The 267,758-nt window shown below is 36.7% G+C and overlaps 1 protein-coding gene across 1 annotated transcript; it reads right to left on the bottom strand.

Moving 5' to 3' along the window:
• Window positions 1-33,608: 33,608 nt before the first annotated feature.
• Window positions 33,609-259,042, bottom strand: PTPN4 (protein tyrosine phosphatase non-receptor type 4). Its single transcript, XM_043998589.1, is given in 29 exon segments — window positions 33,609-34,394; window positions 35,496-35,635; window positions 37,390-37,538; window positions 39,568-39,675; window positions 39,677-39,693; window positions 41,525-41,675; window positions 43,786-43,847; window positions 43,942-44,032; window positions 46,811-46,977; window positions 54,332-54,488; window positions 60,085-60,141; window positions 60,223-60,307; window positions 63,062-63,159; window positions 63,161-63,221; window positions 78,024-78,182; window positions 79,510-79,635; window positions 93,926-93,994; window positions 100,284-100,456; window positions 107,958-108,021; window positions 113,159-113,247; window positions 129,040-129,127; window positions 131,772-131,892; window positions 132,306-132,358; window positions 134,609-134,653; window positions 155,248-155,326; window positions 155,425-155,467; window positions 175,337-175,444; window positions 208,410-208,564; window positions 258,947-259,042. Coding segments are annotated over 29 exon segments (2,811 nt in total). The 5' UTR covers window positions 258,960-259,042; the 3' UTR covers window positions 33,609-34,311.
• Window positions 259,043-267,758: the final 8,716 nt, after the last annotated feature.

Genomic DNA, 267,758 nt, shown 5'->3' with positions numbered 1-267,758 from the left:
GATGGCGCAGTGGATAAAGCACTGGCCCTGGATTCAGGAGGACCTGAGTTCAAATCCGGCCTCAGACACTTGACACTTGCTAGCTGTGTGACCCTGGGCAAGTCACTTAACCCCCACTGCCCCACAAAAACATCTAGATAGATAGATAGAATCCACAAACCAGGATGAGAGCCCTAGCTCTTACATTGAAAACCTCAGAACCTCAGTTTCCTCCTTTAGAACAAAGGATGGAAACTGAACCTGCAATTTCATTAGGATAGAAAACTCCCAAATGAGGAAATTCATTTCAACGAAGATAGAAGGAACGAAGGAAGGAAGAAAAACCAGTATTTATTAAGTACTTACTATGTGGCAGGCACTGTGCACTTAACAAATATCTGATTTAATCCTCACAGCAATTCTGGGAAGCAGATAGAATTATTATTCCCATTTTACATATGTGGAAACAAGATAAAGTGACTTGCCCCCACAACCAGTAAGTGTCTGAGACCAGATTTGAACTCAGGTGTTCCTGACTCCAGGCCCAGAACTTTACTGTACATCTGCAGATATTAATCAAAGTTTTACATTCCAGTTTAATGCCTCAACTCTGTTACTGGTAATACAAATAGAGTATTTATAAACATTTGCGAACTATATCAACAGAAGAAGCATCCATACTAATGAAATCGCAGACCCATCAAAGTAGCAATATTTGAGAAAATATCCTCTGTAAATGATCATCTAACCTCTGCTTGAGTAGATGCAATGTGAAAATCTCACTATCTATTGGGGTTGCCTGAATTTTTTGTAGATCTAATTGTTTAAAATATATATATTCCTGGTGCAGTTAGATGGCACAGTGAATAAAACACCAGCCCTGGATTCAAGAGGACCTAAGTTCAAATCTGCCCTCAGATTCTTGACACTTACTAGCTGTGTGACCCTGAGCAAGTCATTTAACTTTCATTGCCCTGTCCCCCACACCCCCCAAGTATATATATATATATATATATATTCCTTTTATTAAGTCAAATTGTTTTTCTTGTTCAGTCATTTTTCAGTCATGTCCAAATCTTTATGACCCTGTTTAGGATTTTCTTTTCAGAGATACTGGAATGGTTTGCTATTTCTATCTCCAGTTCGTTTTACAGATGAGGAAACTGAGGCAAAGAGGTGACTTGCCCTGGGTCACACAGTTAATAAGAGTCTAAGGATAGATTTGAACTTCAAGATGAGTCTTCCTGACTCCAGGCCTGGCATTCTATCCACTGAGTCACCTAACAAGTCAAAATATGCATCAATGTAATTTATGCCCTTTGTTTCTAGTTCTCATTCTAAAAAACAACTCTCCAGATATGTTAAGGTTATGATAAAAACCTTCCAAGTCTCTGGTTACCCAGACTAAACATCGTTTAGGCAACATAAGGTAAATGGGAAGAACATTCATCTTGGTATCAACAGAACTGGATAAGAGCCCCAGCTCTTACACTTCTAACCTCTGAGCCTCAGTTTACTCATTTGCAAATAGAAGACTGAACCAGTAATTTCTCTAGTATAGCCAGCTCCCAGATGAGGAAACACCCTTTACCGATACAAGTTGGTACCTTCTCTGCAATTTCTAACCTAGAGAGCTGAATTATTTGTAAAACACCATAAAATGAGACCTGGGAAAGACCTTCCCTTTAAAAGGCCAGGGTCTCCCACTGTATCTGGAGCCATCTCCAGTCGTCCTGATATATATCTTGCCACTGGACCCAGATAGCTCTGGAGGAGAGAGTAAGGCTGGTGACCTTGCACAGCCCTCCCTCACTTAAATCCAATTCACTGCAAGTCATGACATGACCTCCTGATGTCATGGTCCTCTTCAAGACCAAAGGACAAACAACAATTTGTAAAACAGGACAATAATACTTGTACTACTTACCACACAGGTTTATTATGAGATAAGTGCTTTGTCAGCCTTAAAGCATTAAATAAATGAGTCATTATTGTCATACATCCATATAAAATAGTTTAAAGTTCCAGGGTTTTCTTTTATTTTTTAATTAAAATGTGATGCCCACAACTGAATACTGTCTCCCCCATGTGGCATGGCCTGACCAGGGCAGAGTACAGTGAGACTATCACTTCCTGTATTTTAGATATAGTTCTATAAATGCATTCTAAGGTCACATTCAGTGTTGACTCAATGTGTTTTCAGTCCACCAAAGTCCCCAGGTCTCTTTCATTGGAACTTTTTAGTTACTATCCCTATTCCAGGTGCTTCTGTAGTTGATCCTCATTACATTTCACCTTGTTAGAATCAGCCCATATTTAACAGTCTAAGATCTTTTTGTAGTCAAATTCTAAGACTTAGGAATTAGCTCTCCTGCCCAGCTTTTTGTCATCTGGAAATTTCACAGGCATATCATTCATATCTAAGTCACTCATTAAAAACTTCAGACAAGAGGGCTGAGCACTGAGCTCTACAGTTTGCCATTAGAAATCTACTTCTAGCTTAAGAGTCATTAGACTTCTTTGTATTACAGATTGCTTTGGAAATCTGGTGAATCCCAATATTACTGTGGTTTGTTGCCCACACTCATAATTAGAAGAAATGCTAAACTTCAGTTAAAGGTTACTGGGGAAAAATTGTTTTCAGTTGTTGGGTTGGGTTTTTTTCCCCATACAAGTTCATGTACTCTTTGAAATCTAGGCATTGGAGGCCTTACAGATACATAAATCCTAGGTCAAGAACCTCTGCTCTAGGATGACACCATTCTGTTAACACTCTTGAATGCAGTGATCAGCACTTCCCTTTTCAATTGTACACAAAACATAAGTTTAAAAATCTGATTAGAATTTTGCTAGGGATCAACATCAAGTTCACCAATCAGCAGTTTCTGCCTAGCATCTACTTTTTGGGCCAATGGGGATATTTGCTCTTCCCCTGTCATCCGGTACTAAGCCTGTTCTCCAAGATTCCATAGTCACCATAAGAATTCAGTAATCATATCCATTATTTTTTTGAAAATTTGACATTTTAGTATTTTCACTACCCAAAAAAAACAACTTGTTCTTGTGAAGAGACTTGAACTTCAGAGCAACTAGGTGCTTTCCTAGTGGATGTTACTTTGCCAGATTAGGAAATTATTTTGAACAAGTTTATAGACTTGACACTGAAATGCTAAAAACACATGAAAATTTAGACTTGAATGGTTCAGAGTATAGCCAGTACTGCCTGGAAGACCAAATCTAAGGGGGGTTAGTGAAATGGATCCACTCTGGGAATAGCAAGTACAGTGGTGGCCTTTGGTAGGAATTAAAAAGAAAGGAGGTATGAGGTCAGCTAGGTGGCACAATGGATAGAGCACCGGCCCTGGATTCAGGAGGACCTGAGTTCAAATCTGTCCTCAGACACTTGACACTAGCTGTGTAACCCTGGGCAAGTCACTTAACCCTCACGGCCTCACCAAAAAAAGAAAAGAAAAGAAAAGAGGCAGGGGCAGCTAGGTGTCGCAGTGGATAAAGCACTGGCCCTGGATTCAGGAGGACCCGAGTTCAAAGCCGGCCTCAGACACTTAACACTTACTGGCTGAGTGACCCTGGGCAAGTCACTTAACCCCTAATTGCCTCTCAAAAGAAAAGAGGCAAACTCAAAGACAATCTTCAGCTATGCTATAGAGGTCTAAGAGGGTGCATCCACTCATTGTTCAGTGAAGTGTCTTCTGTATTGATCTGGGCCCTTTTCTGCCACAATTCATCAAATATTTGTTTAGAGACTATTAGAAGAAAGGCAATCTTCTATGCACTAGGAATAAAAAAATCACTGTGTCTGCCCTCAAGGACTTAACATTTTTTCTGGTAGTGATAGCAGAATGAATAAGAATGAAAAGAAAACTTTCTTAAGTTTTTATTATGTGCTAAGTACTGAAGGTACAAACAGAAAAAGAAATGAAATAGTCCCTGCTCTAAGGAGCTCACATTCATTGGGGAAGATAACACACATGAGTCCACCCTGTGGTGGATGGAAAGCCTTAAGGTCTACCATCAGTTTGTTGTCATTGTTGTTGTTTGTCCTTCTTCTTGAAGAGGAGGACCATGACATTGGGGTGATGCCATGACTTGCACTGAATTGGATTTAAGGGAGGGAGGGCTGTGCAAAGTCACCAACTTCACTCTCTCCTCTGGAGCCATCTGGGTCCAAGTAGCAAGATATACATCAGGATGACTGGAAATGTCCTCGGATGTTTAAGGCAATTGGGGTTAAGTGACTTTCCCAGGATCACATAGCTAGTAAGTGGCTATGGGGAGACTTGAACTCAGGTCCTCCCAACTTCAGGGCCAGTGCTTTATCTACCGTGCCACCTAGCTGCCTCACCATCAGTTTAGATGATCACACCTAGGAGTGTGGAGAGCATTGCAACATGGCAGATGGTAAAGACTGTGGTTCTCCATTTTATTGAAGAGTTTATGGTTGTTCATTTATATGGTGTTAGCAACAACGTCACTCTTCACGACTCTTCCTACCATTGGATTTAGGTGGCCTGGGTTGGGGGAAAAGAACAAAGATACCTCACAGGATCTGAGCCAAGGTGGGGAAGGGGTCATGGAAGAAGGACCAAAGGGAGGCAAGAGAAGGGCCCCTTCTGCTGCTGGTTCTTTCCTCACAACTACCCAGAAGTAGGCTGGGTGAGACTGCCAGGAGAATGGAATAGGATGGGAGGGATAGTACTAAAGGTTAGCCATTATGTAGTACTTGTCAAGTTCCTTCCTGACTGACCTCCAATTTCATCTGAAACAGGAGAAGTAAGTGAAAACAGGCAACCTCCTTGGCTAAGGGAAATTCTTTGGGCCATCCAGATGACTTTCCTATAAAATCATAGACTCACAGAGTTTTATGAAGTTAGAGATTATGTCGTTTGCCTTCCCCGCCCCTCTTTGGCCCATAGAAGACAGGTCCAAAATGTTTGACCCAAAGTCCAAAGGCTAGTTATTGGTAAAGGTGTAACTACAATTGGTGCCTCCTAATTCTCAAGGGTCTTGCCATAGGGGATGTTAGAGGAAGAGATTCATCAGCTTTCACCTTCCATCTCTTTATCCATTGGTCCCTTACTGCTACCTATAAACATGCCTATATCTATCTCATCCTTTCAAATAAAAAATTTCCCTTGATTCTGCCATTTGTTCAAACTAGCATCCAACATCTCTTCTGCTTTTCACAGCCTACCACCTCAAGACAGGGCTGCCTACACTCCTGGCCTCCAGTTTCCTCACCTTCCACTCAGGCCCTTATAATTTGGCTTCTGACCCCATCATTCAACTAACACTATTCCTAATGTAGGACAATAGAAACAACCCCTGGATTCAGAGTCATAAGAGTAGGGTTTGATTCTTGGCTCTGATATTTACTTGACCTGTATAATCTTGGGCAATATCCATTTCCCTGGGCATCTTGCCATCTGCCCTGTGACCCTCTGTCAAAGTTGGACCAGTTTAAACCATGCTTAATTTGAGAGAGAATCACATCTCTCAAGAGCACACTAGAAAAGAGAGGAAAAATTGTCCATAGAAAATGAGAAGACATTGTATTAGACACTGATGAGTTTGTCTTTTTTACATTTCAAACTCCCAGAACCTATTCCAGCTAAAGTCAGTATCTATTGTTTCCTCTGATAGGAGGGCATGGACTGTGTCATTTTTGTGTTTTTGAACCCAGTAACCAGCCCAGAGTCTAGCACACGGGAGGCACTTAAACTTTATTGGTTGGATATTAAGTTTAGACTTGTACACTAGGAGTTGACAAGGATAAGGCCCTGGAGAGGGTAAAAGTAGAAAAAGAGATTAAGTGGGTCTAGGTTTATGATTTATTCAGCTAGTTGCTTGCTTGGTATGATTTGAGGAACACAGAAGGGGCTTCTTACCCTTAATGCTCTGTTACCAAGTCTGTCATGGTGCCTGAAATTCTGCATAAGCAAATCATCTATTGAAAAGCACATAGATAACAGAAACAGTAAAGTATTTACAGGCTAATTTTTAAAAGAAATCAGTTTATCAAGTGTTCTCCAACTTACTGAGTAATCAAACTTTGAAAATGTGGGAAGGGACTACCAGGTGGGGTGGGATGAAGTCAAGGAAAAAATATTCCTATCCATTTTCTCCTGGGGCTACAGCCACCTGACTATGAAGTTTCTCTCTAATTTATCATAAGGGTCACTCACTCTCTTTCCCTTTTTTGTTTTTTGCTTCGCTCCTACTGTTTTCTCAACTCTCTCTTCTTCCTCACTCCAGTGCCTTACTCATTGAATGAACTAACTCTGTAATCACAGTGTTGGGTGTACATGTGTTGTTGATGTAGTTTAAATGTATTCACAAGAGTCTGTCTAGTTGTGGCTTGAAGGGAGACGTTTAGGGTTAGTCTAGTTTCCTCTGCCCACTTTTCTCCAAGGAAGATTTTAATTCCTATCAGGAGAATAGGAGCACAAGACCACAGAGCTGGTCACTCTGCTCTCCTTAGAGAGAAGGTACTAGGTTATCATTATATCTATCCATTCCTCCATATTTTTAGTCTAGGGAAATGATTTTAGGTGCAAGCTGTGTTCCTCATCATTATCTCCCCATGGGGAAGGAGTGACCCAAGCTACAGAGCCAAAGGTTAACTCCCTTCCCACCTTCATTGCTTCTAGACTGTGATATGGCTCCATTCATTGACTTCCCAGACAAAGCTTCCTTTCTCTGCCTTTTGAGGGCAGGGTCTCACTTTGTTTTTATGTCCCCCCATACATAGCATGGTACCTGGCAGACAATAGATGCTTAATAAATGTTTGTTTCTTTTCTTCCAAGATGTTTTAGAGCTTTGCCAGTTGGGAGGTAGACCCAGGCTGACATTCCAGAAGAGAGAAAAGCATTGCTTAATGGTATTTACATTATTCTGCAATGCGCCAGTGACTCCAGGACCCAGCAACCTTGTTAATTCTTGAGCAGTTACTAGGTCGGATGCTATCCCAGCTGGCAGGCCTAAAGCTCCACAATAATAATGAGTATGTCACCACCTTGTAGTTGTACAGCTCCTTCAGTTGTCAAAGCACTTTCCCCAGGCATTACTTCCTTTGATCCTCTCAGCTGCCTTCCCAGTTAGTTATTTGGAAAATGTCTTGCCTGACGTTGATTTGGTTATTTTTCCCAGAGCAAGAGATGGAAAAGGGGCCAGGGGTTGGGGGGGGGGCGGAGAATGGGAATGAGAGGAAGAGGAAACATGGGAAGAGATGATCACAAAGCTGGGGGAATGGCTATGGCAACAGGGTTTATGGATGCAAAGCCTGTGATGACAAATTTTGGCTCTGGAAAAGAGAACAGGGGATATACCAGCTTCTTTTCCCTGGGATTATGGGTATGGGGTGCTCTCCATGCTGTGGAACACAACCATCAGTTGTCAAATGGTTTTGCTTAAGTCTTTCTTTGTTCTAAAGGAAGACCCATTGGGTCAGGGTGGGAGTAGGATGGAGAATATCCAAAAAGGATTGTGATACTTAAAAAATAAGCTTCAATACAACTTTGATTTAATTAAAAAAAAAAAAAAGAAAGAAACCCGGGATCATCCTTTCATCCTCATAAGGCTTCAAAAGATGAATTTAATGAGGGGGGTTATGTTGAGAAAATGAGATCTAAAATGTTAAACATATCTGTCAGGAAATCCTTTTAAGAAGAAAATGATTGACTATTTTACCATATTCCTTTGGCTATCTTTGCTTTCTGTTTGACTTCAGTGGCAAAAACCACTTGAGTGATTCATATGGAGGGTCCTGGGACACTTGGGAGAAGTCTGGCTTCTCTCAGGAGGCTATTTGATTAAGAGTAAGTAGCAGCATGCAGGGGGAAACACTGTATTTGGCATCAGTGGGGTCCAAGTTTGGATAAATATTGGAACTGTGGCTTCTTTGCTTCTTTTTGTTTGTTTGTTTTGTGAGGCAGTTAGGGTTAAGTGACTTGCCCAGGGTCACACAACTAGTAAGTGTTAAGTGTCTGAGGCCAGATTTGAATTCAGGTCCTCCTGACTCCAGGGCTGGTGCTCTATCCACTGTGCCACCTAGCAGCCCCTTTTGCTTCTTTTTTAAAAATATTTTTTTCTAATACATTTAGACATTTTATTTTTGGCTAGATTCAGATTTAAAGGTGAAATTTCTTTTTTTTTCCCCCCAGGCAATGAGAGTTAAGTGACTTGCCCAAGGTCACACGGCTAGTAAGTGTCAAGTGTCTGAGGCTGGATTTGAACTCAGGTCCTCCTGGATCCAGGACCGGTACTTTATCCACTGTGCCACCTAGCTGCCCCCCCAAAGGTGAAATTTCTTAGTAAAGATAAGCTTCAGTCTCTTGGAAGTCTTTTCCTGACATTTTTCTTTAGCCTCTTTCATCCCTGTGACCAAAACCATACCATATTCTGCTACTCCTTCCTTGTTCTTCTGGGAGAATGACTTCTTTGGAGCAATGACTCTATGCTTGGGCTGCAGAACATGGTGCGTCACCAGACAATGAATTTTAGGAGTTTTGTTCCTGGGTTTCTTACCTTCCTCACTTATAGACATTGTCATGATAGACTGTGGACTTCTTTGTACTAGTTGGAAAGCCACAGCAGCATCTTTCTGTTCAGGTATATCTTTCTTTTATGTCTCCAGTGTCACCAAATTGAGATCACCCAGATCAGCATCCACACAAGGTAACCCTTGACAGATTTATTTTTTTCTTTTTCTGGTCTGCCTAGGGTGATAGCAACAATGGCCTTTAATGAGAAGTAAAGAGACATATTCATGAGCTAAATACCCTGCAATACCCTTTGAGTCAGAAATAACACTACTAGGTCTGTATTCTAGAGATATAACCCCCCAAATATGTACAAAAGTAATTATAGGGGGCAGCTAGGTGGCACAGTGGATAAAGCACTGGCCCTGGATTCAGGAGGACCTGAGTTCAAATCCAGCCTCAGATACTTGACACTTACTAGCTGTGTGACCCTGGGCAAGTCACTTAACCCTCATTGCCCCGCAAAAAAAAAAAAAAAATTGAAAAAAAAAAGTAATTATAGCAGCTCCTTTGCCACTTGATGGCAAAGGATTAGAAACTGAGGGGATGTCCATCAATTGGGGGATGGCTGGACAAGTTGTTGTATATGATTGTGATGGAATACTATTGTGCTATAAGAAGTGATGAGCTGGATGCTCTCAGAAAAATCTGGAAAGACTTACATGAACTGATTCAAAGTGAAGTGAGCAGAACCAGAACATTGTACACAGTAATAGTAATGTACGATGATCTAATGTGAATAACTTAGCTATTCTCAGTAACACAATGGTCCAAGACAATTCTGAGGGACTTATGATGAAAGGTTTCCAGAGAAAGAACTGGTGGAGCCTGAAAGGAGATCTCAGATACTTTTTCTTTACTTTATTTGGGCGGGGGGAGCGCTTTTTGCCTGTGATTTCTTTCACAGCATGAATTATATAGAAATGTGTTTTGTATGATTGCACATGTATAACCCATGTCAGGTTGTTTGCTTTCTCAATGAGAGGAAGAGGGGAGGGAGGGAGAGAGTTTGGAACTCAAAATTTGAAAAGAGGAATGTTGAAATTGTTTTTACATGTATTTTGGGGGAAATAAGATATTAAATTTAAAAAACCCACCCTGTAAACCTTTTCTGTCCTTCCTACCACTAATATAGACCACATAACCTTTCCATTCTTCACCCAGGGCATCAGCAGAGACTTCAGTGGCCATCTGTTTATCATAAAAAGTCTGGAACTGTCACTCATCATCTATTTAGATAAGTTTCTGGCAGCCAGTGTCTGGGAAAAAGATAGATGTTTGGACTTCATCTTTGCACAGGCCCAGGTTACCCCTAAAAAGAGCCCTGCTGATTATTTCTTATGGGAACTTAGGGAAATAACTTAGCATGATTATTTTTTGGTTTCTTCTTTTAAAAAAGTGTTAGATGAGGGGGCAGCTAGGTGGCGCAGTGGATAAAGCACTGGCCCTGGATTCAGGAGTTCCTGAGTTCAAATCTGGCCTCAGACACTTGGCACTTACTAGCTGTGTGACCCTGGGCAAGTCACTTAACCCCCATTGCCCTGCAAAAAACAAACAAAAAACAAGCAAACAAACAAACAAAAAAGTGTTAGATGAGGGGCAGCTAGGTGGCGCAATGGATAGAGCACCGGCCCTGGATTCAGGAGGACCTGAGTTCAAATCTGGCCTCAGACACTTGACACTTACTAGCTGTGTGACCCTGGGCAAGTCACTTAACCCCAATTGCCTCACCAAAAAAAAAGTGTTAGATGGTAACTAGGGTGTTTGCTTGACCTAGGTGCATTAAAAAAGATATTTTGATAATTGTATTTCAATATAATTGGTTTCTTCTATAATTCTCTGTACTTTATTCTATGCATTTAAAAACATTATTCTGGAAAGGAATCCATTGGTTTCACCAGACTGACAAAGTAAAAAAAAAAAAAAAAGCTAAGGATTCTTAGACTGGATGATTTCTAGGGTCTGTTCCAGCTTCACATCTTTTAAATCCCATGATCTTTATGGTCTTATTTGGTTGGTGTGACAACACCCTACTAAAATCAACTCTTACTTTCACCCAAACCCGAAACACCATAGGGTAGTAGAAGGAGAGCGCTTCCATCTACCCACCTACTTACCCAGGAACTACTGTGTCTGAAATAGTCACATTTGAGATTTATCCCAACCTTTCAGTACAGTTTTACCAAATATTCCTTTAAGCATTGGAGGAAATACATGAAACCAATTCACACTAAAATGTTAGTCAAGTATCAGGTACACCTCCCTCCCCTAAAAAAGAGGTAAGCCTGGGAAAAGAAAAACAGGTGGGAAGATCCTAAGAGTCCTGGGTTCTTGTCTTTTTTCTCAAGTTTAATCATATAATCTCTGGATTTCAGGGAGAGGGTTGTCTGGAAATTCTAGAATTTCAGAACTGGAAGGAAGTTTGAGGTCGCTTAGTCCAACCCCCATCTGAAGCATAATACCTTCCTAAATCAAGGTTCTTATCTCCAGTAACAGGTTTATTGCTTGTCTCTGTTTAAAAGACCTCCAGTGATAGGACTTTCACATCTTAATTTGGAAGACTCAACTCCAGAATGTTCCTAGGATTAATATTACTGTTAAGAAAAGTATTTGGGAGAGGGGGAATTTCTTTTCTTGGGTCAGCTCTTCATCTGGTTCTTAAAACTGTTAAGTAATTTTGGGTAATTTCATCAGTATCACCTCTTTGATTTTTATATAGGAGATAATAATAATTTGTGACATTTATCTAGTGCTTTAAGGTTAAAAATTTCATTACACACATCATCTATTTGATCCTCATAACCCTGAGGTAGGTGCTATTATTGTCCCCATTTTCCAAATGAGGAAACAGGCTAAGAGGTTAAGTGACTGAGGAAGAATTCAGTCAGGTTTTTCTGATTCCAAATCCAGTGCTGTATGCACTACAACACTCAGCTGCCTATAATTAGCAAAGTTAATTGAATTAACAGAGTAAACAACACTTAACCGACTTGTCTATGTAGGGGGAGGCCTGAAAAAGGGATTAATCTGGTAACAGATGCCCCATCTTGAGAGAAAAATACCTCTATCTGGGGATCCAAAATACATAAAATGACTATGGAAGAATTAGCAAGATTGAATACTGAAAGAGAGAGGTCACCTCGATTTATGCAAAATGACTGATCTCTGTCCCAGTCCATGCTACCCAGATGGAGAGAATCAAGAATCCCCATTCCACATAGATCCTTAGGGCCATTCCTCCCCTGTCCAGCAGTTGTAGGCATACCCTACTCCCTACTGGCCACTCTTACTGTACCAGAGAAAGGAAGTCACCAACTAGTCATTCTAGTAAGATAGAAGACCTCTAGTCTCATCATCTTCCTTGCCATCAAATCCTAAGGCTTTTGTCCTATTGTTATGCCCATCAGATTCCCAGGTATTGCTATCTGACTTGCCAATTCATCCTAAGAACCTGCAGGGCTTGCTGCTTGTATTGCCTTTGGACTTCTGGGTCTTGCCATCTGCCCTACAACTGATCTCATATGTGTTACCTCCCCCAATTAGAGCATGAATTCCTTGACAACTGCTTTGCTAATTGCATCCATTGCTCTTAGCACAGAGTAAACACTTAATAAATGCTTTTCTATTTTCTATTCATTCATTCAATTGTAATAATAAACATTTATTAAACACCTAATATGTGCCATGAACCTTGGTAGGTGCTGAGGATAGAAATACAATAAATGAAGGGCAACTAAGTGGTGCTATGGTTAAAGCACCAGCCCTGGATCTGACCTCAGACATTTGACACTTAAGTAGTTATGTGACCCTGGGCAAGTCAGTTAACCCTTATTGCCCCCCCCAAAAAAAGAAAAAAAGAAAAAAAAAGAAATATAATAAATGAAACAAATCCTATTTGTAAGGAGGTTATATTCTGAGGGAGAGAGTAGGACATTTATAAATAAATATATATGTATATATGTATATTGTGTGTGTATGTAATACAAGGAGAATAAATACAAAGTCTTTAGGTAGGAGGAAGAAAGGAAATAAACATTTATTAAGCATCTACTATGTGCCAGGCACCGTCCTAAGTGCTTTACAAATATTATTTCATTTCATCCTCACAAAGACCCAAGGTGGTAGGTGGTATTATTTTCCCTATTTTATGGTTTAGGAAACTGAAACAGACAGGGGTTAAGTGACTTCCCCAGGGTCACACAGCTAGTAAGTGTCCGAGGTCACATTTAAACTTGTCCTGACTCCAGGTCCAGGGTTTTATCTGCTGGGTCACCTAGCTTCCTCTACTGCTGGCAATGTGAGGGGAAGGGTACCAATATTTGAAGGGATTAAGGAAAGGTTTCACCTAGGTGCTGCTTTAGCTGCATTTTGAAGGAAGAGGAATGCTGTGAGGTTAGATTATGAAAGTCTTTAAAAGCTAAGCAAGGAAGTTTATATTTTATCCTAGAGGAAATGGGAAACCACTGAAATTTATTGAGTAGGTCAGATCTATGGTCAGATCTGCATATAAGGAAAATAACTTTGACAACATTTATTGCTTCTTTCTATACTGGATGGTGAAATCAGATGAAGGGGAGAGAGAATTTTGAAGAGGGATACTCAGAAAGGGTTGGGTGGGAACATAAACTGTCATTTTCCCCCTTAACAACACTGAAAACTAATGCCTAACAGCCATGCAGGAGGTAGCAAGTACTAGAAAGACCACTAACTGACTAGCTAGATGACTTTGAGCAAGTCATTATCATTCTTTGGGCCTCCGTTTCCTTATTTGCAAAATTAGAAGGTTTGGACTAGATTAGTGATTTCAAACTCAAATAGAATTGGGGGTCATTATACACAGAGATCCCAGCAGCCCCATATCAACTTAAGTTTTCTTTCTTTCTCTCTCTCTCTCTCCCTTCCTGTCTTTCTTTTTTACTTTGTGGGGCAATGAGGATTAAGTGACTTGCCCAGGGTCACACAGCTAGTAAGTGTCAAAGTCTGAGGCAGAATTTGAACTCGGGTCCTCTTGAATCCAGGGCCGGTGCTTTATCCACTGTGCCATCTAGCTGCCCCTTCAACTTAAGTTTTAAAATTTAATGTTACAGGGCAGCTAGATGGCGCAGTGGTTAAAGCACCGGCCCTGGATTCAGAAGGACCTGAGTTCAAATCCAACCTCAGACACTTGACACTTACTTAGCTGTGTGACCCTGGGCAAGTCACTTAACCCCCATTGCCTAAAAAAAAATTAATGTTACTTATCTTTTATTGTATATTTATTAATTTTGCTAAATATTTCCCAGTTACATTGTAATCTGTTTCAGGTAGCACTTGGAGACACTATCCCTGGCTTTGCTATCTAACTCAGGGCTACAAATGAAACCTTCTCAGGATATATATCTATATCTATCTATCTATCTATCTATCTATCTATCTATCTATCTATCTATCTATCTATCTATCTATCTATCTAATCTATCTATCTATCTATCTATCTATCTATCTATCTATCTATCTATCTATTGATATAGATATCGATATCTATATCGATATCTATATATCTAGTAGGGCATTTTAGACATTAAGTACTCCCAAAATGTGTCCTGGTTTTGCTTCCAAGATTCAAATTCTTACATCTGCAAGCAAGAATGACTTCAGAGCAGAAGGGCCTTGTGCTGACGAAGCAGACAGCCCTATCAGAATTCAGTAACTTCATTCATTATGGTAATATGATCTCTAACCAATTAATTGATTAACCAATTAATCAATTGATTGGTCAATCAACCAATCATTATTTATAGAGCATCATGCACAAAGTGCTGTTTTAGGGGTCATAGGAAACACAAAGCAATGACACTTTTTTTGTTGTTAAACAAACCGTTCAGATCTCATACTTTTGATGGGTTGATCTTTTCACAGCAGAAACCTGAGGAAGCTTTGAATTTGTTCTAAAAAGATACTGTTAATTTTCAAAGTGTTTTGTAAACTCCCGTTGGGATGATCTGCAAACCACAACATACCATTCCGAAGATCATTCATCATGGCAAACTTTCATCGTTTGAAGTAGGATTTGATTTTTTTTTGGAAAAAATTTAAAAAACAACAATAATCTGGGATCAAGTTCTATGAACAAGTTGTTGAGTTACCAAACTGGGGAATACCATGGGTTTTTTTTAAAATTAAATATATTTTAATTAATGAAAATCTGCCTTCTCTACCTCCTATCCCACCCATTGAAAATGGAAGAAAACTAAAACCTGAGGTTTTTATTTTTAATCTAAAATAAAAAATTAGTAAAAGCAAATATCATGTGGCTTATCAATTGATCTTCAGGTTGTTTCCAAAGAAACATTCCCAGAACATTGTAAGCAATGGTAACACTAGAGAAAAAAGTGCCTAGCCTTCGAGGCGACTATTTGTAAGGTGACTATACTCATTTGGATGGCTTTGTTCAAGTATCTTTGTTTATCACTCTGCATTACAGAGCTAATATATTTTGGTTTTCTCCCTTGAAGGATTGTGAAGAAAGAAGTACTTCTCAACTTCATATTAAAAAAAGAAACCCAACATTTAAACCAGGAAGGTCGCAGTAATGAAAGGAATTGAAGATCAAAGGTTATCTATTAAACTAGAGTGCTCTGAGGATGGCTGGAACACTTTTTGGTTCATATTTGGGCTGGAATACTTGAGCTCCTCCTTGAGGTAAAAGGAGATTCAATGTTGTCCTAGTCTTAGTATCTAGGGAATAGTATTGAAAATTTGATAATCGGGGCAGCTAGATGGTGCAGTGGATAAAGCACCGGCCCTGGATTCAGGAGTACCTGAGTTCAAATCCGGCCTCAGACACTTAACACTTACTAGCTGTGTGACCTTGGGCAAGTCACTTAACCCCAATTGCCTCACTAAAAAAAAAAAAAAAGAAAATTTGATAATCACTGCTTGAAGGTCAAGGAAGTCTGCCCAAAGTGATATAGGTGGTAGGTCCTAGAGTGAGGAATTAAACCCATGTCATCTGATACCAAATCCTCAGCTCTAGACTACCCCCTTTCAGATACAGGTAAGAAGGTGAGAAAGGTAGCCAACTCCAGAGTCAGCAGGTCACCTCTGCTGAAGAACTCTTATTTACAAAGATAGAATTTGAGTAGGACAGTGTTGTCACATGGATATATCATAGTTTTAGCTGCTATTCTGCATAAAATTAAGACTTTATAGTATGGGGGAATCCAGATGGAAAGTGTCATCCCACACAGATAGATTTAATCAACTTCATTGCTGTTCACAAGTGGGAAAGGGGAGAATAGCTATTAGCAGGGACAGACTCAGTGTATGTGCCTGACAAGCATAGTACATAGCAGAGTAGCCATATGCAAGCTGAAGGCCTAGAGCCCCATGATATATCATCTGAGACAAAGAGCTAGTATGCTGCTAATTGGTGACTGCCCTGTTATCTATAGGGCCAATAAAGTGAGTATTTTCTAAACTATCTAATAAGGAGAAAAGTAGGAAATGAGAGGAACAGGGAAGTAGTGCTGAGAGATAGGGAAATAGAGGTGAGAGGAAGGTTAATTCTGATAGTCCCACTCAAATTAGAGGCTGAAGTGGGGGGCTGGGACCATACCGATCAAGTCAGTTTTCAGGGGATAACAAGCTTATATTTTAAAATATTATTGGGTATTCCTTAACATATGCTTATATGTTATTAAAGACTCAATATTTTGGTTCATAGGCAGGTAGAATTTAAGGGCTGGGATGCTCTAGATTAAGAACAAGAACAAGAAGCCTAGGTTCTACTTCTGACTTTGCTACTTACTAATTCATGGTGTGATCTTGGGGATGTTATTAAATGTCTCTGACCCCCCAATGGCCTGATCAGTTAAATGAGGGGAGAGAGTGAGGTGGACTTGGACTTTGGAAGGGTCCTTCTAGATCTAGCGTTGTGTTGCTTGAAGCTTAAAATGTCCTATTCCTAGCCTCTCATTTTATATGAGAATATGGGGCCAGTTTTCATGGGATAACCCTCAGAAATCTCAGTTTAAGCCACTTTGTGATTTAGTGTTCACTCCAAAAGCACAGCTCATAAGTCTCTACTGATATATTTATTTATTTATTCATTCATTCATTCTTTTTTTTTTTTTTTTTTGCGGGGCAATGAGGGTTAAGTGACTTGCCAGGGTCACATAGCTAGTGTCAAGTGTCTGAGGTCAGATTTGAATTCAGGTCCTCCTGAATCCAGGGCTGGTACTTTATCCACTTGCCACCTAGCTGCCCCCGACATAGTTTTTTTTTTTTTTTTTTTTTTTTTTTAGTGAGGCAGTTGGGATTAAGTGACTTGCCCAGGGTCACACAGCTAGTAAGTGTTAAGTGTCTGAGGCCAGATCTGAACCCAGGTACTCCTGACTCCAGGGCCGGTGCTCTATCCACTGCGCCACCTAGCTGCCCCCGACATAGTTATTTTTACCAAGCCAACCAAGCACACATTTCTTAAAAGTAAAAAACATTTAAACAAATAGCAAAGCAAATTAAGCAATGAAAAAAGATTCTTCCATCCATACAGGGTATACTTTCCTATAAATTACCAACATAACTAAAGGTACAGTGCACATATGTTGACAATACATGTGACCAGGAATATACTTGGAAGGGGTGTGGGCAGAGAATGTGTGAAGGGACACGTGGAGTACTAGATTTGGAGTTATAGAATTTGAACCCTGGTTCTGCTACTATCTGTGTGGTCTTGGGCAAGCTACTTAAATTCTTTGGATCTCAGTTTCCTCAATGCAAAGTGAAAGTGTTGGACTAGATCCTAGCTTCTTAAAATATGTTGAGACAGGGGCAGCTAGGTGGCACAGTGGATAGAGCACTGGCCCTGGAGTCAGGAGTACCTGGGTTCAAATCCGGCCTCAGACTTACTAGCTGTGTGACCCTGGGCAAGTCACTTAACCCCAATTGCTTCACTAAAAAAAAAATAAATAAATAAAATAAAAAAGAAAGAAAATGTGTTGAGACCCCGTATGGGGGTTGTGTAACTGAATGTGGAGTGTCACAAAAATCTGGCAATAGTAAAAGGTTACACTGCTGTCCCCTGCTTCAGAGGGTCCCAGGTGGTTTGGTTTGAGGGAGGGCAGGTTTTTCTCCTGCCTGGCCTATTCTCTGGTCTGAAGATAACCTCAAGCCTACTTACTAAACAACCAACCAGCAAAACTTTCTGTGGTGTGGTTCTTAGCTTTGATGAGCCTGCCTGCTCAGGATTTCTTCCTGGTTCCCCACTGGGGAGGGACAGCTGAATTCCTCCCAGGTTCCCATAGACACCCCTGCACTTCCCCACCTCCCCGCCCCGGCCAGCTGTTTTCAGCCCTCTTACCTGACCACAAACTCAGTTCCAGAAGACGCTGGTGCTGCAGCTGATTTGGAGGTTTGGGAGTTAAGTTCCTCCAGTGTGGTGTGCCTGGGGTCTCTGTCAGCGAGATCTCAGGGTTGGACTTTACCGGTAGCTCAGCATGGCCTCCTTTAATCTGTCTGTGGCTGGAAAATAATCTCAGCCTGTATTTTTGTGGGTTTTTCTGCTCCAGGGCTTCTTTTATCGCTGTTTTGGGGGTAATTGTATCAAGAGCTCTGTGTGTTTAATGTCTTTCTTCTGCCATCTTGGCTCTGCCCCTGTTTAGTTTTTAAAACCCTACATAATCTAACTTTTCAGCCTCCTTGAACATTGCTCTCCCACAATATTCCATTTCCCTTCTCCATGCCTTTATATAGCCTACCACCAGTGCCTGGAACATGCTCCGTCCTTACCTCAGCCTAACAGTCACGGCATGATGCAGCTAAGGCACCATCTTCTTTCTGCCTGAAGATCCATTCCCCCACTCCCACCCCAAACTGCTAGATTGTCTTGTATTTAACTACTTTGTATGTCATTGTACTTATTTTTTTTATATTTGAGATATATATGTACATATATGATAAACTTATGTATTTTATCAAAACATATTTTAATGTTTTTGTTGTCTCTATTAGAATGTAAGCTCACTGTGAGCAGAATCATTTCATTCTTTGAAGAGAAAGTAGGAAAGATAGAAGGAAGATTTAGAGAGAGGGAGGAAATAATGGAAAGAGAAATGAGAGTGATGCAGGAAAGTCATGAGAAAAAAGTCAACAGCTTGAAAAGTCAAATGGAAGAGGAGATAAAAAAGCTGAAGAAAATAGTTGCCTAAGAATTAGGATTGAACAAATGGAAGCTAGTGACCTTATGAGAAATCAAGACAGAGTAAAGCAAATCCAATTGAATGAATAAAATAGAGGGCAATGTGAAATATCTCCTTGGAAAGACAGCTGATCTGGAAAATAAATCCAGGAGAGATAATTTGAAAATCATTGGACTACCTGAAAACCAGGACCAAAATAAGAGCCTAGACATCATCTTCCAAGAAATTCTAAAGGAAAATTGCCCAGATATTCTAGAAGCAGAAGGTAAAATAGAAATCAAAAGAATCCACTGATCACCTCCTGAAAGAGATCCCCAAAGGAAAACCTACAGGAATATTATAGCCAAATTCCAGAGCTCCCAGGTCAAGGAGAAAACACTGCAAGCAGCTAGAAAAAAATTCAAATAATGTAGGGTTCCAATAAGGATAAAACAAGATCCAGCAACATCTACAATAAAGAACTGGAGGGCATGGAATATGATATTCCAGAGGGCAAAGGAACTGGGACTACAGCCATGAATCATGTACCCAGCAAAACTGATTGTAATCTTTCAGAGGAAAAAAATGGGAATTCAATGAAAAAGAGGACTTTCAGGCATTTGTGATGAAAAGACCTGAACTGAATAGAAAATTTGACTTTCAAATACAAGGCCCTGGAGAAGCATAAAAAGCTAAACAGGAAAAAGAAACCATGAGGGACATTAAAAGGTTAATCTGTTTACATTTTTACATGAGAAGATAATACTTCCATCTCATAAGAACTTTCTCAGTAAGACAGAGGACACAGGTCTGAATTGAATATGAAGGGATGGAATCTGTAAAGCATTCATTTTTTGTTTATCCTTGTTCTTTGTGGTGCAAACAGGGTGGGGTGTCATGTCTGGGACCAGATTTGGGCTCGGGGCCTCCTGGGTCCAGGGCTGGTGCTTTTTCCACTGTGCCACCTAGCTAATCCATGATGACATCTTTAAAATAGGGTTGAGTGGTAGGAGGAATAGACTGGGGGAGGGGGAAGGGGAGAGGTAGCTCACATGAAGGAAACAAGAAAAAAGTTTATGGAGGGGAAGGGAAGAGGGGGAAGGAATAAGGCATTGAGTGAACCTTACTATCATCAGAATTGGTTCAAAGAGGGAATAATATACATACTCAAGTGGGTATGGCAATTTATTTTTGCCCTGTGGAAAAGTGGGTGGGGAAGGAGATAAGGGGGGGGAGAAGAGGAGAAGAAGGGGAGGGAAGTTTAGGGGAGGGAGCTGTAAAAAGCAAAACACTTTCGAGGAAGGTGAAGATGTTCTGCATAACACCACATGTATGACATATATTGAATTGCTTGATTTCATAGGGAGAGGTGAGGAGGGAAGGAGGAAGAAAAATGTAAGAAAACAGAATTAGCTCAAAGACCTTAACCTCATCAGAGTGGGCTCAAAGAGGGAATAATATACACACCCAATTGGGAGGAGTAATCTATTTAACCTTACAGGAAATTAGGAGGGGAAGAGGATAAGGAGGGAAGGGTGAATGAAGGGAGGGTAGAGTGGGAGAGGGGGCAGTCAGTAGCAAAACACTTTTGAGGAGGATAGGGCAAAATAAGATAGAAAACAGAGTAAATATCATTGGAAGGGAATAGGATGGAGGGAAATAGTTATGATCATTGACTACAATGTCAAAACGTATGGTACCTACTCTGCTGGGCTATCATGAAGAAAATTCTTTATCAAACTTAAGGTACTATATAAAAGTTATGATGAACAGAATGCTATAAGAAAAACCTGGAAAGATCCATATGAACTGAGGCAGAGAGAAATGTACTGTATACAAAATAACAGCAATTGTGTAAAGATGATCTGCTGGGAAGCATGTGGTTATTTACAATAAGACAATGATCCAATATAACTCTGAAGGACTTATGAAAATTGCAATCCATCTATAGAGGAAGAACTGATGGTATCTGAAAATAGACTGAAACATTTTTTTTGATAACTCCTTAATCTGAAGTTTTGTTTTTATCTGTTTTCTCTCACAACCTAGCTAATGTAGAGATGTATAACTTATGTTGAATTGCTTGAGTTCTTGGGGTGGGGGGTGGGAAGGGAGGGAGGAAGAGAAGTTGGAACACAAAGTTTTAAAAGATTGATGTCAAAATTTGCTTTTACATGTAATTTGGAAAATAAAATTCTAAACAAAAAAAAGTAATAAAAGGTTATGTATACCTATTTTATATACATATATGCCTGGAGTCCCATAAACATTTCTTGGGTGAAAAGGGATCCTGAGTGGAAAAAGTTTAAGAAGTCCTGGCCTAGATGACCTCTGACATTCCTTCAAGCTCTAAATCTATGAATTACATGGTGTAAGCATACATAGAAGGGAAAAAAATAGACTTTTAAAAGTGACTACACTCATTAAAAAAATGAACAAAAAATGTCTGTCCTTCTGACTTCCCTCCTCTCCAGTTAAAAAACCAGAAAACTCTTGTAACAAATATTAATCAAGCAAAACAAACAATCTCATTGGCTGCGTCAAAAAATGTCTTATTTTGCACCCAATCCATCTGCAGTCTGACTATATTCAGATGGATGGATTTGTTGTGGTCTGTTTACATACGCAGTCTCATTATTCTACATTAGAAGAGAGCTAATATAGTTTGGTTTTTTCCTTGAAGAGTTGCCAGGACAAGAAACAGTTCACAATTAAAAACTGCCTTGCAAAGCTACTGCTATCTTCTAATGATATCATCATTCTCCGACCTGCTAAGCAGCACAGTCTGAGTCTGTGTTAAAGATCTAGTGGTGGTGTCCAATGAGCTGCAGCTCTCTACCACCATCTGCTGGTCCTCAGATATTCAGCCTTAAGAGGACTGAGGAGAGCTTGATGCTCTTTGCTACCATCTGCTGGGACTAACAGTGCTGTTATGCTGTCCCTATTAAGGAAGGATTAAGCTCTTTTAGTTCACATAGGCCCTAGGTATTGATTGCACAGCCTGGCAGCTGGAAGACTGAGGTTTAGTTCCTCTCCTGACTGGTGTTCTAAGTCCCAGGTCCTGGCCAATTATCTGAATCTTCATACAATGAAGAAATGATGAGAGTTTGGTGCCATTAACTTCTAGTCTTTGGGTAATGCAGGAAGAGAATGAAGGATTCTTCAGAGATTAATGAATAGATTATGATGGTGGTTTAAACATGCTTGGTATAACCTGCTTTCACCCTATTTGCAGAGAAAATTTTCTACTCTTAATATACCCTGCTCCCAGTTTCATTTGGTTAACACTTACAGAAATTACTTGAACTGGATCAGTACCAGTGGTTTGTTGTTGACCAAAATGAGACCACTTCAGGGTCATGATACAGCATGTCTACCTGTGGCTTATCAGACCAAATGAACTCAGAAGGTTCTACCACAATCAGGCATAGATAGTGCATGTGGGGGCAGCTAGGTGGCGCAGTGGATAGAGCAGCAGCCCTGGAGTCAGGAGTACCTGAGTTCAAATCCAGCTTCAGACACTTAACACTTACTAGCTGTGTGACCCTGGGCAAGTCACTTAACCCCAATTGCCTCACTAAAAAACAAAAAAACAAAAAACAAAAAAATCCCCAAACCTAATTCAGATAGTGCATGTGAACATTTGGAGTGGAGCTGTCTCTAAATTTGCACATCTCACGTTTCTTTTGAGTTCCTGAATTTTGAATCTAGTCATGTATAAAAAAAGCTCCTAGATCATAAGAATGCAATTAAAAGAGAAAAAATAATACCTCAATAACCAACCTTTGCCAACAAAATCATGGAACAAAAATTAAAGGCAGTGACACTGAAAACAAAAAGTCAAGAGTAAATCAACTCTGGTGCATGCTTATTTTGGTCATTTTAAAAATGAACAGTTTTCACTATGTTGGTAATTTTATATAACTTGACAATCACAAATCCCGCTTTAGTGCAATTATACATTGTCTAAGGTCCTTTCCAGCTTTAAATCTGTTCTATGATCCCCTTATATATCTAAGTTTTTCACACAACTTTTTATGAACACCAGAGCTATTTATAGGTAGGATATAAATTTGAATCATGATTGGAAGACATAATAATCCACAAATATTTCTCCTATTCAAACTATTGCAGATATCTGAACTGTCAACATTAGAAATGTTTCTTTGGTTTGTGACATTGTTTACCACTAAGAATAAAAATGTCCCCAGAAATAATAATGGACTGAACTTTTCATACAAAGATGATTTTAATTCTCTACCCCAACCAAGCCAGCATGAATGAGTAGATAAAAGGATTTTTGTTGTTGTTTTTGTTTTTGCAGGGCAAAGGGGGTTAAGTGACTTGCCCAGGGTCACACAGCTAGTAAGTGTCAAGTGTCTGAGGCTGGATTTGAACTCAGGTACTCCTGAATTCAGGGCTGGTGCTTTATCCACTGCACCACCTAGCTGCCCTGGAGTAGATTAAATTTTCAAGTGTTTTTATACCATGACAAGCATTTACAAATCAGGGCATATTATTTTATTTAATTTATTTAATTAAATATTTAATAATATTTAATTTATTATTTTGTTGTCTAGACTTAAGGGGTAAGAAAATGTTAGTAACATAGATTAAATTAAAAGTGTGTAGCGGGTACAATTCCATTTCCCAATCCTTACCCAGAAGTTGTTAAACATTTATCAGCACACTGCTGGCTATGCTTCTCAGGCCAAACCTTAACCAAGTTCCAGTTTGATTTTTTTTGGGGGGGGGGCAGGGCAATGAGGGTTAAGTGACTTGCCCAGGGCCACACAGCTAGTAACTGTCAAGTGTCTGAGGTCGGATTTGAAGTCAGGTCTTCCTGAATCCAGGACCGGTGCTCTATCCACTGCACCACTTAGCTGCCCCCCAGTTTGATTTTTAAAATGAGATTTCATTCAGGTTATCAAATTTACCCTTCCTTAAAAAATTTTTTTATTTAGAGTTTTTCCCAAGTTACATGTAAGAAAAGAAAAAAAAATCGCGTTGATTTTTTAAAACTTTGTGTTCTAAATTTTATTCCTCCCTCCCTCCCCAATCCTCCCTATGCAATAAAGCAATTCAATGTCATACATGTGCATAAATTTACCCTTCTATTAAAAATGACATTTATAAAGCATTTTGAAGTTTGCAAAACACTGCATATATTTGAGATTTTGTTCCTTATCTTTCTCTCTCCTGCTTCTCCCCATCCCCCACATCCTTAGCTCAGTGGATGTATCACAGGATAGAAGCAGGTTAATGTGTTAACAGCTATCACTCAGCAAACTCCATCAGGTAGCTATTCTCCACAGGTAAGGAAACTAAGTTATTTCAATGATGCCAAATGACTTGCCTGTGGTCAAATTGTGTCAAAGATGAGAATTAACCTCATGTCTTTCTGATTCTGAGAGTACTATTCTTTCTTTTGGTCTGGACCTGTGATGCCAAGACTTCAGCATTCTTCCAGCCTACAAAATTTTCAAGTAAGTTAAATGGAATGAATGTGGCAAATCTTTATGGAAGAGGATATCCAATGGCATAGCCTTATCAGAATTCCTCACATTTCTTATTCAGGATGATCTGAGTCCATTAGTGATTTGTGTTTATTTTCTTTTGCCTGGACTATTGTAGTAGTGTCCCAATTGTTCTGTCTTCGTCCCTTCCTCCACACAGCTGTCAAAGGGTTATTCTTAGAGTAACAGGGCTGACCATATCACTTCTTTGCACAGTAAACCACAGCAGCTCCTGACTGCCCCTAGGATCAAGTGCCTTGTTATCTATAGGGATCTTTGGCTTTGAAAGCCTGGGTTTGGCTTCCCTTGTCAGGATGATTGTATGGCACTCCCTGCCATGCACTGTGGTCCAATAAAACTGGTCCTCATATCATTGCTCACACAGGACATTCCATTTTCTGTGTCTCAGCATGTGTTGTTTCCTGGAAGGCACTCATTCACCTCTGGGAATCCTCAATGTCTAGCAGTGGCTGGACCATGGTAAATGCTTAAGAAATGCCTACTGATTGAGGCTGACAGGCTCCTTAACCAGCCTTATTGTTGCTGGGTCAAAGCACTCGACTCATAGTCAAAGTCTTTCTCTATGACAAGCAACAGACCTTTTTTTTTTTTCTTGGGAGTCTGTTATTCATTTATTCTGGTTATAATTCAGCTTAAGGAAAAAAAAACCCACCCACCTCCCTTACTATATTTCTTTACCAGTTTTTACGCCTTCTAGTCCTCTTATGTATTAATTCCAAAGTTCAAATAACCAAGATCATTTTAGAAGGGGAAAGGTATAAAGAGCAGGGCTAATGGTAAGGTCCAATGGTTCTTAAGAGTGCAATACCAGAGTATCATAGGGATTTTTACCAGATTGACTGTATTTAGTGATTCCCTGGCTCAAGGAATCAAAAGTTATGTGAGCAATTATGCTCTTATAATGAAATGGTTGGAGCAACCTGGAAAGGGCTATTAGTGTTGTGAATGAGTAGGGCTGATGATCAGAGTGAAGAGGGGGGCTATGGCTTCTCTTCTTCAGGGGTGGGAATGAGGGCTCATCAACTATCCGGGAGTGGGGACAGAGTAAGGATGAGGGCTCCTCACATGTTCTGCTACTACTGGGTTATATAGTGCCCAGTGGGATATTTCAGAAACAAAAAATATTGCTTACTTTGTATTGAGTACTATATATTTGACATAATTTGGGTATAAAGAAATAGTTTAATTACTGATGAACGCCTATGAAATAGTATCTTATCACTGTGATGAATCCTACTAATTAAATGTTTCTTGTACCATTTTCCTATCCTAAAACTCAGAAATCACTTGGGCCAGTAACAAGTAGGAACCAAATTCACACTTATCACACTTTCCCTCTAGATCCCTTCCAAGAGACAAAAAGTTAATGATTATGAACACTGCCAGAACAAAGCCCTCAAATCTCCCACAAAATAACTGCCCCAAAAGTCTGAACTTTAAATTACTAAAGCACATCTTTATTTTGCAATTGAACAATTAAGTTTCACAACTATATTTATTTTCAAGTTTTACCTAAACAACTATTTCTCAACAGAAATTAAATAAGAGCCACAAAATGTTTAACAGCATCTCACATGATATAATGAAGTTTTTCTTAAGACTAAAACAATATTGGTTAATGAAAATTAGCATTTTCATCCTGGGAACTGCTGGTATTCTGTAGATTATTTTGTTGTATTGATGGCAAGAGCTTTCATCTTTGCTGAGATGAAGACAAAATACACAAGCCCCTTTTAAAGCATACAGTAAATAGCTGCAGTGAAAAAAAGCACGATGACAATTTTATATTGTCCAGTGTTGACCAAATTCAAGTTTATACATTTTTCAACTGAACCCTTTGCTCTTTTGCCATAGGGAATTATTTGATAAGCTCTGAATACAAATATGTATGGGGGGGAGGGGGTTTGCAATAATACGAAGTCATCAAAAAAAAGTTAATATAAAGATCCAGAGAACTTATTTTAGCTTTGAAATCATAAGTTTACAAACTGGGAACAGTCATTAGGAAATGTCCAGTTCAGTGGAATCAGAGAAACAAAAACAGGGAGGAAAAACATCAAATTCTTTATTGTAATCAGGAAATAATTTCTGCTACGATTAGGATATAGATGAGCTTCTTTTTTTCCTTATTTACACATAGGCTAGCACCAGGAAAACAAAAAGCAAAAACCAACCAAAATCCTAAACATTTTCTACACACAAATACTCTTTTCAAAAATTACTATTTAAAATGAGATCACTGTTAAATATACAGTGAAATATCTGTCCCATAATTAAGCCTACACTGTAGAAAATAAAGACTAGCTTTTCTTATTTGATAAGATAACATGGATGGTAACTGCAGCGTCCTGATGCTGTAGGGCTGGGCAGTTTGTTTGTCTATAGAAGATATGTTCTAACATACAGCAGAAAATGAAACAGCTTAATGTAAACTGTTTTAACCCCTTACGCCCCATTTTTTTGGCATGTGCCTCGAGAGTAAAAAGGGTTAGGACTTTTTTTCTTAATTGTACTGTTGTACATTATCTACTTATCTTTAGTTATCAAAACCTAAAATAAGTTACAAGTACAAAAAATACATATTTCCAGGTATTTATGTAATGTCAAAATAATGCAAAGCAGAAATGTTCATAGTAAACAAAGCCTGTCTGCAGCTGAGAGAACCCAGAGTTCAGCAAGGGGAATCCCTTTGTGGTTTTTGTATTAAATTGTTGAAAGGTGGACAACTAGTATTATATCAATTGACTTTTGGAGATATTCAATACATTATAAACTAATATTGTCAAGCATTTGGGGATAAGATTTTAAAATGCTACATGTGGTTCAACAAAATTCCTTTTCCAGAATTCTACCCCGCCTCCCCCAAAGAAGTCAGTAGTTAAGCATGACATAAAGTGCTACTATTGAATTTGCAGGAAACAGTATGTTCAAATTTGGTTTGCTAAATAGAAAACCAATCTATGGGAAGAAAATTACTGCTGAAATATTAGAAATGAATGAATGAATGCCAGGAAACTTAAAACATTTAAAAATCTTCTACCCCAGTATTAACTTGATTAAAATAACTTGGAACATTTAATATTTCTAGAAGTGCACAGATTTAAGGAACTTTAATTTTCCATTTAAAGAACATGGTTGTTAGCCACTCATCCTCACTCTTAAACACAGAATTTGTCAAGTATGCATCTTCTACTTTCTAAGGTTCCTATGCTGACTTGGAGGATGGGGGGGGGGTGTTTGCAAATAAAAAGGTACTTCTCTGTAATTAAACTAGTGTAATTAGAATCCTCTTATTTGTAAGTGCCTCTTAGCGAAAGATTTCACTTTTAGTAATGAAGCATTTCATTTATGGCAAATGCAATGGATAATTCACTGTTTTTCAAATCTTCTAGGACTGGGAAGCCTAATAATACTATCTCTTTAACGTTTAAAGGAACAATTGTAACCAATACAAAGTAAAAATATTTAGAGCATTTCTCTCTCATGGAAACCTAATTATTCATAGTAGAACTGGTTTATTAAAATAAATGAGAGATGCTAATGGCAGAATGAAGACAATAATGTTTAAGAGAGAAGGGATAAAAGTTCAGTCTCTTAAGCTGTAAAAAATGACAAGAAATGGGTTGCTACTTTCTAGAGGAACTGCTACAACAAAATAATCATTTGGAAAAGCTGGTTTCATATTTTAGTTTCTTTGCAGATGAACTAATAAATCCTTTAGGATCACAAAACAACAAAATTAGTTGTGTTAATTTGGACAAAATAGCCTTAGCTGTATATGGACTTTTACAATTAAAAAAGACTAACCACTTATTGCTTCAGTGTACTCCACTCATATTCAAATTCAGTGTATTTGAATGATATAATTCAGGACACAGTTGTCTGGCTTAAACCAAAGTTATAACCCTCAAAATGTCTGCCTGAAATTTTGGATGCCTTAGTGACAGTCCCTTGAGAAATCATCTCACGTTAAATATGCCAGGAAATATTTGAACATATTTTCCTTTTCTCACTTCTTTCACATACATGTCCCCCCTCTATATTAAAGAGTTCAAGAAAACAAATCTTCTATATTTAAAAACAATATGCTAACATTAAAACACATACATACATATACATATATATGCATATATGGCCCTTGGTTTTCAATCCTAAAGGCAAAAGGAAAACAAAAAGAAAAAAAGAAATCTGTACATCATACACTATCACAAACTTCAGTAATTTTGCTCTTATTTATACAATACGATGAAAACCACTTAAGCGTTAAGCTACATTTTTGTCTAATGGAATTGTAACAAGCTTTACTTTTTTTTCTTTTCCTTTTCAGCCTCTGCCACCTTTTTTTTCTTTTAAAGAAATGGTATGAAAATAACTATTTGAAAAATCCATGTCATAATTCTAACCACTTACGTGTCTGAAAGGTATTCATGTCCTTTATAGCATTAATGACATACAAAAAATTTTCTTTTTTGAAGGTGTTAAAGTAAAAGATTTTTTTTTAGCAGTTTTGACTTTTGTCCATAGAAAAATATATTTATGCTTTTTAGGCCATTTATACCACAACAGATAGAAAACATGGTTCAACTAAAGCTTTTATGGTATGAGAAGGCTTTCAAATCTTTTAAGAATTTGATTGGGAATTCTTAAATATTTTCAATAGCTTAAATGAGTGGTAAAACTTTCTTTTAAAATCATGGCCTTAAATCATGGCAACTTTTACATTATTTCTTTGCATTTCTTAAGCACTGCACAAAAGTACAACTAGTCAGAGATGATGAAGATAATTTTTCAGATCATCTGGTTATCTTGAATTACTTAAAGAATAACTTCTCTGACCACTACACTGTCAAGGATTTTAATCTGCTACAAAAATAAAGTTTAGAAAAGGAACTAAATATAACTATATGGTAGTCAAATCAGCTTCACCATGATGAAATAATATATAATTTATTGCTGAAGCAATGTTTGCATTTGGTTAAAATGAACTTCTTGCTGTAGTTATTCAGGATACATGTAGTGCTGTTTAAAAAAAACCTGTATGCAATAAAGGAAAACTTGGGAGTCTATTGCAGATGATAAAAAGCAACTAGGAAAACAATCTGCTTTGGTTTGGAAATTTAAACTCTGAAACAAAACAAGAATTCTAATGTATCATTTTAGATATTTTCCTACAGCACTGAGAAGTTATGTGATTGGCCAGTGAGTGATCACACAGCCAGTATCAGAAGTAGACTTGAACCCAAGTTTTCCTGATTCCAAGGTTGTTGCCGCCTTTTTATTCACTAGACTGTGAAGCCATGGTATTTGGGCTATTATCAATACAGTCCTAAGTGTATTTTACAAAACAAGTAATGTATGGTTTATAAACCGTAACAGGTTAACAAACTTTGTCCAACAGACCAGACATGCTATCATAGGAAATTTAGTGGTAATCAGTTTCAGTTAATTTGGTATAAAGAAAAAAAAAGCTATTATGCAAAACTCCTGCAAAATTCTGACTATGGAGTCCAAGAAGATTCTGTAAAAAATAAAAATCAAAGTCTGCCTTTATGATGGAGTGATTTAATATATACTAGTGAGACAGGAGATAGTAATGGACAACTATTATACTTTGGCATCAAATTAAGAAGACTGTACTGGTCATTTGACCAGATTTTTTATTCCAGCAAATAACTGTTGTAATATACTTGGCCAATAGTGTTTTTTATTGTTATACGCTAAAACCAGATTAAAAAAAAACCTGTAGAAATAAAAACATCACCTATAGCACTAAAACTGCCTGTAAATATACCCCACATCATTGTGGTATAAATGGTTCTTGTGAACACAAAACTGCTTTGGCAAAGGTACATTAGAATATTTAGATATGCAAAAATACAGATGCTATATGTACTTTTATAAATTCTTCCTATCCTTTTACATATTCAGTACATATTCATGATATGAACAAAAATTTCTTTATTATATGGACATGATTAAATCTTTATGGTAGACTTTAAGTGCTTTATTAAATTTAGCCTCTGTAATAATAAAATTACTAGCCAACGATGTCTCATAGAATAACGGCAACCAGTTTTTCATAAAGTGTGTCAGACTAAATAATGGCCTTACAAAGGCTAAAATCCCTGTAGGGGGAGGTAAGATGAGCAAATTCATGAATCAGGATACTACTCACTACCTGCTTTTGGAAGCCATAATATTTGTTCCTTAAGTGAAAATCCCATGATTGCATTAAGGTGTCATATAGTTGAAAACAATTGACGGAGGATAGACCTCCCAGGGAGAAATGCAAACTATAAATCACCAACACCTTGTGGGAAATAAGCATATATAAATTACTGGCAGGAACAAATGATTAATCATAGCATTGTAGTGTTAGAGATTCCATGCCTGAACATAAAAAGATGGTAGCTAGAATAGGGAGCAAGGAAGGTATCTAGTCCAAGTCTTTTGAGGAAAAAACCGAGGCCCAGGGAGTTTAAGTGACATAACTACAGTTACACAGGCTGGAAGCATCAGAGACAAGATTTGAAGTCAGGTTCTTGGACTTCAAAGCCAGTGCTCTTTCCATTGGACTAAGATGTCTTTCTAGTTATCAGAAGGCAATGTGGAATAGTATAAAGAACACAAGACTAGAAGTCTCAAGACAAATATTCAAGACCTTAGTTCTCCTACTAATTGTGTTCAATTTTCTCCCAACCTTTCCTTGTGGCTTATTTTACCTTTTAGGGCATCAGTTTGCTCATCTGTGAAATGAGGGGGTTGTATTAGATGAGGACTTTAGTTTAAACAAACACAATGGTTCATGTAATAAAAACATGACCTTATAATTAATTGCTCATTTATTTCCCCCCATCACTGACATTAGCTACTGTGAAATATATATGTATGTATATATGTGTATGTATATATATACACACACATACATACACACGTATAGGCAGCATACATGCAAAATAGTTTTTCTTTATCAAAGCTTGACAACTCCAAGTAAACAACTTTTTCAAGGAAATGGCTTCAGAAAAACATTGATAAAATTAAAGCCAGGTCATTAGAAAGGAATTTAATTATGTTGGTCTATCTACCATGATCTACCTTGAATGTATATTTGTTTGTGTGTGTACATACACACATATTCTAATAGATACTGTTTTTCCTTATTGTGAACATATATTTTATACCCAAATAATTTCTGCTCTATGTGCTATGGGGGGAAAACCCTATAGGAGAGAGATGACAGGCTTTTCTCTCCTATTACAAACAAATGATCTTAATATCCTGATTTCCACTTGTTAAATTAAGAGATGGCAATGAAGTATTTTCTTCTCAGGAATGGTGGTGGTTTAGGCAATGGGAGAAGACTTGGCATTTCCTTACAAAATATTACTTAGGAAGGATGGTGATCAGAACAATAATCCTGAAATTAGGGACCATTACTGGAAATAATTTTTGACCTGAAAGTAAATGTTTGAAAAAGTTTCTGTTAGATAAAAATTATATAAATGCTCAGGAAAGAATAGGTATATTCATGAGAATGGCTTTAGAATCCTCTTTGTCATTCTTCTGTTGAAGAACAATACACTTGTTAGTTCTAGGAGGATATTAGGCCTCCACAACAAATGTAAAAATAAACTTGAGGGTACTCCCTGATAAGAAATGCAAGAGTGAGACATTTAAATATATTTATGACAATTCAAACACATTATCATTTACTTATAGGCACTAATGAAGGCGTAAGAACTCAAATAAAACCAACGATTACAGCTGACAACAGCTCAAGAAGAACTCTCACTAATGAGAGATAACAACCATGATATTTGCACATGTTCACATTCATACAATTTCCGCCTCCTTGGTCTGGTTTTCACATTGGCTTTTTTGTTGTTGTTAATACAATGCCAAACTAAATGGCTGAATTTTCAGTTTAGCAGAAAAAACATATTAGCTAACCAATTATCTGGTATCATGTAGACAAGATTTTCTGACTGACTGAATTTTTCACTTTTCACCAAGTTCTATTGGTATTATATAGGTGTCTACATTGCATTTATCTGTGAATGGTAGGGGACAGGATTTTTAAACAGGAATGACTATATTTCTTCATTGTTTATGTTGGGAAGAATACGTTATCTGGGCACAAGTAAAAGAATACACCTTCATTTATTAATTTACATGTAACTTTACTATTTAGTATATATAATTCCTATAAAACCTCCTGGGTCCTGATTATTTGAGACTTCTATTAACTTATAATTACTCATCTAGGTTATACTGAAGTCTCTCACAGTGTGCAACATTTTTAACATCCTAACATGGCACTGTAAAATGCCACCCCATTCAAATCTATGCTCTATATAATTTATTAAACAATACACAAATCCTCAGCAAACCTTTTGTAAATAATATCTCTTCTCAGACAATAAATATGTATACTACATATACATACATACATATATATATATATATAAAATCATCTTTTCATCTCACATTCAAAATTAGGTGAGTAAATCGCTATGTATATCAAACTGGACTAATTTAAAAACTTCTTTCTTCCCACAGGCTACAAAAAGGAAATAAACATATATACAATCCAAATGAACTCTGATCAGATAGAATAAAACTCTTCCTCCTGATATGTATATAATTTAATAAGTAGCACATGCAAACAGGAGCAATTTAATTGTACACCACAGTGACAAGAAAACCCACAGTCACAGTCATTAGAAATAAAAACTAGAAACAAAACAACAGGGCCTCATTGCTTACTTAAGAGATTCCAACCAAACAGAACAATATGGACATAAGGTGACATCAGTCAAAATGAAATTTTAAAAAGTAAATTTTTGTAGGGGATAGGAAGAAAAAAACCCTTAAGCTATTGTTACAAATTAAGTCTGTCGGTATCAGTGTATTTTTCATATTGCCATCAAAAGACAGAGCAGGGATAAAGTTAAACACCCAATCTGAAGAACCTAGTAGCTCTCATTGAAATGTACTCTCTCCCCCAAAGGAATGTGCCACATTTCAAAATAATTCACAGCAGCAGAGTGCTTATTTACTCAGTAAGCAAAATCACTTTGTTTGTTCACAGGAACAAACAAGCATTGAATAGAAAGGAATGGCATTTTCTTGAACCCCTTATAATCATTATATACTTCCAGTAATAGATACCATTAGAAAATGTGAACCCATTCAAAAATGCCATAAATAGGTGAGAATGTACACTATAGCATACCATTTCGCCCACTGGGTTGTATGAGTGCCCTATTTCATTAGCCATTTGGGAAGTCTCAAGGCAGCTTAAGGGGTTAAGACATATGCATGCGCTTCATTATACATTACATAGTGAGAAGTTTACATGAGCTTAAATACAAACCAATTTTATGGACTGAGACGTGCCATGTTATCCATGGCAAAGCCTCTGTAGGTTGATATCATACTTTTTGTAAGATGCTGGAAAATGGGCATCTTCCTAACAAAAGAAAAATTCCATTCCCCCCCTAATAACCAGCAAATCTATTTTGGGGGAGTGTTGGGTAAAATGTGCCACATCAATAGCAGTGTATTGGCTAATATTCAGAATAATTGCTAATGTCTTAAAAAAAAAGAACAGTACACTGTAAATATATGAAACACTGGAGAAAACTGTGGCTAATGTCTGATGTTTACTTATTTTTGTTTTTCAAGATGCAGGTGTGTAACACAGATGGTAAGAATTCTGAGCCTTGTTTTTTTAGCAGAGTTCAACCAGAAGAGGACTGGATGAGTCATTAACCATGACGTTTCATAAATTACTCTGAACCCATTTAAGTTCATTCATCTTTTTCTTTGTGTTCGGAGCAAAGAATGAAATAAAGTCTTTAAAAGTAAGAGTTATAGAGTTTGAGAGACTGACTTTTTTTTTCCAATAATAAAGTTCAACAGTGCTGAATTTACGAAGTCTTTTGTCAATTCTTCATTGTTCTTTGCTTGCCATTGTCTATAAGTAGTATCATGGCGTGTCAGCGGTGGCGACAGCCAGTTCTATTATAACGACAAGAATGTTTCAACAAAGATCCCAGCCCTTTTTGTTTCTCTATTTATGCAACTATGTACTTTAAAGGTTTAATAAATCCTTCTTCATAAACCTTCTGAATAGCTTCACAAACAAATCTGTATTTGACTCTGAAAAAGAAGACGGAATCAGTTAGAAAATCAATATATCAATATATAGGCCATGCTTTCTTGTTATGAACATTAACTTAATTCCATATGATCCTTTGGTTAATATAAAAATAGTAAAACAAAACCAAATACCACAAAAGGAACTCATCTGAAACATCATTAAAGTCACTGATCCAAAAAAATGAGAGAATAGAAATTTTATGGTTATCTTTAAAAATTCAAAACTTTCTAAATATGAAATGACTTTTACTATCTATTTTTAAACTAAATTTGATGCTGAGATTATGTGTTTTTCAAATACTTTAATCATTCTGGGCCTTAATTTCCATGACTTTAAAATGAAATTAGACCAAGTTCCCTTCCAACTCTAAGATTATATGATTCTTTTTTTTGGATTTGCTTTAATGCAATCTGATCAGTCACCCAATAGCCTAACTTCCAGGTTATTTTATAATAATGGAAATTTTATCATAATAGACTTGTTAATTCCTTTTTTTTTGGTGGGACAGTGAGGGTTAAGTGACTTTCCCAGGGTCACACAGTTACTAAGTGTCAAATGTGTGAGGCTGGATTTGAACTCAGGTCCTCCTGAATCCAGGGCCTGTGCTTTATCTACTGTGTCACCTAGCTGCCCTCAACTTGTTAATTCCAATAGAGCTATTATACATTGGAAGCTCTCTTAAGATACTTCATTCAGTGATGGTATGATTCTTATTGTTCCCCATGATTTATATGAAACTGAGAAGAGACAAACTGGGTATTAAATAACTGATATACTCCTTTTAAATGTCAGTGTACACATTAGACAGAAGAGTGGCTTAGTGTCAAGAGGGGCCCAAGTTCAAGTGTGTACAGGAAATGTGTGACCACATGGCAATCACAATCTCTCTGGCTTGACACTTCTCTCTAGGATCATAATATTATAGTTAGATGCTAATGGGCATCAAGGGAAGGAATTTTCTGACTGGGATGAAATCATAGGTCTGGACCAGAAACAAAAACAAAAACAAAAAACAAAACACTCCCCAAATACCTGATAAACAAAATTTTGCTGGAGAATTAATAAATTACTATTTGCATTCATATAAAAGCACTGTACTTACAGGTGTTTGAATCATCATGGCTCTTTGATCTCTCATTGTCCTTACAATATCTAGTGATAAAACTGGTTGATTGCACTCAATGAGACACATAGCTGTTTCCATAGTGATAAGAACCCCCGTTCGTCCAATCCCAGCACTAGAAAAAAAGAACTAAATGGGGTAGAGGACTTGACTGAAAAATTTCTTGATAAAGTCTTATAAAATATGCATTGAAAAAAAAATTGAAACTTTAACAATCATATTGTGTTTGTAAGCATGAGCTGTCTGTAATGCAGTTTTAGTTACAGAAATATGATTTTAAGAAAATCAGAAGAATAACAGTCTAAGAACTTGAACTAAATATCCCAGTTTTATTGTTTCCCAGGTTGCCACTTTTCCATAATTAGAAATGAGCTATTGTTAAAATTTTACATTAATTTTTAGCAACTTGATTAAAAAGTGCTGGTAAGCAAAAACTGATTAAAAATAAAAGCTGCAAAAATTATGAAGTAATTAACTACTACTATTTTCCCTTCAAACTTCCTTGTAGTTAGTTACTTTGTGTTTATTATCCTTATTTATGTCACTATTGTCTCCTCTGTTAGAATGCAACTGCCTTTGGAGTAGTGATTTACTATATTTGGATTTCCACTGCTCTGTACAGAGAAGGAATTCAATACTTGTTGAGTGATATATGTTAGGACTATGAGGGGACCCCTGCTTTCTGCCAAGGCCAAGTTCTACATCCTTTCTACTATGCTAAAGCTTATTTTATTTTTTGAGGAGATCTAGGTATGTTTGTAAGCAAATGGGAAGGTGACAGCAAAGACTGAGAGACTGACTATGCATTCCATTCAATAAACATTTACTGAATGTCTGCTATGTGCAAGATAACCTTTAGGCTCTGAAAATACAAATCTATTCCACAGGAGGCAGGAGGGATGACAGACAAAGAATGATTTGTCAGAGTCTTGGAGGTGGACATGATAAAGGAGAAGGGAGTAAGGACAGAGAGAGATATTAGCTTTAAGAAACAGTACCTGGGACATCTCTATTTCATCTGAGTTAGAGGAGAGAATGAGTGATGATACTTAGAAGTTTTGTTTGCTTGTTTTTGTTTTGTTTTTTGGAGGGGCAATGACGGTTAAGTGACTTGCCCAGGGTCACACAGCTAGTAACTGTCAAGTGTCTGAGGCCGGATTTGAACTCAGGCACTCCTGAATCCAAGGCAAGTGCTTTATCCACTGCGCCACCTACCTGCCCCACTTAGAAGTTTTGATAAATGGTGGTGAGAAAAAAAAAACCAAATCTCCTTTTAGATAACATCAAACTCCTCTGTCTAAATTTTCCTCCCAATTTGTACCTATATAGTTCCTATCCATCCTTCAGGGCTTAACAAAATGCCATTTTCTTCATAAACCCCTTTCCTAATTATTCCTACCTAGAAGTATTTCCCCTTTCTCTGAATTCTAATAGCATTTTGTTTATCCTTTTCATTGCACTTTCCTTCTCCCTCTTTCTTTCCTTCTTTTTTGAATATGGCTAATGCAGGATTTCTTTTGCATGACTATACATATTTGCAATGGACTTTTGTTTTTCTTGCCTTCTCAATGGCAGTGGAGGGGTAGAGGGGACAGAGAGATTCAGAAGTGAAAATAAAATTGAATTGAAAAAGAAAAAAACCAGCTGCCTTTTCTTTCATATGGGAAGCCCAACAATTCTGAGTATATTTCTGGTCAACATGTAAAAGGTGAGCAGGAATATCTGCAAGCCTTAAATTACTGTATGATGTCTAAACTGTTAATCCTAGTTTAAAGAATGATACATAAGGATAAAACATAATAGATATTCTTTGTTTCAGATAATCTATTTATGCCCCTATTCACTCAAAAAAGTCGGGAAACAGAATACCTGCAATGAACAATGATAGGCTCTTCTTTGCCAGCTCTCTTATTTCGTACATGACAGACAAAATTGAGAAAGTCACTTGAATCATCAGGGACTCCATGGTCAGGCCAGGCTATATACTGAATCTGGGTGAGCTGACGACTCTCATTTTTCTAATTACAAAAAAAGAAATTGTGAACTTATGATTTAGGAATGTTATTAAAATATGAGTTCCTTAATTTTGAAAATAAAGCAAATGCCAACAAAAAATTATAAAATGCAGTAAAAGTTTTTAAACAGGCTTTCCTATATAATATGAAAAAATGAATGTCACAGAAATAGTACATACTATTTTGTTTGTAATAATCTAAAATTTTTGCATGTAAAATGAACATTTGAAAGGTTGGTTCTGTTCACAGCACTGATGTTTTTGACAATTAAGTGTAATAATAATATCTAGCATTTATATAGCACCTACTATGTGCCAGGAACTATGCTAAGTACTTTACAAATCTTGTTTGATTCTCCCAACTCAATATCCTCATTTCACAGTTAAGGAAACTGAGGCAGTGGAGGTTAAACGACTTAAGATCACATATCAGGTAAAACTGCATTTAGTTTTGATTTTATATAAAAAGTTTTCATTATTATTTCTTCCAAAAAGAAAACCAAAGAAATACTACAAATGTGGAATAAACATTTTTATGTTGCTTTTGGATGAGAAGTAAAGATTTTTCATTTACTAATTTTAAGGTATTCCATAAAATGATGAAATTTTAGGTCTTAGTTCAAGTTACAGTATATTCTGCACATCTAGATTCTTCTTGGGGGTGGGGTGGGGAGAAGAAACAATGAAAAACAGGAAGATGTGATTATCTGTTGGGGTTACACAGTAACTCAGAACTGATTAAAAAACATTCTACTAAGTGAAAAATGCTTATGATTATGTAACTTTTAAGTTCCTCATTCAAATTTTTGGGAATTTTTTTTTTTTTTGGTGAGGCAATTGGGGTTAAGTGACTTGCCTAGGGTCACACAGCTAGTAAGTGTCAAGTGTCAAGTGTCTGAGGCCGAATTTGAACTCAGGTCCTCCTGACTTCAGGGTCGGTGCTCTATCCACTGCGCCACCTAGCTGCCCCATCTTTGGGAATTTTAAAACAGGATTCTCTTACTACCCTGGAATCTGAAAAGTTCACAAGATATTCCAATATGGGAATACCTCACACATGAGGCCAACTTCACAATTTAGAAGATGGCTTCAAATTCAGAAATTGGGGGGGGGGGGGGGTGGGGGGGGGGGGGAGAAAGCTATGTGTCATATGCTAAGTGTAAACTGTCACAAAGCTGAAGCACCAAAAGATCATCACTAAATGAGAGACTTGCAGATCCTTATTTAGAAGGGTTCTGCATTGCAGTCCAATCCATCAACCCAGGGGGAAAAGGTGTGTGAGATCTTTTGCAGAGCAAAATATAGTTTCCTTACCTTCCAAATGGGTGCCTAGACCAGTGGTGTCTAAGACAAATAGAAAGTGTTAAATTCAAGTTGGAAATGGCATCACTCTGTAATGGGTGCATATTGATATAGAAAATCACATATTAATACGATCCATTTCTACAGCAATATTTTATATTTTTATTAATATATTTCCCAATTATAATTTTAGTTTGGTTTCAGATGCATTCACTTCTGATACCTCTAGGCCTAAGATCATCAACTCTGCCCTAGAACAGGGATTTCTTAGTTTGGGTCTCTGAATTTGCTTTTAAAAATATTTTCATAACTGTATTTCAATGTAACTAGTTCCTTTTTGTAATATTATGGAAACATTTAAAAACCATTAGTCTGAGAAGGGTTCATGGGTTTCACCAGACTCCATAGGGGTCCTAGAGACAAAGAAGACTAAGAACCCCTGTGCTAGAGAATCAGGTCCAAAATAGTTTACATTTCTAGAATTGGTGTTATACAAATAGCACAAAGGAAATGCAGGCAGTGGCTAGGAGCGTAGTATGTCTTTTTAATTTGTTCAACCTCCATTCAGTTTTACAAATGAGGTATTTTACTACATCACTGAGATGTTTCTATAGATCCAAAGTAATCAATAACATGGTTATGCACACAGCTTAATATATTTTTTTCTGCATTCAAATCTAGAGCTAGATAGACTTTTAACACAACTGACACTGGATGCAATGCACTCTCACCTCTAAGTTACATAGTGTCATATTTCTGAAGACATAGGCAGAATTTCCTTCTTCTGAATGGCAGGTGACCTGGAAATCCCCGTACAACGAACTTTCAGTGAGTTCTGGGCCAATACTGGTGACATTAACCATAAAGTAAAAAAAATTCCCAAAGAGTTGTTGTTTTGTATTAAAATTCATAAATGCTATATTGGACCCAGAGCCCCTCCTGAATACATATATATATATATATATATATATATATATATGTGCGTGTGTGTGTGTGTGTGTATAAAATGAACAAAGTGATTTATCTATCTGCCTCTCATATTACTTGTGTGGCCTTAAGCAAGTCACTTCCCCTCCCTGGGCCTCAGTTTTCTCATTTATAAAATGAGGGGCAGGACTTGATGGCCTTGGTGGTCCCTCCCACTATAAGCCAAGTATCTCCTTTCACTTTCAGAACAAACCTATAAGGTATATTCATATGAAAAAACTGAGGCTGAGAAATAATAATTATTATGATTGCTAGCGTTTACATAGCACTTAAAGGTTTGCAAAGTGCTTTACATGTATTATCTCATTTTATTAGTCCTCTGAATCTCGACCTAGTGGTCTTTCCCTCATTAACATGCAGCTAAGAATTAAAGCACCTACAGCCTTTCTGGAGGCAGTGAGAAAAGCATTTCTAAATTAGAAAGATCATATATAAATATGTAGTTACAAACAATCCAAGATTAAAGTTTAGAGGCAGTTTTTTAAAAAAAAAGAACAGTTAAGTCAAAGAAAACCTAGATGAACACAAAAGCAAAGTTTTCACCCGGCAGCCATCATGAACAAAGCTTAAGGTACTCTATAGTCTACAAAAAAAGAGAAAAGATCACGTGTAATTTTGAAACAAAAACTCTGCCTACATTTTCCTATCTCAATGCCTTTAGCTTACACCATCTTCATGCTACAGATGGCTTTCCTTTCCACAGATTATCCAAACCCTATCCATTCTTCAAAACCCATTTCAAGCCAAACCTGCTCCATGAAGTCTCTTCTCCAACTACTCACTTCTACCACCTTTATTTCAATGATCACACTTTGTCATTTAATTTTTCATGTGTTAGTCTTTTCTTTCCAATGAGATTAAAAGCTCTTTAAGGGATCATAAAATCATAGGTTTAGAGCTTGAAGGGATCTCAGGTCATTAAATCCAATATTCTCATTTTAAAGGTGATGAAACTGAGGCTCAAAACATTAAGTGATTTGCCTAGAATTCGCACACCTAGTATCTGAAGTGGGATTTGAACCCAGGTCTTCCTGACTTTCAAGTCTAGTACTCTGTCTACTATTTCTTGCTTTTCTCATGAATCTGATTCAATAATAACATCAACAGCTAAAATCTGCATAGTGTTTGCACAGTATTTTATCCTTACAACAACCTTGGTAGGTGCTACTATTATCCCTATTTTACATTCGAGGAGACTGAGGCTATAAGGGTGCTAATAACTGTCCAGGATGACACCCAACTAGTAAATGTCTGAATTTAGGTTGTCTTCTTGCCTCTGAGTCCAGCACTCTATCCACAGTGCCACCAAACTGCCATAAGAGAGGCCTTCACATCCTTCCTCTCAGTCCAATCACAGCAGCTACAACTATGATTAGACTGTACGGTCCTTGGGTGCAGGGACTGACTGTTGCCTTTTTTTGTGTTCCCAGTGCTTAGCATAGTGCCTGGCATTTAAGTGCTTAATACTTGTTGTTTGACTGACTACTCTGCATGGACAGGATCATCTTCTTAAAGGGCTTTATTGGCACCGGGCATATTATACTTAATAATTACTAACTGATTGACTGAAATCTTTAGTGAAATCCTAGGAAAATCTTAACCAAGACATTACAAGAGTATTATAGATTAAAAAAATTATAGGACTGTTCTGGTTATAGAAGAGTTAGTAACACCAAGAGCACCCAGGATCCAGGCTCTGACTTACTCTGCCTCGTTCCACTTGTGTTGTCAACATTACAACCATGGAGGAACCTTGTTCCCAAGTCATCTGCCAAAAATCTGTACAAGTGTTTGGTAATGGCCCCTGACAAGCAATATACTGATTTATAATGCTGGAAGAAGGGATTTCCATCTAAAAGGAAAAGAACACAGGCAACATAATTATACTATTTAATTATCATTCCCCTTGGTGAATCATAGATTAAATCTTTGCTGGATAATTTAGACTGAATTATAAAATCAGATTAGAATGAAAAAGGGCTTTAAGGATGAAAAAGACATGATTGACAGGATAAATTTTCAAGACTGTTTCTGTTTGACTCTATGTTTTTGTTGTAAGACAAATTACAATGGAAAGGCACATGTACTGTAAGGAAAGAAAACAATAACAAGTCCTAACGTCTAATTCTAGGAACAATAGAGATACTTAAAATATAGATATAGTTTTTTATATAAAATTTCTAGCTAATCAGCAATCATTATTTTGTTATTGCAAGATTTATGAAAATAATTTAAATTTTAAAATTTACTAATTATAATGTGAAGAGTGCATTTTATTAACCCATTTGATGATAGCACAACAAACCTTCATTATGCATGTCTACTTTTCTCAGGAGAGGAATGTTTTTGGCAAAATGTTGAGCAACACAGTATCATCAGGAAGCCAGCCTTTCTTTATTTCAACAAACATTCATTAAGCAATTATCATGTGCCAGGCACAAGGAATACAGACAAAAGTGAGATAGTCTCCCTTCTCAAGGAGTTGACACTATTGAAGGGCAGGAGAGAAACAATATGAACACAAGGAAATGCAAAGTAATTTTGGAGGAAGGGAGGGTGCTACCAACTAGGGAGTCATGATATGTTTAGTTTAAGATATGATACTTGTTACTAAGCCTTAATGGAGGTTAGGGATAACAAAAGGGCAAGGTTAGAGGAAGTCTATTCCAGGCATGAAGGACAGCCTAAGATGTGGAGATGGAAGACAGAAAGGAAGCAGGTTGGCCAGGCTGGAATGTTAAATTCATGAACAAGAGTCATATGCAATAAACCTGTAGAGATAGGTTGGAATAGATTTAAAAATGCTAAACAAAGAAGTTTTAACTTTATTCTAGAGATAAGTGAGAGCCACACTGGAATTTCTGAAGCTGTTTTAGGAATCAAATATCAATTTGGCAGCAGTGTGGAGCATGTGCAGAAGGAAACAGACTTGAGGCAGGGACACCAATTTAAAAGGCCATTGTAATAGTCCTGGGTAGGACATGATTAAGGCTTCATTTGTATTCCAGGCTCCAGTCCTGACTCTGTGGACTTTCTCCACCATGCCACAGGAACCATCTCATCCTGGAAGATCCCTATACCAGCATAGCCTTCTCACTTTAGAACATCTTTCTGCCCTTGCAGCTACTTTCATTGTTAAATTCCTCCAGGAACCTCCCTGTTGAGGAAGGACCCAGGCCAGCTATTCCTTTCTTTTCTAGCTGTTTGCCTCTCCAGATTTCTTCTCCATGCCTCTATATGGCTTTGCCCCTTTCCCCTCTTTCCAGCTCTGTTTTATACCTTGTTTTACCTTAGAAAGTAAATTCCTTAAGAGCAGGGGCTATGTTTTGTTTGCATTTGTATTCCCAGCACTTAGCAGTGCTAGATGAATACTAATTGCTTAATAAAGGCTTCTTGATTTGAAGCAGGGTGTGGTCACATGGGAGGAGAGAAGGGAATTAGAGAGAGGTAGTGGAGGTAGAACTGACTTGGCAACTAAATGTATATGGGGTTTGAGGGAGGAAGAAGAGTTGATGATGCAGCAAAGGTTCCAAACCTTCATGACTAGAGTGATATGCTGAATTCAATATTCCTGCAAGGCACTGGCAGTTGCTCTAGGACAGTTATTTATTGTCCTAGCTGTACATAAGACTGTTAACTGGCTTTAGAAGAGTTTTTATAGAGAGCCAACTGCTCAAGTCTTTAAGAGAAGCAATCACTGATGACTGATGTATAGTAAATAATTTTATATGCTAATACAGACTGTGTAGTTTGTTGGGAGAATGTAATGTGAGGTTTAAGAACTCTGTCATGTGTTTGCTTATTTAATGCATAAGGCAGTTTTAGAGTCTGGTAAAAACATTGCCTCCATTAAGTACAGGTGAGAAATAAAGAACATTATCACACTAAGTGATAGTTAACAAAATATTTTGTGTTGAGAAACTATACAATGCTCCACCTATTCCAAAAAAAATTAAACTCACATTTATATAATTTGCATTGATGTAGTCATCATTATCCTTTAAAATGACTCGTGTAGCATCATCTGAAAAAAAGAGTATTAAAAGAATGTTTATTTGCTCAGCAACCATAAATCAGAAAGATCGAAATATTAAAATATTAATTTAAAAAATACTTACAAGGCGAAATGTCTCTGTATCTATTTTTGGAAATATTTTGAGGTAATTTGGCACAAGACATAGTCATTCCAGGCTTTTTTCTATAGAGTTGCTGTAAGATAACAAGTCAAACAGTTTTGGTTACACTACAGGATCCACATTAGCACACAGACAAAAGCTATAAATATACATAAGTAACTTCAAGATCATCATTACAACAAGAAGTAATGAACTCAATTATTTTTTTACAGTCTATGTGAAAATTTGTGATACTCTTCTTGGTAACTTGCTGAAGACACTGCTAACAAAATTAATAATTTCAACTATTCTCTGTCAAAATTGTTACACTACATTTGGAGTTGGCTCTGCCATTTATTAAATGTAACACTCTGGTGCTTTTTTCATTTTCCTAACCCTCATTTGCCAACTTTGTATTTTATAGCTGTGAGAAATAATTATTAATAATTGATATCTTGGGGGACCCAGTGACCTCCCCTTCTTTCTCAGTCCTTTCACACACACCCCCCCCCCCCCCCAGGGCAAACTCTCCTTGAGAGATTCCATCAAATCACCTCAACTGTGTCAAGGCCCAACCCAAGCTTACAAAAGAGTTTTGGGTAGAGACAGATTCTTTTGTTTAGATAAGTTGAAGGACTTGGGCCTACAAAGACATAACTAGATGGAAAATATTTTGGGCAAGGGGTCTTACATTCTTTCTCTCTAGCTATCCTTGAATTTCATTTTAATATAACCCATCTATAATCATTTCAAACAATTAGACTTGACTGCTGTGTGATGGAGCTCCTACAGTTGGAAAGGCGTACTAATCCAGACTTGACAGCCATAAAAGGATCTTTGGTCTGAAAGAGATGGCCAGTAATTAATATCTTGCCAGCATATTAACAAAATAATTAAATCACTCAGAAACTATGGCTCTCATATTTAAATTGTCAAATAAAAGTATCAAAAACTTGGATCAATAACTTTATAGTGTTGTAGAGACCAAAATGCATTGTAAAATCATAAAATACTGTGGTAATGAGAGTGATTATTGTTACCACATAAAGAAAACACTAACTTAGGGGTGAAAGTGAATATTTTATTTTATTTTTTTTTGCAGGGCAATGAGGGTTAAGTGACTTGCCCAGGGTCACACAGCTAGATAAGTGACAAGTGTCTGAGGTCAGATTTGAACTCAGGTACTCCTGAATCCAGGGCCGGTGCTTTACCACTGCACCATCTAGCTGCCCGAAAGTGAGTATTTTTTTAAAAATCCTAAAACCCCAAAAAGAAAAATAGATTTACCCATCAAAGTGGCAAAGATGATAAAATGTGTAAAAATTCAATACTGAAGGGACTCTGGGGAAAGAAAGCAGCTCTTTAGGGAGCTATGAAATGGCCCAACTTCTTTGGAAAAGAATATGGAATTTAATAAGTTAAAGAGCTGACTTATAAATCTCATAGAGAATAAGAAAATAATATTCACAGTTGCAATAACCTGTAGTAGTAAAAAATGAGAAATAAATTAGGTGTCCAATTATTAGAGATGGGCCAAATAAAATTATAGTGTTATGAATGTAATGGAATATAATTATGCCATCAAGAACAGGAAAAACTGTAAGAAATATGGGAAGACATATACAATAATAATTATAACTGACAATTATTAGAACTTAAAAAAATTACAAAAGCACATTAAAAAATTGTTGAATTTGAGCCTCACAATAGCATCAATGAGGTAGTTTCTATAGCATCACATGATTTAGAAATGAAGAATCTAAGACTCAGAGAAGCAATGGTGTTCATGATCACAAGAACATCAGAGATGAAGAAAAAAGATTCAAAAGAAAAATATGCCCTGACTACAAGGCATAAATGAAGACAACATTAAACAACCACCATAAAAAGCAGGTGAATACCACGGATGATTTTGGTACTGCCCTTAAAAAAATAAAAGGTATAATTTTCCTTAAAAAATTATAAAAGTATATGATAGTATGTATTATCATCAATTATGATTACCTTTGTGTTGTGCTGACCTATTTTTGAGGAAAAATGTCTTTTTTGGTTTTGTTTGCATGTTTATATTTGTATGCTGTTTTAAAAAAAACATTTGACCTTTATTCTATTTTTCCCCCCATTTATTTATTTATTTATTTTTAGTGAGGCAATTGGGGTTAAGTGACTTGCCCAGGGTCACACAGCTAGTAAGTGTTAAGTGTCTGAGGCTGGATTTGAACTCAGGTACTCCTGACTCCAGGGCCGATGCTCTATCCACTGCGCCACCTAGCTGCCCCTTGACCTTTATTCTAAAAAAAGCATACTAATTATGTACAATTTTAATCTCTTAAACTTGACATTTTAATTTTTGAGGTATGTATTTGTTATTAAGCTGATTTCTAAGCTAACAGGACATAATTTTTCCTTTAAATAGTCATATTTATTACTTATTTCTCATTTCAGACTCTTCAATGTGCAGAGAACTTGATTTGCAAACATGACCTCAATTCTTGTTTCGTTTATGGATTGGAGTTCAATCTTAAAATAGTTCATTTAAAACTGGTTTGCCTTCTTTATTTTTGAAAGGGATAAATACATCATATAGAATTTTGTTTGTAGCTAAGTTATATTTTTATTTGGGAAAAGAGATTTTTAAATGAAAAAACTATATAACCTTGGGTGTACAAAATTTATTAAGAGCATAAAAATCCATTTATTGTTCTTCAATGTTGAGACAGTGGTTCCTTAAAGACTTTTTGGGCAAATTAATAGCTCATGGATAGTAAAGGTAATTATTAAAAAACATGGAATTAAGATTGGAAAACTACTAAAGACTTTATGAAATGAAAGGCAAAATATTTTCTAAAAACACAGGTGCCTTGCTACTTACATCAAACTGTGTAAGGATTGTTCCACTGTCAAGACCCTCAGCAAGTTGGATCATCGATTCCCTCAAGGCGTTATCATTTTGATGGACACCATCCAGTGGGGATTTCTCAGGGATATACTGGAAGTCTGGTTCATTCTCAAATTTTTCTTCTACCACATCATATACAGCTATAAAGGAACATGGGAATTATTATTGTCTTTTACTTGTTGCACATGTTCCTTGGACAAAGAGATTTTTAAAAAAATTTAGTTTAAGAAGAAATTTATCAATTTTGGCATCTATTACCAGCAGAGGAGAAATACCCTGATTATGCTGAGTAAAACCCTTATACCTCTGGCATAAGATCATTAACAAGAACTAATCTCAGAAGTTTAACTCAGAGGGGTGAAGATTCAGAATTTCTTTCCTGATTAGGCTGAAGATCAACAACCTAACTGGTAAACCAGCATTTTGCACAAAACGCAGGAGAAAATTCTGATGGGAAGGCAGGGTTTGAGCACGGATGGCATTCTGACAGCTGATAACCCAATAGCAACAGCTTCTAGTTACCTCTAAAGCTGCAGACAGGTTGCTTTTGAAAAGGGCTCATGGCTCTTTACCCACAGATTTTAGTGCTTAAGCCTAAGATCAAAGACAAAAGTAGCCTTTTCTGAAATTCTCCATTCCCAGAGAGGATGAAAATACTAGGACAGGATTTTGGCAGAATTTGAGGACCAGAAGAAAGGAAGATTATTACCAGACAGGAGGGAACAGATAGGATCAGGACTTGTGATTTCACTGATAGAGAAATCCCCATGAGGAAATTCCCTCTGGCAATGCAGGTTGGACCTCTGAAATTTATAATCTTAAGAGTTGCCCAGAACACTGAGTCGTTAAATGATTTACCCAGAATCATTAAGTCAATGTATGTGAGAGGTGGGATTTGAACCTGTTGCTTCCTGAGGTGTAATGACTCTGTAACACTTGACCAAACACAACATTTAGTAACAGAGGAGAACTTTCCAAGTAGGACCAAAGCTAGTTACTAAGACTATACAAAACTAGCACCATAGAGAAGAATATACACACCATAAAGCACAGGGGCAGAAGAAGGAAGAAGAGTTAACATTACAATGTCTTTTTCTTTTGGGCGGGGCAATGAAGGTTAAGTGACTTGGCCAGGGTCACACAGCTAGTAAGTGTCAAGTGTCTGAGGCTGGATTTGAACTCAGGTCTTCCTAAATCCAAGGCCAGTGCTTTATCCACTGTGCCACCTAGCTGCCCATTACAGTGTCTTAAAAGATCAAAGAAATGTCCAGTCTGATAGGTGGAAAATCTTTCTGTACAAAAGCTGAAAGTGCTATAACATACCCAAGCTCTGCTGAAAAGGGGTCTAAGGCCCTAACCTTATCTAGGTTCTGACCCTTTTAAGATTGAAATGAAACCTATTAAGTATAAAAATAACAATTAACCTGTGCTCAAGGAGGGGACTCTTTAAAGGCATAATAGCAAACTGGAGACAGGAGGACACCTGGATTATTGGACTAGTTTTACTTTAGTGAACTATTATCAGGAGGACTGAGAAATCTAGTTCCAGATCTTTGTTCTTTGTTCCCCGTCTTATTAATCTTAGATGATTAAGGATAATATTAACCAAATCTTTTGTAGTAGTACCTTCAGAAGCTTCAGCAGTTTGAATCTGGGTGAGTGGTTGACAGTAAGCATGTTATAATGGGAAGAATAATGGATTTGAAGTCAAAGGACTTGTGTTTAAAACCCAGCTACCCTACTTACCTGCATCATCTTGACAAATCATTTAAGCCTTTTTTCAAACCAAATAACAAAGTTGGATTAGATATTGGTAAGGTTCATTCTGGTTTCAAATGCTGCAAACTTAAAAAGTTCATATATCAAGAGTCCATATGTTTTATGACTCTTAACCTTCCTAAGTTGGGATTTGATTAAAATATAATTTTTTTTAAGTGAGGCAATTGGGGTTAAGTGACTTGCCCAGGGTCACACAGCTACTAAGTGTTAAGTGTCTGAGGCCGGATTTGAACTCAGGTACTCCTGACTCCAAGGCTGGTGCTTTATCCACTGCACCACCTAGCCGCCCCCTAAAATATAATTTTAACAGTTGTAAGCACTTTGTTCTAAAATTATGAAGGCACGGATAATTCAGATGTGCAATTATACCGGTTTGCCACATATATTTAAAGTATGAGTCACTGGGCTTTAAACCTATTGACACAGGTAGAGACACTGGTTACTATTTAAAGATTAATATCAAACTAACTAGCATATGTCCCAGTGTACACAACCTACACTTCCTGTATGTCTACTACAGCAGAAGAAAATCGCCAATTCCCAGATCACATGTCAAAACTCCTTTCTGCCTCCATCGTCCTTTGGATGCTGCAAAAGGGACTCTTTGAACTAATAGCTGTTATCCTTGATTCCTCACTCTCTCTCTGACCCTGTCCCCATTCCATACTCCATATGTTGCCATGTCCTGTTGATTTTCCCCTTGTAATATCATTCCTTTGACACGGCTACCACCCTGGTGCAGGTTCTCATCACCTTGTGTTTGGATATTGCAAAGCCTACTGGTGGGTCTCTGTGCCTCAAGTCTCTTTTCACTCCAATTCATTCTCTATTCAGCTGGCAAACTAATCTTCCTGCACTGCAGATCTGACTATGCCACCCTTCTATTAATAAACTCCAGTGACTCCCTGAAACCTTCAGAATCAAATATGCACTCTAAGCTCTTAACGACCTGTCCCCCTCCTACCTTTCCAATCTTCTTATATCTCACCCCCTTCCATTTTCTCTATGATCCAGTAACAATGGTCCGCTTTCTGTTCCTCGTGGAAGATGCTTTATCTCCAACCTCCAGGAATTTATCCTGCCTGTTGCCCATGCCTGGGATACTCTCTCTTCCTACTCTCTACCTTCTGGCTTCCTTCAAGTTCTTTCTTTTAATATTACTGCCTTCCCTCAATTAATTTTCAGTTTATCTTGTATGTACTTTGTCTGTATGCAGTTATTTTTCATGTTGCCTCTCCCACTAGACTGCCAGCTGCTTAACAGCAGTGACTTGTCTTTCCTCTCTTCCATCTACCCTGGCACCCACGGCTTTACTATGCCCTCTCCTCAGGCAGCTGCCAGTCTTGGCAAGCCACACTGATGCTGAGTCATAGGGCTCTCTGTGTTCTGCTGGCCATTCTGTGGCTGCCTCTTCTTCTAAGTGATGTCTTCCCTATAGCAATGTAGGTGCACTGAAGGCTGAAACTGTCTCACTTTGCCATTTGTATCCCTAGTTACTGGAAAAAACAAACACTTAATAAATATCTCTGTCTCTGTCTCTCTCTCTCTCCTTCCCCCTTCTTGCCACTTCATCCAAGGAAAACGAAAGCAACAAGATGGGGAAGATGAATGCCAGAGTCAGATAGCATTGTTTACTAAGAGGACACACTCAGGTGAGGAAACCCAGGTGTTAGGAGTAAGCATGGCAGAAAACATCTGGGTAAATGTCAGTGGAAGGAGAAATAAAAGTGATAATCAGTCACCTGGATGAAAGAGGAAAGAAAGAGTTTGGTAAATGGCTAGATCACAAGCGGTGCAAAAAGGCTGGTGTAATAATTATGAAGGACTCTCATTTCTCAATTATTTACTAGAATTCTCTCTCAAAGCAGAGAAGCCATTAATTTGCTTTAATGATACTTTCATCCTTCAAAAGGGAGAGGGCCTCAGAAGGAGAATTCTATACTGACTGCGATTGTCATCAACAGAGAACAACTACCTGCTGGGGTGGAAGTGATGAGACTGTTGGGGAAAAGTGACTGTTTGAACCAGGAGAATGATTTATGTAGTAATAACATCACTGCAAATAAAACTCTGAAAGACTTAAGAATACTAACAACATAAGACCAATCACAATTTCAAATGAGGCATGCTATCTACTTCCTGGAAGAAGAGTGATGGATTCAAATTTCAGAAAAAGATATATATTTTTGTACAAAGTGTGGAAATTTGTTTTTCTGGACTAAATATATAAAAAACCTCTTTATTCTGAATTTATCAAACAAAATAAAATGGATATTTCCATACAAAGAAGAATAGAAAAAGACTGCCCATAAAACTATACATGTCTACTATGAATAGCTTGTTTTAAAAATATATAATAAATTCAGCCTGTAATTTTCAAAGCTGTCCTGCTTGTCTGTTCTTCTTTCTGGTCTTCCTTTTATTCTCATCTCTGAATTAAAAAAAGTCCTCAAAGACACTTCCTTCCTTCTCTTTCTTTCTTTCTTTCTTTCTTCTCTGTGCCTCCCTTCCTCACTCACAAACTTCTTTCCTCTTGGCAGGGGCGGGGATGGGGGAAGGGACAACAAAGCCCAGTAACAAATATACTATGCATTTTTGTTACAAAGGTTTTGGTTTTGTTTTTTCTCAATTTAGGCAAAGGGAAGTGAGGAGGGAAAAGAAATCTGGAGATAAGATCTACCCCCCCCCCCAACCCCCCAAAAGATCCTGGAAATATTTTCAAATTCACAAAAGAGAAGGAAGGTCAGGAGGAATCATGGACAAGCAAGACAACTTTGAAAGTAACATGCTGTGAACTGATGATGAGTGAGATGAGCAGAACCAGGAGAACATTGTACATAGCATCATCAATGTTATGTGTTGATCAATTGTGATAGACTTGATTCTTCTCAGCAATACAATGGTCCAAGATAGTTCCAAAGGACTCATGATGAAAAATGCTCTCTAGGGGGTTAGCTAGGTGGTGCAGTGGATAAAGCACTGGCCCTGGATTCAGGAGTACCTGAGTTCAAATTTGGTCTCAGACACTTGACACTTACTAGCTGTGTGACCCTGGGCAAGTCACTTAACCCCCTTTGCCCCGCAAAAAAACAACCAACCAACCAAACAAACAAAAAACCCAAAACAACCAACCAAAAAAAAATGCTCTCCAAATCCAGAGAAAAAAAAAAAAGAACTGTGGAATATGGATGCAGATTGAACCATACTATTTCTTTTGTTTTTGGTGCTGTTGTTTTTCTTTTTTGAGGTTTTTCCTTTTTTGCTCTGATTTGTCTCTTATAACACGACTAATGCAGAGATATGTTTAATGTTATTGTACATATATAACCTATATCAGATTACTTTCTGTCTTGGGGAGGGGGGGAAGGAGGGAGAAAAATTTGAAACTAGAAATCTTATAAAAACAAATGTTGAAAACTATCTCTACGTGTAACTGGAAAATAATAAAATCCTTTTATAATTTTTTAAAAAACAAATTAACATGCTGAATTTATTATATACTTAGAAAAGTAAGCTATGTGTAATATTCATAATTCATTGTCTGTGTCATGGACCCTTTGGCAGTCTGGTAAAGACCAATTACTACTGAGGTTTGTTGTCTACATTAAGGAAATGCTACATTTCCTTTAGAGGTTAGTGAAAATAAAGATGCAATTTTCCCCCCATTCAAGTTCATGGACCCCCTTGAATCTATCTTCAAGATCTTCAAGAATTCTTATAATAGAGTTTTTCAGTTTCATTACAACCACTTTTTTTTCTGTTCTTCTGTGTATGTGAAGTGCTCATTTTAATTGATATTTGTTAAATTCATAATAACATTAAAAAAAATCACTGTAGAGTATATGAAAGGAAAGGAGAAGAAAACTGGGAATGGTTTGATATGCTCACTAGATTCTGCAGGAACTTCTTTCTTTCTTTCTTTTTTTATTTGGTAAGGCAATTGGGGTTAAGTGACTTACCCAGGGTCACATAGCTAGTAAGGGTTAAGTGTCTGAGGTCAGATTTGAACTCAGGTCCTCTTGAATCCAAGGCCGATGCTTTATCCACTGTGCCACCTACCTGCCCCCTCCAATTCTAATTTTTAAGAAATCATTTTCTTCTGGGAGATTTTATGCTTCATTTTTCATTTGGACAATTCTGGTATTTCAAAAAAATCTTCTCTACATATGAATGGACTGGTAAATGTTTAACAACCAACTCTTTTTTGTTTGGTTGGTTTTTTTGCAGGGTAATGGGGATTAAGTGACTTGCCCAGGGTCACACAGCTAGTGTTAAGTGTCTGAGGCCAACTTTGAACTCAGGTCCTCCTGAATCCAGGGCCAGTGCTCTATCCACTGTACCACCTAGCTGCCCCCGGAGAAACTTTTAGTAAGGAAATAACTGTGGTAAAAGACTTTTAAGCTCAGTTACTATTAGTCAGGATCATAAATCTCAGGGGCATACCAAGGTATACTAGAGTACCTAAGCAGATTTTACAAAGACATTTAGTGTAAGGCAAAGAAACAAAGGCTGCAAAGGGAGGTTTTTTGGTTGTTGGTGCTGCTGTTGTTTGTGCAAAATTCTGTTTTAAAAGTTCCTAACCAACTTACTCCACTGTGGACCACACTTCAGAAATGGCGTGTATTAAGTTTAGTCCAAGAGAAGATCTGAGAAAATTCACCTCCTTTCTTTATATGCATAGAAGGGGAACTAAAAGTTTGTAATGTGGTAAATATTGTCAGATATAACTAAGAAGTTTATTGGGTTTGCTAAATTGATTTCTTAGTTTCTTTTTTTTATTTAAAGAATCAATCACTGAGCAGAGGAAGGGGAAGGATATTGGAGATGAAGGTGATATAAAAATAAAAGCTATCAACAAAAATGAAATTCAAAGGAAAGAAATGGTAGGTTCTAGTCCCAAAGAATTCAAATGAATGAAAGGATCATTTCAAATAATAATCTGGGTGACTGAGGCAGGGCAGCAAGAGACTATAGGTACTGTATCAGGCTCTATGGTACCTCCTGACCTGATCTAGGAGTCACTGGTCAGATGACACTCTGAAGGAGAAGACAAACAGCAGAGTTGGGATAAGATGGCAAGTGAAGAGAATCTTTCATTTTACATGCCATTATGAAGCAGCACTGACAATGGTTCATTGGGGCAAAGGGAAATCTGGATCTATGACTTCAATGGCTTAAAGGAATTCTCATAAATTTTCTCCACTAATAAAAACAGATAACTTATTTGCAACTTATAGCCTTTGAGAGATGCCTGGGGCACTAAGAGGTGACTTCAGGGTTATGTGAGAGGCAGTACTTAAACGAGGGTCTGCAAGGCTCCTTCAATTCATTATGCCATGCTACCTCTCTATTTACATGTAGGAATAAGATGGCTCATTCCTATCTAATTTTGCAAAAACAAAAAAACCTGGATTTTAAAATCAAGTATTCTATTTTAGTAACACCTTTTAACACTGATTCTTTCTGAAACTTTTTATAATGCTGATTATCTTGATTAACCTGCATGTTTAGAAGGTTAAACAATAAGATGCAATTAGAAATCTGTTAAAAATCCTATATGACATTTAAAAAAATCCCCATAACAATAATATCTTGTCAAAGAATTTTCCAGAGTTTGGATTAAGGTTCAGTAAAATATACAGAGCTAAGAGGAAGATGAAGTTCCAGCATAATATATATATATATATAGGGGAAAAAAAGAAAAAGATCACTCACCATTGGGTCGAACTAGGAGCACAAGTTCCCCTGAGTGTCTCTCACAGCTAGCTTTAATAAACATGACAACTTGATCATGGGTATGTTCTGCGATGTCCCTGCCATTAATTAGTACAACTTGATCCCCTTCATTCAATCGAGGGACACAGAGGTCAGCCTAAAACATGATGCAAATAAGGTTTCAGATTCTCAATTTTTCCTTAGATCAAATAATTACATTCTATTTTTGATGGCAACATATCAGGAGAACATTAGTCAGAAATCCAAATTCTAACTATAAGCTAATAATTTAAAGGCATCTTGTATTCAGGTGAACTTAATTTTCTCTTGACTGTTAGAGGATATTCATTTTCTAGTCATGGCAGGGACTTAAATGTTCCTTCTGAGATTTTGTGATCCCTGTATAGATTATGCATAGAATTACTGACCAGAAACTGCTTGTATATGTCAGTCATCTGATACAATTCTGTTTATATGTCTTTGTTAAAATTTAGGTGATTTTGTCTCTATTCAGGAAAAGGTGAAGGGATACATATACCTTCCATGTAATTTGAAAAGCGATAATACTTTAGGGGGATATGTGATGACTTCTCACAGTCCAAGTCTATTCGTCTTGGCCACCAGATTAGAGGACTGGACTCATAAAAGTATGATCAAAAACTAATCAGGTGGGGCAGCTAGGTGGCACAGTGGATAGAGCACCGGCCTTGGATTCAGGAGTACCCGAGTTCAAATCCAGCCTCAGACACTTAACACTTACTAGCTCTGTGTGACCCTGGGCAAATCACTTAACCCAACAAAAAAAACCCAAAAAACAAAAAACAAACAAACAAAAACTAATCAGGTATGTCAAGTGAAGATTTTCTCTCTGCCAATGAAAGGATATCTTTCATAATTAACATGTCTTTTCCTAGGTCTTTCCTTCATCCAGCATGCTGCCACTGAAAAATAAACTCACTTAGATCTAAAACATTTCAATAAAACCATATAGGAGAGAACAATAAACTGAAAACTCAGGATGTCAATCTGGAAACTTTAAAAATTAAAAAAAAATCTTTCCTATACTGATGTTTGGAATAACCTATCAATTGATATAGAAGACTACATTCTACAAAAGAACATTTTTGATATATTATCTTTAAAGAGTTCTAAAAAAAATTCCTGACCTCTCATCTAAAAGGTATGTGTTTTGGCTTTATTTGCATCCTGGGGGCGGGGCTCAGTGACTTTTATTCATGAGTTTGAGTCAGATCATGTAGGTAAGGGAATCGGGCGTTCTTCCCTTTTTGAGGACATATAGCTCTCCTCAGCCTTTTGTTGTTGCTGTTTTCCATTCTAGGTGAAGGGAGCGGAGTCTCAGACTTGGGCCATTTTGGGGGTTGGAAGAGAGAGCCACAGGAAGTCAGGAGTTGGAAGCCAGCTTGGGTTTTGTAGCCAGAATAGTGCTGACCCCTAAGATGTAAAAGAACTTTTGAGGTGACCATCAGGATCCCAAACCAAATTTTTGAACTGGAACTTGGTGGGATCTAGGTTATACAGAACTGAGCTTAAGTTCTAAGTCCTCTAGACACAGACATGGTGCAGGGAAAAGTATGCTTTCGATGGTACTGGGAGAAATTATTTTTATGTTTATTCTTAATATACATTTGAAGTAAATATTCTTTGTTACCCCCCCCCCCAAAAGTGTTATGTGGTTTAAAAAAGACAGTGTTTCTGTTCAGCCTTGCACTAATATTGTGGATTATTGTGTTCACTTCTGCACAACATTTATCTAGTACAAAATATAGGTTAGAATAAAAAATACTCAAAACTAGGTCATTTCTCTAGTAATCAACTGCCAAAATATCATTCCTAATCTGAAGACACTGGCAGTAATTATTCAACTTAAGAAATAACAGAGAACCATGAGTGAATAAATGATTTCATTTTTGTTTGGACAGTCAACATTTTACAGATTGGGGTTATATTTTGTATAAAAAAAGAGATGATTTTTTGTAGTTTAATAGGTTAAAAATAAGCTTACTTCATATCTAATGATTTTCTTAGAGAACATCTGCTTCACAATCATAGAATCCAAAATAAAGGTTTACCATTTAGTCCTATTTTTTAGATTTTACAACCAAACAGGTAGAGCTACAAATAGCTACACTATTCTCTAATATGTCCAAGTACTTATTTTCTATGTCATACATCTTAGGAGCACTTAATTACATTAAATTTGGTGCTATATTATATGCTGTTTTGTATTCCTAGTCTGCTTCATGTAATTATATCCATAAACTCCTCCTAAGTAGGAAACTGTATTATACATTCCTCTGTGTTAATCATAAAACCTAGGGATAGGTGCTAGGCACAGAGAAGACATTCAAGAAATAATGAGATGAAAACACAGGAATGATTAAAAGCATAGAGTAACTGAATACAATTAGATCTTAGTTATTTACATTAAGGCAAAGGACTAGTAGCACAGATAATCCCCAAATATAATTTGTATTTGGCTTATAAATCGCTTTTCTACTTTAAATGGAATATATACATATGTTTTAGAGAGTCACAATATTTCAAAACGAAATAATCAAAGCCATGCCACAGTGAAGATCTGATATAGAAGTACTCATCTGAGAAGTAGTTCCATTTCTATACCTTGCCATGCACACTAAATTTCCTCCTGTGATCCTTACACTGAAGGATCCTAAGCAAGTGAGCTCCTCTCTATCAGGCTGCCTCTTGGTTACACTCTCTTTCCTACATTAATCTTTTATTCTTTTTTTTTTTTTTTTTGGTGAGGCAATTGGGGTAAGTGACCTGCCCAGGGTCACACAGCTAGTAAGTGTTAAGTGTCTGAGGCTGCATTTGAACTCAGGTCCTCTGACTCCAGGGCCAGTGCTCTATCCACTGTGCCACCTAGCTGCCCCCTTACATTAATCTTTTAATTTAAAAAGTTTATTGGGAAGGAATAAAGAAAGACCTTGTTTCTAGAAGAAGAAAATAATGAAGTACATAAGTTATGCATAAGAAACCTAGAAAGGGTAAGAAGGGATCAGCTTTTGAAGAGCTTTCCATGCCAGATAGAAGAGTTCATATCTATAGAAGTAAAGGGAGTTGACCACTGGAGTCTTAGAGTTGTGGGAAGAAACTTGAGGCAGGAAAAAGGAAAACTGCAATAGTCCTTGGGTGAGAGGTGGGAGGACTGAAACTGAAGTGGTTCATTGTGTGAATGGAGAGAAGGGTTTTTTGTGAGATCTACTGTAAATAACAATAAGGACAATAATTTTAAAAGCTGACATTTACACTGTTTACTTATGTGCCAGGCAATAGTACTAAATGCTTTACAAAGATCATCTCATATAATTCTCACTACAACCCCTGGTGATAGGTACTATTACTACCCCAATTTATACACGAGACAACTGAGTCCAACAGAAGCTGAGTGATTTGCCCAGGGCCATACAGCAAACCAAATGTTGAAGTCATATCTGAACTCAGAACTCCCTGACCTCCAGGTGGGGCACTCTATCCACTGTGATACCTAGCTGCATAAGTAATAGAAATAACAAAATTTGGCAAATGATTTGTTATCTGGGGTACAGGAGAGTGACAAGTCAAGGATGACATTGAGCCTGCAATCTTGATGACTGGGAAATGGTGGTGTCCTCAATAATTATAGGGAAGTAGGGGGCAGCTAGGTGGCGCAGTGGATTAGAGCACCGGCCCTGGATTCTGGCCTCAGACACTTGACACTTACTAGCTGTGTGACCCTGGGCAAGTCACTTAACCCTCATTGCCCTCCCAAAACAAATAAATAAATAATGATGATAGGGAATTTGGGATGGGGTGGATTTTGGGGGAAAAGATAGCAAGTTCTGCTGTTGGATATGTTGGTTTTTGAGACATCCAGTTCTAAATGTCCCAAAAGGCAGTTGGTGATATGGGCTGATGTTAGGATTAAAGATTAGGGGCTGGATATGTAGATCTGAGAGAAATCGCATAAAGATGAGAGTTGAAGAAGCTCACCAGGTAAGAATATGTGACGAAAAGAAAGGAGAGGCCCAACACGATCTTGGCCCACAGTGAGTGAGAACGATACACACTGATGATCTAGCATCATCAACAGAGACAAGAGGTGTTCAGAGAGGGTACAAGGGAAAGCAGGGAGAACAGTGTCATGAAACCTAAGAGAGTGATCAACAGTATCAAATGCTGCCAAAGAAGACTGAGAAGATTACATTAAACTAGCAAAACAGTAAATCTAACATCCTCTCAACATTTTTTTATATTATTCTTGTAAATTTTATTTTTTTTCTCTGAACCTCTGATAACCTGTGGCCCCTCTAGCCCCACTGAATCCATCTTAAAAAAAAATGCACAGAAGAGAATCAAAAAGAAGGAATCATAATCAGGATGGTTTACAGCAATGTGTGGAATGTATTCTACTTTTTTTAAAGTGATACAAAATGAACTAGCACTTAATTTCATATACAAGCTTTTTCCTGATCTTCTGCTACGTATATTTTATAAAAAAACAAATTAAAAAAAAAAAAGCTGTTAGAATTGCCAGTTAAAAGAATATTAAGGGGGAAGCTAGGTGGCGCGATGCTAACGCATGGGCCCTGATTCAGGAGGACTGAGTCAAACCTGGTCTCAGACACTTGACACTTAAGTACCTGTGTGACCCTGGGCAAGTCACTTAAACCTCATTTGCCCTGAAAAAAAAAAAAAGCAAAAAAGAAATCTGATAATGTTTGTAGAAAGTAGTTTCAGATGAATGATGACATCTAGAGACAGACTGCAGTGATTATGGGGACAGTAGAGAGGAAGCAGAGTCACTGATATAGATTTTTTCAAAGTTTGGCTGAGAAACATAGAAATATCAGGTTCTATGAGAGTTCTCTTTTTAAAGAAAAGACAACACTTGAGTGTGTTTTGGGCAGTAGGATAGGAACAAATGATTAAGGAGAGATTGTAGATTAGAATGAGAGGCAATCTGCGTGGAAGAGATGGAATCTACATGAAAAGGACTGGCCTTGCAAGAAGGCCATGCCTTTATCCAGAAACTAGAAAAAAAGGAGTATAGGTGACATGTAAATAGAATTGAAAAGAAGACCTTTGAGATATAATTGTAATGAGGAAAATCTGTCTTCAGATAAACAAGAGTTAAGTTTAAGGCAAAAAATATTCCAGTTTTTTTTTTTTTTTGGGGGGGGGGGTTTGAGGGCAATGAGGGTTAAGTGACTTGCCCAGGGTTCACACAGCTAGTAAGTGTCAAGTGTTTGAGGCCAGATTTGAACTCAGGTCCTCCTGAATCTAGGGCCAGTGTACCACCATTGTACCACCTAGCTGCCCCTGCAATTTATTTTCACTTCCATTAAGTGATAAAAAAAAAGGTAAAACCATCTAAGTGACAAATGAAATGCTAAGAAATTATTTTACACGAAAAATTTAATTTGCTTTTACTAAACTTATCCGTCGACTTACCTTTTGGTACTTCAAAGGTTATAACAATAAAAAGCCCACTTTGCTAAAGATGTGGCCAGACAATTGAGACAAAATTCACATGGATTTAAAATAATCCAAAGGAGAATTGAAGATTGTGTTCAGTAACAGATTCGGTTAACATCTGCATTTTAAATTGATGATTTTCATGGGAAAAATGGTTAATTTCCTGTTACCTAAAAAAAAACACATATCGATAACCAGATAAAGAATTTTCCTTTAAACAACCCCCAAGAAACTGAGAAATTTAGAAAACTTACTGGTGTTCCTGGAGCTACACGAGAAACTATCACAGGCATCTTCTGATCATATCCACCCTTAGAAAGTAAAGTAAAGTTAGTGTCAAATTCATGACAAAGAAAAATTTCTTAACATAAAAAATCAGTCATTTCAATTACCTTTACATTGAATCCAAACCTTCCATTCTCATCAGGTTTCATTTTGATTAGAACAAGATTATCCTGAGGAATACCACCCATTGGGCTAATAAAAAAAAAAAAAGAAAGAAAAGAAAAAGCATGTCATTTCCTTTCAGTTTACAAGTGACTAATTGCCCATATTCTTTTGACCCAGAGTTTCTATCATTCAATTAATTAGTCAACAAGGATTTGTTTTCTTTCTTTTTTGGGGAGAGGGGAATTCTTTTTAAAAGACAAACTCCCTATTTTACCCAGGGTGGAAAGGGCTAGTCATGGACCATGACTAGCCCTCCCACTGCTCAGCATGGGAGCTTTGACTTACTCCATTTCCAACCTGGGCTGGTTCACCCCTACTTAGGCAACCTGGTGGCCCCTGCTCCCAAAAGGCTCTGAAATGAGTGCACACATCCACTCAATAGGCATAGCTCACTGTAGCTTAGAATTTCTGAGGTCAAGTGATCAACCAGCAAGCTGGTTTCCTCCCTTGATAGGATCACAGTGTATGCCACTGTATCCTGCTAAACAACAAGTATTTATTAAGAGCCTAACAGGTGCCAGGCACTGTACTAGGCACTGCTCCTCCTTGGCTTCTTCTTCTTTTTTTTAAATTTATTTTTAAAAATTGTTTAATTTTTTGCAGGGCATTGGGGGTTAAGTGACTTGCCCAGGGTCACACAGCTAGTAAGTGTCAAGTGTCTGAGGCTGGATTTGAACTCCGGTACTCCTGAATCTAGGGCCAGTGCTTTATCCACTGCGCCATCTAGCTGCCCCACCTCCTTGGCTTCTGAAATAATACTCTCTTGATTTTCCTTTTACCTATTTCAGCATTTCTTTGTGAGGTTCCTATGCTGGATCATCATTACTATCCCACTTAGTCAGCATGGATGTCTCCGAAGGCTCTAACCCAAGCAGACCTCTCCTATTTTTTCTCTTTATATCATCTCTCAAGTCCCCACAAATTCAAATATACAAATGACTACTAAATCTACATATTTAACTCTAAGTTCTCCAATGGATGTATCATATGTAGTAAGATGCATATCTTAAATATAGCAGAAGTCTATAATGGACAAATTTTCTCTTTGATAAACCATACCTCCTCTAGACTTAAATGTTTCTGCTAAAGGTGTTGGTGTTCAATCATTTCAACTCGTGTCTGACTCTTCATGACTTCATTTGGGTCTTCTTGGCAAAGTTAATGGAGTGGCTGGTCATTTCCTTTTCCATTCTGCTTAAAGACCTCACCATATTTCTGAGTCATTCAGCTTTGCAACTTCATAGTCATCCATGACTCTTCTCTTCCTCATGTCCTATACCCAAGTGTCAAACCTTGCTGATTTGATATCACCATCTTTCCCCTTGGTTCTCTTTCCTACACTCAACTACCTTCTTACATCAGGCTCCCATCACCTCTCCCAAGGACTATGACTTTCATCTAGTCTCCATGCTTACAGTCTCTCCTTTTCCTCAATTCATTCTCCACATAGCTGCCAAAGGAATTTTCCTAAAACACATGCACTGCCATACTCAAAAATGTTCAGGGTAGCTAGATGGTGCAGTGGATAGAGCACCAGCCCTGGAGTCAGGAGTACCTGAGTTCAAATCTCGGCCTCAGATGCTTAACACTTACTAGCTGTGTGACCCTGGGCAAGTCACTTAACCCCAACTGCCTCACACACACAAAAAAACAAAGACTATAAGCTAGGAAAAACAGGAACTGTTTCCTTTTTTTCCTTCTTATTTTCAGCACCTAATATGGTTCCTTGTACACAGTAGGGGCTTAAGTTTTACTGAATTGCCTGAAATGCTATCTTTGACCCTTCCTCTCATGTCTGTTGATTTTTCCAATTCTTGGCCCCATGATCATGCTTGTCCATTTCCACCTTCTTGTCTTTCCATCTTCTTGATCCCCAGTATTAGAATGAAACTTTAAAATCAGGAAATGCTTCCCTCCTTGATCTATCAGAGACAAGAGACAAAAATATATCTAACAAGAGACAAAAATGCCTAAGGAATCTGACAAAATGCAACTCCTTAAAACTTCTTACGGTTAACAACCACTGAAGGCGCTAAGATAAAAAGCACTGTCCCAAAAGTATAGTGATTAAGAATTTTTAGACATTTAAACAATTTACATACTGGATGTTGAACAGTCCTGAGACTACTGGTAAATTTTAATTCATTGCTTAAAATTGTAATTTTACTAAAGCATCTTAATTGAAATTTTGTTATGTTCATTTCCAAACAGTATAGCTTTATTTTGAAATCATGAAGCTTACATCCACCTGTGTCCTGACTTTTCTGCTCCATTCAAGACTCAGCTCAAATCAGACGGGCCAAATGCCTTGCTCAGTCTCTCTACTGCTAGTTCATCTTCTCTGAGATTACCTTCCATTTCACTGTATGTTTTATATATGTAAACAGTTATTTGTATGTTGTCTTGCCTATTAGATTTTTCAGTTCCTTGAGGACTGGGATCACGTTTTTTGCCTTTTTTGTATTCTCAGTTCTCATCCCAGTACCTGGCACATATAAAGTACTTAATGTTTGTTGACCGATGTATGTATAATGTGGCTGCAATGCGCTGGGAACAGTCTACATATTAGTATCAAAACACCACAGTCCCTGACCTCAAAGACCTTCAAATCCATAGGAGGAACAGGACTTGTAAGTAGGAATTTCCAAATTGGCTAGGCCGTAAATGGTGGGAAAATGTACTATAATCAGATCCATTAATAGATATGCCACACATTTGTAAGTGCATAAAAATAACACAGTAATAAATATAAAATTAATACATGTCAAGCAATAACTGACTGTAGAATTTTCAGGTGAAGCAGGAACATCAAATGCTTCATTAATATGGTTGTCCAAGTCTTGTTGGGAATGTGAGAAATGAATCTGGTTCCAACTGTTTCTTCTTAGATTGTTTGGGTGGTAATGCAGGAGGCTGCCCATCTTCAGAAGTCTCTTGAGATCTAGAATATGGGGGTGGGGGTATGGAATGAGGAGAGAAGACAATTCCCTGAAAATAGTTTTATTAGAAGCTGATGATAAAAAAGAGGGCCAAACAATCTAAATATTTACACTGTTTGATAGAGATGACTTTGTGAGAAAATTATTAATAACAGGGTGTTTTGGGGACTCAGAGACACCCCCCACACATACACATACACACACAGGAGCTCTGTGCCAGGCAAGAATTTCAAAGGAAATGTAGATCAACTTTCCTAACTAACTAAAGGAAGTTAACTAACTAAGACCACCCTCAAGTCATGTCAATGAGTGGACTTGAATGTTACTGGCCAATTAGCTTGGATCAAGGTGAATGACCCACCTCCTACCTGAGACAGGTTAAAAACCCTGGAAGAAGGGTCTCTGATCTTTCAGAGTCTGTGTTTTCTCTCTTTACTAATATTTAATATACTTTAATAAATGCTTAATTCCCCAAACTGGTGCAGTGGCCTCTAATTTCTAAATAACAAATATATTTTAAACCCCAGCAATGTTCCCTAAAACTTGGGACAGAAATAAGGCAACATCATAGAAAGTTATTTTTGTTTTCTTGTTTGTTTGTTTGTTTTTCCAGGGCAATGAGGTTAAGTGACTTGCCCAGGGTCACACAGCCAGTAAGTGTCAAATGTCTGAGGCCGGGATTTGAACTCAGGTACTCCTGCATCCAGGCTGGTGCTCTATCCAATGTACCACCTAGCTGCCCCCCATCATATAAATTTAATGCCACAAGCTTCAATATAATATTCATCACTGTCTAAATGAAAATCCTTTAACTTTTCCCTTTAGATAATATAGATCTCATCAGTTCCTCTGTTGAACTAAGTTCAGACTTCTACATATTAGTTTACATACAGGTAAATCTGCATAAATGCATTTTAAGGGAAGAGAAAATCTTGAGGAAAGTAGAAATTAATTTATGAGTATTCCTGAAAAAATACTGAGGCTGTTTTTCTTTTTTTCCTTTCCAATGACTTTGTCTTTATTTTTCCTTCAGTTTTTTTGTTTTTTTTTGTTTTTTAGTGAGGCAATTGGGGTTAAGTGACTTGCCCAGGGTCACACAGCTAGTAAGTGTTAAGTGTCTGAGGCTGGATTTGAACTCAGGTACTCCTGTCTCCAGGGCTGCGTGCTATATCCACTGTACCACCTAGCTGCCCCCCATCATATAAATTTAAATGCCACAACTTCAATATAATAATTCATCACTGTCTAAAATGAAATCCTTTAACTTTTCCCTTTAGATAATATAGATCTCATCAGTTCCTTTGTTGACTAAGTTCAGACTTCTACATAATTAGTTTTACATACAAGGTAAATCTGCATAAAATGCATTTTAAGGGAAGAGAAAATCTTGAGGAAAGTTAGAACATTTAATTTATGAGTATTCCTGAAAAAATACTGAGGCTGTTTTCTTATTTTCCTTTCCAATGATTTGTCTTTATTTTTTCCTTCAGTTTTTTTTTTTTTTTTAGTGAGGCAATTGGGGTTAAGTGACTTGCCCAGGGTCACACAGCTAGTAAGTTGTAAGTGTCTGAGGCTGGATTTGAACTCAGGTACTCCTGTCTCCAGGGCCGGTGCTCTATCCCTGCGCCACTTAGCTGCCCTCCTTCAGTTTTTAAAATAAAAATCTTTTAAATTATGAATTGACAAAAATGAAAAAATTTAAATACACAAAGGAACATATGAAATGTGGACTTTTATTTATATAGTTTTTAAAATGTGTACACTAATTTAACAGTATAGTAATTTCTCAGCTTGTCTGATTGCCCTTCTAAACTACTTTCTGCTCTGCTTTAATTCTTGGTATTTGGGGTGAGCTATTTTGCAAAAAGGGGAGAAAGAGAATAATCAAGAATTCTGGTCAGGGTCTAGAATATAAGACCAAACTAGAAGACAGAAACAAGATTTAGAGACGAGTAGGTAGATCCAGGGGTTTCACAGTGTGAATCTAAATAAGGAGCACAGGCAGAAGATTTGGCAAGGAATATTTAGGTTGAAAGATCAAGATATACAGAGAAGAGAAACTAACAAGAAAGTATAGGCAGGAGCATATTTGAGGGATCAAAGATTCAAGATGGGCATGAGAAAACGTGGGGAAAAAAAGAATTTGAATATGAAGAAAGGGAGATAGTTATCTCAGGGTCCGAAATAGCAAAGCACATTTATTAAACAAAATAAAAAGCTAACATTTGAATAGAACCTCATTCCTTAAAATGGGTTTTATTCCCCAAAATATTGAGGTAGGTAGTAGAAATTAAATGTTGAATCTAATTTTAAGATAAAGAAAACAGACTCAGATTAGTTAAGTAACTTTTCCAAAAATTAAGTGGACGGACCCTAAGCAGTTGGGTCAGGCCTCAAAACTATCTTTTGTCCTTAAATCTTGTGTTCTATTATATCATAAACTGAATATAACTACTGATCTCAGTAACCTAATTTCTGCTCTTTGCCATGGTTTAAATATGGCTTCACCAAGCCTGTCATGTACAGACTATGCTTTCCCCAGTTCATAAGCTACTCTGATAGTAGAGGTTGTGCTCTCTTTGCTGTGGCCATTCCCAGGGAGAGGTTGGAGGGGAGATGGGAGGAAATCTTTCTGCTTCAATACTTCAATTACTCTATAAGGTCACTGATGTAGGTATTCCCTCCTAAGGTGTAGTCTTCAAACAATTGACACCTTCTCATTCTGGATGATTTTTATTTGAGTATCCCCATCAATCCTTCACTTATTCACATACCTCCATCACAGGTGGCCCACATGGAAGCCTTTCTCTTTATGTTTTAAGATTACATAGGTACTCGGGGGACAGCTAGGTGGCAAAGTGGATAAAGCACCGGCCCTGGATTCAGGAGGATATGAGTTCAAATCTGGCCTCAAACACTTGACATTTACTAGCAAGTCACTTAATCCTCACTGCCCCGTAGGAAAAAAAAAAATTACATAGGTACTATCCCGAAGTTAGCAAAGAAAGAGAAGGGAGGGGAAAAGAATAAACATTTATTATGTGTCTACATATGTGCCAGGAATAGTTCTAAGTACTTTACCAAAATCTCAACTGATCCTCATGACAACCCTGAGAGTTAGGTGTTTTCATAATCCCCATTTTACAACTGTGGAAACTGAAGCAAACAGATTCAAAGTGACCTAACCCAGGGTCACTCATCTAGTAAGTATCTACGGTTGGATTTGAACTCCAGTCTCAGCACCCAATCCACTGTGTTATTTAGATGCCTAGGAAGAAGAAAAAGGCCCAAATGCACAAATATAGTTATGTCAATCACTTTTGTTGTAGCAAAGAAGTGGAAACTAAGAGGGTGCCTATCAACTGGGAAATGGTTGAACAAATTATAGTGCATAAATTTACTGGAAATTTACTATTATGTTATATAAGAAGTCACAAAAGGGATGGATTCAGAGAAACTTCAGAAGACTTCTTTGAAATGAAGCAAAGTGAAAGGAACAGAGCCAAGAAAACAATTTATGTAGTAACAAGAAAATTGAGAGAAAAAAAATTTTTTTTTTACTGAGGCAATTGGGGTTAAGTGACTTGCCCAGGGTCACACAGCTAGTAAGTGTTAAGTGTCTATGGCCAGCTTTGAACTCAGGTCCTCCTGACTCCAGGGCCGGTGCTCTATCCACTGCGCCACCTAGCTGCCCCCCAAAAATTCTTAATTAAAAAAAATTAGTTAAAAAAATACATATATAAGTACCGGTGCTGCATTCAGGCTGTCCATTTATCAGCCCTTTGCCTTGCTCCAAATCCTCCTCATAATTTCTTGGATAATAATATCTTTTATGCAACGTCTTACTTACAAATCTTTTTTTTGTAACAGGCTACAACCTTTTTGAACCTACCATATGTTTCCACTGCCCTTTGAGTCACCCATGATGTTGATTCTTCAGGGATTGTGGTATTCATGATTAACAGCCATAAAGAATGAATAAAGGAATATTGCTGTTAAAAAAATTAGGTGTTTGACCAGTGCAGATGTTTGAAAGCACTGTGTAATATTCCAAATTGAATTCAATCTTTCATTTTTTTGCATTTCTAGGCCCAGTTCATTGTCCAGCTGCAATATCTGCCTAAGCTGGACCAACTTCATAGGTTGAAGTATCCATCCAAATGCATATTTGAGTCCAGACAATTCTTTATCCACTTCATATTTCCTGTGGGGATTGTTAGGCTGAACTCTATTGGCTGGACTGGATTGTGAGCTCATGTTGCAGTGTATTGCTGGCATAATTAAATAAAATAATTCTAGTTGGAACCTATAGAAACATTCATGGAATATAGTCAGCACTAGGTAATGTGAGGCTATAGATCAGGGAAGGTCAAAAGGTTCCAGGATGGAAAGTGAGGCTGGGCTGGTGGGTAGATTATTTAGAGTGCTATGCAGGAAAGAGATCATACCTAGAGAGTTGGGCACAGGACGGAACACTTAGTTTAGAAACTGGGCATGTAGGTACTATTTATTTCGAGGGTAGAACCAAGTAAGAATCTACAGGAATTAAGCCAACATGAAAGTTAATCTTGAGAGTCACTGGTGTCAAACACATGGCCCAAAGCATTCCCAAGTACAGACAAATCAGATTTAAAATGTAACTGGGAACTATTAAATAAATAATAAGTAAATAAATAAAATAAGTAAAAATATAATAAACCATAGATAATGCTAATAATTAATTTTTTAGGTCAATATTCTTCCTCCCTCTTCCCACCAGGGATTTTCCTTTGTGGTTTAGTGGCCCTTGTTTCTATTTAAGTTTAACGCCACTTATTTAGAGTCTATGTTTAGCTCTAAACAATGTGAGGAGCACAGATAAGCAGGACAGGAATTAACATTTAGGGAGGAAGCTATTGAGAGGAATGGAATCCAACTATAAAGGGCAGATTATGATTCAAGACAGCCATAAGGAAGAATAGTTGAGGCTATGACATGGACCAGGATCTCAAGATATGGAATAGGTAGACAAATCAATATGATATAACATAATAAGAACTATGCCTTCTGCCCTGGTTTTGGATGTCATTTGGGTTAGGCGACAGGTAGCAAGTCTGGACTACTGCGCAAAATGAAACGGGATTCTACAAGTGTTGTTGATTGAGGCAGGTAGCTAAGTCTTTGAGGCAGAAAGGTAAGTCTCTCGGACAGCCTCCATAATGCTAACAAAGGTGCCATTCTGAGAAGTTTGTGATTTTAATGCTATTTTTCTTTCATTAAAGAAAACATATATAAAGTAATGAGAGACTGTTATACAGGGATGACCTTGGAGTCACAAGGACCTGGGTTTAAGTTCTATGTCTGACGCATATTAATTGTGTGATGACCAACTGGGAAGTTGTTTCAGGGGCTGAGGCACGGAGAGATTAGAACTATAAGCTACAAAGGAGTTACCTATCTCAAGTTTCTTACACTAATGAAATTAAAGGTATTGACCAAAAAAAAAAAAAAAGGAGAAAAAGTAACATATAATGACTGATTAGTTAACCTTTATTCTAGGAACAAATAAATGCCTGAATGACTTGCAGTATAACACAACAAAGCAATTAAATTTAAATCTTTTCATACCTTAAATTCCTAAGCAGTTATGTTGACTTGTACCCCCTAATAAATGAAACTTTTTTTTCAAGCAGATGTTATCAGTTATGTTTCTAAGATATATATTCAAAGGGTACTCACAAACCAGCGTAATCTGTACAGAAGCTATGTCTCTCCATTTTAACATGTAGTTATTCTGCTGCATACTTTTTAAAAAATGATCTGAGTGTCTGATTTAGCCGTAATGAGTTTTATAGGCAAACTAAAAATTATAATGGGGAATTATAATAGATTTAAAATAGTATCACTAAATAGGCCAGTTCTAATAGTAGTTCCTATTTTGGGGCCAATGTAAAAATCTGTCAAGTGTAATAGGGTGAAGAAACATTGTGTACTTAGGAAGAACAACGAGGTAAGGCAGGGAGGAGGGGGACTCTAATTAAAAAGGAGGTTAAGGCCTACCAAGAAGTTGAAAGGAGGATCAAGCAACACGGTCATAAAGAATGAATTTCTTTGCTGCATAAGTGGCTACCTAATCTACCCCACTTTATAAAAAGGAAGTAAAATATTTTCAATGAAAAAAACTGTACATTTTAAAAAGTTTTACTGATTTATTTATATTTGTATCACATTCATTTACAAATATAAGCCACCCATTTCTCTTCCATGCCCAGCGAGCCTTCCTTCATAACAAAGGAAAAGAGAATTTCAGCAAAACCAGTCCATTGACCATTTCTTTTTCTCTTCTGGTATACTATCAACAATGTGACAAACAATAAGACAAAGATTTACTCAGCTGTAGAAAGACCACAAAATCGACTTCAACTATTAAAACTGCTAACTTCAACAAGTCAAAAATTTAAAGACTCTACTATAGACTTGTTAATGTGCTCATTTATACTGAAATACCAAAAAAAAAAAAGTATACAATATGTCAAATTCAGTACTGCATTAATTTATATTTCCTAGGCCAATAAAACACAAATGAGCTCAAAAACATATAAAAACTAAGAATGAAATTCCCCTTGAGGAAAACACTCATGGAAGGCTTTCTGAAAACATTCAAGCTCCAAAATTAACCTGATAAGCTGTTATGAGTGCCTTATTTTCTCTTTACTTTCTCTGGCTGGAAAGTTTCACATACTCAGCCCCAGAAATAGGTAACTAAACACACCATCCCCTTCATCATAAATTAAATTACTATATTTATGTGTTGGTACAGGGTTATTAACTATATTCTACTACACTTAAATATTCTGAATTCAAATGAAATTTCAGAGAAGCATTCATTTTTATATTGGTTAATATGTAGTTAGTGCACTTCTACGGTGAAGATGAAATACTAATTATTTTACTTAAGTTAAATAGGCCTCTAAAGGTGGGTTATACAATATTTACCTACACTATAAAGGTTACAGACAAGGTATTATGCATGTTATAACATAATACCTTTTGATTGTAAGAAAAATAGAGATATAAAAGATGAGAAAAAATATCTTGAAATGGTTCAAGGTGTCTGGCATTTATATTTGGGTTTTCACTCTGTAAAAACAGATGCAACACTATAAGGTTCTGAATAATATACTGTAGTATACCGAATTGTGATAACTGACAGATCTATTAATGGTTGAAACCCACCCTCTTTTTATAGGTGTTCTAGTCAGCTTTGAATTTCCTTATGAATGTTTAAATAACAGCAGTCAAAGCACCTGAAATTCTGAGAGTTACTGCTTTCAACAATTTCCAACACAGTCCACAATAAATAAACATTTATTAAGTGCCTATTATATACCAGGCACTGTGCTAAGCTCTGGGGATACAAAGAAAGGCAAAAGAAAATTCCTGCTTTCAAGGAGCTTACAGTCTAATGCGGGAGACACATAAACAACTATGTATAAAAGAGGCATAGCCAGGATTAATTGGGAATATACAACAGCTGCCCCCAGGAAGACACTAGTATTCAGAAGGATATGGAAAGGCTTCCTGTAGAAGGTAGGATTTTAGCTGGGACTTGATTTTCTACAGATTCCTTTCCAATCTCCTCCATTATAAGATTTCTGTGTTTTGTTACAGAAATAGTCATGCTTTTTTTTTTTCTTTTTTCAGTGAGGCAATTGGGGTTAAGTGACTTGCCCAAGGTCACACAGCTAGCAAGTGTTAAGTGTCTGAGACCGGATTTGAACTCAGGTACTCTGACTCCAGGGCGGTGCTCTATCCTCTGCGCCACTAGCTGTCCCAATAGTCATGTTTCTTACATACTAATAGGAGTATGTTAATATTTGTAGTGTGATTTTATTGAAACAAAAACTTGTCAAGTATTTTAAAATTAATTCAGGCTGTGGATTATTTCAATAAATTACAAACTGAAACATTCTAACTTGCTGTTCAAGCAGTCACAGAACAGGAAAGGAAATGACAACCTGGGATCTCAGTAATATTTAGAATTCAAGTGCTGGATGTAATATGGGAATCATTACTAATGCAATGTTTCATTAAATTTACCTATTATAGATCTTTATCTAAACAAAACAAGAAATCACGTACCTGATTCTTTGTTTAACCAAACAAACTTAATGTTGACTGCAGACTTACTCTTCCATTCATCCTCACACCCTTTTCCACCACTCCCACAGTTTGCAAATGAAGGAAGTATGAGCTAGTGAAAAGAATACTAAATCTGGAATCAAAAGACCTGTGTTCTGGGTTTATTTTTAGTACCTTTAAGTCACATGATCTTAAATCACAATACTTAATGCTTAAATTTTTTCATCTGTAAAATCAGAACAGGGGCAGCTAGGTGGCACAGTGGATAAAGCACTGGCCCTGGATTCAGGAGTACCTGAGTTCAAATCCGGCCTCAGACACTTGACACTTACTAGCTGTGTGACCCTGGGCAAGTCACTTAACCCCAACTGCCCCACAAAAACAAACAAACAAATAAGCAAAACCCCAGAACAACTTTCCTACTTCTGAAAATATCCTAAGATTAAAACCACACACAAACACAATAGACGGCCTTGTATAATGGATTGAGTTAATTAGACTTTAAGCTAGAAGTCCCAGCTTTGCTACTTATTAGCTATGAAACTGACTGATCCACTTAAACTCAGTCTCAGTTTCTTTATCTGTAAATTACAATTCTAAATGTCCAATATAATTATTGCTTACTTTTTTCATGGTTGTGCAGAAAGTATTTTGTAAACTTCGAAGTACCATATAAACATGGCTATTATGAGACAAATAAGAATTCATTGAAAGAAAGATACTTCACATAAATTTAAAACTTTTTAAAATAAGACTGAAAATTTCTAAATGTACAGAAATGTAACCAGAGTACTTTCATAACATATGCATTTAATAAATTTTAGTAAAGCAAATGAATTTCTCTACAATGTAATTAGTAGCTCCTGATTTAAGAAACTGTTAAAGGGAGTTTTGTATTGGAATTAAAGGTAAAGTCAGTTTTTTCCTACGTAAAACTGGTGGCAGATAAAAGGATTGAACTATGGCTTCATCAGTAACTAACTGTCCCAGGTGATTTAGATATTCTGTTTTTGGTATATTATCTATCCTATGCTTTATGTAATCATTTGTTTGCATTCTTTTCAGATTTAGCAGAAGGATAAACCTTAAGGAATTCAATTTGACAAGGATTTATGTGCAAGGTATTATGCTAGATGCCAGGGATACAAAGACGAAAACAAAAAAACACTGCCCTTTAGGAATTTAGAAAGCTATGGAACTTACACATTTGTTGATATATATTTGAGCTCCTTAAAATAATATGTGTAGAATAATACTAAAAAAGTCTGTGGCACACAATCTGTTAGTATTAAATTAGTAGTGTGAGATTAGAGGAATAGTTTACTCAATGGTCCTTCATAACATTATTGATTTTTTCCTCATTCAGGCAGCAAAAAGTTTTTTGTATAATAGTCTAAGTGTGAATCTTTGGGAAAATACATTTAATATAAGTAGAAATTTTATGCCTGCAATTGAAATACCTTTTAATACCACATCCATAGTTCATACGACTAAGGATTTTATTTTTGCTATTATCATTGTTATAATATGGGGGAAATTGTCACATATGGAGAGAGTCATCAAGATGGCTCTTTCTACTAGAGATGATCCAAGTTTAGAATCAGATCAGCAGAAACTGCTCCCCCTGCAGGAAACTATAGAACATACCAAAAAAGGAGCACCAATTCAAGACAGAAAATATAGCCCCTTTAAACCAAGTGACTTGAGCGCATGGAAATCAATCATCCCTAGTTTTGAGAAAAATCCAAACACTGTAATTTCACAGTTAAGGACTATATTTAATATATATCAACCCACTTGGGCTGATGTTACTTGCCTTATGGAAACTTTACTGTCCCCAACTGAGATTACAGATATTATCTCAGCAGGAAATGCCCTTGTTGTGAAGGGTAAGGCTGATGTGGAATGGCCTCTAAAGGATCCAGAGTGGAATTATAATAATGATAGGGATTTCCAAAGATTAAAAGATGCTAGAGAAACACTTCTGAAGGGAATGGAATCTTGCTCTAGAAAACCGGAAAACTGGCAGAAATTTTTAAGCCTACCTCAGGAGGCTAATGAAAGAGCAAACAGATTTTATGATAGACTTTGTGAGGCTGCTAGACAGTACACCAGATTGGATCCAGTAGATTTAAGAGATTCCTATATCGTTCTCAACACATTTGTTTATAATTCACTGCCAGAAATACACAGATACTTTCTGAAACAATGTCCAGACTGGAGAACTCTCACAGTAGATAGGATTAAAGAACTTGCAAATTATGTCTTTGACTCACATGAGGAAGGTCCAGATCACCCTAAACAGAGCATTCTGGCACCGGCGATTCCTAGTCAGCCATGTGAACACCGGAACAAGGACACTAAGGTGTGTTGTTACTGTCGTAAAGAGGGGCATGAATTGAGAGAATGTAGGACTTGGAGAAGAAATTCTAATTCTAATTACAGGCGAAATCAAAATAGAAATAGATCTTTTCGGAGGAATACAGTAAGGCAGTACCAGAATAATGGTAACCAAGGTCCCCCTCAGAGGAGGGCACAGGATTGACGGGGTCTTGGGGAGGAATGGAACATAGATAATGAAAGCCATATATTCCCAGATCCGGATTTTTTGAATACACTTGTGCCAGTCCATTCACCTCCCCAGAGTAATGAACCACATGTCACCCTAAAAGTGGGGGAGACTTATTACGATTGTCTGCTAGACACAGGAGCCTCTAAATCAGTATTAGTAAGCAAACCAGATGCTGGGTGTAGACCTGTAGGATTTTTGAATGTAGTGGGAGTCTCAGGAAAGAGCCAGAGAGTGGCAAAATTGAATCCTCACATGGTATCTATGGGGCCCTTAATAGTAGAACATTCATTTTTACTCATGCCTGATGCCCCTGTAAATTTATTAGGTCGTGATCTCCTTTGCAAGCTTAGAGCAACCATATCTTGTGCTCCAGATGGGGCTGTCTCCCTACAATTGCCAGAGGATACTGTTCATTTATTACTAATTTTACTTACAGAAGCTCAAGGAACAGTAGGGGAAGTATCCAAAATTCCCTCTGACATTCCTGAGTCTTTATGGGCCTCATCCCCTAATGAGGTGGGGCTCCTTAAGTCTGCCATGCCTGTTACCTTTAAAGTTAAGGGGGGACCACCCCCTCCATTCCACAGTATCCATTGTCTAGGGAAGCAATAGAAGGGATCACACCTATAATTGAGGCTTTGAAAAGCCAGGGTATTATTATTCCATGTCATCACTCTCCATGCAATACTCCCATTTTGCCAGTTAAAAAACCCAAGCCTGGGCCAGATGGTAAACCTGTTTATCGTTTTGTGCAAGATCTTAGAGCGATTAATAATTATGTTATTCCTAGACATTCTATAGTTCCAAACCCGGCTACGATAATTTCATCCATTCCCTATGAATCTACATGTTTCATAGTGGTAGACCTCTGCTCTGCCTTTTTCTCCATACCAGTACATGAGGACTTCCAATATTTATTTGCTTTTACCTGGAAAAATAGACAGTGGACCTGGACTAGACTCCCACAGGGATTTGTAGACAGTCCCACATTATTTTCCCAAATTTTACAGCAGGATCTGGCCTCCATTACCTTTAAAGGCTCCACACTAGTACAATATGTTGATGACTTACTTTTGGCCTCTCCTAATGCTGAAATTTGTCAGGAAGATAGCCATCACTTACTGTTGGAGCTGCACAAGAGAGGACACAAGGTTTCCAAGTCAAAGGTACAATGGTGTTTGCCCCAGGTAGAATATTTAGGATTTATTTTGGCTGCTGGAACTCGCTCTGTCTCTTTTAAGCGAGTCCAGGCCATTCAACAACCCTCTGCCCCCACTACTAAGAGGCAGTTGAGAGCCATTCTGGGAGCAGCCGGGTACTGTAGACAATGGATACACTCTTTTGGTGAAATTACTAAACCTCTCATAGCTCTAACAAAAAGTTCTGTCCCAGACATTTTACAATTAGATCCTTGGCATCTCTCAGCCATAAAGGAATTAAAACAGGCCTTGTTATCAGCACCTGCCCTAGGACTACCAGATTATAGTAAGCCTTTCACTCTCTTTGTGCATGAACAAAGGGGGGTGGCTTCTGGAGTTCTGATTCAATCACTGGGGCCTAACCAACGCCCTATAGCCTACTATTCAACTCAGCAGGGGATTGTGGGTTCGTGTCCCTTTGTAGTCGCCAAACTGTGAGATTAAAATTGGATATTAGATCATAAATCTACCCTACTTAACCTTTCCCTTAATTTATCTCCCAGACTAGTAAATGGAAGAAGCTTCTGGTTTTCTAGATAGAACTTTTATTGTATGGTAGTCACAAAGTGATGTTGATTAGAAGGATAGGAAAGTAGAAATACAATACAAATCGTCTTAAGTCTAGGCTTAGTCTATATTCTGTATAAAACTCACCAAAAGCGGAAGGCCACCTTTGGGGCGAGAGACCGAGTCAAGCGCGTGCTGTTAACCGAGAGCCGGGCCGAGTCAAACTCCAGTCCGCGTCTGTCTGTGCAGCGCAGCCAGGAGACCAGCGGAGCAGGAAAAAAGGCCCCACTTCCGTTCTCTCCTTGCCTTTTAAGCTCGCACCCCGGAAGTCGAGTGCTCAGCAGGCAATCTGGCCTGCGTCGCAGGCCGACTGGGGTGCGTAGCTCATGCTGTTGGTCTCCTCCCCAAAAGGGTAGTCCTAAAAAAACCTGGTGTCTCTCCATTATCTAACCGACTGTTAAAACTTTTTACCACATTAGTAAGGTTAGTTATGTTTGAAATTGTTTGGGGCACCTAGGTAGTACAGTGAATAAAGCACTGGAGTCAGGAGAACCTGAGTTCAAATTTGGTCTCAGACAGACACTTACTATCTATGTGATCCTGGGCAAGTAGCTTGACCCTGACTGCCGCCTTCCTCCCCTCCGCTCCCCAAAAAGATATTGCTTTATTTTGAGGGAATAACATAATTAGTAATAATAATTTATTATATATCACATTAAGCTTTTACATTTATTATTTCATTTGATCATTATAACACTGCTGTGGAGTATTATTATCCCCACTTCACATTTGAGGAAACTGAGACTCAGAATAACTTTCCCATAGTCATCTAATGAATGTAAGAGAGAAAGAGTTTGACTACAAGTCCAGAATTCTTTCCATTATATTATTATGTTTCTCATTTGAAGTTCAAATAGTCTTAGATTAAAACAAATAAACAAAATAAACAAAACAAATTAGTTTTATAATAGTACACAGACTGAAGGCGAGCATCAGGTTCTAAAGAAAATACTCTGCAAATCACAGGGAAGTGACAGATTTTGTCGGATTACATTTACAAACATTTTGCTAATACGTTCTAAAATTAAATTCTTTACTTTCCATCTAAGTTTAAGTGATTTTTTCAAGTGATCTTTGCTGATTATAATTTTTACTTCATTATAGTAAGTCTTTAAAGTATTTCTGCATTTATGAAGTTTACATGTTATAGCATATAATCAAATTTAATTTGGGTTCTAACCTTCTTTACTGTTGAACTTTTTGTTAATTTGTTTAGGTCTGAAAAAGTGAACATCGAGACCTCCAACTATAATAGCTTAACAATCAAATGAAAATTACCAAATACAGTTGAGCCTTGGGACTAAAGTTCATGAGAAAGACTCAAGACTAGATATGCCAATTTCAGCATTATCAGCACAGAGCCTTAGTTGAACCCATGGGAGTTGATGAGATGAGGAGGGTAGAAAGAAAATAGAAGTCTTGGGACAAAGCTTATACCTGCCAAGTCTTATTGACTTCACCTCTACAAAAATCTCTCATAACTGCCCCATTCCTCTACCCTGGCTGCCACCCCAAGTTCAGGTACTTATCATTTCATCTTTCCAGGGAAATTACAATAATCTCCTCATTGGTTTCCCTGCCCTAATTCTTCCATCTTAATCCTATCACCCACACATCGGCTACACTGATATTCCTAAAGCACAAATCAAGTCTTTGCACTCTCTTCCTCAAGGACCTTCTGCACTCTTTTTCATAGAGATAGATTAAAAGTTTATGGTGATTCCAGAAGACTCAGTCTATGTTGATGACATATGGTTCAATAAATTAGTATTTAAATCTTTTGATATATAGGTGTGAATGTATTACAGCATAGGCTGAAAAGGTACTTGTACTGCATCAGCATATGCAAGGTTTTATCATCATATAGGAATGTCTACATATAGGGGTGTATATGTAAGTATTCTTCATCACTGGTTCTTCTCAAGTGGGAAGTGGGAAAATCACTTCCTCATATTTTCCTTGGTAACTCAACACGTTCCTGACACAAGTCTTTCCATTCTCCAATGCTTATAAAACAGGTAGAGCTGCCTCTACTTTGGCTACTTCTTCCCCTTTCCCTTCTCCCATGCTGCTTTATGCCCATAAACATGCAGGAGTGGTTAATCATTATTCAGATAGAATCCAAGTCAATGAACTGGCAGGGAAATTTCAAATTCTGTACTAACAGGAACCCTGATATACAAATAAACTCATATGAGGTACACAGTTTCTATAAATATCAAGTAATATGCAAGTTAAATCATATGTTTAGATACCTTCAATTTTAATGCTACTTATCTTAACTGATGGAATTTGAAACAATAAAGAAAATACTGGTGAAAGAAGTGAATAAATTAAGAGCTTACGGTGATGATTCCAGAATGATGCTATTAGCCTGTGTTGATGATGGAGATCTATGATTCACAAAAACTTCACTTGGAGAGGTGTGGACTATATGGTCTACCAAGTGTCCAACTGAAGATGGTCGTAGTCGTGTTCCCTCTTGTGTAAATGCAGAGTTGCGACTAAACAAAAGTTGGATAACAATTTCTTTTTAATTTAAACTTTTTTTTTCATATTTTTTTAACAAATGAATTTACACCACAAAGTTTTCTTTTAAAAGATTAAAGATTCAAAATAAGCAAAAGCTTTTTTAATATTGCTGTTTTCATTTTCTTAGTACTTATATCAATAACTGAAATGAATGTGTTATTAAATCACTGATGTTTTATACTTTCTACTTATTAAATATTTATATTATATATCCACATGTATGTATGTATATATGTAATGAGGCAATTGGGGTTAAGTAACTTGCCCAGGGTCACACAGCTAGTAATTGTTAGGTGTCTGAGGCCAGATTTGAACTCAGGTCCTCCTGAATCCAGGACTGGTGCTCTATCCACTGCACCACCTAGCTGCCCCTATGTAATTTCAAAATTGTTTTGCTTAGCTCCTCTTTCTCCATCCCATCCCTCAGTTTTTCAAGTGAATCCAATGTTCTGAAAATATTAACTGTGTAGAACTGCAAGGATTTTCCTTTAATGTAGCTCAAACATGTTTTATGTTGTTGTTACATAAAGTTTCAATGGCTTGGTCATCATCCAGATGGGGCTACTTGTGTGTGTGTGTGTGTGTGTGTGTGTGTGTGTGTAATTAAATGATGACAAAGATTAAAGTTTGACTTTCATAGCATAGAAACTCATCTTAGAAAATTTATAATAATGGAGAAAATTAGGAGCAAGGGTAATTTGAAGAGTGTAAGTCAGATTTCCCAAGCTTTTTTTGGGGGGGTGGGGTGGGGGGGGAGGCAGGGCAATGAGGGTTAAGTGACTTGCCCCCAGGATCACACAACTAGTAACTGCCAAGTGTATGAAGTCGGATTTGAACTCAGGTCCTCCCGAATCCAGGGCCGGTGCTTTATCCACCGTACCAACTAGCTGCCCCTCCCAAGCTTTTTAAAAGAGAGACTCTTAATTATTCTGAAGCTATGAGATCACTTTTGAGCAGGGGCAATAGGATACTGGTAATGGGAGCTGCTGACAGCTGATTCTCTTTCTCTAGGTGAGATAGTGCATGATAACAGCAACCAACTTGCATTTCTACCAAGTAAAGCCTTGGGATCTAGTGGTAGATCACCCATGGTGTTAACTCAAAAAGGGTAACAGTCTTTTTCACCTATTCATGACAGAATGGTCAGAATGGAGCTGGAGAAGATGATTTATGCATCGATAAATATCTTGTATGATTAGCTGAAATTGTTGTCCTACATTGTAATTTGGGAGCTGGATAGCATTGACAATTAATATTTAAGAGGTTCATATTAATATAAACCAGTCATATTTTACTTACTGATTTGGTGTTCCAGGTGGAGATCGTGACGGTAAACTTTGAGTTTCTAATCTTTCATCAGACAATGAATTCCTACTCACTACTTCCCAATCCATCAATTTCCGTGCCAAAGGTTTACTTGGGGATCTGCAGAAATAATAGGAAATGGTTAAAATTATAACACAGAACCTAGTGTACCTACCCAAACCTTAAATGAAATCGTAGTATTTCTTTCAGCTGAATGAAATATTCTCTTAAGTAATTACATGCAAGAAATGAATGTTTTCAGTATTTTTCCATGTTCTTAGTCCTCATTATGACATCTTATCATCCTCCCTCCTACCCCACCCTCAGCCCTAGTTCTTTCCCAGACCATCACTTTGCAATAGCTACACTCTCCCAACTTCCCCATTTTGAACCACTGGTAAACTAGTTCAACTCTATACCATCCTCTTCCCTTGAATTCCTTGCCCCTTTATCCTATCATCAATCTTGTCTTGCCAAGTCTTAGCCTTAGATTACTCTCATCATCTTGTGCTTTCATTCCTATTTCCATGCTGATGAACCAAACTGTAGAAAATGAAACCACAAAGACTGAGTCCACCCCAAATTTAAGTTATATAATTTCAACCTGGCCCTCACTGGAGTAAGGCAATCCTCTTATACCTCCATAACTGATTCACTATTCCACTTACCAGAAAGGCTTTTCCAAACTTCTTCATCTTTCCTCAAACCAATTATGGCTTCCTCTCCCATCACCCTCTCAGCTGAGAAACTTGCCTTATATTTCAGAGAAAAATTTGAGGCCATTCTCTAAGATCTCCCTCTTTTCTCATCTTTGTCTCACTCATATATCTTTCCCCACTCTCTCCTCTTTCACTTACCTCTATCACTCATCTATGAAGAAAGAGCTGGCCCTTCTACTTGCTTTTGTTTGTTTCCATTTTGGTTTTGGTTTTGGCCCTTCTACTTGCAAAGGTAAACTCATCTACATGTACAAGAGATCCCCATTTCATCACTCCTTGTTTACTGGCTACTTCCTTGGTGCCTAGAAAGTCACCCAGGTTTCACCTATCCTCAAAAAGCAAAAACAAAAACAAACTCTCACTTCATTCAGCCACCTCAATTAGTGATTGTTTTGTCTTTCCCCTCCCTTTCATGGCTGAACTACATGAAAAGGTTGCCTACAATTGGTGCTTCCACTTCCTTTCCTCTCACTTTTCTTAATTCTCTTTAGCTTGCCTTCTGTCACCTAAGAGAAAAAGCTCTCTACAAAGTTACTAATGGTCTTTTAATTGCAAATCTAATGGCCTTTCCTCAGTCTTTATCCTTCTAGCCCTCTCTCCAACCTCTGACACTGTCAAACCACCCTCTTCTCTCTGATATTTTCTTCTCTATAGGTTTTTGTGTCAATTTCTTTCTTGATTCTCTTAGCTTTTTTTGGATCATTATCATCATCAATTATCCCTATTAATTGTGGGTATCTCCCAAGGCTCAGTCCTAGACTGCCTTCTCTTCTCTCTTTATACTATTAATTTTGCCTTGTGATCTCATCAGGTCTCATGGATCTAATAATCATTTCAATGAACATGATGCTCAGAAATATTTATCTAGCCCTAACCTCTTCCCTGACTTCGAGTCTTACATCCCCAACTACCTATAAGGATATCTTAAGCTGGATGCCCTATACACATTTTATTGTTTTTGGGGTTTTTTTGCAGGCAATGGGGGTTAAGTGACTTGCCCAGGGGTCACACAGCTAGTAAGTGTCAAGTGTCTGAGGCTGGATTTGAACTCAGGTACTCCTGAATCCAAGGTCGGTGCTCTATCCACTGCACCACCTAGCTGCCCCCCTATACACATTTTAAATGCAATATATTCATAACTGAACTTATTATACACTCCCCAAACCCTTCCCTTTCTCTCTTCTCTATTACTGGTGGGGGCACTCCCATCATTCCATTCACTAAGGCTCATACCCTACTTCCTCTCCTTCCTCTCCCACATTGCCCTTTCCCCACATCCATTCTTTTGCCAAGTCCTGCTGATTCTACCATCACAATATCTCACACATGCCCTCTTTCCTCTGACACTGCTATCACCCTGGACCAGGTCCTTATCACCTCAGAACTGGACAACTGCAAGAGTCTGGTGGTTGGTCTCTCTGTCTCAAGTCTTTCCCCACTCCATTCAGCTTCAGCCATCTTCTAAAAGTATAGGTCTGACCATACTGTTTTCCTATTCAGTAAACAAGTGATTTCCTGTTACCTCCAGGATAGATACAAAATCCTATTTAGCTTGTAAAGTTCTTCCTAACTAGGACCTTTCCTATCTTTCCAGTCTTCATAGATCTTATTCCCCTTCACATGCTTTATGATCCAGTGATACTGACCTCCTTACTGTTCTTTAAGGAAGAGGCAGCATCTCCCTACTATTTTCACTTCTTGCCCTCCATGCCTTGAATTCTTTCCCTCCTCACTTCCACTTCCTGGCTAAGCCTCAAATAAGTCCCACTTTCTACCAAAAGCTTTCCCTAGTACTCCTTAGATATGTTTTGACAATTCTGTGCCATCCTTTGAAATAATAGGCTATACCCTGGAGAAGTCTTAATTTGGGTTTGGGAACTTGTGTTTAAAATATTTTGACTATATATATATATATATATATATATATATATATATATATATATATACATACACACACACACACATATAATGTATTCCTTTGTAATAATATGTTTATATGTTAAAAACATTATTCTGAAAAGGGGTCCATGGGATTCGGACTGTCAAAGGAGTCCAGGACACAGAAAAAAGATTAAGACCCCTTGCTCTAGAGATTGGGAATCACTGTTCTGTGGCAGGAGTCAGCTCGAATTATTTCCAGATATTGACAAATAGTTCTTGGGTTGTAGAAAGAGTTGAAATGGCAAATTTAATCTTTGGCAACCTTTTCCTTTCTCCTGATAGCCTTTTTTCACTCTTTTTTTCCATCATCTCCTGCCCCCCCCCCCCCCCAGATCTCATTTCTGGCCATTCCTTTAAAGTTAGTTGGTAAATAAAGTGTTAGTTAATAATGCATAAGCCTTTCCAGGAGTGTTTACATTTATTTTAAGGACCACAAAGCCTCCTGGACCCAAAGGAATGTGTGTGCGCGCGTGCATGCTAGGAAGAAAAAGTGAAAGGGAGAAGCACATTAACATGATTAGTGTGTCTCAAAATTAGGGCTGAGAATTCTAGGCTTTATAAATGCTGGGTAATTGAACAGATACATTTGGAAATGTGGTTGGTGTTGAATATCTTTTATATTTATGCATAGTCATGATTTGTTTTGGTATCTAAACTAGAAGTCTGGAGTCACATCTCCACCTGTTAAAAAAAAACTATCACAAAAGATAGTAAAAGTAAAATTCCAATAACAAAGATCTGAATTAGATAACTTTTCTAAAAAGGAAAAAACTCTGAAAAATATAGAGATCTTAAATAGAGATCATTAGCAATATGACTTTTATTCCTTTCTTTCTGAACCAACTGGGGTTAAGTGACTTGCTCAGGGTCACACAGCTAGTAAGTATCTGAACTCTATCTACTACATTATCTTAGCTGCCTCATATGGATTGTTTGTTGTTTTTTTTGGTGTGAGGCAATTGGGGTTAAGTGACTTGCCTAGGGTCACACAGCTAGTAATTGTTAAGTGTCTGAGGCCGGATTTGAACTCAAGTCCTCCTGACTTCAGGGCTGGTGCCCTATTCACTGCGCCACTTAGCTGCCCCTGGATTGTTTCTTAAGAACACATAAGCAGAAGCTAACATATTGGCCAAATTGCCTTTGATAAAAATATATGAATTACCAAAGCATAAAGATTGATAATATATGTATTTTAAAAGTTAATAATTAACAAATTTCTTATTTTATTCTCAAATTAATATATCTATATAAATGCACATTATGTAAGAAAAAACTAATAAAAATTGTTCTCCTTTATACTTGTTTCATGCTGTGATCATCTTAAGTACTGTTTTGAAGCTTATGTTACTACCTCTGACATTTCACAAAAACTGTATTTCATAAGATTAATACTTTTAATGTGATCTTAAATGAAACAGATTTATAGCCATTATTTCCTCCAAATAATAAAACACTATTTGACATTATGTTTGCTATCTAAATACAATGTATGTGATTCTTAAGGCCAAAATAAATCATATTTTTCCCTTGAAATATATTTTGCTCATGTTTTTATAGGGATATAAAAGTCATGAACAAAGATGAGTCAGCACAGTATTATTTTTCTTCTGATCAATGGGTTTCATTAAAAAAAGCTCTGATGAAAAAAATCAACACTATATTGTCAATTGACAGGTTATATTGGAGAAGTAATACCAACTGTAAATGTGAAATCAAATTGACTAAATGAAAACAATGTTTAGAAGAGAAACTTCTTAGTATATCACATACTTGTTTAGGAAGAATACTAAAATTTTAAAATAATAGTCTGATTTAGAATGTTCATGTCACCTGCCTTCATCAGCTACACTTTGCCTGGACTCATTCTCCAATGTTTATCAAATTTTCATTTTATATTTCTTCTCTCAATACCGGTTACATCAAATCTCCACAACAACAAACCATACTTTCCCTTCCCCTAGCAAACTCTGAAATATCCTTCAACCCATTCCACATTTGCTTACCCCTTCCACTGTGTTAAAACAAACAAACAAAAAAAACTTTCCTTAATTTTAGACCTTACCCTCCCATGCTCCCTTTATTTTTTGGTATTCACAGAAACCTTGTTCCCCTAGAAAATGCACCCCATGCCATCCTTTTGAGTAATGGTCTTAAAGTGGGAGCCAGAACACTCTTTGCTCCTCACTGACCATTTCAGACTCTCAATTACTTATAACCTGTCCTCTCTTAAGTAACCTCTATCTAAATTCATTGCAGATCCTAGCCACTGATATATCTTGGGCCTTTTTTACATTTGTTATAAGGATCACAAAGTCTCCTGGACCCACTGGGGGTGGGGGGGAGAGAAGAAAAATTGAAAGGTAGAAGCAAAAATATTCTCCCTTATAACCCCCAAATATTTAATTTACTCAACTCCCATTACCTACTTAACCACTTTATTCACCAGTTAATATAGAATAGGGGTTCTTAACCTATTTGTTTTTATATAATCTGGTGCAATCTGTGAGCAATCTGGTGGTATCTCTGAATCCTTTTTCTGAATAAATCATTTCAATTGCATAACACAAAAATAAGATACTGAAATTTTGTTTAAGTTAATGGAATACAGTTTAATTACCCAGTATGTAAGGAGTATAGGACCCAGGACAGAGCCTTTGAGGCTCTGATTAGTGGACGTTAGCTAGATGAAGATCCAACAAAAGATGCTGAGAAAGTGCACAGAAACACATGGAAAAACCAGGAAAAAACAGTGTCAAGAGAAACTAGAGAGGCGAGGGAATTTGGGAGGCAAAGGCATTAGACAAGGTCAAAGTCTGCAGAGAGGTCAAGATGAATGAGGACTGTGAAAATACCATTAGACTTGCCAGCTATGAGATCACTGATAACTTTGTAGAGAATATTTTCAGTTAAATTGAGTTAAAAGTGGAATTGACTGAGAAGAAAGGATATAGAGGCCAAGTACATAAATGACTTTCTCAAGAAGTTTAGCCAAGAATGGGAGGAGAAATATAAGATGATGGCTATTGGGAATGATCAGATGGAAAGTTTTTTAAGGATGGTGGAGACATGGATATTTTTGTAAGTAGATGGAGAGACTAAAGATTAGAGAATGGGGATAGTAAAGGGGAGCATTCTATTGGAGAAGATGGCATGGAATAAGATTATCGTGGATATAGAGGTACTTAAACAAGACTATGTATAGGTTTAAGTGGAATAAAGCTAAGGGAGAAGAGGAAAGGAAAAGAGATTATGGAATTTATATAAGAACTGTGGATTGATTAAGGAAATGAAACACTTTGGAAGATGCAAAATCAAGGGTATGACTGTCCCATTTTGTATTTTTTTTTTTTTTAGTGAGGCAATTGGGGTTAAGTGATTTGCCCAGGGTCACACAGCTAGTAAGTGTTAAGTGTCTGAGGCCGGATTTGAACTCAGGTCCTCCTGACTCCAGGGCCGGTGCTCTATGCACTGCGCCATCTAGCTGCCCCCCCCATTTTGTATTAAACTGTATTCCATGAGCAAAATTTTAATATCTTATTTCAATATAACTGGTTTCCCTTGTAATCCAACATATTTTATGTTATGCATTTTAAATGATTATTCAGAGAAAGGATCCAGAGACACCACCAAGATTGTATCAGATTATATAAAAACAAATAGGTTAAGAATCCCTATTCTATATTAACTGGTGATCTCATCAACTCTCATAGATTCAATTATCACCTCTATGCAGATGATTATATGTGTGTGTGTGTGTTTGTGTGTATCCAGTGCTAAACTCTTTCCAGAGCTCCAGTCCTCAAATCACCAACTATCTTTCAAACCTCTTAAAATGAATGTTCTGTAGACATCTCAAAATCAACATATCCAAGACAAAATTCATTGTTTCCCATTCAATCATTCCTGTATCTTCTAAATTTAGTTGTATTTTTTGTACAAGGCACCATCATTTTCCTGGTCACCAAGCCTTACAACCTCAGTGCCATTCTTAATTCATCAGTAACACACCCTGTATATCCAAACTGTTGTCCAATATTGTTTGTATCTTCATAACATCTCAATTATGCATCCCCTTCTCTCCACTCAAAATTCTATTCAATTTGTCACAGCGAAAGAAAAATACTACACTACCATATATTCCTAGTTTATTAAAAAGACGGGTCAGACAGACTATGTCTTAAAATGCATATCTCGACCGTGATAAGTGTTAAACAACCTACTAACTACACTCTATAAGAACATTCAATTAAAACAGCTTTTGTCTCCTTTGGGGGATAAAGATTCATTTGAAGAAAAACAAAACACACGTACCTTATATATGCTAGAAGTTCAGGTTTTTTAAGGCTCGGTTACTATCTTAAACATAACAAACTCTTTTGTATCTAAAGTAAGTTTCAGGTATTTATTAACAGTTTTAACCTCAGGGACCCACCCACTCAAGCTTGTTGTCTCTATTTCCTGTTGTGTGTGGAAATTTCAGAGAAAAAAATACCACATTGTATCTGTGACTTTGCAGTGTGGTAAGATCTATTTTCTGACCATGGCACTCTTTTTCTGCTGTGTGGGTACATTCTTATTCTCTTTCCTCAGACAATAAAATATACTTAACAAGAAATAGATCTAGGATGTTATAAAGCAGAATATATATATATATATATATCAAGTAGAATAACTCATCTAATTACATTTGGAAATTAGTCTTTATTTTATAGAAAATGTTAAGCAGAAATGTATTCTATATTTTTGGAATTTCAGTAGATAATATGTCACTAAGATAAGGGCTCTATATCTTGTCAATATTTAGGTGAAATTAATTTATCAATTGTTAAAGCTATGGAGTATTCTTGAAGGTATAATCACATCATTAGAATAAGGTTAAGATATTTCGGGGCAGCTAGATGGCACAGTGGATAGAGCACCGGCTCTGGATTCAGGGGGACCTGAGTTCAAATCCGGCCTCAGACACTTAACACTTATTAGCTGTGTGACCCTGGGCAAGTCACTTAACCCTCATTGCCCCACTAAAAAAAAAAAGATATTTCATACAAAATTTACAAGATGAGAAGCCAATGGCCAAATGTTATTGTCTAAACACGGTGCTAATTAAGACAAGTTGAGTCCTACATTACAACAAAAATCTGTCAAAAAAAGATTTCCAACCCATAGCTAATGGCCTACTATTTCAAGCAGGACTCAGGGTAAATATGTTATAACAATTAAATAATTAGGACAGTTCCTTGGAACTTACTCTAATGGGATTTAATCTGTACTGGTAGTACACCGAATGTGATTTATTTTGGTTATAAAAAAATCTGCCAAGTTGAAGGCGAAATAGTTTTATTTTGTGGCTACAACTACAGAAATGCCCATTAAGAAAGTTTCAAATCAGATAAAAAATATTTGTACACTTCTGAAAACTTGTGACTTAAAACGATCTCACTTATAAGGAAAGATATTCCAAGTATTTTGTAGGCAATATTAACCTCAAAATATCATTCACTGGATATGATTTAGAACTCAAAGAATTTTCAAAAGCAAGCCATAACATGACAATCTCATGTTCTGTATAGTTCTGTCATTCAATATTTAATGAGTACACTATGTGTAACTGTGCTAGACACTTTAGAGTTTATACAAATTAAAAAATATATGGTCCCCATTCTCATAAACTTTTAATTTCATGAAAGGAAATGTGACACACATGGAAATGACTATAATAAAAAACAGAATGTGACTGTGCAAGTGAATAATAAAACTAAATAGGGGGCAGCTAGGTGGCATAGTGGATAGAGCACCGGCCCTGGAGTCAGGAGTACCTGAGTTCAAATCTGGCCTCAGACACTTAACACTTACTAGCTGTGTGACCCCGGGCAAGTCACTTAACCCCAATTGCCTCAGTTAAAAAAAAAAAAAACTAAATAAAATACGAGAGTTCAGAGGTGAGAGATTACTTCTGTTTGGGAATATGGAAGACCAGAGAAGACTTCACGTGACATTCAAGTTAGGCAGTGAAGGATGGGAACAATTTCTTTAAAAAGAATTTCTTTTGGGGCGGCTAGGTGGCGCAGTGAATAGAGCACCGGCCCTGGAGTCAGGAGTACCTGAGTTCAAATCCGGCCTCAGATACTTAACACTTACTAGCTGTGTGACCCTGGGCAAGTCACTTAACCCCAACTGCCTCACTAAAAAAAAAAAAAAGAATTTCTTTTTAAGTTGTAAGGAGTAGGGAATTCCAGGTCTGAGAAGACATGAGTCACAGAACAGGACTATTTTCCCACTGACCAAGTTGACTTGTGATAGATACTTCAGGAATAGTGGAAGAGGGTTGGATGTTGTAACTAATCACACAGATTACATGCAGAATCAACAGCAAGTGAATGTGACAAACTTGCATAATCAAAACTGCAAAGAAGCATACTGTAAAGCCAACATATTGGTCATAAAAACAAGTGATATCATTGCTGTTATATAAACTATAACTCTCTATATAAACTATATAATACTTTATAAACTACATCAACAGACATAACTTTTTTTTTTTTGGTGAGGCAATTGGGGTTAAGTGACTTGTCTAGGGTCACACAGCTAGTAAGTGTTAAGTGTCTGAGGCTGGATTTGAACTCAGGTACTCCTGACTCCAGGGCCGGTGCTCTATCCACTGCACTACCTAGCTGCCCCCCAACAGATATAATCTTGTTACATATGTAATCTTCTCTTCCACTACTCTTCAAGTACCACAAGTCATTCCTGTTACTTCTATGTCCACATTACCTCATGCATATGGTTCCCTTCTCTCTACTACTCTCGTCATTTCTCACCTCAACTGGGCCTCCCTGCTCCTCTCCTCTCCAACCCAACCCCCATACAGCTGTAAAAGTGATATTCCTAAAACCTAATTCTTCCAAACCACTCTCCTGCTCAATAAACTCTAATGGCTCCTCATTATATCTAGAATAAAATATTCTTTGTCTGGCTTTTAAAGCCCTTCACAAGGAGCTGCAGCCTTCCTTTTTTTTTAAAAGCCTGATTACACATTAATCCTGTTTACACTCTTTGGGTCAGCCTAACTGACCTTGTTGCTTTTCCTCACACATGACATTCCATCTACTATCCCTGTGCCTTTGCATAAACTGTTTCTTTTGCCTGCGATGTACTTTTGCCTCTCTTCTTCTCCAGAGAATCCCTAGCTTCTTTCAGAGCTCTACTTAAATGCCACCAACTGCATACCTTTCAGCACCTGGTACCCTGCCATTAGGGATTCAATCAGTCAACAAGCATTTATTAAGCTTTTGCTATGGGCCACATAATGTGCTAAGTTCTGGACATACAAAGACAGGCAAAAAAAGTCCCTGCCTTCAGGAAGCTCATATTCTAATAACATGTAAGTAACTATAGATAAAAAATATAGTGCAAAATGGAAGGTAGGGCAACCAGGTGGCCCAGCAAACAGCATTCTGAGCCTGGAGTCTGGGAGACCTGAGTTCAAATCCAGCCACAGAGACCTATGAACTGTGTAACCCTGGGCAAGTCACTTAACCCTATTTGCCTCAGTTTCCTCATCTGTAAAATGTGCTGGAGAAGGAAATGGCAAATCACTCTGGTATTTTTACCCAAAAAACCCCAAATGGGGTCATAAAAGGGTCAGACATAACTGAACAACAACGACAACAAATGGAAGGTAATCTCAGGACTAGCAGGAGGTAGAGAAAGAGTTGGGAAGTGATGGACCAGGAGAAACCTTATACATAATGTGGGAATTAAGCCAAGCCTGGAAGGAAGTGAAGAAAGCTAGGAATTGGAGATGAGGGAAATGTATTAAAGGAATAGGAGATAACAACTGTGAAGAAGGATAGTCATAAGAATATTGGGTGTGAGGACAAGCAAGTAGGCCACAGTAGTTGAAATGTGTAAGAAGACACAGAGATAAGAAGGGAGCTGTCTGTTAAGGGCTTTACATGCCAAAGACAGCAATAAAAAATTATTAATTAAAAAAATTGATCATGGAGGTAAAAAAGGAGACTTTGGAATTTATTGAATGGAAGGTACCAAGGTCAGACTTATAATTTAAGAAAGCCACTTTGGCAACTTAGTGGAGGATAAACTGCAGTAGTTCAGAGAAAGGAGAAATGAGGGAGAGGGCTACTTCAGTAGTTCAGAAGAACGAGAGCTGGTTATGTGAATAGAGATAAGGGGAAACAAGTATGATGTTCTGAGGGTAGAAATAAGGTTGAACAACAGATTAAATATGTGGTCTGAGGAGAGAAGGGGGAATGATAGTGAGGAATTAGGAATGACAGCAAGGTTGTAAGCCCGAGTGACTGGGAGGATGATGATGTCCCATACAGTAACTGGAAAATTTGGAAGATGAGGGAAAGGTATGGTGTGAAAAACTAAGCCTTATTTTGGACATTCGGAGTTGAGATGTCTATAGAACATCCAATTTGAGATGTCCAAGAGGCAGTTGGTGATGCAGGAGGAAATTAGGTCTGGATATCTCTATGTCTAATCTACATCTATATCTATTATGTTTATTTGTTGTCTCTCCCAAAAGAAGGTAAGTTTCTTGAGTCAGAGACTGTTACATTTCTGGTTTTGTCTGTGTTTGGTAAATGGAAAGCACTTACTAAATACTTACTTATTGATTATAAGGTAGATTATGTTAAAGGAACACTTTTTGACAGAAGAATGCAGAGCAATTTAATTTTTTTATTTGTAAGCAGATAAATCATCAAACTATCTTAAAGTTCTATAAGGTCCTTACTCCACTGGGCTCACACCATCTATTTCAGTGGACTAGGGGGCAGCTAGGTGGTACAGTGGATACAGCACTGGCCCTGGAGTCAGGAGGACCTGCGTTGAAATCTGGCCTTAGACACTTGACACTTACTAGCTGTGCACGTCTGGGTAAGTCATTTAAATCTTTTGCTTCAGTTTCCTCACCTATAAAATGAGCTGGAGAATGAAAAGGCAAACCACTCCAGTAATTTGCCAAGAAAACTCCAAACAAGGTCATGAAGAGTTGGACACAACTGAAATAACTGAACGACAAAACAATAGGCTCAATTGAACCATTCTGCAGACGCAGGTGAATACAGAAAACATAGTTAGAATTTAGTAGCAAATATATAATTAGTCTACATAAATAATAGTCTACATAAACAAACATAAAATTAGTCTTCCCTGACCTAAAGCCACAGTTCTATTCCATTTATGAGTTAAAATGGTGCCAAGCAGCTTGAATTCACAAGTAGGATTTTAAATACTTATTAATCATGTCCATCTATTCCCCTATGGGGAAAAAAAAATCACCACTCCTAATTTTCCCAGTTCAAGGTACCTTGGCCCCCACTACCCTCAGTGTAAAATTTCCCGTTAGAATAATATGTATTAAAGGTAGGAACTACCTTTGTGTTGGTGTGTCTATTTCTAGGGCTTAGAACACTTGTGTCTCACTGAGACACAAGACATTTTTAAAAGAAAAATAATTCCCACCATCCAAATGCCAACACAATGAATTATTTAGATTTTTAGTTTTCAATTTAATAAGTACTTATCAAGTGCTTACAATATGCAGGTAAATAGTTCCTTGTGTGTAATAATGGAATAGTAAATTTTGCCAAACCATACAACACAAATATTCTAAATTCTGGGGAAAATGTGTAACACAGTTATGTTTTGGTTCAAGGGGCTTAAAATATTATTTTATTGTTGCATCCCCCTTACTTGAGGGATTAACATCATTATGAGCAAAACAATGCACTTTCATGTCTATGGGGGTAAATTCCAACTCTGGATCAGCTCTACTCATTTTTTTCTCATTATGACTGCTATGGTACAGAGATATGGTACAGAGAAGTGCTTGACAAAGTCAATGAACCACAGACTTGATTCACTACAAACAATTTCATTTTGATTGATCTCTTTACTGCTACTCAGCAATGGATTTATTAGTCCAATTATTATTGATTATATTACTGTATAGTAGCTGGGCAGCAAACAATTTGCTGTAGCATAGTATAATAAATAGAATTCTGAATGTGCAGTCAAAAAGATTTAGGTATGAATGGAGGCTCAGACACTTAGTATCTATGAAACAAAAAGGCACTTATTATCTCTGGGTCTGTTTCCATATCTGTAAAATGAGGAGGTTAGATTTCATGATTTCTAAATTCTAAACATGATCTTATGATCCTATGAGTTAAAGTTATACCACACTTCTATAATATTATTTTCCCATCTTCTTTTCTACCCACCTCTTGGCAAATAATCACGCCTCCCACTTTTTTAAGAAGACAGCCATTTCCTATTAAGCTCCTCTTCTACCACTAAATAAAACTTTAATGTTCATCTTATTCTCTCTTTCCTCTTGAATGTAGAAGAGGTATCTGTCTACCTTTCCAAAGCTAACATATTTTATCTTCTTTCTTTTCTTAGTTCCACTGCCAGACTTTCCAAATGTGTAGTCTACACCCTGTTTCTACTTCTTTTCTACATACTCATCCATAAATCCTAAAACATGGCTTCTGCCTCTTCCATTCAAGTGAAAGGTCCCTGAAACATTACTAAGTATTTAAATGTTTCATCAGTTCCATTGCTACTTTCTACAAGAAGTCTTTCCAACTCTCCTGGATGTTAGTGCTTTCCCTCCCAAAATGACCCTGTATTCATTTTAAATATATTTTATATAATATTCTTATATATGCACATTATCCTTAGAATGTAATCTCTGTGAAGGCTTGGGGATTATTTCAATTTTTCTTTGCATCCTTGAGGCTTATCAGAATGATCAAAACATAGAAGGCTCTTAAATACCTGTTCATAGTCTGAACTGAGACTTCTTTGTCTTCCAACCACGTCTATTTAATTTTTCCTTCATACTATCTTTTTTCTTTCTTTAAGATTTTACACACACACACACACACACACACACACACACACACACACACACACACACACACACTTATTTTTGTGGGGGCAATGAGGGTTGACTTGCCCAGGGTCACACAGCTAGTAAACGTCAAGTGTCTGAATCCAGATTTGAACTCAGGTCCTCCTGAATCCAGGAGCAGAGCTTTATCCACTATGTTACCTAGCTGCCCCATATACTATCTTTTTCACTTGTCCTTTCTTTTACTTACCAATACCACAGCCAGTGGAATATCACCTCATACCTTTACTCAAACAATTGTGGTTGTACTCTACTATGAGATAAACAAGTGTATATTTATATGGTGCTATGAAGTTTGTATACAATGTATGCTGTACTTTCTTGCTCTGTACTATTACAAATGCCATTTCTTTCACCTTAATGGTCTTTTTTCCCTTGTGTCAATCAATGGAACTCTGTCTCATTCTTTAGTCATGAACTCAAATTTTGCCTCTTCTCCAAGATTAATCAGTTTGAAGTGATATCTCCTTTCTCTTGTCTCACAGCAATTATTACCTGTATCATTCATTTCACAATCATCACATACTGCCTTGAAATCTGTCTATAATTGTCTTGTAGTTTTATCTAAATCCCTGGCTACTTAATTTCCCAAGTATTTTTTCCATGTATCTGAGTTTTTCAATTAGATTGAAAACTCCTTGAAGCCAGTGGATACTTCTTCAAGCCCTACACAATGCCTTCTAAGTAGCAGATGTGCAATAAAAATTTGCTAACTTATAGGTTTCTCAAATGGCTGAAAGAAGTGATGGTCCTGTAAGTATTATGTAATTTTCATTCAAGGGCTCAAATAGCAATTTCTTACCTTGCAAATACCCTGTCTTTGTTTGCCTTTTCTTTTCCATATTGTACAGACTGGACTTCTGTTCTCCCACTAAAAGAAACAAATTTACACAATAAAAAAAAAAGAAATGATGACTACACACAATATTATTGTGTTGAAAATTTTATCACTTTGAATGGTTGTTTTTTTAGAAGTAGAAGAATTCATACAAACATATGATAAAGAGTGTCAAATATAGCTAAACCAAGTAGGTCTACTATAAATGTGCAGTAACAAAGACAATGAATCATAAACAGGAGCTGGCAAGAAAAAAATTTATTTAACACAAGTTGGAACAGTGTCTTTAATTGTAAATCGTTCCATCATTTTCACTTTTCTTTGGAGTACGAACAAGGGAAGTGGTAACGTAGCATTTGGTTGTTGGATATACTCATGCTGTTCTTTTTTTTTGGTGAGGCAATTGGGGTTAAGTGACTTTCCCAGGGTCACACAGCCAGTAAGTGTTAAGTGTCTGAGGCTGGATTTGAACTCAGGTACTCCTGACTCCAGGGCTGGTGCTCTACCCACTGTGCCATCTAGCTGCCCCTCATGTTATTCTTTTTAACTGACAATTCATAGAGGCAGTGGTGAAAAACTGAGAATTGAAAATTTTATGTAAACATTTCTTAATGAATGAAACAAAATTTGGAATTTCACTTTATATGACAACCAAGTATTTTATTACCATTGTTCATCCATAAGAGAAAGAAAAGCTAAAACTACTGGGAGTTTTTCTTTTTTAAAAAATTTCTTTGGGATTCTAGGTGTCTTACACCATGGAGACAGCTAAAGTGGTTTTACCTTTGGCACATAATTTGTTTTGGAGAAGGTTGAGAGTTTGTGGCAATTAGGGATTGCGGAGAGTATTTTAACTAAAACCATGGTTATACCTTCATTTTCTCTGCAATTAATAGTTTATTTGATGCTGATACTTTGCATTATTCTAGGAGGATAAATTATCTTTAGATGAACAAATGAAACACGGAAGTGTTCAAAGCATGAACCAAGATAGTAAAGTAAACATCCCTGTTTTACTTCTGTATTTACTGGAAAGGTTCTAGTCTATCTGTTGCACATCATACTTGATTTTGGTTTTAGATACTTATTTTAAATATAAAAAAGTTCCCTCTCTACCTATACTTTGTAGGAGTTTTAGCATAAATGAGTATGGTACTTTGTCAAAGGCTTTCCCCATATCTATTGAGATAATCATTTAGTTTTGAATGTTTCATTTTTAATGTGATTAATTTTTATTGACTCTTCCTAATGTTGAACTATCCTTGCATTCCTCCTGTGACTCCAACTTGGGCATAATAATTTTTAAAAATTGAATTGCAGTAGTCCATTTTACAAGATTTTATTTAGAATTAATGATCATTGGTGATATTTGCCTATAATTCTCCTTCTGTGCTTTAGGTATTAGGACTACAAAGGTATTAGAACTCTCACAAAAGGAATGTAATATGGTGCTTCCTTAATTGTGTGTGTGTGTGTGTGTGTGTGTGTGTGTGTGTGTGTGTATGTGTGGCAATTGGGGTTAAGTGACTTGCCCAGGGTCACACAGCTAGTTAAGTGTCAAGTGTCTGAGGCTGGATTTGAACTCAGGTCATCCTGAATCCAGGGCCAGTGCTTTATCCACTGAGCCACCTAGCTGCCCCTCCCCTTAAAAATTCTTTTTTGCGGGGCAATGGGGGTTAAGTGACTTGCCCAGGGTCACACAGCCAGTAAGTGTCAAGTGTCTGAGGCCGGATTTGAACTCAGGATCTCCTGAATTCTGGGCCGGTGCTTTATCCACTGCGCCACCTAGCTGCCCCCCTTAATTTTTAACATTATCTTTTGTGGTCAAACTAGGTTTATCTGTTGGCTTTCTAATTTCGAAACGTAATTAAGTTCATTAATCCTTTTTCTATTTTGTCAATATCTTTGTAGGTATGTGATTTTTCTTCTGAGAATAGCTTTATTGCATCCTAGAAACTCTGTTAGGTTGTTTCATCATTATCATTTTCTTTCACATAATTATTTCTGTGAACCATTCATTATTTAGGAATTCACTGTTAATTCCCCATATGGTTCCGGGACATTTCTTTGTACTCCCTGAACTGAATACTATTTTTCTCATGCTATGGTCTGTAAACAATGTATTGACTATTTCTGTGTTTGTAATTTCTCTGTGTTACTAATATGTGGTCAGTTTTTGTGAAAGTACTATGAAGTGCTGAGAAATACATATTTGCTGCAGCAGTCACACCAGTTTCTCCAGTAATTTTTTTCAGTTCTATATTATCCCTTTTATCTTTCTGTTAGACTTATCCAAAATTTAGAGAGGAATACTGAAATTTCCAGATTCCAAATCCTGCTTTTTTTTTTTTAAAGTGAGGCAATTGGGGTTAAGTGACTTGCCCAGGGTCACACAGCTAGTAAGTGTTAAGTGTCTAAGGCTGGATTTGAACTCAGGTACTTCTGAGCACCAGGGCTGGTGCTCTATTCACTGTGCCACCTAGCTGCCCCTCAAATCCTGCTTTTTTTAAGTTACCTAAAACAGAGTAAATTTTTTCCTCGGCCCCTCATTTTTATTCCATTTATGTTTTTGTTTTTAAAATGTTTTTTTTTTTTTTTTTGGTAAGCAACAGATTATGGGTTTGTGTTTACTTATCCAATCTGTCACTCTTCTGTTTTATGCGATTGTAGAATCCATTCACATTTAAAGATGTGAGAATTAGGTTTTCTTCCATTTGTCTCTAATATTGTTTTTTATCCAAATTAGATTCCCCCTTCCTCTTGCTCTATAAACATAGTAATTTCTATTTTAAGGCAGTCAAGCAAAATATTAAGAGTTGGAAAGGAATTCAGGGAACATTCCATTTCAGTTATGACCTATAGCACATATGCCCATTCAAATAGTCATCTATCTTTTAGATGAAAGAAAAGCTTTATAAGAACAGACAGGTAACATTAAACCTAGCTTGTTACTTCTTTTTTGCCTAACCATATATTTAGGTTCTTTTAAAAAATTATATCGTATTCTTCCCAGTTACATGGAAAGATAATTTTTAACATTCATTTAAAAATTTTTTTGAGTTCCAAATTTTCTCTCTTCCTCCCTCTCCTCCACCCTCTCTCTACTTAACTTCTTTTTCCAAATTGTTTGAAAACTGGCACTCACAAATACTATATGATGACTAACAGTATCTTTACTGCAATTTAAGTGTTGTTTTTGCTAATATAATAAAAGAACATTTAAGTAGAAATACCTTTCTAATATATATTGTTATTTTTCCCCAATCACTATAAACAATAATTTATCAAGATCTTATTTTCATATAAGACTGAGAGTGGTGTTAGAGAGAAAAATTTGAGGCGTTGTAGTTCCATTTAAAAAAATCTAAAATGTTTTTGTTTTTTTTCCAATTAATTAAAAAAAAAATTTTGTTTTTTAAAAATTTGAGTTCTAAGTTCTCTCCTTCCATCTCTCCCCTCTTTATTCACTGAATGGCAAACAATTTAATATAGCTTATACGTGTGCAGTCATGCAAAACATACTTCCATATTAGTCATGTTGTTAAAGAAAACACAAACTACACACACACAAAAAAAAAAAGGAAAAAAAAAAGAGAAAATTTAAAAAGTACTCTATCAGCTCTTTCTTTGGAGGTGGATAGCATTTTTGATCATGAGTCTGTAGGAAATGTCTTAGATCATCACTACATCGATAAGAATTGCTAGGTCATTTACATCCTACAATATTGCAGTTAACTGTGTACAATGTTCAACTGATTCTGTTCATTTCCCTTTGCACCAGTAAGTATTCAGGTTTTTCCTACAAGCATCCTGCTCATTTCTTTTTCTTTTCTTTATTTCTTTGTTTTTGTTGTTTTTTTTTTGGCGGGGCAATGAGGGTTAAGTGACTTGCCCAGAATCACACAGAGAGTAAATGTCAAGTGTCTGAGGCCAGATTTGAACTCAGGTCCTCCTGACTCCAGGGCCGGTGCTCCACCTAGCTGCCCTGCCGCTCATTTCTTATAGTAGAATACCATTCCATCACAATCATATTCCACAACTTGTTCAGCCTTCCCCCAACTGATAGGCAATCCTCTCAATTTCCAACTCTTTGCCACCACAAAAAAGAACTGATATAAGTATTTTTGTACATACAGGTCCTTTTCCTTTTCCTTTAAAAAAAAAAAAAGAACAAACTCTTTTGGAATATAGAACTAGTAGTGCTATTTCTGGGTTAAAGAGTATACACAGTTTGATAACCTTTTGGATATAGTTAGAAGTGCTCTCCAGATGACTGGATCAGTTCACAACTCTACTAACAGTACATTAGTGTCCCAATTTTCCCATATCCCCTTCAATATTTGTCATTTTCCTTTTCTGTCATATTATCCAATTTGAGAGGTCTAAGACAGTACCTCAGAGTTGTTTTAATTTGAAATTTCTAAAATTAATAGTAACATAGAATATTTTTTCATATGACTATGGATAACTTTGATTTCTTTGTCTGAAAACTACCTATTCATTCATATCCTTAACTTCATATCATTTGGGGAATGACCTGCATTTTTTTTCTGGTGAGGCAATTGGGGTTAAGTGACTTGCCCAGGGTCACACAGCTAGTAAGTGTTAAGTGTCTGAGGCTGGATTTGAACTCAGGTCCTCCTAAATCCAAGGCCAGTGCTCTATCCACTGCACCACCTAGCTGCCCCTGACTTGCATTCTTTTAAATATGATTCAGTTCTATATATATTTGAGAAACAAGGCCTTTATCAGAGAAACACTAAGAATTTCCCCCATTTTCTGTTTTCCTTATAATCTTGGCTGCATTAGTTTTGCTTCTGTAGAACCTTTTTTGGGGGTGGGGGGCAAGGCAATGAAGGTTAAGTGACTTGCCCAGGGTCACACAGCTAGCAAGTGTCACATGTCTGAGGCTGGATTTGAATTCAGGTCCTCCTGAATCCAGGGCTGATGCTTTATCCACTGCACCACCTAGCTGCCCCCAGAACTTTTAAAATTTAATGAAATTTATTTTACATCTCATAATGCTATCTTGTTTGATCATGAGTTCTTCCCTTATGCATAGATATGACAGTTAAACTATTTTATGCTCCCCTAATTTTCTTATGATATCACCCTTTATGTCTAAATCATTTCCTCATTTTGACTTTATGATTTTGGTGTGAGAGGTTGGTCCATACCTAGTTTCTGCCAAAGAGCTTTCCAATTTTCCCAACAGGCTTTGTCAAATAGTGAGTTATTTTCCTAAAAGTCTGAATCTTCAGGTTTATAAAACACTAAATTATGGTGGTCATTTACAACTGTGTATTGTGTATCTAATCTAGTCCAATGATCTACCATTCTATTTCTTAGTACCAGATTGTTTTGATAATTACCACTCTGTAATATAATTTGAGACCTGGTACAGCTAGGCAACCTTTCTTCACATTTTTTTCATAGATTCCCTTGATATTCTTGACCTTCTGTTCTTCCAGATAAATTATGTTGTTATTTTTTTCTACATCTATAAAATAGTTTTTGGATAGTTTGATGGATATGGCACTGAATAAGTAAAATAATTTAGGGAGAATTGTCATTTTTATTATATTGGATTAAGCCTACCAATTAGTAATTGATATTTTTCAAATTATTTAGATATAACTGCTTTGTGTGAAAAGTGTTTAGTAAATGTGTTTATATAGTTCCTGGGTTTGTCTTGGTAGCTAGACTCCTAAGTATTTTATATTGTCTATAGTTATTTTAAATGGAATTTCTCTTTCTTTTGCTGATAAACTTTGTTATTATTATATATAGATACAAAATATTTATATATACACAAAATTTTTATGTGTGTGTGTATATAAAACAACAAAGTTTAGCATCAAGGGATAGAAAGAGCATATATATGTATATATGATGATTTATGTGGAATTGTTTTATATCCTGCAAGTTGTTATTATTTCAACCACTTTTTAGTTGATTCTCTAGGATTCTCCAAATAAATATATATATCATCAATCATATCATTTACAAAGAGTGATAGTTTTGTTTCCTCAGTGCCTAGAGTAATTCCTTCCAATTTCTTTTTCTCCTCTTATTACTATAGGTAGCATTTCTAGTAAGCTACTGAGTAACAGTGGTGAAAATGGGCATTCTTGCTTATATATCACTTTATAAAGACATGGTGAGATGAACAAAATCTGTGCCCAACATTTACATAAATAAAATTAGATTTTTATATGGTTAACATGACCAAGTACCATGAACATTTTATGGTACTAGAATCTGACTCTCAAAACTCCCCAGCAATTAATACCAAAGCCTTAATCGTGAAAGTAGTACTTACCAGTATCGGAACTTTGAACCCAACGTAAAATAATGTGCAAAAAAATTCTTCTGAGGTGGCAGTGGTCTATCCAAACGGAAAAATGTGTGATGTTCTACACATGCTTTCCACAAATTCTTACATGCTCTATAATTCACCATATTGAATCCCAGTAATATTTCTCTAGATTCATGCTGTAGGGAATGAAGCCCCCACCCCAAAAACAGAAAACATAAAACATCTTGGCAAAATGTAATAATCATTATCCACAATTAGCATTAATATCATATAATTCAGAAGGATTTATAGTCAAGCTGTTAGAGCACTGTAAATATCAGGAGATATTGAACAGATGAATGAAACAGTATGTTTAAGTATTTACAATTCTAATCACTGTAATAAACTTTGGAGATACAAAAGGAAAATGCAAGATGTTTCTTCCTGAAGGAGTTCAGATTCTAACTGAGGGAGGTGCCAGGGAGGAAGAGTCATTGCCAGTGGGTGTCCCCTTTTCCTCTCCTCACACTTTGCTCCTCTTCTGACAACCTGAGTAACCCACACACCAACTGGATGGCTAGGTAGAAAAACAAGATTCTTCACATTATCTGGATGATGTTTTAACTGATTCAACAATTGCAATTGTTCCAGTGAGATGGAGGCCCACAAGGACTTTCTATTTGTATTGTCACTGTGTCCTAAGGTCTGCCAGGTCTTATTATACTGCCTCATTCCTTATTCATTCTTGACTAATAGGTTCAGTCATCTTCCTTGCCACAGAATCCTTATAATCAGATATTTCCATCAGTCTTAAAGTGGAACTCTTTTAAATGTGTTGTCATCCCAACTAAAATGTGAATTCCTTGAGAGAAGGAAGAGTTTCATTTTTTTCTATTTCTATCCCTAGCTCTTTAGCACAGTGCTTAGCATATAGTGCTTAATCAGGTTTTTGTTTTTTAATTCATTCTTTTTGTTTTGTTTTATCTTAGTGGTTCACTTAGCAAGCACATATACAAAGACAAATAAGGTTACATCTCCTGGAAGCCAATAAGTAGCAAACTTCTTTGTACAACTAAAATGAGAGCCTCCATTTTATTTCGAAATAGCAGATTGTCTATTTCTGTCATAAGGCATCGCAAAGTCATCAAGGTTCACATCTTCACATCATACTTAACTCCAATACACAAAATTTCTTACATTCCTTTCCATTTACAAAGTCAACAACCTAAGTTTAGACTCTTATTAGCTGTCATCTATACTACTGCCATAGTCTCCTGTAGAGAAATACTACCTTTAGCCTCTTCCCATTCCAATATATCAACCATACAGGTAGAAAAGATATTTTGTAGTTCATTCTTTTTTTTAAAAAAATAACTTTTATTTCCATTTCATCCTTTGGTAGATGAGAAAAATACATTACAAAAAACATTATGCAGAGAACAGCCCATGGAGTACACTCTCCTAAAACACAATCTATACTCCAGCCAGGGCTGGTAACAGACATCAGGAGAGGAAGCAACAGAGGCTGTGTAAGCCAGATTTTTCCTCCTCAGAATGAGATTTCCTCTATGCCCCTTGTTCTACAAAACTCATCTTATTCTGGAATACCCAACAAGGTGAAGGTGGGAGTTCATTCTTTTAAAATCATGAACTTGACTATCATAAATAAACATGAATATTTTCATATACAAAGGACAGAAAAAGAGAAATACATGTGAAATAGGGTTTTTTTTTTTTGCCTTTCTTTGTATCCCTGGCAATTAGTACAGTGCTTAGAACATAGTAGGTGCTTAATGCTTGTTGTTTATATAGGAAAAACACAAGAACTGATATAGAGAGGAGAAAATAGGAAAAATGGTAACAACAATACATATTGACTACAGTAATATGAACAATCAACTGAGGGAAGTCACTAACATTAAGTGAGATCAGTAAAGGTTTCTTGAAAAAGGTAGGATTTTAGATCAGAAGGAAGTCGGGGAAGCCACGAGGTCGAGATGAGGAAGAAGTGTATTCCAGATATGGGGAATATTCAGTGAAAACACTTGTGGTTGGATGGAATGTTTTGTTTGAAGTACTGCAAGGAGACCAGTAATTGGATCACAGAGTACTGGGTGGGGGTGGGGGTTGGTGAGAGAAGATTAATATGTTTTTTAAAAGAATATAAGGGGGTCAAGTTGTGATGGGCATTAAATGCCAGAGGACTTTATATTTGATCCTGGAGCTGATATTGGATAAGGAATGATCTGCACTTTATGAGTATCACTGATATCTGATGGAAAGGAATGGGGAAGGACTTGAAGAAGGAAGACAAACCAGAAAGCTATTGTAATAATTCAGGAATGAGGTGATGCAAGCCTGAATCATGGTGATGACAGTGTCAAGGGCAAGGAGTATATATGGGAGATGTGAAAGTATAATTGGAATGACAGTGACAAAAATGGATATGGGAAGTGAGAGAGAGGATATGAAGATGACATGTTAATTTGGGAGCCTTGGTAAGTGGTAGAATGGTGGTGCCTTCCACAATAATAAGAAGTTAGGAAGAAAGGAGGGTAGATAATGAAATCATTTTGGAACAAGGTAAGAGGGCTACAGGGCATGTAGTTCAAGATATCCTTATAGGCAGCTGGAGACTTGAGACTAGAGGTTGGGAAGGAGTTTAGGGCTGAACAAAGACAGCAAAGCATTATAAGCATAGAAGTGATGATTGGATTTATGGAAGCTGATTACCAAATGAAAAGTATACAAAAAGCATACAAGGGGGTCTGAGACAGAACCCTGGGGGAACACGCACTAGAACAATGATCCAGCAAAGGAGACTGAACAGGAATAGACAGGAGAAAAATCTGGAGAGAAGCATCACAAAAACCTAGAGAGAAAAGAATATGAAGAGGGTGATCCACAGTATTAAAGGCTGCAGAGAGGTCAAAAAGAGAAGACTGAGAAATAGGTCATTAAATTTGCAATTAAGAGAACATAGTTAACTTTGTAGAGAGCTGTTAACAGTTAAGTTAGGAGGTAAGAAGGCAGACTACAGAATGTTAAAAAGACACTAAGAAGAAAAGAAGTGGAAGCACTGATTGTAGACAACTTTCTCATGGAGTTTAGCAACAAAAGGGAGAAGAGCTACAGGACAGTAACTACTGGGGTGGCTAAATCAACTGAGGGATTTTTTAGGAAAGGGAAGACCTGAGCATACCTGAAGGCAACAGGAAAAGTAGCCAGGAGACGGATACTAACTGAAAATTAGTGGGAGTACATAGAGAAGGTAAAGTGCTAGAGAAGAAGAGCTTGGAATGGGATCATATATAGATGTAGAGTGGGTTATCTTGGCAAAGAGAAGAGTTACCACTTCATCTGAGACAAAGAGGGGCAAAGGAGGAGAGAGTAGAAGTGTTTTACATATGAGTGATGTGAGATTAGAAAAAGGGGAGAAGAGGGAGCTCTTTGGGAATGGTTTCAATTTTTTCAGTGAAATGTGAAGCAAGTTTTTTAGCTGAAAAGGTAGGGAAAGGAGTCATGATAGGTTTTGAGGAGGATTCAGAAGGTTTGGAAAAACCACCGTAGTGAGATAGTTAATCACTTATGGAGGTGAGGGTCCAGTTGAGACTACGTAACATAAATCTGCAGTGGAAACAGTCTGCAGTTTCAGCAGAACCTGACTATTAAACAAGGCAATGGATGGTAAAAATAATCAAAGACTGGGGCAGCTAGGTGGTGCAGTGGATAGAGCACCAGCCCTGGAGTCAGGAGTACCTGAGTTCAAATCTGGCCTCAGACACTTAACACTTATGAGCTGTGTGACTCTGGGCAAGTCACTTAACCCCAATTGCCTCACTAAAAACAAAAACAAAACCAAAAATAATCAAAGACTAAGGCTTGTTAGAGCAATACTGATGAAAGGATAAGTGGTCAAGGGACTATAGCAAAGACAGTGTAGAATTCAACTGATTTACCAAGATGTAAGACAGATAAAGGAGTAGGAGAAAGCCAGGACAGAATGGATGGCCTGAAAACCAACTGGGGGGGGGGGGAGAAGGGTTTGAGGGAAGAAGGATTTAAAGGTCATGGTGAGAACAAAGGATAGGGTTAAGGGTTGTAAGGCAGAGGGAAAAGTAGAAGGAATAACAATAGATTATGATCAGATAAAAGAATTTCAGAGAGTATGACAATCTCCATGTCCAGCTGAGGTGGGGTACAGGAGAGGTCATAGTATGGTTCTAAATTATATTACTAGATAAAATATTTGAAGGGCTTCCAGTGAGAGTGGGGAAGGAAGGAGTAGATTTCTGACTTGCTCCAAAGGGGACAGCTAGAATTAGTGTCTAGACATTACACGCAAGGCAATTTCAGCTTAATATAGGAAAGAACATTCATTTTATAAAAAAATAGAAATTATATATATATGTATGTATGTATGTATGTATATATATATATTCAAATCACAAGCATTTTTTCTCTGTCCTCCACTCCCACAGGGGGAAAATTCTTTAAACAAATATGTTCCATTAAATAAAATGGCCACATTGGCCATGTCCAAAAAACATATGTATCATTCTGCAGATGAGTATGTTTCTCTCTGCAAGTGATGTGTGACTCTTGAGTCCATCACCTTTCTGAGAGGAGGCAGGAAAGATTTTTCTAATCATCTCATATTCTGTGAGTTAGAAGAGACTAAAGAGGACATCTGGTCCAGTCTTTTCCTGAATAGGAATCCCTTTTATGATACCCCCATGAAGTGGTCATCTAGTTTTCCCTCAATTGACAGGCATCCCATGACTTCCCTAGGAAGTCAACTTAGCTATCCAACAATGAAATAAAATTTCCAAAAAACCAATGCAAGCAAAGGGAAAATCTGTCAAAGATTTTGTAGGAGGGATTCTGGTTTTGGAAGGAAGATTAAACCATACAACATGTAATGTCCCTTCCTAGGCTAGGATTCCATGACTCCTACTTAAAACCAAAGCATTTTGTCCTATCTTTGGAACTTTATTGAAAAAAAGGATTTATGTGTAAAAGATAGGAAATACCTAAGTAAATCACCCAGTAAGTGGAACCAGATAAGTCTCCATATCACTTCTGGCCATTTCCACATTATGCTATCTGTAGTCTAAGTCACAATCTTTTTCCTCTTCACACTAGAATCCTGGACTATGCCCCTAGAATGCTGGCCTTTGATAGCTGAGTTTTTGCCTTATTTTGATTGGAACTGAACCTCCATGTCACTTCCTGAACATTTCCAAACCATACTATTCTCCTCCCCTTCTAGCTCCTGTCTTCCTCCATTAAAACATAAGTTCCTGGCATGTTTGCCAGGTCCTCCTGAATCCAGGACCAGTGCTTTATCCACTGCGCCACCTAGCTGCCCCATCCTTGGTTAATTCTTGAGGGTAATGGTGACAAGACTGCCATATCTATATCTATATATCTATACAGATATACACATACACACACACATTCTATTTCCTAATTATAGGAACATCAATATAGCTTATTTAAGTACTTCAGGTAAAATTAGTGATCTTTTCTCACTTTTATTGTTATTTTCTAATTTGATTTTAAATTTGAATCTTGCTTTATCCAGATGATAGTCTAATAATAAATAGGAAGTTGATTTTGATAGCCCTTCCACAATAATTCATTGTTTCCTATTAAGATATAATCAAATTCAGGTTTTTTGATAGGATGTCATTTTATCTTTGCCATATCTAGCACCTTCCAACTTCTGGAAGAAAGTATTTGTGGTATATAGATGTGAGTCTTCTGAATACTCTATAAGTATTTGGCCTCTTTAATTTCTCAAATCTGAGCTATATTTTCCAATCCTTCAGAGATCTTAGATTTACAGTAAAAAGGGACCTTGGAGGTAATTCAGATTAACCTCTTCAATTTACAAAAGGGGGAACAAAGGCGTAGAAAGAGAAGACCTTGGTAAATATCACATATGCAGTAAATGGCAATGTCAGGATCTGAACCAAAATTCTCTGACTCTAAAGCCAATGTTTGTTCTATTTTGCCTCCCATATGTTTATTTTCACATTAAAGGTGAGAAGTATACTTGACTTGGTTTGAAAAATTTTGTCAAGTTCTATATAGAATTTCTGTCCTTCTTTATCATCTGTAACTGATATTAGCACACAAACAGCAATTTTCTTTCCAATGTTTCTTTTGACTTATTATGCTTATGAGAATGGCAGTGTCCCACAAAAATACTGTTCTTTTTTGCCTTGGGGCACACACAGTGAAATCATGTCAAATTACTTGGTTTATGTCTTTGAGGAAAATCTTTGAACAATTCTTGCATTTACTACATGAGTAATTTCCTTTCCCAGTTTCTATATCATGAGAATATCAATATTGGTATGATTCTGTTCCAACCTCCCCCAAAAGTACATCAATGCTTTGGTTTTAGATTACCAACAGTAAATCTTTACAGCTGTTCATATAACCGTCAATCTTAGAATCCTCTGTCATTTTAAAAGACTTTTTGCTGTTTTTGTCTAATCTGTAATTTCATTACTATAAGGTACACCCAGTAAGGATCAGCTGTCTTTAAAGAACTAAAAGTAATAAATATAATATCCCAACTAAAAGGAAACTCATCTAAAGTCACATACACTTGATGTGATTTTCAAATGCATCACTATTTAAAATTTACACATGAATTCAATCAAAATAAGTTATAGCAATGCACTTAAATGAGCTTTGTGTATCCAGCAAAATGGGAAAAGTTCATTATATGAAAATGATTATATTCCCTTCTTTTTTGGGGGGGGTGGGGCAATGAGGGTGTGATGTTTAAAATCTAAATGTGATGTCTAAAAAATCTAATGTGTGGTGGCCTTAAATTAGAAGCTTTAGCACCAGTCTTTGGGCATTAAGCGTTTATTAAAGCATACCAGGTATTCACATGGAGTTCAGAAAGTTAAGAAAAGGCCTATCTAGTTTAGAGTTCCAGCCTGGTCTGGTTCTTCCTCTAGTCTTCCACCTCCAGCCTGCTTCAATCGTGAACTCCCCTTAAACTGAGTGTGGAAGCTTTTTATAGGTCTGGAGCAGAGGCAGTCCTTACACATTGCTTCAAGCTGGATTGGTTATCATCATCCAAATCCATTGGTTCACTGGACATGAAGGTGGTCTCAAGTTAAGTTCAAAGTATTTAGCTTCTGAGAAGAATACCTCTTTAAGGGCCAGCCAGGTGTGGTTACAATCTAATTAACTTGAAGTAGTCTAATCAGCAGTCAATCACTCTCACTTAATTCAATCAGTTTAGATTAATCTCCAGGTGAGCCTTTGAGTATCTGAGAAATTCCATTATTTTCTCACAAGGGTTAAGTGACTTGCCCAGGGTCACACAGCTACTATCAAGTGTCTGAGTTCAGATTTGGACTCAGGTCCTCCTGAATCCAGGGCTGGTGTTTTATCCACTGCGCCACCTAGCTGCCCCATATTATATCCCTTTCTTTTTTTTTTAAAATACATTCTTTTTTTTTTTAATTTTAATTTTTTTAGTGAGGCAGTTGGGGTTAAGTGACTTGCCCAGGGTCACACAGCCAGCAAGTGTCAAGTGTCCGAGGTCGGATTTGAACTCAGGACCTCCTGACTCCAGGGCCGGTGCTCCATCCACCCAGCTGCCCCCCTTTCTAAAAATATATCTTAATTTTTATGTTGATTTGACAAAATAAAATTAGTACTTACCAATTCTTTCCTAAGTTGAATAAAAAACTGCTTGCATTTAAATGAAATTTTTACAATTTTCAACCTATAAAAAATACAAAATCAAACTGGAATATTCAAGATATATATGCCCAAAGTGATTAAAACAGGAAAATAATATTTATTTTATGACAATAACCCCATAAAAGAATAATTTCTATTTGTATTTAGTATAATTTTTACAAAACAATTGTTTAGAAAGATATTGCAAAAAATTGTTGGCTGAAATTTTCTTATGACTTGAGTAAAATATTATTACAATAAAGGAAAATAATTACTCAGCTAAGTTAGTAACTGCATATGAGCTACTAAAATCAGAAATGAGATTCAAATTTAGTATTGCAATTTGTGGAAGAGTTTTAAACAATTTCCAAAATATATTAGACTTTCTGAAATGCCTATGAGGTGATTCTAACAAATTCCAAATCACAAATGCTACTAAATTTAAAGTTTAAGATTTTGTAGTTTATAAGATTAATACTTGGTCTCTTTTTAAAAAAAATTATACTTATATTTCAAAACCATTTAAATTTATTCTTTTACTTTTCTTAAACCATTTTTCTCCTAATGTACAACTTTAATGCAAAAAATATTCTTGCATGTTGCATACAAATCCATGATCTAGGCTGTATCTCAAAAGGACACAGAATAGAATCACCACCCAAAAAAGATCTTCTTCCTTGTATTATAACATGCAGCTAAAAATACCAGTCAAATTTCTTTAAACTTCACTCTCTATAATAAGGAGCTGAAAGGGTCCAATGTTATAGAAATCTAGTTTTGGAGGATTTTCAGTAAGTGAAAGAAACAGACACACTGAAGGTAACATTAATTTTATATTTATAGTCAGTGTCTACATTCCAAAGGGCAGAACACTAGCAAATAACTCAAATGTATCTTTGAAAGAAGCAAATTAAGTGAAGTCTGCATAAAAAGAATTATCTTCTACTTTATGGTTTTTTTTGGGAAGAACATTGCTTCGCTTCCTTCAAATAAGAACTTTTTAGCTAAGGTTATAAGCACATGTAAGACATGTAATTTATAACTGGAGATTCATAATGGATTTGGAATTTCTTTTGTCATATCATGTGTGCACACAAGTTCCCAGACATAAAGGATAAAGATAAACATAAACCTTAAATCTTTAGGTAAAAGAAGGCACATATACTTGAATATAGAGATAGCTTGGTGGCTCAGTGGATAGAATGCTGGGCCTGGAGTCAGGAAGACCTGAGTTGCAATCTGACCTCATTCACTTATTAGTTGTGTGACCCTGGGCAACTCACTATTTGCCTTAATCCACTGGAGAAGGAATGGCAAATCACTTCAGTATCTTCGTCAAGAAAAACATGGAGTCAGAAACAAATGAACAACATACTTGTGTATGTATGTATATCTAATATTCATATATGCTATGCTGTAAAGCAGAAAGAGCTCTGGTCTTAAAAGTCTGTATCTCTGTCCACATACATACATACATGTATTTATATAAATGTTCATATAATTTTAGTTTTTGTGCTCTATCCTTTACATTAAAAAAAAATTTATACACACCCAAGATTTATCTTAGAGTTAGAAGGGAACTTGGTGCTAATCTAGTTCAACCTTCTGACATTATGTTATTTTATTGATGCTTTTTTATGCTAGTAATTTCCCAATACCATCCCTCCTGTGCCACTTCCCTTTCTAATAAAGAAAAACAATTAAGCAAAACCAAGCAACACAAAGACTGTATTTGTCAAAGTATGGAACATTCTGCATTCACTGTGTCCACCAACCCCCACCATACCTGCCCACTGAGAAGCAAGGAGGTATGTTTCTACCATCTTTGCTTAAGGCATTATATAAATGTCAGCTATTGGCATTATTATTTAGCATTAACAAAAGATGCATCATAAGTGCATAATAAATAAGGAAACTCCTTGGTGTGGTAAAATAATGGAATTTGGCAGATGCCCAGGGGTCCAACTTGATTGATTTAGTAGTGTTTGAATTGGGTGTGAATGAGAAACTACTAAGTACCCACTTAAAATGATTAGATTTTCAGCCACACCTGGCCTGCCCTGTTAAACCTAGTTTAACTTGGCCAGCCCTGAGAAGGAGTGTCCTCAGAGGCTGTGGACTTCATCATCAACAGAGGACCAATCTCATCACATAACTTGAAGGACCTCCCCTTTTGGGGGAGGGAGAAAAAAGTAGAAAAAGGGACCCCAATAGGAAGTAGCTCGCTCTCTGGCCTTGGAGAAGCTTTCAAAGAGGACTGGAGACTGGCTGCGCATGGAAATTACAGACCCCTGGTGGTGAGTTAATAAAATCCAGCTCTTTGAATTAGCTGAGCTGAAAGCAAGTTTGGGTTTTGAGACAGCCTTTGCTAGAAGAGTCAGGGAGATTATCCCTATTCCCCTGTCTTTGACTTTTTTTTTTTTTGGTGGGGAAATGGGGGGTTAAGTAACTTGCCTAAGGTCACACAGCTAATAAGTATCAAGTGTCTGAGGCTGGATTTGAACTCAGGTACTCCTGAATCCAGTGCCGGTGCTTTATCCACTGCACCACCTAGCTGCTCCCTTGTCTTTGACTTTTGTTTTTGTTTTTGTTTTTTTAATTTTTGCAGCGCAATGAGGGTTAAGTGACTTGCCCAGGGTCACACAGTTAGTTAAGTGTCAAGTGTCTGAGGCTGGATTTGAACTCGGGTACTCCTGAATCCAAGGCCAGTGCTTTATCCACTGCGCCACCTAGCTGCCCCCTGTCTTTGACTTTTGTTTGTTTGTTTTGTTTTGTTTTTTGTGAGGCAATTGGGGTTAAGTGACTTGCCTAGGGTCATACAGCTAGTATTAAGTGTCTGAAGCCGGATTTGAACTCAGGTCCTTCTGACTCCAGGGCCGGTGCTATATCCACTGCGCCACCTAGCTGCCCCTTTGACTTTTAATAAAACCTGACTTGTTTGTGGAAAAGAGGCTGTTAAGCTCCTTTTTTATTGGCCTGGGAGAAATAACTAAAAAGGGCACTTCGGAGGGGAGGAAGCTTTGGACCTAGAGGTCCCTCATTATTTTCTGAACCCCAATATTACGGCGAGCCACCCAATTAACTCTCCCCATATTAAATTTGGCCCCTACATTGGGAAGATTAAATGTTTTATATATACATGTGTTACTATTTTTACAAAGATGGTACTATGCTTAATAAAATATTCACTTAAAAATGTTACTGAAATCATAATAGTTTGCATTTTCTTTTTTCTGATTCTAGATAATTGATTTTATTTGTATAAAAGTTTTTCAATTTTCTATAATCAGATTTTGTATTTTGTCTTTTATCTCCCTTCTCTTATGTCTAATTACGAATTGTTTCCTTATTCCTATTTGGGAAAAATATAATGTTCTATTCTCTATTTTTAAATGGTATAAACTTTATATTTAGATTGCATATCCACTTGAAATTTATTACAATATGGTATAAAATACTGATGTAAATCTATTTTTCATCAGTTTTCCCAGAAGTTCTTGTTTTTTAAAAAAAAGCACCCCATGCCTACTAGTTTGTGCTATATGTTTATGTGTGTGTGTGTCTGTGTGTTTATTTCTAGGTCTTGCTTACCCTGCTTACCTGTTCTACTATTCTACTATTTAATTTATTGATAAAAAGCTGGATAAAGGCAGAGATAATATGCTTATAAAATTTTTAGATAAAACAAATTTTAGGGAGAGATAACTAACATATTGGATTACAATCAGTAATCAAAGAGATGTTGAGAGGTTAGATGACAAGCCAAATTAAATAAAATGAAGAAAAAAAGGCAGGGTGTGATGTAAAGCAGGGCTTCTTAAACTTTTTCCATTAGCAACCCCTTTTCATTCGAGAAAATTTTATATGACCCTAGGTATATAGGTATATAAATCAAATATTTACTGCCAAATTTTTCATGACCCCCACATTCAGTAACATGACCCCATATGGGGTTATCACCCACAGCTTAAAAAACTTTGGTGTAAAGTTCATATTGGGATTTTAAAAGGTTAACTATAGAAGTACAAGATCTTATCTATCTATCTATCTATCACATAGGTTTAGTGCTTCAAGGAAATACAAATGTGGACTGTGTTTAGAAAATAGACTATGAAGGAGACCCAGTGCTTTTAGTGTATTATAAATTCAATATGAGTAAACAGTGCAGTGCTTGCAACCAAAAAGAAGCTAACTCAAATTTAGTGTACATTAAGAGAAAGTGTCAGATACACCCAATACCCAAGGAACTTATAAGAGTTCCTTTTTAAAACAAAACAAAAAAACAAAACCTCATGTCAAGTTGTATTAGTAATGTTTTTATAACTATCATAGTTACAAAGTGGAGCATATCCAAAAAGAAGTTTAACATAATGATGAGGAGCCTGAGAACGTGTCTTATGAGAATGAATATAAGGAACGAGAGATGTTATTAGGCTTAGAGAAGAAAAGACTTAGGGAAGGATATGTTAGTTGTTTTCAAGTATTTAAAAAAACTTATGTGAAGGAGGGATTAGACTTGTTCTCCTTACCCCAACCCCAGAAGGCAGAACTAGGATGAATGGGTTGAAGCTGCAGAGAGGAAGATTTAGGCATGAAGCAAGAAAAAAATTTCAATAGTAAGAGCTACCCAAAAGTAGAATGGGTTGCTTTGGTAAGTAGTGAATCCCTTTTCAGTAGTTCTTCAAGCTGAGATGAGTACCTGCACCTGCTAGAGATTTAGTAGAGGGGATGCCTACTTAGGTATGAGTTGAAATAGACAACCTCTGAAGTCCCTTCTGAACCTGGTGATTCTATGAATATAAACTTCCTAGTCCCTAACTGATGGCAGCAAATATATTTGACTAAGATTGGTCATTTTAACAGTGTTGTATTGAATTCACTGGAAGTAAACATAGGATATCAGGAAAAATCTACAAACATGTACTTTCAAAAAATTAATCTATTTAAAGGAAAAACTAAAGGTTAAAAGCATCCATAATGAGCTAGACTGATGACAAGAAGCAGATTCAGTAGACATTTCAATTTTCTATTCATATTGGAAATTTAAAATGTGGTTAAACACAAGTTTCAACTGACAAGTAGGATCCAAATACTGGATCAAAAAAAAGCAAATGTAATTTTTTGAACAACAAAATGGTAGATACAAACATAAAAGAAAAGGCATTAATAGAATTTCTTACCATGGAAAGGTGTTCATTCGTACCCTGTTCTTATAAATTAGTATTCCTCCTGACATTACACCAATCATAATTTCATTATTACTTTGATCCTTTAAAAAAGAATACAAAATATCACAAAAAAGAAATAGCAGGCTTTTATTACAAGATACATTTTTTTTTACTTTTTTTTTTTGGTGAGACAATTGGGGTTAAGTGACTTGCCCAGGGTCACACAGCTATTAAGTGTTAAGTGTCTGAGGCCGGATTTGAACTCAGGTACTCCTGACTCCAGGGCTGGTGCTCTATCCACTGTGCCACTTAGCTGCCCCACAAGATACATTTTTATTTAAATGAAAGAACTATTTTAAAGAGCAGTAGAAAAGAAATTACATATACTAATTGTTTTAATAATTTGCTTCTAAATATCTTGCCTAAGTAATAAAGAAGGAACCAAAATGGCAAATGCAATTGCAGAAAACTAAACAGCTATCTTTAATACTTAAAATGGACGTTCTTGTTTCTAATACTATAACCTCTAAGGAATGGTGAAGGAACACCAGACATAAGTGTTTCCCTCAGCAGTAATTTCCCTCTTCCCATCCCAATTACATGGCTCAATTACACAACAAAGCGGGTAAGTAATAGATCTCTCTCTCTTAGAAGTGCTGAATGACCTGGAAAGTTATGATTCAATATCCACCAATCATGTTATGCAAAATATTTTTCTGCATTAGAAAAGTTTTATGGAAGAAATGTAAGAAAAAAAAAAGAGAAAAAATTATGCTACAATCTGCATTCTAAGTCCATCAGTTCTTTATCCAGAGGCAGAGAGAAGTTTTCTTCATGAGTCCTTTGAAAGTAGAATGGATTATTGTATTGATTAGAATTACTAAGTCTTTCAGAGCTCGATAACTTTACAATATTGCTGTTACTAGGTAAATTGTTCCCCTGATTTTCTCCAGTTTACTTTGTATCAGTTCATAAAAATCTTTGCAGGTTTTTCTGAATTTATTGCTTTCATCATCTTGCAGCATAATATTATTTCATCAAATTCACATATCATATCTTGTTTAGCCATTCACCAATTTATGAAAAACACTTCAATTTCCAATTATTTTGCCACCACAAAAAGAGGTGCTATAATGTTTTGCGTGAGTCTTTTCCCTTTTCCTTTGATCTCTTTATGGCATAGGCCTGGTAGTTGTATTACTGAGTCAAAGGATATGCACAGTTTGGTAGTTTTTTGGACACAGTTCCATATTGTTCTCTGAAAGGTTGGACCACTCCACAACTCTAAAAACAGTGCATTTTCCCACATTCCATGTGGGATTTGCCATTTTCTTCTTCTGTCATCTTAGCCAGGAGTTGTTTTAATATGTATTTCTCTAATAGTGATTTAGAGCATTTTTTTCACATAATCATTGATAGCTTTGATTTCTTCTTTGGAAAACTGTTCACATTCTTTTGATGTTTTATTAGTTGACTCTCATTCTTATAAATTTGGCTCAGTACCCTCTATATTTGAGAAATAAGACCTTTATCAGAGAAACTTGATATAAAATTTCCTCAAGTTTCTTCTAATTTTGGCTACATTGGTTTTGTTTGTGCAAAATGTTTTTAGTTTTATGTAGGCAAAATTACCCATTTTTACCTCCTGAATCCAAGGCCAGTGCTTTATCCACTGCGCCACCTAGCTGCCCCCTTATTGTCTTTTTATTTATTTATTTATTTTATTGCGGGGCAATGGGGGTTAAATGATTTGCCCAAGGTCACACAGCTAGTAAGTGTCAAGTGTTTGAGGTCAGATTTGAACTCAGGTACTCCTGAATCCAGGGCCAGTGTTTTATCCACTTCACCACCTAGCTACCCCTACCCTTTATGTTTAAATCATGTACCTACTTTGACTTCATATTGGTATATGGTGTGATATATTGAGCTATGATTCCTTTCTGCTAGACTGCTTTCCAGTTTTCCCAATGTAGGGTCCCCCCCCCAAATAATGAGTTCTTGCTGCAATAGCTGGGGTATTTGGTTTTTGTTTTGTTTTGGGGTTTTTTTGGGTTTTTTTGCAGGCAATGGGGGTTAAGTGACTTGCCCAGTGTCACACAGCTAGTAAGTATCAAGTGTCTGAGGCCGGATTTGAACTCAGGTACTCCTGAATCCAGGGCTGGTGCTTTATCCACTGTGCCATCTAGCCGCACCCAATAGCTGGGGTATTTGGATTTATCAAACACTAGGTTAATGTGTTCATTTGCTTTTGTATATAGTATACCTAATCTATTCTACTGACTAGACTCTCTGTTTCTTAACCAGTACCAAATTGTTTTGGCTATTATAGTTTTGTACTATTGTTTGCAATCTAGCACTGCTAGGCCACTTTCCTGTCCATTTTCCCTGCACTGATTCTCTTGATATTTTGATCTTTTGTTTTTCTACATGAATTGATACTGTTTTTTCTACATCTATAAAATAATTCTTTGGCAGTTTGTTTGGTATGGTACTGAATAAGTAAATTAACTGAGCTACTATTGTCATCTTTATTATAATGTTTCAGTCTATCCATGAGCAACAAATATATTTCCTATATTTCCTTCTTTATTTGTGTGAAGTGTTTTGTAGTTGTGTTCATATCACTTTTTTGTGTGTCTTGGCTGGTAGACTCCCAAACATTTTATACAGTCTGCATTTATTTGTCTGGATTTTTCTTTGTCTTCCTGGGGGGTTTTATGGGTAATATATAGAAATGCTAATGATTGTTTGGGTTTTATTTTATACCCAGCACCTGTGCTGAAGTGGTTTATTATTTTGACTAGTTTTTTAGTTGACTCTCTAGGGTTCTTTAGGTAAACCACCTTATCACCTACAAAAATGATGGTTGTCTTTCCTCATTGTCTATGCTTCAATTTCTTTTTCTTGTATTTTTGTTATAGCTAACAATAATAAGTACAATATTGAATAATGATGGTGATGATCAACATTCTTGCTTTATTGCTGATCTTATTTGAAAAGGCTTCTATTTTATCCCCATTACAGCTAGTGCTTGCTGTATTAGATACTACTTAATCATTTTAATAGTGTTTTTTTAAATGTATGAGGTATTTTATTTTTTCCATTACATGTGAAGATAGTTCTCAACTTTTGTTTATACATGCTTTACAATTTCAGATTTTTCTCCCTCCCTCCCCTTAATAGTGTTTTTAATAACAATGGGTGTGTACTCTGTCAAAAGATTTTTCTGCATTTATTGAAACAATCATGATTTTTGTTGTTTTTGTTACAGATACGGCCAATTATGCTTAGTTTTTTCTAATACTAAAGCAGCCCTGAATTCCTAGTACAAATCTAGCCTGGTTATAGTGTCTGATCTTTGTGATACACTGCTGTAATCTCCTTGCTAGTATTTTAATTAAAGTTTTTGCATTAATATTCATTAGGGAAACTTGTCTATATCAATGTTACTAGATTTTGCTTGGGTGAAATCATGTCTATAGTGTTGTTTTCAGTTCTGGGCTCTATGTTTTAGCATGAACACTGATGGGCAGAAGGGCATTCAGAGGAGGGTGACCAAGATGGTAAAGGGCCTTGAGGTAATGTCATATGAGAATCAAATGAAGCAGGGATGTTTAGACTGGAGAATAAACAACTTGGGAAGATAAAGAAAATGTCTTCTAGTATTTGATGGGCTAACATATGGAAGAAGAATTAGACTCATTTTGCTTGGCTCTAAAGGGCACAACTAAGAAAAATGTGTGGAAATTACAGAGATGCAGTTTGCTCTGAAATAAGGAAAAAACGCTTAAATTAATAATTAAAACTATGTTAAAGTAGAATACAATGCCTGAGAAGGCAGTGGGATCCTTGTTTGGAAAATTTTTGGAAATATTATAGAGGAAGCTCTTGGTCAGGTACTGGTTTGTCAGGGCCTGTTTAGATTAGATGGCCTGTGAGGTCTCTACCACAGTTGAGGCTCTGTATTTTTTTTTTTTTTTTTGCGGGGCAATGGGGGTTAAGTGACTTGCCCAGGGTCACACAGCTAGCAAGTGTTAAGTGTCTGAGGCTGGATTTGAACTCAGGTACTCCTGAATCCAGGGTCGGTGCTTCAACCACTGCGCCATCTAGCTGCCCCGAGGCTCTGTATTTAAGTTTGTGATACAGAAGTTTATGCAATCCAGAACATTATGGATATTTCCGTGGGTGCTCTAAGGTTTCTTCCTTCAGAAGTCTTCTGCTTTTCTGTTAAGGACATCAGCTTTCCTGGTACTAGCCTGATTTAATTTTCCCACTGGCTGACAAGGGTTAAAAATAAATTTCTTTTCAGGGCAGCTAGATGGCGCAGTGGATAAAGCACCGGCCCTGGATTCAGGAGGACCTGAGTTCAAATTCAGCCTCAGACACTTGACACTAGCGGGGTGTGACTCTGGGCAAGTCACTTAACTCTCATTGCCCTGTCAAAAAACAACAACAAACAAACAAAAAAAAACCCCTTCTCTTGGATACTGGATAGAAATTAAGGAAGAAAGGGGAGAGCTAGCTTCTAAGGTAAGCACTGTGGGGTGAGGGAAATGGAAAAAACTGGTTCTTAAGGGGATTATAATGTAGTTTGGAAACAAAGTACACAAGAAAGGATCCTAGAAGTAAAAGATGGTCAAGTACTAAAATGTATTTTTTAAACTTTAATATGGGGTTTTATTTTGCTTGCATGGTGGTTCTTATTGTATAAGAGAAGCAAAGTAGTATGAAAGTAATGATGAGATTTGGGTATCTTCTGTTTCTATTTCTGACTTTATAAAGCATTAGGGCCAGAGAATCAACTAATCTCAGTCCTATTTATCAGTTTCATGTGATGACAAATGTTAATCCAGGTTCTCCTCCCAACTTTTCTGTTCCTTGCCTTTATCAATAAAAGAAATACTAAGGGGTTACCAGCAACTACCAGGAATTACCAATAAGGAGTAAGATTAGAAATTTTAGGAGCAGAGGCGGTCAGGACAGGAGAAAGGTGAGTGGAACAATTTTCAATAAATGAAATGCTTGCTTATAAAGACTGAATATCCTACAGGGAATCTTTTTTTATTTTTTAAATTCAATTTTATCTTTTCCATGTCTCCCCAAAAAAGAAAAGAAAAAGAAAGAGAAGAAAATGTTTCATTCTGTACTCTGACTCAGTTGTCCATCTGCAGGTGGACAGCTTGTTTCATCCAGAGTCCTTTGGAACTGTGGTAGGCCAAGGTGTTAACAGTGTTACTAAGTCTTTTAAAGTTGATGATTTTTGCAATATTGCTGTTATTGTGCAAATTCTTCCTCTTTAATTCACTTCACTTTGCTTAAGATCATACAAGTCTTTCCTGTAGGTAATCTTAAAACATTAAATCTATCATAGGCAACTGAGCATCAATAAGTGTGACCTATTAAAATCTTGCCAAACCCTAATCCTAGATAATCCACCACTGTATACTTACTTCCTCCACTATTATATGTAATTCTGGAGAAAGTCACTCAACCTGGCTGAGTGCACAACAAATTTATTTTATCTCATCTCAACTGGATCCTCATTGTAGCAAGATAATCTATTTAATCTTTACTAACCATTGCAGGCCCCACAGTTGCTGTTCCAAACCTTTTCTTTGCTCCTTGAGACTTCAAAACCACTCCCTTCCCCTTCATTTTCTTCTTTTTATGTACTTTTTTTTTCTTTTGGTGAGGCAATTGGGGTTAAGTGACTTGCCCAGGGTCACACAGCCAGTACGTGTTAAGTGTCTGAGGCCAGATTTAAACTCAGGTCCTCCTGATTCCAGGGCCGGTGCTCTATCCACTGCACCACCTAACTGCCCCTTCCCCTTCATTTTCAAAAGAGGACCTCACCTCATAATTTACCAGAAACAGCAGCCATCTGTTGCAAGCTATCTCTTTTCCCCCATTATACATCCTTTATCTGCCATTCTTTCCTCTTATGCTACAAGTCTCTGAAAAAGAGATGGCCCTGCTCCTCAACAAGGAGAATAAGCTCTCTATCTTTGACATGTGATCCCAACCTTTCCAATATTCTCCAGCAATTTCCCCTAGAATTATCCTCTCTTTTTAAAATTTTCAAACTCTCCTTATGTATTAGCTCCTTCCCTACTGCTTACAAAAGACTAACCCCCCCCCATATTCTTAAAATAAAATATCACTTGACCTCACTATCTCCTAGAATTATCACCCTCTATCTCACTTTGCTTTCTCAGCCAAATAGGAAGCAAGAATGGCAGGGAGGGCCAGGAGTGGGAGTGTGGATGAGGAGGAAGAAAAGATGAAGAAAGGGAAGGAGTAAAGGAAAGGGAGAACATTTTATTAAGCAGCTATTATGTGCCGGCACTGGGCTAAGTGCTTAATATCTCATTTGATCCTCACAACCTCCTGGCAAGTAAGTGCTATTATCACCACCACCTTACAGTTGAGGAAAGTGACTTACTCAAGAGTTATATGGGTAGTCTGTATTTGATCTTAAAGTGAGAATCTTCTCTTCCTGATACCAGGCCAGTCATCTATCTACTGCACCATGCAGTTTCCTCCTAGAAAAAGTCTACAGTTCTACTGCCTCTGCAGTCATTTCCTCTTACTCCTAACAATCTGGTTTCCAATATCCTCTCTCAACTGATTTTCTCCAACCTTATTTAAAATCTCTTAATGCCATACCCAACGGCCATTTCTCGTCATCATCCTTCTTAATCTCTTTGCCATGTCTGACATTGTTGACCATGTCCTGCATACTACTTCCTCTCCAACTTTTCTTAATTTTGCTCCCTCCTGGTTCTTCTTCTAACTGTTGGACTCCCTTCCCTACACCCCCAAAATCTCTAACATCTTTCAAAGTAGAGCTCAGGTGCCACTTTCTTCCTAAGGTTTATCCTGATCCATTTGATTATTAGTCCTCTTCCTTCCCCCATTCACTCTGTATGTATTGTGTTCCTACTTATTTGTGTTCCCATTGTTCCCCATCTCATCCCAAGAGAGTATAAGCTCCTCGAGGGCAGAGACTATTTTACTAAGGTCTCTGTGTACCTAGCATAATACCTGGTACATATCAGACAATTAATGAATTCTTGCTGAATGAAAAAGTGCTGGAGAGTTTAAAGTTTATTTGATTCTCTCTTTAATACATATAAGAGCACGGTAAAATCATTCTTAGAGAACAAAAGCATTATTAAGTTAATACTTTATCAAGTTTCCTTAACATTTCATCTTCCATGGCAAATACTTTTTTTCTGAAATAAAAATTGCATTGAGCATGGCAAAAGAGAATAATTTTGTTTTTAATATGATCTAATCCATTTATACTTAAATTAAGTACATTTGAGAATGTCAAGCATATTTTGCCAAGCTTGAAAAAGCTTACTGAAGTTCATCAAGTCAAACAATCATTAAGTATTTATTAAGCAACTACTATGTGCCAGGTGGTAAGGATACATGTGTGAAAAGTGAAGTTCACAATGAGCTTATATACTGATGGAGAGGCAAATAAATATGAAGTTTACATATATACACAAGGTAGTTTTTAAGTAAGGTACAATAGGAGAATGGGAGGGGATCAGGAAAGGCTTCATGCAATAGATAGTGTCTGAGTTATACCTTAAAGTACTAGAGGGATGCTATGGGGCAGAAATAAGTAGGGAGGGAGTACATTCGAGGCACAGCCGTGGCCAGTGCAAAGACACAAAGATGGGAGACGGAGTTTTATGAACAAAGAACAGAGAGAAGCCAGTTAGGTTGGATTGCAGAATTCAGGATATGGAGTAATATCCAATGAGGTTAGGGCCAAATTGTGTAGGAATTTAAAAGTGAAAGAATTTATATTTTATCCGTTAAGCAACAGGTGTTGGTTAAGGAGGGAAGTCACATGATCAGATACATCTTAAGGAAAATTACTTTGGAAGCAGTGTGCAGGATGTACCGGAGTGGGAGTTAGAAGACTGTCACAATAAACTAGGACCTAAGGTGGTAGCCATGGAGAGTAGAGAGAAAGGGTCAAACGAGAGAGATACTGTGAAAGCTGTTATGGTAAGATTTGGCAATTAATTGCATATGTGGAGTATAGGAGAGTAAGGAGTTGAGAACAATCCAAGATTATGAACCTGAGATACTGAAAGGATGGTAGTACCTTTGAAAGAAGTGGAGAAGTTTGGATGAGGGGAGGGAGAAGTTCAGTTTTAGACATGTTAACAATTTAAGATGTCTGTGGAGACATTCAGTTTGAAATATCAATAGGAAATTAGTAATGTGGGAATGAAGCACAGGGAAGACAATGGGGCTGAATATGTAGATCTGAGAGTATTCTACACAGAGATGATAGTTAAACCCCTGAGAGTTAATGAGGTTGTTGACAGTGTAGAAGGAGAAGAGAAGAGGATCTAGAACAGAACCATAGTTATGTTAGTAATGTGGATAAGCCAGCAAAAGAAACTGAGAAGGAATGGTCAGACAGGTAGGAGGTGAACCAGGAGAGTGCAGTATCATGAAAACCTAGAGAGGAAAAAGTATAGGGGAGGAGAAACTAGTTAACAATGACTAGTAAGAAGATAGTAATAAATATTAGTACATATTTACATTTATTAATAATAGCAAATATATTACTTAGGTATTAACCTTTAACAACAATCTACTCCTGCCCACCTGATGACAATACTGGATGACAATAATGGAAAGAGATGGTATCATCATTTGGTTATTTAAAAAAGGCTAAAGGAACATATGTACATACATAAAAGCAGCACAGGCAAGGGGAAGTAGAGTAGAATGGGGCTGCCTGGCTGACAATAATATGCCTTTCCACATACAAACCTTTCATGAAATCTCTTTTTGCCATGAGAATATTGTGTTAAAGTATGCACTTTTGCTCTTTTACTCCCTGTGTGACCTTTGGCAACTTACAATCATTCTGGGCCTCACTTCCCTCATCTATAAAAAGAGACGGTTGACACTTTTGGGTCTTTTCCCCAAAGAAATCATGGAGGGGGGAAAGGGACCCACATGTACAAAAATATTTATAGCTGCTCTTTACATGGTGGCAAGGAATTGGAAGTTGAGGGGATGCCCATCAATTGGGGAATGGCTGGACAAGTTGTCGTATATGAATACAATGGAATACTATTGTGCTGTAAGAAATGATGAGCAGAAGGAGTTCAGAGAAACCTGGAGGGTCTTACGTGAGCTGATGATGAGTGAGATGAGCAGAACCAGAAGAACATTGTACACAGTATCATCAACATTGAGTGTTGATCTACTGTGATGGACTATATTCTTCTCACCAATGCAATGGCAGAGAAGAGTTCCAGGGAACTCATGATAGAAGAGGATCTCCAAATCCAAGAAAAAAAAGAACTGCGGAGTATAGATGCTGAATGAACCATACTATTTCTTTTGGTTTTGGTGCTGTTGTTTTTTTCTATTTTGAGGTTTTTCATAATTGCTCTGATTTTTTCTCTTATAACATGACTAATACAGAAATAGGATTAATGTTATTATGTGTGTGTGTGTGTGCACATATATATATATATATATATACATACATATATATATATATAAATATATATATAAGCTATATCAGATTACCTGCTGTCTAGGGGAGGGGGGAGGGAGGGAGAAAAATCGGAAATTGTAAAGCTTGTATAAACAAAAGTTGAGAACTATCTTTACATGTAACGGAAAAAAATAAAATACTTTATTAATTAAAAAAAAAAGAGAGGGTTGAACTAGATGGCCTCTAAGGTTTCTTTCAATTCTAAAACCATTACCCTACAGATGTATATAATTATCTTAGTTCTAAGCCCAGAAGAACTATAAAGAACTTGTTTTTTGTTTATACCTGAAACTATATTATTTCTTGTCATCTTCATTCATACTGTCAATGCTTCAACTGAATTCAATAGACATTTATTAAATGACTACTGAAAAAAAAAAAGACTACTGTGTACAATGTACTGTGGCAGGCACTGGGGAAACCAAAACAAACAAAAGAATCCCTTCCCTGAAGGAGTTCACGTTCTACAGGACATGGATAGGTAAAATATGGGTAAATATTTTGAAGATGAAGAGGGCTCTAACAACTAAATCTGGGGATAGCATCAGAGAAGGCTGCAACTGAGGTGAAATCTTTTCTTACCAATCTTAACCCTTTAAATTTAAACAATTCAGCTCTTTAGTATCTTCTACTCTCCAATCCCACACTCCTGATCCTAGTAAAGTTTACAACTGACCAAACACAAAAACTGCTTTATTCTCACCATCTAACTTTGCTTATTCTACTTACAAGCTACTGAACAGAACCAGATCAAGTCATAAAAGTGTCCCAATTAGGCTCGCTACGAATTTATATTATTGAATCTCAATTGTGCCCCTCTCTAAACCTCCCATCCTCTAAGCAGAAGACTTCAACTCATACTTTACTGAGCTTTATAAGCCCCCTCTCAACCTCTTCTCATCTCACATATCTTGATATCATCCTACATTATTTTCTCCATTCTAGTTTCTTAAGAAGGGGCATCTAGGCAGCACAGTGGATACAGCACTAGCCCTGAAGTTGGGAGGACCTGAGTTTAAATTTCACCTCAGACACCAACTAGCTGTGTGATGCCCAATTGCCTTAAAAACATCCAGGGCCATTGCCAGACATCCTGATATATATCTTGCTACTAGACTCAAATGGCTCTAGAGGAGCCATTTGCACAGCCTTCTTTCACTTAAATCAAATTCAGTGCAAGTCATGACATCACCTCAATATCATGGAGCTCTTCAAAAATGAGGGACAAATAATAACATGTCTCTTAAGAGGTAGCCCTTCTCAACAAGGCCAATTCCTTTATATGTAACCTCGATCCCATCTCCAATCTTCTATAACAAACTACCCCCATTATCATCTCTTCCTTCTCTGATTTTCAATCTCTTTCTATCTACTGGTTCCTTTTGACTGCCTGCACACAACCCCAAATCTCCCTTACACTTTGAAAACCCTTTCTATACCCCACCAATCCCACTAGCTGTTGTTGCTTTAGGGGTTCTCCTCCATTCTTTCAGCTAAATTATTTGAAAAAGTCACCTACACTGGTGGACCTCTCATTCCTCTCCTCTCGCTCATTCTTCCTGACCACTGCAGCATTTCTTTGTTGGCCACCATCTCCCTTCTAGTCTAGATAAACTAGCTTCACTGAGTTTTTGTAAAATTTCTCTCATTTTATCCGCTCCTTCTGCTTGCTTTGTGAGATCATCATCAATGTCATGTTTAACTGTGGGTGTTCCCCAAAGCTCGGCACTGCATTGTCCTTTTTCCCTGGATGACTTGGTTAGGTCCTATAAGTTTAATGAATACCTTCATGCAGATGACTCCATACACAGAGATTCCTAGTTGTCTCTCTCCTGATTTCTAACTGCTTATTAGATATTTAGAAATGAACATAAAAGTAAGCATGTTGAAATCAATATGTCTAAATTGGACTTCTCTTCCCCCCAGTTCCCTACTTTCCCCCCAGTTCCCTACTTATAAACTTCTCCATTTCTATCATGGGTACTGCCACCTTTCTAGTCATTCTGGTTCACAATTGAAGCCATGATCCAGGACTAATTCCTCTTCTTCACCCTTCAAATCCAAACATTTGTCACAGTTTTCATTTCTACTTCTTGCCTCACGTCGCCACCATCCAAGTTCTAGGACCTCATCCCTTCTTCTTCTTTTTTTTTTTTGTGGGGCAATGAGGGTTAAGTGACTTGCCCAGGGTCACACAGCTAGTGTCAAGTGTCTGAGGCTGGATTTGAACTCAGGTCCTCCTGAATCCAGGGCCAGTGCTTTATCCACTGTGCCACCTAGCTGCTCCAAAACTGCTGAAGCCTCCTCCCTCTTCATTTTTTTTTATTATTATTATTTTTTAGTGAGGCAATTGGGGTTAAGTGACTTGCCCAGGGTCACACAGCTAGTAAGTGTTAAGTGTCTGAGGCCGGATTTGAACTCAGGTCCTCCTGACTCCAGGGCCAGTGCTCTATCCACTGCTTCACCTAGCTGCCCCGACCTCATCCCTTCTTACCTAGACTAATGCAACAGTATCCTAATTGGTCCTCCAGCCACAGGTCTTTCACCACTTTAAACCATCTTTCAAATAGCCAATCATTTTCCTAAAGCATAGGTCTAACCATGTTACTCCCTTACTCAATAAACTTCAATGGCCCCCTATTACTTCTAGGATAAAAAATAAACTCTACTGTTTTGCATTTAAAGCCCTTTATAAACTGGCCCCATCTAACCTCTCTAACATTTATATACAACCATTAGACTATGAGCTCCTTAAGGGCAGGGACTATCTTTTGTCTCTTTTTGTATACCTAGCACTTGAGCACAGAGCCTATTTCATAGTAAGCCTTTAATGTTTACTGAATGATTGATTTTCCTTTAGCTACATTATCGCCTGGACAAAATGGCTTTCTTACTGTTCCTTATATATGACCCGCCCAGCTACTCATTTCTGTACCTTTGCACTATTTATCCTCCATGTCTGAAATGACATCCTTCTCCACCTCTGCCTCTTAGAATCTCTGGTTTCCCTTACTTTCAAGTGTCACATTCCAAATAAAGCCTTTTTGATCCCACCTGGACGCTAGTGCCTTCTCCATATTTCTCCTCTAGCTAGTGGGCAATTTCCTTGAAATCAGGTATTATTCCACTTTTTTTTCTTTTACTGTATCCCTAGACCCCTTTATACTGCCTGGCCACATATTTATGTGTTTAACCAATGCCTCTCAATTGATTAAAGGAAGGTAAGGATTCTGAGAGGTGGAAATAAGGAAGGAATATATTATAAGCTTTAAAGATTTACAAACTGTTAATTCCTATGAATTACTATTTCAACCTCCCAGATTTTTACTTTTTTTCATAATGAAGGCAGACAGTAAAACTTTCTTACTTGCACTCAATTTGTTTTTCACATTTGTTGAAACCAACACAGCTTTCCCTTTGAATATACATTCTTACAACATTTACACTGCTGCTACTGATTTCCTTATCTTGATGACTGGCTGACTATGTTCTCATTTTTGGAATTTCTTTCACCATGTCTTTTTCTTATATAAGTTACTCAGTTCACTGACATCATCTTCCTTCAAGTTGACTGGATAAGTTTTTGAATGACTGATTCAGATTTAACTTAAACATTCAAATCCAAGTCTCTCACTTTGAAATTTAATCTCCTTTGATCTGGTGATTTAGATGAAAAGAAATCATATTATACACCATGACAATATTTCAAGAATGTATTTTATAAAAATACTTTATATTATTTCAGTCTGAACAATAAACAATAATGTACTTAACAAATAAGCAAGAGATTCAGGAGTTTCATTCAAGTTATAAATCCAAACCCAGCACAAGACTTCATGTTCTCTTAAAGATTCAAAAATATTTCATGAAAACTGGTGAGGTCTGTAACTATGATTATTTAATTGTCTTAATTTAGGACGGTTATTTAGAATTCAAAGAATTTCCCAAGTAAAAACCTTTTTAAAGTTATATTTCTAACTATACATTTGATTTTATATATAAAAAAAGAAACAAACAATATCTAGCCACAAATATTAACCAGTATGTATGTCATTTCAACAAATTCTCAAGATTTGGTTAAAAATAAGAAAATATGGCTAAAGGATAATAGGATAGCCCACATGAAAGATCCATTTCATTACTGTGTAATTCCCTTACCAACACAAATTTCAATCACTGTGGTCCTTGCCATCTTTATGATTGTTGCTCACACTCTCCCATGTTTTATGCTACTTCTTTTCCTTAGTAACATCCTATACACTGTAGGCATCTTTGTTACCCCTTAGATAATCTGTAATTTTAATAGCTCTCTGAAATACTTTATCAGTAGAAGAATATTCTAGAGTCAGTGTGACATCAGTGATGCACCTGAAGCCTGGAGACTTGAGATCTATTCTTAGCTCTTACTAGCTGTGTGATTCTCATTGTATTGGTGTTAAAGAGCTGGGTTCTTGCCAGTTTCCCCATTTCCATTCAGTTTGATATCCTTCTTCTAACTCTACTCCAATTCTAACTAACTGACAAGTTGTAATGTTTATCCAAGATTACACAAACCAATGGACTAATTTGAAGAGTGAGTCACAATCTTGGCAGGATGCAGTTTTCATCCACTTAGCTTTCTCAGGCTAGACAACAATCTCTTTCATGTGACTAGGGGTATTACTGAGGAAACTCTTTAGGGATTCCAAGTAACTGGTTTGATGTTCAGTGTAAAGAGGAACATTTGCAGAATCTCATTACATGTCATATATACATATATATATATAAATATATTAGAAATCCTTCTTTTATTAGGACCTTATAAAGGACATCTTCCATAACAATGACAAAATATTTCTGTTTAACCCTTTTCTAGCTATCAAGACAATACTACCATGACATAATATCTTCTTGTTATAGAGACTTAAAATTTTGATAAAAGGGAGAGATTGTACCGTAAGAGATTTGAAGGCTAAATTTTTCTTCTGAATAAAGCTTTCTTAAAAATCAATAGAAAACAATGTAATGGAATGATATAATATCAACACCTCAGCCACCCATGAGATGGATCTCAAATTTGTTTTGTTTTGTTTTGTTTTGTTTTTTTTAGCGAGGCAATTGGGGTTAAGTGACTTGCCCGGGGTCACACAGATAGTAAGTGTTAAGCGTCTGAGGCCGGATTTGAACTCAGGTACTCCTGACTCCAGGACCGGTGCTCTATCCACTGCGCCATATAGCTGCCCCTCAAATTTGTTTTTTAAAGAAAGAAATGAATATATGAAAGGAGTCTGAAAATGTATACATAGACTTCTGGGGAAAAGACCATAGCTTTGAGGAAGAATGTGTGCAGAAGGGAGTCTGTACTTAATTTTTATATATGATCAAGCCCCAACCCCCCGCCCCAAATCTTATTCTTCTTCTGCAAAATGTAAATAATTTGGGGCAGCTAGGTGGTACAGTGGATAGAGCAGTGGCCCTGGAGTCAGGAGGACCTGAGTTCAAATTTGGCCTCAGACACTTGACACTTACTAGCTGTGTGACCCTGGGCAAGTCACTTAACCCCAATTGCCTCACACAAAACAAAAACAAAAACAAAAATGTAAATAATTTGGTATTCATCTGATTTATTAGTTAACAAACAAAAAGAATAATCATATGGACCTAAATGAAAAGAGTTTAAAGCACAGAATCATAAAATAGAGTTCAGAGGGATATAAGAGATCATCTCTAATTTCATATTTTACTATTTAAGATTGTTACATTAAAATTACTGGCCATTTTATGTCTCATGAAAATATACACAAAAGGAAGAATTAAATCTATCTGACAAATTTTCTATACAATCCTTTCAGAATGAATTTTCATTCAAAAAGAAATATTTGCTGAAAGGATCAAATAAGGTATTTCTCTTGCTTGCAATATCATTTTCACAAAAAATACTGACTGGTTATGACTAATATACTATTCAACTGTTTTTGGGTTTTTGCAGGGCAATGAGGGTTAAGTGACTTGTCCAGGATCAGTGTCAAGTGTCTGAGGCTAGATTTGAACTCAGGTACTCCTGAATCCAGGACTGGTACTTTATCCACTGTGCCACCTAGCTGCCCCTATACTATTCAACTGACTGAAACAACATCACTGGAAGAAATGAACTTTCTCTTGTCTGCTTAACTGGGTATTAAAATTGAAGCTCATGTCAAAACCAATGCTAAACTGAATAAAAATGCATACAAGTAAAATGTTCAAGGCAGCTGCAAGTTCTCTAAACACTTTAATGCTATCCTCTGGCAAAAAAATTTGTAAAAGCAATGTTTAGATTAAATAAAGATGTACAACTTAAGAATATTAATAATTCATCCTCACTCACCCTTGCGTAGTGCAATTCAACTCCATATAGTTCTAAGGTTCGAGCTGTGTTGAGATAATTGAATTCTGCTTCTGCAGGAGATAAGCCTCTGTAAGAACAACAATAGATTAAAAATCGGCTGAGTCTCAAATATAGATATGCTTTGTATATATGATATTTTCCAAGAAATAAAAAAATTCCATGATGCTTAAAATGTATTTAAGCTTCCTGTAACCATCATTTAATGACAATTTTAATCTGGAATAGTGCAAAACTACACTTATCCTAAGATGATAACCTTAACTACTGGAACACATAAGAACCGGGAAGGTTTTTGTTTTTTAAAGGCCTTCTGGATGCTACAATAGCTAGATATAGAGCTAGAAAAGACCTCAGAAGCCATTTAGCCCAATATCCTCATTTTACAAATAAAGAAACTGGAGTCTTAGGAAGATTAAATGACTTGCCCAAGGTCACATAGGCAGTGAACATCAGAAATAGAATCTGAACGCAAATCTGCCAACTCCAGAGCCAGTGTTATTTCCTTAAGACACAGTTTGTGTTTTCAGCCATTTAGCAGGGAAATTAAGACATGCACGTAAATAACAACAATGGAAAATAGAAAATAAGTACCCAGAAGGCGTACAAAGAAATTGTTAAGTTAAAATGAGGGTGCGAGAAATAAAACAGAATACCTTAAAACTATGCCACTGTGATTGACTTCCTTTCAGAGATTATATATAATTTTAACAACCCTAATTATCTGATGTTTCAATCTACAGCATATTAAAAGCTATACGTTAGAAAGGAAAATGCATAGAAGCAGATACCAGTATTAAATGACAACTGACAGGTACCTTCCAAAGAAGGAGATAAGAAAAATTATTGTATTATATCTCTATTATAACTCAAGGGTCATAAAGATGATCTTGAATTATTAAGAAAAACAATATTTTAGAAAGATTTCAGTCCAAATGATTAAGAAATTTTTAATCAGCACATAAGCTTCAGTTACTTGGAAAATTCACTTAGATTTATCAACAATGTCTGAAATACATTAACTGGACAATTACTTCAAAAATATTTTTCTAAAAATAAAGTAATAAATATTTTTGTGTCTACCCAACTACATAAATCTTGATGAGACTTTACATTTTATGAAATTTTAAAAATCAGGTATATTTAAAAATCTAAAAGTTCTTTGTATTTGCCAAGCTATCCTAAGTAGGACTATGTCTCAGAATACAAATTTCTCAACATAAGCGTTAAGAAGCCAAGTGTCCAGAAAGAATCAATCCATTATATCGTTTTCATCTCATGGATGCACACAAGATGGTTTTCTTAGGTTTCCCTTGATTCCTACATTGCTCATTTGCTATTATATGCTACAAAAGTGAATCAACAATACACAGTTTGACTTTAAATTATACCTTAATGAAAAAAAAATACATTATGCAATACTAGTTGTTTCACAAATATTTTACTTGAAAATCTATGATTGCATACAGTGAAAATAATACCTTTTTAAAAAAAAATGTTATGTATAAATTGAGTATAACTTAAATATTCTTTTTTTCTTCTTTATTCTCTTCTTGGTTTTGTAACAAAAAAACCCAAGAACTAACACGTAACTGCTGAAGAGGAAAGATATGAAATGTCCCATATATTGTATGATACTTTGTTAAGGTTATATGTAAAAATCTGAAGTAAATGATGCATTTATTTAAAAACAAGCAACTTTAAACTGGGTAAAATAATATTTTGGGGTAAATAAAGTTGGTGTGCAGAGTGTTTCCCTCATGCTAATTAGCTGATATCAATCAATTAGCCTTATTTGTTTAGCTTTTAGAAATGACTATTTAATGTATTGGCATAATTGGCATAAAATGTCTCTCAAAAAAATAAAGCTGGTATTTTGGAAATGATATTGCATTTAAAAAAATGTGGGGGGTAATAGGCCTAATAACTATATTGCTAAATTAAAGAGAAAGAAAGCTTGGAGTAATTTTAGATAAAGTTTCAAATTGCTTTCCAAGAAGCTTGGAGCAATCCACAGGTCTAGCAACAGTGCAATGGTAGGCCTGTTCTCCCACAGCCTCTCTCATAATTGTCTTTCAATTTTTTTTGGCCATCTGTGCCAATCTTATAAGTATAGAAGGTAACCTCAGTTGTTTTAATTTATAATTTTCTTTATTATTAGTGATTTGGAGCATTTTTCAGTGTGGTTCTTGATATCTCACATTTCTTCCTTTTGGAAGCTTGCTTATTCATATCTTTTTTTAATGGGGAATGGCTTTTTTGGTATACAGTTGAATCAATTATCTATCTTAGTTATCAATCTTTGTCAGAAATCTGTTAAAAATACTTCTTTAAAAAGTTAACTGTTGGGGGCAGCTAGGTGGCGCAGTGGATAGAGCACTGGCCCTGGAGGACCTGAGTTCAAATCCAGCCTCAGACACTTAATACTTACTAGTTGTGTGACCCTGGGCAAGTTACTTAACCCCAATTGCCCCCCCCCCAAAGTTAACTGTTTCCCTTATTTTATTGGCATTTATTTTGTGCATTTAGTTTCAATTTTATGCAAATTGAGTCTTATCCCTATTAGTATTCCTTTTAAAAGATAGCATTTTACATATGTACAAACTCCATAGATTTAAAATTAAATATCTATGTAGCACCATAAATAACTACATTTAATTAAAAAGATTCAAATTACTATGACTTCACTAAATAGGTACAAATTCAAAACTTACATATGTTGCTGATGCAATTTAGCAATTTCTTTTTCAAAGTCTTGAGGCTGACCAGGGATGAAAGAATAATCAGAGAGGTAGCCTGGCAAGTTTTCTGAATGGTCATAGTCTCCCAATTCAGCTGAAAAAAGAAAAATGCTCATAATTTAGAGATGAATCTCTTGGTCAACACAACTACATTAACATACTTTCTAGAAGAAAAACATTTTCACTTTAGCAAATAACAGGAATCTGTATGTGTCATTCTTCAACTTCTGTCTAAAGCCATTTAAATTACATTTTACCTTAATCTTAAGGTATACTTCACTAGTTTTCATACTTTCAAATCTGTTAGTTTTCTATAGGGCAATGATTTTCTATGGCACTAAGAATATAAATTGAATCAATGAAAAACATCTATTAAGTACTTACTATGAATAAAGTATTGGCAACCTAATACAGATGAGACCAGGAAAACCCCCACAATAACTACGTATTATTTTCTAGTTTGGGAGACTGAGAAGTGTTAGGTAAATGTATAACTATAATACTTACACTGAATAGCAAAGGAGGCCAAAAGGGCAGCAGTATTGTAAGGGCAGGGCAATCTGATAGAGAGAGAAGATATTTATTACAATCTTTTAAAAAGCCTTAGAGTATTTTATTTATATTTCAAAATGCTAACTTGAAATTCCTTGTGACTTAGTATTTAATTTTTACTGTTAAGGCTAAAATTCTAGCTAGTCTGTGTAAAATATCTAATGAGTGGTTGCCAATAAATTATAAGCTTTAGCAAGAGTTAGACTTTTAAGCATTTATTAAGGAGAATAAGAATTTGGTAAAGAGAGAAAGAAAAAACTACATTCATCTATCTATTAAAGGGAAAGAGCATTCCTAGCCCTAGCTCTCCACCAGAGTCCACACAAAAGAGAGCGAGTCAGAGGACCAGGCTCCCCCTTCCTCCTCCCACAAGCAAATGTCACTTCCTGATGCCAAAGAAAAGACACACGGTCTTGCCCTCAGAGACCTTCACCTCATGGCAGAGCTTTTCTACAGTAAGTCTCCAGCAGGTGGCGTCATTCCAATCATTACATTACCCTCAAAACAAGAACACTTTGTTAAGGCTCTTTGCTAAAATCCATATGTGCTTTCCTCATTTCTTTTTGAATGCAAAATACTGAAGACCATAACCAAATTATTATGTACGTAAGGCTGCCAATTGGCTAGCTTTAGATCAGTCTGGTTTGAATTTTATCAAATAAGCTGGAGGCACTCAATAAAGTATCATGTTATAGTTGGGTTGTATTTTGGTAATGCTTTTTCTGTGGCAGTCAGAGTGCAACATGTGCATTATTTGTTCTAACATTTTTATACTGGTATAGTGGACCAGACAGTTGGATCTGAAGTTAGTAAAGTCCAGGTTTGATTTTGGCTTCAGACACTTAATAGCTATATGACCTTGGGCAAGATGCTTAACATCGCTTATCCCCAGTGTCCTTGCCTGTGAAATAGGGATAAGAATAGTACCTACCTGACAATTTTGTTATGAAGGTCAAACAAGATCAAATAATCAATTAATAATGTCTATCAAGCACCTATTATGTTCTTGGCAAAGTGTTAGGTGCTAGAGATTAAGATCTAAAATTTCTACTCTCAAGGAGTAGAATTCTAACATTCTAACAGGGGAAACAGCATCCATCCATCCATCCATCCATCCTTTCGCACATATATACACATATAGAGAATAAATACAAATTAGGAGGGCATTAGAAGTTGGGGGCGAAATTAGAAAAAGTACTGTACAGATTATTCTTCAAAGAAGAGATGGCTTCTAGGAAATAGTAGTAAACAAGGAATGTATTCCAAGGATAGGAGATGGTCAGCACAGAGACAAGGATATAAGAGACGGATTGCTTGGGAGATAGAGTCATTATGATTTGACCACAGAGTATGAGGAGAATAATATACAAGGAAATTAGAAAGATAAGGTGGAGCCAGGTTGTGGAGGGCCTTAACAGCCAAACAGAATTGTTTATATTCTATCTCAGAGAACAAGTAGAGTTGATTGAGTAGAGGGCTAACATGGTCAGATGCGTATGTAGTATTTGAGGAAAATCACTTTGGTAGATTTATGGAAGACAGAGTGGTGATAAACTTGAGACAGGAAAATTGATTAGAAGGTTGCAGAAATAAACAGGATATGGTTGATAAGCGTGTAACCTAGGGTGGTGGTTCTGTAAATAAAGAGAAGGGGTCAAGGAAGAACTTAAAATTTGGTAACTGAATGGATGTGTGGCATGAGAGAGTGAGGGATTGAGGACAGTAACCAGGTTATAAAGTTGGTACACTGCAAGAGTGTGGTGGTGCCTTCAAAAAATAGGGAAGTTTGATAGAGGGGATGGGTTTTGGAGAAAAAAAGAACGAGTTTGGTTTAGGACATGTTGAGTTTGAGGAAATTCTGGAACATCTAGTTGAACATGTCTAATAGAAAGTTGATGACACTGGACTAGAATTCAACAGAGAGAGAATAAGGCTGTATAGAAAGATGTGTTATCTGTAGATAGATAATTATTAAAAACCATAGGAGCTGGTGACATCAATGAAAAAGAATATGAAAAGTAAAGAGAAGAAAGTACTAGAGAGAATCTGGACAGAGATATGATGCATATAATCACTTTGCAAACTTTAAAATGCTATATAAACATCAGCTATTATTAAATAAAGGAATTAAATAAAATTCAAGATTTTTCTTTCTGAAAGTTTTAAGCACAAAACTATAAATGTGAGAATATTTATGTAACCAATCAGAAAATAAGAAATAATTTTACCACAGGATTTAAACAGCAAAAATAGCTTACCTTCCAGTAAGAATGTCTTGTTTAATTTGCAAAAAATACTGGTATCTTTAAAAAGAAAAAGAAAAAATGACAAACTAAGATAAAATTAATGAAAAAAGGAAAGTACATTTATTCTAACAACCAAATTAAAATAAAAATCAAACATATGGATTTTTCACCTTATACATTGAAATCTGCATACATAAATTAACAAAACATTAAAACTATATTGGGAAACCCTAGGAATTTTTTGGGGGGTGGGGTGGGGCAGGGCAATGAGGGTTAAGTGACTTGCCCAGGGTCACACAGCTAGTAAGTGTCAAGTGTCTGAGGCCGCATTTGAACTCAGGTCCTCCTGAATCTAGGGTCAGTGCTTTATCCATCACACCACCTAGTTGCCCCCACCATAGGAAATTTATTCTGACAGACCACGAAGTTTTGGGAAAGTAAAACTTTGTACACTGAAGAATACTCCTACCAAATTCCTGTGGTAAAAATTATTTGTGGTAAAGATTAATATCTAAAGTTTTAGCTGAATCATTTGAGAGGGGCCACACCTGGACCACCCCGAGACTGTGCATGCTTTTGAAAGACCTCCCCTTTTGGGGAGGAAAAAAACACCAGCTCCAGTGGGAGGGAAGCAATTTCCGGTGGGCGGAGCATTAAAAAAAAAGGTAGTGCTTCAGCCTAGAGAAGAGTCTCTGGAGGCGCTCTGGTGAGGTGTGTAATTTAAGATTCTAAATGTGGATTCTAATGTGTTCCCCCAGTTTGGGGGAAACTGACTAAAAATCACTGATAAAACGAGTTTAGGTTTTTAAGGGTTTATTGGAAAATAGAAAGAAAAAGATTGAGAACAGAATTCTAACAGTCTGGCATTCCTATCTTTCCTCAAATCTCCTGTGAAGTCCTCTGCCGCCACCACCATCAAGTCCAGAAGCCAAAAAGGGCTCGCGCTCTCTGCGCAGGCTCCCTTTCCTCCTTCCTGTCTCCTCCCAGACCATAGGAGGCTCCTCCAGTTGATTGGCTGGTAGACTTGATAGACAGCACCCATGAGCAAGCGTCATTTCCTGACGCCAAGGAAAAGCCACAATGCCTCTGAGGCATTTTCCTCATGGTGGAGCTCTCCACAGCAAGTCTCCAGTAGGTGGCGTCATTCCAATCATTACAGAGGGGAGTTTGGAAGCACCTGTTTGGTGTTCGGTCTTGGGTACGCTGGTTCTCGGCCTGGCGAGCAGTTTGGGATTTGGTGAGTTTTATGAAGGAAAATCCTAAATTCCTTTGAACTAGCTTAATCTCTGGGATCTCATAGACTAAGTTTAGAGCTCAGACTATTCATCTGTATTTCTACTTCCTCATTTCCCTAATTGGTTTCACCTTTGTGGTCTAATTAATTCCCAAGCAATAAAACCTGTTCCTTTATGAACTAAAGCTCAGAGGCTCCTTTTCTTATTGGCTGTGTGTGTGTGTGTGTGTGTGTGTGTACACGTACATATACATACATACATATATACACACACACATAAAAGGGAAAGTATAAAAGGGGGAGATTAATGATCCATATATCCAATTTTGACTCTCATATTCCATTATACAACTGAGTGTAACCAATAGGGAAAATCGTGGGGATAACTGACATGGGGGTTAATGGCTTCTTGGTACAGGATTCAGGGAATACCATACAAAGCAAGAGAGAAGTAGATCGTCATTATCATGAGAAAGTTAGAGAATTGGCACCATTCCTTCTCCACAAAAAAGAGGGCCGTAAGAGCTAAGCACAGAAGCTTATATTTTATCTTATGCGCAACAGAAAGCCACTGAGATTGGCTAAGTAGGAGAGTCCCGTGGTCAGATGGGTAAAAATCTCTTCGGTAGCAGTGTGTAGGGTTACTTAGAGTGGGAAGTGACAAGGTAGGGGCACTCATTAGGAGTCTGTTGTGACAACTTAGTAGAGATGTGATAAGAAACTGAAAGAAGGGGAAAGGAGCTATGTGAATGGAAAAGAGAGGTTGGATATGGGAGAGTTGACAATTCTATTCTGCTAGAGAAGAGCTGGTCCTCTGTGACATCATTCTAATTTCCAAAACAGGTAATTGTGATATCAGAGTGTTTAAGATCTTCCATGATAATAATAAATATATAAATAATCTAAGATTATTCTATTATTACGATTATCCATTATAAATTGTAATTTTATAATTATTTTTGTATTATATCTATATATTCTTGTTTATTATAAATTATTAAAATAATTAAAGATCTTCAGTAATAGTAATAAATAAATACTATGTAATAAAAATGGTAATAAATAGAACATCTTTGTAGGAAAACTGTCTGATATTTTAAATTTTAATTCCTCAACTAAGGTTTAATTGTACAAAAATTATCCATTTCCTCATTCCATTTTGCTTTTTATCAGGCCAAACTTTTCTCCAGAACTAAACACAGATGTTCTTAGTGAGAGTCAATTGAGAACTAAACACAGATATTCTTAGTGAGAGTCAATTGAGGAGCGTTCATCTACACCCCTGAAAAACCCTAGTAAAATGTTCTATCTGTATGTGAGTTTGAGACAATGTGTCACTGTGGCTGGGGTCCTTACAGTTAGGAGAAAATGTAACCCAAGTCTGTGAATGTATTGTTGTTAAGTCTTTTTTTTTTTTTAAAGTAGTGTCAGACTCTCCATGATCCCCATTAGGAATTTTCTTGGCAAAGATACTAGAGTGGTTTGCCATTTCCTTTTCCAGGTCATTTTACAAAAGAGGAACTAAAGCAAACAGGGTATATTATTGACCATGCTGAGAAAAACTAGTAAGTACATTTCATTTTTCTGGGTCTAGACCTGTGATTTCATCAGTATGAAAACTTTTAATGTGAAAACTCCCTCTGCCTTGTGTACATCCTTGTGAAGGTGAGTCTTCCTGATTCCAAGCCCAGTGCTCTATATCCATTATGCCACCTTCATGGATATGTTAAGGCAATACTCTAAGACTAATTTAACAAACTAACTGAGGATGTACATAAGGTAGAGGGAGTTTTCACATTAAAAGTTCTCATACTGATGAAATCACAGGTCTACACCCAGAAAAGTGAAATGTACTTATTAGTTTTTCTCAGCATGGTCAATACTATACAGTGAATCAAGAAAAAGGGAATTCTGAAAAAGACCTTTTAAAACTCAAAGTAATAATGAAAAGGCAAATATAAAACTATTTCAGGTTTAAGACTACCACAAATTGCTAAACCACATCACAATCCCATGTAGCAGTTTTTGACAAGATCTAGTCAATTAGTATTTAATGAGCATCTACTGTGTAAAAAGCCTTATTCTACTAAAGGGACAAAAAAGAAATTATATGATATCTAGAATTATCACTTCTATGAAAATCCTTATTTTAATGGTATCAATCAGAACCATCCGTTACTAGATAGGAAGCGGTCAAGTATTTTCCCTCCTGAGGCATATCTCTCCTGCTAGAAATCCTATTATCGCCACTAGGCTCAGTCATATGGGAATGTAATGATGGTGGTACAATTCTCATTCTATAGAAACTGAAAGTTAAGATACACTAAGTAATGTCTGTCAGAAGCCTAGTAGCAGCTTTTGTTACATGTGTAAGTCACTGGAGAATCAACATCCTAAGTCTGAACTAGATGAAAAATTGCCAGAAAATTTAAGTAGCAGTATCAAACGAGGTAACCAAGTACTTGGTACAAGATTTTCATGATAAACTATAGTTATTTTGAATGGAATTTTCTTTCTCTCTTCCTGTTGGAATTTTGTTAATAATATACAGAAATGCGGTTAATTTTTATGGGTTTATTTTATATCCTACTATTTTACCAGAAGGTATTATTTCTCTAAATTAATTTTTAGTTGAATCTTAAGGATCCTTTTTTGTTGTTGTTGTTGGTTTTTTTTTAGGATCCTTTAAATAAACAATAAAATCATCTGCAAGTAGTAGTGATTTTATCTCTTCCTTGTCTATATGTATTCCTTCTACTTACTATCCTTATCTTATTGCCACATCAAGGATTTTAGGAACTAACATTAAGGACAATGGACAAGACTTTGCCTTGATCTTATATACATGATCTGGTGAGTCCTCTTACCAACATATACTCAGGACTTATATGACATTAATGACAAAATACTCTTTACAAAAATAAAAGTCTTAAATAATTTTTAAAAATATTAATTCTTTATGGTTTGGCCTAGCTAATAAAACATTTAATTTTCATTTCTTTTCATTCTAAATATATCATAAAGGGAACATTATACATGAAACTGAATCCCATTTATCTAGGGGTATTTCTAAGCACACAATAAATTCTACATTTAACTTGTAAGGTCATCCTGGTTCTCTGTAATGCTTTTTGACCTTTCTATTAACCCTATTACTATCTTCTCTCTCCCATCTATTCTCCCTCCCATTTAAAAGAAAATCTTTATAACACACATGAATAGTAAAATAAAACAAATTATTGCACTGGCCATGTCCTACAATGGTATGTCTCATTTTGAATTTTGAATTCATCACTTCTATTAGGAGGTAGGCAGCATATTTCATCACCAGTCCTCTAGAACTGTTGCTGGTCAAGCAGAACCAGAAGAATTTATACAATTACAGAAACAATGGAAAGAGAAACAGTTTTTAAAAACTTAGAATTCTTAAGTATTTAAAAGCTGCTTCTCTTTCCAATGTTACTGTTATTGTATAAATTCTGGTCCTGCATACTTTGCTCCGTAATGGTTGTCTGAAACTATTTTTTGTTTAATATTTTCTTATTCAATGAGATTTCATAACATATGTATGTGTATGTATATGTATGTGCATATATATATATATATATATATATATATATATATATATATATAAATAAAAATTTTGTTCGACCATTCCTTTTTGTCTTTCTTTGATGTCTTTTTTGGCATATGCTTACTATCAATTTCACTGGGTGGTCACAACTTTGAAGGAATATTTCCAAGTGACTTTCTAGAATGATCACAATTTATAGCTGCACCTAAGTTACCTCATGTCCAATAACTTTTCCAAAATTTTTCACTTTCTTTTACATGTCATCTTTGTCAAGGATCTCCTTAAAGATGTTCAATTTGCATTTCTCTATTAAAGATTTGGTAAATTTTTTCCACAGAGCTGTTGACAGCTTGATTTTCTTTCTTTGATGACTCCCTATTCCTATCCTCTGATCATTTGCTTATCTACTGGGAAACTGAGTCAATATAATTAAAATAACAAGAGTGCTTAAATTAATTTACTGCTTTACTGCCACGGCAATCAAACTACCAAAGAGTTAGTTTGTCAAACTAGATAAAAAGGTAACAAAATTTATCTGTAGCATCAAAAGGTCAAGAATAGCAAAGGGAATAATGAAGGAAAAAATAGGAATGGAGGGTAGTATTACCATTTCTCAAGCTATGTCAATAAGCAATTTTCATAAAATTTTCCACATTTGACATTTTCAACAAAACTATTCAAAAAGTTGATGAATAGACTAAAATAGATAAACAAAACCTAGAAATGATCAAACATATTATTAGCATATTATATTTGATAAACCCAAGGACACCAACTCTTGGAGCAAGGGCTTCCTATTTGATAAAAAGCACTAAGTTTGAAAAGCAGTCAGACTAACATTGCACACTATATGCCACAAAAACTCCAGTTGGATACATGATCTAAATAAAAAGGGCCATAAACAAATTAGAAAAGAAAATATCTTCAATGACTACATATGTGAATTCTTGCCTAAAATAAGGAAATGAGGTGCTCATAAGAAGATAAAAATGGACAGTTTTGATTAAATAAAACTGAAAAGCCTGTGTATATGCAAAATAAATAACATTAAAATGAGAGGTAAAACAATTATTTGGAAAAACATTCTTAGCGAATTTCTTAGGAAAAGGTCTAACTGTAGAAGATAAACAAAGAATTGATATAAATATGTTAAGAAAAAGAGCCATTCCCCACTACACAAGCAGGCAAAGGAAAAAGTTCTAGAATGAAGGCAAACATATGATAAAATGTTCGAAATCATTAAGAGAAATTAAAATGAAAACAACCGAAGTTCCACTTCACATTACAAAAGCAGAAAGCAGTAATTGCTGGAGGAGTTGTAAGAGAAAAAGGACACAAAAACATAACTGATGTGGCTGTGAACTATTTTGTACAATATTTGAAACTATACCCCATAAGTCATTCAACTGTATATATCCTCCGACCCAAAAATACTAATACACATGCCCCATGGAGGTCAAGTACAGAAAGGATTCATGTATAAAATAATGTTTACAACAGCTCTTTCTATTGTAGCAAGAAAACGGGACTAAAGTCCATCAGCTGGGAAGGAGATCAAAGAATTGTGGTATGTGAATGTACTGCAGGGACAAACTACAGACTGCATATTATAACTGTTAGTTAAGAATGGTTTTTATATTTATAAATGCAATGAACATATAAACTATCCCTAACAACCTGATTGTACCCAAAAAAGGCCAGGGATTGGGTGTGCCAAGCCCCATTAATGGAATGTTAGTAAGACAATAAGAAACCATGAGTAGGACAGAAAACAAGGGAAGATCTGCACAAAATGATACAGAATTAAAACCATGACAATAAAAATGCGAGGGAAAATAGCTTTGAAAGATTTCAAAATTCTAGCCAAGGCAAAAAACAATAAAGACCACCAAAAATACTAATGATATAATATAGTGATGACTAATCATTTGTAGACAGGTGATAAGACTACAGATTTAGAATGAAATGTGCATCTCAGATATGGCAACATAGCCAATGTATTGATTTATCCTATCCTATCCTATCCTATCCTATCCTATCCTATCCTATCCTATCCTATCCTATCCTATCCTATCCTATCCTATCCTATCCTATCCTATCCTATCCAATACATCTTTGTTACAAGGGAAGACTTGTGTGTAGGGCTTGGTTAGAACATCAATGAAATATCTGTTGATAAAACAATTTATAGAATTTTGTTATCATTTTGTTAAATTTCATGTAGCAACTTAAACTGGATAAAACAGAAATCTTATCTGCTGTTCCTACTTCTGCCTTCTCAGAAAAGCAGAATGTATCTAATGCTCCTTCCATATGACAATTCAATCATAAGAACAGCTTTGAAGCTATTATATTCCTTGCATTTAGGTCTCTTCTTGTTGGAATTTAAGTTCCAGGTAGCAGTTCACCTCATTGCCTAGCACCATATTTTGAAGGATAAATTGATCATTAAAAGAAGCTAAGAATTTATCAGCTATTCTGCTTCTGGTAAACAAAGAGCTCCCTCTAATATCCATATAACTCAGGTGCTTTGTCTATTTTTAACAGATTATTCTCACTGATAATAAAAAAGCTGAGAAACATTTCTTAGGTATTTTAAAATTTATCTTCTAGTAGTGTAACCAACCTTTATTTTGGATATAGATGAGATTTACTTAGAAATGGCAAGAAAAGAAATATTATGAACTTTATATAGATCAAAGAAATATTCTTTTTTTCTGTTCTAACTTGTTGAAAGCAAGATCTTAAGCCGTATGATGCTAATAATTTTTATGTTAAATTGTATGTCTCCCTAAAGGCTTCTACACAAGGCTATATTTGTATCCTCTTCATACAAGATGAGGTTGGTTTGCTTATTTTTCTTACAGCATCCAGATATCCATTCTCCTATCCCTCCCATAGAATCATCCCATATAATAAACAATAATTTTTATAGTGGGAGAAAAATCAGCACAGATGATCAATACACTGAAAAAGCCCAAAATTGTGAAATGTTTAACACATATGGAGTTCCCACCTCCAAGAAAGGTTAGGACTGTTTTCTCATAAGTTTTCATTCAAGTACTGCTTGATCTTTCAAATTTTTTCACATTTACTTTTGATTTTTTTGGTGTGTAGTTGTTCTTTCTATTTATTTACATTGTTGTAGTTACTATGTATATTGTTTTCTTGGCTCTGCTTACTTCACTTTGCATTAGTTCATATAGATCTTCCCTTTATTTTATGTATCCACCACAGGGAAAATTTCTTATAGTTCACTAATATTCTATTACGTTCATGTAACATAATTTGATAAGTCATTCCCCAACTGATGAGCATTTAATTTTTTTTTTTTTTTGCAGGGCAATGGGGGTTAAGTGACTTGCCCAGGGTCACATAGCTGGTAAGTGTCAAGTGTCTGAGGCCGGATTTGAACTCAGGTACCCCTGAATCCAGGGCCGGAGCTTTATCCACTGCGCCACCTAGCCACCCCCGGCATTTACTTTTTTAATACTTTATTGTTTAGTTATTTCAGTTATGTCTAACTTTTCATGACTGAATTTGGGGTTTTATTGGAAAAGAAATTAGACTGGTTTATCATTTCCCGCTCCAGTTTATTTGACAGATGAGAAAACTGAGGTAAACAGGGTTAAATAACTTACCCAGGGTCACTCTGCCAGTAAGTGCCCAAGGCCAGATTTTAATTCAGGAATGAGTTTTACTAATTCCCACTGCACCATAGGTGGCTCACTTGTTTATTCTTAGCTATCACAAAAAATTATCCTATAAATATTTTGGAGTATATGAATACTTTCTTTTTGGGGGTGGTTTCCTATAAGTCTCTGGTTCATAAGGGATGGAAATTTTAGTCACTTTATTTGCAAAACTCCAAAACACTTTCGAAAATGGTTGGAACATTTCACAGCTACACCAATAATGTATTAGTGTGTCTATCATTTCATAACCACTCCAACACTGACTTGCCATTTTTTGTCATCTTTCTCAATTTGCAGAGAGTGAAATGAAAACTCAAGGCTTTCTAAATTTTTATTCCTCTTCTATTAGTGATTTGGAACACTCATTCATTGAGTTGTGAATATCAGCAATTCTTCTGAGGACTTTATATTATTATTCATCTATTAGAGGATGGTTATTAATCTCATATACATACATGTATACATATACACATATAGCTATATCAAACCCTTACCAGAGAAGCTTATCAAACTCTAATCAGAGAAATCTGATAAAATAATTTTTCCCCCTATTGACCACCTTCCTTCTTATTCTAGAAGGATTTTGTCTTTGCAGAAGCTTTTCAGTTTCAAGTAATTGAAGTGATCTATTTTGTATTTGGCAATTGCCTCTCTCTCGTGTATGGTTAAGAATATATTACTTGGGGCAGCTAGGTGGCACAGTGGATAAAGAACTGGACCTGGATTCAGAAGGACCTGAGTTCAAATCCAGTCTCAGACACTTGACACTTGCTAGCTGTGTGACCCTGGGCAAGTCACTTAACCCTCATTGCCCACCCCATCCACAAAAAAGAATATATTACTTGCCCACAGCTGTATGGCATTTTTCTTCTCAATTTTCTATAATATAATCTTTGATATTGTCACAAGTGAAATTCAACAAAGGTAGATTGAGGCAATTCTCTCTGATCAAGGTAACAGTTTACTAAAAGGGCATGAACCGATTATTAAAGGGGTCAATGACTTGCCTAAAATTATTCCAAAGACTCCAAGATGAAAACAATTCATTTTTGTAAAGTTAGAACAAAGTACAGGATAGGATAGGTGATTAAGAACACCCCCCCCCCCCGAAAAAAAAAATAAAGAACACCCCCCTGCTCCCCACCATCTGTGGCTGAGAAATACTCATTGTTGAATCCTCCTGCAAGGTTACAAGATACAGGGCCAGATTTCTTTGGGTAGTAAACCAGACATCCTTGAAGGATAGCTAGGTGGCAAAAAGATACTAGACCAGTTTCCTTGTTTTTACCCGCATCCCCTGAGGACAACAGATTTCCTCAAGGCAGAACAGAACTTAACAAGAGAACTGACTTTCTAAATTTATCTCACAGGCAAGCTGAATTTCTGCATTAAGTTCACAAAGAACAAAACTATTTAGGGAGTTATAGGATAAAATCAATGAACTGTAAATAGAATCAACAAAAAATGATACAGAATCAAATAAAAATAATACAGAATAAATTTAATCTCAATATTAAGGTCACACATCCATTTCGAATATATTATGGAGTGTGATACACGGTGTTGACATAAATCTGATTTCTGCCAGACTATATTTTCCAGTTTTCCCAACTTTTTTAACAAATAGTTTTTTTCCCACTTAAGTAATTATGTTTTCCCTTTTATCAAACACTAGGCAATTGAGTTCTACAGTTTCTGAATCTCCCATGTCTAGTCTATTGCATTGATCACTCTCTAATCTTTAAATAATACTGGATGGATTTGATGACTGCTGCTTTGTAATATTATTTGAGGACTGGAAGTGCTATTCCTCCTTTGTCCCTACTTCTTTTCATCATTTCCCTTGATATTGTAGATCTTTTTTTCGCTTCCAAATGAATTTATTTATTATCGAGTTCTGGCAATTTGCTTGGCATATGTAAAGAATTAATTGTTATTTGAGATTTTTATGACCCCATTATTATCATTATTATTATTTTTTTAGTGAGGCAATTGGGGTTAAGTGACTTGCCCAGGGTCACACAGCTAGTGAGTGTTAAGTGTCTGAGGTAGGATTTGAACTCAGGTACTCCTGAATCCAGGGCCAGTGCTCTATCGACTGGGCCATCTAGCTGCCCCTGACCCCATCTTTTGGCTAGAATTTTTGTTTTTCCCCAGCAACAAACATTTATTTTATTTTCCAGTTACATGTAAGGGTAGTTTTCAACATTCATTTTCATAAGATTTAGAGTTCCAAATTTTTCTCCCTCCCACCCTCCCTTTCCTCCCCCCTCCACAAGGTCACAATCAGGTTATATATGTACAATCCACAAGCGTTCTTTTTATCAATTCTTTCTATAGGGGTGCATAGTAAGCTTCCTCATTAGTTCCTTGGGATTGTCTTGGATCATTGCACTGCTGAGAGTAGTTAAGTCATTCACAATTACTCACTGAACAATACTGCTGTCACTACATACAATGTCCTCCCAGCTCTGCTCACTTCACTATACAATGATGTTCATTAGTCTTTCCAGGTTTTGGGGGGATCATCCTGTTTGCCATTTCCTGTAGCACAAGACCATTCCACTACAATCATACAGCACAGCTTTTTCCATCATTCCTCAATTGATGGACATTCCCTTGATTCTCAATTCTTAGCCTCCACCAAGACTTGCTATAAACAATTTTCCCCCTTTTCTCTTTTTCTTGAATACTATTGTTAACTGTTTCCCTTCCATCCTATTCCCTTCTCCATGATATTTATTCTATTATCCATCTTCTTTCATCCTATCACTCTTCAAAAGGGATTTGCTTCTCTGGGAAACAATTTTTGTGGCCAGTACTTCTGATAAAGGCCTCATCTCTAAAATATATAGGGAACTAAATCAAATTTATAAGAATCCAAGTCATTCCCCAATTGAGAAATGGTCAAAGGATATGAACAGGCATTTTCTGATGAAGAAACCAAAGCTATCTATTCCCATACGAAAAAATGCTCTAAATCACTATTGATTAGAGAGATGCAAATTAAAACAACTCTGAGGTACCACCTGACACCTATCAGATTGGCTAAAATGACAAAAAAGGAAAATAATAAATGTTGGAGAAGCTGTGGGAAAATTGCAACACTAATGCATTGTTGGTGGAGCTGTGAACTGATCCAACCATTCTGGAGAGCAATTTGAAATTATGCCCAAAGGGCAATAAAGCTTTCCACACCCTTTGACCCAGCAATACCACTTTTGGGTCTTTTTCCCAAAGAGATCATGGAAGGTGGAAAGGGACCCACATGTACAAAAATATTTATAGCTGCTCTGTATGTGGTGGCAAGGATTGGAAGTTATGGGGATGCCCATCAATTGGGGAATGGCTGGACAAGTTGTGGAATACAATGGAATACTATTGTGCTGTAAGAAACGATGAGCAGGAGTTCAGAGAAACCTGGAGGGTCTTGCGTGGGCTGATGATGAGTGAGATGAGCAGAACCAGAAGAACATTGTACACAGTATCATCAACATTGAGTGCTGATCTACTGTGATGGACTATATTCTTCTCGCCAATGCAATGGTGCAGAAGAGTTCCAGGGAACTCATGATAGAAGAAGATCTCCAAATCCAAGAAAAAAAAAAAGAACTGTGGAGTATAGATGCTGAATGAACCATACTATTTCTTTTGTTTTTGGTGCTGTTGTTTTTTCTATTTTGAGGTTTTTCATAATTGCTCTAATTTTTCTCTTATAACATGACTAATGCAGAAATAGGATTAATGTTAGTGTGTGTGTGTGTGTATAAACCTATATCAGATTACCTGCTGTCTAGGGGAGGGGGGAGGGAGAAAAATCAGAAATTGTAAAGCTTGTATAAACAAAAGTTGAGAACTATCTTTACATGTAACGGAAAAAATAAATTAATTAAAAAAATAAATGAATGAATAAAAAAAAAGGAAGAAGCACTTGCCAGATCACATATCCAAAAAAAAGGGGGGGGAGGGAGATTTGCTTTTGTCTGTCCCCTCCCCCACTCTGCCCTTCCTTCTTTTGCCCCTCTCTTTTATTCCCTTCCCCTCCTACTTTCCTGCAGGGTTAGAGAGACTACTCCACCCAATTGAGTCGTGTACATTATTCCCTCCTTGAGCCAATTCTAATGAGATTGAGGTCTTTGAGCCAATTCTGTGAGTGTTATGATAATTTACTGCCCAGATTAAACAGATTACTCCACCCAGTCGGGTGTGCCTGTTAGTCCCTCCTTGAGGCAGCTCTGCTGAGTTTTAGGTCTTTGAGCCTTTTCTGATGAGTGTAAAATTCATTTACTGCCCTGCTCCTCTCCCATCTCTTCCCCCACTCCATAAGCCTTTTCCTATTTCTTTCATGTAGGATTTCACCTCTGCCCTTCCCCCTCCCCCAAGTGCATTCCCTTCACTCCTCAATTTAATACTAAAGATGTCATCACCTAGCTAAGTGACACAGTGGACAAAGCATCACCCCTGGACCCAGGGGGATCCCAGCCAAAACCCAGCCTCAGACACAAGACAGTTGCCCACTGTACAGCCCCAGGTATGTCCCCCCAGCTCCAATTTTTTATGGTTCTCTAGGGTCTTGTATTTGAAAGTCAAATTTGCCATTTAGTTCAGGTCTTTTCATCATAAATATCTGAAAGTCTTCTTTTTCATTAAAGTCCCATTTTTTCCGCTGAAAGATTATGCTTAGTTTTGCTGGGTAGGTGATTCTTGGTTGTAATCCCATTTCCTTTGCCCTTTGGAATATCATATTCCATGCCCTCCTGTCCTTTAATGTAGAAGCTGCTAGATCTTGTGCTATCCTGACTGGGGCTCCACATTCTTTTTGGCAGCTTGCAATATTTTCTCCTTGACATGAGAGTTCTGGAATTTGACTATAATATTCCTAGGAGTTTTCCTTTTGGGATCTCTTTCTGGAGGTAATCAGTGGACTCTTCCAATTTCTATTTTAGCTTCTTCTTCTAGAATTTCAGGGCAATTTTCCCTGATAATTTCTTAGAAGATGGTGTCTAAGGTCTTTCTTTGATCATGGTTTTCAGGTAAACCAATAATTTTCAAATTATCTCTCCTGGACCTATTTTCCAGGTCAGCAGTTTTTCCTAGAAGATATTTCACATTGCCCTCTCTATTTTTTTATTCATTTGGATTTGCTTTATTGTGTCTTGGTTTCTCATAAAGTCACTGGCTTCCATTTGTTCAATCCTCATTCTTAGGCAATTATTTTCATCAGAGAGCTTTTGTACCTCCTTTTCCATTTGGCCAATCTGACTTTTCAAGCTGTTGACTTTTTTCTCATGTCTTTCCTGCATCACCCTCATTTCTCTTTCCATTTTTTCCTCTACCTCTCTAACTTTATCTTCAAAGTCCTTTTTGAGCACCTCTATGGCCTGAGACCAATTCATATTTTTCTTGGAAGCTTTAGATATAGGGGCCCTGATGTTGACATCTTCCTCTGAGGGTGCCCCTTGGTCTTCCTTGTTACTGAAGAAACTTTCTATGGTCCTCACTTTTCTCTGTCGGCTCATCTTGCCTTTCCTTTACTAGACTTTTAGCTCCTTAAAGTAGGGCACTGTTTCCAGGCTGCAGTATCCCAAGCTTAAGAAGTCCCAGGTGGTATGATTTAAGGAGAATCAGGTTCTTCCCCTGCCCCGCCTGTTCCCTGGTCCTTAGATGACCCCAGACCAACTTGCCAATCAACCAGCTTTGTGTGTTGTGGTTGTTAGCTCTGACAAGCCTGTGCCCCTCCCCCACCTGGGCCACTGCTACTCTAGCCTGCCTCCTGGTTCTCAGCAGGGGTATAAAATCCAAGTTCTGCCTTAGCACCAGCATAGACCCCTGTCGTTTCTCCCCTGCCCAGGGCTCAGCCCATGCACCAGACTGTGAGCTTAGTTCCAGACAACACTGGCGCTTCAGCTGATTCAGAGGCTCTGGGGGTCTCCTTCTCTGGTGAAGCCTTCCTGGGACTGGATCTGTGTCAGGGTGACTGTGGGGTTGGGCTCAACTCCTGTATTAGCACAGCAGCTCCCTCCTTCTGACCTTCCAAGCTGTTCTTGGTTAGAAGATGATTTCAGTACATTCTTCTGTGAGTTTTGCTGCTCTGGGCATTTTTCTATGGAGTTATTTGGATGTTTTTTGGAGCAATCGTGTCATGAGTTCGGGAGCTCACTCCTTTCCTCCGCCATCAGGTAGGTATGGTTTTAATCTCCTGGAAATTTTTTTAAAAAACCTCAGCACGCACACTGGCCACTGGGGCTCTGCAAACGGCACGGTGCTCCACCCACTGGTTGTAGCCATCACCATGGTGCTGGCACCTCATGTCATCACCACTTGCAGATGCCTACATGGGCCTGGCAAAATTATAAAGATTGGAAGCCTAGTGAGTGCAGTCATGTGACTGTCAGAGCAGTCAGCCAATTGGCTGGGGGCTGTCTGGGGGTCTGCTGGGAAGAAGGGGGGAGGAGATTCACCATTCTAGCTGGAAGCTGGAAGGCGACAGGATGCTGCTGTGTATTCTCAGCTGATTCCTGGGTGGTGATGTTATTCAGGTTGTACAATTTCCCTTTCCCCATTTTATTTCCTTTCCCTTGATCCTACTGATCCTGTTTGTTTTTTTTTTTTTTAAGTTCATTCTTGTTAAATAAATCCTGCTCTGTTTTGAGGGAGGCTGCCAGTCTCCTTCCTTGCCCCAATATTGCAGCAAGCCGCTTAGCTAACATTCCCCAATTAAAAATTGGTCCCCACACATAGCATTAAAAGTATAAGTTAATTTTGGTAATATTGTCATTTTTATTATATTAGCACAGCCTAGCCATGAGTGCTCAACATTCCTCCAGATATTCGTAATTCTTTATTTCTTTAGGAGCCTTGCGTCCTTTTGTAGGTTGAATCCCAGTTATTTTATGCATTTTAGTTATTTGAAATGGGATTTCCACTTCCATAGGTGCCTCTTGTGCTATGTTATTATTACACAGAAATGCCAGTGATTGTAGAGGATTTATTTTATTCTCTGCAACTAAGCTAAAGCTATTGTCAATTAGAATCTTTGCTTATTCCCTAGGATTTTCCTAGAAAACCATTATGTCATCAACAAACAGGGAGAGTTTTATCTTTTTACATATCTTTATGTCTATAATTTCTTTCTCTTGCTTTTTTTGATGTTGCTAACATTTCCAAATCTTTATCAAATTGTAGTGGGGAAAACGAGCATCCTTTTTTTACTCCCATATTTATTGGGAAATATTCTAGTATATCCTCATTGCATACCATGCTTGCTTTTGGTTTTATATGCTTTTTATGATAAAAAAGTTTCTCTATGCTTATACTTTGTAAGACTTTTGGCATAAAAATGTTGCACCATCAAAGGCTTTTTCTGAGTCTACTGAGAAGACTGTGTGATTTTGGATGTTTTGGGTTTTAATATGATTAAGTTGATTGTTATATTAATGTAGAACCATTCCTGCATCCCTGATTTAAATATCACTTGGTCAAAAGAAATGATTTGTTAGATAAAGTTGGTTTGACAGCAGTGCTTTAAAATTTGAGTCAAAGTTCATTAATTACATTGCACTATAGTTTTCTTTCTGTGTGTTTAATCTTTCTATAGTTTAAATATCAGGACTATATCATAAAAGGATTCTGGTAGGGTACTTTCCCAATTTTTGAGAATAATTTGTGAAGTATAGGCACTAAAGGTTCTTTAGAATTTTAATAGAATTCTCTGAATTTGTTAGTACCAGGATTTTTGTCTGTTGCTAGGTCCTTTACTGGTAGATTTATTTCCTTTTCTGAGATTGAGTTCTCTCTCTCTCTCTGGCCTTCTGACAGTTTGAGTATTTATATTTTTGAAGATATTCCTTTATTTCTTTGGTGTTCTAAGTTTTGCTAGCATATAGGTATGCATAATACGTTCTGACTATTCTTATTTCATCTTTTCAAAGAACCATCTGTTTTATCGATCACTTTGATGATTTTTTAATATCAAATTTCCTCTCTAATTTTTAATATTTCCTCTTTTGTGTTTATTTTAGAGGTTTTTTCATTTGTTCGTTTTCTGATTTAAAAAAATGATTATTTAGTTCCTTGTCTCCCTGTCCCCTGAAGTCCCAGATATTTTTGGATTTATTATTATTATTATTTTCTTTTATGTAATTATAGTTCCTAAGATTTGTTTGCTGAGCCACTCATTATTTAGACTTTAGGTCTGTATCTTTAGTTTGTGGTCCCTTCATCAATTATTTTTATTGTGTTATGATCTTTAAAGGATGTATTAACTATTTCTGCCTTTTCACATTTGTTTGCAATATCATTGTGCCCTAGTAAATAGACAATTTTTATAAAAGTTCCACATAGTGCTGACATTATGTTTTTTGATGTCCCATTTAAAAAAGACACCATAAGACTTTAAACTCTAGTTTCTGTAGCAATTTGTCCAATTCCACATTTCTACCTTTTATCTTTCTGTGAGACATATACAAAACTGAAAGAGGGATATTGAAGTCTCCTGTCACTACTGTGTCTTCTTGTAGCTCAGACATTTCTTCTATAAATCTGGGAGCTTAGTCATTTGGAGCACATAGGCATATTAGTTTTTTTTTTTGTTTTGTTTTTTGTTTTTTTTGTTTTTGCAGGGCAATGGGGGTTAAGTGACTTGCCCAAGGTCACACAGCTAGTAAGTGTCAAGTGTCTGAGGCTGGATTTGAACTCAGGAACTCCTCAATCCAGGGCCGGTGCTTTATCCACTGCACCACCTAGCCGCCCCCCGGCATATTAGTTTTGATCTTTTTTTTGGTCTATGATTTCTTTCAGCATAATATAGTTTCCTTGTTCATTTCTTTTTCATTTTAATGTTTGTTTTTTCTTGGTGAGACAGCATATTTGCAACTCCTGCTTTTTAAAAAATCACTTAATGCATAGTAAATATCTTCATTCCCATCAAGAATGCTTCCTATAAGCAACAGATTCATTTTATTATTCAATGTGCTGCCCTCTTTCATTATTAGCTAAATGGTTAAATTGGTTAATCCATTTACATGTAAAGTTATAGGTTTAAAAAAGAACACTTTAGAGATTAATTTGTCCAAGTCCTTCATTTTAGATATTAAAAAAAAAACAACACAGAAGGGTAGTGAATTTGGTAGTAAATGACAGAGATAGGATTCAAACCCTGGTCATCTAAATTAAAAGCTATTTTTCTTTGCAGGTTGCCATGTTGCTATCCATTATGGTAAAGAAAAAAAGGTAGCCAGTGATTCACATGCAAAATAATTGGAAAGATCTCAGCTGTCTCTAAGTCAATGTGCAGACTTTCAAGAAACACACTTTCAATTCTAATGTAAGGAGGTATATAATACCACAGATATCACTAAAATTTGGAGGAGTGGGACACATGAGTGGAAGAACATTAGAAAATTATAGCAGAGGGCAGCTAGGTGGTGCAGTGGAAAAAACACCGGCCCTGGATTCAGGAGGGCCTGAGTTCAAATCTGACCTCAGACACTTGATACTTACTAGCTGTGTGACCTTGGGCAAGTCACTTAACCCTCATTGCCCTGCAAACAAACAGAAAATTATAGCAGAATGATAGCAGTGACAGGCCTACTTCATTCTTCTTCATTAGAACATAATCTTCAGTATGACTGGCAATATATTATTAAAAATACCCCACTGATAACATTTTGCTTTACCACAATAGATAATTCTCAACACAAATACTCCTCTAATGCTGTTAATGGAGAACTGGAATATGTCTTTTAACTTTTATAGTATTTTACTGACATTGATCAGAGTACAGTTTAAGACAGACATTTTAAGCTGGAACACATCCAAATAAGAGTGGTGAAATCATAAGAGAAACAGTTGAAGGAATTAGACATGGTTAGCCCGGAAAACAGAAAATTTAGAAAAAACATGGCAGGTGCCTTCAAATATTTAAAGAGCTGTCATACAGAATAAAGAGTAAAATATTCTTTGTGGCTCCAGAGTACAGAACTAGATACAGTGGATTAAGTTAGAAGGTAAGAATTTTCTACAGACAGAGCTAGTCTTGGAATCAAGAACAATACTGGATTCAGAGCCAGTCTTATACTCAAGAAGACTTGGTTTCAAGTCTTGATTCCTATATATTGGCATGTAAATGCCAAGTCATTTATCCCTTTAGGGCCCCACTCCCCAGGCAAGTCTAAGAATCTGCTAGAAGAGTTGCCAATCTGTGCTACTAAAAGAAGATTCCTGACTTTTAACTCCCCATACCAAAAAATTGCAATCATTTTTAACAAATAAAGTTGATAGTATACAGAAAAATTTCTTCATTCTCTATCATGGTATATTGATCAAATGGAGACTAAATGACCTCAAGGTACCTTAAAAAGCTGGAATTTTAAACTACATAACTTCCCAAGATGTCTTCTAACTCTTAAGCTTCTATAGTTCCATGACGTCAACAATTTAGAGCAAAAAATTAAATGAGAGTTACTGAATCTAACTATATGTCCCCCAAAAAAGCATTTCTCTGACAATTAAGTTATTCAAGAAGAAATCTGAATTATCAGAACTAATGTGAGGAAAATAAAAAATTAAATTATCTTCGTTTTAACAAACACTGGGTTGGATTTTTCCCTGTGGTATGTATTAAATTCTTAACAAGGCTATCATATACATTTATCTTCAGCTACAAAAGTGCCCCAATAAAACAAATTTAAAGAAATTTTAACAAAACATATGACTCAATACTAAAAATATAATTTTTAAGTTACCTTCTATTATAACAAAAACAGAACATACTTACATAGTTCTCACTTTCTGTCCACCAATGGGGGAAAAACCCTACTTTACCCAGTAACTAATAAAGAGGTGTGATGGTATTGGAAAGGGAGCCAGTCTCAGAACAAGAAACTTGTCTTCAAGTCCTTCCTCTGAAACATACCAGCTGGGCAATTTCCTCAATATATAAGTCCACCAAAGACCTATGACTATGAAATGCAGTACAAGTGCCAATTTTCAGTGATAAAAAGTGTTTCCTGACATGGATTTCTCTAAATCACTGATATCATAGTTCCTGATATCAGAGCCCTCACTCTTCCAAAGGACTAAAGAAAACAGTAAAGAGTAAATGTGTTATTTTCTTCTTTGTCTTATTCTCTACTGTTATAGAAGTTTAAATATCTCAATAGACATACTTTAATACTTAGGATAGCTGTGATATGACTGAGAACTATCCTTACTGATCCAGTGTAAAAACTTGGCAGGATCTGCCACAGTTTGGACTCTAAGAATCAAGTCATCTCTACATCATGATGAATGAGGCTTCAGGATAGAGAGTATGTAATGAGATTTATACATAATTATTAAACAAAGCATACAAGTACTGGGTAGAGATTCATTCCATATTTAAGAATTGACCCATATTCGGAGGTATGTGAAAGGGAAGACTTTAATGACAGGAATAAATATTGAGTTAGAGACTGGGTAGGTCAATATGAAAGATCACAGTAGTTTGTGCTGGGCTTACTATACACTACTCATTCAATCACCATGTAATAATAGCATGCTTTTTCTCAGATCAATAGTTCTCACTCTAAACATTCTATGGAATAGTCTTCTAGTAGAATCAAAATGAACAATTCATGTCATGTGAAATACATAAATTCAAAACTGGATAACTTGTGAACTTAACTAGCAAAGACCTACCTTAAGCCTGTGTCCTGTCAGAATAAAGAGGCTAAATACATCTGCATAAAAGCGTTTATAAATGTTATCAAATAAGTCTGACTACAAACAAATGATACTATGGGGCCTAAAAATAGTAAAGCCCTTTGAAGTAAAACCAATTGAAGCATCTTTTCCAAATGCTATTTCTTACAGCTAGAGTTTAAGAAAGTACAATATAAAGAACCAAAAATTTCCATAGAATAGAATACTTAACATTTCATATTTTTCACAGTAAAGCTAAAATGGATACTGAATATGCTTAATCATTATAAATGCTATGAGAAAACACTGTGCTATAATAAAATGCGAGGAGAGATGTAAAATTGTCAAATTATTTCAATATAGTTACAGAGAATGACAGTCTTTTTCACTTATGCTTCCCAGATTTTCATTGTCTGATGGCAGTTTTCATATAACATAACTAAGAAAATAAGCTCCTTTAACCCACCTTGTATATTCTTCTTGTAGCTTGTTGGGATCACTTACAAAAAATTTGACTCTCAAGTTCAAACTGTAAGGAGATCCTCCTAGAATTAATAGAAGTATGTCTAATTAATTAGGTTACCTTAATTCTTTATCTTTACAAATTATACTTGGAATACATAAAATAGGTATGTGTGCTCACTTTTTAACTGCTTCCTTATTGGTTTGTTTGGATCCAGCCACCTCTGAAAAATAAATGAATAAATGACTTTAAGACTCTTTCTCTGTCTCTCTTTGAAATCCATCCAAACCTCTAAAGACTATGAAAGTAATGTATTAAATCTGGCAAATTTGATCCCTATCAAAATTTACAATGAAATTTGCTAAAATAGAAATCACTAAGTTTAAAATAGCACTGTTCAGTGAAGGAATGAAAAAAATTATACTATATATGGTTCAATTAGTCAAATCTATCTTTGTGAGTTTTGAATTTTGAGTTCCCCAGATGATAAATCACAAAGCTTACTATATATCAAAGGTAGTGTTTATTATTTAAAGTAGAGATGCTCTGTTTTATTAATCATATTGTACTGTGAGCAATCTGAAGTGGTTTTAGCTTAAGCAATTTCTATTCCCTTAAAAAAATCTTATTAAGTAGCTATGGTTTACATTTTCTTAATTCAGATTAAAGCAGCAATCTACTTTTTTTTTTTTCAGGGCAGTGGGGGTTAAGTGACTTGCCCAAGGGCACACAGCTAGTAAGTGTCAAGTGTCTGAGGCCGGATTTGAACTCAGGAACTCCTGAATCCAGGGCCGGTGCTTTATCCACTGCGCCACTTAGCCGCCCCCAGCAATCTACTTTTGAGTGTTTTTGTAGGCTCTCCTGAATCAATATATTTATATAAAAAGTTATTTCACCAATTTACTACTTTTAAACACATGACAATTTTAAATAAGACTAGTTCATATAACATGGATATGATAAGTGATTGGATATATGGATATCCATATATATATGGATATAACATGGAAATGATAAGTGATTAATGAGGCTATAAGTTACAGTACTTTAGAACACTAAAAATTTTAAATTCTATTTCTGGGTACTCACAATTAGAATCAGAATAGTCCAATTAGCAGCACGATTCAGTAAAAAAAAAAAATTTTAAGTAGCCAAAATAGCTAACAAAAGTGGAAACAATTTGAAAAAAATCATAAGCACTAGACAAATATAAAGAACAGTATTTATTATTTTAGAGAACCCTTGTTTTCCGTTCTAAGTTTCATTCAGGACTGTACGTTCATCCCTTTTAAGTCAAATCAAGTCAAGAAATATTAAGTGCTTAATATTTTCTGGGCACTGTGTAAAGCCCTGGGAATACAAAGAAAGGCAAAAAACAGTCCTTGTTCTCAAAGAACTCCCAGTGTAATGGGGGAGAAAACATGCAAACAACTATGTACAAACAAGCTAAATATGGGATAAAATGGAGAGAATTTTAGAAAGAAAGCACTAAGATTATGAATAATTGAGAAAGACTTGATGCACAAGATGGAACTTCAGATAAGACTTGAAAGAAGTCAGGAAGTGTAGATGAGGAGGGAGAGTTCTGGGCATGGGGCAGTGAAAAAAGTCCAGAATTAGGAGATGGAGTGTCATGTGAAAGGAACAGCAAGGAGGTTAGTGTCACTGAAACATATTATGTGGGGAAGTGTAAGGTAAGGTGTAAGAACTGGAAAGGTGGGAAGGGACCAGGTTATAGAGGACTTTGGAAATCAAAACCAGAATTGTATAATTAATTCTGGAGGCAAAAGGAAGACACTGGAATTGACTGAATAGGTGACATGATCATAACTGAGCTTTAGGAAGATCATGCCTGAGTAGAGATTGATCTGGAATAGGAAGAATGGCCAACAGAGCAACAAACAGGCTACTACAATCGTCCAAACATGAGATAAGGACTTGAAACATAGTGGTAGCAATATCAGAGGAGAGAAAGGAGCACATGAAAGAAATGCTGTGATGGTAAAACTAACAGGACTTGGCAACTAATTGCATTTGGGTAGGCTGAGAATGAGGAGTAGAGGATAACACCTAGGTTGCAAATCTGGTTGACTGAAAGGATGGTCATTCACTTGACAGTAACAGAGAAGTGTGGAAGAGGGGAGAGTTTGGGGGGTAAGGTAATTAGCTCAGTTTTGGTCATCTATGAGTCTTATAGTTCTAGAGATCCAATTGGCAGTAGAGGTGTCAAACAAGAGAACTAACTCTTGGGACAGAGGTTAGGGCTAGACAAAGAGATCTGAGAATTATTTCCACAAACATGATAACTGAATCCACAGGAGCTAATAAGGTTATCAAATGAAACAGCAGAGTGGAATAAATGGGCCCAGGATAGAAGCATGGGGAACCTTTGTAGGCTTGACATGAATGAAGACCAAGTAAGGAGTGGTCATAACAGGTAGGAGAATCAAGAGAAAGTAGTATTTCAAAAACCTAGAGAATCAAATATCAAGGAGAAGAGAATGATTGCAAATGAGGGTTTTCTAAGGACGAGGGAGATCTGGACATGTGTATAGATATCAGAGAAGTAGCCAGTAGATAGAAATTAAAGATTACTAATAAAGTAGGTATGATAGAGAGGGAAACCTGCTGAAGAAGATAGTATGCATCAGAAATCACATGTACACATAGAGGTATTTTCCTTGGTAAGAAGGGCTCTCTCTTCATGTGAGACAGGTTAAAAAGAAGAGACAGTAATAAGAGTATCTGAGTGATTTGAGATGAAGAGTAGAAAAAAAGGAGCTCCTGGGGAGTAGCCTCAATTTTTTTTCTATGAAATATGCAACAAATATGAACTGAAGTGGTGAGCAACAAGTGAATTACGGGAAGATGAAGGAGGGATGAAAAGGTTTAGAAAAGCCATTGTGAGGGTCCAGTTGAGATCACGTAACATAAATCTGTAGTATACCAAATCAGTAGTTTCATATTCTCCAGCTCTGTTAAGCAGCAAGAGAACAGGACAGAAGACAAGGGATGGTGAGAGTAATTCAAGAATGATGCTTGACAGGGCAAGATCTTTGCTAGATAAGTAGGCAAAGGACTCAAGATGGAGAAGGGAGTAGTGGTCAATGTGGAGGTGATGGCCTGGTACAGAACTGGGGAGATCATGGTCTTAGCTTCATACTTAATACAATGCTGAGTATATAGGACAATCAATCCTGTTTGCTGAATAGAAAATAAAAATACTCCAACAGCGAACATTACTAGATTCAAGGATATTAAAGGCAAATATACATGGTGCAACTTCTTTTGGCTTACCATCCACATACGTTGAGGGTTTCTTATGTAGAAAGATGACTTATGAAAAACATTAAATTTGGGGTGTATCTATATCAGAAATCTTCTTGTTTTGCCCCCTTCCTTCCAAAGTGTCACAATAAAGCTAACATTATATACAAACCAAAATGCCATCCCTGCATGTAATTGATTTGGGGAATTAAATTTATTTTTAAATGATTATTAAAGTTTTAATCACCTTTATAACTAGGATAAAAATGATAGCTCTATAGAAAATAAATAGCGGGGCAGCTAGATGGCGCAGTGGTTAAAGCGCTGGCCCTGGATTCGGGAGTACCTGAGTTCAAATCCAGCCTCAGACACTTGACACTTACTAGCTGTGTGATCCTGGGCAAGTCACTTAACCCCCATTGCCCCGCCAAAAAAACCCAACCAACCAAACAAAAAAAAAAAAAAAGAAAGGAAAGAAATAGCACTGCTTCGAGTTGCAGTAGTGGAAAAGGGCCTTTTCAATGATGGAATATATATCTGAAATAACAGAATTATATGCCCTGTCATACCCAGATTACTAGGAGAGGGAAGAACATAATGAATTTTAGGAGAAAAATGCCATGAATATAGATGTTGAAATCTTAGCTTAAATTATATATAAAGAAAATGCTATAAAAACATATTAAGAACATTAAAAATACCTACTATTAAATAATCATTATTTTAGAAAGTCTCTTATGATTTAAACAACCCTATAGTACTCAAGTTAAACAGTAATGCTAACTAGGAAAAACAATCACCTTAATTTTGTAAAAGAAAAGCAGGCAGCTATGTGGCGCAGTGGATAGAGCACCAGCCCTGGATTCAGGAGGACCTGAGTTCAAATGTGACCTCAGACACCTAACAATTACTAGCTGTGTGACCCTGGGCAAGTCACTTAACCCCAACTGCCTCAACAAAACAAAACAAAACAAAAAAGAAAGAAAAAAAGAAAAGCAAAACCCATACCATCAGCGCAAAAAGAATAGCTGACTTCCCTTATATATGCTTATTTTTATGCTCCTTTCCATGGGTTTGATCTTCTCATCTTATCTCGAGATGTCAACTAGTTATTCTTCCTATTGAAATCACGTTCTTTGTGAAATTATAACTGTTTAATTCAAAATTCCCAAAGCAATGAAGAGTACTATAACAAAATAAACACAGAAAGTCAAAGGGGTTGACATCTAACCATTTGCTTCATTAAAATTATTTTCTGAATGATTAATTTCAGTGATTAGTCCATTGAATACATTGTGAACAAAAACTGTTGTTTTGAGAGGGAAATCAAGTATATGATTAGTAAATCTAACTTGCTCATGAGGAAACAAACAAGTAAAAAATTGACTCTTAAACATAAAGCAAAAACCCAACCCTGGGTCTTTTGCCTGAGATGTTCTTTTTCCTTGCATTGGACATGGCCCTATTCTTGTTCACCATAAAAGATGCTTTTTCAATAATGGCAACAATTTGAAATATACATCTCCTATAAGTGTGTCTAAAACAAGCACGATGAACTATACCCAAAGGGCTATAGAACTGAGCATACCTTTTGATCCAGTAATACCAATGCTAGATTTATATCCCAGAGACATCCCCAAAAAGAAAAAAAGACCTATTTGTACAAAAATATTTATAGCAGTTCTTTTTGTGCTGGCTAAGAATGGGAAATCCAAGGAATGCCCATTAACTGGGGAATGGCTAAACAAGCTGTGGTATATGATGGTGATGGAATATTATTGTGCCATAATAAATGGCAACCAGGATGATTTCAGAAAGGCCTGAAAAAACTTGTATGAACTGATTTATGATGAAGTAAGCAGAACCAAGAGAATGTTGTGCACATAGACAACAATATTGTTTGATGAAAAATTGTGAATGACTTAAACTATTCTCAGCAATACAATGATTCAAGACAATCCCAAAGGACATTAATGAAACATACTAATCACCTCCAAAGAAAGAACTGATATTTATTCAAGTTTTCTTGTACAAAATGACTAATAACAGTAATGTTTTACATAATTGTACATGTATCACTTATATCTGATTGCTTACTGCCTCAGGGAGGGGAATGGGGAGAAGGAAAAAATTAGAACTCAAAACTATAAGTAAAAATGTTTATTATTAATTAAAAAAATAAAACAACCATGATGGAATATAGAGAAATGAGACATATATAATTAAATGTTTGTATTATTTTTCTAGACACATTTTAATTAAGTTTCTGGTCTACTCCATACCGTAAGAAAACTCAATCACACTAGCCATTACAATAGCTATATTTGCCTTATAAATTTGCCTTATAAAGTTCTATAAAAGTGAAATCTATTCATTATTATTTTTGGCTCAAACCTATGATTTTATAGGTATAAGATACTTCCTGTGAGGAAACTTCTTACCAATACAGATATATAGGCAGTTGTTCTTAGAGTCTCACAACTCTGACTAGGATCAGATGGTTAGTATAAAAGGTAAGCCCTTGAACCAAGGTCTTCCTAATTCTGAGGCTAGAGCCCTGTCAGGCATACAATACTGCCTCTCACTATAAATTATTCATATTAAGAAAGCAAGAAAACCCTGATATCCAAAAAATGTATCTTAGCTAATCTCCTTTTATTCACTGAAAGAAGAGAAGGAGGAAATAGTAGGGAAGTCACAGAGTCAAAAGGTCCAGGTGTTCCTAGTTCTGCCCCGACAGTGTCCTTGTGGGTATGTCATTTTTACTTTCTTTGGCTTTGAGGAACTTGCAGGAGGGTCTTTGCCATTTGCCTTCTGAGTCTATGAATGACCAGCCAAGAAAATACAAATAGCTGACATGAATCTTTAAAGTTCTGGGCACTGACAGCTTCTCAGACTAAACTAAATAATTATACTACCTGGGGCAGCTAGGTGGCACAGTGGATAAAGCCCTGGCCCTGGATTACTATCCAGCCTCAGACACTTGACACTTACTAGCTGTGTGACCCTGGGCAAGTCACTTAACCCTCATTGCCCCACAAATAATAATAACAATAACTATTATTATTATTGTCATTACTATACTACCCACTGGAAACACAGCCAGGGAAAAGAAAGTTGCTTAACCTGCTTTTCTTTGCAAAGCACCTGCTAGGACTGAGCCATGTCTATTTTCTAAATCTGCTGTCTGTCTGTTTTATACCTTTGCCAGAATGGGGAGTTTAAATCTTTTCCTTTAAAAAGAATTGCTAGAGGGGGCAGCTAGGCAGTGCAGTGGATAAAGCACTGGGCCTGGATTCAGGAGGGCCTGAGTTCAAATCTGGCCTCAGACACTGGACACTCACAAGCTATGTGGCCCTGGGCAAGTCACTTAACCCCCATTACCCCACCCTCCCCCCCAAAAAAAGAGTTGCTAGCAGCTGATCTGAGTGAAGGTTCAGATTCTGATTTTGATCCTGTTGGTAAAGATCCATTTTTACTACCTGATATGTACTAGGACTTCTAACAGCAATAGAAACACTCAGGACACAGAGAGGCCTAGAGGGCATCTGTGCCTGGAATACATCTAGAATTTCTGGCTGCTAAATGTTTAATAAATGGTTCTGGCAACTGTTGATATTTTATAATAACAGCAAGAAAGCTTCCTCAGTAATTTGGTCTTAGTAATTTTATTTTCAACTTGTCCATCAGTGGAACAGTTAATAAATATTTTCTTACTGCCTACTATGTGACTTCAACAGACATTGTAGAGAGTATAAAGAAATATTTTTTTTAAAAGTCTTGGACAAGGGGCAGCTAGATGGAGCAGTGGATAGAGCACTGGCCCTGGAGTCAGGAGTATCTGAGTTCAAATCCGGCCTCAGACACTTAACACTTACTGGCTGTGAGACCCTGGGCAAGTCACTTAACGCCAATTGCCTCACCAAAAAAAAAAAGAAAAGAAAAGAAAAGAAGAGAAAAGAAAAAAGGAAACACATGAAAATATATATAACAGAAGAAATAATTAACAAAGCAGTGCAAAATAGCACAGTTCAGTACAAAAGCATAAAAGCTGTCAATTATTAAGTCAGTTCATGAGCAGGTGCTCAATAAATAGTATGTAAAGTAAGTTCAGAAGGAAGAGAGATCATATTATGTTGCGGTTGTTAGGAAAGCCATATAAAGAAAGTAAAATTAGACAGGAATAGAGCCTCAAAGGATAAACACAATCTTCAAAGAAAAAAAAAAAGACTGAATTACAGCCAAATGAAAGGATAAAACACATTTGGGAGCTAATAAGTCGTTTTGGCAAAAACCAAGGTTTATGTAAATTTTATATTTAGGTGTACTGGATAAGGCAGGAAAGGTAGGTGGGAGAATATTGTCAAAGACCTTGAATGAAAGGCTAGGGAAGATGAATTTTATCTTATAGTGAAAAAGGAGCAGCAAAAGATCTGTGAACAAGTGAACAGAATCAAATTGGTACTGGGGAACATAAAAGTTTGCTAGAAGTTTACAAAATTGATTGGACTGGAGTGACTGGATTGGATTGGACAGGGAACAGTTAGGAAACAATTATAGTAATTTGAGTATAAAGTGATAAGGGCAGGAGCTTAAATGATAGCAATGGAAACTCAAGGGGCAACAGAAAGGCTACATTCTGAAACACTAAAGTATACGAAACTGGGTAACAAAATAGATATGGAGAAGAGGAAAGACAACTAGATAAGTCTTCATGACTACAGAATTAAAGTATCAAAAACAATAGGGAATATCAGATTACCTGCTGTCTAGGAAAGGGGGAAGGGAGGGAGAAAAATCTGAAATTGGAAAGCTTGTATAAACAAAAGTTGAGAACTATCTTTACATGTAACGGGAAAAAAAATAAAATACTTTATTAATGAAAAAAAATGTTTATTTATTGACCAAATTAAAAAAAAACACAATAGGGAATTTAGTATAGGTATAAACTATAGTAAATTACTTTTATTTTGCAGATATATCCATTAGCAGAGGTCATGGTTTCAAAATGTGTAGGTGAAGAGACAGGCATTTAAAGATAAATTTAGGAAGATATTAATCAGAAATGACTACAAGACTACATCACAGTCCAATATTTTATTAATTAAGCAGCTAGGTAGTATAATATATAGAGTGCTAGGCCTGGGGTCTGGAAAACCTGAGAACAAATCCAGCCTCAAATACTATCTGTGTGACCATGGGGCAAGTTCCTTAATCTCTCTTTGCCTCAGTTTCCTCTACTATGGTATGAGGATAATACTACCTACCTCCCAGAGTTGTTGTGAGGATCTAATGAGATAATAACTGTGACGTGCCTGGAACACACTAAATGTTATGTAAACACTAGTTATTAGTAATTATATTGCCTCTATAGCAACGAGGAACATGTTTTTACCTAGAAGTTCAAAACTCAAATTTCATTTCTGTTTAATTATATAACATTTATCTATTTGTACTACTACTACTATCTAAATTGTTTTTTTTTCCTCCACACAGACTTGTTAATCCCATTATATAATCCTATGAAAAAAAGAACAAAGAATTAGAACCATATCCTGGGGAATGGTGGTGGGGTATTGGGAAAGAAGGGAGATGTGGGCTTGAGATCTCACTGGGAGCTGAGATTACACTAAGAAGCTTATTTTCCTCTAAAAGCAAGACTCCTGTGTAGTTTTCATCTAAAACTGGATTACATAAAATAAGCATTTTGATACCATACTGGTCTATAACATAATTTGGTTAAATTCTGCTCATTTCCAATCCATCATTATGTTTTGGGGTTTAAAATGTGTGTTTTTTTTAATTTATGAAATAAAACGAGCATTTCCATAACACAGAATTTTTAAAAAGATGACTGAACATAAAACTGCAAATCTATTATGCACAACTTGCTATTCCTTTTAAATATATATCATGTAATTTCCCCCCCTTTTTTTCTCTTCCCTCCCCCCACCTCCAGCCCTAAAGATGGCTGCCATGACAAAAAAAAAAAAGAAACCCAACCTCACTCTGTACATATTTTTTATTTATCAGTTGACTGATATAAGTATCAAGAAGTTGCCAAGATCTACCTTGGATTTAAGCAAGAAGGTCAAGTTACCATCCTTTTATTAATTATTTGCCAGCCGCAGTAAAAAAAAATAATTTATTACTCAGAAATTATGTCTTTCAAGCATTTTATGCAACAAACTAATCTCTTTGCCAAGCCAGAATAAGATAAAAAATACAAAACGCAGGATACACATGATCTAGATCAGCAGCTCATAAAACTATCTTGATCCTTTTTAATTATTTCAAGTTCTTTAGTTTCTAGATTGGTTTAATTTTTATTATACTGGTGATAAATAGAATAAATCTGATCCAGAAATGTTTTTAAATTATTCACTTGTTTTATTTCAGATACTGAAATCTCAACTGATATTTGCAATAAATAACTTAAATAAGGTCAAAAGATAATTTTGGGAAATGGTGAAAAGTAAATTTCTTGCACTATAAATTTATGCACATTTTTCCATCCTGCTTTTACTTATATCTAATTATAGTGATATTTGCAACACAGTGGAACTTTTCTACGTTGTGCTCTTTGGAGTTCATGCCACAAGACTACATATTCTTTTTTGGGGGGTGGGGTGGGGAGGGAATTGGGGTTAAGTGACTTGCCCAGGGTCACACACCTAGCTGCCCCCCAAGACTACATATTCTTGAAACTATTCTACAATGCTGTGAGAAACAAAGCTAAAAATATTGCTATCAGCTTTTTTTTTTTTAGTAGTGGCAAAGAATTGTAAATCAAAGGGATGCCCATCAATTCGGGAATGGCTGAACAAGTTATATGATTGCAATGGAATACTGTTGTGCTATAAGAAATAAAGAGTAGGATGAATTCAGAAAAACCTGTGCTTATATGAACTCATACAAAAAAGCAAAGTGACAAGAACCAGGAGAACACTGTACGGAGTAACAGCAATACTGTACGATGATCAACTGTGAATGACTTAGCTATCCTCAGCAATACAATGATCTAAGACAATTCCAAAGGATTCATGATTAAAAATGCTATCTGCCTCCAGAGAAAGAAAATGCAGATTTAAAACATAATATTTTTCACTTTATTTTTTTTTGTGGTAGTTTTTTTTTTTTGGTCTGTCTTCTTGTACCACATGACTAATATGGAAATGTTTTGCATGACTCCATATTAATGACCTATATCAAATTGGTACCATCTCAGGGAGGAGAGAGGGAAAAAAATGAGAACCCCCAATTTTTTTTAATGTTAAAAATTGGTATTTGTATATAATTGGGAAAAATTACACCCCTCGCCAAAGAATGTCCTGTATTTTTCAAGGGGAAAAAATTGGGTTCTATATAGATCTATAGATAGATGGATGGATAGATGTGTGTGTGTATGTATATATACATTTGTGTATATGTGTTTAAGAACTTTGTGCCAGTTTATTTATGCCAGTCTTCTCCCTGTAAAGAACCCTGTTATTTTTTTGAGAAACAAAGAAGGCTTATCAAGGTTATTTAACCTGCATTTGAAATCCTAAGTGTTAGGATTCATTCATTATCCAGGGCTTCTGTGAAAGAAATAGAACCATTTTGACTCTTTTGTCTCCCAAGCAATTAGTAGGGGGATGTACCTCCACATCAGTATGCTATTTATCAGAGTACTAAGATCATGTTACTTTTCTATCAGCATATTTGCTTGTTTATTTCCAAGCTGGGATGGGTCATTTATAAACATTTACCTGGTTTGTGTTTCATTGCTTATGATAATTTGTGTTTAACAATATTTTACTATGTCTCAAATCCTTAGAGCACGGCTTCTTAAAACGGGTCCATAAAGATTTCAAAAGGTCCATCCATGAATGGGAATGGAAAAAAATGTATCTTTTCATTAACGTTTAGGGGCAGCTAGGTGGCACAGTGGATAAAGCACCAGCCCTGGATTCAGGAGTACCTGAGTTCAAATTCGGCCTCAGATGCTTGACGTTTACTAGCTGTGTGACCCTGGGCAAGTCACTTAACCCCCAACTGCCCTGCACCCCGCCCCCCCCCAAAAAAATTTGACTAAAATGTAAAAGTTATTTCAATAAGCAATTTAAAAAACCATTATTCTGAGAGCTTGTCCATTGGCTTAATCAGTCCACCAAAGAGTCCATGACCCCCCCCAAAAAAGTTAAGAACCCCTGCTTTATACCTATAGGTACATTTCTTTTTTGTTTGTTTGTTTTTGTTTTTTGTGGGGCAATGGGGGTTAAGTGACTTGCCCAGGGTCACAGCTGGTAAGTGTCAAGTGTCTGAGGCCGGATTTGAATTCAGGTACTCCTGAATCCAGGGCCGGTGCTTTATCCACTGCGCCACCTAGCGGCCCCTTATAGATACATTTCTAAAGACAGATGACTACATAATTTATGGTGCTAGCTAGTCCATTCTATGATTTTGCTTATTTACCAGACCTTAAATCAAAATAGTGAAATGAGCCTGAAACCTCATTAGGTTAATGTTTCTATCTAACATAAAAAAAAAGATCTAACAGAGGTAAGTAAATAAACAATGAATCATTTGGCAGATCCTACATAAAATGTTGTCGCCCTGGATAATTAATGGCTGTTTATATTTTTTTAATTCTACATTCATTCTTCAACAAATTCTACTTTCTAAACACTGATGGTAAGTCTGGTGTTTTGAAATGAGCATAGGACTTGGATGGAGTCTGATGACCAGGATTTGATTTCTTTTTGGCCCTTCATGTGCTGTTAAGCAAACATCTATAAAATGGAGTAAATAATACACTGTTTGTACTCACCTGGTGTTTTTAAGGCTCATATGAGTTAATGTATGTGAAAGTACATTGTAACCAAAAATCACTACATAAATTAAAGCTGTGAGTATGATATGGTTCCACAATTTCACAGTATTTCATTCTCCTCCTCATTTTTTTTTGTTTTTCAAGTTCCTGCATAACTGAAAACAGTAGCAAAACCCTATAGATAGTTCTTCAGTGCTTTAAGAAGCAATATTTTCCTCTATTAATCCCATTAAAATAATTTTTACTTTTCCTTCTAATTAATGGAAACACAAGATTCTTCCTTACATATAGACCTGGTTCTCTTAAGTACTGTTTGGCTACATCAAAATTCAGATTCTTTGAAGTATTTTAGTCTTACTGTAATGAACTGAAAAGAACACTGGGTTAAGAGACAATAAACCTGGTTTTTAATTCTAAGTTTGCTTGTGTACATCCTTAAGCAGTCTCTTAATTCTCTAGCATTCATTTTCTCCTTCTGAAAAATGAGGTTTTACATTTGCTAGTCTGGAGGACTGAAATAATGTTGTTTTTTTTAAAAACTGCACCATATGGGGCAGCTAGGTGGCACAATGGATAAAGCACCGGCCCTGGATTCAGGAGGACCTGAGTTCAAATTCGGATTCAGACACTTTACAACACTTACTAGCTGTGTGACCCTGGGCAAGTCACTTAACCCCCATGGCCCCCGCAAAAAAAATCCCCAAACAAACAAAAATTAAAAAAAAAACAAAAAACCCTGCACCATAAAACTGGTTTGATGGAAAAGAAAATTTCAATTAATTTTATGTACAAACTTCTTCCTATCACCAGATAAGTCTTTCCAAGTGGCCAATAGTAACATTATTCTGACATCTCCAAGTGTAATAAAATGAAGCACTTGGTATGGTACATCAATAATAACTCATCATAATAACATTATCATAAGTGACATAGGAGAGTAAATACTTTATAATTTTAAGTATCTTCTGCTTCTCCAATGGTTTGGACATTAGATATGATGGTTCTGCACTCTCTTGGTAGAAATTAAGGGAAAAAGTAAGAACAGCTAATGAATGGGTAAAAATGAACATAAAGTTCATACAGAAAGGAGAAGGCATGAGGATTAGAAGGCTAATGAGTTTTATAATGTAATCAGTGTAGCTGATAACATGGACAGCTATGGCTAGAGCATGGTAAAATTAACAGTGACTTTATATAAATCTCAGGTTTGTTTTCTAGTTTTTAACATTTTTGAGCTTTGCACTGTCCATCCAACCAAGTATCTATCTCATGTGCCTGGAATATATTTCTTCCTCACCTCCACAAATCACAGAATACTTCTCCTTTAAGACAGTCTAAGATTCTACAGGATACCTTTCCAGCAATAATAACTCATCATAATAATGTCATCACAAGTGACATAGGAGAGTAAGTACTTTATAATTTTAAGTATCTTCTGCTTCTCCAATGGTTTGGACATTTCCAGATCACCATTGCAGTGCCCCCTCAACTGCTAGTGCTTTCCATTCCTAACTCCTTTGTATTTATTCTACTTATATTTATTATGTACATATTTATAGGTTTCCTCCATTAGAATTCAAACTACTTCAGAGTAGGGATTATTTCATTATTTGTATTTGTATGACCAGTCCTTAGCATAGTATCTGGCACAAAGTAATAACTGATTTTCTTGATGATTTCCATAATGATACCTTCAATCAAAATGTTGGATTCAGGATGAGAGGATTATTTGGCTGCAAAGCCCTTTACTTTCCAGAATAAAACTAAGCTTTTCCTGTACAAAAACTGTTCCAATGTGAGCAGTGCCCCATACTTTTGGGAAGTGCCCTAACACAGAGTCTCTAGAGAAAGGAAAAGGCCAAATCAAATTTTAATTTCTCTCCTTTTAAAAATCTTCTCTTCCAAGGAACAGCTAAGGTGGCGCAGTGGATAGAGCACTGGCCCTGGATTCAGGAGGAACTGAGTTCAAATCTGACCCGACATTTAACACGTACTAGCTGTGTGACCCTGGGAAAGTCACTTAACCCCAATTGCCTCACCAAAACAAACAAACAAACAAAAATTTCTCTTCTTTTTTAAGCCTGATTTTATTAGTATATGATGAGACACAGTATGATATAATGGGTAAAGAGCTAGATTCAGGAAGATTTGGAATTCCTGACACTGACTGTGGGACCCTGAAAAAGTCACTTAACCTCAGAGAGAGAGAGAGAGAGAGAGAGAGAGAGAGAGAGAGAGAGAGAGAGAGAGAGAGAGAGAGAAAGTGTGTGTGTGTGTGTGTGTGTGTGTGTAAAGTAGGTGCTCATCTATGTTAACTGAGGGAGTTACTTTAGTGAGAGTTTCCTATGCCAATGAAATTATGGATACAGTAAAAAAAAAAAATGAAAATGCTTGATATCTCACCATATATAAATTTACATGGTGGAATTTTCAACTTTATGGAAATATCAAGTGAGAAAGAAACTCAGTCTATTCTTCATTCAAAGAACCGAATTTTTGGCAATGAAATCTTCCATGATTAATCATTTCAAATAAGAGTAAAGAGCTCATTATCGTAAGTTATAGGCCTTCCCAGTAAGATCAGAGGTGAAACAGGGATGTTTATTATCACCTCTATTATTTTAATACTGTACTAGAAATGTTGGCTTTAGCAATAAGAAAAGAAAAGGGAATTAAAGGAAATAGAATAGGCAAGAAGGAAACAAAACTATCACTCTTTGCAGATGATATGATGCAAAGTTGCAGGATATAAAATGAATCCACATAAATCATCAGCATTTCTATACATGACCAACAAAGTCCAGGAGTGAGAGATAGAAAGAGAAATTCTATTTAAAGTAATAGTAGACAGTATAAAATACTGGGGAGTCTACTTGCCAAGACAAACCCAGAAACTCTATGAACACAATTAAAAAAATTTTTCACACATACCAAATCAGATCTAAATAACTGGAAAAATATCAATTGCTCAGGGATAGGCCGAGCTAATACAATAAAAATGACAATTCTACCTAAAAAAATTTACTTATTCAGTGCCATACCAATCAGATTACCAAAAAAATTATTGTATAGAGTTAGAAAAAATAACAACAAAATTCGTCTGGAAAAACAAAAGGTCAAGAATATCAAGGGAACTAATAGTATGGCAGAAATTAGGCATAGACCAACATCTTAAACCTTATACTAAAATAAGGTCAAAATGGGTACATGATTTAGACGTAAAAGGTAATACCATAGGTAAATTAGGAGAGGAAGGAATAGTCTACCTTTCAGGTCTTTGGAAAGGAGAACAGCTTATGACCAAAGAAGAGATGGAGAATATTATGAAATGCCAAATGGATGATTTTGATTACATTAAATTAAAAAGTTTCTGTACAAACAGAAGCAATGCATCCAAAATTAGAAGGGAGACAGAAAGCTGGGAAACAATTTTTATGGCCAGTACTTCTGATAAAGGCTTCATTTCTAAAATATATAGGGAACTAAATCAAATTTATAAGAATCCAAGTCATTCCCCAATTGAGAAATGGTCAAAGGATATGAACAGGAAGTTTTCTGATGAAGAAACCAAAGCTATCTCTTGCCATATGAAAAAATGCTCTAAATAACTACTGATTAGAGAAATGCAAATTTAAAACAACTCTGAGGTACCACCTCACACCTATCAGATTGGCTAATATGACAAAAAAGGAAAAGAATAAATGCTGGAGAACCTGTTGAAAAATTGGAACACTAATGCATTGTTGGTGGAGCTGTGAACTGATCCAACCATTCTGGAGAGCAATTTGGAATTATGCCCAAAGGGCTATAAAGCTGTGCATACCCTTTGACCAAGCAATACCACTTTTGGGTCTTTTTCCCATGGAGATCATAGAAAGGTGAAAAGGACTCACATGTTCAAAAATATTTATAGCTGCTCTTTTTGTGGTGGCAAGAAATTGGAAATTGTGGGGTTGCCCATCAGTTGGGGAATGGTTGAACAAGTTGTGGTATATGAATGTAATGGAATTCTATTGTGCTGTAACAAACGATGAGCAGGAGGAGTTCATAGAAACCTGGAAGAACTTGCATGAACTGATGATGAGTGAAATGAGCAGAACCAGAAGAACATTATACACCATATCATCAACATTATGTGTTGATCAATTGTAATAGACTGTATTCTCACCAATACAATGGTACAAGAAAGTTCCAGGGGACTCATGATGGAAAAGGCTCTTCAAACCCAGGAAAAAAAAAAAAGAACTGTGGAATATGGATGCTGATTGAACCATACTATTTCTTTTGTTTTTGGTGCTGTTGTTTTTCTATTTTGAGGTTTTTCCTCATTGCTCTGATTCTTCTCTTATAGCATGACTGATGCAGAAATATGTTTAATGTGATTGTACATATGTAACCTATATCAGATTACTTGCTGTCTTGGGGAGGGAGGGAGAAAAATTTGAAACTAGAAATCTTATAAAAACAAATGTTGGAAATTATCTCTACATGTAACTGGAAAATAATAAAACACTTTTATGGGGGAAAAAGGAGCTCAATATCATAGATATAACTATAATGGTAAGGAAGATAAATTTTATCAATCTCAGCAGAGTAAACCCTCCTGCCCTCTAGCAATTTGATTGGTATACCATTAAAAGTATGAATTAATTTTGGTATTGCCATTTTTATTGTATTGACATAAGAACTGAATATTCTTCCAGATATTTAAATTATTATTTATTTTTAAAATAAGGAGCACTTTGTAATTGTATCTATACAAATATTTTATGTAGGGGGCAGCTAGGTGGCATAGTGGATAAAACACCGGCCCTGGAGTCAGGAGTACCTGGGTTCAAATCCTACCTCAGACACTTGACACTAAAACTAGCTATGTGACCCTGGGCAAGTCACTTAACCCCCATTGCCCTAAAAAGAATTTTTTAAAAATTAAAATTAAAATAAACACACAAACAAAAAACCCAAATATTTTATGTACATGGGTAGGCTGATCCACAGATTTTATGCATTTTGTAGTTGTTTCAATCGGACTTGCCTTGACATTATTGATTCTTGTATTTTGTTATTATTATACTGAATGGTTACTGACTGTTGAGAATTTCTTTTGTAATCTGCAACTTTGCTGAAGATATTAATTACCTCGATTAGTACCTTTGCTGATTCCCTAGGACTTTCCTAGTAATAGTCATGTCATCAGCAAGCAGGGACAGTTTGCTCTTCTTTTTACTTCTCTTTAATTTCTTTTTCATGTTATTGTTGGCACTAGCACTTCCAGAATGATTTCAGGTAATAGTGAGGAGAGTGGCTATCTCATATGTATTGGAAAAGGTCCTTGTGTGTCCTAACTGCATATGACTCTTGCCTTTAGTTGTATACAAATACTTTTTATGATATTTTTTAAAAGGTCCTTCTACGCCAATACTATATAGGGTTTTTAGCATTAGAGTACTTTGTCATTTTTCTGCATCTAATTCGATTAACTAACTAAATTATCTACATTTATTAACAAAATCATCATTTTTATTCATCTTTGCAAAGAGAAAGCTTGTAGTTTTATTTATCTTTTCTACAGTTGTTTCTGGGCAACTAGGTGGCACAATGGGTAGAATACCAGATCTGAAGTCAGGAAGACTCATCTTTCTGAATTCAAACCTGGTCTCAGACACTTACTAGCTAGGTGACCCATGGCAAGTCACTTAACCCTATCTGCCTCAGTTTCCTCATTTGCAAAATGACCCAGAAAAGGAAATAGCAAACCACTCCAGTATCTTTGCTAAAAAAAACCCGAAATGAGATCACAAAGAGTTAGACATCATAGTTGTTTCCAATTTATTTATTTCCTCTAATTAATACCTCCTTTTTTGGTAATTATTTTAGATTTGTTCATTTGTTGGGATTTCAGTTTTTTTAAATGGATATTCAGTTCATTAATCTTCTCTTTTCCTATTTTGTTAATTTATGTTTTAAGGATATATTTTCCCCCTGAGGTCTGTTTCAGTTGCATCCCAGACATTTTGGTATGTTGTTACATCTTATCTAGAAAAGTACCTATTAAGATACGTTTTAACATAAGGTATATTACTAATTATAAAAAACTAATAAATTAACTTAAAATAAAAGTAAACATAAACTATAGCTTAGGAGGCATACGATAGGCTTTAAAGATAGACCCTTATCCCCATACAGAACATATTAACAAATAATTTTGTTATGAAACTTTAATAAATATAACATAAGATGTTTTTATACAGGGTCAAGAAGTTGTACACACAGAACAATAATGAGGCACCAGAGAATATTTTGTGGGGGAATATGGTTACCCAAAAATAACAAACATGGTATATTCATTATATTAATCAATAAATAACTATTTACTTAGGGCTTACCATTTGCTAGGAATTGTTATAAGCACTGGGATCACAAATACCAAAAAAATGGAAACAATCTTACTCAAAAGTGGCTTGTATTCTAATGGAGTAGAGAAATACTTACAAAAATAAGTGACATAAATATAAAGTTAATAAATATACACATGTATACAAATATTATGTATGCTAATATGTAAATACACACAAAACATAGTTAAGTAAACGTTGGAGGCAGACATTTGAGTACTTGAGGGGAAAATTAAGACTTCATATAGAAGATGATGTTTAAGCTGTGTCTTAAAACTTTGAGGGTGAACAAATTCCAGGCACATGGGATGGCAAATGCCATCTCACAGGCACACACAGAGATGGAGAAATATAGCAGAGGAAGTTGATTTGGCAACTAAATAATTCTTATAAGAACTAGAAAAATCATTTAATCTAAGTCCCTCATGTTACAAATAAGGAAACTGAAGGCTAATAGAGGCTAAGTAACTTACTGAAGGTCACACAATAATTTATTATAAATTTTTACATTTTGCTAAATTTAGGCTCAAACAACTAAAATTTGCTTGGATATACCTACCCTTCCATAAAAGTGATATTAAAAACTATTTTGTTTTAAAATTTTTTAAAGAGATGCTTCATAAATCATTTTCTCTGTGTCAGTAAGATGTCAAACTTTGTTGTAGTTTAGTTTCCTATATTATGAAGATTGGAAGAGAGATTTAATAATTGGACTAGAAGACTAAAACCTGAAGGAAAATATTTCATTATGCATTAGTGTCAAAAAACAAAACAAAACAGGCTAATAAATGGGAAGAAGTATACAGAAAGGATAAGAAAGTGAATGTTAAATGATCAAACTTAATATTAAGGCTACTAAAACATGCAATTTTTACAAATAAAAAGGAAGCTCATATAAGAAATGATGAGCAGGCAAATTTCAGAAAAACCTGGAAAGATTTAAGTGCTGATGATAGGTAAAGTGAGCAGAACCTGGAGAACGTTGTACACAGGAACAACAACATGGTACAATGATCAGTTGTGAAATACTTTGCTTTTCTCAGCTATACAATGATCCCAAGACAATTCCAAAGGACTCATGATGGGTAATGCTCTCCATATCCAGAAAAAGAACTGGAATCTGAATGAAGATTGAAGCATAATATATTTACTTTTTCTTTATTTTTTTTTTCCTTTCTTGAGGTTTTTCCCTTTTGTTCTGGTTTTTCTTTCACAACATTACTAATGTGAAAATAAATTTAATGTGATTGTACATATATAAACTATATAAGACTGCTTGCTGTCTTGGGAAGGTGAAAAGGAAGGGAGGGAGGAAGAAAAATTTGGAACTCAAAATCTTATAAAAATGAATGTTAAGGGGCAGTTAGGTGGCGCAGTGGATAAAGCACAGGCCCTGGATTCAGGAGTACCCGGGTTCAAATCTGGCTTCAGACACTTGACACTTACTAGCTGTGTGACCCTGGGCAAGTCACTTAACCCCCATTGCCCCCTCCCCCCAAAAAAAGAATGTTGAAAATTATCTTTACATGTAACTGGAAAAAAAATACTATTAAGGAAAAAAAAGGAAGCCCAATAGAATAAAACATTTCAGAATACCATAACAAATTGGACTTACTGGGTTGTCCGTAGAATCATCAGCCAATTGTAAACCAAAATAATCTCTTTCAGTTAAATCAAGATGTTTGAAGACTGTATCCAACAGAATTTGTCCCTGATCGTGTTTCTAGAAGAAAAATGAAAGAAAAAAAATTATGCCCTCCCATACTTTGAAATTCTAACCTGGACATTTTATACTTGCTGTTAAGATTAGGGTTATTTTTAAAAAATGAAAGATTGGGGTTGTTTCCATGCTAATTCTACTGACAAAAATAGGAAAGAAAAATGGATACTCCAAAGTAATATGGCATTGATAAACTTCCCAAAATAGGAACACATTTTGAGCAATCAAATTTGGATAAACTACATTTGAAGAGGTATTAGTTTTTGGATGAATAAAAATCAAAGCAACTAGAATCAGGAAGAAAAGGCAAAGAAGGGAGAAAAATCTGCATCAAAAATTTCTGATGAAGAATGTGACATTAAAGAAATGAAGGAAATTGATAAAAAATATACAAAATGACAAACCATTCATATATATATATATATATGTATGTATGTTAAAAGGTCATGCACATTTTTGAAAGTGAAAACTATTACCTAGCATATGAAAAAATGTTCTAAGTTACCGATAATGAAATATGCAAATTATAATAACTCAAACTTCAATTCCTATTGATCAAATTGGCACAGATAATAACTGATGAAAATAGTGTTGGGAGGAGCTGTGATAAGACAGATACCCTAATATGTTGCTGGTAGAGCTGTAAATTCTGATAAACAATTATAAGTATGAGAAAAGTTTTTATACTGTTTATACTCTATGACCCAGATAAGTCACTACTGTTACGTTCCCTAAGGAGGTCAAAGACACAAAGAAATGCCCCACACAAACTAAAATATAAATATCAGCACTTTCTATAGTAGTAAAAAAGTGGAAATAGAGTAGGTTAGGAAATTGCTCTAGACAAAGTGAAGTATATGTATACAATGAAATATTATTGCAATATAAAAATAAGAGACTTTAAGTGCTCTATATAACCAGTCCCCTTCCTACCTTTCCGGTTTACTCCTTTCCATATACTTTACAATCCAGCTACACCAGTCTACTTGCTGTTCATAACACTTAATAGTCCATCTCCCAGCTGTGCTTTTTGATTGATTGTCCCCCAGATCTGGAATACACTCCTACTTCACCTCTACCTCTGTCTCCTGACTTCCATGCTTTCTTTCAAAACTCAGTTAAAATTCTACGTTTTGCAAGAGCTCATTCCCCCTTCCCTCGCAAAGCTCTCCTGCTAGCACCTTTCCTGAGATTACATTGCATTTATACTGCATATAAATGTGTGTATACATATATATGCAGTTTAAATATATGCATGTGTACGAATTTATACGTGTATGTATATTGCCTATTTCTTTAGAAAAGGAACTTCTTGAGGAGGGATTGTGTTTTTGTCTTTTTTGTATCCCCATTACTTAGCACAATGACTGGCATGTGACAGGAGCTTAAAAAATGATTGTTTTTGTTGTCATATTCAACATCTTCCAACAGCAAGAGAGTACCAGTGAAACATTCTAGTTACCCACTTGTCCCTATCAACATATAACCAATTCATTTTTCTTTTTCTCATAAAATTCCTTGATAATATCCTATACTTCTTTGAGGTTCCTGTGGTTTAAATTACACTCTATTTATTCCCACTATTTGTCTTTCTGTAGTCTTATATGTGACATTTACTTTCAGTTCTTTGAAGGTAAATGGCATTCAATATCTCATCAACATACAGAAACTCTGGGAAACTTTATTTATTATTAACAAAACAGGCCTTCACTCTTCTGTGGAACTTGGGGCTCTACAATCCACAAAAGCAATCCAGAATGCTCTTCTGGGCCCAGCTCACTGTCCATCTGTACCATCTGAGATATACATAGAACTGCACAGGTTCTATAGAATCTCCTTCAAAATGTACATTGAAACCTAGACAATAGACATTCCTCACACATTTCTCCTTTACAGTGAGGATGGACAAACCAAACTCCTTTGAGTGATTACAGGTCTGTTCTGGAGATTCTGCCATACTTTATGGGTCAATGTAATCAAAATAATATAATTTACAAGCAAGAGCATCTGGGGGACCTCACCATCCACAAAGAATCCCCTCCTCAACCTAGATTCAGAGTTGCATTTCCTCCATCATAATGCTATCTTGGCTAGTATGCATCTCCTTGTTTTATGCCTTGCCCAATTTTTAATGTCAGGCAGTCACTGAACAAGGTTATTTTCTGTTATTTGATTTTTCTTTTTCTTTCTTTTTTTTTTTGGTGAGGCAATTGGGGTTAAGTGACTTGCCCAGAGTCACACAGCTAGTAAGTGTCAAATGTCTGAGCTGGATTTGAACTCAGGTCCTCCTGACTCCAGGGCTGGTGCTCTATCCACTGCGCCACCTAGCTGCCCCTGTTATTCAGTTTTTCAAGGAATCCTGAATGATGATTTGATGTATAGATATGAGAGACCTTATTGTAAAAGAGCCAATAAGGTGGCATCAGCAAATGCTTTTTTGTAATAAAAAAAGAAGCACATTGAAATCTTATACTCTCTACTCTTTCAGTCAGATAAGACTGTAAAGATGTGATCTGTCATTGACTATCACTTGCAAAAGTCAGCTTGTTCCCTGATAATGTTCTTCTTGAGGATACCTTCAGCTGATGGAGAAATGACTCTCACAAAGATTTTGTACAGATAGCAGAGTAGACACACAGGTTGCCAGTTGATGTTCACTTGGTCAAGATTTTGTTTTCAAAACACAAAAAATCCTCGGAGCTTGCTTCAACTATATTATAGCTGCCCTGGAAACATCTTTACATGTATAAATGTTACACGTACAAATCTACCAATGAAAATTTCAAATAAGGAAACTATATATGGCACTACAGAACAATCGTGTAATTTAAAATAAGGTGGGGGAAGGAGGAAGGAATAAACTTTTGTACAGAGTCTACTAGATGGCAAGCACTATGCTAAGTAAGCACTTCACAAGAACATTATGAAGTACAAGTGAGGAAACCGAGTCATAAAGAGATTTAAGTTACATGCTCAGGGTCACATAGCAAGCTAGTTAAGTGTCTGTGGTCAGGTCTTCTTGACTAAAGGCCCGGAAATAATCTATACCAGTGTGACACCTAGTTAAACTTGGAATGCTACAAAAATTAATGAAAAATGTATAAAATGAGTTGTAACCAATGTCACTCTCGTTCCTCCTTTTCCCATTTTGCTTGTGTTGTTTAAAAAAATGGCCTCATTTTGTGAAACATTTTTATTTATGAATTTAGTACCTTAACCTAAGATTCACCATTCTAAAGCCATAGGTAATTTTATGGCAGGTTTTGATAAGGGTTGAAAAAAGTTTGCAAATATTCTTCTTAATATACAATTTTATTGAGGCCTTAAGAAATCACTTTATTTATGCCTTTTATAATTATATCATAGTTATTCTTCTGGGAGAATTCCCAGAAGAATAATTCAGCAAAATTCGTTGATATAATGACCACATGGGACAGTAACATACAACATTTCACTGTAGCGATCACATTCTTCTTTAGCTTTAGTTTCCTAATCTATAAAATGAGGGTGATCGCTAAGGTTCCTTCTAATGGCATCCATGAACAAGCCACACACACACTCTCTCTCCCCAGGGACATAGATTACTAGGTAATCTATAATTTATATCAAATCAACAAGCATGTATTAAGTGCCAACAACTATATGTCAGAGACTGTGTCAAGTAGAGGGGACATAAAGAAAGGTAGGACAGTTCCTGTACTTAAGGAGCTCACAGTCTAATGAGGGAGACAATATGTAAACAACTATGTATAAATAAGATACAGATGGGATAAATTGGAGATGATCTAAAATTAAGGAGGACTGGGAAAGGATTCTTGCAAAAGGAAGGGTTTTACTGAAAGTTAAAAGGAATCCAGAGAAGGCGGGAAAGCAGGTAACAAATATTTAGTAAGCACTTGGTTGTTATTTGTACTTTGTTCCCAGAGAAGAGTATGACATGAGTGAAGTAATGACTGAAGTGGGTTTAAGTGAGGAACAGCTGTGCAAGGTCAACAACCTTACTCTCTTCCCCAGAGCCATCTGGGTCCGGTGGCAAGACATATATCAGGACAACTGGAGATGGCCCTGGATATTTTAAAGCAATTGAGGTTAAGTGACTTGCCCAGGGTCAAGCTAGTAAGTGTCTGAGGTGAGAGTTGAACTCAGGTCCTCCTGACTCCAAGGCCAGTTACTTTATCCACTGCCCTATGTAGCTGCCCTATTCAGCACTTACTATGAGCCAGACAATGTGCAAAGTGCTGGCAATACAAATACAGGCAAAAGGAAGAATAGTACCTACCCTCAAAGGAACTTATATTGTAATGGGGAAAGACAAAATAGCCAGGGTTGGAGGTAGGGGAGTGAAGACAGGGGGTAGGTAAAACATGTGGGGGGCCACTCATGACATTGAAGACTACTATGAAGAGCATTATGTGGCCATAAAGTCTAGTGCAGGGGTGCTTCTTAACATTTTTGGGGGGGGGTCAGGGATACCATTAGCAATCCAGTGAAACCTAAATACCATCTGTCAGAATAATATTTTTAAATGCATAAAATGCAGAGGATTATATAAGAAACTAGTTATACTAAATAATCTTATCAAAGTATTAACAAATTCATGGACCTTTGAAATGTATGCAATTGAGTCTAATGTAAAAACATGTTGAACCTTCTGCCTCTCGTGCTAAATAACTTTTAATTAATTTAATTAATCATGCAGGAGCAGCTAGGTGGTGCAGTGGATAGAGCACTGGCCCCGGAGTCAGGAGCACCTGAGTTCAAATCCGGCCTCAGACACTTAACACTTACTAGTTGTATGACCCCAGGCAAGTCACTTAACCCCAACTGCCTCACTAAAAAAAAACAAAAACAAAAAACAAATAAAAAAATCATGCACCTCTGAATTGTCCTTGATATATTCAGGGCCTCCTGCATACTATGGGTTTAGTGTTTCTGGAAATTCAAAAGATAAGTTTAAGGGTCCCCTTAACATTCCTTAACACCTGTTTGCCTCAATTCTTCATCTGTAAAATGAGCTGGAAAAGGAAATGGCAAGTCACTCCAGAATTTTTGCTAAGAAAACCCCAAATAGCATCATGAAGAGTTGTACAAAATTGGAAATCACTGAACCAATTTTTTTTAAAAACACACAGTAGTATTTCATTATATTCTTATACTGCATATAACATTTAAATAAGCTTTTAAGGTTCCAGGAATTCCTTATCTATATTCTGTCAATTAATCTTACCAAGAACCTTTAAATGTTGGGGGAAAGTACATATTTGTCTCATTAGACCTTGCGCCAAAACAGAACAAGAATAAAGCAATGAACTTTAAAAATCAGGGTGGGAGTGAGGGGAGGAACCAGTCAAAATGGCAGTAAAAAAGTCAGGGACTCTGTAGTTGTTCAGAGAAGAATTTGGGAGAGCTCAGCAAAGAATACCTCAAAACAAATTCTGGAGAGGTAGAACCCACAAAAGGATGGAGCGAAACAATTTTCCAGCATGACAACTTAGAAGGTCAGCAGGAAAGGTTTGTCACACTGGGGTACAAGTGGAACACACACATTCCAGGATAGTTTGTGCCAGTGTAGGCCCTGCCCCAGGAAACCAGCATAGGTCTTGGGGGCAACTGATTCTGCATCAGCTACTTCCACAGCTCTCAGCCCACAGATGGTAAGGGGGTCAGACAACTGGCCAGAAGATTACAGGGTCCCTTTGCTGGCACCAGGGAAGGATTCTGTTGCATTTCCCCAACTTGGATCTAGGTGGGAGACTTGGGTCTCAGTGACAGGAAGAAAAGGAACACTTGCACACCAGAGCTTGTGGTTGGTGAAGAGCAGGGAAAGTGGCCACAGTTCTAGAACTGAATAGTCCTTGTGGTCACTCACAGACCAGAGCATAGGCCAAGAAAGTAGTAAATATACCTCTCCTTAGATCATACCATGTTAAAAGACCCGAAAAATTTCAGGACCCCAGAATTAGCTCTAAAAACAACTGCACAAAAATCCTGAAGTTTGGGACAGTGCCCCTGCCACCGCAGAAGCAGAGTCCCACTTTAGCATAATTAAAAGTTAAAAAATTTGCTAGAAAAATGAGCAAACAACCAAAAGAGATCCTGACCATGTGACAAGGAGGATGAAAACACAAACTCAGAAGAAGAAAACAAAGCCTAAACTACTACATCAAAAGCCTCAAAACCAAATGTGAATTGGTCTCAGGCCCAAAAAGAATTTCTGGAAGAACTCCAAAAGGATTTTTAAAATCAAGTATGAATAATATAGAAAAAATTGGGGAAAAAAATGAGAATGAAGCAAGAAAATCATGAAAAATTAGTCAGCAGCTTGGTAAAGGAGGCACAAAAATTACTTAAGAAAATAACACCCTAAAAAAAAAAAACCAATAGGTCAAATAGTAAATGAGGCACAAAAATCCAATGAAGAGAAAAACATTTAAAAAGCAGAATTCAGGGCAGCTAGGTGGCGCAGTGGATAGAGCACCGGCCCTGGAGTCAGGAGCATCTGAGTTCAAATCCGGCCTCAGACACTTAACACTTACTAGCTGTGTGACCCTGGGCAAGTCACTTAATCCCAATTGCCTCACTAAAAATAAAAAACAAAACAAAACAAAACAAAAAAAATCCAAAAAACCAGAATTGGACAAACAGAATAAGATATACTTATTCTTTACTATTTATTGAAGAACTCCTTAAAAAGCAGAATTCATCAAAAAAAAAAATTCATGGAAGAAATTAACTCCTTAAAAGTACAATTGGCCCAATGGAAAAGGAGGTACAAAAGCTCAATTAAGAAAATAATTCCTTAAAAATAGATGTGGGCAAACAGAAGCGAATGACTCCATGATACATCAAGCAGTAATTAAAAAAAAATCAAAGGAATGAAAAAATAGAAGAAATTAACAAGAAAAATTGGCCTCATATTCTAGAAGCAGAGGGTAAAATAGAAATTAAAAGAATCTACCAATAACCTCCTAAAAGATATCCCAAAATGAAAACTAGGAATATTATAGCTAAATTCCAGACCTCCCATGTCAAGGAGAAAATATTGCAAGTAGGCAAAAAGAAACAATTCAAGTATCATGGAGTCACAATCAGGTTAACACAAGATTTAGCAGCTTCTACATTACAGGATCAGAGGGCTTAAAATATGATAATCCAGATGGCAGAAAAGCTAGGATTACAACCAAGAATCATCTACCCAGGAAAACAGATATTCTGGGTAGAGCACCAGCCCTGGAGTCAGGAGTACCTGAGTTCAAATCCGGCCTCAGACACTTAACACTTACTAGCTGTGTGACCCTGGGCAAGTCACAACCCCAATTGCCTCACTAAAAAAACAAACAAACAAACAAAAAACCCCAGATATTCAAGGAGATAGAGGACTTATAAGCATTCTGGACAAAAAGACCAGAGCTAAATAGAAAACATGACTTTCAAATACAAGACTCAAGAGAAACATAAAAAGGTAAATAGGAAAGAGAAATCACAACAGATTCAATAAGGTTAAACTGTTTACATTCCTACATGGAAAGATCATACTTGTGGTTACTAAGAATTTTCTCATTCTTATTGCAGTTAGGAGTATACATAGATGGAAGGCACGGGTATGAGTTGAATGGGATGGGATTATTACCTAAAAATATATATATATCAGGGGTGATAAAGAAAAATGCACTGGGAGAAGGGGAAAGAGACAAGTTGAATGGGGTAAATTATGTCACATAAAAGAGGCATGAAAGAGCTTTTACAGTGGAAGGGAAGATGAGAGAGGTGGGGGGAGGACATAAGCCTTACTTTCATTGGAATTGGTTCAAAAAAGGAATAGCATACATAGTTGGTTGTGTACAGAAATCTATTTTACCATAAAGGAAAGGAGGGGAAAAGGACTGAAAGAAAGGAGGGTGGATTGGGGAAGGCAGTAGCCAGAAGCAAAACATTTTTGAGGATGAACAAGGCAAAAGGGGAAAGAGAGAGTGTAGGATAAACAGGGAAAATAGGATGGAGGGAAATACATCATTAGTAATCATAACTGCGAACATTTTTTTACAGCAAGTTTATCTAATAAAGGCTTCATTTCATTTCTCAAACAGAGAACCTAGTCAAATTTATAATACAAGTAATTTCCCAATTGATAAATGTTAAGGGCTAAAATTCTAGCTAGTCTGTCTAAAATATCTAAAGAGTGGTCGCCAATAAATTATAAGCTTTAGCAAGAGTTAGACTTTTAAGCATTTATTAAGGAGAATAAGAATTTAGTAAAGAGAGAAAGGCCTAGATTCCTATCTATTAAAGGGAGAGCACATTTCTAGCTCCGCTCTCCACCAGAGTCCCCAGGAAAAGAGCGAGACAGAGCACAAGTCTCTTCCTTCCTCCTCCCACTAGTCCGCGTCACTTCCTGATGCCAAAGAAAAGACTCCTGGTCTTGCCCTCAAAGACCTTCACTTCACCGGCGGAACTCTTCTACAGTAAGTCTCCAGCAGGTGGCGTCATTCCAATTGTTACAATACTATATATATAATCATATGAAAATATGTTCTAAATCATTACTGATTAGAGAAAGGCAAATTAAAACAATTGTGAGGTACCATTCCATACCTATCAGATTGGCTAAAATGACAAAAAAGGAAAATGACAAATGTTGGAGATGACACTAATGCAGGGTTGGTGGAACTGTATACTAATTCAACCATTTTGTAGAATAATGACCAAAGGACTATAAAACCATGCATATCTTTTGTATAGTAAAACCACTATTAGGTAGGTATCCCAAAGAAATAAAAAACAAAAAGTAAAACTACGTATATGTACAAAAACATTTATAGCAGCTCTTTTAGTGGTGAAGAATTGGAAATTGAAGAGATGCCCATCAAGTGGGGAGCGGCTGAATAAGATGTGGTATATGACTGTGATGGAACACTACTGTGCTAAAAGAAATTATGAGCAGGATACTTTTATAAAATCTGGAAAAACTTAGATGAACTGATGCAAAGTGAAGAGAGCATAATGAGGAGAAAAGTATACATGGTAACAGCAAAATTGTACAATGATCAACAATGAATGACATAGTTATTCTTACCAATACAATGATCAAAGACAATTCTGAAGTACTTATGAAAAAATGCAATCCATCTCCAGGGAAACAACCTACAGAGTCTGAATGTAGACTGAAGCAAAGTGTTTTTAAACTTTATTTTTCTTGGTTTTGTTTTGGGCTTGTGTTTTCTTTCATAAGACAAACGACATGAAAATATGTTTTGTAAGACTGCATATGTATAACCCATATTAAATTGTTTCCCTTCTCAATGGGGGGAAGGAAAGAGAAGGGGGGTAGAGAGAATACAGAATTCAAAATTTTGAAAAATGTTAATAATTGTTTTTTCATGTAATTGGGGGAAATTAAACATTTTTAAAATCAGGAAATGATATTATAGAAGGCCTTTTCCCTTTATAAAAGGGTACAAAAGGTATAAAATAGGACTTACTAGTTTCCTTAGGAGGCCAGTAGTTCCCACAGTGATAGGAAACTTTATTTATAGACCATCAGAAACAATTTAAAATAAATGATCTTTGTTTATAAACGTTAGAATCACTAAAATAGGCTAACAGTTGCTTCAGCTTAAAAGGTATTGTGACTTAAAATATGTCTGAAAAGAACACTAGGATTTCCTTCTAACATTTTTTTGTCAACAATCTGCTCAATTGTTTGTTTATACTCATCTGAAGTCACTACCAATTAAAGATAAAATAAAAATATTTATATATCTTTATCAATATCTAATCGGCTCTTCAGTGAATCAAGTAGTAGTATGTGTATGTGTATGTGCATATGTATCATTAAGTTTTAGAGCTGAAGGGAACCACAGATATCTAGTCCAGAAGATCTACATCTAGTAAAATTGGATTTACTGTGAGACAATCAAGACTGTGAATTCATACTGACAATTCATATGGTGAGACCACTGGATAGCTTTCTATTTCAATTCAACACCTATTAAATGCCTATTACGTTCAAGTTATCATGTTAGAATATAAAGGGGAAAAGGGGAAGTTGCTCTGAAGAAGTCCACAGTCTATTGGATGCCACTGTGGGGAAAAAAATGAACACAGATAAATCAATACAAGATAATATGAATAGGAACAGAGAACTGAAGTGGGGGAGAGGAAGGGGTAGAACTTTCAAGGAAGACTTCATAGAAGAGCTGGCATCTGAGCTGAGCCTTAACAGAAGACAATGAGAAGCTGAGACAGAGAAGCAATGCACTACTATCATAGAAAATGGTCTATAAAAAGGTTTGATGGTGATGTCCAATTCAAAGACAGGATACCAAATTCCATGAAAAGCTAGACAGTTTGGATGGGGACATAAACTGCAAGGGGAATAATATGAAAAAAGACTAAAAAGCTAAGTTTGTGGTGCAATATGGAAAAAATGTTATAGAAGTAGAAATGGCAAGAATTGAGTGGTAGAATGGTAGTGCTCTCAAAATAAATGGGCAGTCTGGAGGAGGAAAAGATGATGAATTCAATTTTTAACATGTTAAATTTTAGGCACTTGTAGAATATCCAGGTGGAAGTATCCAGCAGCAAGCATTTAGAAATGAAAGAATGGTACTTAGAAGAGAGAAATTAGAATAAGATGTATAGATATGAGTCATTTGCATAGAAATGAGAACAGAACCCACAGGAAAGGAAAGAGGGTCTAGGACTAAGACTTGAGGTAATCTCAAGGGAGCTTCTTCCCTTTGACCTCTTTGGCCTCACTTGTGGATCTTAATATGCCCCCTGAGTTTTAAGTACCAACCTCTTGATTTCCAGATCAATATATATCCAGCCTTAGCTAAGCTCTAGTCTTGCATCATCAACTGGTTGCAATGGACATTTAGAACTGATGTCCAGTAAGTATCTCAAATCCAGCATGTCTCAATAAAACTCATTTTTTCTCATAAATTCATCCCTCTTAGAAACTTCCCTAATATTTTCAAGAACCCCAGGTTTACAACCATAGTGTCATCCTCAATCCCTCATTTTTATTCACCCTACATATAAAATCAGTAGCCAAATCTTGTCATTTTTTCTGTAAAACCTATTTCATGTTTGTCCCTTTCTCTGTACTCACACAGCCACAAACCTAGGTCAGGTCCTCAACAAATCTCAGCTGTATTATTACAAAATCCTCCTAATTGGTGTCTGCTCCAATCCATTCTCTAGTCAGTTGCTAAACTGATTTCATGGGACCCAACCACTCTAACCCAATTTCATCTATGTACACTTCTATTATGCTGTCATGATTTCTGTTTCTTCTCCCTTTCTTTCCCTATATAGACCCGTTCTTCTCATTTTTATCTTTTCCTAAAACCATTAAAATAGAATGCCATCCACTGTCCTTTTGTCATTTTTAGCTTTCACTGTGACCCTTAAAGATATTAGGGTTGTGAGAAAACATGGGTATTTTATTCCCTTATTAACGTCAACAATTCATCCCCAAAGATTCCTGTTAAATTAAACAATTGTGTATCTTTCCATATTTCTCTTAGTACCTGTGTTTCCATTACAAAATGTTTTCTCAGTTCTGGCCTTTTCATTGGGAATGCTTGATAATCATTAATTTCTTCTTTTCCCTTATAAGATTATATTTAATGTGGCCAAGGGGGCAGCTAGGTGGTGCAGTGGATAAAGCACCAGCCTTGGATTCAGGAGGACCTGAGTTCAAATCCGGTCTTAGACACTTGACACTTACTAGCTGTGTGACCCTGGGCAAGTCACTTAACCCTCATTTCCCAGCAAAAAAGCCAAAAAAACAAAACAAAACAAAACAAAAAAAGATTATATTTAATGGGGCCAAATTATCTTTATAAATTAACTTTTAAAATCTAAATAAATTAACTTTTTTATCTTTCATTTTATAATATTGAATCCCAAACTCTCCTCTCCTTCAGAATAGCAACTCGAGTCTGAGTCAGCCTTCTTGTAGTCTCTTGGTACTTAAAACACTCTTTTTGACTATTTGTAGTGATTTTTCTTTAATTTGGAAGCTTTGGATTTTGGCTTGGATGTTCCTGAATGTTTTCATTTTGGGTTTTTTTTCTGGAGGTGATGGATAGATTGATTGCTTCTGTTTGCAATTTAACCTCTGATTCTAAAAATTAGGGGCAATTTTCATTTATAATTTTTTGGAAATAACAGTATATAGACTTTTTTGATAAGGTTTCAGCTCGTCTGATAATTCTTGTTTTATCTCTTTGATCTGTTTTGCAGATAAATTGTATTTACTATATTTCTTAATTTTCTTTGTTTTTTTCCCAATCTTTTGTTTTTATTATTTTTTAAATTGTGTTATTGAGTCATTTTTTTATGTCTGGCCCATGTTGATTTTCAGGGGATGGGATTCTGGTTTTGTGGGGGTTTTTTTGCAGGCAATGGGGGTTAAGTGACTTGCCCAGGGTCACACAGCTAGTAAGTGTCAAGTGTCTGAGGCTGGATTTGAACTCAGGTACTCCTGAATCCAGGGCCGGTGCTTCAATCACTGCGCCATCTAGCTGCCCCTGGGATTCTGTTTTTGAGTGAGATTTTACACTATTTCTTCTAAAGCGCCAATTTTCTTTGTCATTCTTTCCTTCCTAGATTTTCCATTGTGTATTTAATTTCACTTCTTCTAGATATTCCTGCAATCCCTGTGGCTAAGATATTTTCCCTCCAAGGTTTGGCCAGGACTTGTTATGGCATCACTACTTAGGGTTTACCCTCCAGATGTCTCTCTCAAAACAAGGCATTTTCCTGATGATATTTAGAATTGTCCTTGCTTTACTCATCTCATCTTTCCTCAGCATCTAGGATGGAGAAACTGCCTGGTCCTATGTATGGAGACAAAGACTAAGCACCCCTTTAAGAGAAACTGGGCTGCCCAAGGGATTGTGTTGTTGATTGGGAACTCTCACCACAGGGCTCTGAGAATCCCAATTTCTCCTTTGCTATGGTTTTTGGCTAGGGTTTTTCCATTACTGCTGGGCTTAGAAGCCATTCTGATACCAGTCCCCCATGATATGTTTTTTGTTTGTTTGTTTGGGTTTTAAAATAATAATAAATATTTTATGTATATTTTTGGGTTCCAATTTTTATCCCTCCTTTCCTCCCTTCCTGATTCAGCAGATATGGGTAATACATGTATGATTATGTAAATCATTACCGTATTTGTCATTTTGTACAAGAAAACTTGATTAAAAGAAAAATGAAAGAGTGAAAAATAGCATGCTTCAGTCTGTTTCATCAATATCAGTTCTTTCTTTGGAGGTGGATAGTATGTTTCATCAATAGTCCTTTGGGATTGTCTTGGATCATTGTATTGTTGAGAACAGTCAAGTCATTCGTGTTTCTTCCTAAAACACTATTACTGATGTTCTCTTGGTTCTGCTTACTTCACAATACATCATTTCATACATGTCTTTCCAGGCCTTTCTGAAGTCATCCTACTTGTCATTTCTTATAGCACAATAATATTCCATCATCATCATATACCCCCCCCATGATATGTTTTGGGAATTGTTAGGAATGATGTCTGCCTAGGGACTTTGTTTACTAATGTCCATGGACCCACCAAGTACCAGCAGAAGCAGCTCTATTTAGCTGGGCCTTCTTTGGAATTAGTAAGTCTACCCATCTCCACTAGGAGAGTAGAACCCAATTCTAACATACAGTTCATAATCAAGAAACAGGCTGGGGAAATGAGCAAACAATAACAACAACAAAGAACTAGATCATAAAAATCTATTATGGCAACAGAGAAGCTCAAAACACAAACTCAGGAGAAGATAATGATCTGAAAAACATCAAAAGGAGAAAAAAACCTGCATATTAGATATAGGAACACTAATAATTCCTGGAAGAACTAAAGAAAGAGCAAAAAAATGATTGAATTGGTCAGTGGAAGCTAATGACTTCATAACACATTAAGAATCAATAAAACAAAGTCAAATGCAGGAAGGAAAAAAAGAAGAAAATGTGGAATATCTCATATAAAAAAGTAACTGACCTGGAAAACAGATCAAGGAAAGATAATTTAAGAAATATTAGACTACACAGAAGCCATGATCAAAAAACATACTTTAAGAAATTAAAAACTTAGAAACAAAGAGCAAAATAAAAATTCAAAGAATCCATCAATTACCTCCTGAAAGAGATCCCAGAATGAAAACTTCCAGGAATATTCTAGCCAGTCTTGAGATCCCAGGTCAAGGAGAAAATATTAAAAACAAACCATTCAAATAATAGAGCTATTATCAAGATCACACAAGACTTAGCAGCTGCCACAAAAAGTAGCAGTGGGCTTGGAATATGGTATTTTGGAAGGTAAAGGAGCTAGGATTACAACCAAGAATAACCTACCCAGCAAAACTGTTTAATGCTTTTGGCGGGGGGGGGGGGGGGGAATGGTCATTTAACGAAAATTTCTAATCATTCCTGATTAAAAGTCCAAAGTTAAATAGAAAATATGACGTTCATATGCAAGACTGAAAAGAAGCATTAAAAGGTAAACATGAGGGGCAGCTAGGTGGTGCAGTTGATAAAGCACCGGCTCTGGATTCAGGAGGACCTGAGTTCAACTCCGGCCTCAGATACTTGACACTTACTAACTGTGTGACCCTGGGCAAGTCACTTAACTGCCATTGCCCTCCCCCCCCCCAAAAAAAAAAGGTAAACATCAAAGAGAAATCATAAGGGACTAAATACAGTTTAACTGTTTACATTCCTATATGGGAAGATGATAACATGTAACTCCCAGGAACTTTATCATTATTAGTGCAGTTAGAAGGATTCTTCATAATACAGAGGGGCACAGGTGTGAGATGATTATGTTTGGATGATTTTTTTTTTAAAAGTTGAGAAAGGAACAATTAGAAGAAAGGAAGAATGTTGAAAATTATTTCACAAGAGAGGCATAAAAGAAAATATTTACAGTGAGTAAAATGGGATGAGGGGATGGATAACGCTTGATCACTCACATCTTACTTTGTTCAAAGAGGGAAGAATGTGTGCGTGCATGCGTGTGTGTTCAGTTGGGTATAGAAATAAATCTTCTTAACCAGAAAATAAGAGGGGAAGGGGCTAAGAAAAATGAGGGAGGGAGATGACAAGACGGAAGGTAGCTTAAGGGAGGCAATGGTCAGAAGCAAAATAGACCTTTTTTGGATAAGCATTTTTATTTTTATTTTATTTTTTAATAAACATGTTTATTTAGTTCTGAGTTCCAAATTCTATCTCTCCCTCCCTTTCCTCTCCCCGCACCTTCCTGAGGCAGTAAACAATCAGATATAGTTTAAGTATGTGAAACTATGTAAAACATTTCCATATTAGTCATTTTGTATTAAAAAACTCAAATAAAAGAAAAAAAAGAAAGTTAAAAAGTCTGTGTTCAATCAATATGAGTTTGATAGTATGCTTCATCATTAAACCTTTGGGATTTTCTTGGATCATTGTATTGCTGAGAATAGTTAAGTCATTCACAATTCTTCATCAAACAATATTCTCCTGGTTCTGTTCATGTCACTATATGTCAATTCATCTAAGTCTTTTCAGGTTCAAAAAAGACTTTTGAGAAGGGACAGAAAGAGAGAGAGAAGGATAAACAGAAAATAACAGGATGGAGGAAAATACATAGTTGGTAAACATAACGGTGAATGTGAATGGAATCAACTCACCCATAAAATGGAAGCAGATAGGGTTAGAAATCAGAATCCAATATGTTGTTTATTAGAAACACACTTGAAACTGAGACACACACAGAATTGAAATAGAGGAGTGGAGCAGATTTATTATGCTTCAGTTGAAGTAAAAAGGGCAGGGGTGGCAATCATGATCTCAGACAAAGCAAAAACAGACCTAATTAAGAGAGATAAGCAGGGAAACTACATTTTGCTAAAAGGTAACATAGACAATAAATTAATATCAATACTCAACACAAATACACACACACACGTCATAGCATCCAAATCCTTAAAGGAAAAGTTAAATTTTACAGGAGTTACAGGAAGTAACTTCAATTTATACCTCTCAGAGTTAGATAAATCAAACCATACAATATATATGAAAGAAATTTTAAAAGCAATAAATTTTTAGAAAACTTAAGATATGATACACCTCTGGAGAAAAAATGAATGAGAATAGAAAAGAGTATATCTTTTTCTCAGCTATACATAGCACTTTCATAAAAAGTGATAATGTATTAGGGCATTAAAAACCTCACAAACAAATGCAGAAAAACAGAAATATTAAACCTACCCTTATTGGACTATGATGCATTAAAAATTATATTCAATAAAGGCCTTTGAAGCAAAGATAAAAAATTAATTGTAAACTTAATAATCTAATTCTAAAGAATGAGTGGGTCAAAGAACAAATCAAAAAGACAATAATTTCATTAAAGATAATGACAACAATGTGAAAACATAGCAAAATTTGTGGCATGTAGCCAAAGCAGTATTTAGGGGAAATTTTATATCTCTAAATGCTTACATAATTAAAAGAAAGATATAGCAGATCAATGAACCGAGTATGCAAATTTAAAAAACTAGAAAAAGACCAAATTTTAAATTCCCAATAAAATAAAAGATGAAAGAAAAAACCCCAAACACTTAACTAATCAATAAAATTAGGAGCTAGTTTTATGAAAGAACCAATAAAATAGACAAACCACTGGTTAATTTGATTTAAAAATATAAAGTAGAAAACCAAATTCAAGTACAAGAAATGAAAAGGGTGAATGCAGCACCAATAAAAATGAAATTAAAGAAATTTTTAGGAGTTATTTTACTCAATTATATGCCAATATAACAGACCATCTAACTGAACAATTCATTCCAATTTTATACAAACAATGTGAAAAACTCAAAAACTTATCTTACTGAATTCTTTCTACAACACAAATATGGTTTTGATATCTAAACCAGGAAGAGAAGGAAAACTATAGACCAATTTCCCTAACAAATATTGATGGAAAAGTTTTAAATAAAATAACTGTATTACAAAGCCATAATCATCAAAACAATCTGGCACTGGCTAAGAAATCAAGTGGTAGATCAGTGGAATAGATTAGGTACATAATACACAGTAGTAATTGACCAAGCATTAATAATTAAAGAAATGCAGATTAAAACAATTCTGAGGTACCACCTCGCACATATCAGATTCACTAACATGACAGAAAAGGTACAACAAATGCTAGAGGGGTTGTGGAAAATAAGTATAGCAATGTGCTGCTGGTGGAGTTGTGAACCATTTTGTAAAACAATACAGAATTATGCCTCAAAGCTATCAACGTGGGGGCAGCTAGATGGAGCAGTGGTAAAGCACCGACCCTGGATTCAGGAGTACCTGAGTTCAAATCCGGTCTCAGACACTTGACACTTACTAGCTGTGTGACTCTGGGCAAGTCACTTAACCCTCATTGCCCTGCAAAAAAAACCCAAAAAAACCCCAAACAAACAAAGCTATCAACGTATACATACCCTTTGACCTAGAAAAAGGAAAAAGGACCTATATATACAAAAACATAGCAGCTCTTTTGTGATGACAAAGAATTGGAAATTAGGGACATGCCCATCATTTGTGGAATGGCTAAATAAATATTGGTATATGATGGTGATGGAATATTACTGGACTATGAAAAATGAACAGAGGACTGGTTTCAGAAAAACCTGGAAAGACTTAAATGAACTGACAGAATGTGAAAAGAGTATAACCAGGAGAGCAGTATATATAGTAACAATATTTTAGTGATGATCAACTATGAAAGACTTAGCTAAGTCATAATGAAAATTGCTGTCCACCTCCAGATAAAGAATTGAGTAAGGACTGAAGCATTTCTTTCCACTTTTAAAATTTTTCTTGCTTTTTTGGGGAGCAACATGGCCAATACATAAATATATTTTACATGTCTTCATATCTATAATAGGTGTCATATTACTTGACTTCGCATTGGGTGGGGAAGGAGCTGGGGTGATAGAATTGTAACTGAAAGTTTTAAAAATGAATGTTTAATAAAAAACTTAAATGAAAAAAAAATACAACTCCTTCAAGTGTTTAAATATGTGTACATCTGACCTAGAGTTACTTTCAGGGCTTAAGAAAACAAAAACACAGGGCTGCTAGGTGACACAGTGAATAAACCACTGGCCCTGGATTTAGGAGGACCTGAGTTCAAATCCAGCCTCAGACACTTGACACTTACTAGCTGTGTGACCCTGGGCAAGTCAATTAACCCTCACTGCTCTGCCAAAAAAATAAAAATAAAAATAAAATACCATCTTATTTGGAACACAAAATTGCAATGTTTTCACATGTGAGGTGGGGGAAAAATTCTAAATAAATTTTTAAAAAACACCACTGAGATAAAAGTAAAACAAATCAAATAGCACAAAACAAAGTCTCATATGCACACTTCCAATGCCAAATTCTACACTGCCTTAACTCCTTTTAAAAAAATTATTTGTAAATTTTTGAAATTTATTTTAGACAAATAAAAAATGAAAAAAGATTCACGTACATAGCAGAACATAAAACAAATGTCCATTTCAACAAAACCTATATAATAAGTGTAGGTTTCTTTGAAGTTCCTGACTTTTTGTTCTTCCAAAAAACTGTTATTATTTTCTTCTAAATTAGTGAAATAATTTTTAGTAATTTAACTGGGATGACATTGAATCAGTAGATAAGTTAGGTAAGACTGTCATTTTAAAAATTATACTACCTTTACCTACCCATGAACAATAAATAGTATTCCAATTATTTGGATCTGAGTTTATTTGTATAAAAAGTGTTTTATGATCATATAATTCCTGTATTTCCTTTGGCAGGTACACACTCTGTTATTTTATACTGTCTAGTTATTTTATACAATCTAAAACAATATTGAATACTATTGCTGACATCATGTAGTTTCTCTATTTTTCTCTTTTAATTAAATCTATTTTAACTTTGTTTTTCTGAGATCATGATTACCATCCCTACTTTTGAAAAATAATAAATTTATTCCTGCCCTTTCTTTTCTTTTTTCTTTTATCTCATTTTTATAATATTTCCTGAAAGCAACATATTGTTGATTTCAAATTTTTAATCTGCTATTCATTTCCATTTTATGGGTAAATTCAGTCCATTCACATTCTAAGCTACAATTACTTGTTCTGCATTTTCCTCCTTCCTATTGTTCCACACTCTCCTTCTCACCCTGTCCCTCCTTACTCCTCTGCTTTACTTCTACCCACTTCCTTACCCTCCTATTCCTTAACCTACCCACCCCTCTAAAAGTTCCTCCCTTATCCTCTCCCTATCCCTATCCCCTTGCCCTCTTATTTCTTTCTGAATTTAGAAGACTTTTACACCCTTCTAGATATACATGTTGTTCCTTCTTTAACCCATTCATTCTATTCCCAAGGGCTATAAGGTTCCATCACTATCTGCTTCTCCCTCTAGCTTCTGTATGAATTCTTCCTTTTATGCCTCATTTGTATAATTACTCCTTTTTATCTCTCCCTACAGTTTTATTTTTTTTAGAATCACCCCATAATACTCAGTTCAGCCCAATCCTTTCTTTGAAACTACCCAAATAACGACAGTCGTAAGAGTACTACTAATATTTTCACATATAAGAAATAAACATGTCCTTATTGAGTCCCTTATAACTGGTCTTTAAGGTTTACTTATATTTCTCCTGAATGTTATATGTTGAATTTTCCCTTAAGTTCTGGGTTTTTTAATCACAAAGATCTAAAAGTCTTTCAATTCATTGACTTTCCTGGGTTTATTTCTGCGACTCTGAGGTGATGTTTTGTCTTTTTTTGTGTGGAGGAAATTTGGAGAGCCACAAGTTTCTGCCATCTTCCCAGTCCCAGAATCCCCTCCCTTAACTCCTTACAATGAATAATAACTAATGTAGATTTCACTTTAGATTTTTTTAAAATGTCAAATAATGATGTGTTTGGAAACTTGAGAAGGTTCCATTGACCTTCTCCTTCCCTTGTATCCCTAAATAACTGTCTTTGTTGCCCTCCTTCTATTTCTGTTCATGTGAGTAAAGGAGTTTGTAAAGGGTTGGACACAACTATGATTGAACAACAACAAAAGTGCTCACATTTGATTCTTCTTGTGACTGCTCTATACAACTTTCTTACCAAAGAAAATACTATCTAAAATGCACCAACAATCCTTGTACCTAAGCTCTACTGATATGAACACTGGAAGGAAGACTGACACTCAGAAAATGGATTACCAACAAGTTTTAAAACAATACTTCATATTTTATGGATACTCAGTAATAAATTAGCAAATGCCTTAAAAACAGGTTTCTTTTTCATGCATTTATTAAAATAAGGCCTTTAATTATATCGAGGCCAGTTTCCTAAGATCCTCTCCATTTAAATCTGTCTATCATATTATTTTTGTCAAACTTAGAGAACACTTTGAAAGCTTTCTTCTAGCAGAATGTTAACTATCCACTATAATGTCAGATCTGAAAAGTGTTTATTTAATCCATAACATGTCCCCATTCCTGTTTGGTACAAAATATAAACTTGCTGGGCATTTGGAAAACAAACAAGATTTCTATTCTGAGTATAGTACTAGCTTTCTTCCGCTGTAGTATTTGTTATAGTAGTACTTTAGTGGATTACTACAACCCATAATGAGGTCACTTAAACTATATCTTATTCTTACCATATCAAGCAATATTAGAGATTTGACACTTGTTCCTATACAATCTTAGTATAAAACAGTTACATTCTGTTCAAATTTAAGAAAAAAAAAGTCTAACTACATATCTATATATGTAAAACTCTTTTGCAAATGATTTCTTATATATTATAGTTTGAATTCTTTTCAAACCTTTCATGAGGCTTAGTCTTATGAATAGTACTCTTTTCTATATTTGGATAAATGTTTTCAAAATATTTTACTTTAAAAAATTAAAAAGCAAGAAACAGGTCAAATGCATTAGATGTACTCTCTGTACAAAATTTGGGGAGGACATAGAGTTCTATGGGATAGGTAGGCATATATGGTTTGGGGGTCTACACTGTTGGAGGGAAGACCTGAGTTCAAATCCCTTTCAAAGTAAATATCTGATACCTACTAGATGGATGACCCTGGGCAAGCCACTTGACCTTTTCCTCATCTGCCTTAGTTCCTCCATCTTTAAAATGGGTATAATAATAGCATCTACCTCCGAAAGTTGTTGGGAAGATAAAATGAGAGAATATTTGTAAAATTCTTTGAAAATCCTAAAGTACTATATAAATGCTAGATATTATTATTATTTGTATTAATTGAGGAGAATGAAGGTTAGCAATAATGATACCAAAAAAAGAGTTGTAGAGGGCAGCTAGGTGGCGCAGTGGATAGAGCACCAGCCCTGGAGTCAGGAGTACCTGAGTTCAAATCCAGCCTCAGACACTTAACACTTACTAGCTGTGTGACTCTGGCCAACTCACTTAACCCCAATTGCCTCACTAAAAAAAAAAAAAAAAATTAAAAAAAAAAAGAGTTGTAGAAAGACCTCAAATATTATTGTGCTATAAGAAGTGACAAGCAGGATGATTTCAGAAAGGCCTGGAAAGATTTGTATGAACTGATATATAGTGAAGTGAGCAGAACCATATTGTGCAGAGACAGTAATATTGTTTGATGAAGAACTGAGTAAATTAACTATTCTCAACAATACAATGATCCAAGACAATCCCAAAGGACTATCCACTTCCAAAGAACTGATATTGATGGAACATGCTATTTTTCACTTTCTTTCATTTTTTCCTTTTATTCAAGTTTTGTTATACAAAATGACTAATATGGTAATGTTTTACATAATTATACAAGTATAACTTATATCTGCTTACTGCCTCAGGGAGGGGGAAAGGGGAGAGGAGGGAGGGAAAGAGGGATAAAAATTTGAACCCCAAACTATAAATAAAAATGTTTATTTCTTAAAACTAAAAAAAAGAAAAAAGAAAGACCTCAAACTCATTAGTGATACAAGTGGGTATGGAGAGGAAGAGTTGAGGTAAGACACTACTAGGGAGTAAATAGTGAAGCAGGCATTAAAAAGGAAAAATGTTCTGAGCTAGAAACTAGCCACCAACTGGGGGATTGCTGAATAAATTGAAGTATAAGGGTGAAATGGTATTATTACTTTGCCAACAGAAATGATGAAAAAAACTATTTCAGAGAATCCTGGGAACTATAACCTGATGAAAAGCAGATGACGAGGGGTTATAATCTGAAAAATAACATTTTAAAGAAAAACAACTTTGACAATCTTAAAGACTCTGTTAAAAGCAATGACTGGTCAAGACTCCAGAGCAAAGCTTCTCTGTGGGGGGGGTCACAAAAAATTTGGCAGTAAATATTTTATTTGTATACCTATTTTATATACCTATATACCTGGGTCAAGTAAAAATTTATCAGGCGAAAAGGGGTTGAAAGCGAAAAAAGTTTAAGAAATCTGCTCTAAAGGACCTATGATGAAACATGTTATCCATAACAGAGGTAACAGACTCATGGAGAGGAAATTGACATATATTCCTGGACATGCCTAGTGTTTAGATTTGTTTTACTTTATTATACTTTTTGTTACAATAGTTTTTTTCTTTCTGTTTTTAAGTGTTGAGGAAGAAGGGTTAGGAGAGCATGGTTACAGAGATAGTGATGCAAAGAAAAAAAGAGGCCCACCACTTAAACATTTTTAAAAGTGTAGAGTTGTACAGAAAGAAGCACAGACATTTTTTAAAGTAAAGTTGAATGTTTTATACATATGTGTATATAAATGTATGTATATAAAATACATATTTTAAAGCACTGTAGTTTTATATACAGTCCTCTTGTTACATTCTATTTTGTATCTGAAATTTAAATCCAGAATTAAAAAAAAAAGCAAACAAAAATAAGGTTACCAACACCAAGTCACGCTAACACCAAGAGCAAGAAGTTTTATAGAGTAGTCAATATTTATGAGCAATAAAGAAAAATATATTTACCCTATTTTATGTCTAAAGCATAAAACTGATAGTCCTCATACTGGATTATCATTTCAAGATAGCAATTTCCACACTCATTGGCTATGCCCCATGAATGACATAGTACAGAGTAACTGTTGTGAGTTGGATGAGAAAACTGACTAGACTTGGGTGATGGTAAAATTTCATATTGGGGGTAGGGGATATATGCAAAACTAAACTTAAGTTACAATAAATAAAACTAAAACAAAAACAATTTTTACTCTAACATTTTATATATGCTCACATTCAAAATAGATTTGACTATCCATCTGTCTCTGTAAAGAATAAAGATTTTCATTTGTTCACTTATTGTAACAGTTCCATTAAATTATAATATTTTAAAATAACTTCCTCTCCTATTAACAGGTAATTCTACATTCTTCATTCCTGGAGTTACTCATAAATATTTCTGGAACCAGAATACCTCATTCGCCCAAAGAAGTAAAATTTTATACATCTGATTTTAGTTCCTCACTTATTTCAAATCCTGTAAGTTGCCAAGAAAGCCATCCAACAAACCACAATAAATAAAAAACTGGAAATGTTTTCTCTTCATTATGACAGATAAACCCAACCACTAGGAATTAAATAGCACTTCTCAAAGGCAGAATGAAACAAAAACACACTGAGGATATATCCATCTGTTGTCTCTCATTCTTGCTATATTACTAGCCCACCTACCTTCTTTTCAGGCAAGCACATACTCCAGGTCTATAACAATAACGAGCATTTATGTGTCACCCACTATGTACCAGTCTTGAGTAAAGGCACAAAGAAAGTAACGGGCAGGATAAGAACAAAAGTTGATAATCTAATTATCTTGAAGACAGTGAATAACAGCTGTCAGATAAAACTGAAAAAGTAGGTTGAAGCCAAATTATAGAAGGCCTTGAATGCCAGATGTGGTCCTCTGGTCAGTCCCTACCTCAGGATCATATTGTCTTACGGTTCTATAACTGGCTTAGGAGGTCACAAGGCATGAAACAAGCATTTTTAGAAATGAATTGATTTAGAATTAATTTCCCATGATCATGCCACAAAGCTGATAATGATCATAGTGTCCTTCACTTAAAAGACTGATACACAAATTAAACTGTTAAAACATTACCTACCAGAATATAATCTTATGTATGGTGAGAAAGGCACTCACCCTTATTTCCCCCCCCTTTTCCTCCCACTACATATACTTGTCTAAGTGACTTACTTCTCTGTATAAAAGTTTTCAAACTTCAAAGAACTGGGTCACTCAGCTCTGAATCCCATCTTCTGCATGGCAATGAATGTTTCGGTCAGGAGGGCCCAGGGAGAAACCTTGGGGAGCACCTATCGTTCTTAGAGATTATGTGGGTATTTCAGTACTTCCTATGTTTTATCTTTCCCTATCCATTCTTTCCCTAAAGTAAATGATGTCAATAAATTTTATTGACACAAACATATGTAAATATAAGCATGTGTACTTTATATATGTATGTGTGTGTGATTTTATATATATATATATATATATAAACATATAAAATATATCTCACATATATCCCCTAGTTAAATATTTGTTTCAGTCTTAATTTTTCAAGTTATAGTGCGGCTATCTGCTCCAATCATAGATTTTCTAGTCTCTATAGACATAACTACTACAAGACAATAAAGAACTGAAAAGCTTTAGTATTTAATCTTATTATTATTAATAATAATAATAATGTTAGTAATAATAAATAGCTAGCATTTTATATAGTGGTTTAAAGTTTGTTTTCCATACATTTTCTTTTTTTTTTCTTTGCAGGGCAATTAGGGTTAAGTGACTTGCCCAGGGTCACACAGCTAGGAAGTGTCAAGTGTTTGAGGCTGGGTTTGAACTCAGGTCCTCCTGAATCCAGGTCCGGTGCTTTATCCACTGGGCCACCTAGCTGCCCCCTCCATACATTTTCTTATTTGATCTTCATCACAATCTTGTGTGGTAGGTGTTATTATCTTCATTTTGGAGTCAGGAACACCTGAGTTAAAATCTTGACTTAGATAATTATTAGCTGTGTGACCCTGAGCAAATTACTTAACCTCTGTTAGCTTGTTTCATCATTTGTAAAATGAAGAAAAAATATCAAAACAAAAGTAGCCATTAATACTTGAAAAGAAAAGGTAAAATGATATTAACTACCCTGTCCCCATTTGGACTTCTAAAAATATATTTAATATTTTAATGATTTCCATATACTTTTAAATTAGGATAACAAAGAAACAAATTGGCTTTAAAAATTGTGAGGAAAACGACTCCTGTTCAATAATTCTCTGGAACTCAGCAGTGATGTGACAAAGGCTCGTTTATTGTCATTCTCACGAGAATGGGCAGTGTGCAGCTGGTGGGTGCCAAGAATGGGGACTTGCAGGTCCCGTTTTAAATTCTAGTCCCTAACGCAAATGGACCCTCCTTTTTTTCATCACTGGTCCGATTACTCAAGGGTTACATTCTATGCACAAAAACTAGCTAACCAGAATGCGATATTCCTGACCCTAATTTCCATACCAGCTCAGAACTTCCCTGAGCCATGTGATTTTGTTTGAGGGGGGGAGGATAAGACCACCTTTTCCCTCAAACAGGTCCAGGAGTGTAATTTGAATGGTGACTATTATATTCTTATTGAGGAGACCAATTCCCATTTCCTCACAAAAATCAACAGAATTGTGTCACTTTTAAAAAAAAAAGACTAAAACATTACATTATCATATATTTTAATATTTGCATGTTGCCATTTTTTGTGGAACACTTTAAACAAGGAAGGTTCAAAATTAACTTTTGGTGGGGGGTTGAAAGCATAGTTACCTAACAAAAACAGATTCATAAAAATAAAGTATTTAAACTAACTGGTATATACTTTTTCAGGAAGGATTTATAAGCCAAGAAGCCTTTGCCTGAATATTTTTAACTATATTGTGGCAAAGATAACATTCAACAAATAATGATTCTAAAAACTATTTTTAAAAGATATAATAAAGTTTATGATAAGTAACATAATTCAATTTACTTCAAAACATCCAGAGAGCTTTAATTTCACTGATATGGGCATCCCTCTATTAATTAGGATTATAACCTATATGATTCAAAATATATAAAAGAAAATTCAGAAGAAGTGTGGCAAATGGTCTTTGATTATAAAATACTGAAAATATAATCTTGGAATTTCTATGTATCTTGAGAGTATTCATTATATAATTCTTCATACATATATTTATTATATATTATAGAGAGGATAGTATTAAGGAGAAGAGAGTAATCAAGAAAGATAAATAAAGTAATGAATAATATATCTAAAAATATAAATTTATAGATTTTGTTGTAAAAACATGTATGTTATATATAATTCATGTACTATATTATAAAATAAACATGGCATATGTTACATATATTATGATATTAAATATTATAGGGCTTATAAAAACCTAGAGAACATTGAGTGATAAACCAAACCAATATAAAGTATATGATACTTGTAATGATTACTATATAATGCATAATACATAGTATTTGCATGGTATTTTACATATTAATGGTCTTTTATCAATCTTCTTGACCTATTTGCTCTATATTTGACACTACTGACCACCCTCTCCCCCTGGATACTATCTCCTCTCTCCCTGGATACTATCTCCTCTCTGAGCTTCTGCCTACCTAATCTCACTTTCTCCATTTCCTTTCTTGATTCATCATCCCTATTATAACTTGGAAAAGCTGGTGTTGTCCCCTCCCACAAGGTTCTATCCTATGCCCTCTTCTCTTCTCCACAAACCTCATAAAGTCATATACATTTGCCTATTGTTGCCATGCAAATGACTCAAATATCAACACACACAGAGAAAAATATATATCACACACTGGACATTTCAAACTGGATGTCCTAGTTATTTCTCAAACTCAACATGTATGTTCTTTCCATGTTTTTTTTTTTTTTTTTGCAGGGCAGTGGGAGTTAAGTGACTTGCCCAGGGTCACACAGCTAGTAAGTGTCAAGTGTCTGAGGCTGGATTTGAACTCAGGTCCTCCTGAATCCAAGACTGGTGCTTTATCCATTGCACCACCTAGCTGCCCCATACCTGATTCTTTCAGACGCCATGAGCCATAGCATGCCAGGCCCTTCAATCCTTCACTATCTCTTAGAATCTGTCCAAGTTCATGTTGACTGTTTCCATAACACTATCTATCCATCTCATCCTCTGCCACCCCCTTTTCCTTTTGCCTTCAATATTTCTCAACATCAGGGTCTTTTCCAATAAGTCCCATCTTCTTATTAGGTGGCCAAAGTATTTAAGCTTCAACTTCAGTATCTGATCTTATAGTAAATAGCCTATATTATATTAGTATAGACTGATTTGATCTCCTTACTATCTAAGGGACCCTCAAAACTTTTCTCCAGCACCAAATTTAAAAGTATCAATTCTGTATTGCTTAGCTTTTCTTATATTCCAACTCTCATAGCTGTAGGGTGCTACTGAAAAAACCATAGCTTTGACTAGAGACCTTTGTTGGCAAGGTGATAGCTCTGCTTTTTAGTATGCGGGCCAAATTTGCCAGTTTCTCTTCCAAGGAACAAGTATCCTTTAATTTCCTGGCTGCAGTTGCCATCTGCAGTGATCTTTGAGCCCAAGAGTAGAAAATCTGACACTGTTTCCATTTCTTCTCCCCCATTTGCCACAAAATGATGGGCCAAGTTGCCAAGAGCTTAAATTTTTTTTATAATAAGCTTCAAGCCAGCTTTTACATTCTTCTCTTTCACCCTCATCAAGTGAACTCCTCTTCACTTTCTGCCATCAGAGTGGTATCAACTGCATATCTGAGATCATTGATATTTCTCCCCATAACCTTAATTTCCAGCTTTTAATTCATCCAGCCTGGCATTTCACATGACGTACTCTGCAAATAAGTTAAATAAATAAGGTGACAATATACAGCCATGTCATACTCCTTTTCCAATCTTAAACCAAACAACTGTTCCATGTTCAGTTCTAACTGCTGCTTCTTGGCCCACATACAGGTTCCTTATGAGACAGATAAAATGATCTAGTATTCCCATCTCTTTGAGGACTTGCCACATTTTGTTGTGATCCACATAGGCTTTAGTGTAGTCAATGAAGCATAAATAAATGTTTTTTTCTGGAACTCCCTTGCTTTCTCCATAATCCAGAGAATGTTGGCTATTTGGTTTCTAGTTTCTCTGCCTCTTTGAAAATCGGCCTGCTCTTCTGGTAATTTTCGGTTCACTTATTGCTAAAGCCTAGCTTGCAGAATCTTACATAACTTTTTTGGAATGTAAAATGAGTACAACTGTTTGATAATTTGAACATGCTTTGGCATTGCCCTTCTTTAGGAGTGGGGTATAATTGATCTTTTCCAATCTAGTGGCCACTGCTGTGTTTTCCAAATTTACTGGCAAACTGAGTGCAGCACTTTAACAACACCATCTTTTAGGGTTTTAAATTATTGTTCATCTGAAATTCTATCACCTCCACTAACCTTATTGTTAGCACTTGATTTTATTTTTCAGGATGTCTGGCTCTAGATAAGTAACCATTCATTCCATCATGGTTATCAGTGATGTTAAGTTCTTTCTTGTTCAGTTCTTTTCTTGCAGCCTCTTCTTAATCTCTTCTGTGTCTGTTAAATCCCTACATTGTTGTTTTTATCATGCCCATTTTTGCTTAAAACTTTCCCATGATATCTCTAATTTTCTTGAAGAAATGTCATCTTTCCCATTCTATTGTTTTCTTCTACTTCTTTGCATTGCCAATTTAAGAAAACTTTATCTCCTATCCATTCTCTGCAATTGTGCATTCAATTGGATATATCTTTCCTTTTCTCCTTTCCCTTTTGCTTTCCTTCTCTCCTTAGCTATTTTTAAGCCTCATTAGACAGCCATTTTACTTTTTTGTTCTTCTTTTTCTTTGGAATGTTTTTTGTTGCTGCCTCCTGTAAAATATTGCAAACCTCTATCCATAGTTCTTCAGGCAGTCCTGGACAATAATATATTGATAGAGATAATATCATCTCTTACCCATCTAAAGAGTCCATAAATTATCATAAATATTTTAATCTTACCATTTTTCTTTTCTTTGAGATTAAGGTTACTTTAATTAAGTAAAATTAATCTTACTTTTTTCTTTCTTTTTTTTTTTTTGGTGGGGCAATGAAGGTTAAGTGACTTGCCCAGAGTCACACAACTAGTTTAGTGTCAAGTGTCTGAGGCCACATTTGAACTCAGGTCCTCCTGATTCCAGGGCCAGAGCTTTATTCACTATGCCACCTAGCTGCCCCCAATCTCGCTTTTTTCAACAAGAGATTGCTACAATATTCATACAGCCCAAATACAGTAATGTAAATTAAATGGAAGAGAGGCACTAAACACTTCTCTGTGTTCCCTTTTCCTCTTATCTATAAAGTAAGAGAATTAGACCAAATGATTTCTAAATTCTTTCCCAGATTTAAAATGAGTGTGTTTAAAGACCATATTTTTCTAACCTTAATTTAGGAAGTAAAAATGAAGAGTCTGATATGTGCTAGAGATCTAGAAGCTTTTCAAGCAAACAAACATTAACATCCTGAGGGCTGGGTCCAATATCCAAAATATCTTTATAAAATGTTTATGTTAGTTATTATGGAACACAGATTATCAAATTAAACTGAAAATTTAACTTAGGAAGTTTTAGAGCTAGGAGGTCATCTAGTCTAACCCATTTTAAAAATGAAGAAACAAACTTAGGCACATAAATGTTAAGAGTGAATAATTTAAATTGTTAGAAAAACCACCTTGAAAAAATGACATTATTTAAAAGGGTAAACATGTATAATTTATAGCCTCAAAGTTATTGGGAACAATAATGCAAGAAATTTTTAAAAAACAGAAAGGTACATAACTAGCTTTACAGACACAGATGCATAATCCACAACTGTTTCATGAAATTAAGTTTAAACTTTTCACAGATTTCTCTCTGATAAATCTGTTTTTTAAATATAGTTTAAAGGCTGTTAATATACATTATGCATAGTGCTCATGTTCTTTCTCACCTCTTTGCTATCCCACCAGGCTACAAGAAGCCTCATCCCGTTCTTCTTAACCTTGTACTTTCCCTCCAAGATTTAGCCTGTATAAACCTTATTAATAGGTCCATGGCTCTTTGCATGTTGTTTCCCTCATTACACTGTGAGCTCCTTAAAACTGGGGCTGTCTTTTGCCTTCCTTTGTATTTCTAGTGTTCATTACAGTGCCTGGCATAGAGCAGGTACTTAATAAATGCTTGTAACTTGATCTTATTCAAAACAGTACAATTATCAGAAATGCTAAAAGGTCCTCATAAAGAACCTCACAGCTACCAATTTCAGCTTGGTCTTCCTTATCCTTCTGTCAGTGACATACATATAAACTTCTGAAATATTTACAACACAAAAACAGGACAAGAAATTAGAAACTATAGGGAAATGGCATGAAATGAAAAATAATTTCTGGTGACAAAAATTATTTGTTAAATCTTAAAATGCTTTATAAGGATGAGTTATTTTCTCTAAGAAACTAAAGGCTAATTTTACTAAATTAAAAAGTGCAATTCTAGTTCTGTCACAGTATATTCTGAGGTACTAGAAAGTTTCATTGTGTCACACTGTATTTTCCCCTTTTTTGATGTCCTACTAGCTATTCTATTTGTATGTATAAGAAAACAATTTTAAGTTATAGAAATTATGTTGAGATCTAGGGCTGGGTTTTGGTTTTCCCACCCGGATGATTTCTTAATCATAATAATCCTACATCTTGTGTAATTTAAGATTCTAAATGTGGATTCTAATCTGTTCCCCCAGTTTTGGGGGAAATTGACTAAAATCACTGATAAAATGAGTTTAGGTTTTTAAGGGTTTATTGAACAATAGAAAGAGAAAGACTGAGAAGAGAATTCCAACTTCCTGGCATTCCTATCTTTCCTCAAGTTTTCTGTGAAGTCCTCTGCTGCCACCCAAAAGAGACCGAGTTCTCCGCGCAGGCTCTCTTTCCTCCTTCCTGTCCCCTCCCAGAAAATAGGAGGCTCCTCAAGTTGATTGGCTGGTAGCCTTGACAGACAGCACCCATGAGCAAACGTCACTTCCTGACGCCAGAGAAAAGCCACATGGCCTTGCCCTCTGAGGCGTTTTCCTCATGGTGGAGCTTTCCTATAGTAAGTCTCCAGTAGGTGGCATCATTCCAATCATTCCAATCTAAAATTCTTTGCTTCAGAGTAGATGCTTACATGGGGGCTAGGTAAAGCAAATGCTGGCTACTAATAATGTAAAAGACCTCTAAGAAGATTCACTTAGAAATTTTCAACACAGTACAAAGATGTTTTCAAGATAAAAGTGTCAAGAACAGTTTTAGTAAACAGTGCTCTGAAAGTTATGAAATCAAAGTTATTAACAAGGGTAGCTGACATAAAGAAATATATGGTTCATAGTTTTCTGGTTCACAAAAGTTGCTTTCTACTAAAAAAAAATAAAAGCTACTTTCTTATTATTTCTTTATATTACACTTTGAGAAATAATTATTAATAATCAATATCTTGAGGGATCCAGAGATCTCCCCTTCTTAATTCTCTCTCCTCTCTATTCAAAGACTAGGTCTCTTTGAGAGATTTCATCAAATCTCATCTAGGTCAAACTCAAGCCCATAGAAGAAGCCTTGTAGAGACTTTCTTTTGTCTAGATAAGCTGAAGGGCTCTACTGATGAGATTTGGCCAGCATGAACCAATTCTAGGTGGGATCCATTGTGCCACCATAAACTTGGGTGGGCATCTCTACATTTTTGCCTGATGTCATCTTTACTTCAGTCAGTATCCCCCAACTTCATTTTAATATAACCCACCTCCAAATCATGTCAACCAATTAGATCTGATTGCTGTGTGATGGACCTTCTTCAGTGGGAAAGGTATATGAACCAGAACCAACCACAAGGAAGAGGTCTTTGGTCTGAGAGAGAGGGCCATAGACCTCATTTTATTAATAACTTGCCAGTCATATTAATAAAATTATGCTACCCAGATACTATCTCTCTCATATTTTTGTCTCACCACCAGAGCACTTAGGATTTTGTGAGATATGCACATATTAGACCCTCAAAAATTCTGGTTAATAAATAAATAATTCATATAAGGGCCAGGCTTTTCTGACCAGCCGATCTTGTTTTGTAATTGTACATTTCTTTTCATCCATTATTTTGGTATTTTTTTGCAAATCATTATCATTATCTGTTGCAGCTTACTCATGTATTTCTTCACTGCCTTCTGAGGAATTAGTTTATAAATTAGACTAACTTGTATAAATGATCCTTCTACTAAGAATGGAAGATGTTCATTTTTAAGTATTTTAATGCTGTCTGGGGCAGTTGGTGGCATAATAGATAAAGCACTGGCCCTGAAGTTGGGAGGACCTGAGTTCAAATGTCACCTCAGACACTTACTAGTTATATGACCCTGGGCAAGTCACTTAAAACCAATTGCTTTAAACATCAGGGGCCATCTCCAGTCCTCCTGATGTATGTCTTATCACTGGACCCGGATGGCTCTGGAGTAGTGAGGTTGGTGACCATGTACAGTCCTCCCTCAATTAAATCCAATTCACTGCAGGTCATGATATCACCTCCTGATGTCATTGTCCTCTTCAAGAATGAAGGACAAATAACACAACACATTCTAATGCTATAATGTTCCATGACTACAGCCATACAACACTACCAGTAGCATATGAATATTAAGATTGATCTTTGTTTCTAAAATTTTAATCATTTTTTTAATTAATGTTTTTCCTGAATTCGGACTGTCTCCCCCCCACACCATTATGCCAGGTTAAACACAGATGTAAATTCATACCAGTAAGCAAAAAAGCAATAAGGTATGTGTGTGTATGTGTGTGTATGTACATATATATATATGAGATACTTACATTGACTTTGAAAGCTTGAACAGTGTTATCCAAGAGAAGGATATTGCAGACCACCTCTGTATGTTGTCTGTCTCGTGCCAGCTCGGATGCTCGTACATTGTAAGTTCTGCCAGCTGGCAATCGGAAGCGTGCGGTCATTACTGTCCACACAGGGTCTTTGTAAATAAGAAAAAAAATAATAGTATGGTAAAGAAAGATACAACATGACCCTTAAAAGATGCATGTTAAGGGGCAGCTAGGTGGCGCAGTGGATAGAGCACCGGCCCTGGAGTCAGGAGTACCTGAGTTCAAATCCGGCCTCAGACACAACACAACACTTACTAGCTGTGTGACCCTGGGCAAGTCACTTAACCCCAATCGCCTCACTAAAAAAAAAAAAAAAAAAAAAAAGATGCATGTTAAATTTTACCTTAACAAATTTAAAGAAAACAAAAGAGGACCAAAGAATATTTGGCTACATTTTATTTTAAACAACTTTTAAGTAATTAATTTCAAGTAGTTAAACATGTCATGACACCCTAAGGGACCTGTGGATAGATTTTTGGGGGCAAAGGGGTTAAAAACTTTGATGGGAGAAAAATTATATCTACTATTTCATTCACTTCTAATTTAAAGATTTGTGAATTTTTCTTTATTTTGATAACAATATTCAGTGTAATTTTGATAACTATATTCAGTGTAGTTTCCTTTTTAATCCTATATATATTATTTATGATTTCAAAAATGTTATTCTGAGAAATGGTCCAGGGTGGGGCAGTCAATAACAGAAAAAAAGTTAAGGATTCCTTATTTAAAGCAGACAGAATTCCAGTTTGACAATAATTTTCAAGTAAGATTTTCAATAATTTTCAAGTAAAATTTTTTAAACTGGTCTTTTTCTTTCATTTTTTTATAATAAATATCATATTCAAATAGAATATAACTGAATAAGAGGTCTCACCTCTATCTCATATAGTTATAACTTTTTTTTTTTTTTTAGGCAATGGGGGTTAAGTGACTTGCCCAGGGTCACACAGCTAGTAAGTGTCAAGTGTCTGAGGCCGGATTTGAACTCAGGTACTCCTGAATCCAGGGCCAGTGCTTTAACCACTGCGCCATCTAGCTGCCCCTAGTTATAACTTCTTGCTATTTAAGTATTTATATTTTGAAATTATTATTTGCTTTACAGAACTTCAACAAAATTAAAACTGACGTCAGAACAAGGGCAAAAGAAATCAAGAAAATTTTCAGAAATTACTATATACAGCTTCATACTAATAAATCTAGAAATCTAAAAGAAAACTATAAAATGCTACAATAAACAAAGCAAGAAATGGATGAGCTAAATAGCTTCATCTAAAAGAGAAATTAGACAGTCCATTTAAGAGCTGCCCTACAAAAAGAAAATATCTGTCTTAACTCCACAAAGATTCATTGGGGAAAAAAACTATATCATGTTGTTTTTGAAAAAAAATTAAAAGCCATATAGAAATGCAATTAATTTGAATAAATATTGTGGACAAAACACTGTGGTAGGTTATAGAGCTAAGAAGACAATAACGAAAATAGTCCATCAATCAATCAACAAGAATTTATTAAGTACTTACTATGTATCAGGAACTATGCTAAGTGTTTAGGATACAAAGACAAAAATTAAACAGTTCCTGCCATCAAGGCACTTTTACTTTACTACAGAAGATAACATGTGTGGGGCAACATGGTAAAGTAGAAAGTATATAGGATTTTTGAAGTTACAAGACCAGGGTTCAAATCAAGTCTCTGCCATTTATTATCTGAATGACCTGACACAATTCACTTAACCTCTATGAGCCTTAATTTCCTAAATTGTAAAATGAGGTAACTGGAATGAATGGCTTCAGAGGTTCCAAACATCTCTAAACATATAATCCCATCAGTGTGTGCACACGTGTGTGTGTGTGTGTGTGTGTGTGTGTGAGAGAGAGAGAGAGAGAGAGAGAGAGAGAGAGAGAGAGAGAGAGAGACTCACTCTCACACAAAACATGGTGATTTGGAGAAAGACCTCTACCAACACATGAAGATGGTGATATATGAGCTGAGCTTTTAAGGAAAACTGTAATCCTACAAAGTAAATGCATGAAGTCAGTGCAGTCCAGGCATGGAAGACAGGCAATAAATGCAAAGGAGGAGGAAGGAAAAAAAGATAGTGTCCTATATTAGGAACAAGAAGGCTAGTTTAACTGGACCACAGAGTGTGATGTGAATAATGTATATTAAGTCTGGAAACAGAGGTTGGAGCCAGGTTATGAAGACTTTAAATGACAAACAGCTAAGTTTGTATTTGATCCTACATGTACAGGGAACTACTGAGTAGGGGAATGGCATTCTCAGAAATCTGTTTTAGGAATATGATTTTGGCAGCTATGTGGCTTATGGACTGGAGGGAGAGACTTGAGGCACAGAAACAATTATAACACTACTACAACTGTCCAAGCAAAAAGCAATGAAATTCTCTCATCAGTGGTATGAATAAAGAAAGGGACAAATTTGAGAGCTTGTAGAAATAGAATCAAAAATACTTTGAAAATGAATATATGGGTGAAAGAGAGTAAAGAGTCCAGGGTTTCTCCAAGTTTATGTGAGAATTATGACCAAGGAAATGGCACATTTAAAATACAATACTTACTAAGCACTCACATGGTACAAAGGACTGTGATAGGCACTGAGTGAGAAACAAAGTTTAAAAAAACATAATCCCTGCCCTTCACCAACAGCAAATGATAACAGTATTAGAAAGTCATCACTCCTTCACTCCCATATAATGCAATACACGAGGTTTTCTTGGCAAAATACTGGAGTGGCTTGCCATTTCCTTCCTTCAGTGTTTTAAGGCAAACAGAGGTTAAGTGACTTGCCTAGCGTCACAAAGCTAGTATGTGTCTAAGGCCTGATTTGACCTCATGTTTTCCCGACTCTAGGTCCATTAAAGCTATCCATTAAAGTCACCTAGTTGCCTCCCAGTTGATTGAAAGGTTTAGAGAATACAAAATCCCATAAAGTTTATTCTTTATTGATTATAAATAGCATTTGATTTAGTAGGGCAAAACACTGACTTAGCTATTCTAACAAAGTGTTTCCTATACATGGATGTAAATACAATTTAAGATTTCTTTAAAGTTATAATTATCCCCTGGTTTCTGATCAGATTGTTCAACCAGCTATGATTGTCAATATCAAATGAAGCATAAAACAGAAAGGCTGATGATGTTCATCAAGTATGATAGAAAGAGAATAACTTTCACACCAGAAAAATGCTGTTATCACAGAAAAATGAGACAGGGAGGGAGAATGGGTAAGAAAGGAGAATTGCAGAAAGGGACCTCAAGGCTAAAAGAGAGTCTTGCAGGCAACTAAAAGTAGATATAGAAGAGAATTTCAAGGCCAGTAGTCTAGCTAGTCCAAGTATGTCAAAGGTTAAAGCTAGTTTGTACTGAGCTTTCTTAATTAGCTTATGCATATTAACTGCCCACACCTCAAAGGCAGAGACTACCACCATTTTCAAACACACGATGTATACATAATGGGAGGGGGACCATGTTACGGGGAAATATGTAGAGGTGTTCCAGGAAGATTGTACACCTCTGAGTCCTCAACCAAGTTGATGAAGAGGGGAGGGGAATGTGCATTAGTTTCAGGGATAAAAAGGAATGTTTGCTGTGGCAGAGCATACCATTTTTCTATTTATAATGCATGCCCATTCTTGCAAGAATGTAATAAAGCCTTCATATATTCACCAAAAGGGAAAGTCCAATATTTTTATTTCTGACAAGTTTCAAATGTTTGGCCCCATTATGGAAGATTCCAGCATAGACTTCAGATGGTGAGTTCTCCAGATGTTATTGTTTGCAAACAATACTATGTTAATTGCATTAAAACCTGGAACATTATAGAATCTCTTAAATCCATAATCATTCAGATTCCAAACCATTGTGAATGTAAAGTGCTTTGCAAACCTTGGTGTATATAAACACATACACATTTCTGTCCAACCTATATACCAGGGACCTTCCTTTAAATCTCTGGACAATGCATGGATACCAATATGTCAAAAAGATCTTTTATCATATATTCCTTGTTCTCAGCACATAACTAGTCCACTTTGTTTTTCAGTCATACATCTCTCTGACATTCTTTACTCTTCTTCTCGAGTGCAGTACTTCCTTCACACATATTACAACCTACATTCATGTTTGCCAGATACCTCTGTGTTTCTTTTCTTTTTGGATGACTCTCAACTTTATCATCACTAGGGTTATTAGATGGAATCTAATTAGAAGGTCTGGGTGTAATTCTATTATATTGGGATGATTTCAAAAAAAGACCATTCTTCTTTTGTATGGGGAAGAGGAATGTACAGGTAGTGGGGAGAAGAGAAAGGATGAATGGAGTAAATTATCTCATATTAATAAGGCACATAAAGAAGAGAAAGCAAGTTAAAAGAGTTAAAGGAGGAAATACACAGTAAAACTATACTAGTATGGGATCTTAATTTGCCTTTATCAGACACACACAAATCTGAACATAATATAAACAAGAAAGACGTTAAGTACATGAATAAAATGTTATTAAACTTAGATAGGACAGACCTCTGGAGAATACTGAATAGGAACAGAAAGGAGTATGGCAGCTTCATGAAAATTGACTGTATTCTGTCAAAGAATTTCACAAACAAATGCAGAAAGGCAGAAATATTAAATGCATCTTTTTCCTGACCATAACAAAATAAAAATTACAATCAATAAAAAGCCTTTATTGATATAAATAATAAAAGGCAGTTAGGTGGTGCAACAGATAACATGCTAGGCCTGGAGTCAGGAAGATTCATCTTCCTGAGTTCAAATGTAGCCCCAAACACTAATTAGCTGTGTGACCCTAGACAAGTCACTTAACCTTGTTTGCCTTAGTTTTCTCATCTGTAAAATGAGCTAGAGAAGGAAATGATAAACCACTCCAGTATCTTTGCCAAGCAAACGAGCACAGTAACCTTGTGGTTGATAAACCCAAAGATTCCAGCTTTTGGAGCAAGAATTTATGATGTGACAAAAACAGTGGGAGAAAACTGGAAAGCAGTCTGGCAGAAACTAGTCATAGACCAATACCCCACACTTTATACTATAAGCTCAAAACATATGCATTATTTAAACATAAAAGATATTATTATGCAAATGAGTGAAACGTGGAAGAGATTACCCATCAGATCTATGGACAGGAAGAGTCTATGACCAAACAAAAAATAAATTTACAAGAGGCAAAATGGGTAATATTGATTATATAAAATCAAAATGGCTTCACAGAAACAAAGCCAAGGCAGTTAAAATTAGGAGAAAAGCAGGTAACCGGGGAAAACATCTTTGCAGCAAATTTCTCTGATAAAGATCTCAGTTCTAAAATATATAAAGAACTAAGTCAAATCTACAAGAATAAGAACTATTCCCCAATTGATAAATGGTCAAGGTTAGACATCAAAGTTACCAAAAGTTATATGAAAAATGCTCTAAATTTCTAATAACTAAAGAAATACAAATGAACAACTCTGATAAACCATATCCCACCCATTAGACTGGATAACATAACAAACAAATGCGAGAATATGGAAAAACAGTTATGCTAAAGCATTATTGGTACAGCTATGATCTAACTCAACCATTCTGGAAGGCAATTTGGAACTATAAAAAATCAATAAGCATTTATGAAGCACCTATTATGTAGGTGGCATGGTGGATAGAGTACCAGCACTGGAAATTAGAAATATAACATTAGTGAGTAGGTGGAAAATATCTGTTCTCAGGAAAGGACCTGATTTCAAATTTGAACTTACTAGCTGTGTGACCCTGGGCAAGTCACTTAACTATCTTTGCCAAGAAAATCCTAAATGTGGCCACCAAAAATTGGACATGACTAATCAACCCCCCCCCCCCAAAAAAAGCTAAGTGCTGGGAATACAAAAAGAGGCAAAAGATAGTATCTGCCCTCAAAGAGTTTACAAACTAATGGGGGAAACAACATGCAAACAAATATAGACAAAGTGAGCTATATACAGGATAAATAGGAAATAATTAATATGGAAGGCACTGGAAATAAGAGAGGTTATGAAGGCTTCCTATATAAGGTGAGTCTTAGAGAAAGGGTGGTCAGTAGTTGGAGTTATGGAGAGAGTGTGTTCCAAGCATGGTGAAATAGCCAGAGAGAATACCCAGAGAGGAGAGAATGGAGTACCTTGTTCATGGGACAGCCAGGTCAGTTTCACTAGATAAAGAGTATACATATTGCAGAGTAATGTGCAAGAAAACAGCAAAGGTAGAAGAGGGTTCTGAACGTCAGAGCATTTTATATTTGCTTCTGGAGGTAAACTGTATATAGCTTGTGACATAGCAATACCACTATTAAGTCTATACCCAAAAGAGACCAAAGAAAGAAGAATGACCCATATGTACAAAACTGAGCAGATACCCATCAATTGGGGATGGTTAAACAAATTATGGTATATAAATGTGATGAAATACTATTATAAGAAATTATGAAGGGGCAGCCAGGTGGTGCAGTGGATAGAGCACCAGCCCTATCTCTCTCTCTCTCTCTCTCTCTCTCTCTCTCTCTCTCTCTCTCTCTCTCTCTCTCTCTCTCTCTCTCTTTCTATCTATGGAACTGATTGAAATTTACAAGAATCTAAGAGCTAGCCCCCAATTGATAAATGGTCATGGCATATGAACAGGCAGTTTTCAGGATATGAAAGCCATGTTATCAATAGCCAAGTGAAAAAATACTCTAATATCACTATCTAAAATCACTAATAATTAGAAAAATGAAAATGAATCTGAGATGTCACTTCATACCCATCAGATTAGGAAAACTGACAGAAAAGGAAAATGACAAATGCTAGAGGGGCTATGTGAAAACATACATTAATGCACTGTTGTTGTTGGAGCTGTGAACTGATCCAGCTTTTATTATTATTTTTTTTTTTGTGAGGCAATTGGGGTTAAGTGACTTGCCCAGGGTCACATAGCTAGTAAGTATTAAGTGTATGAGGCCGGATTTGAACTCAGGTCCTCCTGACTCCAGGGCCGGTGCTCTATCCACTGCTCCATCTAGCTGCCCTGATCCAGCTTTTTTTAAATGATAACCATTTTTATTTAGTAGGCATTACATATCTGACAAAACACAGCAGACAAAGTGTATTTTTTTTTGTTGTTTTTTGTTTTTTTTTGGTGGGGCAATGAGGGTTAAGTGACTTGCCCAGGGTCACACAGCTAGTAAGTATCAAGTGTCTGAGGCCAGATTTGAACTCAGGTCCTTATGAATTCAGGGCCGGTGCTTTATCCACTATGCCACCTAGCTGCTCAGACACAGTGTATTTTAACAGTTCAAGCAAACTTGAACATCATAAGGCAAGAAATAGTATTAAGAGGGGCAGCTAGGTGGCACAGTGGATAGAGCACTGGCCCTGGATTCAGGAGGACCTGAGTTCAAATCCGGACTCAGACACTTGACACATACTAGCTGTGTGACCCTGGGCAAGTCACTTAACCTCAATTACCTCACTCCCCTCACCCCCCGCAAAAAAGAATGGGTAGATCAAAAAACGAATTATACAGACAACTGATAATTTAAAGATAACAAGGAGAAAATAACCCAAGTAGCACTTGGAAGGAAATCTACCTATCTAAACATTTTTATCGATAAAAGAGTTAAAGGAAAGATCAATAAATTGAGCCTTCACTAAAAAGATCTACAATTTTTTTTCAAACTTACACTAAACTAGAAATTCTGAAAAACATCGAAGAAGTGAAGATACTTGTTGATTTAATAAATAAAAGTAGGAACTATTTTGGGGGAGGGAAAACTGATAGAACAGATAACTAGCTAATTTGAAATCAAACTGTCACTATCCAGAATTAAAAGGATGAATTCACAACATATGAAGAAATAAAAGAAAATATTTGAAACTATTTTGTCCAATTATATGCCAATAAAATGAAATATAAAATACTTTCAGATCAGCTGCATAAGAAATAGAGAACTTTGGACTCATGATGGAAAATGTTCTCCAAATCCAGAAAATAAGAACTGTGGCATCTAGATGCAGATCGAACCATACTATTTCTATTTTTTTGGTTTTGTTTTTGGAAGTTTTTCCCTTTTGCTGTGATTCTTCTTTCACAGCATGACTAATGCAGAAATATGTCTAATGTGATTGTACATATATAATCTACATCAGATTGCTTGCTGTCTTGGAGAGCGGGGAGGGAAGGGAAGAAGGGAGAAAAATTTGGAACCAAAAATCTTATGAAAACAAATGTTGAAAGCTATCTTTACATGTAACTGAAAAATAATGAAATACTTTTATGATTAAAAAAGATTATGAGTTGTAAAAAAAAGGGAGAGAACTTTAGCCCAAGAATCTCAGAAAATGATTTGAATAAGCAATAAAAGGTCTTCCAAAGAAAAAGATCTAAAGAATTTACAAGCAAATTCTGACAATCATTTAGGGAAAAATAAAGTCTAACATTAGCTGTTTGAAAAAATAGGAAAATAAGGAAGCCTACCAATTCCTTTTATGATTCTAATAGCTTGATACCTAAAACAGGGAAAGTTAAAACAGAGAAAGAAAACTACACAGAGTGATGGCCCTAATGGATAGCAATGAAAAAAAAAATTTTTTTTTAAATATTAACAAGGAAACTATTCCAACATATAACAAAGATTATATACACCATAACCAAGTTAAGATTTATACCAGATACCACCTGACACCTATCAGATTGGCTAAAATTACAAAAAAGGAAAATAATAAATGTTGGAGAAGCTGTGGAAAAATTGGAACACTAATGCATTGTTGGTGGAGCTGTGAACTGATCCAACCATTCTGGAGAGCAATTTGGAATTATGACCAAAGGGCTATAAAGCTGTGCATACCCTTTGACCCAGCAATACCACTTTTGGGTCTTTTCCCCAAAGAGATCATGGAAAGGGGAGAGGGACCCACATGTACAAAAATATTTATAGCGGCTCTGTACATGGTGGCAAGGAATTGGAAGTTGAGGGGATGCCCATCAACTGGGGAATGGCTGGACAAGTTGTGGTATATGAATACAATGGAATACTATTGTGCTGTAAGAAACGATGAGCAAGAGGAGTTCAGAGAAACCTGGAGGGTCTTGCGTGGGCTGATGATGAGTGAGATGAGCAGAACCAGAAGAATATTGTACACAGTATCATCAACATTGTGTGTTGATCTACTGTGATGGACTATATGGTTCTCACCAATGCAGTAGTACAGAAGAGTTCCAGGGAACTCATGATAGAAGATCTCCAAATCCAGGAAAGAAAAAAAAAAAAAAACTGTTGAGTATAGATGCTGAATGAACCATACTATTTCTTTTGTTTTCAGTGCTGTTGTTTTTCCATTTTGAGGTTTTTCGTCATTGTTCTGATTTTTCTCTTATAACATGACTAATGCAGAAATATGTTTAATGTTATTATGTGTGTAAGTGTGTATATATATATATATATATATATAAAACCTATATCAGATTATCTGCTGTCTAGGAGAGGGGGGAGGGAAGGGAGGGAGGGAGAAAAATCTGAAATTGGAAAGCTTGTATGAACAAAAGTTGAGAACTATCTTTACATGTAACGGGGGAAAAAAATACTTTATTTAAAAAAAAAAAAGATTTATACCAGAAATTCAGGGATGGTTCAATATTAGGAAAACCATAAACATAAATGAACATATTGGTAATAAGAGCAACCAAAATGATATGATTACATCTATATCAAAATGTTTGAAAAGATATTGTTAAAAACACCAAAAAGCATAAGAATAAATTTACTTTTCTTAAATATGACACATAGTATCTACTTATCAAATCCTAACTTCAATCCTAATTTCCCATATTTTCCCCTAATTCTGTTTCTAACCCAATTATCTAAACCCTAATCCTATTCTATATTGGTTCCTGAGTCAAAGCCTAGTTCTATTTGTAACATATATCTAACATTAATTCTGCTTCTAATTAAGCATGAGTCCTTGGTGATAAGGCAATTTCAATAAGAAAAAGAAAGGATGTCCATTATCATAATTACTATTTGATACAGTGTTAGAAAAGCTAGCTATAACGATAAGAACAATAAATTGAGGAAATAAACAGAAGCAAAGAGCAAATGAAATAATAGCATTTTGCTGATGATAGGATGATTTACTTACAGAATTCTAGACAGTCAACTAAAAAGTAACTGAAATAACTAATAACCAAAAAAGCTGTAGGATATAAAATAAACTCAAATAAATTATCAGAATTTCTGAAAATTATCAACAAAATCCAGCAGAAAGAGATAGACAAATTCCATTTAAAATAACCCTGGGCAGTATAAAATATTTAGGAGTCTACCTGCCAACACATACAAACAGGAACTCTGTGAATGCAATTACACACAAAATATTCTCTGTACAAATAAAGATAAATGTAGATGATTAGAGAATTATTAATTACTCACTGTTGGTTAAGCCAATATAATAAAAAATGACAAAACTGCCTAAATTATCATAAAAATCAAGCTACCAAAAGATTATTTTATAGAGGTGAATACTAACAAAATTCATCTGAAAGAACAAAAGGTCAAGAACCTCAAGGGAAATAAAAAATAAAGTGGGAAGAAAGGGAGCCTAGCGGTACCAGATCTCAAACTATACTTCGAAAGCTGTAATCATCTAAACAATTTGGTACTAGGTAAGAAATAGGTCAATCAGTGGAACAGGTTATACAACATAAAATACATAAGTAAATGCACACAGTAGCCTAGTGTTAAATACAAAGATCCTAGTTATTGGGCTAAGAACTCACTATTTGACAAAAACTGCTAGGAAAATTGGAAAGTAGTCTGACAGAAGCTATGTATAAACCAACTTCACACACCATATGCCAAAATAAGCTACAAATGAGCTCCTGACTTAGGCAGGAAGACATCAGAAACAAATTAGAGGAGGATGTAAAAAATTACCTTACAATTACCTTAAAATTACATTTTAAAAATCCATCTAAAGGAGAGCATGACCAAACGAGACAGAAAGGATCAAAGTGGGTAAGACAGGCAATTTTGATTACAGAAATTAAAAGGGACTTGCATAAACAAAATGAACACATCTAAAAATTGGAAGAGAAGCAGGCAATAAAAATCTTTGCAGCAAGTTTTTCTGATAAATGTTTCAATTCTAAGATAAAAGGAAATGGAATAGTTGATTCAAATTCATAAGAGTCAATTCTCAATTGATTAATGATTAAACGATACGAACAGACAGTTCTCAATGGAAGAAATTCAAGCTATCAAGAAGCATATGAAAAAATACTCAAAAATAACTAGATAACTGCAAATTAAAAGAACTCAGTTTCTTCCTCATACCTATCAGAGTGGAAAAGTAAGCAACAAAAAGGAAAATTACAAATGATGGACTGTAGAAAAACAGGCACGTTAATGAAGTTTTTATCAGTGGTACTGTGATCTGGTTCAGACATTCTGAAAAGCACTTTGGAACTATACCCCAAAATTTATTAAACTACATACCATTTGACCCAGAGATACCTTTACAAGGTCTATACCCCAAATGGATCAAAAAAAAAAGAAGAAGAAGAAAAGAAGCCATACATACAAAATATTTATAGTAGTTCTTTTTGTGATGGCAGAAAACTGAAGTGACAATCAACTGGAAACTGGCTGAACAAATTATGATATAAAAATTTAATGGAATACTACTGTGCTGTAAGACTGATGAAGTAGAGGCTTTCACAGAAATCTGGAAAGACTTATATGAAATAATGCAGAGTGAAGTGAACAGAAGCAGGAGAACAATTTATACAACTATTGTAAAGACAGAAAGCTTTGAAAGCTTAAGTACTCAAGGCACTGATCCAACCCTGACTCAAGAGGATTCGTGATGTGACAAGCTACTCATGTCCCGACAGACAAGTGATATACTTAATATGTAGAGTTAAGGCATTTTTTAGACACTGTCAATATGGGAATTTGTTTTGCCTGAGTATGCATATTTGTTACATTTTGTTTTCCTTCCTTTTAAAATAGGAAGAGGTGAGGAGATAAGTAGTAGATTTTCATTAATTGAAAAAATATAATAGCTCATTTTTAAAAACAAACATTTATTTTGAGACTAAAAACGATCCACTGATCATAAGTTTTTTGCTAGAATCATTTCATATTATAAAGTCTAGGTAGCTGGCCAAACCGCACACTTGGTTAACCACATACTTGGATGAAACTTGTGCTGAATGAAATCCATCTGTTTTGTTCCATGTTTATGTTTTCTAGATCATAAGTCAACTGAAAGTTCACTGTTCAGAGATCAGGGGAATCTAAGCTTGGCCATCCTACAAATGCAATCTTCATACAAAACTAAAATAGCTAAAAAACAAGAAAAAGGGACATCAAACATTAAAAGGCAAATGCTTGTGAGAACACAATATTCCCACCCATGCCCCCAAACTGTTATGTTGCTTTGTATTTATATGTGAAAATATGTAATTCTTGCCTACACCATGGGAATATTTATAAAGTTTTTAAAATTATGTCATAAACATCCTTCAAATACCTAGTATTAAGAGAAATCTCACAAGCAGTCAATTAAAAAGTCATTAGCATCTAAAATGGCAGGAAAGTTTCTTTTATTATTAAAACTATGTAAACAATATTATAAAGATTGTACCTGTTCTTTTGAGGTCAGAGACCTGTGTCCCTTAGCTATCTGATAATCAGTTCTAAGGATATAGTTCTTGCTTTTACATGTAAATTCTTACATACTATTGGCTCCCTTTGAAACTGTAGTATAACTTAATTTGGATTCTACTTGTTTGGTTTGAATTCAGATTGTTTCCCTTCTCTCAAGATGGCTGACCAAAAAACCCCAAAGGAACCAAAGGGAAAAAGGTCAAAAAGAAAAGGGCCAGAAAGTAAGATGTAGCCTAAAATGCAGTGAAAAAGTCTAGAATGCATTGCAGCCTGAACCTGGCCCTGACCCAAGCAATCAGTAGATACTTGAGATCTGCCATGCACAGAGGGCCATGTACAAGCCAAAGTATGTAGTACTAAAAACCTAGATTGAAAGGAAAAAAAAAAAGAGAGAAGGTACCTGCTACCATCTCAAAGCCAGTTGGTAGTGATAAGAACCCAAGTGGTAAAGATTCCCAAAATGCTATGATTTGCCTAGAAAACTGCTAAAACATGGCAAAAAGCCCTGCTGTCAGCATGCAAGGAGACTTCGATCTAGCATTAACCCTAGACACCGTTCTGATCACTGGCTACCACAAGGGCAAGTGGTTTTCCTGAAGTAGCTGGCTAGTCACTTGCTACTGGTGACTGGACCTCTGATCATCAACCATGTTCCTCTGTGAAGGACCCATCAGAAATCAGTCATTGCCACCTCTACCAGGGTTGTTAACCTTTTGGATGTAAAAATTCCAAATCATCTTACTGAAGCTTACTTCAAGAAAAAGAGGTTCCATAATCCTAGACATCAAGGAGAGATTTTTGACATAGAAAAATGAGAAATATGAGATTAAAGAGCAGCGAAAGGCTGATCAGAAAACAGTGGAGGGGGCAGCTAGGTGGCGCAGTGGATAAAGCACCCGCCCTGGATTCAGGAGGACCTGAGTTCAAATCTGACCTCAGATACTTGACACTTATAGCTGTGTGGCCCCGGGCAAGTCACTTAACACCCCCCCCCCAAAAAAAGAAAACAGTGGACTCTTAGATCCTGCCCCCAAATCAAGAAAATTCCTCAACTCACTGGCTACCAGTGTTCTGTATTCTCTCTCCAACTGAGTCTATCCTCACAAACTGGTGATTGGAACAACAAAAAATCATTCAGACTGAATGAAAGTTTATCTTTGCATTAACTTGCATCCCATTATCTATGGAAAGGCTTTGCTAAGGTGAATCAATAGTATAAACAAGAGTGCAAGAGGAAAAAAAGAGTCCAAGGAAAAATTATAAAACTACTTAAGGGAACAAACTATTCTCAAGAATATTAGCAACATATCTAATTCTCTTACCCATAACTGACAAACTAATTATAAACTCTAGCCATCTTGTTTATTTTTTATCTATTTATTTGTTTGTTTATGGGACAATGAGGGTTAAGTGACTTGCCCAGAGTCACACAGCTAGTGTCAAGTGTCTGATGCCCAATTTGAACTCAGGTCCTCCTGAATCCAGGGCCAGTGCTTTATCCACTGCACCACCTACCTGCCCCCTAGCTATCTAATTATTAAAGCAATTCTCTTCATGAGATTTGAGAAAGCAGAAAACTGAAAATAATGTTTATTTAGACTCAGCCCAAAATTTCAAAGGATCACAGATTTAAAGCTAGACCTGATTTCTGAGGTAGTTTTACAGATGAAGCCCAGAGAGCTTAAGTACCTTGTCCAAAGTCACAAAAATAAGTAAGGGAACTGGAACAAGACTGCCTCGTGGAGCTGTGAAAGAGCCAGCACTCCACTCTGGAAGAACTAATATCCAGTTCAGGCTTTAAAACACTAGCTGAGAGATGAAGGATTCAAATTGTCAGTACCCCATCCATTGCCTAACAAAGTCCAAATTTCTCAGCCTGGCATTCAAGGCCCTCAGGAATCTGGCCTCAACCTATCTTTCCAGGTTTACCAACCCTCCCTTTCATGGACCTTATGCTCAAAGCAGATTACTATGAACCATTCTATAACTCATCCCACATTTATTCACCTCTCTTCCATTACTCCATATACTCTCTCCATCTTGGATGCTTTCTTCACAATGAATGTCTTAAAACTATCTCAGAATATAACTATTATTACTAAATATTTCCTATTGCATCATAAACAGGTGGCAGAGTGGATAGAGCCCTGAGCTTGGAATCAGACAGACTCATCTTTATGAGTTCAAATCCAGCCTCAGACACTAGCTGTATGACTCTAAGCCTTTACTTAACCCTGTTGGCCTCAGTTTCCTCATCTGTAAAATGTGCTGAAGGAACTGGTAAGCCACTCCAGTATCTTTGCCAAGGAAACCCCAAAACGGAGTCATAAAGAATTGGACACAACAAACAAAAAGATGAAAAAAGACAAACTTCCTCAAGCCTTTACTGTGTTTCATATTTTTTCTAATCCATAGATCTAAGAAATGCTAGTTTTTGAGTTGTTTATGGTGCTGAAATTTCTTTTAGTAATAAACTGTTTCCTGTAAACTACTTAAGCCAAAAATAGTAACAAAGTTCAACCTATTCCAGAATCACCTTGAATTCAAATGATTTTTTTTTGTTTCTTTGTTTCAAATTATCTGTTTCTGTGATCATATAAATGTTATAATCACAGGTCCTTGGCTTTTCCTTATTTCAAGTATGAACATTGTGAGAATCAGAGCTCTGCCCTGGGGAGAAAGCATGTGACTTGGCGTCCAGGAAGTTACATTTATAGAACTGCCTGTAGTCATGTCAATCAAAGCTACCAGCCAATTGGCTTGGAGCTGTGCATGTGGACGGCCCTGCTTCCTGTTTCATAGAGAGCTTCTGGGAGAAGCAGTGAAAGATCACTTTCTTTTTCATTTGGGACATCGGCTTGGCAGCAGAATTCCATGTGGGCTGCTAGGAAAGGAGGGTCCCTCTTCGTTTGGGACTTTGGCTTGGTAGGAGACAGAGAAAAGGCGGATAGAGAAAAAGAGAGGAAAGTAGAGAGACTTTTCTGGTGTTATGGGATCCCATGTATTGTCTTTACCCTTTAATGAATCCTTAAAAGCCTAAACTCTTGCTGAATTTATCAGTAAATTATAGCCAGTTTCCCCCAAAAAACTGGGGGGGGGGGCAAGCTAGGCCCCACATTAGATTTTAAACATCACAGTTTGGCTGACCACGAAGAGGAAAGCTGAACCTCGATCTTCTGATCTTCCAGTTGGGTAAGAAATTTCTCCTAGCCTGTCTCTTTAAATTCCAAAGTACTGGGGCGGCTAGGTAGCGCAGCGGATAAAGCACCGGCCCTGGAGTCAGGAGGACCTGAGTTCAAATCCGGCCTCAGACACTTAACACTTACTAGCTGTGTGACCCTGGGCAAGTCACTTAACCCCCACTGCCTCACTAAAAAAAAAAAAAAAGTACTGTTAAGTACTGGCTGTTTTCCCTTTAAATTTTAAATGGATTCTTTAAACTTCCTAAGTACCCCTTTTTTAACTTTAGCTTGGCTAATCAGAGAAGTGGAAAAAGTCATGTTGACGCTTGGTCAGTTTGAATTTAATGAATTTTTTTATTCCTATTCTTAATTTTGCCGGGCTTTGTTATGTGGTATGGAAAATTCTACATGTCATGGAGGAGATTAGAATGAGTATTATTCCACAGGATTCTCCATTAGGAAAGCTACTCAGGGATTGGAATAAGGGAAAACTTATAGCAAAAACAACCATGACCAGAGGAAAGCTTATCAAAATGTGTTTTATGTGGCATAACGCATTACAGGAAGAATGGCACAAACATGGGTCATTTAATTCCCAAACATTGAGGCATTTGCAAAGAATCCTATGCCAATGTCCACCTGAACATTCACTTTATTGGAAAATCTGGGTCAGGGCAAGCAGGGATTATGATACTGGAGATACAGGACAAGGAGACAAGCTTTAAGGACAAGCTTAAATCTGAGCTTGTTTTTCAGACTCAAATGATAAATGACCCAACTCAATCCAAGCTCGAGCTTAAATGCAAGGCCTCTCAGACCAAAACACCCAATAATCCAACTCAATCCAAGCCCAAGATTGAATGCAAGGCCTCTCAGACTGAAACTCCTCAATGACCCAACTCCTATGCCCTCTCCCTCTATTTCTTCCATGCCAACCAAACAAATAAGAAATCATTCACCTGTAGAGAAGACAGAGAAGATCAAAAATTTCCCCCTTCAAGAGATCCTCACCCATGGTCAAAAAGGTGCTATACAAAAGCTCAGACAATACACACCTTTTGTGCTCAAAGATCTGATTTCATGGAAACAAAAATTCCTAAATTTGATGAGGATCCCACAGCAGTTATCAGCCAGTTTAGGGCAATGTTTAGAGGATATCAACCCACTTGTAATGATGTTACTGATCTCATAGAAATAATATTATCCTCAGGGGAAAGAGCTGATATAATAGCTGCAGCAAACTCCTTAGAAATATCAGGGGGGCAGCTAGGTGGCGCAGTGGATAAAGCACCGGCCCTGGGGTCAGGAGTACCTGAGTTCAAATCCGGCCTCAGACACTTGACACTTACTAGCTGTGTGACCCTGGACAAGTCACTTAACCCCAACTGCCTCACTGAAAAAGAAAGAAAGAAAGGAAAGAAAGGAAAGAAAGGAAAGAAAGGAAAGAAAGGAAGAAAGGAAGAAAGGAAGAAAGGAAGAAAGGAAGAAAGGAAGAAAGGAAGAAAGGAAGAAAGGAAGAAAGGAAGAAAGAAAGGAAGAAAGAAAGAAAGAAAGAAAGAAAGAAAGAAAGAAAGAAAGAAAGAAAGAAAGAAAGAAAGAAAGAAAGAAAGAAAGAAAGAAAGAAATATCAGGAAAAGTTGCTATTGGATGGCCTTTAGAAGACCCTGACTGGGACCTGTTTTTGTTTGTTTGTTTGGGGTTTTTTTTGGTGAGGCAATTGGGGTTAAGTGACTTGCTCAGGGTCACACAGCTAGTAAGTGTCAAGTGTCTGAGGCCGGATTTGAACTCAGGTACTCCTGACTCCAGGGCCGGTGCTCTATCCACTGCGCCATCTAGCTGCCCCTGGGACCTGTTTTTTAAAAATATATTATTAACTATAAGTGCTCATCTGAAAAATTATAATCGGGCCAAAAGTCCTTTCGTGGTCACCATTCAAATGTAAAAAATATTTTAACTTAACTAACTGGGAGCCTAATCTGTGGATTTTTGGCTGGCTATCTGACTGCTTTTGATTTAGTATAGGCTGTTTAAAAATTCCCACAACTGCTACTCCCAAATTGATAAGCAAACACCTCTTTCTTCAATTAAAACAATGGGGTTCATTTATGAGAATAAATGTAAGTGATAAGGGTAAAGAAATGCAAAGTATAGGACCTGAAGCCTTTTTAAACTTTCTCTCCTACAGCCTCAAATCTCTCACCTGAGGGTATGCTGGCTGATGGCGCTCCCCTTTCTCAGTCTCCTTTCTCTCAGTCAGTCCCCTTTCACTTTCACTGCTCTGCTCCACTCTCTGTGTCATACTTGTAGAGTCCTCTGACAGCACCCTTTCCTTCTGTATCATTTCCCTGGTGTCTCCTTCCTCTGGAGCGTCTCCTTAGCCTTCCCCTTTTCACTGTGTCAACCTCCTGGTGTCTCTGCCCCCCCAGACTATATATCCCTTATCTTCATCCTCCTAAACTCAAGCTGACTACGCCTACACATGCCAAGCTAGGGCAGGCCGAGCCCCATGCCTAGCGCTCCGGGACCTGGGGGCTAGGTGAAGCAAGCTCCAGTGTCCCTCAGGCCTCCTGTGCACCTTGCCACTGCACGGGCATGAGCCATGCCATGCCACGCCCAGGGCCTGGGGTTTTCATCTGCACCGCTTAGCCAGGTTCAGAGGCCCCTGCAGCTGAAACAGAGGGAGAGGGGCACCAGCCCCTCTCACATAGAGAAAAACCCTGAGAGCCTGGGGCTAATTTTTTTGTCGCCCTCAGACCCCAACATCCCTGAGCATTTTGATAAATTGAAGGAAGCAAGGGAAACTTTGTTGAAGGCAATGGAATCCTGTGCTAGAAAGACTGATAACTGGCAAAAATTTTTAGATACAGTTCAGGAACCTAATGAGATTCTATGACAGACTATGTAAGCATGCCAGGCAATATGCTAGACTAGACCCATTAGACACTAGAGATGCCCATGTTCTCATTTTATACACCAGTCCTTACCAGAAATATGGAAATATTTTGAAAGGCAGTATCCAGGTTGGAATACCTTGAGCCCTGACAGACTTAAAGAAATAGCAACATATACTTATGAAGGAAATGAGAGGGAAGAAAGGAATAGATAGGGCATTTTAGCTCCAGTAAAAGAAACAACAAGGCAGACGAGAATCACTATCAAGCCCCTAGATTTTGCTACTACTGCAATAGACTGGGGCACATAATGCAGTACTGTAGGACCATGCAAAGAGAACAGAATCAAAACAGATATAATTTCTCTCAGAAGAGTACAGAGAAGCAGAATCAAAATAGATATAGATATTCTCAGGGGGCTACAGAGAGACAGAATCAAAATAGATATAGATCTTTTCAGGGGGATACAGAGAGGTAGAGTCAAAAAAGTTATAGGCCTTTCCAGAGAGATATAGAGGAGCAAAATGAGAACAGTTATAGACCCTCTCAAAGGGGTACAGATCAGAGAGATATAGATGGTGCTGGGGAGGGGAAAGGAAAGAAGAATCTGAAGACTTTATCTTTCCAGACCCTGGGATTTTTAGCCCTCTTGCGCCAGTCCATTCACCTCCCCAAAATAATGAACCCCACATAACCCTTAGGGTTGGGGATACTTACTATGATTGTTTATTAGATGTACATCTGAATGTACATCTACTGGATCTCTAAATGTAGTTGGCATTTCAGGAAAAGCACAATCAGTTGCAAAATTAAACCCTCAAATAGTGAATCTGGGCCCATTAACAGTCGAACATTCATTTCTACTTATGCCTGACTCTCCTGCAAACCTATTAGGTCATGACCTCCTTTGTACACTTAGAGCAACCATATCTTGTTCTCCAGATGGTAGCATTTCCCTGGAAGTGCCAGAGGATACTGTTCATTTACTGCCAATTTTGATCTCAGACACTCAGAAAAAAGTGGGGGATACATTTGAAATTCCTTCTGATATTCCTGAGTCCCTATGGGCTTCCTCTTCTACTGATGTAGGTCTCCTTAAATCTGCTCTGCCTGCTACCATTAAGACCAAAGATGGCCCACAACCATCCATTCCACAAAATCCCTTATCTAGAGAAGCCATTGAGGGAATTTCTTCTATAACTGAGGCTTTGACAAACCAAGGCATAATTGTCCCATGCCCTTATTCCCTGTGCAATACGCCCATTTTGCCAGTTAAAAAGCCCAAGCCTGGGCCAGATGGCAAGCCTGTTTACCATTTTGTACAAGATCTGTGAGCAATTAATTCCTGTTATATCAAGACATCCAATAGTACCTAACCCTGATACTATCATTTCCTCATTCCCATGTGAAGCAACAAGCTTCACAGTGGTTGATCTATGCTCTGCTTTCTTTTCAATACCATTACATCAGAATTCCCAATACTTGTTTGCCTTTATCTGGAAGAATAGACAGTGGACTTGGACCAGATTCCCACAGGGATTTGTTGACAGTCCCACACTATTCGCTCAAATTTTGCAGCAGGATTTAGCCTCCATTACCTTCAAAGGTTCCACTTTAGTCCAATACATAGATGACTTACTCCTGGCTGCATCTAATGTTGAGATTTGCCAGGAAGACAGCCGACATCTGTTATTAGAGTGGCACAAATGAGGCCATAAGGTCTCTAAGTCTAAAGTACAGTGGTGTCTACCTCAGGTGGAATATTTGGGTTTTCTTTTGGCTGCTGGCACATGATCCATCTCTCCTAAGTGTGTCCAGACTATTCAACAACTCTCTGCTCCCTCTACTAAGAAGCAGCTAAGGGCTATTCTGGGAGCAGCTGGATATTGCAAACAATTGATACCCTCTTTTGGTGAAATGACTAAGCCTCTTACATCTCTAACCAAAAATTCTGTCCCAGAACCTTTACAGCTGGATTCCCAGCATCTTTCAGCTATAATAGAATTAAAATGGGCCTTACTATCAGCACCTGCACTAGGACTCCCAGACTACAGTAAGTCTTTTACTCTTTTTGTACATGAACACAATGGAGTGGCTTCTGAGGTCCTGACTCAAAAATTAGGACCTGTCCAGTGCCCAATAGCTTATTATTCCACCCAATGTGATTCGGTAGCCACTGGGGCGCCACCTTGCCTTAGGGCAGTTGTGGCTACTGCTCTTTTGGTAGAAAAAGCCTCTGATCTGGTCTTAGGTAACCCTCTAATTGTTCAATGCTCTCATGAAGTTGAGGCTCTCTTACTACATCATAGGACACAGACTTTTTCAAATCAAAGGCTCATTAGATATGAAGTAATCCTACTAGGAAATGAGAGAATCACTTTAAAGCATTGTATAGTCCTTAACCCAGCAACACTGCTCTGTAACCTGCCACTCTCAGGGAAGCCTTTGCATGATTCTACCTCCCTAGTTCACACAGCTGAAAAACCTTGTGATGATCTTTTTGACACACCCTTAGAGAACCCTGTTTTTATTTTCTATGCTGACAGATCCTCTTTTATGCGTGAGGGTACCCATTATGCAGGTGCTGCTATAGTTTCTGATTAAGGCAGCTCCTCTGCTTTCACATCTTAGAGCCCAGGCTGCTGAAATTGTGGCTCTCACACAAGCCTGTTCTCTAACCAGAGGAAAAAGTGCTACTATTTTTACTGATTTTAGATATACATTCAGTGTCTGCCATGCTATAGGAATGTTATGGCTGCAGAGATTTTTTTAACCTCTGCTGGCAAAGTTATTGCTAATGGAGAATTTATTAAAGATCTCCTATCTGCCTTAAAACTCCCATCTGCTCTAGCTATTGTTCACTGTCCTGCTCATACAGGAAAAAGACACTGTTTCAAAAGGGAATGAATGATGGGGGCAGCTAGGTGGCGCAGTGGATAAAGCACCGGCCCTGGATTCAGGAGTTCCTGAGTTCAAATCCGGCCTCAGACACTTGACACTTACTAGCTGTGTGACCTTGGGCAAGTCACTTAACCCCCATTGCCCTGCAAAAAAAAAAAAAATTTAAAAGGGAATGAATGAGCTGACGCTGCTGCTAAGCTTGCTGCTTTGGAAGCCCCTGAACATATATTTAACCTTTCTTCTTCTGATAATGTTTCCATTTTTCTTACTAATGATAAGTCTGAAGTAGAGAAATGGAAAAAGAAATTCAAGGCTAAAGAAGTCAATGGGGCCTGGGTGACTTCAGAGGGGAAGCCACTTCTCCCCCAGAGCTTCTACCATCAGATATCACTTTAAAATTACACAGCATTTGGAGGGATTATAAAACAATTTCATATGCATTCTTTGATCCCTATAACAATCCTGTAAAGTAGGAAACGTAGGAATTACTCCCCAGGTTGCAGAGATAAAGAACCTTAGGAACAGAGAAATTAAGTGACTTGCCCATGGACACACAACTAGTTAGTGGCAGAACCAGGAATGATGTGTTTTAAGATTCCCAGTCCACTGCTCCTTTAACCACAACAGACATAGCTCTCAGAAAGATAAGGCTTCCTAGGAAAATGTTGAGAAATAAAAATCAAAATAATTCTAAGATTTTACTTCATACTCATAAAATGGTAAAGATAATAAATAGTCAATACTGTGGTAATACTGGAACACTAATACACTATTGGTGGAGCTACTCATTGGTCCAAACTCTCCTGGAAAATGATTTGGAGTTTACCTACTTTGATTATACTCTTAGGCATGTACCTCAAGAAGATAAAAGATAGAAAAACACTCTACATACACCAAAATATGCATAGTACAATTCTTTTTGTGTGGCAGTGAAAACAAGAAATAAAATGGACTAGTTGCTGCTTGATGAGTGACCAAAAATTGTGGCATATGAATACAACGGAATATTATTGTATCACAAGAAACATCAATCATGTAGAATTCAGAACATGAGAAGACTTATATGGCCTGATACAGAGGAATCAAGAGAATATTATAACAATTATATCAGACAGTTGTATAGTAGCTTCACCCCTACCTTGTGTGTGTGTGCATACATATATCCATCCTGTTGCTACTTATATGTGAACATTTTTTCTCCCCCCAATATGATATACCATCACCACTATCACCACCACCACATCAAGCCCTCTCATCTACAACCTACACTCCCCTTGAATTCAGAGATCATCTCACTTTTATATTTGCATCTTCACTGTCTATCAAATAAATGCTTGTTAATGGATTAAAGATTAGAACGTGCTTTATTTACATTATTTATTTGAATTATCACAACCAAGGGAGGAAATGTTAATCACCACTTTCCAAATATGTAAACTGAATCTGGGGCTGACAGGTGGCACAGTGCATAGAGTGCTAGGTCCCTTAAAGATTTATGACTTTGGGCAAGTCACTTAAACCTGTTTACCTCAGTTTCCTCATCTGTAAAATGAGCTGGAAAAGGAAATGGCAAACTACTCTTATATCTTTGCCAAGAAAATTCTAAAAGGGATCATTGAAGAGTTGGACATGACAGAAAAGAACTAAACAAAATTGAGTATAAGTTTAAGTGACTTGCCCGGGATCATGCAACTATCTGAGGCAAAATTTAATCCCAGCTATGGTGGGGGCAATATCTTAATCTCCCTCCATGCAAATTAATCTAGTTTTTCCTTAAAGGGTACTGAAACTGTGAGATTTGACTGGCTCAGGACACTAAAAGTATAGGCAGTTAAAATCATTTCCTATTCATCTGTGTACAAAACAACTACGAGGGCTTCAACCTCATTCCAAGGTCTGATTGACAGACAGACATGGGCATTTCAGAGACAAGAGAACTTCAATCGACTCAATCAACTATCTGTGTCTCTGGATGTCTATCTTTTTCCATTAGCCTTTTCCTAGTAATACTATGTCAATCTCCGTTTATTATCTGTTGAATGACCCTTAAGTGTCTCTCTCTTCATTCCTTTATCAAATCTAAGCTACTGTCTCACCTAGAATACCAGATCTTCCTGACTTTTCAAATTCACTGCTTGAAACCATGACTAAAGAAAAATAAAAATAAATGGTAGCTGAACTCTGATAAATTATAATAATGGACTTATGTATTAGAGAATAGAAGAGGAATTGCTTGCTCTTCTATATAGAGAAAAATAGGTGACTACAAGTGTGTAATGTTGCAGGTGATTATTTTGCCTGTTTATTTGTTACCAACAGAAGATTGAATTGAGCAGAGGGCATATGTCAAAAAATGAATGTAATATAAAATCAAAAGTCAGCAATAAAAAAATTTGTGTGTGTGTGTGTGGGGGGGGTGATATGAGAAATGGGTAGTTGTCTCCTTTCAATGTGGATATAACAGTCAGTCATACTCCCCCTGACCTGTTTGTAGGACAAAGGTCTCAGATCTCCTCTTCCCCCTCAGGTTAGCAAGGTCACATGGTTCAAGGAGCCCTAGTCTCAATAAGGTCGGCTCCAGAGTTGTGTCCATATAAAGAAGTATAAGGTCCACTCCTGAGTTATGCCCATACAAGGAAGAAGGGTGGGAATACTGTGTTCCGATTAGCTAGTTTTTGCTCGTAGATTGTATCCCCACCTGTGATGAAAAAGGGGAGGGTCCATTCATGTGAGGGACTAGGGCATAGAACAGGGCCTGTGAGCCCCCTTTCTGGGCACCCACTAGCTGCACACTAGGATGCCTCCTCATGAGAATGAAATAAAGAGCCTTTGTCACTTCGCTGCTGAGTTCCTGAGAATTATTGAGAAGAGGATGGATTTTTCCCTCACAGGTTATTTAGGGGTATTGGTGGTAAAAGAACAGAGCTAAAAAGAAACAGAAGGCTAGCAGAGTTTGGGGTAGGGGGAGAAAAGCTGGATAAATGAAATAATTTCTGTAGGGAACCTGAAAATCAAGAGTTCAGCAATGTTTCTTTCTTTCTTCTTTTTTTTAGTGAGGCAATTGGGGTTAAGTGATCAGCAATGTTTCTAAAGCCCTATCAAAAGCCAACAATATATTGGAAAGGAAAGAAAATGTCTAAAGTGCCTTTCTATTTCTTTAAATTCTTAAATTAAGTGTTAAAATAGCAAAGTGAAAACTCTATTAGGCTAAAAAGTTTATCCTAAGGAGTATTATATCATCATTAATAATTTCCAAAGTAGCACATCTAACTCAATGGATCTTAATCTACTTACAGAAAAAGATTAACCAGAAGTAAACAAATATCCTTTGCTTTACAGGAGAGTTCCAATTCAGTGAAGCTACCTATGAAGGAAATTTCTATAAAGTGAAAGCCTTCAAAAGTTTTACAGCTCCAATCCAGATGTGCATAATCAGAATTATTATAGTGATGATTTGATTTAGCCCCACCTCAGAAAATTCATTTTTCCAGTGACTTGAAAAAAGTTCATTCTTTCATCAAAAAAATTTTAGTGGACCAAGTTGAAAACTTTTAACAAAAATAAGACTTAGGGCAGGATAGGATGGATATATTGTGACTGCTGAGAATTTTAGTGTTTAATTTTTTAAAAACAATTTACAAATTTCTTCAACCCTTTTATCCCTACTTACAGTCCCAATATTTTGTTGCTACTTCTCTTTTATCTAATTATCTGTAACATCTAAGAGCCTAAGAATATAAAACCCTATTTCTACAGGAGGAACATACTTAAGACCAGGCAATATCTGTACTAAGAGGAAATCTTCGAGTATGCAAAACAACATAAGCTTACAATCCAGAATAACTTACCCTGCAAAGTTGAGTATAATTGTAGAGTGGTAAAAATGGATCTTTAATGGAGAGCACTTTAAAGCTTCTCTGATTGAAAAAAAAGAGAAAGAGTAGGAACTGAGTAGTAACTTTGAAATATAAACACAAGAGTCTAAAGAAACCTAGAAATGTAAATTAAGAAGTTGTATAATAATGTAGTGCTTACATTCTAATAGAGGAGAAGAAACAAGTATCCTTTCAGAGTGTGAAGAAAAATAGAAAACCTAGGAGTGCACTGGTTCAGTTCTGAGGGTTTTAAGAGGGGGCAAAGAGAAAGAAGGGTAAAAAGAATACACTACTGTAGAAAAGAATTAGAGGAATTGAAGTATGTGAGTCAAAACGTACACAAACACGAAGAACAGAATGGAGTATCAAATAACCTTCACTCATCTTAAATGGACAAAGGAGAGAGTTAAACACACATACATAGATATCAAATGGGATCATGTAACCATCCTCTTGACCTCTCAAACTCCTCCAAACAGGTTTATGCATCAGAGGTAAAGCAAATTCAATTGTTTCCACAGTTTTGGACCTTGAGTCAAAATATGTTAAAAACTCAATGAACTAATAACAGAGAAGGCCAATATTTGCTAACATCGAACAGGAAGAGCTCATTCAGCATCCCCTCTCCCATTGCCTACCACAGACCCAGAGCAAGACAAATAAGTCCCACAGACTTTCAAAGGAATTCAACTCTACCCACTCATCCTCTTCTCTCTACTCACTCCCCCTCCTCCTCCAACTAAAGAAAAATCTGCTCAGGCTGCAATAGCCTCAAGTGCTTAAACAGAACTGTGAAGGAAGGTGGAGAAAAAGCAAGTTCATGCCTGAGCTTGTAAATAGAGCTCAACTTTCCTTGTCTCAGTGTCACAAGAACCAAACTCTAAGGGATAGAAATGTGCTCAGGCTGTGACTATACTGTGGCAAGTAATTCTATGGAGCTAGGCCAGAGACCTGAAGAAGATAGAGAACATATGGGGAGAAAATTACTGGGGTGAGGCACTGCAATGACCCTGAGAGGAAAAGTTTTACATGCAGCTGGGGCCAGTTTTGTCTGTATAGAATCAACTTAGGGAAGAGAATTAAGGCAAGGGAGAAAGCTAAGATATACTGAGATACAGACTAGAGGGAAATCATTATTAGTAAGGAAGGAGTCAGAAAACAATGTGGGAAAATAAAATAAAGGAGGGAGGAGGAACTTAAAGTACCAAAGATCCCAGAAGGAAGAAAACTAAAGATCCAGGCATAAACAGATAGTGAAGACATTAACAGCAGGAGGAAACACAGTCTCCTAATGCAGTAGAAGAGTTCAGGCATCAATGAATAAGTACTGCAAAACAAAGGAAAATTATTTCATTCTTGGTGAGGCAGAGGACACTGTGCACGTTGAGGAAAGCAAGGAAGCACAGTACACTGTTCCTGAATGGTTTAAAAGAGAAATACGATCGTGAGAGCAAAATTTATGCCTTGCATAGCAGAAATAATTGGCAAAATAGAAAAACCTGAATCCATGGTGCCTAGTCTCACCAAAGGAAGAAAAGAGAAAATAACTGATTGGGAGTGCAAACACATGGAAGTGAAAGACAATGGGGGGTGGGGGTGGGGGTGGGGGCAAAAAGCAGTAACATTAAATGAAAATATGCTCTCCCTATAAGCAAAACTTAATTTCAAAAAGTGAAAGAACCCATATGTAAAAATATGTATTTATCTCAATCCAAAATGTGCCTTACTCCTAACTGAAGTAGCACCAAAAGCAATATTAGGCAGTCTAACGGGGGAAAAAAAGACATGATTTCAGTCAAAAACTTTTAAGGAAACAAGGGGAAATTATACTGAAATGAATATATTTATAAGAAAAATACTGGTGGAAATAACAAAAATGAAACATGACTCAAGTAGAACACAAAATGGACAATGAAAAAAACTAAGTGAAAGAACAAGGCAGTAATTTAACAAGACCTAGAATGCCAACAGATAGAGCAAGAAAAAGTAACTAAATCTGAATATAAATGCAGAAGACCAAACTCCATAATAATTGAGAGGGCACTGATAAAGAAAAGGACTAGAAGAAAGAATTCAAGAAAATTTCCAACACAATAACACCTTGGAATCAGAAAAAAAAAATCAGTCATAAGAAAAAACCTAAAATTCAAGTCTCCAAGGCACATCAAACTCTGTAAATAATACTTCACAGCTAAAACAACTGAAGAACAGAGAACTGTTAATCAAGAATACACCATGCACATGCGTGCCTACCTAAAACCAAGAGATGGGCTTAGCTACTGAGAGGTTCCAGCAAACCTATGGATCCCTTTTCAGAGGCAGAAAAAGAATACTTAAAAAAACTTATAAAGCCTCAAAGAATTAAGTGACAAAAGACTTCAATTCAGTCAAATAATCATTAATTAAACTCTATTCTCAACCCCCAAAAAGATAAAATAAATCAAAGAATTAGAATGCAATTAAGAAAACTTGAACAAATTAAAAAATCTTCAACTAAATAACAAAAATTCTGAAAATTAAAGAGATTAATATAATTGAAAGCAAAAAACCCTAATGAATGGATAATAAGATTGGGAACTTTAAAAATAAACTAATAAACTGCTAATCTAATTTTTAAGATGGAGAGGAAAACCAAATTGTTTGTATCAAAAAGAAAATTCACAATTGAGGAAATTAAAAACTATTTTGCCCAATTATTTGCCGACAAAACTGATAAGTGAGAAACATATGAATAGTTACAAGAAATATAAAATACCCAGATAAACAAAATAAAAAGATGATCAAATAATCCAAATCCTAGAAAAAGAAACTGAACAAGCTAAAAATAAACTTCTAAAGGAAAAAAACTACAGAAGGATTTACAAGATAACTGTTTGTGGTACACTGTTAGAGTTTAATAAATGCTTACAAAAAAGCAATTAATTCCAAAACTTCTTGTGATAATAATTTTTAAAAAGTACTATTTCAATCTCTTAACATAAATAAATTCTTGATGCCTGAACCATGGAGAAACAAAACAGAGGAAGAAAAATAGAGCCTAATATCCCTAATGAATACTGACACAAAAGTTGTTGGGGGTTTTTTAATGTTAGTAAGCAGGCTGTAATGAAAGATTATACAAGGCTGGCTTCTTTATACATGAAACTGATAGTTGCTTCAAGATAAGGAAGACTATAAAAATAAATCATGTTAATATAAATAAGAAAGGGGGCAGCTAGATGGCGCAGTGGTTAAAGTGCTGGCCCTGAATTCAGGAGTACCTGAGTTCAAATCCAGCCTCAGACACTTGACACTTAACTAGCTGTGTGACCCTGGGCAAGTCACTTAACCCCCATTGCCCTGCCAAAAACAAAACAAAACAAACAAAAAATATATATAAATAAGAAAACTCACATAATATTTCAACAGATTTTGAAAAGGTTTTAAACAAAATACAACACTCATTTCTATGAAAAACTCTAGAAATCAAGGGACTAAAGGGACCTTTCCTTAATATAGTAAATGATATCTATCAAAATCCAAGAGCAAGCAATATATACATGAGAGAAAAGTTAGAGACCTTTCCACAAGAACAGTATAAGTAAAGGATGGCTATTACCATCACTGATATTTAATATGGTACTAGAATAGCTCGCTTTAATAAGACAAGAAAAAGAAATGAAGGGAATAGGAAAGAATAGGCAGAGAAAATAAAACTAATGGGTTTTACAGTTAAAATTAGGTATTTAGAGAACCCTAGAGACAAATAAGAAAATTAAGTGGAAAACAATACTTCAGCGAAGATGCAGGATATAAAATACATATCATCAGCATCCCTATGTTATTAACAACAAAACCCAGTAGAAAAGTAAAATTCCACCTAAAAAAAAAAAAACCTCTCCCTGGAAGCTATAAAATATTTTGAAGTATATCTACAAAGCTTCTTCCAGGAACTATGTGATTTGAACTATAAACACTTTTTGCAAAAATAGAGAACTCTAAATAACTGAGAAAGATTACTTGCTAAGTTGAGCATGATAAAAAGATAGTACCTACATTAATTTACTGTGAAATATTTTATTAACTGGCCTAATTTGGGGGGCTAATCTGACTGGAGTTCTAATTCTGGGCCTGTTGAGTGTTTGGCTAGCTGACTGCTGTTAATTTAATGTGGGCCATTTATAAAATTCCACCACACTACTCTACTCCCAAATTGATAAACTAAAGATTAAGAAGGCTCTTAACTAAATAATCAAAGCAGAGTTTATTTATGAGATACTATTTAAAATTAAGAATACAGGGAGATAAAATGTACAACCTGACTGCTTTCCTTGGTCTCTTTCCATTGCATCTCTTTCCCACCTGCTGCATCGAAACTCTTTTTAATACAATAAGGGCCATAGCCACCTCCAGCCTCAGGCACATTACACTTTCCCTGCTCAGCTACTTTCTCCTAACTCCTCCTAATCTTCACTTTCTCCAACCTGTACCCTGTGCTGACCGCTTCTGTGTTCTCTGCTGCCTCCTTGTAGCCTCATCTCTAGTCTGCCGTGATCCCACCTTTCTAATCTCGTCAACTGCCGCTTGACCTCTTCTCCGCCTTGTCTTGTCCATTGGAGGAACCCCCTGCTGTCTAACTCCCAGTCTATATATACCTTTCTCATCGCCACTCAAATCTCGGGGCTTTTTGTGCCCCCACAGACCCCAAGCTAATCTGCCAGCCAGGGCTGCGGCTGGGGGGTGGGGGGGGGGTGTGGTGCTCCAGCCTCACGTGCCTCAGCACAGGCTACGCCAGAGCCAGCATCTCTCAGATACCTCTGCTCAGGTCAGAGGGAGCTGGGGCTTCCCCCCCCCCCAGCTGTCAGACCTGGCATCTTGTACAGCCCACGGGTTTTTTGCTCAGCTGAAGCAGAGGGGGAGGCGCACGAGCCCCTTCCACACAGAAGAGACCCTGAGGGCCCAAGGCCCTCCAATCTCAGCCCAAAGGTAGGGTCCCCAATCAAAATAAATTTCCACATTACTTATTCAATTTATACCAAATGAATAGTTTATAGAGCTAGAAAAACATTCCAAAATTCATATACAGGACAAAAGGTCAAGAATTTCAAGAGGGTTTTGATCAAACTGTCCTAACAAACCCATCAGAATTATCTCTCCAAAACATTTGTTTCTCAATCACTATAATAGAAAATGTTTTTAACATTCAGTTTTTAAATTTTGAATTCCAAATTCTCCCCTTCCCTAGTTCCCCTCCTCGTCTTGAGATGACGAGTTTGATATGTATTATAAATGTGAAGTCCATGCAAAACATATTTTCATATTAGCTAGGTTGCAAAAGAAAACACAGATAAAGAAAAAGAAAGTTTAAAAAACATAATGGAATATTATCGTGACAGAAAAAATGGTGAAATGGACAGTTTCAAACTAGGAGTCAGTGAAGAGCAAACCAAGCAGACTATAAGAACTGATACAAGGATAGCATAAATACTGAAAACAACTTTGACTTTACAACTCTGATCAAAGCAATGTTAAACCAAGAGTCAAAAAGGATGAAGATGAAACATGGCCTAGCCAGAGGTGATTAATTTAAAATGCATAAAGGAACATATATTTTGAGCACGGCCAAAAGTATAGACTTCCCCCCCCTCCATATCATGCATGTATATATATATTGGAGGGGTTGACACTTTGGTTTTTATTTTTATTTTTTTGCTTTTTAATTTGCTCATGGGGGGAGGGAGGAGAGGATGAGTAACATTAATTTTTTTAAAAGGGGGAGAACTTCTTTGGAGAGACATGGTATTTAGTGACATGATACCGAATAAGGAGAAATTTTTTAAAAGAACATCAAACATTTAAAAATACACAGATGAGAACAGAAGGAAGTTCACAACAGGATATAGAGACAACCAAAATTTGTTACAAATTCATATACAATATTCTTTTCTGTATTCATTTGCATATTGAATGTTCATACCTATTAAGATTCATTTTTAAAAAAGGTTTCGTGTAGCGAATACCACTACTAGGTTTATATCCCAAAGATAACCCAAAAAAAGAGAAAAAGGAAACCTATTTGTACAAAAATATTTACAGCAGCTCTTTTTGTGGTGCCTAGGAATTGGAAATCAAAGGAATGCCCATTAATTGGGGAATGGCTAAACAAGCTGTGGTATATAATGGTAATGGAATATTATTGTGTTACAAGAAATGACAAGCAGGATGATTTCAGAAAGTGCTAGAAAGACTTGTATGAACTGATATACAGTGAAGTAAGCAGAACCAAGAGAATATTGTGCAGAGATAGTAATATTGTTTGGTGAAGAACTGTGAATGACAACTATTCTCAGCAATACAATGATCTAAGACGACACCAAAAGATTAATGATGAAACATGCCATCCACCTCCAAAGAAAGAACCGATATTGATTTAACACCGACTGAAGCATGCTATTTTTCACTCCATTTTTCTTTTATTCAAGTTTTCTTGTACAAAATTACTAATATAGTAATGTTTTACATAATTGCACATGTATAACCCACATCTAATTGCTTACCACCTCTGAAAGGGGAGGGAGGGATAAAATTTGGAACTCAAAACTATAAATAAAAATGTTTATTATTTTTAAAAGGCTTCAAGACTTTAAAACTCTGATTAATTCAATGATCAACCATGATTTCTGAGGGCTGAATTTGTGAAGCATGCTATCTACCTCCTACCAGAAAGGTGATAGACTTAAAATGGAGAATAAGAAATAACATTTTTTGATATGGCCAATGTGGTCAATTTGTTTTGCTTCAGTATGTATTATTTGTTTTAAGAGGTTTTCATTTTCTTTTAAATTCAATTTCAGGGAGGGATGAAAAGGGAGAAAAACACCTGTTAATCAAAATTTTTTTTTTTTAAGAGAAAAGTGAAACTGTCTTCAAGAAACCACATTTTAACAGGGAGACACAAGGTAATTTGAATGTGAAGGTACTATCAGCTAGTGGGATCATGAAGGGCCTCTGCAAGTAGTTTCTTTCTTTCTTTTTTTTTTTTTTTTGGTGAGGCAGTTGGGGTTAAGTGACTTGCCCAGGGTCACACAGCTAGTAAGTGTTAAGTGTCAGGCCGGATTTGAACTCAGGTACTCCTGAATCCAGGTGCCGGTGCCTTATCCACTGCGCCATCTAGGCTGCCCCCTCTGCAAGTAGTTTCACAAGAGGTCTTAAAGAAAATGAAGGACTCCACAAGAGGGAAAGAGGTAGGAAGAATGCATTCCCGTGAATAGAGATAGCCAATTCAAAGAGCAGATGGGAGACTGAGGGTCAAATGTGAGGAAATAAAAGTAGGCCAGTATGGCTGGACCAAAACACTGAGTAGAAAAGAATATATATAAAAAGATTGCATGGAAGGGGCTTGGTTATGGAGAACTTTAAATGCCAAATAGCAGTGTTATTTGATCCTATATGTAATGTGAATCTATTGAAAATTACTGACAAAATCAATCTGATGTATCAGAGTGACAGAGACACTAATTACCAAGCTATTGCAAATAGTTCAGGGTCCTAAAACTAGGGTGTTGGCTGTGTGAGCAGACAAAAGAGGAAATATTCAATAGATGTGGTAGATATAAACAAGATTTGGCAAATGAATGGTTATATGGGGAGAGTGAGGAGTCATAGATAACACCAAGGCTGTGAACCTAGATAACCGAAAGATGTTAGTGTTTTTATTAAGATATCAATGTGGTAAATTTTGGTCACAGTGAGGGATCAATTTAGGGTTAGAACAGTGTACCATAATGTAAGGAACACTATATTGCTGTCTACCCACTCTGCAATATAATCCATGCTTTAAAAAAAGACAAGCAACAAAGCCTTACTAGATCCTATGATCTCTGCTAGCTCTACTCATGTTCTTAACAAAACTATTTGAAAAAAAGAAATGTATATATCCACATACTCTGTGCCTTCACTTCAACTGTATTCCCCTCCTCTTCTAAACCCTCTGCAATCTGGCCTTCAACCTTATCATTCCACTGAAATTGCTCTCTCCAGTTACTAATGATTTAGCCCAGGGGACAGCAAATTGCCCGTCAAGGGCCAAATCCAGCCCACTGCCTAGTTTTGAAATGTCTCGGCAAGCTAAAATGATTTCTACATTTTGAAAATACAATAAAACTTTATTTAAAAAACATAAAACCATTCTTAGGTCACAGACCGTACAAAAATGTTTCTTGGGACCCTAAATTGTCGACCCCTAAGTTCTAATACCCAATCCAATGGCCTTTCTCAATCTTCATTCTTCTTCATCTCTCTTGCAATGTTTGAAACTTGCTGACCACCCTATACTGCCCACTCTTTGTTTGCTGAGTTTTGTTTTTGTTTGTTTGGTTTTTGGTGAGGCAATTGGGGTTAAGTGCTTGCCCAGGGTCACAGAGCTAGTAAGTGTTAAGTGTCTGAGGTTGAATTTGAACTCAGGTACTCCTGACCTCCAGGGGCCGGTGCTCTATACACTGTGCAATCTGCTGTCCCTGTTTGCTCAGTTTTAAGACCAAACTCTCTCCTCTGAAGTGACAGCTCTTTCTCTGTCCGTTTGGGGGATTATCAAGGACATCACACCTAATAACTATAATTTTATCCCAAGGCTCTCTCCTCTTTTCCCTCTAATTTCTCTCTGATTAGTTAATTGTCACCCAATGAAAACCTGGCCCTGAAGAGATAAAATATGGGACAAGAGGGAGCAGAGGTAGAAGGAAAGAATTGAGTGGGGCAGATAAACAGAAGGAAAGGATGAGAGCTCTAAATCTACCCTCTACTGGCCTTAGAAATTAATGATTCATTATCTACAGTAAGAAACACCAAGTTGGGGCAGCTAGGTGGTGCAGTGATAGAGTACCGGCCCTGGAGTCAGGAGGACCTGAGTTCAAATCCAACCTCAAACACTTAACACTTACTGGCCGTGTGACCCTGGGCAAGTCACTTAACCCCAATTGCCTCACCAAAAAAAACCAAAACAAAAAACCCCACCAAGTTATATGCCTTTCCCCATTAGTAAGATGAGTCAACACTTAGGGACAGATTCATTCATTTACTTTGGCTAAAAGAAAAACAAGTATATACTTATGGAGTGCCTGGTACTAGCTTGCTAATTCCTGCTGGAATAGAAAAAGAACCAAACAAACCAGCAATCAAGAGATAGGAAAATCTAATGATTTATTAATTGTAGCCCTCTCCTCCACTGATCTATACCTCAAAACCCCTTGAAATAATCCACCTTTATTCTAGCCTTTGATGAAAAAGTAACCCATTTTTTCACCAAGAGCAATCATTCTACTTCTCTCCTATTCCATCTTCTCCTGAAGATTACACCCACAATCATCCCATCCATTCTAATGTTCACATTCTCCCAATTTACATTCTTGTTGCCTACAGATGTGCCCAGATCTTTCTCATCCTTAAAAATCCCTACCTGACCTGATGAAATTCTCAAATTAATAACCTATAATTCTTCTCCTTTAGTCTAATTTTTTTAAATGCTACTTAACCTCAGTGCCTCAACTTCTTTCACAAACAACAATCCCTTTCAGTCTGGCTTCCCACCTCATCGTTAAATTGAAATCGCTCTCCAAAGTTACCAGCAACCTCCTAATTGCCAAATCCAATGGTCTTTCTCCAGTCCTCATCCTTTGACACCTCTGCAGCATTTGGGGACTGCAAACCCTGGTCTTGTTGGATTATCTTCTCTGGGTTTTCGTGACACTGATCTCTCTTGGTTCTCTTACCCTTTCTCTAGTTGCTCCTTCTCAGCCTCCTTTGGGGGACCATCAGCTTTACTACCTATAGGGGTATCCCAAGGCTCTGTCCTAGACTCTCTTCTCTTTCTCTATACCATTAGCTCTCACCACGTTCATCTCTAGACAGATGATTCCTAGTTCTATATATCAGCTCCAGTCTCTCTCCCAAAACATCAGTCCTGCAATCTACCTCTCAGGCATTTTGAAATGGATAAGCATCTCAAATAAACATGTCCTGAAATACACCTCATTAACTTTTCCCCCAAACTAACCCTCTCCTAATTTCCCTGTTTCAGTTGAGAGACACTCAGGTTCACAGCTTCAGTCTTCCTCAACACTTCACTTTCCCATAATGCTCCATACAGCCAATCAATTGTCACCTCTTGTAAATTCCATATGCTTCTTTTGTTCTTATAGCTAGTACTCTCAGGCTATCATATCTCAGTTGTACTACTGCAAATGCCTCCTAATATGTCCTCTTGTCCTCAAGTCTCCACTCTCTGAAGCATCCTCCACACAGCTGCCAAAGGGATATTCCTGAAGCAAGTACGACTATCGTTCTCTTGCTCAAAAACCTCAGTGTTTCCTATTATTTCTATAATCAAATACAAACTTCTCTCTTTGGCCATTTAAAACACTGTTCACACCTGGCACTAGTCTACCTTTCCACACTTATTACACATTATTCTCCTTTGCACATGATGCTACATCTTCCAATCAAACTCCCGTTTCTCTCCCCTCCTACCACAGAGGACATTCGATCTCCCATCTTCATGCCTTTGCACAGGCTATTTCAAATGCCTGCACTCCCTTATTCATCTCCACCTCTCAGAATCCCTTGGTTCCTTCAAAGCTCAATTCTAGTACTGTTCCCACATGAGGCCTTTCCTGATACCCCCAGCTGCTAACATACTCTAAAAAAATCATCCTGCAGTAATCTGGTATATACTTACCTGTGCACTTGTTGTTTTTTGAGGGAGGCAAGGACTGTTTCACCGCCTGTTTTTGTTTCCCAGTGCAAAGGGCCTGGCATTTGGTAGGGATTTAATATGCTTATTGTTTGAATGACTTTGGTCAAAACACCTTAGGGCATTGGTTTCAGCATCTATAAATAAAAGTGCTAGTCTCATAACCTATAATATAATGCCCCTTCTATGTTTTGTATTTTGGTATGCAGACATTTGTCCACCAATAGGATAAAATTTACCTTTAAATTTTTTAAGAAATCTTCTTTCTTTCACTTAGGCAAATTAAGACAGCATTGGCTCAAATTTGGACAACAGTTATCTTCCAAATTAACAAGTGGGTCATTTTTGGTAAAATATTTAAATTACTTAAATGCATTTGTTTTATCTTAGGTGTCTTATTTTTCCCTCAATCACAAAAACTACCACACAAACTCCTCAGCTTGGCATCCTAGCTACCATCTATCATTTCCAGGCCTCATTTTACATTATTCCCCATTCTATTCTATTCATTCTAGGTGGACTAGCCTTCCTCAGATCTCCACCTGCTATCTTCTAAATGTGTGGCTTCAATAGGCTGTCCTCCATATATACTTCTTCTTTCTCTTCTCTGCACATCAAAACTCTTCTTTTCCTTTTAAGTCTTACCTTAGGTCTGTGCCCTTCCTCCAAGAAGCTTTCCTAGATCCTCCCTATCCTGCGCAGTCCACACACACACAAATATATCAACATGTTCTCTCTGGCCACAAATTTTCTAAGAGCCTTTTCTCTGGGTCTCTCCTTTATATGTAGCACTCTACTTTGTGATATATCTATATGTGTATGTATTATTTATTCCCTTTGTAGACTGTAAGCTCCTTGACAGAAAGCACTGTATTATTTTTCTCAGTTGTATCCCCAGCATCTAAGTAATGCCTTGAATTAAGGAGAAAAATTATTTTCAGTCATGTTGTTTAAGTATACTCTCAGAGACATAATGGAAGAATCTCTAATCTCTACCATGGAACATAAGAATTTTAGTATATGAATACTGTGTCACTAATCACTTTAAATAATGTTGTCCTTTGCATGTTGAGGCTAAAAAACAAGTTTAAAAAGGGCAGATAATTCAATAAAACATAACCTTACATAAAGGTATTATACTTTTCATAATGCTTTTGTGTTTAATGTGTTTTTCATTGAATACTAAAGTCTTCAAGGTAAGTATTTAATATCCTCATGTTATAGATAAGGCCATGGCTCACAGAGTTTGCTTAAGATCAGATAGCTAATGAAATACCAGAGAGCTGGAGCTTGTTAAACTCAGTTTCTCATTCCCTGTACAGTGCTACTCCTGAAAGTTAAATCCCTACTGCCTGATCTGGGATAGAAAGGACTTAAGCTATATTTAGAAATAAATATGAGGGCAGCTAGGTGGTACAGTGGATAAAGCACTGGCCCTGAATTCAGGAGGACCTGAGTTCAAAGCCGGCTTCAGACACTTGACACTTACTAGCTGTGTGACCCTGGGCAAGTCATTTAACCTTCACTGCCCCGCCAAAAAAAAAAAAAAAAAAAAAGAAAAGAAAAAGAAATAATTATGATGTAAAAACAAAAAATAAATATAAAAGTTTTAAAAACTTATTTTTCTGCATTAGTGGATTGATAGCAATAATGATGAAATCACAGTTCCTTTGAAAGTAAAAAAAGTGTTATACTCCATTACTGGGCTTCTATTCCAAGAAAGTCATTAATTAAAAACAATATCCCCATATACTCCAAAATATCATACTATTTATATTAGTACTTTGGGGGATAACAAAGAATTGGAAACAAAGTAGGTAGCCATCAAATGGCTAACAAATTGTACATAAATGTAATGAATATTACTGTGCTATAAGAAATGATGTGTGATTCTACAGAGAAGCATGGAAAGATCTGTATGAAGTGATGCAGAGTAAAGAGCCAAGAAAACAATATACACCATCAATACAAACAATGTAAACAGAAAGTATACAATACATACAACCACACACACACACACACACACACAACACTAAATGTAACAAAATTATAAAGCTCAAGCATGGCTCAAATGAAGAGATAATTTTACCTCCCTTCTTGGAAGTGGGAGATCCACAGGTGTTATATATTGGCACAGGGTTTATGGACTTTTTCAATGTATCAATCAGGGGTGCTGACTTTTTCCCTCTCTACAAAATACTATTTATTATATAGTATGGATGGTTGTCTGAAGGGAATGGGGATATATTGGGGCTAAACTATAATGATGTAAACATCAATAAAAAATTTTCTTTCCAAAAACAAAGGTGTGCTATGGGCAAATACTGAGTAGCTCAATAAACCTATTAGACTTGTAACGATTGGAATGACGCCACCTGCTGGAGACTACTGTAGATGAGTTCCGCCCATGAAGCGAAGGTCTTTGAGGGCAAGACCAGGAGTCTTTTCTTTGGTGTCAGGAAGTGATGCGGGCTAGTGGGAGGAGGAAGGAAGAGACTGGCGCTTGGTCTCACTCTTTTTCTCTGGACTCTGGTGGAGAGTGGAGCTAGAAATGTGCTCTCCCTTTAACAGATAGGAATCTAGGCCTTCTTTCTCTTCTTTACCAAATTCTTATTCTCTTTAATAAACGCTTAAAAGTCTAACTCTTGCTAAAGCTTATAATTTATTGGCGACCACTCATTGGATATTTTAGACAGACTAGCTAGAATTTTAGCCCTTAACAGACTCAAGTTCCTTGAGGGAAGGCACCCAATCAAAATTAACCTTTGTAGTACCATCACCTACCACAAAGTCTTACCAAAAGTAGGTGCTTACAAATGTTCTAGTTGAAATGAAGTGTCTGATAACAATGCTTTTGGCTCAGAGGGCCGAAGGCATAAATGTGATGAACAAAAGCTTGTTATTCAAGTTGCCTTCTCCTTTCTTATTTAGTCTTATGACAATACCATAAATACCTACTGTGATATAGCTAATTTTAGTGACAACATAACCAGGTCTCCCATGACTAGAAGTAAAGCAGATTCCTTTGCACAAAGGTGACCAATTTCTTAACTATCTCAGGGAACCCAAGAGCAAGCCTGCACAGAGTTTTTCTTCTGAAACAGGAAGGGCTCTACAGAGAAACAGTAACTTCTCAATCAAACTGTTGCATCTACAGCATCAATCCTAACCCCAGCTCTATCCCTAACTCAGGCCTCAAGAAAAAGGGTTCTCTGACTAGGTAAGATTTGTGAGCAGTTCTTAGAACTTGTCCCAAGCTGGAGTGGAGGAGGAAAGTTCACCAAGTCAACACTTTTTTTTTTTAGGTGAGGCAATTGGGGTTAAGTGACTTGCCCAGGGTCACACATCTAGTAAGTGTTAAGTGTCTGAGGCTGGATTTGAACTCAGGTACTCCTGACTCCAGGGCCGGTGCTCTATCCACTACACCCAAAAGTCAACACTTTCAAGGGGCAAAATACTTAAGATTTTGGTTCAGAAAAATACAAACTGGCCATTCAGCGTGTCAGAGGTCTACATAACAATAGGAGCCCTACATAAAAGAGAGGAATAATACACAGGTGCCCAAAATATAATGATACCATTTGAATCTATTAAAACTCTCAAAGAAAACAACAGGAAAAACTCCATTTCCACTCAATGTGATTGAAGGGAAGGGCAACAGAATCATAAAAAACTGATCAAGGAAACATTTGTCTGATTAGGTTCTCAACCTCAGTAGACACTGTGTTGATAATACAAAAAAATATTCATTAAAGATAAATGCAAATTAGAGAAAACAAATTTAATTAATTGAAAGGATTCTTTCAAACTACAGACTGGAAAATATAATACTTTTCTAAGCTACATTTTCTTCTCAAATTCACAGAAAAAAAGATTTGTGGTCCATGTAATGAAAACAAAAATAATTTCTACTAATTGTGAGTAGATATCCCAAGGCTCTCTCTTGGGCCTTCTTTCTCTTTTCTCTATACATTTAATGACCTCATCAGTTCATGGTTCAAATGCATTCTCTATGGAGATGACTCTCAGATCCATATATCCAGCCTTAGTTTTTCCTGAATTCCAATCCTATATTATTGAATATTTGAAACTGCATAGTTTGAAGGCATTTCAAATTCAACAAGTCCAAAACAGAACTCAGTAACTTTCCCCCAAAACTTCTTGCAAACTTCCCTATTAATGTCAAGTGAATCACCTTTCTTCCAAAGACATCCAAAATCAAAACCTCAACTTCAACTTACTCTCACTCACTCCACATATCCAACTAGTTGATAAATCTTACCATTTGTATCTCTGTACATCTCTGAATGTCCTTTCCTGCCCTCTCACATAGCTACTTAGTTCAGACCCTCTCATCAGCTTCTATCTGAATTACACTGAAATAGTCTCTTATTTGATGTCCCTATCTCAGGCCTCTTTCCACTACAATCTATCTTCCACACAGCCACCAATGTGATTTTCAAGTACAAAGGTGATGTTACCCCCTCCTCCTCAAAAAATTCCAAGGGTTCTTGGTGATCTCTAGGATGAAATAATCAATAAACATTTAAGGCACCTACTATGTGCCGGACTCTATGCTAGCAGTAGGCCTCCACCAGTCACGGAAGACCATGGATCAGAGCCTTGAAGAGCCACAGGCCACAGTGTGGCTGTGCAGTCTGATACAGGAGCCACAGTTCCTGAGTGACTTATAACCGGTAACTGCCCCATCCCGTGTTGTATCTACCCCATGAGGAGGAGCTGGAGTGTCCTCTCCGGGGTGCTGGCCTGGGCAGATCAATATGGAAAACAAGCTGTTGCCCATGCAGCAGGTTTTCCCTCTCCGCGACATTGGTGGATCCAAAGGAGAGGCAGAGCCAATACAGTTTGGCACCAGTGCTGCTGCAGGAGTTGCCAGAGGGATGTGATGTCCAACATCCAACTGCCTAAGGGACTCCGACTCCTGATTTTTCCTCGGGGGTTAACTCCAGAAGCCTTTCCATAGATGGGTATAGCTGCAAGGCAGCGGGACTCTATGCTATCACATACAAAGAATGGTAAAAGACAGTCCCTGGTTCTCAAGGAGCTCAAAGTCCAATGGAGAGGACAATATGCAAAAATATATTCAGATAAGCGATATACAGTATAAACTGAAGAAAACCAACAGAGGGAAAGCACTAGAATTAAAGAGGGAGCTGGGATTTACAGGAAGCCAGAAAGCCAGAAGATACTGATGATGAGTAGGGAGAGGGTTCTAGGCAAGAGAACAGCCAGTGAAACTGTCCAGACTCAGGTGATGGAGTATCTTGTTCTTGGAACAGCAAGGAGACCACACAGCATTTGATACAGTGTAAAGTAAAAAACTCCTGCACAGGGGGTATGACAGGGAGGGGACAGATTGTGAAGGACTTTCAATGTCAAACAGAGGATATTTGATTCTGGAGATGAGTACCACTAGAGATAAAAAAGTAGAGGGGCTGGCACTGTCTGACAAGCTTTAGGAAAATCATTTTGACAACTGAATAGAGAGGATGGACAAGTGGAGAGACTCTTCTAGCATTTAAAACTCATTACTGTCCCACCCTTTTCTATCTTTCCCCCGCTTCTTACACTACTCTTACTCTATGATCTAGTCTAAACCATTCAGCATACACAACATTCCATCTTTCCTCTACATCTTCCTGCCCTTGTTGTCCAGCATGCCTGAAATGCACTCCTTTCTTATCTCCCACACTTTGGAATCCCTAATTTCCTTCAAGACTCAGACCAAGAGGTACCTTCTAAAAAATATGCAATATACATACACATAATACATATAAACACACATGGTTTCCACATTAGAAAGAAAGTTCCCGTGAGGGCAGGAACTCTTTTACTCTTGTCTTTGCATCTCTGGTGCTAAACACTCTATCTGGTACAAAGTAAGCATTTAATAAATGCTTATTGATTGACTCCAGTATAATGAATTTCTGGAAGCAGGACATAATGTAGACATATTTCTTCATGGGAAAATTATTACAATTTAAGGTTTCGTTTCTGATCAAGAACTCAACATCAAAGTAAGAGAGCATGGAATAGTTATGTCAGATTTATGGACAGGGGAAGAATTTAGTACCAAAGAAGATAAAGAGAGCAATACAAAATGTAAAATACATATTTTGATTACATAAAATTAAAAAGCTTTTGCACAAACAAACCAATGTAACCAAAATTATAAGGAAAGCCAAAACTGGGAAAGAATTTTTGCAACAAGTGTCACCGATAAAGCCTCATTTCTCAAATATATAGAGAACTGAGTCAAATTATAAAAATACAAGTAATTCCCCAGTTGATAAATGGTCAAAGGTTATGAACAGGCAGTTTTCAGACAAAGAAATTAAAGCTATCTAGTCATATGAAAAAATGCTCTAAATCACTATTGTAAAAAGAAATGCAAATTAAAACAACTCTGAGATACTACCTCACTCCTATCAGAGCGGCAAACATAACAAAAAAGGAAAATGTTAGATGCTGGAGAGGATGTGGGGAAACTGGGGCACTAATGTACTGTTGATGGAGTTGTAAACTGATCCAGTCATTCTGGAGAGCAATTTGTAACTGTGCCCAAAAGGGTATCAAACTGTGCATACCCTTTGATCTAGCAATACCACTGCTAGGTTTATATCCCAAAGACATCCAAAAAGAAAAAAAAAAGACCTATTTATACAAAAATATTTCTAGCAGCTCTTTCTGTGCCGAAGAACTGGAAATCAAAGGCATGCCCACCAACTGGGGAATGACTAAACAAGCTGTGGTATATGATGGTGATGGAATATTATTGTGCTATAAGAAATGACAAGCAGGATGACTTCAGAAAGGCCTGGAAAGACTTGTATGAATTGATGTACAGTGAAGTGAGCAGAACCAAGAGAAGAACACTGTGCACATCGACAGCAATACTGTTTGATGAAAAACTGTGAATGACAACTATTCTCAGCAATGCAAAGATCTAAGACAATCCCAAAGGACAAAATAATGAAGCATACTATCCACTTCAAAGAAGAATTGATATTGAACACAGGCTGAAGCATGCTATTTTCACTTTCATTTATTCAAGTTTTCTTATACAAAATTATTAATGTGGTATGTTTACATAATTGTACATGTATAACCAATATCTGCTTAGTGCCTCAGGGGAGGAGAGAGGAGGAGAGACAGAATTTGGAACTCAAAACTTTAAATAAAAATGTTTATTATTTAATATTCTGTCAGATAATTTGGAGTTTAGGGTTTGTAGATCAACAGCTGGAAAAGATCTAGAGGATCATGTTGTACATCCCCTTTTATTTAGTAAAGCAAAATGAGGACTTCAAGAGTGAAAAGTATTCTAATACATACAAGGAATGTTTAGTACTTGTTTTGTACTGTACAGGGCCAAACACAGATTCCTGAGGCACTCTGCTAGAGACCTTCTTTCCAGTTGGCATTGTACTTCTAATAACACACTCCACACCTAACCATCCAACTAATTCCAAATATATCTAACTGTACTATCTTTTTGCCCACACCTCTTTTTCTCCAACTACAGTTATCCTTTCAACATCTTAGGAGTTAGGGACATGGCACTCCCTTGATCTGGAAAATCTGCGTAAAATTTTTTGGCCTTCCCTTGGAACCAGAGAAGTCTGACTTATTATGGCATTAAAAGATAAAATATGCTGATATTATGCAATACCATACATATATTTTATGCATTTCTGAATTTCTGAATTTTTTCTGTGTGGTCTACTGGCCTTCAAGTATCTGCAGCTTCTGCAAAACTCCCCACAATTCCCATTTAGTTTCTTATGCCGACCCCAAGAAACTTCAATGGGGAAAGTCACAATGTGGAAGGGATAACTATTTCAAAAGCATAAGAAATTCTATCAATGCTTTGCTAAAATATAAGTGAGTGTGACCTTGAATTAGATTATCTCTAAAGTTTTTTTCAGCTCTTCTTGTCTGATTTGGAAAGTTAATTTTCTTTTTTAAAATTATTACAGAGGAGGGGGCAGCTAGGTGGTGCAGTGGATAAAGCACTGGCCCTGGATTCAGGAGTACCTGAGTTAAAATCCAGTCTCAGACATTTCATACTAGCTGTGTGACTCTGGGCAAGTCACTTAACCCCCATTGTCCCGCAAAAAAAAAAAAAATTATTACAGAGGCATATAGCTATTACATAAAAGGATTATAGATTTAGCGCATCCCTGAACTTGTTTTTGAAAAAATATTTTGATAATTGTAATTGAATATAATTTAATTCCTTTTCAATACTATGTATTTTATGCAGTTAAAAATATTTTTCAGGACAGCTAGGTAGCACAGTGGATCCGAGCACCGGCCCTGGAGTCAGGAGGACCTGAGTTCAAGTCTGACCTCAGACACTTGACACACTAGCTGTGTGACCCTGGCAAGTCACTTAACTCCAACTGCCCTCACAAAAAAGAAAGAAAGAAAGACAGACAGAAAGAGGAAAAAGGTATTTTTCTTGTAAGGAGTCAAAAAGCTTCACCAGACTGCAAAAGGGGTCCATCCAATGACACTGGTTAAGAACCACTGCTTTAGAACAATTTATAGGGCAACAACATAATGAAGAGAAATTGAAGAATTCTGGGGCTGTGACAAACCAAGAGTCCAGAGGACTCTGGACAGAGAGGTGATAGACTCAAAATGCAGAACAACATGTACATTTTTGGACACGGCCAATTCATTACAAGGTTTTTGATTTTCTTTGTTGTTCAGTTGGGAGTGGGAGAGAAAAAAAATACTTTAAATTGAAAAAAAAATAGAATTTAAAAAAATTTGGGGGGGTGGGGGGGGTGGAGAACCACTACTGCTATAGAGGTTATCTTGTCCACCTGACTTGTCCAAATTTACACAGGTTTTAAAAGTCAGACCTTGGATTGGAACCTAGCTCTTTAAAAACAAGTTCGATAATCTTCTACTATACTACAGTACCCTCTTTTATGATTCAATTCACAAACATTTATTAAATGCCACTGTACAAGGCATTGTGCTAGGTATTGAGAATATACAGTGAAAAAAATGACAGAACCCCAGCCCTGACGAATACACTCAAGAAGTATACACATAAGAGGCATCATATGGCCAAATAATATAAAGGCAATGTAAGAAAAGTCCTGTAAGAAAAAAAGCCTTTTAAAACTCATTTATGTAAAAAATTTATTTGAGCTAAAGTCATAGAATGACCATCATTTTTCTTATGAGCAAAATTGTGCCCAAAGTCTGAACTAGAACCCCAGCCTCCTAATCCCTAGGCCAGTGTTCAATGAAAGTCTAATCAATCTAATTCAAAACACATTTGCTAAAGATCTATTGTGTGCAAAAGAAACACAAAAAAATGAACAAACCCTCTCTTCACAAAGTTTACTGAGGGAATATATTGAAGGATACAAGTTGTAGATAAATAACAAATACATACAAAGTAATAAATATCAAGGAGACAGAATTAACAAATTGTGGGGAGAGACATCAAGAATGCCTGCATTTAAGAGGTAGCACCTATGGGGCGGCTAGGTGGCGCAGTGGATAAAGCACTGGCCCTGAATTCAGGAGTATCTGAGTTCAAATCCGGCCTCAGATACTTGACACTTACTAGCTGTGTGACCCTGGCAAGTCACTTAACCCCCACTGCCCCGCAAAAAAAAAAACCCCACACACACAAAAAAGAGGTAGCACTGAATTGCACTTTGAAGGAAGCTAGAGATTCTAATAGGGAGACACCACCACCCCCTCCCCCGCATAGGTCAGATCTAAATTCCACACTGAGAAGTTGTTATTTATCTTAGAGCAACAAGGAGCCACGGGAAGATTTTTTAGTAAAGGGCAATGTTTCATTTTTGTCTTTATATACTCAGCTCTGAGCTAGGACATAGGAAATGCTTATAATCGCTTGCTAATTGACTGAGGGCTAACAGGGTCACACCTGTTTTAGGAATATTAATTAGGAGCTGTATGGAGGTTGGACTGGAGAGGGAAGATGTTGAAAGCAGGAAGATCTACTGAAATAGTCCAAGTGAAGGATGATGAGTGCATCAACCAAGTAGAAGCTATATGAACTGAGATATGTGGAGGTGGAATAGTCAAGACTTGGCAACTGATTAGCTATTGGGAATAATGGGGAAGAAATGGAGTCCAGAATAACTCTTAAGAACAGAGGGAAAGAACCCTTATATAGAAGAATATTTATAGTAGCGATTTTTGTTGTAGCAACAAATGGAAACAAAATAGGCATACAACAATTAGGAAACAGCTGAAAAAATTGTGTTATATAAATGTAACTGAATTTTATTGTGCCATAAGAATTGATGAATATGAGGGATTCAGAAAAATGTAGAAATACTCATATGAACTGATGCAAAGTGAAAAGCAGAACCAGGGAACATTTTCATAATGAACATACCTATAAGTGAAAACAACTCTGAAAGACTTCAGAATTCCAAAAATGATTTGAAAGACTGAGATGAAAAATACCTTCTACTTCTTGGTAAAGAGGTGACAGACTAAATCAATGATCTTCAAAGTGGACAACAGGATCCCCTTCAAGCATAGAGCCTGAGTCCAAGGTGGGATGTAATCATTCAATAGAAGGATGGGAAAACAGTTTGCATCCCACTCTCATTGCCATAGTCAAGTGTGGTCCTTGTCTCAAACAGAACCAAATTCCATACCTTTCTTCCCAACACTCCAGTACTCTACTACACTCTCTCTCTCCTGTGCAAGTACCTGACATCTCCCCTTCTGAACCAAGTGTCAGCCCCTTAGGGCAGTTATGACAAACTAGCTGCTGCCCACAAAGGCTGCCTTTTCCCACTTGGGAAAAGCCCACTTTTCCCTAGTCCCTTAGAGAATGGGGCTATTCCATTATCATCTCTGCATCACCAGTGCCTGGCATCTAACTGGAACCTAATAAATTTTTGCTAACAAAAGAACCTCTAAAGAAAAAAAAATTATTGAATTGGAAAAGTCTGAACTCTTGATCCAGCTATGCACTGGAGATATTGTCCCAGTCCTCTTAGCCCTTTCACTTCGAAACTCCTTGAAAAAATGGTCTACACTAGCTTCCTCCACTTCCTCAACACCTACTCACTTCCTCAACCTACTGCCAATTGTTTGTGCTTATGGATCTACTGAAACTGCCATCCTGAAGATGACTAATAACCTAATTGCCAATACGTAAAATTTCTTTTTAAAAACTGTTTCGTGGGGCAGCTAGGTGGCGCAGTGGATAGAGCACCGGCCCTGGAGTCAGGAGTTCCTGAGTTCAAATATGGCCTCAGACACTTAACACTTAACTAGCTGTGTGACCCTGGGCAAGTCACTTAACCCCAATTGCCTCACTAAAAAAAAAAATAAATAAATAAAAAAAAATAAAAACTGTTTCGTGAATTTAAAATTCTCTCTCTCATTTCCATTATTTATTTGCACAGGCTATTCTTCATACCTCATGTACATCACCTGTCAGAATCTTTGCTTTCTTTCAAAAATCAGCTCAGGAAGTCAGTTCCTCTATTAAGCTTTCCATGAACCCCCAGTTGTTGGTACTCTTACTTCCCGCAAATTACATGTTCTCTTCTTCCGTGAATCAAATAGAATTTGCGCTTCTTGAAGGAAGGGAATATTTTGTTTCTGAATCCCCAGCACTAGCAGAGTGCCTTACATATGTTAGATGCTTACTGAGATAAAATGGAAGAAAGGGAAGAAATATAAAAAATAAAGGTAGACAGGGGACTGATAACTGATTAGAATGGATGAGATCATAATAATATGGTTGGTCTCAAAGTTTGAGTGACTGAAAATAATGGTACTATCACCAGAAAATAGAAAATGGTTGAAGTTTTTTGGATGGCAGGGAGATTTTAACCAACTACTATGCGCCAGAAACTGTAATAAATGCTTTACAAATATTAAAATACTGAATTCAGTTTTTGATACTTCTAAAATTAAGGTACCACAGAAAAGTAAAGTGGAGATATCCAGTAGGCATTTAGAAATTTGGAAAAGGAGCTTAAAGAATCAAGACATAGAGAACACACAAACTTCAGGAGTAGGAGGAAAATGAACCACAAAAAGGAGATCAAGAAGGTAAGCAAAACAGGAGAAAACTGTTAGAGAAGCCTAGAGAAGGGTATTAAGAAGTGGGTAGTCAACACTGTTAAGAAGGCTAAAGACCAGAGAAAAAGCCACTGAATTTGGCAAAGAGGCCACTGCTAAGCTTGAAGAAAGCAGTTTCAGGAGATCCCTGGGCAACATTTAGATAGAATTATTTGGGGCTGGAGATCATTTCATATAACCCACTAATTTTTACAAATGAGGAAACTGTGAGGCCCAAGGAGAGTAAGTAAACTGCCCAGGTCATAAGTGACAGAGATCTGGATTTAGGTTCTTTTACTCCAAAGTCATACTCTTTCTACAACATGAGGACATTTAAAGGTGAGTTTTAACATGGTAGTTTAGCAATGAAGAAAAAAAAAAAGAATGGTGGCTTAAGGGGATAGTATTGTCAAGGCCAATTTCTAAGCCTCCTTTCAGCTCTAAATTCTACAACTTTATAATACTCAACTTTAAAAAAAAAAAAGGAAAGTTAAAATTATCTGTTAAAAGAGAAAACATTGCAGGCAGCATGGTGGCACAGTAGATAAAGCACCGGCCCTGGATTCAGGAGGACCTGAGTTCAAATCCGACCTCAAACACTTGCCCCTTACTAGCTGTGTGACCCTGGGCAAGTCACTTAACCCTCATTGCCCCACCGAAAAAAAAAAAAAGAGAGAGAGAAAACATTAAGAAAGAGGGAGTAAAAGTGGAGGACTTCAGAGATAGGAAGAGTTCTGATAGGAAAATGTGGAGAAAACAAAGTATACTCATATTACTTATACTCCAGTATAAGACTTCTTGACTTTGGCAAATAAACTTCATCACACATACCAACCAGAAATAAAAACAAAAATACCTATAACTGATGATTATCTAAACATGAATATATTTTCACTGCTACCTAAACTTTTTGAGAAATCAATTCATATTTGCTACCTGAGAGCATATCCAGTCATATTATATTGTAAGATAATAAAAATTCATCCACTCCTAACTACCATATATCAGTTCATCAGTGAATAAGCATTTATTAAGCACCTACTATATACCAGGAACTATCCTAAATATTAGGTATAGAAAAAGGAGGCAAAAAGGCAATCTCTGCTCTCAAAAGCTCATAATCTAAGGGGAGACAAGCAGATATGTACTAACAAGCTATTATACAAGATACAGTAGAAAATAATTAAAGAGACAAGGCACTAGAATCAAGTGGAGTTAGGAAAGGCTTCCTCTATTACATGGGATTTTAGTTGGGACTTGAAAGAAGTTTGAGAAGCCAGGAGGGAAAGACAAGAGGGAGAGCATTCCAAGCACAGGGAAGTCAGTGAAAATGTTTGGAGCTAAGGTAGCCTGTGTCATTGGATCAAAGGGAACACTGGAGGGATTAATGTGCAAAAAGACTGGAAAGGTGGGGGGAGGGTGGGTTACGAAGGGCTTTGAATACCAAACAGAAGATTTTGTATTTGATCCAGGGGGTGCTAGGGAGCCATTGGATTTTATTTAGTAGGAAGGTGACATGGTTGGACCCACGCTTTAAGAAAATCACTTTGGTGGCTGAATGAAGGATAAACTGGAGTGGGGAGAGAGTGAGGTAGGCAGACTCAGCAGCAGGCTATTGGAATAGTCCAAATGTGAGATGATGAGAGCTTATAGCACAGTCGTGGCAGTGTCAGAGAAGAAAAGGGAATATATTCAAAAGATGCTGCAAAATGATGAAATCAGCAGGCCTTAGCAACAGATTAGATATGGAGGGAGAGATAGTCAAGAGTAGAGGGTGACAGTTAGGTTGGGTATCTGGGAAACTTGGAGAACGGTGGTATCCTCCACAGTAATAGGGAAGTTTGCAAGGGGGTGAGTTTAGGGGAAAAGGACAATGAGTTCAGTTTTAGATATGTTAAGTTTAGACATCCAGTTCAAAATATATCTGAAAGGTAGTTGGAGATCAGCAGAAAGGTTAGGGAAGGATATATAGCTTTGAGAATCATCAGCATAGAGATAATTGAGTCCATCACAGCTAATGAGATCATCAAATGAATTAATCTAAAGGCAGAAGAGACAAGAATTGAGGACAGAGCCCTGTGGGACACCTACCTACATTTAGTGGGCATGACCTGGATGAGGATCCAGCAAAAGAGACTGAGTAGCAGTAGTTTGATAGGCAGGATGAAAACCAGGAGGTGTGGTATCCCAAAAACCTAGAGAAAAGAGAATATCAAGGAGAAGAGTGTAATAAACAGTATCAAAGGCTGCAGGGAGGTCAAAAAGAATGAAAACTGAGAAAAGGCCACTGGATTTGGCAATAAGGAAATTATTGGTAACTTAGGAAGAGTGTAGTTTTCATGAAATATTGATAAAGTTGGAAACAGAATTGTAGAGAATTAAAAAAGTGAGGAGAGGGGGGCAGCTAGGTGGCGCAGTAGATAGAGCACTGGCCCTGGATTCAGGAGGACCTGAGTTCAAATCTACCCTCAGACGCTTGATACTCACTAGCTATGTGACTCTGGGCAAGTCACTTAACCCTCATTGCCCCACAAAAAAACAAACAACAAAAAAAAGATAAATAAAAAGTAAGGAGAAAAGTGGTGTCATGTATTTGTAGACTGCCTTCTCAAGGAGTTTAGACACAAAAAGCCTAAGAATATAGGATGATAGTTAGCTGGGACAGAAGGATCAAGTAAGAGTTTTTTGAGGATGAGGGAGTCGTGGGTATGTTTGTAGGTAGCTGGCAAGGAACCTGGAGACACTGAAGACTAAGTGAGAGGGTGGGGATCACAGAAGGCTTACTACATATAAACAAACAAACACTCAGCTCTACTAAAAACTTTCTTATCGACATCATTTTACTGTGTGGCTATCAGGTGATGCCAGTGGATCATAAGTTTTGGCAGATCTGACCAAACAGGATAGCTTTAAGAATCCCTCCCTCCACCCAATCAATCAATACACTATCTTATAGATGGGGCTTAGGGCTGAGAGATTCATTTTCAGAAAGCTAATCAACAGGTGATTAATTTCTTTGTCCACAACTCTGACGACCATCTCCTAAGTCACAGAGGTGCTATGATTCCTATGAGCAGAGGAAGTATCAACATGATGAAATCAGATCTTTGGAGTATACATACATACATGTATTTATGTGCATTGTATCATATACCAGCAGTAAATCACATACTTGTATTAAACTAGTTCTATATACTAGTACCATTGTACCACATACTAGTAAGAAACCATATATGAGTAAAAACTTGAGTAGATAAGTTACAACACACACACACACACACACACACACCCAACACTTTACCTTCTCATAGATTTGATTTAAACTAACAAAATATCTCTCCAGAATCTCAATAATTAAAAATAGATTTTAATGCCCTATTGGCTCTTGATTTTTGCTAAAGAAAACAAAAATATGTTTATACATATACAACAGCTGAAATGTCCTAATAGATCTCATTGGGCACAAAAAGAAACAAAAATCTGTATTTACTCAAACACATTTAAGTACTTTACATATGACTGCCAATTAAGAAATAACTAGGCTTCTATCCTTGAATAATATATTAAGCTTAATTGTGAGATTCTATAATTTTTTAACAAAAAAGTCCTTCAACAACAATGAAGTGTGTATTAATCACAGCAGAATGGTTGAGAGGAACTTCCTGAGGCTGCATCTAGTACAACCCGACCCAGAAAGTATTTTTAGCAAGTGGTTCAATCAATGCTGGTTTTGCACATACCTAAATTAAAATAGAAATTGGGTGGCATAAATTTAAAGTAACATGACTACATGGGATTTTTAAACACTATTTGATTAGTACTTAAAAGATTTAACCCACCTAATAGTATGAGACATGATATTATGCTGTTAACTAAGCCAACCACAACCCAGAATCTATGCATGGTACAATTAAGTAATGTGAAAATCACATCATTGCTGCTTTTAAGGAAGCATCACACCCCAAATAAAGGTTTCAAATCCCATAACTTAATAAACCTACTGCATATACCCCAACATTCAAGGTCCTGAAAATAACCAAGCATCCTCAAAACAAAAGATAGTATGAAAAAAATTGCCTTAAAGTTTAACATTTGATGAATATTATGCATCTGCATAAAATTCTATGCCAAATAATAAAACTGATAAGCTAAATCATCTCTTCCCATGTATGAACAGTTATATTTCTCAGATAACAAAACACTGATATCCTTGAGATTATGGGGAGCACACCCAAAGATTTGACAACCACCAATTTGATTAAAACCGATAGTTTTTATATCATGAAAAATGTGGTGGAACATAAAACTTTTGGGTACATTAGGCATGAATTATGTGGCCAAAAATATGGTGCACACACTATGTTAACATGAGGATGTATGCAGGAGTTCTGTAACAATAGCCAAATATTTGCTTAAATAGAAATGGTTTCCAGTCTAAATATGAGTTTTATTCATACAGCTAAATCAAATTCAGGATTTAGTTAACATATATATCTAGCTACAGTGCAACAGGCACACACTGGTCTTAAAAGAAATGTTCTGTGGACACAGAGTCCACCACTGTTCCCAAAAATCCAGTCCTTCCTTTCAAAAGGGGATTTAACACCAGGGTGCAGAAAAATTCAGAATAATAAAATGCCTAGAGTGTTTTTGTTGTTGTTTTTGTTTTTACAGTTCAACAACACTCATTTGTACTGAAATCACCCCTTTAAGATTCAAATACAAAGAGATTGTGGGGCTTTTTTTGTTCTCTTCCTTACGAATATTTTTAAATGCAGGTAGTCAGAGTTCTTGATTTAAACAGAGGCCCAAGATTTTGTCACAGTAACAGTTGAAACCAGAGTTACTTAACCTTGGTTAGATCAGCTGGAATATCACAATCCTATGGTTCTTTTAGAACAAATTCTTTTAAAATCTCACAAAACATTCTTTTTTTTGTGATATTGGTATATTACAAGTATCATAGACACCATCCCTACATGTACACACGTAACTGTAAAAGTCCTTCACTTTATGAGACTTTAGGAAATGCACAAGCACATTTCTTAGCTTATCCTCAACTTTTTTGGGGGGGAGTACGGTTTCATAACCACGCATATACTCCAGTAGATGTATATGAGTTTGAAAACAAATGTTGGCCACAGTGTACCCGTGCATTGATGCTTAATACAAGTCCTTAAGAAGTATGTGACGCTTAAAAACAAATGTTAGCCACATTCACCCCCGCATCAATGCGTAATACAAAGTTACTAAACAGTTGAAGTATATGAATCTTAAAACAAATAGCCACATTCAAACCCTTGCACTTAATGCTTACGCAAGTCACTAAACAAGTATAAGTATATGAAGCTTAAAAACTAAACTAATGGTAGCGCACATTCTACCCTTGCATCAATGCAATCAATTAATACAAGTCAATCACAGAATTCCCATCAGTAATGTAAAATCTGAGATGCGTTACCCCTATTTTAGGTCTCGAAGAATCTTTGCAACCGCCCTACCACCTTTCTTCTCCCTTGGAGCAGCGCAGAGCAGATTCCAGAAAAACTGTTTTTACTTGAGAAGGGGAGTGAAAAGGCCCGAAGAAGTAGGGGGGGGGGCGGGGAGGGAGGGAGAGAGAAACCTTTTATTTTTTTGGCCTTTCTCACTACCTAGACCACTTCCACAGATGCTTTCCTGCCTGGATTACCTCCTTTAGAACCCACACGTAGTGGAACACCCTGAGAAATCACGCAAATGTTCAATGGTTGCCCGTGGGATGGGAAAAGGGTGAGGTGGAGAGAAGGACCTCGTTACCTGTGCTTAGTTCAGCGCGTCCTTTCCGGATGGAGGGAGGGAAAATAAAAGTCTTCCGGTCCCCCCTCCCCCCCAACGCCGGCTCTCAGTGGCCCCCCGGGCAGCAGGTGCGGCCACAAGCCCGACCTGTGCCTCAGCAGCCAGCAGCCACCTCATAACTGCGGGGCTTGCAGCTGCACCGGGTGAAGGGAGGAGAGGGGGAGGGGAGGGGGAAGCGGGAGGGGAGGGGGAGGAAGCCTAAAGCTCCTTTTACCACTCTCCCCCCACCCCGCCAAAAAAATAATTCACAGCCCACCAGTCCGTCCTAAAAAAAAAAGACCACCAATGAGCAGGAAGCGGGGGAAACCAAGTGATATGGTGGGGGGGGTGTTGGAATTCGCAAACACCACCGCCCCCCCTTGAAAAAAAAAATCCTAACCCTCCTCCCCAGACACTCCCCCCTCAATTCAGTCTCGAGGACCCAGGAGTCTGGGTGGGAAAGAAGACGCAGGGGAGCAGGAGGGTGTCAGCCTGAACAGGGTAGGAGCGTGAGAGCCAAAGGAGGTTCAGTCACCGCCCCCCCCCCTTCCTCTTCCTCCTCCTCCTCCTCCCTCAAGCTCTCCCGGTCTCCCGGGGCCGCAGCATAGCAACCGAACATGGCGGCTGCGCAAGCGCCTCCCGCTCAGCCAAGGGGAGAGGGCAGGGGGAAGGCGAAGGAGGACAGGGAACGCGGGCGGTGGCGGGGGGGGGGGGGGGGGTGGGAGGGAGAGAGGGAGAGAGAGAGGAGAGAGAGAGAGAGAGAGAGAGAGAGAGAGAGAGAGAGAGAGAGAGAGAGAGAGAGAGAGAGAGAGAGAGAGAGAGAGAGAGAGAGAGAGAGAGAGAGAGAGAGAGAGAGAGAGAGAGAAAAGGGGAGAAATCTCGCGAGAGGAGGAAGCCCTTAGCCTAACTCGGTCCCCACTTGGGGGAGGGAGAGTAGGTTGCGGCAGGCGAGGGAGAACGTAGGGACACGCAGGTGCGAGAAAGGGGGCGGGGAATGAGAGGGTTCCGTAACTCCGCCCCTCACTCTTCAAGCTTTGAGGTGATTGGTGTTCTGCCACCAGAGGATCTCTGAGGAGACAGATGTTCTGCCTCGTCTTAGCCACAGCCCAGCAGAGAAGAGGTTGCGGGGCAGACGGGTTAGACTGTAGCTGCATCCTGCAGGGTACCCGAGTCCCGGCGCCAACAGTGCTGCCCATCGGAGCATACAGCCCTAAAAGAGGAGATGAAACAAACAAAAGCCATATTTTTTAAAAAACCACACACAATTCATTTTCATAACACAGATGAGCACGGTGTTTTCGTTATGACAGTGGGGAATTTAGCCAACAAGTACGTAATAAAAAGTGAAGGAACTGACAGGATCTTGGTACAACCCACAGGGGGAACCAGCCCCTGAGAAAGCAGATTCCTTGCCCAAGGTCACAAAACTACTGCCCAGCAGATGCAGAATTCCAGCTCGGGTCCCCTGATTCCCAAATCCAGGCATTGTGCTGCTGTACCAACCTGCTTACCCTTTAACTGACAAATAATCTGTTAAAGCTTGCTGACACTCATTGCCCTGGATCACCTGCAACTGGTGATACTTATGCAAATATAGCATATGGGGATTTGCTATCATCACCAGAGAGTAGATTCGAAGACCATAAAGTGGCAGAAAGTTGCCCCCAAAATGCACCAACAGAATAGAGTTTCCCAAAACCGAGAATTCCCTACATTGATAAAATTCAGTTTGCCTGAACCAAAAGCAAAATCAAAAGGCATCATCAGGAAATATTAGTATTAATATTAGTGCCACACTGGTACTCACTCTAATATTAAAAAAAAAAACAAACAGAAGAGGGTTTATTCCATCGGATGGTTCCTATATGGAAGGTTTGTTGGGAAGCCATGAATAGGGAAATGCATATGATTAAGAAAGATGGTAGAGTTCCGCTCGGTACCAGGACTCACACCTATGAGATCACAGATCCATTGAGGTCCTTAATTTAGACGGGTCTCTTCCATTAAAGTACTACTGTTAGACTTCGTTGTGGCCCAAGGTTATGAAACTCAGGGTCAGTGTGGCACAAGCTCTGGTAGGTCCTAAGGACTAGTAATACAGGCACCAGCAGTCTGTTGTCTGAGTTGGAGGCTAGCTAAATTAAAAAAGATTCACCATTATAAATTTGACTAGCAAATGACTTTTTTTTTTAGCCTCGGCGGGCTCATGAAAACACAGAGGGACGGGGCAGCTAGGTGGCGCAGTGGATAAAAAAGCACCGTCCTGGATTCAGGAGGGACCTCAGTTTCAAATCCTACCTCAGACACTTGACACTTACTGTGTGACCCTGGGCAAGTCACTTAACTTTCATTGCCCCGCAAAACAAAAACAAAACATACACACAGAGGAGTTTTAAGTTGGATCAGTGCGAGGAAGTACCCACATTAAGGAAGTCCATCAGTCAGTAAGCATTTATTATGTAGCAACTATGTGACAGGCACTGTGCTAACTAAGCTCTCGGGAAAGGCAAAAGACAGTCCCTATTCTCAGGGAGTTCACAGTTCAATGGAGAAAACTTTGTACCAAAACAGAAAAAGCTATGGACAACAAGATATAAACAGGGTAAACTGGCGATAATCAATAGAGGGGAAGGCTTTCTCAGAGAAGATGGGATTTTAGGTGGGACTTGGAAGAAGCTAGGGAAGCCAGATGGTTGAGTTGAGGAGGGAAAAGTATTCCAGAGAGGTGAAAATGCCCAATCTGGAGATGGAATTCTTGGCTCAGGAAGAGCAAGAAAGCCTCTGTCACTGAAAAGGGGTGGGGGGGAGGTGTAAGAGCAAGTGTCTAAAGACAGGTGTAGATAGACAAAATTGTGCAGTAGTCAAATTCAGCGCAGTTCAACTCACAAACATTAGTTAACCTGTTATTACAGGAAGAGCATTGAGCTGAGTGCTGGGAGTGAATGAGATTAAATAAAAAAAGTCCCTGCCCTCTTTTGAGGTGTGGGGAGCATAACAATCACAAATTCTCCAAGTCGAGCCTCGGTTTCCTCAGCAATAAAATGAGGATAATAACAACCACTTCATAGTACTGTTTTTTGGAAATTGCTTTGTAAACCTCAAAAGCGCTAACTAAATAATTTGAGTTTCTATAATGAATACATAAGAGATGTACAAACAAAATAGAAGGTAAGGAGAGAAAGATAATTACTAAACGTTAGAGTCTCAGAGTTGTTGCCCTTCCATTTACCTCTCTGAACTCTCTCCCACTTCCTGCTGTCCCCCTCCCCCCCCCCCATCCCTATCCCTACACACTGGCTGTTCAAATCTACCTCCCACCTCCACCCTGCACAAGTCTGCAGCTCAGCCAGGCTTTTCCTCTCCCCATCCCCCATGCACTTAAATGACTCTCTCCAACCCAACCCCCAACCCATCAAAAATTTCCATTCCATTCATTCAGCTTGTCAGATCTCAACTAAAAGTGAGAAAGAAAGCAATCTGAATAAACTAAGTTATGGCTAATGACTCACTGCCATTAATCCTCCAGGAGGTATTTGCATTTAAAAGACTAATTGGTAGAATTTCAGGCTGTGTAGGGGAGATATTTTGAGTGAGAGACTGATCTTTTACAAACCACTTAAATGTCAGCAGGTAGGAAATAGTCTGAGCCACCTTTGTGCAAAGCTAGCCCCTTTTAGAGGCTCTGCCTTCTGAGCTTATGCCAAAGCACCCCCCACACTCCCCAGATGTATACAAAATGATTCAGCATGGTTATAGTTATGTCTATGTAAAAAGTTTTAAAAAATCATAAGGTCGGGGCAGCTAGGTGGCGCAGTGGATAAAGCACCGGCCCTGGATTCAGGAGTTCCAGTTCAAATCCGGCCTCAGACACTTGACACTTACTAGCTGTGTGACCCTGGGCAAGTCACTTAACCCCCATTGCCCCGCAAAAAAAAAAAAAAAATCATAAGGTCATAGGCCGAGAGCGGGAAGGGATTTTAGAAGTCATGTGGGCCAACCTCTTGATTTTACAGATGAGGAAACTAAGGCCCAGAAGAGTTGTCAATGAAAGAATGAATGAAGCATTTGTTAAGCCCCTACTCTATGTAAAGCACTGTTCTAAACACCGGGGATACAAATAGAAAAGATAGTCTCTGCTTTCAAGGTACTCAACTTCTTCTTTTTTTTTTTTGCAAGGTTAAATAGATTGCTCCTCCCAATTGGGTATGAAAGTTATTCCCTCCGTGAGCCCACTCCCAACTTCTAATGAGGAAGATAACAAAGTAGATAGCAATTCATTGGATGGTTTCCTTATGTTGAACTATTTGAAGAATTTTCTTTTTGGGTCTTCAATAACTATCGCTATATCACCTACAGGAGCAATTGCCAGGCTGCATCTCCAGAGGGATTGCTTCCCAGGATGATGGCTGCAATCTCTATGCTGCCAGCTTTGGGGTTCAAGGTCCCAAACTGTATCGTTAAAACCTGAGGGATGATAATGGTCAAGATGGTGGTGGTGGCTTAGATGCCTGGTATAATACTCCTGCTTCTGCTACCCTCGTTTGCTGACCTCGTATGGGGGCCCTTAACTGGTTTACTTAAGGTCCCATAAGGGATAGAGCCAGAATCTAAATTCAGCCTTTGACTCCAAATCTAGCGCATTCTAATCTATTCCCTCAAAAGCAAAACATGAACCTCATTTCTTTGTTATTTATCTTGTATGTTCTGACTTACATATACTTTCTCCCCCATTAGAACATTAGTAACTTGAGGGTAGGGATTGTTTTTGTATTTTCATTGTATTTACCCGGATCCCTGGCACACAGTAAGTGTTTAACAAATGCTAGTTGAGACGAAATATTCAAAGCTATCTCTAGCCATATAAAAATGTTCTATCTCACTATTGATTAGAAAGATGAAAGTAAAAATTCTGGGGTACTACCTCATACCAATTGGATTGCATATTAGGACTGCAGAGGAAAATGACCAATGTTATAGGGGATGTGGGGAAAGTGAGACAGTGATGCACTGTTGGTGGAGTTGTAAACTGATTCAAGCATTCTATAGAGCAATTTGGAACTATGGTCAAAGGGCTATAAAACCATGCATGCTCT

The sequence above is a fragment of the Dromiciops gliroides genome, chromosome 3 (assembly GCF_019393635.1).
Source record: "Dromiciops gliroides isolate mDroGli1 chromosome 3, mDroGli1.pri, whole genome shotgun sequence".
In the NCBI taxonomy this organism is placed as follows: Eukaryota; Metazoa; Chordata; class Mammalia; order Microbiotheria; family Microbiotheriidae; genus Dromiciops; species Dromiciops gliroides.
Note: the sequence above shows the minus strand (reverse complement) of the source record. Positions and strands in the feature narration are given on the sequence as shown.